This window comes from Homo sapiens, chromosome 5 (assembly GCF_000001405.40).
Source record: "Homo sapiens chromosome 5, GRCh38.p14 Primary Assembly".
NCBI classification, from domain to species: domain Eukaryota; kingdom Metazoa; phylum Chordata; class Mammalia; order Primates; family Hominidae; genus Homo; species Homo sapiens.
The window spans coordinates 35,608,855-35,850,829 of NC_000005.10; the positions used below are offsets into that span (position 1 = coordinate 35,608,855).

The following is a 241,975-nucleotide window of genomic DNA, read 5'->3' on the forward strand; positions in this document are numbered from 1 at the left end:
TTTTTGCAGAGGGAGGACGAAAGACAGGTGTTCAGATGGGAAAGTTGGGACCTGAGAAAGGAATGTGAACAGGATGTGTAAATGAGTTTGTGGTTTATAGTTAAGGTTGAATTGAGGCTAGATCATGGATTACTTTCAATGGGGTCTTTATCCTCCAACAGTGGGTTGCAAATTTTACTGACGATGACCCACAGGAAAAAAATACTTTTCCCCACATGCAAACCACATACACACATCCACCCTTTAATCACACACACACACACACACACACACAAATATGTACAAACATAACTAAGGCAAACATGTTTCCAAAAAACCACATATGCATTTACCCTTGCTATCTGAAATGCCCTTTGATATTTTTTACTTAATTTCATTCTACATTGCTTCATTTGTGAAGGATTCCGGCATGACTCACTGAAGGAATTACATTAACTTTTACGAGGCTAAGCCCCACAGTAGGTAAACGCTGCTCCAGTGGAGTTCATGGAAGTATCTGGGTAAGGACTAGCGCAGGGCTTTAGGAATATAAACTGGAACCATTGCACAGGACATACTAGAGGGGAAAGTGTGATATTATAATTTACATATATTGGTTTTCATTCACAGTTCCTGGCTTGTAACTCCACAGCCCTTGTTAAAGTGAATAGAATCCCTCCCTCTCTTACCTTCTCCTCCTCTCCTTTCACCTGCCCAAGGCAGGACTCTAATCTGACTATGGGTCATAAGACTCTCATACCATGGAGGAAGGAATGCTGCACAGAGAGGCCAAAAAGAATCTGGACAGGCCCTTCTGAGTTTAAATCATACTCTTTTTGTTCAATCACATTTCTACAGAGTTGCCAATCATGCCTATCCAATGGCATAAAAGGCCCAAGAGGACAGGGTTAGGAGAGTTCCCATAAAGCTAAACATGTAGAGTTTCCTGGATGGTGGCGTACCTGTGGAGGGCATGGAAGCTCTGCACCCCTTCTCATATGCCTTGCCCTACTCAACTCTTCATCTGTATCCTTTTTAATATAATACCTTTTATAATAAACCAGTAAACCTAAGTAAACGTTCTCTGAGCCACTCTAGCAAATTAATCAAGCCCAAAGAGGGAGGCCATGAGAAGCCCAGCTTGAAACTGCTCAGTCTGAAGTTCCAGAGGCTTAGACTCAGTACTGGTATCTGAAGGGGAGGCATTCTTGTGGGGATGAGCGCTCAACCTGTGAGATCTAAGGCTATCTCCAGGAAGACACCACCAAAATTGAAGTGAATTAGAGGACACCCAGCTGCTGTCCACTGCTTGGTATGTGGAGAAAACCCCCCAAACATTTGGTCATGGAAATCTTGTGTTGATTGTTGCATTGGTGTAAAAAATGTTATAATAATTAATAATAATAATTAATTTTTAAAAGAATTAGGTATATTTTTAATGAATTGCATTTTATTATAAAGCATACATTTCCAATCCAACTTGTGGTCTCAAAATAACTATAATTTCTACTTGAGTATTTACAAAAAAGAAATAAAGATTTATAATTAAAATGACAGGTGATGCTTTAAAAAAGAAAGCTTTTAGTTTTATGATTGCTGTGGTAGTTACAATCAGGTGAAGGGGCCAAATATTCTAAAATATTTTATTAAAAAACACAAGAAAGCCATCTCAGGAAGAGAAAGAAAACTGTCAGTTTCTTTAATCTCTTCCAGCTGATTCCTTATGGGAGAACGAACATATCATTGAATAATTCTAAATATTAACATGGGCAGTGCTAGAAACCTTGTCCACAGCTGAGAGTTTAATGGGCACACAGTAGGTTTAATCTTAAACTTGGCTGGGTGTGGTGGGTCACGCCTGTAACCCCAACACTTTGGGAGGCCAAGGGGGGCAGACATGAGGTCAAGAGATCAAGACCATCCTGGCCAACATGGTGAAACCCCATCTCAACTAAAAATACAAAAATTAGCTGGGCGTGGTGGCACGTGCCTGTAGTCCCAGCTACTCAGGAGGCTGAGGCAGGAGAATCACTTGAACCTTGGAGGCAGAGGTTGCAGGGAGCTGAGATCGCACCATTGCACTCCAGCCTGGTGACAAAGCAAGATTCCGTCTCAAAAATAAATAAATAAATAAAATAGCAATTTCAAGTTAATAAGAATTTACATAGTAAAATGCATGTATTTCAGTGATAGCACATTTTTATTGATATTTTAATGTCAGATCATTTTCAAGTTGGATGTTTTGTGAACTGAAATGAGTATCATGCATTTTTTGTAAAATGAATGACTTTGCCTTTTATCTTTTTGTAAAGTATCTGCATCTTCATTTATCCAAATGCTGTATAGACACTCTTTTTCCAAAATACCATATGGGCAGACTATGTTGTTCCAAGCTGGATACCAAAGATGAATAGCACAAATAGCTTTTGATACAAACAACAAACAACAACTAAACAATTCCTATAGATAGGCACAGAAGTATTTCACTTGATGTGATAATTATAGCCCACACATATCTACCAGTGTTTATGAGCTCAGTCATTCTCTACCAATGCTGCTGTGAAGTTTGGTGCTCTATTGTCTATGCCCTTCCCAAAGAGCAATCTTCTCAGCAACCTAGATATCATGAACTTCAATCCCCCAGGTCCTACTGACTAATAGTAGAGCTGGGAACCTCTTATTAAATTAGCTCTGGTCATCAATTTAAACATACTACTAGGATGACAATAAGCAGAACTGCCTCAGAGGCCACCGCATGGTATGTATCCACCCCTTAGAAGCATGCTCAGGGATTCAGTGCTTCCAGTAGACACAGCTGCAGGACATATATTCTCCAAGCTATAGGGGCTTTGTAGAATCTTATAATCTTCCTAATTTGAATAACTCTAGAGTGAAACACATTGAATATATCAGGCTCCAATTTTGTTGGCAATAAAGCTCTCTCAGAATTCCAACTGTAGCCTTGCCTGCTGTATTGGGTTGATTAGGCCGTTTTGCCTCAACCAAAATAATCCATGTTTTTCCATAAGTTGTTAAGATAATCACTCTGAATAAGATCATATCCTGCTTGGACTTCCCACTTCCTGAGATATTGTTACCAAATACAATTAGTTAGTTCTGTAAAATGGATATAGGAAGGCAGACAGCTCTCTGGAGAAGAAACTTGAGTTTACTAAAAGAACATATTTGAAACAGAACCATCAAACCAAAATGACAATGTGTACACATTAGAGATACCAAGGAAACTCATGTGATGGGATGTTTAGAAGTAAAGCCAAGAATGAAATGGCACTAAGTACTTAGTAATGGTACTAAGTTTTTATTCAACGGGAAACCGAGATTAACTTCCGATCAATCTCAAGAGAGATTGGTCTAGTTGGACATTAGTGTTATTGTGCTGATGGTTGAAAAGAATCATAATTCGGTGTATCCAGGTCCCATTGCAGGAATTTTCTTGTATTTACAACATACAATTACTTCTATATTATTGTACATATAAAATAATGCATAGATTTTATATATATATATACTTTTTTCTGCTATTCCATCTAAACCTTTAGAAATTGTTAAACAAAAAATTTTCTGATACTTGTTAAAGAGGGTAAGAAAGACTTTATTCAAGGGACCACTGCAGTGGGGTTTTACAATAGGGGAGAAAAATCAAGCTCAACTCCAAATACAAAGAAAAGTGGGGATTTATAGCCAAAGAGCAGGGTGGTGATCAGTGGATAAAAAATTACTAAGAGGAAACATCAGGATCAGGGGGATTCTAGCTAGACTGACTTGACAGGATTCTTCTTGCTGAAGGCAGGCCAGAGTGATAAGTCCTGGGAATGGTGGGAGATTAGAATCTGATCAGATATCCAGGGTTGGGGATTTTCGCTGAATGAACCCAGCCACATTTTTGCTAAAACTGAATTCAGCATGCCAAGGATGAGTTTTTGTCAAAATACAATTTGGAAATAACTATTTGAAAGGTAAAACTGACTAGAAAAGTAGTTTAATAAAATTTCACCTCTCAAAACAATATAGAGATGTTAATAATCCTAATTGTTAGTTCTGCCACCATTGCCAATAAAAATTATTGAATGCTAGCTGCATGTCAGGTCCTATACTAGGTCTGAGAATAAAAGGAATAAGATGCATTCTATTAATGCAAGGGTAGCCCATATAATATAGCAAGTAAAACTATTTGTAAATCAATGAAAAAACTGCTGCCATTAGAACAAGAGCCTCAATATGGCTTCTTTAAAAAACAAACAAAAAAATCTTCAATCAAGACTCTCTCTGTATTCAACTACCACAGAATACACATTTTTTTCCCAACAGCACATGGAACATTTTCTAGGATAGACTGTATGTCAGGCCACAAAACATGTCTCAACAAATTTTTAAAAATTGCAATCATATTAAGTATCTTCTCAGACCACAGTGGAATAAAAATGGACATCAATATGAAGAGAATCTTTGGAAACCATATAAATCATATAAATACACAGAAATTAAATAACATGCTCCTGAACTTCCATAGGTTAATGAAAAAATTCAGATGGAGGTTAAAAAATTTCTTGAAACAAATGAAAATGGAAACACGACATACCAAGACCTGTGGGATACAGCAAAAGCAGAACTAATGAGAAAGTTTACAGCAATAAATGCCCACATCAAATAAGTAGAAAATTTTCAAATAAACAGTTTAACAACACACCTCAAGGAACAAGAAAAGCAAGAACAAACCAAATCCAAAATTAGCAGAAGGCAAGAAATAATAAATAGAGCAGAACTAAACAAAATAGGGACTTTAATAAAAAAGAAATACAAAGGATCGATGAAATGATAAGTTGGTTCTTTGAAAAGATAAACAAAATTGATAAACCATTATTAGCTAGAGTAATCAATAAAAGGAGAGAGAAAACCCAAATAAAATCAGCAAATGAAAATGGAGATATTACAATTGATATCACAGAAATATAAATGATTATCAGAGACTATTATATACAATTATATGCTAACATACTGGAAAACTCAGGGGAAACGGTTAAATTTCTGGAAGCACTCAACCTAGCAAGATTGAATCAGGAAGAAATACAACACCTGAACAGACCAATAACAACTAGAGAGAATGAATCAGTAATAAAAATTATCCCAAAAAACAAAAGCACAGGACCAGATGGACTCACTGCTGAATACTACCAAACGTATAAAGAACTAATACCAATCTTCCTCAAACTATTCTTTAAAAAATTGAGGGCCGGGCGCGGTGGCTCACGCCTGTAATCCCAGCACTTTGGGAGGCCGAGGCGGGCGGATCACGAGGTCAGGAGATCGAGACCATCCTGGCTAACACGGTGAAACCCCGTCTCTACTAAAAATACAAAAAATTAGCCGGGCGTGGTAGCGGGCGCCTGTAGTCCCAGCTACTCGGGAGGCTGAGGCAGGAGAATGGCGTGAACCCGGGAGGCGGAGCTTGCAGTGAGCCGAGATCGCGCCACTGCACTCCAGCCTGGGCGACAGAGCGAGACTCCGTCTCAAAAAAAAAAAAAAAAAAAAAAAAAAATTGAGGAGGAATGAATTCTCCGTGATGCATTCTTTGAGGCCAGTATTACCCTGATGCCAAAAATAGATAAGAATGCAACCCAAACAGGAAACTATAGGCTAATATCCTTGATGAATATAGATGCAAGAATCCTTAACAAAACACTAGCAAACTGAGTTCAATAGCACATCAAAAAGATAATACACAATGATTAAAGGAGATTTATACCAGGGATGCAAGGATGGTTTGACATACACACATCAATAAATGTTATACATCACACCAAGAGAATGAAGGACAAAAACCATGTGATGATCTCAATAGATGAGAAAAAACACTTAATAAAATTCAACATTCCATCATGATAAAAACTCTCCACAAACTAGGCATAGAAAGAACATACCTCAAAATAATAAAGACCATATATGACAAGCCCACAGCTAACATATTGAATGGGGGAAAGTTGAAAGCGTTTTCTCTAAAAACTGGAACAAGACAAGGATGCCCACTTTCACTACTCTTATTCAAGAGAGTACTGAAAGTCCTAGCCAAATAAGTTAGGCAAGAGAAAGAAAGAAAACATACTTAAATTGGAAGATAGTTCCTTTTTGCAAAAGACATAATCTTATACTTAGAAAAATTTAAAAACTCCACCAAATAGCTCTCATAGCTGATAAGCAAATTCAATAAAGTAGCAGGATACAAAATGAACATACAAAAATCAGTCGCATTTCTGTACACTAATACTGAAATAGCTGAAAAATAAATCAAGGCCAGGTGCAGTGGCTCAAACCTGTAGTCCCAAGTCTTTAGGAGGCCAAGGCAGAGGATTGCTTGAGCCCAGGAGTTCAAGACTAGCCTGTGCAACATAGAGAAAACTCATCTCTACCAATGAATGAATAAACAAATAAATAAATAAAGCAATTTCATTTCCAATTGGTACAATAAAAATATACACCTAGGAATACATTTAACCAAGACAGTGAAAGACCCTACAAGAAAAATTATAAAACACTGATGACAGAAATTGAAGAGGACACAAACAAATAGAAAGACACCCCATGTTCATGAATTGGAAGAATGAATATCATTAAAATGATCATATTGCCTAAGACAATCTATAGATTCGATTCAATTCCTATAAAAATACCAAGATCATTTTCACAGAAATAGAAAAAACAATCCTAAAATTCATATGGAACCAATAAAGAGTCCATATAGCCAAAGCAATCCTAAGCATAAAGAACAAGGCTGGAAACAGCACAGTATCTGACTTTAAAGTATATTACAAGGCTATAGTAATTAATACAGCATAAGCTGGAAACAGCACAATATCTGACTTCAAATTATATTACAAGGTTATAGTAATCAAAACTTCTTGGTAGTGGTATAAAAATAGACTCATAGACCAATGTAACAGAACAGAGAACCCAGAAATAAATCCACATATTTATAGCCAACTGATTTTCAACAGAGGCACCAAGAACTATGTTGAAAGAACCCTCTCTTCAATAAATGGTGCTGGATAAGTTGGCTATCCATATGCAGAAGAGTAGAGCTGAACAGTATTTCTCACCACATACACAAATATCAACTCAAGATGGATTAAAGACTTAAATGTTAGACCTAAACCTATAAAACTACTAGAAGAAAACATAGGGAAAACACTTCAGGACATTGGCCTAGGCAAAAATGTTATGAATAAGACCTCAAAAGCACAGACAACTAAAACAAAAATAGACAACTGGGGGCTATATTAAACTAAAAAGCTTCTGTACAATACATGAAACAATCAACGGAGTGAAGAGACAACCCATTGAATGGAAGAAAATATTTGCAAACTATTAATCTGACAAGGGACTCATATCCACAACATACAAGAAACTCAAACAACTCAACACTAAAAAAACAAACAATCCCACTAAAAAGTGTGCAAAGGACACGGATAGACATTTCTCAAAAGAAGAGGTACAAATGGCCAACAGGTATATGAAAAAATTCATCATCTCTAATTATCAAATGCATATCAAAACCACAATAAAATACCATCTTACCCCAGTTAGAATGGTTATTATTAAAAAGACAAAAAACAACAGATGCTGGAGAAGATGTGGAGAAAAGGGAACTCATACTGTTGGTGGGGATGTAAATTAGTATGACCACTATGGAAGGCAGTATGGAGGTTTCTCAAAAAACTAAAAACAGAACTGCCATAAAATCCAGCAGTTCCACTACAGTGTATCTATCCAAAGGAAAAGAAGTCAGTATATCAAAGGGATACCTGCACTCACATGTTTATCACAGAACTATTCAAAATAGCCAAGATATGGAATAAATCTAAGTGTCCATCAGCGAACAAATGGAAAAAGAAAGAATGGTATATATACATAACGGAATACCATTTGTCCATGGAAAAGAATGAAAACAGGTCATTTGCAGCAACATGGATGAACTGGAGGCCATTATGTTCAATGAAATAGGCCAGGCAACAGAAAGACAAATACTGCATGTTTTACTCATATGTGGTAGCTAAAAAAGTTGATCCCCTGGAGATAGAGAACAAAATTATGAGTACCAGAGACTGGAAAGGATGTGAGGGTGGGAAGGGGAAATGAAGAGAGGTTGGTGAATGGGTACAAACTTATAGTTAGATGGAAGAAATAGGGTCTAATGTTAGCTAGCAACTGGGGTGACTATAGTTAGCAATGATACATTGTATATTTCAAAATAGCTAGAAGAGAAGATTTGAAATGTTACCAACGTATATAAATGATAAATACTCAAGGTGATGGATACCCCAAATACCCTTCTTCTTTTTCTTCCTCTTCTTTTTTCTTCTTCTTCCTCTTCTTTGATCTCTCCTTGTTCTCCTCCTTCTCCTTGTTCTCCTTCTTCTCCTTCTCTTTCTTCTTTTCCTCCTGTTCTTCCTCTTCTCCTCCTCCTCTTCCTCTCCCTCTCCTTCTCCTTCTTGTTATTCTTTCTTCTTTCTTCTTCTTTTTTGAGACAGAGTCTCATTTTGTTGCCCAGGCTGGAGTGCAGTGGCTCGATCTCGGTTCACTGTAAACTCCGCCTCCTGGGTTGATCCTTCCACGTCAGCATCCTGAGCTGGTGGGACCACAGGCGCACGCCACCACGGCCGCCTAATTTCTTACAGAAAAAAAAACGGTTTCTGCTACCTTGCCCAGGCTGGTCTTGAACTCCCAGGCTCAGTCGAGCGCCACCCCCTCCACAAAGTGGTAGGATTATTTGCGTGAGCCACGGAGCCCTGCGGAGACTCTGGTTTTACTTTCTGCTCACCTAAGAAGCTCCTGCTGTGTCCCTAAGTGTTCCCGCCTCGCCTCTCCCCACACCCACTGCTCCCTAACTTCTCTCACAGGCCCCCAACGGCTTCCTCCTGCGCTGGCGCACGCTCAGGTCTTACCCGCCAGCAGGTGGCGAAACACGATTTTCTGTCCTCTGCGGCTGAGCCCTAGCGTCCCCTCTTCTCTAAGGCCTTTCGCCTAGTTCCAGCCTGGATACGCTTCCATAGCAAAGGGTTGCCCTTGGCTACAGGAGGACGCGGGCTGGCAGGCTTGGTTCCTGGCGAGTTTCTAAGCCCCCGCCTGCGGTCTGAGGCACCGGCTGAACCATGTCGGAGATCCTGTGCCAGTGGCTCAACAAGGAGTTGAAGGTGTCCCGGACCGTGAGTGAGTGACCACGGCCAGGGGCGAGCGTCTGAGGGGCTAGCGGGGCGCAGAGCCTGCAGCGCAGCGCAGCGCACTCAGGGAAGGTGGCGGGCAGGGCGCGAGCTGCACAGGTGGGGCACCTGCGTAGCCGGCAGCATCCCACAGTGAGCAACTCGGCTCGGCGGTGCCCCAGGTCCGTCCCGCCACCTCCCTACAGCTCACCCCAGCCAGGGCAAGGCCTTGTCACGTCCCCACTCTGCCGCTCTCGAGTTACCCTTGTCACGGTGGGCCCAACCCGCAGGCATTCTGACTTTGTGATGTGGTTCTAGGCAATCAGAGGGTTTAGGAAGGTCTCCTTTGCTTCTGTGGAGAGGGAACTTTGCTGGACTTTGTAGTCTGACCCCAACGATGCCTCCTTCACATCACCAGAAGCAGAAGCATGGTGTGGTGGCTAGTCGATGAAATATGAAGCCACTGGACAAGTTACAATACCTTCTCTGAATGTGTTTCCTTCTCTATAAAATGGACCTAATAATGCTTTCCATACTTAACTGACCAGCAGGGGAGGGTGGGTGAAAAATAAGTTAATGTAGAATATGTTAACATTTACAAATTTTAGTAAATTTTAAGCCCCAAATCACAAACTAGCTATTTCTGGTCACTATTGGCTCTTGCCCAAAGCTGACCTTATTCACCAACCTAATTTTATCCTAACCATGCAGTTGCCACCCAAAGTTTCCAAGTCTGACAACCACAGAGACAATTTTACATGCTGGCAGCTTCCTTGACTGCCCTGTAATTCTTCAGGAGTTCATTTTTCAGTTGGTTTTGTTTGTCTTTTTTTCTTTTTTTGCTTAAGGGAAGAGGTTTTCAGGGCAAGTCATTTCAGTCCATTTTCCCAGAAGAACTTGCTTAACACCAGCTTGCTACCAGAGAGGCAGTGGTGCCAGTTCAACCTTAGCTTATCTACAGAAGTTGCTAGATCGGTAGTGTTTCTGTGGGTGCAAAGTAGTTATTAATACTCTCAGCATGAGGATCTTTAGCACGGAGCATCTCCTGTTGCATTTCTTGAGGCATAAACCTCAGACTCTTTCTTTGTCAAATAACCATCTACACACTCCCTGTGAACTGCAATAAATTCTTTCCTGGTATTCTACGATTATCCCATTGTGTCTCCAACTGTTTATTTGCTAAAATATGATGGACTGAGGACAATATTTAGCATTTATTGTTTCTTATTCCTGTCTCACCATAGGAGCCAAAATAAAATATCATGCCCTTAAGTTGTACTCTTCTAAAAGAAAAGCAGTTACATATTGCTTAGTTTAATTTAGTTCATTTATTTTATTAGTAAAAACCACACCCGGGCCGGGTGCGGTGGCTCACGCCTGTAATGCCAGCCCTTTGGGAGGCCGAGGTGGGCAGATCATGAGGTCAGGAGTTCGAGACCAGCCTGGCCAACATAGTGAAATCCTGTCTCTACTAAAAATACATTAGCCGGACGTCGTGGCGGGTGCCTGTAGTCCCAGCTACTTGGGAGGCTGAGGCAGGAGAATCGCTTGAACCCAGGAGGCAGAGATTGCAGTGAGCCGAGATCGCGCCACTGCACTCCAGTCTGGGCAACACAGAAAGACTCTGTCTCAAAAAACAAACAAAAAACAAAACAAACAAACAAACAAAAAACACCCTTTGCTGAAGTCCCCAGGACTCTATTGCAACATTTTGAAATACTTTTAGGAGAAATAAATGAAATTAATAAAGATACATAAAATAAAAACAGTAGATGCCATTATAATTTTAATTAGTTTTGGGAATTTAGGTTTTGAGAGGTGGAGGATAAACATAAAAGGGCTGAAGACTAAGTAAGAATTTTAACAACATTTAGGCTATGGATAGAAAATTCCTGGCGTCTGTGCTCCTGAAGTGTAGATCTGGAAGCTAGCAGAGATGCCCCGTTCTAATGGAGTATTCTGCTTTCCATTCACTAGCAAAACGTATTAATTTTTTAATCTCAACTACTATAAGAGAGATAGAGCGAGAGAGTCCTTGAGGAGGTAACCAGATTCCACATTGTAAAAGGTCTTTGGGAACACACTTAACTGTGTTTGTAAGCCAACAAGCTAGGATTTGTGCACTCAAGGAAGCACATTTCCTGCTGCTGCTGCCCCATCATTAGATAAACTGTTGTGTGGTGCACAATGGAAGGCTTTGGATGGTTTGTAGAATCTATCATGGAAGGACTGTGAGTGGGTGCAACCTCTGGGGAAAGTAATCAGGCAATTTCTGGGTAAGGGAAGTGTAAAAAGCAAGAACTTGGAGGTTAGACTGCTTGGAAATCTTTTGGACAAGTTATTTACCTAAATTTCATCATACTTAAAAACAGCAATAATAATGATACCTCATCTGGTTGTATCAAGATTAAATGGGATATTAAATGTAAAGCATTTAAAATAGCACTTTGGACATAAATGCTAAATCCTACTTCTCAGCATCTATCAAATAAAAATAAAAGCACCAATATATAAGGATATTTGAACAAAGACGTTTATTGCTACATGAATTACAGGGGCAAAAATAAAAATTGGAAACAATCTGAGTATCCTTCAAAAGTGTAATGCTTGGATACATGGTGCTTTATTCATACTATGAATTGTTATGCAGTTATTACAAAGAATTAGTTAGCTGCTATAACTTTTGGCTTAAAGGATATTTATGTATTTTTGTCAAGTAAAAACCAAAAGTTAGAGCTTATTGTGACTAGTATAATTATATATTTGTACCAATTAGGAAACACACACTTATGAATATGGACATTTATATGAGCATGAAGAAAAGTATGGAAAGACATATACTGGACTATTGACTTACACATGAATTTTCATATTATGGTTTGCGTAAGTGTAGAGGAAATTGTGGAAGGATATAAACAAGTGTGTTATAGGGATTACCCTGGGGAAGTGGAAGATTGGTAGCTTTTCTTTATATATCTCTGTTATCTGGCTTGTTGTTTATATTGCCTTTGTAATTTGAAGGGAAAATTCAATATAGCATTAAAGATGAAAGATCAAAAGAAGCCAAACATCACATGACAAAATAGGAGAAAAAGAGGTTTAATACTTTAGTTGAAATATCGTAAGCATATTATAATAAAGTATTGTGGGAGCTTGTGGAAAAGTTATATGGAGTTCAAATGAAGTCTACAAATGAAAGAATAATAAATAATTAAAGTTATCACTTATTGAGCATTTATGTGGGTATACCATACCCTGTTCTAAGCCCTTTACATAGATTTTCTTATTTAATCTTAAAAACAACCCTAAGAGGTATTGCCCTGGATGTTCAGGTGAGTCAGGAGGAGAGGGCTTAGTAATTTGTTCAAGGTCTTACAGCTAGTAGGTCGTAGAGCTAGAATTTGAACTTATGCTTTTAGGTCCTATATTGTACATTAAAGTTTTAAACTTAGGCATGAATATATATGTTTAAGTAACTCTCAAATGTATTCACTTGAGCTCTTTTTATAAGGATTATTTTTCATTTGAAGTCACAAGAAATAGAAAAATTCAGCCATCTCGGCCTATTATAATATCATAGGGCATAACCTAATTCCTAGATGGTTAAGTGGCAAAATTGGGTGAATTATTGTTTGTTTAGAAGTGGCCCAGCCCATAGTTGCTTGTTGGGACAAAGAAACAGGAGAGAATGCCAAGCCTGTGCATTTGCTGCCTTATGGGGCTAAATAATGGTTCAGTTGTTGGAGGGGCAGTCAAAGCTAATATGTGCTGTGTTTTACTTTTTCTGATCTAGAGGTGTTTCATCTAGATAGCAGTGACAGGTGAAATTAGATTAGATTAGAGTCAGAATTCCTGCCCCTCTGGCCTACAGTACTTAGGGAAGCCACACTGTTCAATAGTATTTTCCAATGTTACTTCTACTACCAAAAGCTTCTGAAATTACAATAGTTGTGAATTATTCTACTGTTAAGGCATATTCCTATTTTAAATAAGGTTAATTAATATATTAGGATATATTAATCATTGCTTACATGATATATAAAAATTAAATAGATATATTTTTGTGAGTTTTAAGAGACAGTCTATGCTCCTTGTTAATTGGGTTTGGGTTTTTTCCAAGTGGGTTTCCATAAATGATTAATCTTTTCGTTTTATATTAAATCTTAGTAGCATTTGTTTTTGGAGAGTGATATTTTCTACTCTTTGTCCCAAAGTTGAGGGGTATCCTCTCATGCATTAATGACACTTTGTTGATTTGGTCTTTTGTCCTAATATTTTCAGAAGGATCATAGTTTATTTTAAGAAAACATAGAGATATAAAAAAATCCCATTGAATATTTATTTTTATGCAATAGTTCATAACGTATTGTGGTAACCTTACCATATTATGGAATCGTATAACTTTAGATCTGAAAAATAATCTTGGACATCATTTAATTCTTCTTTAGCAGATGAGGAAATCTAATCAGATGTGTTAAGAGCATTGTTTAGGATTATGCACCTAGGTAGTAGCAAGTTAGCAGGAGATTCTGGGCCTGCTGCCTTTTAGTTCTAGTCTTCTTTAAACCCGGAGTCTAAACCTTACACATTTTCTCATACTTAAACACTCAGAATCATTAGAAAATCTATTGCTTCTGACGTAAAGCAACAGATTTTGATATTTCCTGGCTAGCCTCGCAGCGTTTTTCTTGATTAAAACTTGGCTTTCATTGACTAAAAATTAATATAGCAAGTCTAGTAGCAGAAGGCTATTGTGTAAATCGAAGCAAAAATTTTAAGAAATGGAGCTTCAAGAAAAGACTGATGCTCAATATTTTCACAATTAAAGAGGGTTATAATATAGCAATTAAGATTTAGTTTCAGATAATAAATCTCAATTATGATAAAGCCTTCAAAGGATAAAATTGTGAAGACTGACAATCCTATTCTTTTACCAAAGGAAAGAAAACGTCAGTGTCCCCTGCCAAAGATCACAGGACACATCTGTAGTTGAACAAAGTTAGATTTATAGATTTGTTGTAACAAGGGAGAACATGAACCATGAGGACTGCAGGGCATCTCAGTAAGAGGGTGCTAGAAATGACTTGGACTTGTGTTAGGTGTTTTTGAGGAGGGTTCCAGGAAGTGGTGCCTTGCTGTGAAATTGGTTATGTTCAGCTGGAGAATGCCAAGGCGTAGCTGTGAGTACCCAGCCGGTTTCTAGGAACACCACAGCCTGATAGGGCCATGCTGGTTCCAAGCCTTCAGCAGGGTTTGTTTGTTTGTTTGTTTGTTTTTGTTTTTTATCTCAAATGAAAGTAAATTTTCTTGGCTTTTTAAATGTAGTTGATAGTGCAGGCTCGATCTTTCCTACTCGAGTAAAGGAGAAGTAAATGCCACTGAGCATAAAATGGTATGGGTCTGCAGTCCCTTACCTAAAAAATTCTAGAATCCAAAAATCTCTGAAAACTGCAACTTTGTACATTATTCATTTGGCAGCAAAATCTGACCAGAAATGCCATAAGGCTGTTTAGTCCTTATTTATTTCACTGGATGTGTCTATTTAAATATTTTGCTGTAGAAATAGACTGTGTTTAAGTACAGGTGCTTCCCCAGACCAGTGGGGGAGTTATAGCCTATCAGGCCTAAAGAGTGGACCTGTATATGAATGCCAGGAATTGCCAAATATTTGCTTTCTGAGTACTGAATTGTGTTTTAAACACGAATGTTTGTACTGTAATCATTAAAGATCTGTTATTTACAGTTTGTGTAATTAATATGACCTGTTTTCTTAAATTAGAACACAGTAATAATAACAATAAAAATAATCACTGAGCTTTTACTGGGGACCAGGCAGTATGCTAAGCATTTTACATATAAGATTTAATTCTCAAAACTACTCTTATAAGGTAGACCCCATCACTCTCTCATTTTTACAGATGAGAAACTATGGCTACATAGTTGCCCAAGGTGAAGCAGCTTGTAAATGAGCCACAAGTCTAACAGAGAATCTTTCTCCAGAACCTGTGCTCTCCTTATCACCATGTGGAATGTGGATGGCTTTCTGTGCTTCCTCCAGCTGGCTAAGGGCCATTTTGATGGAAAGGCACATAGATCATTTCACCTGCTGTCCCAGCCTAACATTATCACAGAGGCCTGCATCAAAGATTTATTAGAAAAGGAAACTTTAGTGATGGGGACCAGGCATGTGGCTTGGAAGATTAGAGGCAGGGCTGAGAAGATTAGAGGCAGGGTTGAGTTGCTGCTAAATAATTTTAATCCCAGATGTAAGTAATTTTGGGTTTAGGATGAAGATTGTCACTGGGCTCCCATGGTTTATTTACTTATCATATTCCTCCATTGTTCCTTGTTCTGGAGTCAACCTGCCTCTTTTTCCCCCTACAAAATTTCAATTGTTAGTGCAAATTAGTTTATAGAGGTGGGTGTCCTGAAATTAGTCATAGTATTCAGTGACATTTGTGGGAAGAAGAACATGACAAACCAAAGAGAAAAAAATAAGCTTTTTCTTGCCTTTTCTTTTTTCCTCACTGTTTCTCTCTCTCCCTATCACCTTTGTCCTCTCTCAATCTCTCTCTCTCTCTGGCTTCCTATATGTCTTCTTTTATTTTTTGAGACGGAGTCTTGCTCTGTCACCAGGCTGGAGTGCAGTGGCGCAATCTCAACTCACTGCAACCTCCGCCTCCTGGGTTCAAGCAATTCCCCTGCCTCAGCATCCCGAGTAGCTGGGGCTACAGGCATGTGCCACCATGCCCGGCTACTTTTTGTATTTTTAGTAGAGACAGGGTTTCATCATATTGGCTAGGCTGGTCTCGAACTCCTGACCTCGTGATCTGCCTGCCTCAGCCTCCCAAAGTGCTGAGATTACAGGCGTGAGCCACGGCATCCAGCCCTGTCTTCTTATTTTATACGTTTTAGTGTATCAGTCCTAGTGTATACACTTTTTCTTCAGCTTTTTCTTTCTTTGTCTAATTTCCTATATGTATTCTTTTTTCTTTTTCTTTTAATTTTTTTCTCCAAGTTTCCCCTTTATTGCTTTTATCATTTGCTGTATTCGTCACTCACTGTTCTAGTTTCTGCTGATGTGGTACATGGTAAATCTGAAGTGTCTTATGCATAAAAAGCTTCAGACAGATATTTTGATACTTACAGATTTTTTATAAACTACTCTGACAATGAAGTACATTAAGTGTTTACTATTGTTCTTTAACCTTTATACTATAAACACCTCTATTTTATCCATATCATAATTGCCTTATTAATATGCCATGCCATTTCAAAGGAAATGGGTAATGATTTTATTTTTCTGGTGACCTTTTTGTAGAAAATGGTTTGTTACAGACCGTTTGTCAGCCACACTGAAGATGAAGGAAACGGATTTAGTATTCCCCAGTTATTCCTGGGCTAGACTTTCAGCATTCAGTCAACGTGAACAACAGGCACAGTGCAAACCCCAGAGGGAGGCAGGAAGGGAAAGAGATTACCTGAAGGTAACATAGCAACAGCTCTTGAACAGAAAGCAATAAGCCAAAAATTGGGACAAGACCCTGATGGCGTAGGAATAGAAAGACACAGATACATCCATAGATGAATAATGGTTCTATGTCCAGTGGCTCTTTAGAAAACTAAGGGAAGAATAGGGATAGGCTAGGGAGGAGAGAAGGGAAGAGGCAGACAGAAGAAAGCAACAGACAGAAGAGGTGAAAGACACAGCTAGAGCACCCTGGGTGGCACATTGAGGGTCATGGTGGCAACGAGAGCTTTGGGGTCTGTAAGGGAAGGAGAAAGCTGCAGTGACACAGGAGGAGGTGGCACACTTTTGCCCATTGGAGCAGAAGGAACCCTTTGGATTTCAGTTGCTTTAAAGACTACTGAGGTATGAAGCCGGAAGACACTTGCTGAATGACAGATGACATTTAGTATAAGATCAAGCCAATCTTCATTTTAGTAGCATCGAAAGGCATTATGATATTCAAATGGTGTTGCGTTAAAGTCGGAAAAAATCAGTGCCTAGGTTATGAAGCTCAAGCTTAACTTGTGCTGTAAGGTGTTCCAGGCGGTACAATAGATCTAGCTGAGTTATAGAGCTCAGGTATGCCATGAATTTCAAATTCTCCTGCTGGAAGCTTTAGGACATACTCTTCTCTAAGTATATTTTCTCAAGAGTTGCTTCAGTGTTTCACATTAAGACATAGCTTCGGAAGGACAGATATGACTGATAGGAAGGGCATCAAACCATCAACTCTGAAAGAATGTATCATGGGTTTAGAGTGAGATCATTCTGCCCTGAATAGTTTTAAAATGATGATAAAACTGGTCTGTTTGTGGAAAAGCTTACTAAAATCCACTAATAGGTGCCAGACTGTGGACTTTAAGAATAGATGCAATGTGTCTGTTCTCACATGAACTATAGCTGAACACAAGGTTATGTGATTGGAAGCTTTCATTTTCCTAGGGCTTATAAAAGTTTCATTTCTTTACTTGTTGCTAAAGTGATCCATAGACAAAAAAAGCATTGCTTCCCCTTAATGTTTTTTACCTTTTATTTTTTCTATTGCATATAAAAATTATGTAACCATAATTAATAGATTCTAATTCTAGACAGTTCAAGAGCTCACCCTGAGTACATAGAATCAGTGGGAACCATTGACATCTTTTTAACTACCTTTATTATTGTATTGACTCAACTTAAGGATTGAGGTATTACTCTGAGTATAAAGGGTTTTGAGAACAGATATTAAGAAAGTCTTAGAGAAAACTGTGTTCTGGTATCAGACATGCAAAAAGTATTATGATAGGGTGTAATCTTTGGAGTGAGGACTGCACAGTGGCTGTTATGGAGCAACTTAGCTCAACTTCCTACAACCACACAACCAAGCATCGCTTCTACAAATCATGAAGAAATGTTATTTCTTCACTGTCAATTAGCCACCTCATTATTAGTCAGACAGGTAAAATAGAACAATCTGGCAAAACTGAATTTGTGATACTGCAATGACATATAATATTTTAACCGATGTTAAAATATTATATTTAATATAATATGTTATATTATATGTTAACCTGATGGAAGCAGGTTGAATATCTGTGGAGGATTTTGAAGTAATTTGAGAGATGATAGCTTTGGCCTATGATAATATAATTTATTTTGTATATAATCCTTAAATATCATGTAAGTCTATATATTTTACTTTATAAGAAAAATACAAGTAACTCAAAACTAAGAACATTTTTTAAAAAAGCAAATCCTATTGAACACTTAAAAATTTTTTTTCTCGGCTGGGCACGGTGGCTCATGCCTGTAATCCCAGCACTTTGGGAGGCCGAGTCAGGTGGATCATGAAGTCAAAAGATCGAGACCAACCTGGGCAACATGGTGAAACCCCCCTCTCTACTAAAAATACAAAAATTTGCTGGGTGTGGTGGCACACACCTGTAATCCCAGCTACTCGGGAGGCTGAGGCAGGAGAATCGCTTGAACCCAGGAGTCAGAGGTTGTAGATCAGGCCACTGCACTCAGAGGTTGTAGATTAGGCCACAGCCTAGGCGACACAGTGAGACTCCATCAAAAAATAAAATAAAATTCTGCACTTATCATTATGTGCCTACTATGTGGCAGGCATGGCACCCAGCAATTCTCAAACACTGCTGCAAAAGAGAGCTATTAATATTAAATAGCTCTCTGATATAAGATATAGATATGGTTATCTTTGTTCTAGACATGAGGCTGAAACTCAGGAAGATGAAGCAGCTTGCCCAACGTCACACAGCTAGTAAGGGGCAGAGCCAAGATTCCAGCACAGGTATCTCTGGCTCTAAAGTCAGTTTTCCCCTGGGCTATCTCTCAGTAATTGCATAGGACAATAACTGGGCCATAGTGTCCCCTCTGAACCATGAAGGAGAAGTTCGATTATGTTCAGGAGGTTTTATTTAAGAAGGTGCAAATGGCTTTAGTAAACTTTCCATTGTTTTGCAGGTTAAAATGAGGTATTTGTTTAAAAGAAGTTAGCTTTCATCTCACTTGGCCAAAATATGCTGTCATCATAGGTTGTGTGAGTAACTAAAGTATTAGAGTATGATTTTATAAAATATCTTTAAGGCTAGTTTTTAGATCTAATGTTATTTATAAATTTTTTGGTAGCATTTTAAAAAAAAATTTTATCTGTTGTCTTTTCCTTCAAAATTTTGTATTTCATCAATTATTGATTTATATTTATTTGGGAATCTTTATAAAATATCTACTGTTAAATGTCAACCTTTTCCTTTGGTTATTAAAAGATGTTTCTAGAAATATATTCATGGCATTTTGAGTTCCAGTTAAATTGTGTAGTTTTTAGTGTATGTATATTTAAAGAGATCATTAGCTCTATGCGCAACATTGTATTCATGGTTTTTATCTCAATGTTTTGAAACTCAGGTCCCAAGTCATTTGCAAAGGCATTTTCCAGTGGCTATCTACTTGGAGAAGTTCTACACAAGTTTGAACTTCAGGATGATTTTTCAGAATTTTTGGACAGCAGGTTAGTGAGATTATTCCTTTTTGTTGTTGTTGTTGTTTATTTGTTTTGAGACAAGGTCTTGTTCTGTTACTGAGACTGGAGTGCAGTAGCGTGATCATAGCTCACAGCAACCTCAAACTCCTGGGATAAAGCAATCCTCTTGCCTCGGCTTCCCAAATAGGTGGGACTACAGGTGCATGCCACCACGCCTGGCTAATTTTTGTATTTTTGGTGTAGACGGGGTTTTTCCCTGTTGCCCAGGCTGGTCTTGAACTCCTGGGCTCAAGAGATCCTCCTGCCTCAGCCTTCCAAAGTGTTGAGATTACATGTGTGCACCCCCGCTTCTGGACTACTCTTTACTTTTAAGAAAAGTTCATTTCTTTGGCATTTTCCAAAGTTAACTTCAAAGAATCATGAATCATAAGATCCCTTCCAAACCTTGAACACCCAAGCAGACCATTGATATGGAAATTGTTCCTTTCTTGCACATACATTTTTTATTGTCTCAAGAGTACAAAGGAGAGATTGTTATATGGTTGCAGCAAGACCTCATCTCTAAATGGGACTTATTTACACCAGATTACTTTCTGTTTTGTTAATCGATTGTTCCTTTTTTTTTTTTTTTTTTTTTTTTTTGAGACTTGCTCTGTTGCCCAGGTTGGAGTGCAGTGGTGTGATCTCGGCTCACTGCAAGCTCCGCCTCCCGCATTCACACCATTCTCCTGCCTCAGCCTCCCGAGTAGCTGGGACTACAGGCGCCTGCCACCAGCCTGGCTAATTTTTTTTCTATTTTTTTTAGTAGAGACGAGGTTTCACCGTGTTAGCCAGGATGGTCTCGATCTCCTGACCTCGTGATCCACTTGTCTCAGCCTCCTAAAGTGCTGGGATTACAGGTGTGAGCCACCGCGCCCGGCCTGTTCCTTCTTTTAAGAGAAGAAGTGAAACAACATATAGTGCTTTGGGTGGACAATTAGTATGATTATTTGTGTTTTAAAAATATAAAATAGAACTTAACTACTAATAAAAAATTCATAATGGTTTTTGTTTTTAGTGGCTATATTGAAATATAATTTATGTACCACAATTCACCATTTTAAAGCACACCATTCAGTGCTTCTTAATATATTCACATATTTAGTATCTTCACAACCATCGCCACCATCTAAACACCCAGCATCTGGCACCTACTAATCTACTTTTCTGTCTCTATGGATTTGCCTATTCTACACATTTTATATCAATGGAATCACACAATTTGTGACATTTTGTGACTGGCTTCTTCACTTAGGATAATGTTTGCAAGGTTCACCCATGTTAGCAAGTATCAGTATTTCTTCATTTCTATTTATTTTCTCAATAATTTCGATTATATGGATATACCATACCACATTTTGTTTATCTATTTATCAATTGATGGTTACAATCCTCTGTTGGTATTCTTGGGGTATTGGTTCCTGGACCCTCTACAGATATCAAAACCCAATAGGGCAGTCATTAAACTTTAAAGTTCCAAAATCATCTCCTTTGACTCCATGTCTCACATCCAGGGCACAGTGATGCAAGAAGTGAGCTCCCATGGCCTTGGACAGCTCCGTCCCTGTGGCTTTCAGGGTACAACCCCCCTCCTGGCTGCATTCACAGGCTGGTGTTGAGTGTATGTGGCTTTTCCAGGTGCATGGTGCAAGCTGTCGGTGGATCTACCATTCTGGTTTCTGGAGGACGGTTGCCCTCTTCTCATAGCTCCACTAGGTAGTTCCCCACTAGAGACTCTGTGTGAGGGTTCTGACCCCACATTTCCCTTCTGCACTGCCCTAGCAGAGGTTCTCCATGAGGGCTCCATGCCTGCAGCAAACTTCTTGAATGCTTTGCTGCTTAGAAATTTCTTCCACCACAGCCTGTAATCCCAGCACTTTGGGAGGCTGAGGCGGGTGGATCACAAGGTCAGGAGATCGAAATCATCCTGGCTAACACGGTGAAACCCCGTCTCTACTAAAAATACAAAAAATTAGCCGGGCATGGTGGCGGGCGTCTGTAGTCCCAGCTACTCGTGAGGCTGAGGCAGGAGAATGGCATGAACCCGGGAGGCGGAGCTTGCAGTGAGCCGAGATTGGGCCACTGCACTCCAGCCTGGGCAGCAGAGCGAGACTCCGTCTCAAAAAAAGAAAAAAAAAGAAATTTCTTCCACCAGAAACCCTAAATCGTCTCTCTCTCAGGTTCAAAGTTCCACAGATCTCTAGGGCAGGCGTAAAATGCCACCAGTCTTTTTGCTAAAGCATAGCAAAATCACCTTTATTCCAGTTCCAAACAAGTTCCTCATCTCTGTGTGGCTATTAGAATATATAAGTAACACTTATAACTCAATAGTAAAAAGACAATCCAATTTAACAATAGGCAAAGGATCTGAATGGACATTTCACCAAAGAAGCTAACACATAACTAATAAGGAGATGAATAGATGCTCAGCATCATTAGTGTATTATTCCATTTTCACACTGCTGATAAAGACATACCCAAGACTGGGCAATTTACAAAAGAAAGTTGTTTTGGACTTATAGTTCCACATGGATGGGGAGGCCTCACAATCATGGTGGAAGGCAAGGAGGAGCAAGCCACATCTTACATTGATGGTAGCAGGCAAAGAGAGAGGTTGTGCAGAGAAGCTCTTGTTTTTAAAACCATCAGACCTTGTGAGACCCATTCACTATCACGAGAACAGCATGGGAAAGACCTGCCCCCATGATTCAGTCATCTCCCACTGGGTTCCTCCCACAACATGTGGGAATTATGGGAGCTACAAGTTGAGATTTGGGTGGGGACACAGAGCCAAACCATATCAGTTAGTGATTAGGAAAATGCAAATCAAGATCACAAGACACCACTTCATACCCACTAGGATGGCTATAGGCAGAGAGATGGAAAATAACAAGTGATGATAAGGACATGGAGAAATCAAAACCCTCTTACAATGTTAGTGTGAATTTAACTAATTCAGGCACTTAAAAAAACTGTTTAGGTGTGCCTCAAAAGGTAAACATAGACTCTCAAACCCAACAATTCTACTTCTAGATATATACCCAAGAGAAATGAAAACCTATCCATGTGATAACACAACGTTCATAGCAGATTATTCCTAATAGCCAAAAAGTAGAAACAACTCAGATATAGTTGGCCCTCTGTATCCATGATTTCCACATCCATGAATTCAAGCAATTGCAATTCAAAAATATTTGGGAAAAAAATTTCACAGAGTTCCAAAGAGCAAAACTTGTATTTGTCACAAACTGAGTACTACGTTGAATCCACAAGAATGAAGTAATATGCAGGCATTGTATTAGGTATTATAAGTAATCTAGAGATGATTGAAAATATATGAAAGGATGTATGTAGATTATATGCAAATACTATACTGTCTTATGTGAAACCACCTCAGCCTGGACTTCATTGTCCGTATCACTGTCAGCATTTTGGTCAAAGCCATTCAATAAGTCTCTAGGAAGTTCCACACTTTTCCACATTTTCCTGTTTTCTTCTGAGCCCTCCAAACTGTTCCAACCTTTGCCTGTTACCCAGTTCCAAAGTCACTTCCACATTTTCGGGTATCTTTATAGTAGTACCCCACTCTGTCCGGTACCAATTTACTGTATTAGTCCATTTTCACACTGCTATAAATATATACCCGAGATTGGGCAATTTATAAAGGAAAGAGGTTTAATTGACTTATACTTCCACATTGCTGGGGAGGCCTCAGGAAACTTACAATCATGGCAGAAGAGGAAGCAAACACATCCTTTTTCAGAAGGCAGCAGGAGAGAGAAGAGTGAGTAGCAAAGTGGGAAGGGCCCCGCATAAAACCATCATATCTCATGAGAACTCACTCACTATCACAAGACCAACATGGGGGAAGCTGTCTCCATGATCCAATCACCTCCCACCAGGTATCTCCCTAGACATGTAGGAATTATGGGGATTGCAGTTCAAGATGAGATTTGGGTGGGGACACAAAGCTTAACCATATCAGCTACTTTATTATTTCTGTTCTTATTGTCATTTCTGGCCTTCTGCTTATTTTGGGTTTAGTTTTCTTTTTGTAGTTTCTTGTTATGGATAGTTAACTTTTTTATTTGAGATTTTCTTTTTTAACATTTGCATTGATGGCTATAAATTTCCCTCTAAGCACTGATTCAGCTGTATCACATAAGTTTTGGTATGTCATTTTGCATCTTTATTTATCTCAAATAATATTCTAATTTCCCTTGTGGTTTCTTCTTTGATTCATTATTATTTAGGAGTATGTTATTTAATTTCCACATACTTTTGAATTTTCCAAATTTACTGTATTATTTATTTCTAATTTAATTACATCGTCATTGGACAACACAGTTATTTCAATCTCTTTAAACTTAATGAAATTTTTTTTGGTGGGAAGTTTTCTGGTAAAACCTATAAAACCTGCTAGACAAATTCTAAAGGAGCTGCAACACTTATTGAAGCTGTTTTTAAAAATGGTCTAACGTATATTCTCTTTTTGAAAATGTTTCATATGCACTTGAAGAGAATGTATATTCTATTATTGTTCATTAAAGTGTGTATAGATATCTGTGAGGTCCAGTTGGTTTATAGTGTTATCCAGGTCTTACATTTCCTTACTGATCTTCTGCATAGTTGCTGTATCCATTATTGAAAGTTGGAACCAAAGTCTCAAATTATTCTTGTTGAGTTGTCTATTTCTCCCTCTAATTCTTTCAGTTTTTCCTCCATGTATTTTGTGGCTCCATTGTTAGATGCATATATGTTTATAATTGTTATGTCTTCTTGAGGGATTGACCTTTTTAACAATATAAAATATTCTTATTATCAAGTAATACTTTTTTTTCTTAAAGTCAATTTTGCCTGATACTATAGTCACTCTAGTCCTGTTTTGGTTATTATTTGCTTGATATATGTTTTTCCATCCTTTTACTTTCAATAAATTTGTGTCTTTGAATCTAAAGTGTATTTTCTTGTAGAAAGCATATGATTGGATTGTATATTCTGTCAATTCCCTCTTTGTAATTGTAGTTATTTAATCCATTTATTTACAATATAATTATGGAGGAGGATTTAAGTGTGTGATTTAGGTATTTGTTGTGTATATGTCTTATGTCTTTTTTACTGCTCTACTACTGCCTTCTTTAGTGTTAGATATTTTCTAATACCATTTTAATTCCCTTATTGTTTCTTTTACTGTATTTTTTGAGTCATTTTCTTACTTTTCTTAGTTTTTGAGTCAGTTTCTTAGTTTTCATGAAGATTACAATTAATATTTTAATTTAAATCAAACTATTCAGATTAATACTACTTTAATTTAATTAGTAAAGAAAAAAATTTGCTCCAGTGTAGCTCAGTTGTCTCCTCCTTTTTTGTGCTATTGTTGTCTCCTACCAATTACATCTTAAGCCCATCAAGTCAGTTTTATAATTATTGCTATATGCACTTAACTTTTAAATCAGATAAGGAGAAGAAAATAGTTACGAACAAAAATATATTTAAACTATTTTTTATGTTACTCTATGTAGTTACTTCTACTGATGTGCTTTAAAATTTATTCATGTGATTTGAGTTACTGTATATTGTCCTTTCATTTAGGACTTAAAGATTCCCTTTAGTATTTCTTATAGGGCAGCTATGTTAACAATGAGTTATCTTAGTTTTTGTTTATCCTTCAGTTTTGATACATATTTTTACCAGTCATAGAATTCTTGATTTGCAGTTTTTCTTTTTCAGCACTGTGACCATGTCTTCCAGCTGTCTTCTGGCCTCCCTAATTTCTGACAAGAAGTCAGCTGTTTATTTTATAGAGAAGCTCTTGTATTTGATGTCTTCTTTTTCTCTTGATGCTTTTAAGATTCTCTCTGTCTTTGTCTTTCAACAACTTGACTATAATATGTCTAGGTGTAGATATCTTTGTGACTAACCTACTGCAGTTCATTGAGCTTCTTGGATGTGTGGATCCATATCTTTCATCACATTTGTGAAGTTTTGGCCACTGTTTCTCCAAAGATTCTTTTTGTCCCCTTTCTTTCTCTCTCCCATATCATTCTCCAATTATGTGTATATTGGTATGCCTGGTGATGTCCTGTAGGTCTCTGAGGCTTTGTTCATTGTTAAATAAACTTTTTATTATAGAACAGTTTTAGATTTACAGAAAAATCATTGACATAATACAGAGATTTCCTATATTGTACATATCTATTCGTACCTATTGCTAGCATCTTACATTGGTGTGGTACATTTGTTACAATTAATGAGCCAATATTTGTATATTATTATCAAATAAAATCTATATGCCATTTAGGTTTTTTTTTATTTTTTACTTAATGTCTTTCTTGTTCCGGGATCCCATCAAGCATATCATATTGTATCTCCTTAGGCTCTTCTTGAATGTGATAGTTTCTCACACAGACTTTTCTTATTTTCGATGATCTTGACAGTTTTGAAGAATACTAGCGAAGTGATTTTCCCTCAGGTGGAATTTCTCTGATGTTTTTCTCATGATTAGAGTGGATGTATGTGTTTTGAGGTTCTGGTCATTTTTCTTCATGCTTTTTTTTTCCTCCTCTGAATAGGTTTAGTTGACCTGTCTTTGGGTTCTCAGATCTGAGATTCTTTCCTCTGCCAACTCTAGTTTGCTGTTGAACTCTTATTGTGAATGTTTTTATTTCAGTTGTACTTTTCAACTTCAGAATTTCACTGTGTTCCTATTTTTATAACTTCTATTTCTGTATTGATACTCTCTTATTGTTGAAATGGTATTCTCATACTTTATTTTAACTTTAACCATTTTCCCATTTACCCTGAGAACACTAGCTGGTAGTGCTTGCAGCTATAGCATTTACCCTGAGATAACTTTACCATGAAATATCTTGCTTTTATTATTGTTTTTGCATTGCTCTAGTATATTGACTTTGGAAACAAAAGACATCATTCTATTTACAGGATTCAGTTTTTAGCAGTGATATTTCCATTTACAAAATGTAGTAATTCTCAATCACCAAAAACGTCAAATCCTAGAAAACATAGCATTCCTATGTATAATGTTAACACTGTTTTCCAACAGTTGTTGGCCAAAGATTTATTTGGCGAATCCAATTTTTCCAAAATACATGATTCTGATGATTCAGATGATTCTGGTGTTTGCTCTGTTTAGAAATAACTCCAAGAACAGTCTTTATATTTTATTTTCACATTGAAAATTCGTCAGATTTGCTTCAGCCTCATAGAGTGTTTATGTAAAATTAAATAAGCACTGGCAGTGTGCTGCACTTTTTTTTTCTAAACAGGAATAGGGTTTATAAACATAGTTTCTTTTCCTTTCTTTAACATATTTATAATAGGCCATTGAAGGTCTTTGTCCAAGACTTCCCCACGGAGTTTCTATTCACTTTTTTTTCCTTGTGTATAGGTCATACTTTCTTGTTTCTTTGGGTGTCTCATAATTTTTGAAAACTGGACATTTAAAATAATATAATGTGTCAATTCAGATTATTACATATTCCCAGGGTTTGTTGTTGTTGCTGCTGCTTCTGCTTTTTTTGTTTGTTTGTTTGTTTAGTAGCTCTCCTGGACTAATTCTGTAAAGTCTATGTTCCCTCTTGTATACTGCAACTGAAGTCTCTAGTTGATTAGCTTAGTGGTCAGCAATTGAATAGAGATATCTTTCAACACTTTGGACCAATACATTTTCCTTTGCTAAGAAACTCTATGAGTGGATTATGGGATGTTTTCAATGCTCTGGCAGTTTACAATTTTCCCTTAGCCTTTACTTCCTGCTTGTGCAACATCTCAAAGTCAGCCAAAGGTGAGAGATTTGGACCTCCTCATGTCTTTCCTAGGCATCCATACATTCCTACACATGCATATGGCCTCAGAGTCCCTAACAGACATCTCATTCCTAGGTCTTCCTTTTAAGTTTTTGGCCAGGCTCTTCTTTGCTCCAGCTGGTTTTACTGTCTCAGGTAACTGTGATTATAAATAATTGCTATGATTGTTTTTTCCTAACACCCTTGGGATAGGACTTTTTTCAGTGAGTAAGCTCTATCAGGTCAAATAATGACAAGGCCTGAAAATGGGGATTTTCACAACACTACTGGGTAGTCAAATAGTAATACTCTGGGCCGGGTGTGGTGGCTAATGCCTGTAATCCCAACACTTTGGGAGGCCAAGGTGGGTGGATCACCTGAGGTCAAGAGTTTGAGATGAGCCTGGCCAACATGGTGAAACCCCATCTCTGCTAAAAATACAAAAAATTAGCTGGGTATGGTGGTGGGCACCTGTATTCCCAGCTACTCAGGAGGCTGAGGCAGGAGAATCGCTTGAACCTGGGAGATGGAGGTTGCAATGAGCTAAGATTGCGCCGTTGCACTCCAGCCTGGGTGACAGAGTGAGACTCTGTCTCAAAAAAAAAAAAAAAAGAAAAAAGAAAAGAAAAGAAAAGCAACACTCTGAAGACAGGACTTTGGAGGCGCTTCAAATCTGTTTGTCTGCTTTGATGACTGCTAAACTGCTGGTTTTTATAGCTGCCATGGTTGTAAGTCTGCTGCCGGTTTTCATAGCCACCATGGAGCTAGGGAGTGAGGTATGGACATGGAGCAAACTAAAATGACAAAAAGCTCTCTTTTCCTACCACTATTAAGCAGCTTTTCTTAAATAAATGCTCCTTGAGTTGTTACAAGCCTTTAGCTAATTTCCAGAGTTATGAAAAGGTTGATTTTTACAATTTTTATGAGTGTTATTGTTGCCTTTAAGGAGGAACCGATTTTTGGAGGTTCTCACTCTGCCATTTACGAAGATGTACTTCAAATTCATAATATTTTAACCTGATACTTCCTGCTTAAGTACTTCTTATTTTTGTTTGTCTGAAATGATAGGCCTTTATGAAGCTGCACCTGTGTTATAAGACTTCTGAGCAAAAGAACCTCTGATATTTCCATGCTAGAGGTGAATTATTCTTTCATAATCCAGATTATCCTAGTTGTACATATAGCAACTGTATGACACAAAAGAAGCCATGGATTAGAACTACACTGTCATACCAAATAAACCCTTTTTTGCTAATCCCATCTAATTTCTTGAGCTTCTGGTGTACAGGGTAACATCCTAACCCATACCTACATCTCATATCACACATCTCTTCCTCAAGTACATGGCATATAAATTCGTTGTTAGCCCCAGCTGCCCCCTCTTCCTGACCTCTCAGCCCTTCGCTCCCTCTGTACCTAGCCTTGCTGCCACCATTAGAAGCTGGATTACCCTCCAAGGTATAAGAATGCCAGGGTAGGTAGGTCAGTGTCCATGCCCTCATTTTCTTTTTTGTGATTTCTCAGGAGTTCTTATACATATAGATTGATGTGTTATGACTTGCACGTAACCAGATGTCCAATCCTTTTGTTGTTGTTGCTGTCTATCCCTTTATGAAAGTGAGAAACTCAGCCTACACATTTAATTTTTATAACACTGATCACTTTGTTGTCAGTTTCTTTATCTGTGTTTCACATTGCACAGAACACCATGAGGTTAGGGGTATTAGGTTATTTTTCTTTATATCTCTAGGGCTTAACATAGGCCTGGTGCATATTTAGCTTTCAGTCAATGTTTTTTAAATTAATGAATGTCTACATTTCCTAGTAAATTCTACAGATAAAGACCTTGTTTAGACTTCCCAACATGAAGCTAAAACTCTACACTCATATCTCTAGGTATGATATCCCCATCAGCTTAAGAAATTCAAGTGTTCCAGTCTCTCTGTTGCTCTCAAGGTCATGGCTTATAAGGTGCTTCTCGGTGTGACCCTCATTTACCTTTCCAGCCACATTTCCCATCAACGGAGAATCCTAACCAAAGCTTCTGTGGTCCACATACACATCGTATGTTTTTGTTATGCCTTGCACCTTTGCAAATTAATGTTATTTTTTCACTTCTACCATGAGAAACTTGTATTTATTCTGAAATGCCAGCTAAAAATCTACTCCTTCTCTAAACTCTTCTTTTACTTTCTTAGTAGATTTAGTCTCCCTTTTCTCTTTGTTCTAATAAAACTTTGGACATCCCTTTCCTTATTACATTATCATTATCAAGTTATAATTATTTATTTATGTATCAGTTCTTATCAGAGTGCCTGCCACATGAAGGAGCCCAAACAACGTTTAATGAATGATAAATGAATGTTTACTCCTCAACTAGATTGTGAAGATCCTGAAAGTTGCAGCGTGTGTTTATTCTTTGTGCTCCAAGCATTGTCCTGGTCCATAGTAGGCTCATAATATTGTTTCCAATGAATAAATGAGGGATATCAGGGAGTATATCTGCTTAACCATGGAAAAGTTAAAGGACCATCCTGACCAGATCGCAGATGAGTGTTTCAGGTGTACCAAAGTGGCTCTTATTGGCAGGACCACAGAGGGCCTTTTGTGAAATGGAAAAAGGGTCCCCATCTGGCTGGAAATGACTGTAAAAATGCAGGCCTTCGTGAACACAAAGGCCTTTTTACAAGGAAAAAGGAGCCCCATTTTGGATGAAGCAGTCTCATGCCAGGGACAAGGCTTAACAATCTGAACAGAGGGTAGATTTCATACTCTTGTTCCACCTTTGGATAGATGTGTGTCCTTTGTAACAGCCCTGCTTGTCATATACTACAAAGGACTAACTTTCTCTCTCACCACGAGTCATTGCATTCCCTAATGTGGGAAGAGGGTCCTACTTGTATTGAGAACCAAATATCATCCATCTTCAATTCTTGGAACAGCCCATTTTTTCCCCAGGGCACATGGTCTTTTAAATAAGACAAGGATCAGTAAATTTTATGGGCATAACCTTTGTAATGGTATATTTGGTAGGGAAAATAATCCCTTTTTTGTCATAGCCTAATTTTTAGGCAACTGGTGCCAGGGCTCATGATTTGGGGATCTTATCTAACACTTTTAGTTTCTTTAGTTTAAAATGTAAACTGGAAATATATTTTGTAAATAACTTAAAGTTATTCATCTTGGAAATAATTTAATTCTAAGAATACTCATCTAACTCTGAAAGAATTCCCTGATTTTGAATATTTTTATTCCTTCACAAATAGTGAAAATTGAGAAGATTTGTTTTTTTTTTTTAAAGTAAATAGTCAAGACAATTTCTCGGAGGGCAGCTACTACTTACCTGTAAGAAGAGGTATTCCCTCACCAGATGGCAAGAAGGGAAGGAGATAGGTAGTCTCTTAGCAAGCAAGGACTGCTGGTAGAGAGGTCCCTCAGAGGTCATCATTTACCTCATATGCTCTGTCTCCAGAGCAAAGATGTCCCAGTGGTTTTTCTGTGTTCAAAAAACAACTGTTGATTATCCTATCATTCTGATTCTACCCATGCTTTAACAAGAGTAGGCTTCCACCAATTTACACACAAGTTCTGTTCCCCAAATTTGATTGATTAGAAATAAGCTTCCAAAGAGAAGTATTGTTAGACCTGTGTACTTTGGCCAGTTCATAAAATACATTTAAACCCTAGTAGGTAACTGAAGTATAACATTAACAGGCTTATTAACTGCATTCTGGGAGCCACATGATACAATTGAGAGAAAGAGAAAACTCTTCTCTCTTTTTCTTGAGTGCAGGGCTAAGCTTTGACAAAATTTGGAAATGGGTAATGTTTGCTTTTGGACTCTCCCTCCTGAATTAACATGCCCCTAAAATCTGTAGCCCAAGGTTATAACCCAGACCAAAGCTCTGACAGATGGCTCTCAGTTCACATCTTTCCAATTATGTGTAGTGAGCAAAGCACACAGGACTCCTAAAATGGGAAGGGCATGAAAGGACGACTGTGATGGAAGATCAAAAGGGGTGATAGATGCCTTTCTAGAGAATGGAAGCACATGTCATTGATTTGACTATCTTCTTTCACAATCATATTCCTCAAAACATGGTCTGCTTTACCTGAGTCATTTTAGACAAATGTTGTATCTCCAACTGTACGATGATTTGTGGAGAAACAGATTGCAAAACTGGACCTGAGAAGACCTTTAAAAAAGTATATTTAGTCTCATGCTGAGAAGGTTTTCTTGTAGCATGCATTATCTCTTCTCGTCTCCTCCAAGGCCTTTTTCTCTTTTATTAATTTAAAATATTTTATTTGAAGTTTGATTGATGCCGCATAATACACTAAATATATCTTGCTAAATATTTATGTTAAAAGAGTTACTAGTACACAGAGGAAACAGGACAGTAAGTTACACCACATGATCAGAACATGAATTCAAGATATTGCATCACTATTTTTGTTGACATTGGCCATCTCATGGTGCTGGCTCCTCATTTATATTTAGAAATCACTCTTATATTTCCTGAGCGCCACATCTTTTTGGAAGATGGGTGCTTTTAGGTTAGACTGTAAGAGGCTCAAAAACATGCTATATGATGTTATACACGCTTTGTCTGTATGTATAAATGTATGTTTCCTTTTCTGTAAAAAAGTTCCATAGCTGTCAGATTTTCAAAGGTATCTGTGATTCAAAAACAAAAGATTTAGAGCCACTACCTGAATGCAATCTCTTGAGAAATAGTATACTAGGAACAGTATATCAAGTTTAGGTGTTGTGACTTCTGTATTTACTTCTGAAGAAATCCTATTGTCAATTTAGAGCAGAAAAATTTTAGTGTAGCCATTTAAAAGAAATGAATGCATAGAGTTCAGGTAGACATGGTCAATAAAAAAATCTCAATGTAGTTACATTAGAGTGGTTTTAGAGAGGAATGATACAGCTAAAAGGACATGAAATAATTCAAAATATTGGATAATGATAATATGTCTGATATTTGTTGTTTGTCTTTAATTTAATGCTAATGTCTAATTATGTAAAATATTTTACTGTCCAGGGTTTCAAGTGCCAAACTTAATAATTTTTCTCGCTTGGAGCCAACACTTAACCTTCTGGGTGTGCAGTTTGATCAGAATGTGGCCCATGGCATCATCACAGAAAAGCCTGGGGTGGCAACAAAGCTGTTATATCAATTGTACATTGCTCTTCAGAAAAAGAAGAAAAGTGGACTGACTGGAGTGGAGATGCAAACCATGCAACGTCTGACAAATTTAAGACTTCAAAACATGAAAAGTGATACTTTTCAAGAGGTAGGTACATAAAAAAGCATAATAAGCATGTCACAGTGTAAAATTTGATAAAGAGAAATGACAATGATATTGAATTCTCAAAGAAGCCTCATTAGGCATATATATCCTTTATGTATGTTACTGGCCATACTTGGGTTTTATTTTATATTAATAATTTGAATTTATTTAGCCATTTTTGATGTCTCTCTCTATCCTATCCATATTGCCAATAGCTTATCAAACTCTTTTCCTAGTTTCCAGTACTTTTTGTTGTTGTTGTTTTAGAGAGACAGGGCCTTGCTCTTTTGCCCATGCTGGTCTCAAACTCCTGAGCTCAAGCAGTCCTCTGCCTCAGCATCCCAAGTAGCTGGGACTACAGGCCTAATACTTTTTGTGCCTGCTCCTCTCTTCCTGTTTCTACCCCATCATATCTGCTCAGATCTTCTTATCAACTACTGCAGCAACCTGCTAAAATGTCTCTCAATCTTCTGGATAAGTCAATCAACTGCTAAATGAATCTTCCCTAAATTTTACTTTTATTGAGTTCTTCTGCTCAGAAACCTATTTTTACTTCTTTCTAGTCCTCAGCATGGTATTTCTTTCTTCTATGTTAATTGACAGTCTGTCCTTAAATATGACTGTCTATTCCTGCTCTTCCTTCCCTCAAACCCAAACTCACCCTTCTCATCTCTCCTCTTCCCCAAACTGTTCTTCATCTACCGTGCAGCCCAGTACACACGGGTAGTCCCAGTTCTTCCTTTGGAACTCTAGAGCATAAGTAATTCTCACTCTCTTGGTTTTACCGTCCTGATACTGATATTGTTGGCTAACTAGTCATTATTTATTTGTCATATGACCTTACCAGATTTTTAGTACATCAGATTTGATGAATATGTCTAGTACAATGCTTCAAATGTTGTAAGTACTCATTAAATGTGTTATTGACTAATTGATATGACTTTTTAGTTGACAATTCTCTCCAGTTTTTATGCAATTCCTTATGGTAAATGAAGTGCATTAACTTTTACAGGCCTCTGGAATAATCATGAGTGCTGCACTGATGCAAAATAGTAAATATCAATGGATAGAATTATATTTTTAAATTTAAATTTTGAAGCAGCAATGACGTAATAGATATGAGGGCTATCTCCATGTTTATATTTGTCCATTCTTCATGGATATCATTGTAAGTCTGGTAGCAGAATGGACTCAGCGCTCCTTGAGAGCTAGAAATTAGATTAGTCTTAATATGAATAATTTATTATTGCATTCGGCCTCCTTCACTTGCAAGCTGGTTAACATTGAGCCAGCCTCTAAACAACTCTCAGCTTCAATTTCCCCAACTGTAAAAACAGGGATGCTTATTTCTACCTGCCTCAGTGTTCAGAATTGGATGTTTTTGTAGCTTCAAGAAAAAGAGTGGACTAACTGGAGTGGAGTTTATATATAATAAAATGTAAAGCAGTCAACAGTGGCAAGTGCTATAAGAGCTGTGTAGATGAAGACAAACAAGTGCCTATTAGCTCATTTAATGTTGGTCATGGGTGAACTTCAAGCGTCAATAATTCATTCACTGAACAAATATTTATTGGGCTCCTACTTTTTGTCAAGCACTTGCACAACAAATACACAGGAAAAGCCCCAACCCTCTTAGAGCTTACATATTGGGGAGAGAAAAATGTTTCATTAGAGTGATATGGATTGCAGTGAGTTGAGAAGGACTTTGGAGATGAGGAAGAGGGTAACATAGATTATTCTTTCAAGAAATGTGGAGGTAAAGAAGAGAACAGTAGGAGAGAAAAGCTCAAGTGAAGTATGAGATTGCTTGTTTTATGGACCTAGAGACTGGGGCCACTTATCAGTTGAGAAAAAGAGTCAGTGGCAGGAGAGATGAAAATGGTACAAGGACAAGATGGAAAGAGGCCCTCTGGGGACGGAAAGAGGAATATGCAATCAATGGTTCATGTGGAAGAGGTGATATCATAGGAAAGAAGTAGAGATGCCATCTTCTTTGATACTGGATGAGAAGAGGTGCAGGTAATATTAATAATGGTTGAAATTTATTAAACAGCATGCCTAGTGATGTGCCAAGCCCTGTTTCAGGTGCTTTATGAATATTATCTCACTGGATCTTCACAACAGCCATAAAATATAGTTACTTTCATTATTCCCATTTTACAGATGATGAAACTAAGGCACGGATGGATTAGGTAACTCGCCCAATTTTAAGCAGCTAGTAAGTGGTAAAGCTGAAACACAAACCTAGGAAGTTTTAATGTTTCTTCACTTTTTACTAAGGAGTGGCTAAGCAATGGGAAGAATCTAGCTTCTTATATTATCTCTTATATGTTAAAGTTGGTTTAATGAAATTATTTTTGCAAAAAAAATAAATAAAATTTATTTCCAAGAATATAAATACCATTTATTGAAAATTTAACTCAGTGTAAAAAGTTTAACTATAAAAGTATATATGAGGCTATTTTGTAAGAAGAACCACAAAGGATAATGTTTTTATAATTGTGCTTACATCAATTAAGAATATGAGTAATTGGAATGGGGTTTGAATTTAGCTTAACTATCAACAATAGTAATTTAAAGAATTTCATTTTGAAGACAAATTTTATTTGTGCTTATAATGAAAATGTACTCTTTATTCTCTAATAAAATCTTTTGAAATGCTTTTTTCATTTAGAGACTTAGACACATGATACCACGTCAAACTGATTTCAATCTGATGCGGATTACATACAGGTTTCAAGAAAAATATAAACACGTGAAAGAAGATCTTGCCCATTTGCATTTTGAGAAACTTGAAAGATTTCAAAAACTCAAGGAAGAGCAAAGATGTTTTGATATTGAAAAGGTTCTATAGAACTATTTTTTCAGAAATTCATTAGTGCATAGTATACAGTTTGTGATTTATGCGTATAGTACACATTGCATAAGTAGTAGTGGAGCACAAGTTGCACTTCCCTGATGCATGACTTTGTCCTGCCCTACTCTCACCCTTTCTCTCTCTCCCCTGCTCCTTTTCTCCATCCTGACTCTTGCTGACTCTCACCTCTACTTGTGGCTGAGAACAAGAACTGCCATCTTCTGGAGTGGCAAGACAACTGCATTACCTTCACTGGTAGAAATCAATGTTTCAGCTGCTTTAGTGATGGAGGGTTGCTATTAGCTACCCCATTGGTCAAAGGCACATGACCATTGTCACCACTGAGGGAGATAGATCAGACAATGTCCTCTCGCTTTCTCCTCTTTTGCAACCTTCGGTCCTGCCCCATTTCTCTGTTCTTGGAGATGTGAGGTAATTCTTTGCTTGCTTACCTTTTCAATCACCTTGAACAACTCTCAACTTCTTTCTGGCCCTTGCTTCTTGCTTTGACTAACTCTCTGCTCCTTCTCAGATTTCTTTAAAACTCTTTAATGATCTTCTGTGCCTTTGTGGGTGAGAGAATAATGGTACATGAAATCATTAAAGATTTTTAAGAGTATTTCAGGTGACTGGGTATATGGAATGTGTAAACTACAGGCAAAAGAATTATGTAGTTCTTCCCATTGCACTGTAAAATCACTTTTTAAATTCATGGATTTATTTGCAATGATAAGAAATTATATTCTGAATGTAGTCAGCTCTTTGTAGGGAAGAATGGGAAGATGACAGACAAACTGGAAGATCACTTGGAAGCTGGTTAACATTGAGCCAGCCTCTAAATAACTCTCAGCTTCAATTTCCCCAACTGTAAAAACGGGGATGCTTACTTCTACCTGCCTCAGAGTTCAGAATTGAACGTTTTTGTAGCTTCAAGAAGAGTGGACTAACTGGAGTAGAGTTTATATATAATAAAATGTAAAGCAGTCATGTAATTATATGACTTGCCAGAGGGTAAATAAAGGATTATATTCCCCTTTGGTGTTACATGATAAAGAGAGAAAGCACTCTTAAAGTAGTGTTTAAGTTGAGACCAATTGCTGTGACTGTAATTTATGTGGAACCAGCCTGTCTATTAGTGCCAAGCCTAATGCAGACAGTCTCCAAGAATGTTGAGAAAAAGGAAATATGATACCATTAAATATTCTGAAATAAATTATGTTCAAAATGATCATAGGGAACAAATAAGGCAAAAGGAAGACTCTGTGTCTTCCTGGTCTTCTTAAGAAAAAAAGATAAACATATTGCAATTAAATAAATATTCATATTTTGGAAAATGAAGAAAATTGTCTATAATGTATGCCTTTTTAAGGGTAAATTGAAATTTTTTATCTTTGGACATGAGAGCTAATGATCATATTAGTTCTAATATAATGTATTAGTAGTAAAGTCATGATTAGTTTCACATATTACCTCTTAAATCATTTACTTTTAAAATACTTTATCTGATTTTTCAGTCACTTTTTCTTTTCAAATACATTCTCCTGCTTATAGTCTTCTTAAAATAACTACTGCCTACATACAGAAGAGATGATCCAATAATTGTATCACATAATTTATTGTTAATTCAATTTTGAGGTTGCCCCTGAACTCATTGTTTAAGTGTGACTGGGTTTTGGGGAAGTTTGTGATTTTTATTGGGTTTCGCAGGAGCCCTCCTAGAAACTATCTCCTAGATAGAATTTTCTCATTGAACCATCTTCAGAGATAGAATTTTTTTCTTCCCATCCTTGGTAAGGTCATGGCAGTAGGATTGGGAAAGAATTATACACTTATTTATATTTGGGACATCTTTGTTGTCCTTTTAGTATCAGCACACAGAATTAAAATACAGACATTTAATAGATATGATTTGCAGATTCCAGAATTGTGTTTTAATATCATGCTTTTCACAGTAAGTCATATTAACACCTCCTTCTTAATATTACACAGTTGTGACACCTAGTCTCTTGGCTAATTGCTGGGTTCTGAAATTTTCAATAGATAAATTTTATATATTTGTACCTATGAGTGTATTATATTGCCTATTCTGTTATTCTGAATCACTAAACTAATGTATATGGGATATTCAGCAATACTTAAACAGAAGACGACAAAATGAAATAATGGCCAAAATCCAAGCAGCTATTATACAGATTCCTAAACCTGCATCAAATCGTACTTTGAAAGCACTCGAGGCCCAAAAAATGATGAAAAAGAAAAAAGAGGCAGAAGTAAGTGATAATCCTTTAATATTGTGCTGTGTTTATCTTAACTAAAGAATAGTCTGTCTCTGGAACATATAGAGAGACTTTCCAAAACTTCACATTTGCTTTCCAAATTATCTCTGACCTTGTCCTTTCTCATTCAGAATTCTTCCACTATATGCATATTCAACTTATTTTATATTGTTATTTGTTCAGAACGAAGAATGTAGCTTTAGGCCAGCAATGGCAAACTCCTATTAAATGGCAGTCTGGACTCCTGTGTTGAAAAAGATTCTGTGGTCAATAACAAAGTAGGTCAGAATGGGTGCTGTTGTAATGGGTCATGTCTTATCCATTGTGTTGCTATAAAAGAATACCTGAGGCTGGGTAATTTTTAAAGAAAAAGAGGTTTATGTCACTTATGTTTCTGAAGGTTGGAAGATTCAAGACTGGGTATCTGGTGAGGGCCTTAGTAAGGAGAAGGGGGAGGGGAAGTGGAGCCATAATGTGCAGACATTACATGGGGGGAGAGAAAGTGAGAGAGAGGGTGTAGGGAGGGAGAGAGAGAGAGAGAAGGTGCCAGGTTCTTTTTAACAACCAGCTCTCATGGGAATTGATAGAGTCAGAACCCACCTCTAGGGAGGGAATCAATCTATTCATGAGGGAAAAAGAGAGTGAGAGAGAAGGTGTCAGTCTCTTTTTAACAACCGGCTCTCATGGGAACTAACAGAGTAAGAACTCACTTACCCCCAGGGAGGTCATCAGTCTATTCATGCATGATCCACCGCCATGACCCGGACACCTCCCGTTAGGTTCCACCTTCAACACTGGGATCAAATTTCACATGCGGTTTTCAGGGACAATCATCCAAACCATAGCAGGTCATAACTGCCATGGGTACAGCAGGGGCCAGTCAAGGTACACATAGCATATGTATGCCATTCCTACTATATGCTTTTACTCGATTCCTCCTCATCATGCCACACTATTTTTCTATGAATCCCAGGAATGTTAAGTGACTTGTTGCTATCAGTATATTTAAATTTAAGATACCTGTACCAGTGACATTTTACTGGACCACACCAACTGTCAATCATTTCAGTAAGAGGCAATCTCATTATATTTCACAGGAGAGCAATGTTACAGTTCAGTTTGATACAAATTCCTGCAATTCACACTGCATACTGCTACAATGATTGTTTATATTCTCTCATGTGACCTATAAAGATGATTAATAGCTACCATTTATTGAACATGTGCTGTATGTCAAGCTGTGGATTGGGCACTTCACATTATCTTTAATTTGTAAATAACTCTCTAAGTAGGGTATTATTTTTCCCATTTCGTAGATGAGGAAACTGAGACCCAGAGAGTTGACATGTTTTACCCAGTGGTAGTAAAGCAGAGATTGACAGATCTCTCTGATTCCTAAATCCATTGAATTTTACATTAATTCACTTTTTTTTTGTTTTTTAAATACTAACAAAATATTCTGTACTTGGATTCTAAAATTACCACCTACAGAGGCTTTTATCTGACTCCATTTCACTATCTACCTTTCATATGTCCCTGAGTTGATTAAAGTTTTTTTTTTGTTTTTTTTTGTTTGTTTTTTTTCTTTTTTGACACAGTCTTACTCTGTTGCCCAGGCTGGAGTGCAGTGGTAAAATCATGGATCATTGCAGCCTTAACCTCCAAGGCTCAAGTGATCCTCCTGCTTCAGCCTCCTGAGTAACTGGGACTACAGGTCCGCAAGGCTGCTCTCGAACTCCTGGGCTCAAGCAAACCACTGGCCTTGACCTCCCAGAGTGCTGGGATTACAGGTGTGAGCCACTGCATCTGGCCTGATTAAAGTTTTTTAAAAAGTGTTTGTAAAACACAAAGATGACCTAAAGTTAAACTTCAGATAACTAATTAATAGTGTAAATAAAGTTGCATGAGGAATGTTTAAAACACCCAGGACAACCATTTTTAAAGAAATATTTGACTTTGGAAGGCCGAGGCGGGAGGATCACCTGAGGTCAGGAGTTTGAGGCCACCCTTGTCAACCTGGCGAAACCCTGTCTGTATTAAAAATACAAAAGTTAGCCGGTTGTGGTGGCGCATGCCTGTGATCCCAGCTACTCAGAAGGCTGAGGCAGAAGAATCACTTGAACCCGGGAGGTGGAGGATGCCTTGAGCCGAGATCGCGCCACTGCATTCCAGCCTGGGCGACAGAGTGAGACTCCATCTCAAAAAAAAAAAAAAGAAAGAAAAAAGAAAAGGAAATATTTGTATCCAAAAATGTATGTCCTGACTCTTTGATAATCTTTATTCTAATGAAATGCCCTTTGGTGCCCTGTCAAAATCATGAAGTGAATGATTCAGGGGAGGCAATTTTCACATTCTTTTAGGTATAGTTAGCCCAGTCTAAAAGCAACAAATCAAAATTATAAAAAAAATTTTTAGAATGCAGCTTTTCATATCCTAATTACCTTGAATTAGTAGTACTTGTCACTTTATAAACTTGAATGAATGTGTAAATGAAGATTTTTCAATGGTTTTTAGAGGCAGAGAACTGATGATGAATTTTCTTTAAAGGATGTGGCTGATGAAATTAAGAAGTTCGAAGCATTAATAAAAAAGGATCTCCAAGCAAAAGAAAGGTGAGATGTGAGCTATTTTAAGAATTACAAAACCGCATTCTGTTCTACACATAGCTTTTGAATATTTAGAAATAGTTTATCTGGAAGAGCTATTCCAGGATCTTTTCACTCCAAAGAATCTTGATTCAGAGAGTAATTAGGGAAGATAAATGAGCTAAAGTTCAGATTGTTAGCAACTGTTATAAATATCTGAGAGAAAGAGACTATTACGAAATGTAAAGTTGATTTATTTTTCTGTGCTATGTTTATTCTTCTAAGTTCACACATATTTTTTAAACATTCACTAAAATTGTTTCAAGGTACCACTAATTTAAATTTGTCACAGTAAATCCTTTATTAGATTCTAGTTTGGTTTATATCATGCTGTATCCTCAGCAGTTAGCATAGAGACCAGCAGTAAGAAGTTGAGTGAATGAGTTCATTAAACAAATGTCACTAAGACAGTCACTTTGGTGGGTCCATTGAACAAAGTTCCTCATTAACTGGCTTCATCTACCTAAAGATAAAGCTCCTTCACACTTTGTTTTCTATGAGAGGTCATTGATTCACAGAAAATAATTCATTAGGGATGACATATGTAGGAACAACTTGGGTTTTTTTATATTTTTAAATGGAAATGATCCAAACTCTATGCATTTACATCTTACGAAATATGAGATAAATCTCTGTTAAAGAAGGTACTAATTCTAAAGAAAAGCAGAAAAAAATTACATACTTCAGTTTCATATTAAAATTTCCTGACGGAAGGGAGAGACAGTCAAATGAGGAGGAACAAGGAAAATCAGAGCCATAAGGAAGAAATGATGAAGTCAGGTGTAAGAAAGAAAATTAAGCAAAATGGAGAATACTCATGTACATTGCCTTTCCTCCTACCCTCTGCAGAAACTCCTGATGCCCTATTCTGATTCCCACTCCCATTTATCAGTGTTGATCCTGACCTGTAAAAACAACATAATCCAAGTCTCCTCATCCATGCAGCCACCACTTGAACCCTAGCACACACCTACCCTGACCTTGGCCCATGAAAATACCAATTTCTTCTCATTCTTTCACCCATCTCTCTAACCATAGGCTCTGTGGTGATAAACAGTTGGTGTCCACCAGAAAGACCATCTTAAACTACTGAATACTTTGCTACTTGGTGAATGCTACTTTCTGTAGCTCCCTGGCCTGCCCCTTTCCTGGGACCCCTCAATTTCCACACAGTTTAGCAACCATAGTTAAGATGAAGCACAGCACTGTCTCCCAGGCCCTGCACCAGTATCCATGTCTATTGGTTAGTGTCCTTGCCATGTCAGTTATTAAATGTCTTAAAGATCATCCCTGTACATTACAGCTGCAAACATTTACCTGCTCCCTATTGCCTTTGCCAACCCAACCAGACCCTAGGTCTCTATCAGTTAGTTTCAGAAACCCCAAAACAACAGTGAATGAAATTAGAGGGAAATCTGCTTGTCTCTCATGTAATAGAAATCAGAAGGTAAGCAGCCCATAGTGTATGCTGTAGCTCCAGGGTTATCAAGGACTGAGGCTTCTCCTTTCTTTTGCCTCACTGTCCTGTTGTGTGGTTTTCATCCTCAAGGTTACATTCATGATACAAGATGGTTGCTGGGACTCCGGCCACTTGGCCCATGTTCCAGATATCAGGAAGGAAGACAGACAAAAAAGTAGATATCTCCTATCTGAAATAGCTTCTTTCAAAAGCCTTCCCAGAAGTCCCATATAACATTTCTGCTTATATCTTATTGGAGAGCATTCAGTCACATGGCCACACCTGACAGAGTGGGAAGCTGGGAAACGTAGTCTTTAACTGGACACACTGTTTCCCTGCATAAAATTGGGGTTCTATTTTGAGAGAAAAGGGAGGGAAATAGTAGTGTCAGGTCCCTTCTTCACAGAAGCCTTCACTTGGTCCTGCCAAAGATTTCCAGCAGAGGGCATCTGAGATATTGACACCCTCACTTACAGCAGGAGGAGAAGGCCTGGGGCAGCTGAAGTCCCTGGGCCAGTTACCTGTGGCTGTGAACAGCTTCATCTGAGAATCTAAATCCTTTCCAGTGTGTTGCACAAAGTTCGTTTTCTCTTTTGGCCTTAAAAAGAAAAACGTTGGGAAGTGCTGGCCTAGAGCAAACTTTTCAAGAAAACAGAGGCTATGGTTACAATATAGCACCCTTCTTAAGCCATTTCATTAATCACTACTTTTTTTAGTTCATGCTGAATCTTAGCTTAGAATCAAGAATGTTCTGGGCACATTGAAAAACTTCACACTAACTTGACTCCAGAAGGCAATACAGTCTCCCAACTTGAACCTCAGGAGCACTTTCTGCAGCTGCCTTTTTCATAGCCTGCTCCTGAACAGTTTCTCTGGATGCCACCTCAAAGTCCATCGTTTTTCTTTTGTGGAAGAATGAAATAATGTCTCATGCCAGCAATGCAAGAGCCCTCATGGCTGGTTTTTCCCCGTGTAACAAGGTTCCTCCATTTTTTCATTTTTTAGATGAATAATAAATCCTGTCTGCTATTTGTTTCTTTAGCTGGGGTTATTGGCTGCTGTAATTTGGTATTTGGGTTAATATATTTGTCAGAGGCTTTTCCCAGCAACTACTTCTTAAGAAACACAAATTTGACCAAGGTTTCTGCTACTAATAGATTATACACATACAATTATTACATTAGATGAAGGTCTGGCAAGCAAACAGATAAAAAGAAAATATAATCACTGCCCTCAAGAAACCTACATCTAGTAAAATGAATATTTATTCAAGTACATAATGTGTAGTTTTTTTTCACCTTTATTGGAATAAGACAACAGATGGATGGGTTGACTAATTGATAAAGGAGAAGCAATTTGTTAAGTATATTATTGACAGCATAAATATTGTGTTGAGAGAGCTATTAACCCACGCTCAATCCAGGGCAGGAGCTTTTACACAACACACTTAAGTACAAATATAATAAGATTTTTGATGAAAGATCTAAAAGTGTTACGCTACACAATTAAATACTAAATCTTAATAAATAGATAGGGTTAAACTCTGTCTTTGGCCTTACTGAGTGCTTGGTACCTACATAATTTGTGCTCAACTCTTCTCAGTGACAGAATACAATCAAAGGTTGAGCCCCGGCTGATAAAATGATTGGAACTTTAGTTTGATTTTTATGTATGTATGGTGTTTTTTAGCACATTATTTGAAATTTAGCAGACATCAACTATTTGCTGGGCATGCTAGGCACAGGTGCAGGCAGAAGAAAAATAGGATACTTCTCTTATTCACTAGGAGATCAGCTGGGAGGCGCAAACCTCCAAATTATGACCTATACTACAATATGGTCTATATTATAAATATGCAGGTATTACATCATAAAAATTAAACATGAGTTAACTATGTTTTTATCAGAGTACTTGTGTCTATATAAGAATTGATGACAAGTCTCTACACACTTTAATAATATATCCTTATTTTTTGAATAATAAGATTATAAGTAATATTGTAAACCAAATATATTAATTACTTGTAACAAAAGCAATGATTATACATAATATAAAAATTCATTATTTCTAGGCAAGTAACATTATGGTATATCTTGTACTATTGTATTATTCTGTTTACTTTTTGAAGAGGATGCAGATGAGAATTGATGATTATTTGATCTTTGTATACATAAAAATGTATCTTTTAATGATAAATTTGGAATGAATCTATGAATTCTGTACCAAGCCCCCATTTGACTCACTAAATTGAATGTGCTTAACTTTCTGTTGGGAAGACCACTGGGTTCTTCCTGATCCTTTACGTTTTGGACATGAGATAGGACAAGAGCTCTGAGTTGAGTCTTCTCACTTGAATCTCTAGGGCATGAGCAAGAAGCCAGTCAGACCTGTGCTTACATGTGTGGCATGGCAAGCAAGCCAAATTTCAACTGCTGTGTTTTCAATAAGTGTTCAGCGACTGTTCTAAGCAGTCAAAAATTGATCTGAGAGTTGATAGAGTAACTTGCACTTTCATAGATGATGGAAGAGTGTAGTAGATGGAACCATCTGTACATAGAAGTATTCTAGTGACCTGGCATTAATGTGCCTGGTCTGCTGTTGCGAGCTGTGCCTTCCCTGACACTTGGGTTATCAATAGTCTGCCTATTGTTGACTCAAAACAGGGGAGGTCAGAGGCCCAGAGCCAGCAGGAAGAAGAGGAAAAGAAATCCAGAATTTCCGGTTAGAATGAAAATCATAAAAAGTAAGGCCGGGCGCAGTGACTCACGCCTGTAATCCCAGCACTTTGGGAGGCCGAGGCAGGCAGATTATGAGGTCAGGAGTTCGAGACCAGCCTGACCAGCATGGTGAAACCCCTGTCTCTACTAAAAATACAAAAAATTAGCCGGGCGTGGTGGCGTGTGCCTGTAGTCCCAGCTACTCGGGAGGCTGAGGCAGGAGAATTGCTTGAACCCAGCAGGCGGAGGTTGCAGTAAGCCGAGATCGCACCACTGCACTCCAGCCTGGGTGACAGAGTGAGACTCTGTCTCAAAAAAAAAAAAAAAAAAAAGTAAAATAACAGGCTGGGCACAGTGGCTCATGCCTGTAATCCTCAGCACTTTGGAAGGCCAAGGTGGGCAGATCACCTGAGGTCAGGAGTTCGAGACAAGCCTGCCCAACATGGTGAAACCCTGTCTCTACTAAAAATACAAAATTAGCCTGGCGTGGTGGCACATGCCTGTAATCCCAGCTACTCAGGAGGCTGAGGCAGGAGAATCACTTGAACCCAGGAGGCGGAGGTTGCAGTGAGCCAAGATGCGCCATTGCACTCCAGCCTGGGCAACAAGAGCAAAACTTTATCTCAAAAAAAAAAAAAAGGTGAAAGAATAAAAAGCTGATGGGCCTTGAAAGAAGGCTATGATAAGGACCTCACAGAGAATTTAGAAATGGGGTGAAGCAAATGGGATCTGTTGATAAGCTATTGGTATCACACTGATTTCAAATATTTTCTTCAATGCTTGTATTAATAAATTAACAGTGAACTCAAGGGATCCTTCTCCTGAGGTCTTTCTCCATAGTCACAGATAGTGGCATGGGATCACATTATTATTTAAAAATCTAAAATAAAAACTATTATTCTTAGTGCATCCAAGACTTCTTTAGATACAGCAGGCCAGACAACCACCGATTTGTTAAATACTTACTCAGATGACGAGTACATTAAAAAAATCCAGAAGCGCCTTGAAGAAGATGCTTTTGCACGAGAGCAAAGGGAGAAAAGACGGCGGAAATTGTTAATGGACCAGTTAATAGCCCACGAAGCACAAGAGGTAAGATATTTAGATGAAGGTTAAGTAATAGTGCTGGGAATTCTACAAAATGTAGTCTTCTATACACATAATATGTAGTTTATATATGTATTGTCTGCTACTCTGCATCAAATGTCACTTTCACATCCTCATCATAATAGCAAATATACTAGGAAGAAAAGTAGCTATTTACTAAAGAATCTAAAATCTGGTGATAGTTGTACAACATTGTGAATGTAATTAAGACAAATGTATACTTTAAAAATGGTAAATTTTATGTTATGTATATTTTACCTTAATAAAAAATACATTAAAAGGAACCTAAAATCTGTATCTGCCATGTGTACTCTATTGTTACTTTTAGAGGAAAAAGGGAATGGTTTAATGAAAACAATGTGGAAAAGTTGTTCATCCTCTCCTTTTGTTCGCCAGTCTATTCCAGTGGTTCTTTAAGCATGGTTCCTGGACGAACAGCACCAGCATTGCTTGGGACTTTTAGGAATACAGATTATTGGGCCCCACCCCAGACCAGACCTGAAACTCTGGGGGTGGGGCCCAGTGATCCGTGCTAACAGGCTGTCTAGGTGATCCTGACGCCACTGCAGCTTGAGAATCACTGATCATTTCTTACATTGAACACATATTTATTGAACTTCTATGCTTTGAGTACTTGTGATAGGCCCAGAGATATGACAGAGAGCAAGAATAACAAGACACCTGTCTCCCAGAGCTTTCTGTTTATAGGAGCATCTACAAACAGCAAGTACATTGGAGTGTGAAAGTTCTGTGAAGGTGAAAGAGGGATTAGGGTGAATGACACTTAGAGAAGTCCACCTGGCTTGCTTCAGGAGACAGTGTCTGGAGGACAATAGCAGAAGCATGGATAAAGAGTCAGGAGTTAGCTAATTGAAGGTGGGATGGTCGTGGTGGGGTCAGGGTTAGGGGCAGTTTCCAGGAAAGGTGGTGGAAGGTGAGTGTTTCCAGACAAGGGAATATCACATGGAAAGCTCAGTGTTTTTAGCTAACTGAAAGTCATGCCATCTGGCAGGAGTCACCAGAGGCCAAATTATGATGAGCCTTGTAAGATACACAGAAAGAAATAGGAGATTTTGTGATTTCCTGTTTGAATGCAAAGCAGAATAAGAGTGACCAGGTCAGACTTGCCTGTGGAAAGATCACTCTGGCTTTAGTTTGGAGAATAGATTACAGAAGGGCAATCCAAGTCTGTTGTTGCTGTAATTCAGGTAAGAGATTATCCCAGTTTAAATGTAGTGTAGTGGCAATAGGGATTGAGAGAAGTAGCTTTAAGAGCTATTTTGGAGGTAAAATCAATAAGACTTATTGATTCATTAAACAAGGGAAAGTGAAAAAGTGGGATGAAAAATTGGATTTCTAGGTTGTGCACCTGGATGGCTGGAGGTGTAATTTGCTGAGATATGGAAGATGGTAAGAGGAACAAACTTGGGGTGGGCAGTGATTTCAGTTGGGAATGTAAATAGGACAAATCTGCATGTCTACAAAGACCATTTGAAGATGCTTTTATTCACCTACCCACGTCTGGTCTGCTTGTTCGCTGAAAGGAAATAAAGCCTTCATATAAATATGAAGAAGTGAAATTTATTCATGGATTCCACTTCTTTCTTAGTGAAAGTTCAGAAAAATAGCTCTGCACATCTCTTTGTGCTAGAAAGTTATTTCTTCATATTCTGATTTCTTCAAATTTTATCTTTATTCAATCAGTTTGGTTATCTCCCTTTTAATTAGAAGAATTTCAAATTATGAAAACTAGATAGTTGAAAAGTTAGTTTTAAAATACCTACCCATTTCAAGTTTCATTACCTAGCAATGAAATTTTGAACACATTTCTATGTATGTTCCAAAGTACTTGTGTGTTGGCTGCAAGGTTTTTTCTCACTAATTTTCTGCTTGTAATCTAGGTCTGGCGTTTGCCTGGAAAATGGAATAAATGAATTCTTTCTAGATTTCCTCACTTTCCACTAGGATGCTATTAACACTGACTTTTCAAAACTAGAGTTGGAGGTATATTTACCAGTTTGGAAATCCAGCAACCTAAGGGGCCTAAAAAAGAGCCAGGGCTCTATATATTTCCATCACAGGAACCTCATCTTGTGCTGCTGCTTTTCTGTGTGTGGGTGAGCTGCTATTCCTAGAACCAGGCCTGAAGCATATGCTGCATTCCCTCCATTCCTACCACCTCCTTCCTATGGAATGTAGTGAGCCCAGGCTCCTGTGCAACTGACACAAGAGATCCTGGTCCACAGTGGTGGAATGGGAAATTCTTATGTGTACAATGGCTGGTTTTTCCATCCATTCTCCTCTCCTCCAGAGGAAAAATGGTATATGTCAGGGCTAGGAATTCTACTTCCTTCAATTACTTGCTGCTTTTCACAAGCATGACATAAATCCCACATCAGCCCTGAATGTTTTCTTCTGGTGCCATTTGCACTTAATCCATCAGAAATGCCTCAAAATATCTTCCCTAGCTTTCAAGTTGTTCCAGTTTCTCCCTGGAATTTAGGTATTCCTGTTTTAGTTTGGCTGGTGAAGAGACAGCCAGAGACCTGTGCTCAAGTTGATATCTTGCCTACTGATTGATAAATACGTGGAATTATGTGAACTAAATGATGAGATTTAAAGTTATAAAAATCAATTTGACTTTTTAGGGGATAGGTTTTGAGAGTAGGGATGGTAAGAAAAGGATTGGTAGGGAGGGGCTGATGTTGTTCAAGATAGGGGTGGTGTCACTGGGTATGGAATGGAATCGGGGGGGTGGTTTAAAAACATACCTAGGAGGTTTACTAGACTACTTCTTGAACAATTGAGTATTAGGAGTGATGAGAGAGGAGTGAACTTAGGATGGCCCTAATGTCTTAGATCACAGAGTGGATTATTGTAGGATCATCAACTGAGATGGGGAAATATGGGGAGAGGACCAGGTCTGAAGGGGAGTTAGTGAGTTTAGTTTTGGGCTTGTTAAAGTACTTCATAGGCATTTAAGTGTATTCAAACTGGGAACACAGTTTGGCTCCCACCTGGTTTTGTGGTCATATGGCTAGTGTCTTGGCCAATTAAGGTTTGCCCCAAGTCAGTTACCTCTGCCTTCTAAGAATCTTTTCTATGCCATTTCTTTGGAACTGGCATTTGAACGCCAGGCCCTTCCCTCACTTCTTAACTAGAAGACCCTTGAATACTTAGCTGTCAGGTCTTTCCTGCAGTGCCCTATTCCTCTATAGAGCTGCTTGGGCATCTTTGGAAAATTAAATAGTGGTTGTAGACCAGAGTAAGTTCTGGTCTCTAGATATTTTTCTATGTCTTCCCCATTGAGTACTATAGATACCTCCTCTTTCCACATGATGTCTCTGTTTCGAAAGAGTGAGAGAGCTTGATGGGGACTTGGATATTATCTTCCACCTAAACCCATAATTTTACCTAATGAGAAATAGGCCCGAGAAACTGAGTTAATTGCCCAAGGCCACCCAGCCTATTATGATGACCAGGTCCTCTGATTCCCAGTTTAATGTTTTTTTTCCACTGTTCATTTACTGGTCACCTTTCTATTCTCCTCAAACAGCCAAGAATACATCTATCTAGTTTTTCTTTCAGATTATGATCACTCAGATAAGATAAGCAGTAGGTCATTTCCCCCAGCCTCTTCTCCAGGCTTCACATTCTGTCAGTTTGTATTAATAGCTTTTCCTCACGTTGGTATTGTGATATCCTCACGGGGAACTAATCAGATCTGCAGTCTTCAGCTGACAATGCCTGATTTGTTTTATAACTAGTAGTTATGTTAAAATGCGTACAGCATAATCCCAACCTTCTGAAAACATGCTTTTAAGTTTAGAGTTATAGCACTTATTTTTTTTTTAACTTTTATTTTAAGTTCGGGGTACATGTGCAGGTTTGTTATATAGGTAAACTCGTGTTACAGGAGTTTGTGGTACAGATTATTTCATCACCCAGATATTAAGCCTAGTATCCATTAGCTATTTGCTTGTTTTTAAAACCTTGAAAAAAAATCACCTAATTTATTTCTAATAATGTTTTGAATGAAGTAATAATTTGTTTAAAGTAATTGTGAGTTGCAAAGCCATAATGTTTCTAAACACCAACTTTTGTTGGAAATCCTCATTTCATAACATGATTTTTTTTGCCATGTTCAAATTAAGTCAAATGACAGAAACTGATTTAGATGAACATTATGCCTTTTGTATATTGTTTCTGTATAGGCTTCGTAGCTCAGCGGGAAATTTGGACGTCACTTTAACAAATAATTCCCCTGGTGTTTTCAGGAGGCTTATCGGGAGGAACAGCTGATTAACCGGCTGATGCGGCAGTCCCAGCAGGAGCGCAGGATTGCCGTGCAGCTCATGCATGTTCGGCATGAAAAGGAAGTTTTATGGCAAAACAGAATTTTCAGAGAAAAACAACATGAGGAAAGACGACTTAAAGATTTCCAGGATGCTCTTGATCGAGAAGCGGTAAATACCATCTTCCTTAGAAATCTTTCTAAGGTTACTTTTGTTTCTTTCTACCAAGTCGTGGTAAACAAAGCTATATTTTGTTGCCAATCATCTAATAAGATTTTCTTTTGTATGATCAACCTGTTATCTGCCCATTTTTATTTTTGTATAACTCCATCAACAGGGCATGTAGCTGCTACATAGTACTATACTGTCTTCTTTTAATCTTGGTTCTACAAGTAGCTAAGTACTTAATGCTCACCACCAACCCTTATGTCCATGTCTCTCTAGTCATTTTGATTGTCTGAAGCTCTTTCTCCAATAGGTTTCTCATGAAGGGCTCATGGAAACCATATTCCCTGAGTTCTTATAACAGTGTGTGCCTTTTATACTTGATTGTAAGTTTGGCTGTATATAAAATGGTTAGTTCACACTTTGTTTCCTTGAATATCTTAAATATGTCACTCTGTTTTCTTCAAGTATGAAGTGTGCTGCCAAAAAGAATGGTGATAGTCTAACTTTCAGTTCCTTGAGTCATTACTTTTTTTTTAGATACTTTTTTTTTCTTTAAAAGTTCACTAAGTTTACTAGAGTAGGCATTGGTATTGGTTATTCTAGGTAAATATCCTCAGGCAGTGAGAGAACTTTTAAGCTGCTTCCTTTCAACTAGACACCATTAGTCTTTAATCAACAATTCCTTGCCTTCTGAAAAAAAAAAAAAGAGATTCCTCAGGCCCATATTATGCTATTCCTTCCTCAGAATGAGAATAAATGCTTTATCTAGGGTACTGTGGTGCACTGTAGTTGAGAATGGTATACAGAAACTCACATCTGGGCTGCTAGCTGTGCTCTTTGCTACTATGGTATCATTGTGTCTCGGCCCTTTTACAACTCTGAAAATCAAAATATCCAATCTTTTAATTATTTAATAGATTATTTTTGTCCCAAACTTTATGTATATGTGAGTTCTAGTAAAAAAAAATAGATTGATTTTATTAATGGAGTATATGGATTACTTCTTGTCTACTTCCTATTGGGGATGTTTCAGATTTATTTAATCCGTTTGTCCACATTTGATTGAAGAGAACTCCTGTGAGTGGCATTTTAGATAGCCTGTCTTTACTATCATAAGATATTCACAAAACCAGACTGGGCAGAAGAGAAACCTTATAGAAAACAGGAGGGCAGTGTTTTATTTACTAGCTTCATAGCTTCCACTGTGATACCCCATGAAAGTGTAATGTAACTTTTGCCAAAATTATGCAATTTTTAGAAATATCATTTGGAAAGTAGCATATTTTGCAGGGAGGAGAGTGTTGCTTTTGCCTTTGTGGAACAGGCATAGCCTAAACGGTGGGTATGGAATGGGGAGAGAGAACCATACCCCATGAATTTGAGCTGAATGAATGCTGACCTCAATGTCTTCTTTGGCTTCAAGAGCTGAGTTATCTGGATGATTGTTTCATCTCTCTTCTTTGGCAACAATAGACTTGACTAGACTGAGTGGCATTTACTTACATTAGAAATGATGTGTTTATCTTTCTAAGTGCCTATTTGAAAAATATGTTTATTTCACAAGCTCAGCTAAATAGCAAAGTATGTTTAGCTGGACTGGTCTCACAGTGATAAGGATCATCTATTCTTTCTTGAACTGGGGTTGAACTAACTTCAGAGGACCGGAACAGTTGGGCCTGCTAAAGCCTGAGAGACCTAAATTGTGAGGTTCTGAAGCATCTGAAAAAATTATATTTCTTCCTCTCACATGATTACCTTTTCCAACAGCGGAGCTATCTAGTTCCTTGGCATCTCTCCCTTAGAGATGGTTGGATTTTATGGCTTTCATCCATACATGTTGAGTTTATCAACTCCTCCACCAACAGTAGCTGGTACATAAGTAGGAGCTGAATAAATCAATCAATAAATGTTGAATTCAGTTTGCCAAATTAACAGTCACCTCTTCTTTCCAGTATCATTCACTAACTAAACAAAATCCATTTTATTCCCTACAGCATTATCATTCTACTTCTTTTATGTGAAGAAAGGAGGTTTTTTTTTTGGTATATATTATATATATATATATATATATATATATATATATATATATATATATTATACACACATATATACACATATACCAAAGTGTGTGTATATATATATACACACACACATATATACCAAAAAATATATATACCAAGATAAATATATATATATATTTGTTAACAAAAAATATATATATATTTGTTTAACTTTTAAGTTCAGGGGTATAAGTGCAGGTTTGTTACATAGGTAAATGTGTGTCATGGGGGTTTGTTGTACAGATTATTTCATCACCCAGGTATTAAGCCTAGTGCCCATTAGTTATTTTGCCTGATCCTCTCTCTCCTCCCACCCTCCACCCTCTGAAAGGTCCCAGTATGTGTTGTTCCCCTCCGTGTGTCCATGTGTTCTCATAATTTAGCTTCCACTTATAAGTGAGAACATGCAGTATTTGGTTTTCTATTCCTGCATTAGTTTGCTGAGGATAATAGCCTCCAGCTCAATCCATGTCTCTGCAAAGGACATGATCTCATTGCTTTTTATGGCTGCATATTATTCCATGGTGTATATATACCACATTTTCTTTATCCAGTCTATCATTGATTGGCATTTAGGTTGATTCCATGTCTTTGCTATTGTGAATAGTGCTGCAATGAATGTAGGCATTCATGGGTCTTTAAAATAGAATGATTTATATTCCTTTGGGTATAAACCCAGTAATGGAATTGCTGGGTTGAGTGGTATTTCTGCCTGTAGATCTTTGAGGAATTGCCACACTGTCCTCCACAATGGTTGAACTAATTTACTCTTCCACCTACAGTGTAAAAGTGTTCCTTTTTCTCTACAACCTCACCAGCATCTGTTGTTTTTTGACTTTTTGGTAATAGTCATTCTGACTGGTATGAGATGGTATCTCATTATGGTTTTGATTTGCATGTATCTAATGGTCAGTGATGTTAAGCTTTTTTTTCACGTTTGTTAGCCATTTGTATGTCTTCTTTTGAAAAGTGTCTGTTCATGTCATTTGCCCACTTTTTAATGGGGTTGTTTGTTTTTTCTCTTGTAAATTTGTCTGAGTTTCTTATAGATGTTGGATATTAGACCTTTGTCAGATGCATAGTTTGTAAAAATTTTCTCCCATTCTGTAGGTTGTTGGTATACTCTGTCAACAGTTTCTTTTGCTGTGCAGAAGCTCTTTAGTTTAATTAGATCCCATTTGTCAATTTTTGCTTTTGTTGCAATTGCTTTTGGCATCTTCATCATGAAATCTTTGCCCGTGCTTATGTCCTGAATGGCATTACTTAGGTTGTCTTCCAGGGTTTTTATAGCTTTGGGTTTTACATTTAAGTCTTTAATCCATCTTGAGTTAATTATTGTATATGGTGTAAGGGAGGGGTCCAGTTTCTATCTTCTGCATATAGGTAGCCAGTTATCCCAGCACCATCTATCAAATAGGAAATCCTTTCCCCATTGCTTGTGTTTGTCAGGTTTGTTGAAGATCTGATGACTGGAGGTGTGTGGTCTTATTTCTGGGTTCTCTATTCTGGTCCATTGGTCTATGTGTCTGTTTTTGTGTTTTGATTACTCTAGCCCTGTGTAGTGTAGTGTAGTTTGAAATCAGGTAGTGCGATGCTTCCAGCTTTGTTCTTAGTTTTTATTGTTCTTGTCATTTTTATTGTTATTTGAGAGTGGGAGGAGATGGCACATTCTAAAAGTACTTTTAAATCTATTAAGGTCTTTAAGGTTTCTTAACTATGCTCACAAAGTATTAATAATATTTGTATTACTTATTTTAATAGTATTTATTTGCTATTCCATGGCTACTTTCTATTAAGTATTGCTGTGGAAAATACTGATTTTGTTTCTACTTCTTTGGCTGCTCCTTCTCAGGAGCAGGGTCATTGTCTTTACAGGCCCATTGTTCCCTTATATCAAAACATTTATTAACAGATTGCTCAAAGCTTCATCTTTGACTTCCTTATATTCTTTTCTATGTTATTTCTCAGACAATTTCATCCACAACCATGGTGAAGTATTTACTGCAATAGACAGATGACCCATGCAGTTATGCCTCTGTCCTCCAAGATGAAGGGCCATAGTTTTAGTATTCCTTGACATCTGTGGTCATATGTCTCAGAGACACTTCAAATTCAACATGTTCCAAGCCAAATGTATGACCTTTGCTATGAAACTAGTCTTTTTCAATGTTCCATAGCTCAACAAATGGCATCATTATTTATCAAATTGTATAAGCCTGAAACTTCAGGGCCCACCTGAAAGCTGCTTCACCCTTATTCTTCCATACCCAAAATATCCACTGAGTGTTATCATTTTCATGTATTAAATTTCTCTTCATCGTGTCCATTTTCCTCCATGTCTACACTACCACCCCTGGTTTCTACTGCAGTACTACTACTGCAGTGGTTTCCTTTATCCATTTTTAGTGGTTATGAATTGGTGACCAAAAACTGGAGAGTGTAAGAATATAACATTATTTATTTTCCTTAAATCAACCCTAAGTTTTACTCTTTCATCCTACCTCTGCACACAGAGAATGTACAATGCCCCAGGTTATAAGGGCCAAGCCATCTTGGAAACACTACAGTCATCAGGTGCAAGCCCAGTACTATTGAGACCTCAGCTACTGCAGCCAACATGCTACCCTCAGTGGCACAGGAAACTTTGGGGAGGCTGCTCCAGCCTTTGTTGGTCTTCCATATAATCCCCTCTGAGGCTTCATTGCCCCCCTTCATTTTCATTGCCTGGGTTCTGGCCACATTGGTTTGCTCTCAGATCCTTGAACAAGTCATTTCTTCTACTTTGCCCCTCTTCCCAAGTGCCTTCACCCAATTAATACTTGTTTTCAAAGCTCCATGCATATGCCCCTTCTTGTCTAGGTCAGGCCTCATACCCCATGGTCTTGCCCTAATGACACTTGTCATAGTGTGTAATTATACATGTATTTGTGTGGCTTTTTGACTGTTTGCCTATCCCACTGGCATGTAAAGTCCATAAGGGCAGTACCACGTTTGCTCTTGCTCATGAAATAAAGAAAAAAAAAAAAAAGAGGAAAGAAGGAAGGAAGGAAGGAAAAAGAAAAGAAAGGGAAAAGAGAGACGAGGGAAGGAAGGAAGGAAAGAAGGAAGGAAGGAAGGAAAGAAGGAAGGAAGGAAGAAAGGAAAGGCTGACCATGGTGGCTCACACCTGTAATCCCACCACTTTGGGAGGCCAAGGCAGGTGGATCACGAGGACAAGAGTTCAAGGCCAACATGGTGAAACCCTGTCTCTACTAAAAATACAAAAATTAGCCAGGTGTGATGGTGTGCACCTGTAGTCCCAGCTACTTGGGAGGCTGAGGCAGGAGAATTGCTTGAACCCAGGAGGCTGAGGTTGTAGTGAGCCGAGATAACTCCATTGCACTCCAGCTCTGGATGACAGCAAGACTCCATCTCGGGGGAAAGGAAGGGAAAGAAGAGAGAGAGAGAGAGAGAGGGAGGGAGAGAGAGGGAGAGGGAGAGAGAGAGAGGAAGGAAGGAGGAGAGAGAGAGAGAGAGAAAGAGGGAGGGAGAGAGAGGGAGAGGAAGAGGGAGAGGGAGAGAGGAAGGAAGGAGGAGAGAGAGAAAACGAGGGAGGAGAACTTTGTGTTTTTCTTTCACTCTCAATTTTTTGAGCGTTTTTGTTTTGTTTTTAGATTAAATCTGCTAATCTCTTCCTTTGAGACAATTGCAAAACTATTCTATATTAAGACAGTTCCTGATTTCAAATTTCTGTGCTACCTACTATAATTATTGAAAATTCATTACAATAATATTTGATGTTTTTTGAGCTTTACTTTGAGTCAAGCATTGTACTATGTTTGTTACAAGCATGTATAATATAATTCTTTCAACGACCATAAGTGGATGCCATCCTTATTTACATTTAACACATCAGGAAATTGAAGACTAGAAGGCTCAAAGTCACACAGCTTCTCAGTGGTGTAGCAGGGAGCAAGGCCAGCTCTATCAGATTTTAGAGTCCAGGCTCATAACCACGGAGATTTACTACCTCCCACAGACTTCCTTTTTCCTTTTCCTCCTTCTCTTTTTATGGCTGCAACCCACTTAGCTGTAATGAGACAGGAAATTATGGTGGCTTTGGCAGAGGATTGATGGTAGATATAGAAAAGGAGAAGGAAGACTAGACAGCTGGATGAAGGGAGGGAGAGGAACAGAGGGAGGGAGGGAGGGAGCGAGGAAGGGAGGAAGAGAGAGAGGGAGATGCGGAGACAGGCAATGGCAGCAACCAGGGTTGAAAGCTATACTATTACTGGTAGGACCATTCTACTATTCCCTTAAAGGTTTTTTTTCCTCACATCCTAAATATTTCCATGTGTTTCAGAGAACTCTGTAGTAAACCAACCTCATGATCCATTTTTTTTTGTCACTCTTTCCATGAATTCTCATTGGATATTTCTGCTCTCTTAGATTCATTTTTCCTCTGAATTCTTCACTTCATGAATCATGCCATAAAGCTTTGTACTTAAATTGTACTCTTTCTCCATAAAAACAGGGTATACAGAATAATACAAGAATAACAAACTCTGATGTAATTCCTGAATCTGTCAAATGTACAGAACTGACCTTAGTGATCACCCAGCTTAACCCCCTTCCCAACAAAAATGAAATAAGCACACAAAATAAAACAGTAATAGCAAAACAAATGGTGGACCTTACACAGCAATCCATTGTCACACATCTAGTCATTTATGAATAGTATCATAATAGGAAATATTTGTTCTGATGAGATGGTTTGGTAATTTTTTGGGGTATGCTAAGTACTATTAATAACCTGACTTTGAGGAAATGGAGGCACAAGGAGACTAATGACTTGCCCAAGGTCTCACAGCTAGAAATTGAATTCTATATAAAATCTAGGGCTTGAACTCGACCATAGCTCCTCCAAAGCCCAAGTTTACTTCCATTTGATACTCACTGGGTTGTTACAGGAGGGAAGTCTTTTTCCTAGAGCAGGCTAGCACGTAACTGAATTTCTCAAGAAGCTGGCGTAGCTATCTGAAAAGCAATATTTGGTCATTTGAATCCCACTTATTAAGTATTATGTTATCCTCAGCTTGGCTGGACTGAGTTCAACCTTTGTACCTTGTGTGAAGAAAAGATTCCCTAAACAAAATAATAATGCACTAAGGAGAGGGCGATAACAAGCTAAGTGTTTCATTGCTTTCTACATAAATAGATGTTCCTACAAATGAATGCCATCAGTTGTTAAGGCTGTATCTGTAGAGGGTTGTAATTAACACATTTAACATTTGTTGGCAAATGTGTTATATTCTCAAGCCAGTATAATCTGGGACTTTCTAAAATATTTTCTAAGTATAAACCAGTATTATAGAACTCTCCCATTGAAAGACAGAGGGCAATGGCTATAGCAGATGTGTCAAAATTGGCACTTTGGAGGTGGGAGGGAGGGGTCAGCTATGCTTAGGGTCTGGCACAAACTTGCCTGTTTCTCTCCGATCCCTATTTGCAACCGGTGAACTCAGGACTTCTTTTTGAAGGCTTAAGATCCAATTCCTCATTAATCCACATTGGGCTTTCCCCAGTTAGATCACGTCTGACTGTATTATGCTTTGTTGATAAGATAAGCTAAGAGTAGGATATTTCCAATATTGTCTTTGCATTAAGTGCTAATGTATTAAGAAAAAAGTGTTCATTCATGATTAATTTTTTTCCTGGTGTGAGAAGAGGTTTCATTCTACTGAAAGACTTTTTGGCCATTGAAATGATGACATTATTTTTATTTGATTCAATTATAGTGACTTAAAAATATGTTTTTGCCTTTTTAGGCTTTGGCAAAACAAGCCAAGATTGACTTTGAAGAACAATTCCTTAAAGAAAAGAGATTTCATGATCAGATTGCTGTGGAAAGAGCTCAAGCTCGTTATGAAAAGCATTATTCAGTATGTGCAGAAATTTTGGATCAAATAGTTGATTTGTCCACTAAAGTGGCAGACTATCGAATGTTGACAAATAAGTAAGTATTTTTTTTGTAATAACAGTAGAGACACGATAGAGAATGAGGAAGGATAAGATTGTAAAATAGATACTAGGATGATAAGTAAAGAGAGATAAAAATGATTCATGAAAAGACTAAAAGGTGGGGTCCAGGAGACCTTGATTACTGACTTGATTTACTCACTGACTATTTTTATTTAAGATGCATATATGCCTTTTTCCTCACCTTTTATGAAAATTAAAGTGGATCATAGACTTAAATGTAACTCATAGCACTATAAAACTTTGAGGAAAAAAATGGGAGAAAATCTTTGGGTTCTATGACTAGGCAACAAGTTCTTAGACTTGACACCAAAAGCATGATCCATAAAAGGAAAACTTGACAAATTGGACTTCATTAAAATTAAAAATTTTTGCTCTGCAAAAGACAAAACTTTATAAGTTGGACTTCCTCAAAATTAAAACTTTTTGCTTTGAAAAAGATGAAAGGATGTATAGAATAGGAGAAGATATTTCAAACTGCCTATCCCACAAAAGACTAATATCTAGAATATATGAAGTATTCTCAAAATTCAACAATAAAAAATAAGCCAGTTCAAAAATAGGCAAAAGATATGAAAAGACATTTCACTGAAGAGGATATTTAGATGACAAATACACAAGTAAAAAAATTCACCCTTGTTAGTCATTAGAAAATTTCAAATTGAAATCACAATGATATATCATTACACACCTATAAGAATGGTTAAAATTTTTAAAAAAATGAAAACACCAAATACTGGCAAGGATCTGGAGAAAACCACTATTCATTACTGCTGAGAAAGGTGAAATGGTATAGCCCCTCTGGAAAACAGTTTGGCAATTTCTTAAAAAGCAGAATATGCAACTCCCACACAACCTAGCAATTACACTTCTGGGCATTTATCCTAGAGAAATTAAGACTTAAATTCACACAAAAACCTGTATACAAATGTTTATATCACCTTTATTTGTAATAGCTTAAAACTGATAACAATCCAGATATCTCTCAACAGGTAATAGAGTGTGATACATCCGTATCATGGAATATTGCTGAGAAATATAAAATAATAAACTATTAATACATGCCACAATCTGGATGAATCTCCAGATACTTAGGCTGCGTGGGAAAGAGCCAGTCTCAAAATGTTACATGCTCTGTGATTTCATTTATATAACATTCTTGAAATGACAAAGTTATAGAAACTGAGAACAGATTAGTGATTGCCAGGGGCTAAGAATGGGATGGAGGTGAGAGGGAAGTGAGTGTGGCTCTGAAAGGGCAACATGATGGGTTCTGTGGTGATAGAAGGTTCTGTATCTTGACTGTATCAATGTTAATATCCTGGTTGTGATATCGTACTGTGGTTTTGCAAGATATTACAATCAGGAGACACTGGGTAAAGGGTATATGGATCTCCATATTTTAAAAATGTTCCTACTTTTGCCATTTTATCTGTTTCTATCCTCATATCCTTAAATGTGAACAGAATTTTACAGTAAAGGTCAGATAGCTAAGGTTTTTTTCTTCTATAGTTTTTTTCAAAATATGTGGACTACTTTAGTGGGTTGCAATCATGAAGCCATAGAATGTCTACAAATGTCATAGTAAGTCATATTGAAAGAGAATATTAAAAGGTTATTAGGAGGAAACAGGTAATTTTGGAGCTTTTTAAAGCCCTAATAAGTGGTGGAGAAAGCAAAAAGGAGAAGTACCTGAATCTGAGGTTTGTCAGGAGTTCAAGACCCCTGAACACACAGCCTTTTAAACAGGAAACGTTGTTAGGTCTGTAGCCGTTAAATAATAACTCCTCATCCCCTTCAATCCCCAGCCACTGATAATCTCTATCCTACTTGATGTCTCTGAATTTGTCTCTTCTAGGTACCTTATATAAGTGGAATAATATATTTGTCCTTTTTCTGTCTGGCTTATTTCACTTAGCATAACGTCTTCAAGGTCCTTTCATGTTGTAGCATGAATCAGAATGAAATACTACTTTTTAAGTTGTAATTTCAGGTTCTAGTCCAACTGTTTATGATCATGTCAGGACATTTCACACATCTTGTCTTGAAACCATTTTCCCATCACTCTGTCCTTGTTGTCTCCTAAGCATTCCTCAGGACTCAGCTTAGCAGTCATTTCTTTAAAGAGACCTTCCTGGAACCAACAAGTTAAGTTGAGTCATACTGTTGTGCTTTCCCATTGTATAATTCTTATTCAAAACTTTCATTTATGTACGCAATTATTTTTTCCCCTTCTTTCCCAGAGTCTGCTATTTAAGTCCAGGTATTCCACTTGCTATTATATTTCTAATAGCTAGTAAAATGTCCGGAACTTAGTGGGTTTGAAGAATGATTGTTACTTTATGCCACTGGCTCTTTTCACTTTTTTATTGACTGTTTCATAGCAGAACAATATATCTAAAAATATTGAGTACAGTCAGAACACTTAGGTTCCTTAATTCTCAGCTCTGATATCAGCTTACTATGCAACCTTAGGAAATTATTTAAATGCTCTAGTATCAGTGTCCTCCTGTGCAAAACGAACAAACTGAGTGCTTTTCAAGGCCCCTTTAAGAGAAAAGTAGGTTTACATTTTGTAAATTATTTGTAACAGAAAAATCTCATATATATTAGTCTTATTGTCATTGCACATATGGTAACCTTTAAGATCATTTTTCAGTAATTATTTCTGTCTGATGAAAGTGAGCTAATTACATAAATATAATAAAAATACCAATGTTTAAAATCTATATTTGACTAACCATTGATTCATCTCTACCTTTTTTTTGTGCGATAGTCTGATTCCGTATAAGTTGATGCATGATTGGAAGGAACTATTTTTTAATGCAAAACCCATATATGAACAAGCCTCTGTTAAGACACTACCTGCTAACCCCTCAAGAGAACAACTTACAGAACTGGAGAAAAGGGACTTGCTAGATACCAATGATTATGAAGAATATAAGGTACCTACTGATATGAAATAATTAGAATGCTACATAATAAATCCTTTTTCTTTAACATTAATTTTGTGATATTCCTTATTTCATTTCTACTAATAAAAATAGACATGTTTTGTTTGCATTTTCCCTTGTTTTAATTTGTATGTTTGTACTACTTTTTAGATGCTTAAACTATACATAAGCTATTATCTATTGTTCCTAGTAATCTTAGGGGAGTGGTCTGAAAAAACATCAAGCATAGTAATTGTCTGGGTAGACAGATTTCAGAATTTTTAAAATGCTTTAATTTATTTATTAGCATTTTTCTTTGTATGGGCTGTGTACTTTTGCTTCAAAAACCATTGTTAAAAAGTATTTCTTTTGTAATCAATCTAAATAATAGACTTTTTTTACAGGCAAAATGAAAGAGGAGGAAGTCTGGGTTTTATGAATAGCATAGATTCAAACAATCTTTTATTCAAAGATTGAAATAAAAAGTATCGGGTGCCAACTGTGATTTTTAGAAGAACTGTTGTAAAGCCTTTGAGATTAGACAGACTAGAGCTACATTACTGAAATTGCCAACTACTAACTGTGTGACCTTAGGTGACCAGTTCATTAAGGGCTAATAGATTTCCATTTTTCAATTAATGGAAAGGGAATGCTACTATACCTACTTCATTTAAAATAACATGAGTTAAACACTTAGCTGAGTGCACTTCATGTTGGATGCATATAATACATATCCATTTCTTTCCTCACCATCCTACTCTCCCCATCCCACTCCATCTCACCCTTAGAAGTAAAGGTGTAACAATCATAGCTTTTGGATAGAAATTTTGAGTGGATCAACAGCAATGGAATGAGGAGTGAGGCTTTTTATTAGAAAAATTACAAAATGAGTCCCGGAAGGTCAGTAAGTGCAACATGAAAAAAATCTATGAAAAGATTATTTGACCTAATTATTCACTGATAGTACATACTCAACAAAGGTTTGTGGGACAAAGGGTGAATAAAATGAATGAATTACAATGAACAAAGAAAAGTGCAAAATAACACTAACAAGTAAATATTACAAGAAGATAACCTTGTGGTTAAAAGATAAGGAAAAATATGAGATTATGAGAAATTAAATGTATACTATATTTTAATTAAATGAATCTGTATTTGTAGCACTAAGAGAATTATTATTAAGGATTGACTAGAACCTTAAAAGATATATGTGGATGTTTGTTTTGTACGGTTGTAAAATATACTAGACCTATTACATCCACCTAAAGTATAATGCCATGTAAGAAAATGCTTTGACAGTATCAACCTGTGTTAAGGTATTTCTTTCCATTGTAAATTAAAAGTCATTTTATTTGACAGACTTTACTGGTTCATCGAATGTTTATTTCTAAATTACTTGCTAAACAGCTCAATCTCTATTCTTGTTGCTCTTACAAATCAGGAGACCTAGTAGGCTGCAGCTTAGCAAAGATTTTTGTCTCTTTAGCTATTTTCCTTGTATGAGAAATGGTTACCACAGGAACATGCTTGTCTTACCCACATCCTGAAGCAGATGATGCATTTCTTTTGCAGAAAATTGTAAACTTTTGTTAGGAGTTTGTGAGCGTCTAGCAATGTACTTTATTTTGTGTATTGACTTTGCTGTTTTTCTAGAAATGAAAATTACCTTAGGATTTATAATATGTTTTCACAAGCTCCCTTCGACACCATAATGGAAAATATGCCATATACAGGTTTTAGGATATACTGTAAACTATTATACTATCATTCTTTATTTTTAGATCTTTGGTCTCTTCAAGAACTTGTCCTAAATGTTCCTACATACAAGTAAAAAATAAATGTTTCAACTTGTAAAATATATTATCTGGCTTAAATAGTCTATCACAAGAGGCAGCGGAACAATGCATCCTGGCTTATCTAAAAGAAACAGTTGTCCACGTTTGTCATTATTAAATTTGTTCAGGAGTTTTAATGCAAATATATTACTCAGAAATTAATACATTTGCTTGAACATAATGTTCATTATAATGTTATTGAACATAATGTTCATTATAATGTTATTGAACATTATATATAATTCATTATAATGTTATTGAACATAATGTTCATTATAATGTTATTGAACATTATATATAATGAACATTATTATGTTCAAGCAAATGTATTAATTTCTAAGTAATACATTTGCATTAAAACTCCTGAACAAATTTAATAATGACAAATGTGGACAACTGTTTCTTTTAGATAAGCCAGGATGCATTGTTCCGCTGCCTGTTGTGATAGACTATTTAAGCCAGATAATATATTTTACAAGTTGAAACATTTATTTTTTGCTTGTATGTGGGAACATTTAGGACAATTTCTTGAAGAGACCAAAGATCTAAAAATAAAGAATGATAGTATAATAGTATAATACATTTGCTTGAACAAATAGTGTAATACATTTGCTTGAACATAATAATGTTCATTATATATAATGTTCAATAACATTATAATGAACATTATGTTCAAGCAAATGTATTATTCAGAAATTAATCTTCAAAAAGTTTATATTCTTAGCATACTTAATTGATGTCCATACCCTATACCTTTAAAGAACTGACAGTTCCCAGTTTTGAGTTTGTGCTTTTAGAAGCCCGTGTTCTGTTCAAATAAGCTATTATGCTTAAAATTTTTAAATATTGTACCTAGAAATTGCAATTAAAACAGATATTTGCTTATGTACATGTCATATGTAGCTGCCAAAAATTTGACTCATGTCTTAACTTTATTTCCTAAATCATCACACTCTATTTATGTGAGAATGACTGAATGTGAGGGAGCTCTACCCCAGTGGCTAGAAATAACATTTCTCTCTCCCAGGAAAGAGGCAAGAACAGCATCATGGAGCAGTCAGACCTCTCTGGGGTTCCTAGGCAACTACCACAGCATAACAACATTGAGTTATTTAGTAGAAAGTGAGGAAGGGCCCTTAAAGCCCAATGGACCATGGGTAGCAGTCTAAGCCAGGAGGCCTGGTTCCTGTAGTGCAGCTGGCAGCACAGCCCCACACAGCAGCTAGTGGTTCTCAATCATGCAGTGGACTCCTGCCAGTGAACCTCAAACTCCCCCTAATGCAAATCCTTTCTGTGGGTCTTACTAGCAAATGAGTTGCAATTCATAGCGTTTCACTTTTATATAAGCTGCTTACTAGCAATTACTAGTTGAATGAGTTTAAGAGTTACTAAAATTTAGTGTTCATAAACTAAAATTAGCTCATGGCTATGGTTTCCTGAAGATTTGGATTTTTCTAAGAAGTCCCTGCCACAAAGCACTCAACCATTTTCAGAGCTCTACTGTGCATGCCCATAACCAAGTTATACTTGGAATTTCTATAATTTGGGGGAAGGATATTTCATTTCCAGCACATCATCCATGTTGTCTTAAGTTGTTCATGATTTTTAATTGCTGCTATTTTTTGCCTTTAATGGCAAATTAGTGTTTAAGTTCATGATCAGGTGAGTTTGTTGTGGTTATTGGATTAACCCTACAGTGTGTGTTATAATGTACATTTTTATTAACATTATTTTTGGCTTATGATTTTCCGTCAACCAGACTTTAAGATGTGGTTGTATATGTTATGGTTTAACATGTGTACGCCTGTCACTACAGCACATGTATGGACACCTATCCCCCAGTTTTTTTACAATGACCTTTATTACCACCAGGTCTTTTTCCACCAAAGAATAGAAATATGGGACTAAATGAGCCATGGAGTTCTCTGTTTTCCTGTCTCATCTGAATTGTGTGGCCCAAAGACATCCCTGGATAATTGACACAAGCACAGTGATAGATTTTAGTAGATGAATGTTAAGGGCATGTGAATCGATCACTTTTTTACATTTAAAACATATACATTGCATTGATCAGCTCAGGCTGCTATAATAATACACTATAGACTGGGTGGCTTAAACAACAGCAATTTATTTTTCATAGTTCTGGAGACTGAGAAGCCCAAGGTTAAGGTGTTAGCCAGTTTGACTCCCCAGTGAGATCTTTCTTCCTGGCTCACAGAAGACTGCCTTCCTGCTGTGTTCTCACAGGGCAGAGAGAAACAGAGTGAGCTCTTCTCTTTTCGTCTTCTTTTTTTTTTTTTTTTTTTTGGTGTTTCCAAATTCTTTTTATTATTATTATTATTATATTTTAAGTTTTAGGGTGCATGTGCACAATGTGCATGTTAGTTACATATGTATACATGTGCCATGTTGGTGTGCTGTACCCATTAACTCGTCATTTAACATTAGGTATATCTCCTAATGCTCTCCCTCCCCCCTCCCCCGACCCCAAAACAGGCCCTCGTGTGTGATGTTCCCCTTCCTTTGTCCATGTGTTCTCATTGTTCAATTCCCACCTATGAGTGAGAACATGTGGTGTTTGGTTTTTTATCCTTGCGATAGTTTGCTGAGAATGATGGTTTACGAAAACTAATCTCATCATGGGAGCCCCTCCCTCATGACCTCATCTAAACCTGATTACATTCCAAAGGCCTAGCCTCCAAGTACCATCACATTGGAGGTTAGGGCTTCAACATATGAATCTGGGGGAGACACAAACATTCAGCCCATAATATATGCATTTATTCAGGATACTTACAAAATGTCACAATATGGAAACTTACTAATTAAGTATAGGAACTTTTAATTTCACATGAAGTTGCTTGTTTTATGGCCTCTTCTGTTTCTTGCCAAGAAGTCTTAATTTTCTTGTCTTTTGACTATGAAGATGCTTCTACTGATGAACCTGAGCATTAATTCTAATTATTCATTTTAATATAAATGTATATAATTGCATTGTGTAGTACTGGAGGGCCCTGAAAAATATGATGGTTTCATCTTTTATTTTCAGATATGGAGGAATACAGCTGACCTCTAAGTGGACAGAGTAAGCACTTGCTTATATGATGAAGGCTGAGATATTCTCTAAGGCTATTATTCTATTGTAAAAATTCTGCCTGTCATTGCACTCAATGCCTCACAATATCATTCCTTTGAATTAAGACATCAGCACTTCCTAAAATACAAACATTTCTCAAGATAGGCAATAAGAATCATGATCAGCCTCCAAAATAGAAAGGAGCTGGGAAGGAAGATTGATGTTGAAAGAAATATTCTCATATCATTCTAGTTTAGTTTTTAAGAGTGTGCCATTTCATACGTGCAATTTCTTTTCTCATTTGTTTACAGTGTTACCTCTAACTCCCTAAATTCCTTCACTAATGGTAAGGCTATGGCTTTTGTAGACTAAGCCTCATTGTATCTTGGTTGGTTAGGATTCCTTTTTTTTTTTTTTTTTGAGAGGGAGTCTCGCTCTCGCTCTTGCTCTGTCGCCCAGGCTGACGTGCAGTGGCGCAATCTCGGCTGGCTGCAAGCTCCGCCTCCCTCCCAGTAGCCAGGACTACAGGCCTACAGGCGCCCGCCACCACACCCGGCTAATTTTCTGTATTTTTAGTAGAGACAGGCTTTCAACGTGTTAGCCAGGATTCTTATTTGTAGTAATCAAGCACACTGATTCTAACTTAACAGAGCAGAACATCAATGTATTAGTTTTCAAAGAGGGCTCTATTTGCCCTAGGTCCGTGGTTACCAAGAAACAAGGCTATTTTCTAATTGTTGTAGGCCAAGGATTTCAGAGGGCTTGATAGGGGTCTGGGACTTGTGTCTATGGAATAGCAGGAATAGAAGATGAACTTGGGTCATGTGAAGGGTATTTGGCTTCAAATTATTAACACTGGAGACAAGGTAAGTTCATTTGAAAACCATGGTAGAAATTGTTGAATTAAGGTATCAAGTTCAAGACGTTAGACCAGAATTGAGAAATGGTTTCCAAAAAGTTGGCAGCCAGATAGAAGTGGAATGGGATGTGAGAAGGACAAAGCCAAAGAGAGGAGTCCTGGATGCCTGACATGAATAAGATCAGAGTGATTGTCCACCACTCATTTTTATTTGTTCTTGATCACATAGAGAGAAGCCAGCCCTCTTCCAAGCTCCCTCCTCTGTGAGACCAGGGAAAGAGATGGTGGTCAGGGCTTTTCTGGGCTTTCTACTACTGAGTTTTGGGTTTGTTCTCTACCTACTTTGGCAACTACAGGAGCCAGCTTCTATGCATCAAGCCCACTTTCCATTCAATCAATTCCTCGGAATTACCAGCTAGGATTTTAGAGTTGGCTATAAAGTTTTAAATTTTAAAACTATAGGCTGTTTGCGGGGGCTCACACCTGTAATCCCAGCACTTTGGGAGGCCAAGGCAGGCAGATCACTTGAGGTCAGGAGTTCGAGACCAGCCTGGCCAACATGGTGAAACCCCGTCTCTCCTAAAAATACAAAAATTAGCTAGGCATTTTGGCGGGCACCTGTAATTCCAGCTACTTGGGAGGCTAAGGCACAAGAATCCCTTGAACCCGGGAGTCAGAGGTTTCAGTGAGCCAAGATCGTGCCACTGCACTCCAGCCTGGGTGACAGAGTGAGACTCTGACTCAAAAGAAAAAAAAAATGTTTTAAAGCTATGTCTTAACAGATAAATATAGGAAGAACACAATGGGGTTTGTGATCTTGAAAACTTGAATGGATCCAAGAAAGTGTTTAAATTTTAATTTGGCTCAGATATGTAGGACTGAGAACCATAAACTCTCCCACCTAAAAGACACCCCCCACACCACCACCCCTGTCCGGTGTCAGGACTTAGCCATATTATTTGGTACAGTGGGCCTATAGTAGTCTTTGACACATTGATCAATGTCACCTCTAAGCTTTTTGGGGGTGGCTTATACCTCTTTGAGGTATCAATCTTAGCAGTGAAATAAAGAGGGTGGCAGTAGTCATTATAGAAGAGGGTATTCCGTGTGGAAAAATACTGTGTGAATTTTGCAGTTACAAGGTAGGCAGAACAAGTCATAATGCCTATGTATTTTGTGACACCAGAGAAATTCCAACCAAAAGTGTCTTTCTTACTATCCCTGGCTAGGTAATAGCAGTAGACAGGTGAATTCAGATGTAGATACTTCTGGAAACATTCCTTTAAATAGTAAGACCATGGAAATTACTATAAAAGTGATCCTGAGGTAGGCTACCACCTCACTGATAAATAAAGCATAGTTTAAGCAGTTGGGGAATGACATTTACTGTTTTGATAAGGATAGCCACCACCATCAGAATTGTTTGGTGGCCCCAGAACAGGGAGAAATCTGATATGAAGTCCAGGGTGATTCAGTCTCAAGGGCACTTGGGGAGCAATGCAGTGACCTTAGAGTCTTATTTTTTGTTTCTTTGTTTGACCCAGGCAGTTGTGCTTTGAAAAGCACTGGGCTGCTGTAATTCTCAGTGTGCCACATTCAATGCCTTGGAAGGGCCATGGTGGCTTTCCAGGGATAGAGAATGGAACAAGGAGTAGGAACCTATCATTTTGGGGTGACTGAACTACTTTTCCACTGATCTCCTGAGTCACTTCGAGCACAGCTGGAAATCAGAGTGCTAATCAGAAGCCCCTACCTATTGTCTGCATCTGATTGGTCACGGAATTTCAGCAGCACTGAAATGTAACTATTTAAGGGAGAGGATCTCCCAGAATGGCTTAGTGTCAGTTACCCATGGTAATCAGACCTGCAGTCAGCCCAGTGATTCTGGCTGCCTGATATATTAGTAATTTGTAGCTCAGCGTTTCTGAAAAATAAACCTGTCACTGCTGAGCTTTCTGAACTTCTGAATATGTGACAAGCTGGAGTGATTGGATTGCATTGTGAGGTGCCAGGCTCTCTCCAGCGTGGGCCTACAGGCCTTGACAGTGACCATTGTCACACGCTGAGTATTGACCGTGGCCAGTGTAAATTTCCTTCCAAAAACAAGCATAAGGTAGATGCAGTCTACTGCCCTGGGTCTTCTTTTGCAATAGGCTAAAATTAAACATGCCTGTTTTCGTACCATTAGATTAGGGCAGACTGAGGAAGGCTACTCCTGGAACAGAAGTGATCAGATTACTGAGTGAAAGACATTATTGAATCAGGTCAAATTCATTAGATTTCCTGATGATCCAGAATTAACCATGATATAGTTCCATAGGCAAGGCATTGGCCACCCACAATCTGCTTCTAACCAGAACACTCTTCAGCTCAGCATGGGGGTCCACATGGCAGATGAAGTTGAGCTAACCTCTGCCTTTCCCTCGATTGCTCAGACTCTGCATTTCCTGGCAAGAGATGTGACCTTCTCTCTAGAGGTGTACCCACCCTGCAAATGTCAGTGAAAAACAGACACCCCTGCCCACTGGCTCCTCTGGAATCTGAAGGCCAGAGTGTCTGGTAGAAAGATGTGTCCGGGTAGCTAACCATACGCTGACCTGACTGGAGGTCAAGTGACTTAACAAGGCTTCCAGGCTCATGCAACAGGATCAATTCATCTTCCAAAGTTGTTCTGAGGCCTTCTTGAAACTGGGCCCCAACGCAGAGCCCATTCCGTGACAGCTCCTGGATGAGAAGACAGAATTCAGCTGCACTTCAGCTAATCATCCTCTCTTCTCTTTGCCTTTTTGTCTAAGGCAGTATGTGGCAGCATCAATCTTTTCCACTGTCACCTGGCTATCAAACAGGTCCCATACAGTGTTCAAGAAACCCTGTGGGGCTGCCAGATTACACAGCTGAACTCCCCTTAGGGAAGATAAATAACCACACTTTCTGCCTCTTCTAAGAAACCTGGGAAGTTATTACAAATGTTTAAATCTGAATAAAATTTAGGCAGTTCTTCCAGACTTCGTCAGGGTTTGGGGGTAGTTGGAGGACAGAAAGCCCTGGAAGAGATGACAACAGAGGCTCTAAAAGTTAAAGTGTTACCTTACTACTTTCCCATGGAGTATGGCTTCATTCTGAGTGCCATATTACCCAGGAACAGTAACTGGAATATAGCCACTAGACTTTTCATTCTACCCTAGCAATAGGTATACTTCTGTAGTATTTTATTCCCTCTGGTAGGAGACCAGGACAGACCCAGCCGGAAGGTCAGCCAGGAGATACAGTGCCAGGGGTTTAATTCTTAGAACTGGAACCAAGACAGTCAAGATAATTTCCCTGATGTGGCCAGAAACAGGAAGAGACAGAGGCGGGATCAAGCCAAGTCCTTTGAGCATGCCAATGATCAAAACTGAGATTGGGTGAGGACCAGACTAGAAAATGAAAACAAAGCTGGCAGGTTGGAAGGTAGGCAGAACTGCAACAGAACAGGACACACATTAAAGGCTTGGAAGCAAAGTGAGGAGGCTCTGGGCAATAGAGGCCACAAACAGAGCTAGAACATCTGCAGCTTGTTTTTCTCATCTGCCAGTCATGTGGAACACAGCTGGCTCATACTAGTCTAGGACACCCAAGGCAAATACCCAGTTAGGAATATGAAATTAACCAGGTCACAAACAGCTTCTGCTGTAGAGCAGATTGTACGTACCCATTGACATGGGCTGCTCTTCCCCACTCCAGGACTCAGCCCAGGTGCTTGGATTTTTAGGACCTGCCATCTCCTGACTGTTTTAAACCTGACTTATTTCCTGCCTAGTTTTCTGGCATCTTTCAGGCTACTTATTTGAATTTCTGACCAGCTCTAATCTATTGCTACCCATGTTCAAGTGTGACAGATCTCTTCCCAAACATGATTCACTTGGAAAAACTATTTACAACCATAGGATTTTTGGTAATGTGAATATAGTCAATGTTCTCAAGGGATTTATTTTTCCCTAAATGATGTTACCCATTTGTTTTAGGTGATTTGGGGATATTTCTATTTAAAAAATTAAGACATATCCTCCATCTTTCCTCTGAGATAAAACATCAGAAAATTGAAATACTTTAATTTGTTTTTATACCTAAAAATGGCATTACAACATCTCTTTCCTCCCTGTTAAGTCTCTGGCATAGTTTGTTAGAAAGACCCAAATTAATAAACTGTTTTTCATATATTACATCTTAAATGAAATGCTTTTTGCTGACAACAAAAAAGAAATGCCTTAATTTAACAGAGATGCACACTTTAAATCATACGATAGGTTGTTACTTCGGGAGATACTTCCTGTATTAGCTAATTTCATTCATGGTATGTGGATTTTTGCTAGCTTCTGTCTATGAGGATTATGCTTTCTGATCTTGTCCCTAATTTTGGGTTATCCCTATCTTGTTTGGGGGCCTAAGTCATCTTTGTACTTAGTTAAAATTACTAAATTTGAATTTCAATTTAGTCACTCATTTATTCCGTTCACATATATTGAGCCTATAGTATTGATTGATTGACTGATTCAATAAATAGATATTTATCGAGTGCCTACTTCTACCAGCACTATTCTAGGTGTTAAATAAGACAGAGATCCTTCCCTCCCACTGTTCACAGTTTAGTAGGGATGAGAAAAAAACCATTCCAGAGAATGATGCTGTGTGGATACGAATAGGAGGTTATAGGACACATTGGAAGGGATGAAATTCAGTTGATTTGTGAAGTATGAGTAGACATCAGTTGATTTAAAGGTATTAATGCAAAACGGACCTAACCCTATGAGCTGTGAGTTTAGACTCTTCTATCTTTGTATTTTCTCCATGGCTTCATTAAATTTCAAGCCTGTAGACCAAACTAAGCTTAGGAAGTGTGTTTGGGTGTCTGGAGTCACTTCCAGCATCCAGACTTTTTCAATAACCTCTGAAGATATCAATCTTGGTTATTTCTAATAATCTTCCAATGGAAACATGTAGACAGTGCAACAACTTAAAATGCTATAAATGGGCAATCGGCTTGTCCCTGGTTAAGACATCATTTTCTGCCCACGGTGTTTGGGCTTGAGTTAATAAATTACCTAACCTCTCACTAACTAATACTTTTTCTTTGGATACAATTTAACTATTAATTTATTTTCCAATAAGCCTAAAGTTTTCTTGCATTTTGAATAATAATAATGTACCTGTTGATAAGAGGTTTTAGAGATTCACATTATAAAAAAATTTAAGAACAGCAATTGTACAAAATACAGTTTTCCAAAGTGCTAGAAAATAAGTAACTGATAACTAAGATCTAATAATACAAATAAGATCTAGCATATGAGTGAACTGGCCTTTAATTATAACCAATTATGAGAAATTATACTGAGAACTGTATTACTTTAAAAATATACTTTGACTCTCTAACTCTCTGAGTTGAGTGACTGTTAGTATAAAATTAAGAATTACTCTCCCTATTTGAAGATATCTAAAAAATAAACCCAAGATGGTAATTATAGACATGAGATTAGAACTGAGAGTTCCTGGTATCTTGTCCAATGAAATATCTTTTATTATTTGTTGTCCCAAAAGAGGTTGAAACCAGATTGTGAAATTAATTTAGGTCACAACCAGTATTTATTTTAAAAAAGGACAAAATAAATATAATAAAACACAATACAGTAGGAAATAAAGCATATCACAAGTAGTGATGATAAGGATTTCATAAATTTTTTTTGTGCATTTTATATCTACCTGTACAGAAATGCTAGGTCACAATGTAGAATGCATTTTTTTGTTTGTTTTATGGGGAGACCTAGTCAAAAATGTTTGAAAGCCACTATCTTAGAAGATGTAGTCCAAGTGGTAATTGTGCTCCAAGAGAAGCCAGAGAGCTTTAGGAGTGCTTTACAGGGGTTCAGACCAATAAAAATGGACACATCTGGTGAAAAGGACTTCCTGGACGTCTTGAATAGCTAAAGAAAGGTCCATCATGATGAACATAAATTCAAATTTCCCTGAAAATTGAGGATTGTTAATGGCTACAACTACTTCTGAGGCTGCTAGTACAAGTCTTAACTTTAAGTATTACAAAGTGCTGTGCCAAGGGAAAGTGGTGTGCCAAGGGAAAAGCCAGCCAAGCACACCTGCAGAGTGGTAGGCCAAGGGAAAGCTAGCCATAGATCAAGGCAGCTTGAATGTCTTGCCATGGTAGAGTTACAGTACATTGGCTGCCCTCTAAAAGGGCTATAGCCTCATTTTATGGGGTCACTACATATGGAATGTCTTGAAGTCAGTTTGTTAGAAGCTTCTGCCCTAAGTCCTTTGGCCACTACAGCAAGATAATCTGTCTGTTGTTGGGTCTTATCAAATATAGGTTTAAAAAAAGATTGCATTTCAGGAAACCCAAGGAAACTAACAGGTATCAAAAACAGTGTAAGTGTTGTATCCCCTTAGAAGGTCCTTTCTGTCTCTTAGAGGAAAAGGCACTTGCCTTGTCTTTCTAAATGTATCAGTAATTTAATTCTGAAATATTTAGAACATACCAAATTGGGAACATCTGGGACATATCAGGCCATGCAGATGTTGGGAAGTTCTAGTGATCCATGAAGACAAACACTGGATTATATGTACCTTCAGACTAGTACCACTCCTCTAAAAAAGCCACCTTTGAATGTCTCTGCTAAGTATTATTGGTGTAACTCTATTATTTGTTTGTTGAATTTTGTGCTAGGTGCTCTGAGATTTTATGCACTGACAAATATTTCCAAAGGCCCAGATTCTGTTTATTCAAATTGATCTAAGTAAGCCAGCTCTCCCCACTTTTTGAAAGGGTGAATGAGGAAGCTCCATTCCCAACTTGGATGTTTAGAAGTGGCAAGAATGAGAATGAGATGCATGTGGTTTTTACAGGGGTAATCGGCAGCATCATTCAATCACTTGGGCAACGTTACAATCAAGAAGGGAATCCAGTGGACACACGGGAGCTTAAGCTTGCCCTTGAAGTGTGCAACTCAACCCACATTCAAGCATGTTTGCTTCCAAGCAGATTCTGTTTGTAAATACTTGTGATTCTATTAGCCATGATTCATAACAAGGAGACCAAGAATACTGACACATTAGGCCACAAAAAACTAAAAAGATATGAGAGACTGGAAGTAACCAGAATCAGAACTCCAGGTCACCATTAGGCTCCTACAACAGGATATAGAGAGGCATGTGAGTGCTTTGGATCCAGGCTAGACAGCAGAGTGGTAGGCCCACGTGATCTGTAAAGATGGGATCCATAAAAATGGTGGATACTATGGTTCCAGGAATTCAGAATTCAAGTGCTGGAAAGGTCAGTGTAGGTCAATTAATAAAAACAGTGCTAGTGGGCCGGGTGCTGTGGCTCATGCCAGTAATCCCAGCACTTTGGGAGGCTGAGGTGGGTGGATCGTTTGAGTTCAGGAGTTCGAGACCAGCCTGACCAACATGGTGAAACCCTGTCTCTACTAAAAATCCAAAAATTAGCTAGGCGTAGTGACACCTGCCTGTAATCCCTGCTACTTGGGAGGGTGAGGCAGGATAATTGCTTGAACTCGAGAGATGGAGGCTACAGTTAGCCAAGATCGCGCTACTGCACTCCAGCCTGGGTGACAGAGTGAGACTTCGTCTCAAAACAAACAAACAAGCAAAAACCAGTGCTAGTGAACAGGTTGTGACTTTTGACCACGGGCAGAGTCTATTTCCTCTCTGTTGTAATTTTATGATCTCTGTGTGTAAGCAGACAAAAATTCACAGGGAGAGTCAGACCTCCTAGGTGTTGATGGATCCTGAATCTTATACTTACACCTTCTCAAAAATACATACTGATAGTATTTATGCAGGTACAATTAAAATATTACTAAAATCAAGACAGCTTAATAATTATTTCCTGCATGTTCATGACAGTTTACATAAATCAAGGACTAGTACATCAACACAGAAAGAGTATCTCGTTAAAGCAATTGTTTATACCATGTGATATTTACCTGGTTTTGCCCACTCTGAGCGTCAGAGTCTGGGCCTAATAGTCAGATGTCTATTTACAATACCTGAAAGAGTAAATAATATATGTTTTATTATATAAATAATTTAATCATATCTACATAGATAATAAATATGTAAAGTAGAGATCTGATAAAAATTTCTGATTCGTCATTACTAGTGAACTAGTAAAGCTCTTTAGCTCATTGTAGTTAAACTAATAACCATCATTCTAGTCTGAATTTCTTCTTTCTCCAGTTCTTCTGATCTCTTTTCACTCGTCATGTTCTGATTTCATCCCCTTTGAGATGCTTACCTTGACTCAGCCTTTATTTTTGGTCTTTGCTAGGAACTTCATAGGCTTTATTTTGACAGTGATTCTGCTCAGTGTGTTCCACCAAATCCTTTATCTGCTTATCTCACAGGTCAGGCTTCAGTTCTTCTAACCTAAGCATTCTGTTCTCTTCACAGTGACATCCTATTCCATTGTGTTTGGCCACATTCTACAGCTAGTGATGGAAGAGGTCTATTCGGATTTTTTGTGAGGAAGCAGGCCTTTCAGATTGGAGTGCAGCTGGATGTGGCGCTCTTACATGCCTCCAGCAGCTGCCTGAGAACTCCTAAACTGTTTATAGTCAGAGGTTACATAGGCTCCTCACACAAGCATTATTTCACTTAATCTTTACAACAATCTGGTGAAATACATATTGTTATTATGCTGCAAAGATGAATTAATGAGGGTGCAAAGCAAGCAAGTAGCAGAAGCCTTATATAATAGAAACTCAAGTCATCTGATTTAAGCCTAAGACTGTTGCCTTTAAAAAGGGTTAAGTGACTGCACAGCTCAAAATCATTACAATATTGACAACTTTCCACTTCAAATTGGCCTTGGAATTATCACCTTTTTTATTGTAAAATTACATAATTTCTACAGCTTCTGTTTTCTTATTTGGTTAGTTTCTAATTGGCCACATTACATAAAATAATCACCATTTGTCTAATTCGAAGTATAAATAATTCCAATGAATGAAAGCAGAAGCAAGTAATCAACTATAGTGCAACCAATAATTTTGCAGATCCAATTAGTATTTGGCTAATTTTGAACAGTGCAGATTATTATTATGTACAGAGCTCCTAGAAAAAACAAAGGCAGTAAACTAAAAATACTTTTTATAAATACAGGGTAGTATGTATAGAAGTGGCAGTCAAATAGGATTATATTTATATACTAAATACACTAAAATTTATGTATAACTACATTACACCAATTTTAAAGAAAAACTTACTATGAGTACTTTGGGGTTTTAAAAATTTGTTTCAAAAAGTATTTTCTTATCTGCAGTGTTCTCATATCAGAAATTCTGGCACCAAACCAGACAAGCCATTCATAGCACTTACCAAAGTTGACAACTTATATTCTGAGTAAGTGTGTTTTGTCAGATAATGGGTATGAAAAGAATACTGATGAAAGAAAAGCAAGAACACAGGGATATACTTATTTATATATGACATAGCGTAATTATAGAAATATTGTCAAAAGTGGCCTAAACAAACTTTTCTTACTTCAAGTTATTTAAATAAATAACTCCACTTGTAGACTTAATCTGTTACTAAGGGCCACTTTGTCATATTAATCAAGAGTTAAGAATTAAAAATATAATATGGGCATTTATTTATAAGCCAAAAATGTGACTTGCTCATTTCTTAATGATAGTGTAGTAATATTTATAAATCACACATCATCTATTTGACTGAAATGAAAAAAATGTCTTTCAAATTAGTGGTCAAATTTGGCCAATAATTTTTAAACTAGGAAAGAGTTCCCCTCCAGAAAATGGTTAGGAAATGAGCTAAATCATACACAAGAAAAAGACACATACCTTCCTCAAAAAAAAAAAAAAAATCTAACTGACTTAAGGCAATCCAGACTAGCAGAAGTTGGCTGGTGTTTCTTAAAGAAATATAATGAAATATAATGTACCCTGTCTTTTGTTTTGGTTCTCTCTTTGGATTTCACAAGCACCTATTTTGATGAGGGAGTTCCTTTATCTCCCCAAATGGGCATTGCTTATGTTTCTCTATCCCTGATCTTTGGACTGAAAAGACTTACATTAAGATGATTAGGGGCAGTGACATAATACAAGTGCTAATAGAATTGATCATCTGAGATACAATTTTGAGGAGACTTATGTGATTAACAAAATACTAATGTATCTTGAAATTTCTAATTTTCAGTATTCCACTATGATTTGACATCTCTGCACCGCTGAAACAATATTTTGGGGTTTTTGAAGTTTGAATAGTTTAATAAATAGGTTATATGTACTAATTCCAAATAATCTTAAAATATAAATTACATGTATTTCTATTCTTTGTCTTTGATAGAGTGCAAATGGAATAATATCTAGGTAATGAAATTATTACATAATCATGTTACTAAATACATTTTATGTGCACTGAAGATAATTTTTAAAGATCCTCAAGTGACTACAGAAAAATACCATTTTACCTATATGTGTATGTAAATAAAAAATCTTAATTCTTATCTGATTTGTATGTCTTAATTACTTTTATTGTTATGACAGAACTATTACAGCAATTTTGGACACTTTAGAAAACACAATAAATCAATATACTAATTTACCCTCTCAATAGTGGTGAATGAGAAGTATGACTCAATCTTTTGGTTTTAGGCAAAATATGGTACATCATTGCTTTATCTGGATATCTTTTATTACTATGAATTTGAACATTTCTTTATAAACTCATTGGCCATTTTGTTCTACTGTCAAAATTGCCCATTTATAGCCTTTCCACCATTTTTCTGTTATTTTTATTTTTCTGATTACATATTTTATGCACTAAAATCCTTAACCTTTCATCAAATATATATGTATATACACATATATATATTGCAGATATTTTGCTTTTGTTTTTTGTTTTTGAAGTGTGTGAGTGAATTATGTGTGTTTGTGTGTGTGTGCTTGAGGATGTGCAGAAGATTTTATTTTTATAGAGTATAATCAAACTACCAACTTTTTCCTTTGTGGTTTTCAGCTTTGGTGTTATGCTTGGAAAAACAATTGTGGAGCATATAAGTGTTCACCCAAATTTTGATGCTGTTAGATTTCTTGTTTATGTCGTTCATTCTTCTGGTGTCAATTTATTTTTATGAAAGTATAAGGATATCTAACATTATTTTTTCCAAATATATAACTAGTTTTTCAAATACCAGTTGTAAAATAATCTTTCTCTGCTAATGTGAAATATAAACCTTATTACATACGAAACTTTTACATATAATTAGATCTGTTTCTGGAATCTATATTTTTGCACAGTGAATATTCTGTCCCTGCAACTCATTCTTTTCATTACCATATTTTTAAAAAGTGCTTTCGTAACTTACAAGGCAACACTCCCATTACTTTCCTTTTAAAGTATTTTTAATGGATTTTTTTTTTTTGCCCATTATATTTCTTCTTGCACTTTAACATTTTTTTTGAGATGGAGTCTAGCTCTGTCGCCCAGGCTGGAGTGCAGTGGCACAAATTTTTGGATTTTTAGTAGAGACAGGGTTTCACCATGTTGGTCAGGCTGGTTTCGAACTCCTGACCTCGTGATCTGCCCACCTCGGTCTCCCAAAGTGCTTGGATTACAGGCGTGAGCCACCGCACCAGGCCCACTTTAACTTTCAAATCATTTGTCATATCAACCTTTGAGCGATAACTAGGGGAAATGACACTAGCACTTTTGTTGTCATTAAACATTAAGTTAGATTAATTTGGAGGAGAATTAAATGGTTTATAATTTTGAACCTTTTTATCTCACCCTCTATTCAAGTCATTTTTCTTAATAGTCAAATTTTGAAGCTTTCTATATACAGAATCTATACATTTTTTGTTAATTCCGTTGATTTTGTCAGCTTTTGCAAGCAAAAAAAATTGCAAGCAAAAAATTTTTGCAAGCAAAAAAATTTGCAAGCAAAAAATTTGCAGGCAAAAAAATGGACTCTTGTTGAATAAGCAGGAAAAGAAAATACTCAAAATATGGTGGGTGGTTCAAAGAATCCATAGGTGAGCTCAAGAAGTAGGCTCAAGGTTAAACTTCCAAAGAAAATCACCGGAACCATCATAGCAAAGTCTGACAAGAAAATTGTCACTGCCACCACCACCCCAGAGCACTAGCAGCAGTTCAGGTTATAGCTGCCACCTCTGCACCAGGAACTCTGCTCTTCAGCAGCCACTATTACTTCTAGAGACAGTGCTGCTTCTTTCTTTTTCTTATTTTGTTGCACGGACTAGAACTTCCCAAATAATGTGACTAATAGTACTCATGATGAGCAACTTTTTCTTGTTCTTGCCTTTAATGGAAAAATGTGTAGTTTATTTTGATTTACCATTGATCCAGAGAGTGTTAGGAAAGTTATCTTCAATTCATAATTTACTAAGATATTGTTTTATTTTGTTTATTTTTCTTGTATTTTTCAAATCAGAAATAAATGTTGAGTTTTATCAGCTGTTTCACTGTCAAAATGATCATATGCTTTTTTTTATTTTAACCTATTAATGCATATAGTACATAGGCTTTCTAGTATTTAGCCTTCCTTGGATTCATGAAATAATTCTTATTCAGTCATGGTGGGATAAAGTCAACATCATATACTGGATATGAGTACCTGTTCTGGGATCTGACTGCCCGGGTTCCAATCTAGGTTTTACCATTACTCTTTATTATGACCCTGGGAAAATAACTTAGTCGTTGCAATACTCAGATTTTTCTTCTATGAATCAGGAAGATAATAATACTTGTGTAAGAGTTGTGTGAGAATCGTTTGAGATAACGCATGAAAACAACAGTATATGCTACATAGTATGCAGTCAATGTCAATTAGTATCTTCATTGTCTGTTAATATTATGTTGATTTTAGTATTGTATACATGATTTGTGCCAAATATTTCCAAATGAGATTGGCTTGTAGTTTTCTTTTGGGATGTTGTTTTTGTCAATTATCTTTGATATATTTTCTGTATAAGGGTTATATTAGTCTTGCCAAATAAACAGGAAAGCTTTCTATCTTCTTCTGTACTCTAGAAGACTTTTAAACATTTACATTTCTGTTCAGTTAAGGAAAGAAAATTTTTCTGTAAACCATTAGTGTCTTCAATTTTAATAAGTATAGTTCTATGACATCTTTTTCATTTCTTTCATGGCTTTTATCTTTTCAAAGATTTTATTTCATTTTATTCATTTGCACTATCTTAGAATATCATTTATTACCATACAGTTATAAATCCAAATTTATTATACTATAGTTGTACCTAACATTTTCTTTTTCTTCCCGCTTCCTGCTTTTATTAAAATTATACCATGCAATATACTTCTGTAACATTTGTTACAGATAGTTACAGAGGTGTATTGCACAAATATTATGGAAGTATATTGCATGATGCTATGTTTGGGGTATGACTGAACCTGTCCCCAGCTAGTGAGCAAAGTTCCCAATAGGTAGCTTTTTAGCCCTTGCACTCTCCCCATCTCCTCCCTCTAGTAGTCCCCAGTGTTCATTGTTCTCATCGTTATGTCCATGTATACTCAATGTTTAGCTCTCACTTGTAAGTGAGAATGCAGCATTGATTTTCTGCTTCTGCATTAGTTTGCTTAAGATAATGGCCTCCAGCTGCACCCATATTGCTGCTAAGGACAAGATATCATTATTTTTTATGGCTGTGCACTATTCCATGGTATACATGTACCACATTTTCTTTATCCATTCCACCCTTCATGGGCACTTGGGTTGATTCCATGTTTTTGTTATTGTGAATAGTACTATGATGAACAGAGGGTACATTTGTCTGCTGTTACCTTTTTTCCTATTATGTTACAACATTGATACTTACTATTCTTCTCTTTTGTGACAAAGTAGTAGAAATTTCATTATCCATTATTAATAAGGATAGGTTTTAGAATTTTATCAATAAAGAGTATCTGGATAGTTTTACTCTGTAATTTATTAATTTCCATTTTTATTTTTACAAGTTTCTTCTTCCTAGTTTGATTACTTTAAAATTACTTTTGTTCCCTATTTTAATGGCTACTTTGTTTATTTTCCTTCTTTTTTATTTTATTTTTTATTGATACATAATAAACACATGTATTGATGCATTTATAAAATATGTAATAATCAAATCAGGGTAATTGGGATATCTGTGATATTAAACATTTATCTTTTCTTTATGCTAGGAACATTTGAATTGTTCTCTACTAGCTATTTTGAAATATTCAGTAGCTTATTATTTGCTCTGGTCACTCTACTGATTTATTGAACATTGCACCTCGATCAAGGCATTTTAGGCTAAGGGGCATTTTCCTATGTGTACAGTTTGATCTGACCCCATATTTTTAATAAATCTGTTGTTTTAATGTTCCTTTTAGACTTTATAATCTCAATTTACTCTTTCATACAAGAATTATTTTTAAAGAATGCTTTTCCTTTTAAATACTTATTTTTTTCTATATTTCTAAAATCAACTTCTAATTATATTACATGGAAGTCAGAGAATGTGATCCATATAGTGTTTTTTCCCTCCATCTGATCATTTGATCATTTCATCAAGAAGCCTGAATAAAGCGGGAGTTAAACACGGTAGACTTAGAGATGTTGAGCATGAAAATTCTCTTTTATTACTTTAAAATATTATAAAATAAATTTAATACTTGCATAAGATAGCAGAGAAATGATTACTGTCTTTTATCTGCTTACTGGTGATAACATCAATTTAAATGTCTTAATGTTCAACCTAGATTACAAAATGCCTCAATTTATATGCTCACTTTCATAAGCTAAGATTTTTTAGTTTTTTTCTTTGCTTTTATGTAGAAAGCATTTTTCTGCCCTGTAATATGAAACTATTATTAATGTTATTACTCTTTTTATAATATAATTAAAGTATTCATTGGCTTTTGTTGGCTATAATTTGGATTTACTTTTAACATTTAAATATTTCATATACCTAAATTCCACTTTTCAGAATATTTCTGTTTATTTGATCGTTATTTTTACAGAACATGGTTGGAGAGTGGGCCTTACCAGAAGAAATGGTTGACAATTTACCACCCTCCAACAATTGCATACTGGGCCATATTCTTCACAGGCTAGCTGAAAAATCTCTTCCTCCTCGAGCGGAATCAACAACACCTGAATTACCTTCATTTGCTGTTAAAGGATGCTTATTGGGGAAAACATTAAGTGGAAAAACTACCATTTTAAGGTCTCTACAAAAAGGTAGAATTTCTTCTCCTACTCTCCCTGCCATTAGGTCCTATTTACACTGACTGTAGCTGCAAATGTCTATGTGTATAAAAAACATACAAGAAGCACTGCTGATATGTTGGGAAATCTCTGTCATCAAAAGTTTTGTAATTTTCCAGGCTACGATTATTCAGCCATAAAAATGAGTGAAATATTGATACATGCTACAACATGGATGATCCTTCACAACATTATGCTAAGTGAAAAAAGCCAGACACAAAAGGTCACATAGTGTATGAGCCCATTTGTATGAAATATCCAAAATAGGCAAATCCATAGAGAAAGAAGTGGAATTATTGGATGCCAGAGTCAGGGGTAGGGGAATGAGGAGTGACAGCAGTTGATTTAGGATTTCCTTTTAGGGTGATTAAAAATTTCAGGAACAAAATAATGGTGATGGTTGCACACATTGTGAATGTCTAAATGCTACTGAAATGTATCCTTTAAATGGTGGAAGTGCTTAACTTTATGTTTTATGAATTTTATCACAATTTTTATCTTTGTTTTATTTTTATTTATTTATTTATTTTTTCGAGACAGAGTCTCGCTCTGTTGGCCCAGGATGAAGTGCAGTGGCACAATCTCGGCCCACTGCAACCTCTGCTTCCCGGGTTCAAGCGATTCTTCTGCCTCAGCCTCCTGAGTAGCTGGGACTACAGGTGCGCACCACTACACCCAGCTAATTTTTGTATTTTTAGTAGAGACAGGGTTTCACCATGTTGGCCAGGATGGTCTCAATCTCCTGATCTCGTGATCCACCCACCTCAGCCCCCAAAAATGCTGGGATTACAAGCATGAGCCACCGTGCCCAGCCTTATCACGTTTTTTAAAAAGAAGCTTGATCCGGCTGGGTGTGGTAGCTCATGCTTGTAATCCCTGCACTTTGGAAGGCCGAGACGGGTGGATCACCTGAGGTCAAGAGTTTGAGATCAGCCTGTCCAACATGGTGAAACCCCATCTCTACTAAAAATACAAAAATTAGCTGGGTGTGGTGGCATGCACCTGTAATCCCAGCTACTCAGGAGGCTGAGGCAGTAGAATTGCTTGAACCCAGGAGACGGAGGTTGCAGTGAGCTGAGACCATGCCACTGCACTCCAGCCTAGGCGACAGAGCGAGACTCCGTCTCAAACAAAACAAACCAAACAAAACAAAAAAGAAACTTGATCCAAAAGACTGTTCTAGCGGGCCTGAAAGACAGTGTTATAGGACAAAACCAGCACATAAAGACAACAATTTCCATTTCCCAAATGAAAAGCTATTTATAAAATTATCTTTTGTACTTTAGACTTTCCTATACAGATACTTTCTATTGACACTCTTGTCCAAGAAGCTATCCAAGCATTTCATGACAATGAAAAAGTCAGTGAGGTTCTACCAATTCAGAAAAATGATGAAGAAGATGCTCTACCAGTTCTGCAAGAGGAGATTAAAGAAAGCCAGGCAAGTGTGATTCTAGTTTTCTCTTCTGCGCCTAGTACATTAGAGATTTGGAGCTGGATGGAATTTAAAAGGTCTTCTCTAGACCAGAAGTTTCTTCTGTACAGACCCAGAGAGTAAAAGTTTAGGTTCTGCAAAAGTCTAGAAAATAAATATTTAAGTTAAATATTTAGGACAAATTTTAGGCCAAGAGGTAAAATCGAGGATATTATGTGGGTACTTGTATAACAAGAGAGAAAACTCCTGCTTCCCACCAGTTTGTCTGGGTGGACTGTCTTGTGTGATGGGCCCCCTTTGGGTCTAGTAGCCATCAGCTGGAGCCATTCTCCCAAGGAAAGAGCCACTAGCTGGTAAGTGGGGGTGGGTGAAGATTGAATTGTGGAGGTTGGGAGGGTGGCATATGATTGTTTTAGGGGAACTCAAGAAGCCACCAACTCCTGGACTGAGATCCTCCCACTCAGCTTCTGGCAGTTGCTAACATCAAAGTCCCCAGTGTATAGTCAGGGACCAATGCTGGCCCTGGGCAGTGGCTGAGGCAGGTGTTGAATCCCAGCAGGTACAGAGGTAGAGGAGGACTCCTGTCTTTGTCTCCAGTCTCACAGTGGTCGGCTGCTTAAGTGGTGTTCAGAAACTGTATGAAAACTGTCGGCAGGCCTTTGTGGTCTATGAGCTGTAGTATGCTGACACCTGATCTATATTAGTAGATCTCAATTGGGGGATGGCTCTCTGAAAGGTTTACCTGTATCATATTCCCATCAATATTGCATCTCTTTTCATTATTGCATGAAGATTCCTGGGGTGGAGGGGTGAATAGGAAAATGTAGCCCCACCTTCAGAATCCTTGATGTAGTCCAGCTCCTTCATTCTGCAGAGCACACAGTAAAGACCCTAAGCGTGAATTGGTTTGCTTGGAGTCAGAAGGCTTGTCAATAGCTTCTCTATGATTAAGTTTCCAGATTGTAAGTCCACTACTCTTTCCTCTCTCTACCTTATGCTGCCTCTGCAATTGAATAAATTAGCTGATAATCTGATCCAGATCATTTGCATAGCCTGCAAAAATAAATATCATTTAACAATTGATTCTGAAAATAACTGGGAGAAGTTTTCTTTATGGTGGGCTATCTCTTCTTTCATGTTGTAATATCTTTATATTTTAATCAATAAAGTAATAGATAATGTACATTTAAAAAAATTACCTTATGGCTGTGACTGACATCTCTAGGATTGTTCAAGATGGTTTTCCATAAACTTTACCCTTTCCTCAGGTTCCACTATCTTTTCAAAATAGTAGTTGGCATATTTTACATAGTAATTGAAGACCATTCAAAAGACAGATTACATCACAGGTTGCTGTGTATTTCTATAAGTGCAATTATCATCCAATATTGTTTGTTTCTGGAAATAAGAATTTAGAACTGAAACTTTAATCTCCTTTAAAATCATTAATGTTATAGACAAAAAGTATTGTATTTGTTCTCAAACCTTTACTTATAGATATAAAATTAGGAGGATTATTAAAATATAGCAATGGTAAAATCCCTCCCTATGTGTGTTTTCTCTCCAAAGGATCCACAACATGTATTTTCAGCTGGTCCAGTTTCAGATGAAGTATTACCAGAAACAGAAGGTGAAACAATGCTTAGTAAGATCTCAAAACAAATCATCTATTATTTACATTAGAGAGAGAAACAATGAGAGCACATATATGTGAGCACAAACATGCTTTCAGGGAAATAAACGGGAACCAAGGGGAGTTTTACATAGTTGTCTACATATGGCCATTTGACAGAGGGAGCAAGATCACTCTTGCCTACAGCTGGGGATAAGATGAAAATTACAAGGCAATCTTTTCAGCCTCCTTCGAATAGTTGATTAGTTTTGCTGCCATTATGAAAGAATCCAGGATAAATCATCCTCATTCTTCCTGTCTGTGCAAGGAGACAGACAGTCTTTTCTTGTTCTCACCAGTGTGTAAGACTGGGTATATGAGTACAATTGGGGCTTTCTACGTGCTCCTGCTTTGTTTATTGTATTGCAGAAGGCTGTAGGGGCTGGTCTTTTTATCCTGTATGCACAGTGGTTCCTAAATTTATTCTCAGCCTTGGGCACTACCAATACAACTAAGTTTCCCAAACATAACAAAAAGTTATCTCCCTTGGGATCTGGGCTGCAGTCCTTCAGATCCTTTGTAGAACCATTGAAGGAAAACAATTTTAAGTATTAAATATTTTTTCCTGTATGTGCTAGTGAAGTCTTTGTCTTATTAAATAGCTTCCTCGTATTCTAGCATGAAGCCGAGCTCCTCCTGTGCTATCATTATTATTGCCATTACCATTGAACAATGTCCAGGTTTACTATGAGCATACAACACTCCAGAGAGGTTGGACTTGCCTTTCTTAAGAGGACACTATCTGTCCCTTATTCCTGTTATCTGTTTCTTAAGAGATAATTTTAGTTGATTTTTAAAACTATTATAAGTGTTTTATTACATATTCTATTATACATTAGTCTAAGTAATTATAAACAAACTCTTAAAACTTCTGGTTTTTTTTTTTTTTCATAGAATTTAACTTAAAACACCTCTGACTTCTAGAGTCATCTGCTTTTAAGATGTTTATCTGTAACTTGGTAATCCAGGAAAATAAAAGTGTAAAAAAATAACATTTTAACATTTTTTTGAAAAACTTGACCGTCTTCTGAAAAGCGAACCCCGACTGTGTTAAAGTATTCCTAATGATATTTTTATGAGCTCAGATCATGCAGGAAGGGAGCAGGGAAGGGAGGGAGGTAGGGAGGGAGGGGAAACACCAAGACACATAGTGACCAGGATCTTAATGGTGTGAGTGAAGGTAAAAGCTATGCTGTGGTGATTCTATTACTTCCTTCCTCTGAGCATCTCAGGCATAGCTGGATCTGATAACCCTTATGTCCAAAACCATAGATGGTCAAATACTGCTTTGGTTGTTAGGTGTAAATACCAGAAATTTGTTCTTACCACTTTTCCTATTGCTAGGTGCTAATGCTGATAAAACACCAAAAGCTGAAGAAGTCAAATCAAGTGATAGTTTCTTAAAAGTAAGTATTATGATCTAATTTTAGCTACTAACATATTAAAACCTGTCATGATTAATGGTGTTTTGGAGTGTCTTCGAATGCAATGAAATTGCAATGTGCTCTTCTTTGGTTTCAAAGTTAATTTGATGGTATAATATTAGCTCACCTGACTTTACTTAGCATTCTTTGTATTCTCAATATTTATATTGAAAGCAGTGGAAATTATTCTTCACTTTTGCCAGGGTGATAAACTTGTGCTTTTAAAACTTTTAGACAGAGACCAAATTCATTTCATCTTTACCATTTAATTTATGACTTTTATTTCGCTCATACCCTCTTTACCTTTAAATATTTTTTCCAGAATTTATCCTTACTCTTGTTGGTGACTCTTCAGAATTTGTTTATTAATTCCTGAAAAACTGTTTACAACAGTTCACTCACTATTTCTCCTAATGGAAACTAATTGGTCATCAAATAAAATGACCAGACTAAATCAAGTGGAATTTTATCTTTTGTATTATATTTGATTTTTTTATTATGCATCTCATCATGAAAAACAGTTTTATAATATTTTAGGTTTCAAAACTGCTTAAAGATAGAAAAAGTTTTGGAAGGATATACACCAAACTGTAAACAAGATGAGCAATGGGAAGGGAAATGGGTTCAGAAAAAACAGGAAAAGGGGACTTACAATTTTTACTCTGTGAATTTGAAATATGAATTAGCAGAAAGTATGTTTTATATTTACATCTATTGATTTTAAAATCTCACAAATTCCATATTCAATTCAATTCCAAGAGCATACATTGTTTTGTACACTGTTTTAATAACTTGGATATATCAGTGAATACAAAAGACAGGATTTCCTGCCCTTATGGTGTTTACATTCTAATGGAGAGAGACATAATAAACTATGAACATAGAGATAAATATGATATTGAAGATGATGATGAGTGTCATGAGAAAAGGAAACATGGAGTGGAGGAAGGGGAGCAGGAACACAGGCCAAGGGCAACAAAAGAGGCACAGTTGGTCACCTTATGACATCGGGCAGGCCTCCTTGGGAAAGGGAGCCTTAAGCAGATTGAAAGAGGTGAGAGAACCTGCCCACTGGATCTGGGGAAGTGTTCCAGGCCATGAGAATAGTGAGGCAGGAAGGTGCCTGGCCAGCGGGGCCAGAGAGTATTTAGTAAGGGATGAGGTTAGAGACATGGGTGAGAAAGGAAAAGAATCAGGTCAGTCAGGGCCTCAGGCAATTATTAGGACATTTGGAGTAAAAGGGAGAATTTTAGCAGGGTTTGGAATAGAGCCATACCATTTGACATAAAATTCTTACTCTGGTGGCTGAGCTAAGAATAGACTCTAGGGAAGTTCCTGTTTCAGTGATATTGAGTAGCTTGTATTGGACTAACCTATAAATAACAAGTATAAACACTAGGCAAAATATAAAAGATAATTATTTGAGTGCTAAAAGAAGACATCAAACAAGGAAGCAGCAAACAACAGGCAGAAAATCTGTGGAATTTGACCATGGAAAGATGAGAACTTCACTGGTCAAGGGCCATGTTTATATGGGTTTTCCCTAGAGGGCATGCCCCTGTCTGCATGGCATGAGTGGCTAGAGCCCAAGAAGAGAGCTCAATCTTTCTGATTTAAGGTATTAGAGAATTAAGTTTGGGGATGCAAGAGCTGCTGCAACTGAAGAGTACGATCTTGGAAGGGAGGGAGGCTCGAAGGAAGAGCCTCAAATTCTGTGCACACATTTTCCTGAAATGCTTCCCTGACTCCCGAACTGTGCCACATGATCAGTGTCATCATCAGAGAGCCTGGTCATTTAATTAACTTTTCCTCCAAATGTTTGGAATTTGACTTTTAAATTAGCCATCTTCTGTCATTTCTTGTTTATTTTCCCAGCTCACTACACGTGCTCAGCTTGGTGCAAAATCAGAACAGTTGCTGAAGAAAGGAAAGAGCATTCCTGATGTGCTGCTTGTTGACATCATAGTAAATGCTATTAAGTATGTATTGCATTTTTCTTCCTCTCATCTATTTAATATATTCTTTATCACACAAAGATGTATAAAGAATAATACGGATTTTTTGTTGTAATATCTCATACATTTCACTCATCTGTATATGAAAATATACAGCAATGAAAAGGTAGATTTATTTTGTGACTTACGTGCCTATATTCCGCTTCTTCTCCCATACCAAGCTTGACTTCTTTTACCCAGATGTGAATAAAGTCAGGTTCTATTACCTGTGGGGAATTCAATGAGAAATTGAGTAATTGGAAAAGCCAAGGGAAAGACTCAATTGTGTGGTCACAGACCACGGGGAAAAAAGAAGCCAGAGAGACTTGGCTGACAAATGTAATAAAGAGAGAAGGTCAGCAGGCTGGAGAAAACTGTCAAAAAGTCCCCTGAGAAAGAGCTGCAGACAACTTAGAGTAGGTAAGGAAGCAGAACTGAGTAGTGAGATGTGGGATGTGGAAACAGTGAGACCAAGAGAGATGAGGAAGGAGGGCTGAGAGTTCTACTCTGCATCTAGAATGGACTTCCCTTAGTGTTTTCTTAAAAGATGACATTAAAAATTTAAGTTGCTTCTCAATGATGATATATCTAGAAATCAGATCACAGGGCTGCCCAGAGCTAGGAGGGGCCTCACTCTAATAGTTGTAACATTTCCCAGAAGTGGCGATAAAGCATGTTTCAGCCATGGGATTCTTTGCTTCTGCTCCAAATAAAAATGTATATGAAAAGCATCAGATATAAAGCAGTTCTTCACTTTAGTTTCAGTGGAACTGAAACCTCCACACCCCATCGTCAGAACTCCATTACCCTCCTTCCACCAGTACCATCCTCATTGCCCCTGAGGCTCCTCCAGATGACAGTCATCAGTGTGAAATCTTTGATCCAGTCTAAATCTATCGTTTTTCTGTAAGGAAAGGGAGGCACATGACAGTTCAGTGAGGTGCTCCAGTTACATGTCTGGCTAGTGGTATAGCCCCAGCCAAAGTCCAGGTCTCCTGACTCCCCATCATCTCATGTCCTCAAACTACAGCTGAACAAAGGTAGCCCTCACCTCCCCCTTCCTCTGAAGTGGCTTCTGTGACTGTGGGTGGACGAAGGAACTCAAGGAAATTCTCTTTCCCATCTTAGGCCAATGAATCAACAAATTTATTATATGCAGAATGCTTCACCAAGCTCTGGACAAGTTATAAAACCAAAATGAAGTCTTTTCCTGCTCTTAATAACCTAATGAGAGAAATATAGACAGTGACCTGAAGACAGCTTGATACTGTGGAAAGATCATTGGATTTGGGTGATTTTTAGTTTCGTGACTTTGAACAATAATGAAATTTCCTTTAACTTCTGTTTTCCCCCTCCTTCCTTGTTACACTATTGGAAGGATCACATGCAGGCCCCAAAGTAGACTCAGAAACCTTTGGAAAGGGGATTCCATTGTTTAATATAAGTTCTGACAGAAATAAATGAAATTATACCTTTTAATCCAAAGGCCAAAAACACAATTTTGCATAATTTAAGGGCTTAGAAGAACAAAGTCAAAGTTTACGCCTTTCTCACCTTGTTTTCCAGCTGCAAATTAAAACAATAATTATTCAACACCCACTCTCTAAAGAGGACACTGTGCTGAGTGCAAAAACCCAATTGCACTTCAGCGTCCTATAATCTAACTGAGATTTTAAAAGACTCACTTGAATTTGTGTTAAACAGAGAAATATAACCACTTGCATGGCAAAGTGGAAGTCAGAGAAATTCAGATCAGGATACTATGACTCTACACAGGCTTGGGTGGGATAGGAAGAGCTCTCCAGGTTGGCAGTACAAGTATCCAGTACTTGCTAAGCTCTGTGCTGCGTTTTTAAAATGCATCATTTCAGTTCATCCTCACAACTACCTTATGAGGTATGTTATGTTACCCCATTGTATGAATTAGGAAACTGAGGTGCAAAGGAGGAACAGTCTGTGAACACAATATAGAAAATGCAGTTCATACTCATATAACATTGAGGAGATGAGTTTGTTTGAAGTAAATGGTTCAAAATTGTAAGAGATAACAAGTTATAGAGAAATAAAGTGTTGATATGGTTTGACTGTGTCCCCATCCAAATCTCATCTTGAATTGTAGCTCCCATAATTCCCACATGTTGTGGGAGGGACCTGGTGGGAGATGATTGAATCGTGGGGGCGGTGCTTTCCTGTGCTGTTTTCGTGATAGTGAATGGTCTCACAAGATGTGATGTTTTTAAAAACGGGAGTTTCTCTGCACAAGCTCTCGATTTGCCTGCTGCCATCCATGTGACTTTCTCCTCCTTGCCTTCTGCCGTGATTGTGAGGCTTCCCCCACCATGTGAAACTGTAAGACCAATTAAATCTCTTTCTTTGTAAATTGCCCAGTCTTGGGTATGTCTTTATCAGCAGCATGGAAAGGGACTAATACAGGTGTGGCCAGTTAATTTTAATGTGTTAAAGCCTCTGGAATAGATTTGGAGGGCAGCACAGTATCCACAGAAGTATTTTTAAGCAAGGGAGTGATTGTGGCACATCAGTAAACCTAATCTTTTAGCTATGAAGTAATGAAATTCATGCAGTAGGAAGTTATTGTGGAATTGAAAGAAAAAGGAAAGATTCATCATAGTATTTCCAAAGTACTTGTGTCTAACAAAATATTCATGAGTTGTCCTGTTTCAATTTAGTGAGATACCTGTGAATCAAGACTGTATCCTAGATGGTTTTCCAATGACTTTAAACCAAGCACAGCTTCTGGAAGAAGCTCTTACAGGCTGCAATAGAAACCTCACAGAAGTGGAAAGAAAAAAAGCACAAAAATCCACATTGGCTATTGATCCTGCGACTTCCAAAGAAATACCTCTTCCCTCTCCTGCATTTGATTTTGTCATATTATTAGATGTTTCAGATACTTCCTCAATGAGTCGCATGAATGATATTATAGGTAAGCTGGACACCTTTTTTGACACTCTTTTTACAATGAAAACTCTTTGTTCTTTGAATCAGTGAATACTCCCATTTACAATTATAAATGAGTACAAAATAATCCACTTCAGCCTATCAAATAATTATCTAGTTGAGCACAGTTGCCTCTTGCTTTGACTGTTAGCATTCAGCGCTGTGGGCAAAGCCGGGAACTAGTGAATTCCAGTCCAACGGCAAGCATCTCACTGAACCTTTCCATCAACTTGGGAGTTCCCCTGGCATTGGGGTGTTTTTTTGAGACATGCACTTATGGAGGAGTGCTTTGTGGCTGTCTAGCGTGTTTTCGTGGGTCACCCTCTTGAGGGTCATAAACCACATCTGGGCTGTAAGAAAGGATCTGATAACATCCTTTTCTTGGACTGGGTATTAACTCTAAAGAGTGGTATCAGTTGGCTGAAAACTTCACATGATGGGTGAATCTTCCTACAAAAATTCATAGTTTAACTGTTTTTCAACCTTGAAAAATATCCTTTATTCCACAAATTAAATACTTATGGGTAAAAGCACTTATTCTTGAACCTTGGCTTTCTTACATAGAAGGTATTTGACCTTGAGAAAGTTACCTTATTGTTCTAAGCCTTGGTGTCACAACCTATATGATAACATGGCTCATTGTATTGTTATGGGTATTAAATGAGCTCAGAGCTACATGCTTAGGACAGAATCTGGCACATGATAATAAGCGTGTGGTAAATACATCAGGGAAAAATGATGGAAGACTTTGAAATCAACAAATGATTGCCTTCACATCATTTTACTAGAAGGCTGAATATTGCCTCTTGGACCCTTGGGGGTACCTGATTCTATAGGGGTCTGTGCCTCTCACTGGTTTTGACTCAATTCTTCTATAACTCTGTAAATAGTAGGAAATTGATAGTAATGCAAATGATTCGTGTTCTTAGAAATGAAAATAAATTTGGTTCAGCTGAGACAATTTCCACACTGTAAAAAAGATGATTTGAAATACTCGAGCCCAGGAGTTTGAGATCAGCCTAGGAAACGTGACAAGGCCCTGTCTCTACAAAAAATAAAAATATTAGCCCAACATGGTGGCACATGTCTGTGATCCTAGCTACATGGGAGGCTGAGGTGGGAGGATCACTTGAGCCCAGGAATTCAAGGCTGCAGTGAGTCATGATCACACCACAGCACTTCAACCTGGGTAACAGAGTGAGACCCTGTCTCCAAAAAAATTGCATTGCTCTGTAGATAATAGCCAGAATTTAGTGGGGAGAGCAAAGGAATAAGTGTTTAGAAGCAGCAGCTAATGGAGAAGAAGAAAGCCTGGGAGAGTAGTGTCTCATAAGCCAAGGGAGGACAAATCTTCAAGGCAAATGTGTCATCCAATCCCCCTTCCAGACCAGCAGGATCCTGGGCTGAGTGGGAGCCTAGCCACTAGGGTTGGGTGCAACATGCAGTTCTGCAGTGCTCGGGGTCTATGGAGGAACCTGAAGAACATCTTCACAGAGAAACACACTACATCCAAAGCCACGTGGGCTACAAAGTCCTGCCAGGGCTGGGCTGAGGTAAATGATCCAGACTCAAAGCCAATGGGCAGGAGACTGGGGGATGTAAGGAGGGGGAATGGCCATTGTGAGAGTAAAAGGCTGCATTGGAATGGAAGAGGAGGTGACTGCCTCCGCTGTTTAGCCATTGGTCAGCCTGAGACAGAACAGTAATGTTCACATCTGGTGAGAGGTACAGATAGGTTTTGAGTTCAGGCATCAAATACTGACCCTTTGTGGCTAATGGTGACTGAAAAAGAACAGGAAGGGGCTTCTGGGACCGATAATGTTTGTATATCTGGGTGCTGACTGTCTTCAGTTCATTAATTCGAGCAGATGCATATTAGTGTATGCGTTTTTTGGCAAGTATAATGCAACAAAGACTATAAAAATTAAAAAGAAATCCAGAACCTGGAGTCACATTGCCTGGAATCAAATCCCTTCTCTACCATTTATGAACTGTGCAATTTGGAGCCAATTATAGAATCTCAATCCCAATTACAAGTTTTTGTTGAGTATAAAATGACATAATATATGTAACAGCTTTTAAGAATTGTACGCTAAATTTTACCTATAAGTACTACAGAGAAGCCAAAATAAGGACTGAAATGTGTCCTTTGGCATGTTTGGTGACTGGTATGCGAGCCATTTCATGGAGGGTGGGAGAGAGAAGGAAGGATTGCAGTGTATTGAGGTGTGAGTGGGAGAGACAGAGATAGAGAGTGAGTGGAGATAACTCCCAAGAAGTTTATCTCTGAAAGAAAAAAAAAGAGCCATGGTCACAGGATATTTGTTACTTTTTTATTTTTTTTTTTATTCTCTCTTTATTTATTTTAGAAAAGGGTCTCTCTATATATATATGAAAGAGCTCAACTGATTTTTTTTAGCTAGGGAATTAGTAAGAATAAAGGTTGTGTATTTTTATTCAAAGATGCCTACCAGCAAAAGTCTTAAAAAAATGATATCATTTAAGGCTGGTACAGTAAAGGACACAGAAACTGGAGTTGTTAAGAGGCAGGGAGAACTTGAAGTGTTCATTCATGCAGTTTAGGTTTGCTAGAAAGCATAAAGTGAAGTCAGGATAATGCAGATAAATTTGGAAAAAAGGAGGTAGGAATTTAGGGACTGGATGCTAGTGAAGAGATTCATCAACTATACAGGAGTGCTGGAAAGTTTGTGGTAGGAGTATAGGTCTTTAGGATTGCAAAGATGGAGCCATTCAGGGTGATCACAAAATTCATTGGCCATGGTACAGAGTACCACGAGTGAAGGGAAGGGGAAGGAGCACTGCCTGGGGCTTGGGGGTTGGGAGGTTGGAGAGAGAGGAATGCTGATCCATGCACTGAAGTCCTGACAGCAGCGAGGTAGCGACCATGAGATGGTGCATGGGCATCTCCCAATAAGAGCACTCCCACAGTTTTCTTCAGTCACCTATTCCAATGTGATCCTTGGGTTTTATGAATCATTTTAAAGCATCATTCTGTATTCTAAATTCATTTCACCTTGTTCTGTTATGAATGGAGATGAAGAACAACTGATTACTATATCCTGTGAGGGTTCTTCATTTGCTCGAACTCTATTAATTTGCTATTCAATGTTCTCTTGCATTGAGTAATTCTAATTTCTTTTAATCTAGTTCAAGGCTTTCTTTCCTCTTTATGATTTTTTATTTATTCTAAATTGGTAAGTATTCTGGACTTTGTACCATTAATCCAGAATAGGACTCAATCAGAGCTGTTGAGATTGGTTTTTTTGTTTGTTTGTTTTTGGTCTCTTTGGGTCTATTCCTTTATGTCTATTCTACAGGGAGATCATAAATTCTAGAAAGAAACAATAATTTTATTGTATTGCATATAATTTCAAGAAATAATTTGTATGCATATTTGACGTTCCAGCCACCTTGTTCTTTCATCTTAATTTTTACATCACTGTGTTAATTTTTCCTATTCTTTTCAAGTTAGTTATTCATGATGACCCATCATTTTTCATTCTCATCTATCATAGACAATCCTGAGATCCTCTACACTGAAACTACAGCTTCTCTTTAATGTTTACTTATTTTCCCCAATTTCCAAGAAAACAATCGAATTCTTATCTCAAAACTATACTCTTTCAACATCTTTTAAAATATTTTTAAGTAACACTGGACCAAATACAGGACCGTATCTGTTTGGCATCTTTCACCAGTATATTTTAGCAGTAAGTAGCAACTTTGGTTTTGAAAATTATCTAATTAAATAAATTTTATACCATAGCTGAAGAATTGTCCTATAAAACTGCTCACGAAGATATCAGTCAACGTGTAGCTGCTGAAAACCAAGATAAGGATGGAGACCAAAATTTAAGAGACCAGATACAACATAGGTTAGTTTTTAACTAAATGCTCTGCTTCTTGTTTCATGCTTTTTAAATAGATTGACAACAACTTTGGAATCATCAGATCTAGAAGAATATCTATTTCTTAGCATTCAATCTTTTACAGGTAAAAGAAGACTAAGTAGTTTTGACAATAAGTGAAATATTTATGTGCTAGCTTTCATATTTAGAGGGCAAGTCATTAGTCTGAAAAAAAGAAGAATTAAATCAGGCAATACTTCCCTTTACGGTTACATGCACTTATAAGTTAATTATATGGAATCCTGATTCAGCACTCATTAAGGAAATGCTGGTGACGATGGTGGAACTTCAAAAAGTTAGTCATCGGAGTGTAAACTACTTCTATTTTGCTAAAATAAAATTATTCTTCTGGTTGTGTGCAATTTGCCATTGCAAAGGGAAATTTAGACAAAATTATACAATTTTATGAAACCCTGAAAAGTTTAACAATATGAAATGAACCAGGGAAGAGTAATTTGAGCTACATTAAGGCTGTCTACTCTCCAGGAAGAAAAAAACAGTTTCAAGAGTTATTCCAATAACACTTCTGAGTAAAATATATAAGTCTAAACCATCTATACTTACTCAAAGATCTCTTCAATTTCTATCTCTGAGAAAAAAATAGATGGCCTAGGTGCATCAGGCTGTAGCTACCATCCGAAGAGAGTTCAGAGTTATTCTACTATGAGCACAGATGATGTTTTCTTAGATTTTCACTTAGAGACCTGTACTCCTACTAAAAGTTTTCCTGAATCAACAACATTTTCCTCTTTTACTCTCATACATCTCAAAAAATATGTCTTGATGACATTAAGTAATTTCTTCTTTAATCTAAAATAAATAACATTGTTTCTTTTTCAGATACAATTATATTGGCAGCCTGTCTTTTCATTACGCATGTCGGATAATTTATGCTTAATGTCATTCTAATCTTTTGATCAGTATGAGATATTCATATCATATTTTGATTTTGCAGAATTATAGGCTTCTTGGACAACTGGCCTTTATTGGAGCAATGGTTTTCAGAGCCAGAAAATATTTTGATAAAAATCAATGCTGAAATAGATAAGGAATCTTTATGTGAAAAAGTAAAAGAAATTCTTACGACTGAAATAGCAAAAAAAAAGAATAAAGGTATTTACATTTGTTTATAGTTTTGAGTTTAGGCAACTAAAATGTGTGGTTTTTAATGAGTTTGGTAGGAAATGAAGATGTGATTGAAAAGTTCTTTCTTATCTTTGGATTTATACTATCGACAAATATATTCTGCCTCTGGCTTTAGCTTTCTGTTGTATATGTTTCCGAATAAAAGATTTTTTCTCTCTCTTATTTTAATCAAAAAGAGACCATCTCTCTGAAAGCATTGTTTTCACATAAAAAAAAAACAAGAAAAAAACCCAGCAGAGTTAAATTTAAATGTTAATTCACATTTTATTCTCTGGATATTTGTAATCTTTATTTGTTAATTAGATATTTTTAAGTAAAAAATAATGAACATTAGAGATATTGTAGATAAAGGTAAAGGTTTTACTTTGTTAGCTTTAGCATTATAAAGAAACCATGTGAATTCTTTTAGGATGGACACACTAGGCAATTTTTTCTCACATCCACCTATTTTGTTATAAGTTTATTTATTATTATTAAATTGATTATTAATTATATATTAACTTGCTTTCATGTTTTATCTTACCCACATAAAACTGCACAGATCGCCTTCCTATTTCATTCAACCAATGATAATTGCCCACTAACTTTTTATACTATTATTGAAGCTTTTTATTGAAAGAGATTTTAACTTCAGTCCAATATCATATTTCCATTGGGATTTTGCCTTGAGACAAGATTTGAAAAATAAATCTTTCTTTTTTGTTTATCAATTACCCCAAATTATATTGGCAACTACTGTTTCTTAGTATAATAAAAAATGGTCAAAGTTAATAGTGTCAAAAGGATTCTAAAGTTGCCTTGATAGCATACTGTCTCCTGTCGCTAAATTTGTGACCTAACTCCCATAATGTAACAGTTAACTAACATTAAAATTGCCCATAGACATAAACCACAATCACCATGGAAATCCAGGAGCTCATACTTAGAAAGACAAACTCCTACATCTAAATGCCTACTCCAAAAACTACCAGCATGAACCTTTCAAACAAAAAATAATCATATACTATTTTAAGAGGCTTAACATGTCATTTGACAGAATAGCAATCTTACAGAGTCTTGGTTGGGAAGCAAAAACAAACCAATTCTAACTCATGAAGGCTTGAAGCTACGGGTTAGAATCAGTTTGTTTTTGCCAACTATTAGACTCAACTTCAACATTTTCCTAAAGAGTTTGCATTCTAATATTCACTGACTACATTAATAGACTCAGTTATCACTTAAGATTTATATTTCAAACAGGTAATTAACAAATGTTTAATAATTAAAACAATAAACATTAACCTAGCCCAGTGCTCTGTATTAAACTTTCCGACTAAGTTAAAAAACTAAAAGAATGTGGTACTTCTATATTCTGACCACAATATACTGTTAAGTAGGGAAAAGCAGGTTACATATGAAATAGTCTCTTTTAAGGAAAGTGTACATAATTATGTATTAAATACATCTGCACAGAAGAGTCTGGCAGCATATATATACTTGATGATGGGGAAGGAGATAGGACTTAAAGAGACTTAACAGGCAATTCCCTTTTCTACTTGTCTTAATTCTTGGATGTTTAAAGCAATAATTATGAATAACTTTAAAAGTCAGAACTAAAACCCCTAATTTCCACTTCAAAAGAACATCTAATAGAATGAAGCCTCCTAGCTTGCTGAATTGAAAAGAGTAATCTAAGGGTGGAGTAAGCACATGTAAAGAGAAATAGTCATGCAAGAACATAGGCAATCGTCGCCAGTGGTACATTGAGTAGAGCTGTGGGCCTCTGCAGTGTGAAGGGATGGAAAGACTGGGCAGTCAGGGAGGGTGTGCCAGGAAAGGTGAAACTGCATCATGCAAGGCAAAGGGTCATCACAATGATGGGAGCCTAGAAAGACTCCAGTCAGGCATGCTCCATCCCTCCAGGCATCTGGGCTAACCATCTCCCCTGACTGGAACACTCTTTCACCAGAAATACACAAGGCTCACTCCCTGGCTTGCTTCATGTCTTTGCTCAGATGTCACCTTATGGTTGGGCATACTCACCCTGGCAGTCTATCTAAAACTTAAGAAGCTGCCCACAACACTTTGATCTCCCTTACTCTGTTCTATTTTTTTTCCATAGCACTTATCACCATCTTAACTCTTGTATAAATTAACTTATTCATCATATTTATGGTTTGTTTCCTACCACTAGAACGTAAGCTTCATAAGGCCATTGATTTTTCTGTTTTGTTTTACTGTTGTATCTCCAGCAATCAGAACTATTGTTTGCAATATTATTATAATTATTATCATTAGAAATAGTAGTAGTTTTACTTTATTCTTGTCATCCTTCCTTTTCTTCAAGGCATAATTCAGGTTCAATAAATGGTTGTTGCAGGAATGAATGAATTGCTAAGGCTTAATTGAAGATGTATGTACTGTGCAGTATTCTAAGTGCTTTGTATTCACTTTTTAAAGTTAGTGATACACATTTCTTTCCCCTTCCATTTCCTCCTCACCCCACCTCTTGTATTACATTGCCCTTTACCGTCTTTTTACACTTGTTCACTTTGCTTTCCCACTGGACGTTTTCAAACAATCTTTTATTTTTCTCCTCATCTTTATTAGCTACTTCTAGATTATCACTTTTACATTTGACACCACTTGCTAACCCCTTATACCTGCTCCGTACACACAAATACACATATATTCCTCATCACCCCCATGCCAACCACCACCATCACCACTCCTACCATCACCACTACCACACCACCACCATCACTACCACCATCCCCACCACAGACTTCACCACCTCTACCTCCACCACCATCACCTCTACCAGCACCTCCACCACCACTACCACCAGCACCATCACCACCTCTACCTCCATCACCATCACCACCACTACCCATCAACATTACCACCACTGCCATCAAAAGGCAAGGGCAACCATATTTCTGACAAGGGAGAGAAGACTTGAAATCTTAGCTTTAAGGACTAGATGATTTAAGGGAAAGCCCTAAAGCATGAATTAGCTTTAAATACGTAAGATTGTTTTATATTAATTTAGATTTCTCTTAGTTCAAGTGAAATAGTAGATTTCTAGAGTCTCTAATGAAGGTCAATTCTTATCATCCTTTTGAAGTTGAGAAGAAATTAGAAGAAAAGGAAGCTGAGAAAAAAGCAGCAGCTTCCCTGGCTGAGCTTCCACTTCCTACACCTCCTCCTGCTCCTCCTCCTGAACCAGAAAAAGAGAAGGAAATTCATCAAAGCCATGTGGCTTCAAAAACTCCTACTGCAAAAGGAAAACCTCAATCAGGTGATTGACAGAATGATTTATAATCCTGTTTTCAGTTTCTTATTTTTACTCAGTAAAGAATTATAAATTATAGTCTATCTACATTCAGACTTTGGGCAACTTCAATCATATGAAACAAGGCTTTACACTCAGATGGAAGTGGAAAAGCCCTCGGAGTAGCTAAAAGCGTAGTTGTTACAAAGCCCAACTTCTTTGCCATGTAGGAGGAGACATGGAGTCATCACACCTAGGTCTACTGATTAGAGTAAGACCACAGACGAGAAGAGGAAAAGGCACAGAGTAACAGGTAACTTCAGGCAGATCAAGAGGATACACGTCTGTGTGCTGAACTATAGAGTTACATTTATGTAATGAGTAAGAACATCTTAATAAAATAAGAATGAGTATAGCTGGTTTTCCACCAGAATAAGGGAACAAATTAACAGCAACCATTAGAACTAGAATTTATATGTAATTGTAAATCTTCAGGACTATGTGATTATAAAAGTATAGAAACAAGCTCCTGCCATCTCAGTAAACATATATTTATGGACACAGAGATAAAGAGCCTAGATAGAGAACACTTTTAGTTTAAGTTTGTTCTAGATCCTTAACCGCTATGGACCATAAGTCTAGCATTAAGTGGCAGACAATGAATATAATGACAAAAGTGAAGTGCTTAATTGTTGTAATGCATGATATTGGTAGAGTGTCAGTATCCATTTGTGTGTGTATATAAAACAAATGAGGCTCTGGTTTCTAGTTTCAGCTTTATAAATGGCTGACTGTGCAGTTACACCATGTCTACCTAAGTATCTTTGATACTGTGTCATGACCACATTTCTAAACTCTATAGTCTTTCTGCCTCACGGAGATTTGAGATAGGTCTTAATTTTTAAAATTAAACTTATTCATATTAAACAAAGACATATGAAGACTTTAGTAAGATATATTATGATATATTAAAGACCATTCTGCTCCAGGAAATTAGAAATTAACTACAGGCAAAATACACACATCCTAAAAAATGTTTTTATCATGTCAACAATAAAACACAAAGACATGAATTAAACATACACCCTTTTCCCGCTGTCTCATTAGGAAATTAAAAAACAATTCAGAGGTCTGGAGGAAAATGGAAATATTTAAAATGCTTTTTAGAACTGGGGAAGACAGGCCAAGCATGGTGGCTCATCCCTGTAATCCCAGCACTTTGGGAGGCTGAGGTGGGCAGATCACCAGAAATCAGGAGTTCGAGACCCCGCTGGCCAACAGGGCAAAACCCATCTCTACCAAAAATACAAAAATTAGCTGGGCGTGGTGGCAGGCACCTGTAATCCCAGCTGCTTGGGAGGCTGAGGCAGGAGAATTGCTTGAACCTGAGAGGCGGAGGTTGCAGTGAGCCGAGATTGCCCCACTGCACTCTAGCCTGGGGGATAGAGTGAAACTCTACCTCCAAAAAAAAGAAAAGAAAAATAACTGAGGAAGACAGTTTTCACAGTGGGTCAGGTGAGCCTAGAATTATCGAATATCGTCCTTTAACCTATAGCTATGACTCTAGGTTAAAGCTCCTCCTCAGCTTGCTCCAGTCAAGAGTATCTATGTATTTGAGCCATTTCCTGAAACCAGACTCTAGTGTTTCTGATCAGACCAGCTCAGTCTTTAAGTTTCTGAAGTTTGTTTGCTATTTTATAATTATATTCTTGAATACTGTGCATTGAAGAAATAATAAATCTATTGTTGCTTTAAAGAGTGGTTGTACTTGTCTTTTTTTCCCCACCAAGGTCAAGGCTAGTGCCTGATATTTAAGAATGTTTAGAAAGGTTAATCTCGAGAGTCTTAATTGCTGCCACCCAACCTTACTGTGATGGACATTGATAGGGCAGGAGAGCAGACAGCACTGCCCCTGCAGCTCAGGGAAGCTTGGTTAGGCAATTTGAGAGAGGAACATTTATCACAGGTTTTTAAAATGTTTTGTGTAAATAATTTACAAATTTTCCAAAATGGAACATTTTTAGAACTGAAAGCCTGAGGCTTCTGAACATGCCCTACTCAAACATCTAATTACAATCTTCAGCAGAAGTTGAGATGAAAAGAGGAATTATTCACTAAAAAACCAAATGAAATTTTAAAAAAGGGCTAGAGTAGGCATAGTACATTGAATCCTATTTTGTTATTTTGTTAAAAAATTTTGTTATTTTGTTAAAATTTTGTTAAAAAATTGTTATTTTGTTATTTTGTTAAAAATTTTGTGATTTTTGTTAAAAAATTGTTCTATATTTTATTCAGTTCCATATTTTATATCTCCTTCCATTATACTTGGGATTAAATTTGAAAAACTCCATAGTTATGTTCCATTGAAGGGTCTATTATCAAATGCAGTATCAATTGTCACTATTTAATTGAGAATTAGTTCTTAGTATGGCACAATAGAATAATACTACCTATACTTCTATTTAGGTTTTTCTTTCTTTCCCTCCCTCTCTCCCTTCTTTCCTTCCTTCCTTACTTCCCTCCCTCCCTCCCTCCCTCGCTATCATCCCCCGTCTTTCTTCCAAATTTAGTGGTCAACTACTTGGATTTTTAAATATCCATTTAGAGAGATTAACAAAGTCACCTGTCTTATTTCTGTGGAATCTTGGTTATCATGTCTGTGATATTTAATGTAAGTGAAATCTGCTAGGCATTTATACATTCTTATAACTATCACTTCTAAATACAAAAAAATAGGTTAAAGGGAGTCTGTCTCCATCACAGGCATTTCAATTGCCATACTGGTTCATCCTTTAAAATGAAGGAGAAAACTATAGCCCAGGACCAGGGAGGAAAATAATTAAAATCATTTGGTAAATAATGCAGGATGTAGTGAATTTTTTTTAAAGGAACAAACTCATTAATTGGGGCATCTCCAGATCATCAGTTTTCCAATTTCTCCCTTCCAATATATTTCTGAACTATATCCCAGGGAATTTAAGATAAATATACTCACATCATTCTTTGTATTACAATTACAGTCAATGAAAAATGTAGAAGTCACAAGGCAACCAAGAGTGTGACCAAGAGAAGTTCAAGGGTGCAACATATCAAAATAATGTGGTTATTTACCTGTTCTTCAAAGTGTTTGGCCATTATTTTTATTTTATTTTATTATTTTATTTATTTATTTATTTAATTTTTAGAGACAGGGTCTCACTATGTTGCCCAGGCCATACTCAAACTCCTGGGCTCAAGCCATCCTCTAGCCTCAACCTCATCAATAGCCGGGACTACAGGTGCATGTCACTGTACCTGGCTTTGGCATCATTTTTATCACAGATACAGTTGTCTTGTTGTATAGGCACATTCAGTTGAAACAAATCCAAATACAGCCATATGCTCCAAATGGATTTGTGATTAACTTTTAAAAATGCCACAGCTAGTTCCATTAAAGAGTTTATGATCAAATCCACTACCAAATGTTTATATTAAAGTTAGGACTAAACATCTCAATGTGACAGAATAATGCTGCTATTAGAGCTATCATTCCAGAAGTTTCAACCCATAGTCTGTCTTCAGGATAATTTTAACTCAAAGTAAAAACCTGAGCCATTTTATGCAGTTCACAAATGTAACTGTTTACCTATGGGAAATAGCATTAGCTTGCTTACAATCATATAGCCCAGGCTATTGAAGTAAATCATCAATGATTTTTGTGTGTCGAATTTTGTTTAGAAGCCCCGCATGGTAAGCAAGAATCTCTTCAGGAAGGAAAAGGGAAGAAAGGTGAGACCGCACTCAAAAGAAAAGGTACAGCAGATAAAAATATATATAATTACATGTAATTCTGCATTTTATAACTATCTCAGTGAAAATAGCTAGATTTGTATAGTAGTATACATTGACCACTTCTCTCAGGCATTTGTAAATCATAAGCCCTTGCCAAAGAATATAGTCGCAAACTTTCTGCATCCTGGCGCTTACCAAAGGCCCTGCTGAGAAAAGTGATGCTTGCAGGGATAATTTAGACAATATCTAATATACAGAATATCCATTTATCAGAGATATTTTAGCTGTTATCCTTGGACTAAGCTGTGCCATCCGAAAGCTACATACTGAATCAAGTTTTCTTGGACCCCTTATTGGATTTCCTTCACTGATAAGCACTTCGGTAAAAAATAAAATAAAAATCTTACATTACCTTAGAACATTTACAAAACTAAGAAAGGAGCCTTGGTACAATACTGTTAACTAAAGCAGAACATTTAATTTTTGCCATCTATTTTTAGTGGAACTCTTGAAGTTTTTGAGACCTGTCTACATTTTTTTGTAATCCTTTAAGCCAGTAATTTATAAACAATTAAAAATATGAACTGGAGCTGGGCGCAGTGGCTCATGCCTGTAATCCCATCAGTTTGGGAGGCTGAGGTGGGCAGATCCTGAGGTCAGGCGATCAAGACCATCCTGGCCAACATGGTGAAACCCCATCTCTACTAAAAAAATACAAAAATTAGCCAGGCATGGTGGCACACACCTGTAGTCCCAGCTACTCAGGAGGCTGAGGCAGGAGAATCCCTTGAATCCGGGAGACACGGAGGCTGCAGTGAGCCAAGACTGCGCCACTGCACTCCAGCCTGGGTGACAGACTCTGTCTCAAAATATATATATATATTTTATATATATTTTATATATAGTATATATATTATATATAGTGTTATATATTTTATATATAGTATATATGTTATATATAGTGTTATATATTTTATATATAGTATATATATTATATATAGTATTATATATTTTATATATAGTATATATGTTATATATAGTATTATATATTTTATATATAGTATATATGTTATATATAGTATTATATATTTTATATATAGTATATATGTTATATATAGTATTATATATTTTATATATAGTATATATGTTATATATAGTATTATATATTTTATATACAGTATATATATTTTATATAGTATATATTTTATATACAGTATATATATTTTAGAATTTGAATTAACAAATGTTTACAGCTTGATGTAAGTTCTTGGTGTAACTACATACTGGCAACGGATTTTAATGGTTTTACTTTGTTCTAAATTGTATCTCATGCAAGGGATTTTAATTCTTATGACTTGTTTGAGTTTCTTCAGAGAATTTTTCAACCATCAAAGAGTAAAGAGAACCTTGCAAATATTTTAGAGAACTTTGAGTTACTTTCCCCACCCCCAACCCCACTCCCTGCTTTTTTAAAGAGTCATAAGTTCCCTGGAAAATTTATGTCATGCATACACCCTCAATAAGTGAACTTTTAAAAGCCTATTTATGAGGGGTGGTGTCCCTTTTACGGTATTTGGATATGTACTCTGTAACTATTTTTTAACAGTCAGGTACTTTTAAGTTATCTATTTGAGCATTAACAGGTTATTTTTATTGATTTTTTTTATTGAAAATTCTTTTGACCTGACATTCGTATTTGGTATTTACTTTGTATTTTTTTTCTTAATATTACAATTACATGGCCTCAGTTCTGAAATGCAAGCTATTAAGTCCAGCTTGTTTTTAGGTTAGGTTGGTTTGTCTTTTGGGTTTATTTTTATTTATTTATTTATTTATTTATTTATTTATTTATTTATTGTCCCTGACTGCTTCCCTACTGCCCAAGTATCTTACAACTTAAATTAATCTGGTGGCATTGCATTGCTTGCCTTTTTCAGTTAATTGTAAATGCCTATGGCTTTATCCATGCGACACTATCTCTAAAATATCAGCCTTGCAAAATTTTCTTCTGCATAACGTTTGATTATGAAACAATAATGTTTGATTTTAAGTTGTTGTTTCTTGTTTTGAAACAGGGTCTCACTCTGTTGCCCAGGCTGGAGTGCAGTAGTGTGATCATGGCTCATTGCAGCCTTGACCTCCTAGGACCAAGCAATCCTCCCACCCTAGCCTCCCGAGTAGCTGGGACAACAGGCATATGCCACCACGCCTGGCTAATTTTTGTATTTTTTTGTAGAGATGGGGTTTCAGCATGTTGCCCAAGCTGGTCTCAAACTCCTGGGCTCAAGCAATCTCCCCGCTTCAGCCTTCCAAAGTGCTGGGATTACAGGCCTGAGCCATCACCCCTGGCCAATTTTAAGTTTTTTATATAATTGTTTATTGTAAAGAATTTTGTTAAGAACAGTTTTTCTGAAGACTTATGTTTTCACTCAAAACTCACTAATGACTTTCCTTATTTTTCTAATTTAGTAGGCCAACTTTAATGTCCATTGAAATGAAATAAAACTTCCAGTTTTAAAAAAAAAAGTCCTCCACAACTTAACATAGCAGTGGAGGTGAAACTTTTATTATACCAATAATAACCTGGTATTATATTTTCTGAAGGAATATTATGCCCACTACATCATTCCGTGGCCCCTATATGAAATCCTAGGTGATAAATTTCGTTCAGAATCAAGGGACAGGAAAATGTCTCTTCCTCTGGGTGATTAGATAATGGGCGCCTCAAAATGAGAGCATTTTCCTTTGTGTTTTGGCTGACTAGAAGTTCAGAAAAAAACTCGTGGCTCAGGTTTAGTATCTGTGCAAGGACCTAGATCTCCATGTCTGCCTTCTAATTCCTCTCCTGATTTTGAACTTCTACTTTAAGTTATATTTTTCCTGACCCTAGTTTCATTTATGTTCTTTTTTCTATTTTACTTTATTTCTGTGAAATAGGGGGATATAATTTCTTTTTTTTTTTTTTTTTGAGACAGAGTCTTGCTCTGTTGGGGGTATAATTTCTAAAGTAATTGATAGCTGGTGAAAGAAAATCCCAGGCTCTAAAAAGCGTATCAGTTAGATTCATATTGAAGGTGCTGTAGCAATAAATTAACTAAAGATTGAAATGCAGTATGCATGCATGCAATTTACTTCTTCCAGGTTCATTCAAGGGGCATTGTCATGAAGTATGTGTCTTTTTTAAACTGTTCATCACAAATTGCCAGTGCTGTTGCAGTCCAAGAGTGTGTACTGTTCAAAACATAACATGCTAAAATCGATGTTTGGACATTCTCAAATGTCCAAACATTTTTGAGAATCATAACCATGATTCTCAAAGAGAATCTCACCCTTCTCTAATTATATGATATGTTGGGTTTGTATAACTAGAGCTAATTGGTGAGTTAACACTGAGATAAAAGTTTTAGTTAAAATTTTAAGGGCTATAATTTATGCTCAGCTCTCACTTGTTTACTAATAGAATAATTTTCATATTTTACATTACTCATCCCTTTTTTCTCATCAGGATCAAAAAAGCAAATGAAGCATCATTATAGAACCATCGAAAATAGAAATTAAAAAGACATGTATATTAGGTACCAAAGCATCAAATTAGACATAATTAACACATGCTCTAAGAGCATCCTTAATAAAAGCATACGGACTCCAAACAATTCATAAGCAAACACAAGTTCAACAGCAAAATATATACATTGGAGCCATGTAGTTAGCTCAAATTAACTACAAAGACTTCCAAATATTTTTTGCTTTTATTTTACTATTATATTGCATTAAATAATATTTGAAATATGTGAACTCTCAAGATTTAGACATCTTTATGTTACATATAAATCATGTGGTTTTGGACTTCCTTCATGTGAAAGAAATGATTTTATTTCTTAATATTTCAAATTAACTCCATTGCAGGTGAACACCATTAATTGTTCATCTGTTTATTTGATACCAATTATATTTAAAGAGCCTCTTAGTTGAGGAACCATCTATTTTTTCCTTTCTTCAAACTTATTAATTCCTGCTGTCGATGTCTTTGATTCATTTATATTCTTCTCTGCATATTAGATCAATCTCTACCCTTCTCCCTCCCAAGTCTTGACACTGAGATGCCATTAACAATGGTACTTAGAGTGTTCTTAAAAAAGATTTCACCTCCTCTTGAACCCATTTGCCACTGTCCCATTATGTTTCTTCATTAAACAATGGCTTTTCAAACATATAGCCTTACCCAGGAGAGATGTTAATTAGGAGCCAAATTTAGAAAGTTTTCAATAATCAACTAAATTCAGAAAATGCCAAGTTACATCAAGTTAAAATGTTTTTAATTACAGGATTTTTTTTTTCTATAACAATGTGCATTTCAAAGGGAGCAGGAGACACCATATGTAAGATCCCAGGGCATTTTGGCTGCAGAATTCTTCTCCCTTGGAGGAATATCTGTTGGGACCAGAGTTCTCTGGAACAAACACTTGGAAATCATGCCATCTTTAGTTCCGATGCTTTGCCACATGTATTAGTGTTAGTATTGTTCCAGTGCTTGCCTTCTGATTTGTCTTACAGGGTCAATTATTGTAGGTGCTACCAAGCCACTTAAAATAATAAATTTAGTATCAATGTTATAAGCATTAATGTCACAGGACTTTTCCTTAGTTCAGCTAAAGACGGGGTTCTTGTCCATCCCATGGCCATGAAAATTTAGGCTCACAGACGGCTTAAAGGGTGAGTAAAACAGGGTTTTATTGGGTGAAAAGGGAAAAAAAGAGGAAAACGGACTCTCGCAAGGCCAGAGTCCCTCTACTAGAGCCCTTCCTGCCTGGCAGTTTGAATCCCAGTTTCCACACAGGAAAAGGAGGGGCTAGGCTCCTCCCCACCGCAAATGATGTGAACTTCCCAAGGCTCCACCTTAGTGGGCAGGCTGGTTGGAGTTTCTCCAGGGACCCCCTGCCACCTGGTTGTCTCATTACCCTCTCTAAAGAAGTACATCTATCTAACTGTTGTTAGATTAAGGATAAGGACGAAGACCGATCTTAACGCTTCCTGCTGACAGGGGGCGCTGTTTTGGGGAAATGGCAGTCAGAGCTCCCTCAGAGGCCTATTTAAGGGTTCCCAGTAGAAGGGGCCATTGTCAGAGGCTCCAGTTTCATGGCTGTTTATAGTTTGATGGCCTGAAGGCAAGAGCAGACAAATGGAGTTATTAGAAAACATGTATTAAAACAAAACAAGGGGAGGGATAAGGACAGCTCAAGAATTCTGAGGCCTTTTACCAGTTTGCACAGGGAGAGGTAGGCCAAAACCCCAACTGGTTAAAAAAACTCTACTCTTTTGCTGGCATGTCAGGCTTCTGGGTTCCCTTCCCCTGAGCCCAATCCTAAGCCAACCAGTTTAAGGCTTGGGAAATAAACTCTTTCAAGTTTGGAGGATGCATCTGAGGGGAGTGTCCCATAGTACGGAGATGCAATTACCTATCTGTGAAGAGAGGACAGAGGAGGAGAAAGAAAAAAGTAGCACCTTTTAAAGGAGTCCCAGGGGGTCAGGATGCATTTGAAAGGGATACAGAGTGAAGATGAATGACCACCCATCTAGAAAGAGGGGAGCAGGCATCCCTGGTTCCCGTTTCTTCCTAGCAAATAACCAGGGTACATGAAGGAGAGGGAAGTGTGTCTACTTTCCCTCTTCCATACTTGCATCTGAGCGATTTTGGCAGGTCCCACCATGAGTGCCAAAGCACCTTGCACCCATGAAGCAGGGAGGGCCTAGAGAATAGGAATTATCTCCTCTTACCCATGTATGCCTTATCTCCCCTGCTGTCAGTAGCCTTGGAGTTTCCTAGATATCATTTATGTCATGGACACTAACGTGACCTTTATCCATGAAACAGGAAGCTTGGGGTTGGCTTAATCGGCAGGAATCAGCCACTCTCAGTTTTGCTGTGCCTTTTAACCTCTGTTGTCATTTGCCCCTGAATCCCCTAGATCCAATTTTCCTGCCTAGGGCTTTGACCCAAAGCTTGGAATTGAGTTTGGGACAAAAATGTGTCTCAGGGAGTTACATGGACTCCTTATCATAAGCTGAATTTTAAGGTGAGAGGAGAGGAAAGAATGTCTTGTGACACACCCAGATAACTGGTAGCTATAGTTATGCTTACTAAGATTTGGGTGCATGATGCTTGGCTTTGGTTAGCTGCCTTGGTCTTACTTTCCCAAAAAGGAAACCTCCGAGTCATGGGCATCCTATTTATTCCCATCACCTCAGAGGATTTGCAGGATAATTGCTTAGAACTAGAATATCGATCCAGATTTTTACATTACTCATCCCTTTTGTTCTTTTTGACCTGGAGCCAGAAATTGCTGGTTGGTTCACAGAAGCAAGCAGGGTTAGTCTAAAATATAGGGGAAAACTTAAAAACAACTAATGACTTGAGAATTTAACGACAAATGTGTAAGTTTTGAAACATGATTTCTCTCTCTCCCATCTTCATTTTTGTTAAAAAATCATCACAGGACTGAATGGTTTGCAAAATAGATTTTAGTCTTATACTTGGCCTGATTATTTGCATAAAGTGCAGCAAGAATAATTATTTCTGTGTAGGCCTTTTGGATTGGTTTTGATGGAAGTCTGTTCCACAAGGAATCTCAGATAAGACCTTTTAAAGCCAAGCCCAACCATGGGTTTGTATCCTCAAATACCTGTGAGGTGGGTGGCCCTCTTCTCTTATGGTCCCAAGATAAAGTTGGAGCTCCTGAACCTGTTAGAAAGTGGCATTAGTGACTTTTTTTTTTTGAGATGGAGTCTAGCTCTGTCACCTAGGTTGGGGTGCAGTAGCGTGATCTTGGCTCACTGCAAGCTCCACCTCCCAGGCTCAAGCGATTCTCCTGCCTCAGCCTCCCGAGTAGCTGGGATTATAAGCACATGCCACCACACCCAGCTAATTTTTGTATTTTTAATAGAGACAGGGTTTCACTGTGTTGGCCAGGCTGGTCTGGAACCACTGACCTCATGGTCCACCCATCTCGGCTTCCCAAAGTGCTGGGATTACAAGTGTGAGCCACTGCACCCAGCCAGAGAGTGACATTCTTTACTGACCACAGGTCAGGAACCCTGTACAAGGACTGCGTAGACGAAGGTATGAGCCTTTTATTGGCTCTGCAAGTAGAGATTTACTCCTTAAAGGGAAGCATACCCTTCCAGTCAAAGCCTAGGTAAAATAACCACTTTCTCCAATTGTGTCCTGTTGCAAAAGAAAAATGGATTTTTATTGCACTAATGCAAACAACTATATTTCCATAAGAATACTCATAGATAGGTTCTAAATTCTGGAGGAACCAGGCAGAGAGAAACAAACATGCTCCAAATTTTGATCATAGGAGTATACCTTGCTTACTCCTTAATTATTAAAGGCCATAAATAGTCAAAATAAGTTTCCTTGACTCTGAAAAACAAAATAAGGATCAGCAATATTCCAAGCAAAGTCAAAAAGTTTGCTTCAGCTTTCTGAGTTCAGTCCATTTAGTTCTTGCTTCACTTGATATTTATGAACATTTCAGCTATTCATGAGTCCTGTATGTTTTTTTATTCCAGTGTCACAATCTCCAAAGTTATCAGAAACCTGTGTTTGAGAGCATCTGTTAAAATTCTATAGCTCATTATAAACTATCTTTGAAAAGGATTAAAACAAGACAACAATTGTCTGTGGATAGCAAAATGTCCAGGGTAGTTACAGTTAGAAACATGATTGACAAAGAAGTTTGGTTTTCTCCACGGTTTTCAATAACTTAACATAACAACCTTAATTATGATTGATAGCATATACTTAGACATTAGAATTTTAGAAATTTTATACAGTTTTGGAACATATATTAGCATTATTCATCAAGATATAACCTAAAGAAGATTGAGCATCATTTTGGCAATCCCACGTACCTAAACCTGTCAAACAATCCTGTTTACCTCTCTTTTCTGGACACTTCAGGGGCCCTCTGAAGTATTCAAAAAGCCAGGTGCCAGTGAAGATAATTTTGATACTGAAGTTTGATTTTGGGAAGCCTTTTAAATATGTTTAAAGCACTTGATATTATTGAATAGAATTCCAGATTACCATAAACTATTTATTTTGCCAAAATGATGACTCAGAAATTTTAAAGAAGCAAAAACCTTTTATATCCCTTTACAAATTTTGCCAAAGAGCAGATTAGTGCCTTAGGAAAACCTTGTTATGCTTTTATTTCAGTGTTCAATTTACAGGAAAACCATATAATACCCTTTTTGGAATTTAGTTAATATGTTCACACAGAGAACCTTTTCTGCAAGATTAATTTCCACAATTATTCTACCACTTCTTTGAACCTTCAGCTTTTTCCTAATTTCACTCAATACAATCCTATAACCCTAGGCAAAGGTTTACATTTCCATGCCTTCTTATAACTGTTTACTAAAACACACATTTTACTGTTCTTACACATCTTGCATGTAAATCTATTTCTAGTAGTTTCAGTTAACTCCTATCAATTTTAACTTTAAGGTAAAGCTTGGTGAGTTGCTTTAATTGTGGGCTAAGTGTAGCCAAGGTTTGCCTTCTTAATTAAGGGTGTGGTTAGTTCCATATGTGCCCAGACCTTACCAATTGTGAAGCCGCATGTCAAATAGTTCTCAAAACCCAAAAAGCAGTCTGTAACCTTAAAACACTTAGCAAACCTTGCATCTGACCTGGATTTTACCAATAGTCTTTAGGGCTGTTTTTACTTCTTAAAGATTAAAGTCACGTGAAGTGAAAGGTACCACAGCTTTTAACTTGCCTTAAAAAAAGTATTTGATCCAAGTGCTTGTCTTTCTTTAGGCCGAATTAGTTAGAGATCTTTTCACAGACATCACACACAGTACATACATAGACAGGCAGAAGAAAATCCAGTTGCTGGGTGGGGTCCTTTAAGAGACAGAGTTAGGAAAACATGCAGACATTGAACCAGAGAGGGCTCATCCCCTAACACAGTATTGCTAAACAAAGCCTTGCCAAGTGGTTATGCCCCTAGGATGTAAAGCAAGATGGAGGCTTGCAGCACAAACCATACGGACATGAAAAGCACACAAGATTGGCCACAGCCCAAGACTAGCCCCACAAATCCTTTTTCAGAATTAAAGCTTTACAGAAAATATGAACAGTATTAGTTGAGGGCCTGGCCTAGTAAAGGGGGGTAAAAACTTTAAAGGTTAACTGCTGACAGGGTGGAGAAGAGGAAAGAAAAAAAAAAACAGTTTAAAAATGTCTGGGAAAGAACCTCTTACTCTTATGCAAGTTGTTCCTCCACCAGGGAGATGTGTTCAATTACTGTCCAATGGAGTAAAACCCTTTGGCTGGGGAAGGGGAAGGCTGTGGTGGCTTGTGGCTGGGAACCAGCCATCCAGCTGGTCAGGACCCTGGGACCATGCGTCCCAGCCCTGGCATGGGGCAGGGAGCATCGGGGAGCTGATGCTCACCCATCTATCCAGTAGAAAAAACGAAAAGGCCATGAAAAGACATGGGATTCATGGGGGTTGGGGACTTGGTTTCCCCCACCCTCAGAAGTCCAAGGATGAAAAGTCTTAGAAGCAACAGTGAGAGGTTTTTTTTTGTTTTTTTTTTCAAGGTTTTTTTTCTTTTATTATTATACTTTAAGTTTTAGGGTACATGTGCACATTATGCAGGTTAGTTACATATGTATACATGTGCCATGCTGGTGCGCTGCACCCACTAAACTCGTCGTCTAGCATTAGGTATATCTCCCAATGCTATCCCTCCCCCCTCCCCCCACCCCACAACAGTCCCCAGAGTGTGACGTTCCCCTTCCTGTGTCCACGTGATCTCATTGTTCAATTCCCACCTATGAGTGAGAATATGCGGTGTTTGGTTTTTTGTTCTTGCGATAGTTTACTGAGAATGATGATTTCCAATTTCATCCATGTCCCTACAAAGGACATGAACTCATCATTTTTTATGGCTGCATAGTATTCCATGGTTTTGAGTCCCCATTTCACTCACTGCTTCTCAAGTCCCATGTTGGGTGCCAAAAATGTTGCAAGACTTTTCCTTAGTTCAGCTAAAATGGGGTTCTTGTCTGCCCACAGCCATCAAAATTTAGGCTCACAGATGGTTTAAAGGGTGAGTAAAGCAGGGTTTTATTGGGTTAAAACGGAAAAAAGAGGGAAACAGGAACTCTTGCAAGGCCAGGCAGTTTGAATCCCAGGTTCCACACAGGAAAAAGAGGGGCCAGGCTCCTCCCCACACAAATGGCATGAACTTCCCAAGGCTTCACCCCAGTGAGCAGGCTGGTCCAGGGACCCCCTCCCACCTGGCTGTCTCATTAATGCCATTTAATTTGAAGGATCTGGAAGAACAGAGGAAAAAAGACAAAAGTGAAAGGAAATTGAAATAACTAGATCATCTATGAGAGCAGAGGCTCTTCAAGTATGGTTTTGGGACCAGCAGCATCTGCATCTGCATCACCTGGAAACTTGTTAGAAATATAGATACTCAGCCCCACCCGAGACCTACTAAATCTGAAATTCCAGGAGTGGGGACCAGCAGTTTTGTGTTTTAACGAGCCCACTAGAGGATCCTGATGATCACTAACATTTGAGAACTACTTTACTGGAGCCCAAGGCTGACTGCTCTATTGTAGCCACTGGAAAATCAGAAACATTCAATGATTTCTGGTGTATTATTTATAATATACCTCTTCCTCCAAATATTTAAGTTAAATTACAATAAAAAACATGTTTATAATAATGCTGTTGAAATAGAAATAAAAATCCAAAGCCCTGAAATGAGGAAATTAGCACATTCAGCTCAAAGACACAATGCTTATTGTGATGACTCCTTAATCAGAACAACCTGACAAGGTGATGGAGGAAGTATGATGGGTTTAAATTTTAACAGGATTAATTTCTAAAATAGATTTTTATCACCTGAGACCTTTAACAGAGGACAGTATGTGGCACAATATGCAAGGTCGTCATAGATTTATAGCAAATGCAAAATACATTGGGTTTCATTGGAAGGTTGATGCCACACATACAAAAGCTGGCAATTAATTTATGATTGATCACGGTTCTGGTAGCGAAATTCAACCATAGTCTTCTTTTATAATACAATTTATAAGCATAATAACAAACTACCTCTTATAAAGTACCTTTTATGTACCAGGCACTACACAAGATGATTTACATATATAATCTCATTAAGTTCTCACAATCATCTATGAAGTAGAAATTATCATTTTACCATGTCAAAGATGAGGAAATTGAGAGTCAAAATGAATAAAGAAGTGTTTTGTTAAGAACTGTTAACCTATGAGAAGAAAACAAAAAGCCTCTTCACTCTTTGGAGAATATTATCTACCCTCCCACATTAATTTGCACACTAAATTGCTCATAACTTCCCTGACTTTTGCCTCAATAATGTTACAATTGTTTAAATAAATTAAATAAATAATATTTCTGCTCTTAAGTACGAGTCTCTTAATGAATCTGTTTATCAGACTGAAGTTTAAAAAATTTTACCAGAAATTTTCCAAAAAGAAAATTGGTATGCAATATAAATAAAAATAATCTTAAAATCAATGAGCCAAGTAAATAGTAGTATAAGAACTTCTCTGAGTTTGCAAACTTCTAAGTATGAATCAAAAGAACATTTATCAATATGAACTACATCAATAGACACTAAAAGGCAATGAAGTATGACAATCAAAAGCATGGAGTCTACAGCCAGCCCGCCTAGACTGAAATTCTAGCTCTGCCATTTACCATATATGGGTTACCTCTGGCAAGTTACTGTACCTTAATATGCCTCAATTTCCTCATCTGTGAAATGGAGTAATAGGAGTATCTACTCATGTGGCTATTATAAAGAATAAGTACATGTGCAAAAAAGTAAATAGTACAGGGTCTGGCTCAGAATAAACTGTAAATAAATATGGAGTATTATTATTGGCCCCAGACCAAGTTACTAAAGACAGAGGGCAGAAAGGGGAATCCTTTGCAAAGCTGACCTGGAGAGTTCCCTCTTGTTATTGATTATAAAGGTGCTAAAATTAGGTTTTATAAGCAACCCCAGATAACCAGTCTCATTACTTTGTAGTTGTCCACATTCTGTATCTCCAGCTCTACGCAGAGTAACAGCATAAATTTTAGGACAGTAAGCAGAGAAAGCTTTCCCTCCATGAGCTTTTTCAGAATAGTTTTTCAACCGTGAGTTCTGAGAACACATGTTCAGTCTCTGGCTCCTTGCCTAACACCGGACCTCTTCTCTTCCTGGTCATGTTGCTTCAGTCTGGTCCATTTCTGAGCTAAAATTTTCATCTTATTTAAGACACTCTAAATCTCCACTTTGATTGCCATTGTTGGCAGCCCAGGCAGCCATTAGCACTGTTAACAAAAAGTTGTTCTTTGCTGAACATGGTTGACCCCCAAGGCAATAAGAAAGCTATCACTGTTAACTGATCTGGTTTCTATCTAGTGAAGCTGTTAATTAATTTAAGTCCTAGAGGATATATTTTGCAACAGAAAGGTAAAAATAATGCCTTTCTTAAAAGAAAACAACAACAACAACAACAACAAACACATAAAGCAGACTTTCCCTATCTTTTCCTCCCTCCTACAATTCTAACCTCCCAATCCTTTCACCTCCCTGAGGAAGGCCAATTTAATTTGAAAGTGTCTGGTTTTCCTAATGTCCTCTCATCAATTGATCCTCTTATCTTAGAATTAACTGTTTACTTTCTTAGTTGTAAATTTTGGTTCCAGCTCTTGACTTTTAATTACTCAGACCTTCACTGAGTTCCTATTATTATCTCTTTGCTCAAATCTACTGCTGTGTCACTTTGTCTTTGATTATTTCTTTATTTATACATTGATTTTTAAAATCCAGTGTTCTAAAACTGAATTTCTCTTTTTACTGCATTTTATTTTTATTTATACTCATTGCAGTGCCATGGGTTTCTGTGTGATACTATCAGGTTCTTACAACAAAAAAAATTGGTAATATGTACCTTCACCATATGCTAATCCATAGATTATTTTCCAAACTTTTCATCCATGAGCATGAGGAATAGTTACACTGAGGACTCAATGATCCAACTCTACAAGTGAAAGCAAACATCTTATTAGAAAATGAAGCCTTCATATGGTTGCATGGATGGTACTTAAAAAGTAATGCAGCTTGTTACATTTAAGATGTTGATAAAGATTTTGTTCAAAAGTGAATATTCACTAACGCATAGATACATTTTTATTCATTCAAATATTTTGCCCTTCAGTATTTTCATTGTTAAAAGTTACACAAAAGTTGTATGGAATCAAAGCACAATAGTCCAGAAATATTCCGACTCTCTCAGTTTTCACTGAACGATCATGATATTTAAGAAAAGAAAAAGAAACTCATTCCAGTCTCTAATTTATCATTACAAAGTTCTTCTTCTTAGGAATTTTGCTTAGATAAATTCATTTTAAATTGATCATAGAGTTATCATTTGTACTTCACCAGAGATTCAGGTCAAAGGAAAATCATTATTTAGAAAAACATATCAAATTGTGAAAATTGTCAGTTACTGCCTAAACAAAGACTTTCTTAAATTTTTCTAAATTTTATATAATTTAGATATAACTTCAGATCTATAGATAATAGATACTGTTTTTAAATATATAAGTAGAGATCACCTAAACTGCCCACAAGATATAATTAACAATTTCTCCTCTACTTATAATCTACTTATTTTTAACTAACATAAAAGCGGAAGATGTATTTGCTTTTCTAAACAGCATTATCATTAAATAATACTCATTAAAGATATATTTTGGAGGAAGAAAGTGCTCCTGGTTCTACAGGTGTCTGTAAACTGCATCTAAAAATTTCAATAATTAATCTAAAGGTAAGTGGAATTTTAAACGGAGTGAATTTCCAAACTGTAATAACTTGATCTTTTCAGGGAATATTAGTGCTCTCTGAGTTAAGGACCAAGGTTGTTCATACCATAGGGCGCCACTTAACAGATCTAGATTCCCCTCTTGATGTTATCAGGGAAAGTGAAGTGAATGTCCTTTTCGGATTCTGAATTGAAAATTAGACCTCCTCTTTCTCGTTTTCTTCCCAAGCACCCCCCCCCTTTCCTCCCCTCCCCTCCCCTTCCTTTGCTTCCCTTTCTTTTCCTTTTGCTTTCTCTCATGACTTGATTCTGCCAGGCTTATGCCACAGCAACTACCTTCATCTTTATTCCCTAACTGTAGCAAGAAATATAATTTCCCCACAGAAACGCTGTGTCATGTGCAGAGAATGTTCAGGGGCTTCAACAGCCCCTCTTCTCCTCCCCTGCATCCCTCACCTACTCCAGCTGACTCTTATAACATCCTCCTTTCTCTCTGCCCTCTAACCTGGTCTCCAAGGGATACCAAGAGCACCACTCATGTTCTAGCTACCTTCTTTCTCATTCAAGGTGGAGAGTTTAATTTGCCAGTTTTTGAAATAGTAAGTGGAATACAGTTTGTTCTAGAGTCTAAACTTTATAAAAGTCACATGTTCATTCTGAAAGCAAGGACAGATGAAAATAAAATATCAAATATATTAGCCACTTGGATAGGTTGGATTGCTTTAAAACATTTACTATTATTAATATTATTGGTTAATTTGGGGGCTGTGGAGAATAAGGATTTTTTGTAAGACTCCTCAAAAAAGCTTAAAAAGTAGTTAATGAATCACCTGAAGTCCATGGTAATTATAGATGTATTCATCTACCAGAATTCTGTCCCATTCATTTACTTGTATTGGAATAATTTGATATGCATGTTTAAGGTTCTCCTAAAGGAAAATCATCAGGAGGAAAAGTACCAGTAAAGAAATCACCTGCTGACTCTACAGATACATCACCTGTTGCAATAGTGCCACAGCCACCTAAGCCAGGATCAGAAGAATGGGTCTATGTGAATGAACCAGTTCCTGAGGTATGGCCATTTAGAATCAAGCTGGCAGAATTCATTCTTTCTCCTGCATATAGTAAGATTCACACTGTCATTTGCAACATCCTGAAGGCCTTTTACAGCAGGTAATATATATCTATCCATCTGAGATTTTTTTTAGAGACTACTCAATGACCCATATCTCATCCTTTCTCCTACTTGAGTTTCTGAGTCATGCTTTGAACTGCTATTGAGTGCTAAAATGGGGGGAACAAATGGGTTCTGTGAGGAACAATTTTCTTCTCAAGAACACACAGAGATGCAGATTCCTGGAAGAATGACTTCCCCAGAACACATATCCAGCAAATTTCTAGCCTTCTATTCATATTTTAATATCCCCATCACAATGCTTTTAAGTGAAGTTTAACCTTTGACTTTTTAGAAGTAGAAGAATATTTTTGAAGCTAACTAAACCCATGAAAGAACAGACAGCTATCTGACCTGGGAACGTTAATGGGTATGCTGGTGTAAGGCAAGGAGATGTCCCAGAGGAGCGCTGAAAGCTCCGCCTAGCTCAACTCGCAAGGCCCAGTTGCCATCTACTATTTTTAGTTGGCTTGACAGATGAATTCTCAGAAAGTCCACAGAATGGTCCTTCCTTTGAAACTTTTTAAACAGCAAAGAGCTTTTTAAAAGACAAGGTCTCCTTCTCCCTCATTCCAGTCCGCAATGATCTCTTATTCTGATGAACTCAGTAGCAACCATCTGTGCCAGGCATTTGAGACCCAATTATGAAATGCAACAATTGTGGTGTTGCTGTTATTATTGAGCTTTCCTAGGGATATGTCTTCTCTCCCAATTAAATTATAAACTCTTTGGCGAGGGTAGGAACATGGAATAATTCAATGTATTCAACACAAACACAGTAGAGAGTATGTAACAGATTCTTGATAGGTTTCTAATTGATTAATTAGCATTGAGAGTGAAATTAGAACAGAAAATATTTAAAATTGAGAGCATTAAGTGATATAATTATGGAGGTATGTAATTGACCTCACTCAGCCAAACAGAAGCTACTTTAATATATATACTAATATTAATATATATGTAGGTTCAAAAACTTACCATAGAAGCAAGATATAGAAGTGGGTGTTAGGAATAAGATAAAATTAAAATGATACAATATGGTAAGTGATGGGGAATGTGGGGCAAAAACACCTAAATTCATTCTTTAACTCCAAAACTTGAAGCCCTTGTAAGAAATAAATCTATAGAGGACAAGAGAGAAATAAAAAACAGGACTTTTTTTAAAACAAAATTAACATTGAAATATGGCACCAGCTCCATGTAGATCTTCCAGCATTCGGGATTCTATAGAAAACATGATAATTTGAGGAGAGTAGAATAAAAGACTATTTACACATGTGAAGGCAATAAGTATGGCAACCTACAAGGATTAGATTATTCCCTCCCCTCCAACAAGGGACAGCTGGGGGTCACTATGGCCCCTAGGCTGAGGAGGTGCAGAAAGGAAGTAGATCCTTGGGCCTCAAGAGAACTTCTGCACTTAGAGGGCCATCTGACAAGAGCTGTGGCCTTCCCCAGAGGGATGCAGTGCGACCCTGCAAACAGGAGCAGAAAAATACTCTGGCCAAGAAGATGGAGGGCGAGGGAGTTTCCTGAAGTACTTACGTACATTAGCCTCCCCAGGCACTAAGCAAGATGAAGGAAACTGGTGTGAAGGGACATGGAAGATGTGCAACACAGACCTCTCATTTCCTATGTAAGGCCAGGTAGCAAACACCTTTTGCTACAGCAAAACATGCCCAGTCTAGTTCGTTTCCACTCTGGACTCCCCACACGTGAACTGCCGAGTTTACCTGCTGATATGGTTTTGCTGTGTCCCTACCCAAATCTCAACTTGAATTGTGTCTCCCAGAATTCCTACGTGTTGTGGGAGAGACTCAGGGGAGATAATTGAATCATAGGGGCCAGTCTTTACCATGCTGTTCTCGTGATAGTGAACAAGTCTCACGAGATCTGATGGGCTTAACAGGGGTTTCCGCTTTTGCTTCTTCCTCATTTTCTCTTGCCGCTGCCACGTAAGAAGTGTCTTTCACCTCATACCATGATTCTGAGGCCTCCCCAGCCATGTGGAACTGTAAGTCCAATTAAACCTTTTTCTTCCCAGTCTCAAGTATGCCTTTATCAGCTGCATGAAAACGGACTAATACACCTGCCAAGGAAGGGGAAGACAGATGCCCAGTTCAACTTGGATTTCAGTTAAACAAATTTAACTGAGAATCCTGTACTTTATCTGGTAACCCTGTTTCCAGACCTTCTAAGGGCCCCAGGTAAACCTTACTTCAACAGACAAATGATGGGAGAGAGATTGAAAAGAGAGGCTGCTTCCATATAGCATTCAGGTAGCAGCCAAATGTGAGGAGATCCTGGGATCTCTTCCTTTTGCCAGCCACAAGAGAAGGTGCAGAGAGAACGCAGAAGGCAGTTAGAGTGAGAGGTCTTTGCTTCCAGCCTGTAGAGTCACAAGAGCAGCCTCCCAAGACCAGGACTCCACGAAAAGAGGCAGCCATGCCTCGGGCCATGTGGCCCATGTAGTGCCCTCACTCACATTCAACCAACCTGTAGCAGCACTCCTCCCTGAAACTGGGCCCAGGGGCCACAGGGCCATGTGTGCTGAGTTTGGAAACCTGTCCTCCTTCAGGAGGCTGACAGACATAGGACTCTACGGCCAAAAGTATAACTCAGATTAAAGCATAGCTTTTGATCAATTCTCTACTGGCCTTGCTGACAATTTCAACGTTCAAAATATAGAGGGGGCTATGGAGGACTTCTGCTTCGAATTTAGTACTGACCAACAAACATGGACAGTTAGGTAAATGGAAATGATCAATCATTTAGGAGAAAGTACTAATAAAGGAGGTGTAATAGTAAAGGAAGGATCTGGCAGAACATAAGAAACATGTGCCCTAGTTATCAGGAAAGCATATTTCAAACCTATAGTGAAATCATAATTGGCCTCTAAACAGGAATAAGGCTCTAAGAGAAATGGATGGGCTCAAATCAGAAGAAAATTTGCCCTTAAAATCCCGATTATGTACCAAAGAAACTAATGTGATCCCAGGGCATTTTACAGGGGAGAAGAGCAGTAGGCGGGGGATACTCAAAAAATTAGAGAAAATTATGAAAGGATAGGAATTTAGTGAGTGTCTAGCCCATCGTAGGCACTTGAACATTGAAAGAATACAGTCAAGGGTATGTGTATATGTCTCTGCCAAAATGCCAAAAATGAAAAGATTTGTAGTTACATTGTCTAAGAAGATAATAGAAGACTGAAAATGGAAACCCAGCTTGGGTAACCTGAAATCATCTTAAATGAGAAAAGAAATGAAGTCAAATTAATCAATGGTAGTAATAAGGTTTTGTGAGTCCTAAAGACTTGGTGGACCCTCTTTAAGAAAAAAAGCACAAAATTGCAAATACAGAATCAGTCATGAAGTCAATATTTATTTAGAACTGATTTGTATTCAGTTAAGAAATATTTTTATAACTGGAAGAAACAGACAAGCACACAAACACTTTTTAGGTGCCCAGTACCCCTCTATTATTCTTTATCTTTGCAGGTCTTTACATATGACAATGATTTTGTAAGCTCATTTTCCTATAGAGAGAACAGAAAGATAATTGAGGCTTCCCTCTAGCAAGCTTCATTGGATTTTTTAGTATTGATAGTTAGAACATTTTCTTTTAGCTTCATAACTCATTATGGAAGGAAATGTGACAGAGAGGAAGTCAAATTGGAAAAAGACAGAAGACCTGACCAGTGGTACTTGAAGATGAATCTGTTGCTTGTGTGAGCAAATTACTAGGCTCCTCTCAGGAACTTGGATGATGCCTGTGTAAAGTGAGGGTCTCTGAAACTTCAGAGAATACTGCCTTGGCTACTGAATTCCTACTATGATTTTGTGTTCCCTAACAAAGGGAAAACTATTTAATTGCAAAGTACAGCTCTGAGCACCTCATTACATCTGTAAGTTCAAGTTCCAAGACCAGAAAAATTACATCTCAGGGGCTGGAAGAACCTACAGATATTACATTATCCATGACTCACAGAAATCACAGAGGGTACAGGGGATTCCAGAAAACTAGATGCAGGCAAATGCCTAAATACTTAAGAAAAGGCAGTGGGACTTAGTAACATACAGACCAATAATTTATACATTAATTATTGTTGTAATTTAAGAGCAAATTATTAAACACATTACTTTTGAGCACTTATAAAGATGATCATTTGGAGCCTGCACAGCAAGAATAAGTCTTGTTGAGCTGACCCATTCCTGCTCTAGCCTTGAGAGCAAGGCTGGATATGGGGATCAGGGAGTACCATAGATGTAGTATCTCTTGAGTTCAAAATAGTATTTGACAATTTCTTCATGAAATCATTGTAGAGAAATGAGGGCTGTGAGCAGGATATTAATTCAGTTCGACCCATTCTTAGGAGGCAACTCTTCATGCACACAGTGTTGATTAATGGATTGAAGTTGACCAGGAGGGAGGTTTAGTGGTGTGCTTTTTAAAAATGGTCTTTAGCACCACTATGGATATCACTTTTTTTAAGAGAGATTATGACAAACTAGAAACCAGAGAGAGAAGTAGGTCAGGAAAGGGTGTTGAAATAATGTTAGAGGGGCATTAAAAGAACTGTAAATGTTTAATTTAGATACATGAACCCTTAAGGTACGGTTAGACATACGATCTTAGGCTTTTAGAACTATTTGGAGCCATACAGTCTCCAAAAAATTTAATATGATGATAAAACTGGGTTCAAATGAGCCTGGTTATATCCATATTAACATTTATTGAGCACCCATTATGTGCAAATGCTGTACTCAGTTCTGGGAACATGAAAGCAAGCAAGCTGCAATTGCCATGTCCAAGGACACAGTCTACTTGGAGACAGAGGCATAAACAATAGTTGCCCCTTATTTGCAGTTTCACTTTATGATTTCAATTACCCACAGTACAGTACAATGAGGTATTTTGAGTAAGAGAAAGAAAGAGCCTACAATCACATAACTTTTTTTACAGTATATTGTTATAATTGTTCTATTTTATTATTAGTTAATATTTTACTGTGCCTGATTATGAATTAAATTATATCATAGGAATGTATGCATAGGAAAAAACATTGTACATATAGGGTTTAGTACTATCTTCAGTTTCAGGCATCCCCTGTGGGTCTGGGAACATATCCCCCCCTGACAAATGGAATTTCTGTAAGCAACCAATTACAACACAGGTTTTTTTTTGTTTTTTGTTTTTTGTTTTTTTTTGAGATGGAGTCTCGCTCTGTCACCCAGGCTGGAGTGCAGTGGCATGATCTTGGCTCACTGCAAGCACCGCCTCCCAGGTTCATGCCATTCTCCTGCCTCAGCCTCCTGAGTAGCCGGGACTACAGGCGCCCGCCACCACGCCCGACTAGTTTTTTGTATTTTTAGTAGAGATGGGGTTTTACCGTGTTAGCCAGGATGGTCGCGATCTCCTCACCTCGTGATCCACCTGCCTTGGCCTCCCAAAGTGTTGGGATTACAACACAGTTTTGTAGTTTCCTCTATAACAAGACTGTAAACTGTCATAACAACTTAGAGGAGGGAATAATACATTTTATTTAGAATATCAAAAAAGGCCCTCACTGCAAATTACCTTTTAAAGTATGAGTTCATTGGGTAGGGAATATTATAGGAAGAGAGAATCTCAGTCTGAGAGATTGTCTCAGTGCATCAGGAGCAGAAGGTTTAAGGACACAGCTTTAGGAGGCAGTTCACAGGAAGGCAGGTGCCAGATTTAGAAGGATCTTAAAATCTGTGCTGAAGTGTTTGGACTTCATCTGCATGGTAGTGGAAACCACGGAATGTTTTTCAGCAAGAAAGTAACATGTTGGAATAATTTTCACTACAGTAACTCAGAGAGACAGTACAGTGAATTGTTTAAAAAAAAAAAAAGTGGATTGTGACTGGTCTATGTTCAAATCCCAGCTATGTCACTCAGCAGCTACATGACCTTGTACAAGCTGTTTAACCTCTGTTGCTTCAATTGCCTCATCTTTAAATAGTAAGAGTAATAGAAACATATCTTTTAAGTTGTTGTAGGACTTTAATGAGTTAGTCCACATAAAGCCCTTTAAACAGAATCTGGCACAAAGTAGGTTCTAAATAAGTGTTCATTGTTTTAAGAATAGAAGGTAATTCAAGGATATTGAAAGGAATCACAGAGACCTGTTTGGAGGCCCCTATACTGCTCTAGACAAGAACTAATAAAGGCTTGAAGGAAGGCAATGACATAGGGAAAGAGGGAGGAAGGGATAGAATCTGGGAATGGTTCAGAAACTGGGTCTTACCCACTTCTCAGATGTCATCTTTCTCCAGTCCTACTTTGTTTCACCAAGCCCTGCAAACACTAGCCTGCATTCTCTCCGTTACATATGCCAAGAACATTCCCACCACAGTGCCTTTGCATCTGCTGTTCCTTCTGCTCAGAGTGCTCTTCCCCTAAATCAGTGGTGTCCAATCTTTTGGCTTCCCCGGGCCACAAGGGAAGAATAATTCTCTTGGGCCACTCATAAAATACACTAACACCAATGGTAGCTAAGGAGCTGAAAAAAAGAAAATCACAAAAACATCTCATAATGTTTTAAGGAAGTTTACGAATTTATATTGGGCCACATTCAAAGCTGTCATGGGCTGCCTGTGACCCACAGGCCATGGATTGGACAAGCTTGCCCTAAATCTTCCTTCTTCTCAATGCCAACTGCAATGCTGCTTAATGAAGAGGCCTTTCCTGACCATGCTAAACAAAGCAGCACCTCTGTCACTTCACAACACTTAGTATGTGAATTGCTTTCTTTTTTTTCTTTTTTTTTTTTTTTTTTTTTCAGACAGAGTCTCACTCTGTCACCAGGCTGGAGTACACTGCTGCAATCTCAGCTCACTGCAACCTCCGCCTCCCGGGTTCAAGCGATTCTCCTGCCTCAGCCTCCCAAGTAGCTGAGACTACAGGTGCATGCCACCACGCCTGGCTAATTTTTGTATTTTTAATAGAGATGGGGTTTCACCATGTTGGCCAGGATGGTCTCAACTTCCTGACCTCAAGATCCACCCACCTTGGCCTCCCAAAGTGCTGGGATTATAGGCATGAGACACCACGCCCGGCCATGAATTGCTTTTTTATTGGCTAATTAAGTTGCCTAGGTCTTTACTACTTACCTTCTTACTGATTTTCCTAATTACTTATTACTTCTTCACTGTTTCCTATCTTCTATATGAATATAAGCTCCTAAAGCCAGCAACTCTGCCTTATTCACCACAAAATTTCTAGTACCTAGGAAAGTACCTACCTACATAGGATGACCACTTAGTGAATAATTTTTGGTTGATTTACTCATTGGTTTGGACAAAGTAAGACACATAAGTAATGATAGAATGACTTGGATCAGATCTCATGTATCCTGAATCCCAGTCTTACTCTCTCCTCACTAATGTTACCAGTCTTCAAATATCTGACAGGCTGCCATAAGAAAGTTAGTGTGAATGTAGTCTGTCCTTCTCCAAAGAGAATAGCTAGGACTGAGTGGAAATTACAGAAAGACAAATTTCTGCTCAACAGAAGAAAAAGTTTTCCAGTAACATGAGTTGTGCAACACTGAAGGAGGCTGCCTTGAAATTCTGTGCTTGATACATACATGAGGTCCACAGGGAGATTAGATAATGTATCTGTAGCATTTGGCATTTCTTGATTGGAGAGGAAATTAGCCCAGATGACCTCTAAGGTCTCCATGTGTAATTCCCTGAGTGAATAAATGCGCAGCCAATAAGGGAATAATGAGTACAGCAAGAATATACTAAATATAATATGGATCCTCAGCTTTATTCATTTAGATTATTTCTTGGTTTTGATTGTTTATTTGCATTATTAAATAAAATATAAAAGAAGCTTTCTGATTTTCATTATGCACACAGCAATGAAAGAACCTTCTAAATGTAATCGGAGAAATAACTCATCATCACACTGATATGAACACTACGTGTTCTTCATGCTAGACAGTTTCCTAACTGAGACAAAATGTGTCACCTGTGATGATTCAATTTATTCATTCAATAACTATTACTTCAGGGACTACTATGTCCCAAACACTATGGTAATTAAAGAAAAGATGGCATGAGAGGACTTCAAAAGGCTTGTGGAAAAATTGAATTAAAAGATAAAATTAAAAAATAAGCCTTATTTCTCAACGTAAGCTTCAAGATTAAGACACCTTTGTAGGAGATAATACCAACAATGCGGTCCATCCTTAAGGAAATGAGGGTCCCAAGAGTTGAACCAAGTCAATGCAGTCTTTTTTACATTATTTATTAAATAAAATGGATACCCTTTACAGATATTTTAAGATTAAGAAAAAGAAGAAAGATGGAGCCAAATCAGAAATATAAGGTGGATTGTATTAGTTTGTTTTCACAGTGCCATAAAGAAATACCCAAGACTGAGTCATTTATAAAAGAAAGAGGTTTAATTGACTCACACAGTTACACATGGCTGGGGAGGCCTTAGGAAACTTATAATCATGGCAGAGGGGAAAGCAGGCACATATTAACTACATGGAGGCAAGTGACAGAGTGTGTGTGTGTGTGTGTGTGTGTGTGTGTGAAAGAGGAACTGTCAAACACTTATAAAACCATCATGTCACATGAGAACTAACTCACTATCATGAGCACAGCATGGGGAAACCCCACCTTATGCTCCAATCACCTCCTACCAGGTCCTTCCCTTGACACATGGAGATTATGGGGATTATAATTTGAGATGAGATTTGGGTGGAGACACAGAGCCAAACCATATCATGGATGCCTAATGATTTCCCATCAAGAGTTTTACAAAATTGGTCTTGTTTGATGAGGGGAATGAGCAGGAGAATTGTTTTGGTGGAGAAGAACTCTTTGGTGAAGCTTCTCAGTTGTTTTTCTGCTAAAGCTTTAGCAAACTTTCTCAAAATACTCTCATAATAAGCAGATGTTATTTTTCTTTGGCCCCTCAGAAACTTCACAAAATGCCTGGAGCATCCAAAAAAATAAAAAAAAACACTGTTGCCATGACCTTTTCTCTTGACCCAGTCTGCTTTTACTTTGGTTGGACCACTTCCACCTCTTGGTAGCCATTGCTTTGATTGTGCTTTGTCTTCAGGATCATACTGATAAAGCTACATGTCATCTCCTATTACAAATTCTTTGAAGAAATGCTTTAGAATCTTGACCTCACTTGTTAACAATTTCTTTTTTTTTGTCATATCCTCATTTATTAAACTTACGTATATTAAATGTCATTACTCACCACTGTTCTCTCTTCTTTCACCTTGTCTCTCTTATGATTTTTTTTATTATACTTTTAAGTTTTAGGGTACATATGCACAATGTGCAGGTTTGTTACATATGTATACATGTGCCATGTTGGTGTGCTGCACCCATTAACTCATCATTTACATTAGGTATATCTCCTAATGCTATCCCTCCTCCCTCCCCCCACCCCACAACAGGCCCCGGGATGTAATGTTCCCCTTCCTGTGTCCAAGTGTTCTCATTATTCAATTCCCACCTATGAGTGAGAACACGCAGTGGTTGGTTTTTTGTCCTTGCGATAGTTTGCTGAGAATGATGGTTTCCAGCTTCATCCATATCCCTACAAAGGACATGAACTCATCATTTTTTATGTCTGCATAGTATTCCATGGTGTATATGTGCAAAATTTTCTTAATCCAGTCTATCATTGTTGGACATTTGGGTTGGTTCCAAGTCTTTGCTATTGTGAATAGTGCCGCAATAAACATACGTATGCATGTGTCTTTATAGCAGCATGATTGATACTCCTTTGGGTATATACCCAGTAATGGGATGGCTGGGTCAAATGGTATTTCCAGATCTAGATCCCTGAAGAATCGCCACACTGACTTCCACAATGGTTGAACTAGTTTACAGTCCCACCAACAGTATAAAAGTGTTCCTATTTCTCCACATCCTCTCCAGCACCTGTTGTTTCCTGACTTTTTAATGATTGCCATTCTAACTGGTGTGAGATGGTATCTCATTGTGGTTTTGATTTGCATTTCTCTGATGGCCAGTGATGATGAGCATTTTTTCATGTGTCTTTCGGCTGCATAAATGTCTTCTTTTAAGAAGTGTCTGTTCATATCCTTCACCCACTTTTTGATGGGGTTGTTTGTTTCCTTCTTGTAAATTTGTTTGAGTTCTTTGTAGATTCTGGATATTAGCCCTTTGTCAGATGAGTCGATTGCAAAAATTTTCTCCCCTTCTGTAGGTTGCCTGTTCACTCTGATGTAGTTTCTTTTGCTCTGCCGAAGCTCTTTAGTTTAATTAGATCCCAATTGTCAATTTTGGCTTTTGTTGCCATTGCTTTTGGTGTTTTAGACATGAAGTCCTTGCCCATGCCTGTGTCCTGAATGGTATTGCCTAGGTTTTCTTCTAGGGTTTTTATGGTTTTAGGTCTAACATTCAAGTCTTTAATCCATCTTGAATTAATTTTTGTATAAGGTGTAAGGAAGGGATCCAGTTTCAGCTTTCTACATATGGCTAGCCAGTTTTCCCAGCACCATTTATTAAATAGGGAATCCTTTCCCCATTGCTTGTTTTTGTCAGGTTTGTCAAAGATCATTGTTAGTAGCAGACAAGAGCAAAGCTTTCAACAGAAATTGTTAACAAGTTTTGACAAACTTGTTAACAATTTCTATTGAAAGCTTTGCTCTTGTCTGCCGCTAATCTGGGCACAATGGTTTTGACATCCATCTAGGGGAAAGTTTGCTCAACTTTAATTTTTAGTCAGAGTTGTGCAAGCTGAACCAATTGAGATGTCTGTGGGGTTGGCTATTGTTCTGCTGTTAATCATTGGTCCTCTTCAGTGAGGGCACAAAAAGTTAATTTTTTCTTTGAAAATGGATATGGATTGGTCTACTGCTGCAGGCTTCATCTTCAACATTATCTCGTCTCTTCTTAAGATCAGTTAGTAAACTGCTAATTTCTTTGGAACATTGTGCCCATAAACTTTTTGTAAAGCATCAATGATTTCACCATTCTTCCTCCCAAGCTTTACCAGCAATTTGATGTTTGTTCTTGTTTCAATTTTTGCAGAATTCATGTTGCTCAGATAGAGGCTCTTTTCAAACTGATACCTCGTCTTTCTCAGTGTCTAAAACTACATCGTCTTCAGATGTGTTCAAACATGTTATAAAAACTATGCATTAATTTTGAAATTTTGAATTTTGAATTTCAAAATTCATGCATAGTTTTTTCATAATATGTATTTTTCATAAACTTTTTGAAGAGTCTTCTTATAATGGTAAACAAGACAGTTTCTGTGTTTATGGGACTGCCATTCTAGAGATGAGTATAGACAAGTAAATGATGATGTTACAATTAACGTCATCAGTGTTATGATGGGAAAAGTACAGGATGCTAAGGGAGAACCTCAGAACCTCAGTGGATGACCTTGCAGACTTGTTGTATCTGGGTAGGATTTCTGGAATAAACAGTTATTTTTTTTAGATGGAATTTTGCTGTTGTTGCCCAGGCTGGAGTGCAACAGCATGATCCTGGCTCAGTGCAAGCTCCGCCTCCCAGGTTCAAGCAATTCTCCTGCCTCTGCCTCCCAAGTAGCTGGGATTGGCACATGCCACCACACCTGGCTAATTTTTTGTATTTTTAGTAGAGACAGGCTTTCTTGATGTTGGCTAGGCTGGTCTAGAACTCCTGACCTTAGGTGATCTGCCCACCTTGGCCTCCCAAAGTGCTGGGATTACAGGCATGAGCCACCACCACGACCGCCCGCCCCCAATTTCTGGAATAAATAATATCTGGGCTGAGACATGGAGGATTATTTGGAATATGAATTTGCTGGAGTGGGAGGCGTGTGAGAGAAGAGGAGCAAGAAGTCTCACAGGGAATGCTTTATGTAGTTGCAGTTGCATCTTGACCTTTTTGCTTGGGACTGTTCTTTTGACACTATTATTCAGAAGAACTTTCATTTTGAAGTAACAGTTTCTACACTTTACCATTTAACAGGAAATGCCTTTGTTTTTAGTACCTTACTGGGAACTAATAGAAAATTCCTATATAAACACCATCAAAACAGTACTCAGGCATCTGAGGGAAGACCAGCATACTGTGCTTGCTTACTTATATGAGATTAGGTAAGTAATGTTTCCAAAGTCAGAATTTTACAGTTTAGAGGCATGACATATAAAATTTATCTCATTCTATTAATGTCTACAGAACAAGTTTCCAGGAGTTTCTAAAGCGTCCGGATCACAAGCAAGATTTTGTAGCTCAATGGCAGGCTGATTTCAACTCCCTTCCTGATGACCTGTGGGATGATGAGGAAACAAAGGCTGAACTACATCAACGAGTGAATGTAAGGAAATAGTGACCTATTGGGACAGGGTTAGCTGGCTTTCATATCTTGTCCTGCAAAACCCCAACTCATTTGCTCCTTACTTTTGTGAAGTATGAGGATGAGAAAGAAAATGGTTTGAACTATTAACCAGGTAACTTTCAAGAGCAGTGGCTTTTCCGCACTTTGAGTTTAGAATGAGAATACCATAGCAACACTTCTGGAAAGAGGGGCCAAAGTCCGCACTGCGAGAACATTCTGGGCATCTGTCTTGTAGATTTCTAGTCCCTTAGTCTCTTTGTGGGTCAATGTAACTGTGCTTATGCCTGATGTTAATCACATTCCTTTCTTGAGCACAGTTACACATTTTGTTGATAGCAAGGAGAAGAGGAATGAGGGAATGACATGGAAAACCTAGAATTACCTCTATTGAATAGATCTCTTAAGGGCTGGTACTAAATACTACACATCTTTGTATCTCCAGCAAGCACAATTCCTGGTAGTGCCCCAGCAAGCACAATAACAAGCAGATTTTCATAAAGTCATGAGTGAATTATATTACCCTGATGCTTTAGAAAGGGGCCTCTGATGTACAAAAAGCCTGATTTCATTCTCTTGCCCTTCATCTTTCATTTTAAATTGACACACCCCCCCTTATCCCATCAGAGGGATACCTTGCCACTACCTTAAGTATAGATTACTAACAGTCAAAACTGATTATAACCTAAATATTGATTTATGTAATTAAAACATTGCCAATCTCAAACCCATGCCCCATTCATTTGGTCAATAAATACTTATTGAGCATCTATTATGGTCCTAGCACCATTAAAGAGGCTAGGGATTCAGCAGTGAACAAAATAAATCTGTGACCACAGAGTGTTTGTATCCTTGTGTCCAGGAGACACAGAATAAGCAATAAACAAATAAGCATATAGTGAATGTGTCCTTAGTCATAAGAGCTATGTAGAGAGCAAGAAAGCAAAGCAAGGGGAAAAGAACGTTGGATGTACCATTTTGTAAACAGTGGCTGTGGAAAATCTCACTGAGAAGGCGACATTTGAACAGACTGACAACAGAAGTGATTGGGTAAGCCATGTAAATATTTGGAGAAAGGGTGTATGAAGCACATATGAAAGCAAGAGCGATGGCACTGAAGGGGGAGGACACTTGGTGTGTTTGAAGAACAGCAAGGAGGCTGGTATGTCTGGAGCAGAGTGAGCTAGGCAACAGTTGGCTGATGATATGGTCAGAGAGATTGTTGGGTAACCAGATTACCTAAGTCCTTGGAGGTTATTATGAGAATATAGCTATTGATCTGAGTGAGACAGGAAGCATTGCTATCTGGTTTTAAAAGAGTCTGCAGTAGAGTAAAAACAGCAGGAAGACACGTTGGAACCAGATGGGAAACTTTTGCAATAGAAGCAAGGCGTCATTGTGGCTTGGGTGATAGGGTGGTTGCTGAAGGGTTTAACCCAATAGGTATTCAAATGTCCTGGTAAAATTGAAGTATTTTGCCTATTCTTTGACACTCCTCAAAGAGTAATTCATATCTATATAAACCCTACAACTTTTTTTCTGTTTTCTTTTTCCTACCTATTCATAAAGCCAGCCTTCCTGTATACTTCTTCCTCCATGTTAGTCAGGTGATTGTTGGCAGAGAATGAGAGGATTTGGAAATTTAAAATATCTTATTTGGGATTTCCTTTTTCCTAATTCCAAATGCGACATATGTTTATTGTAGATAAATTAGATAATAAGAAGCAAAATTTAAAATGACAAATCCCTAATAGTCAATGGTGGTTGTTTTTACAAAAATTTGATAGCAAAATATGTATTGTTTTGTAACATTCTTTTTAAGTCAATAGAACATGTTTTCTTTTTCAATAAACATTCATCTACAACATCATTTTTATGACTAAAGGATATGACTAGTGGACTATATCATTTATTTTACAGATTTCTATGTTTAGTCACCAGCTTATTAACAGTTTCTTGAGCACCAACATTTTATTACAGAGAATTTTACAGTAAAATTTCATCCAGCTAACTGTTGACCACATCCTTAATTATTTCTATGGGCAAACTTTTTTAAGTGAAACTTGTTTAAGATTATGCTTATTTTTAAGGTTTTTAAAATATACTAAAAATTTACAAATTTGAAAACTTTACACAGTAAGAACTTGTAAATTTTACTCAACTAACAGATTATGCAAATATCAGATTTGTATATTTTAAATTATACAAATATTTTAAATCTAAATTATTAGATTTATATCAAATATTAGATTCTTTTTTGTTAATCTTTGCCAATTTAATGGGTAAAAATATGAATATATTCCTATAATTTACATTTTTTCCTCAATTTACAATGGAAGTTGACCATTTTCTCCTAAGTTTAATGGTCATTTATTTTCCACCTCCTGAAACCTGTTTGTGATTTCTGCCCCTTTTTCTGCTGGAGCATGCTCTGTTCCTTACTGACTTCTAAGATCTTTGTATATGTTAAGGAAACAAGCCATCTGTTGATCATATAGTATATATATATTCCCAGTTTGATGTTTGAGATGAGTTTTAATATGCAGAAGGTTTTTAATGTTTATATTGATAAATAAGGAAATTTCCTTTATAGCTTTTTTTGTGATCAATTAAAAAATACTTCACCCCAAGATTATATAGAAATGTAACACAATTTTAAATAATTTTATAGTTCTTTATTTTACTTTTAAATATTTAAAGTATTATGTTACTTCAATAGGAATCTCATTTTATTTTTTTCAGAAAGTTAATCCAATGATGTGAGAAGACTCTAAAATATATTAACATAGACTTACATATAATATATACATATATATTATATGTGGATATTTAGCTACGTGGTTAGATATGGTGGACACACTCCCTTTTATTTTTCTTCACTTATTATTAGGCATGGAAGAATAGAAATAAATATAACTTCAAAAAGAAGTTAGAAAATAAAGCTGAGGAAAGGAGAAAGGAATTAATGAGGATAATTCTTAAAAACTTGGAATTAAATTTAAAATTTGGAAATAAAACATATTAAACTTAAAATTCAATCCAGGCAATAAAGGCAGAGAAACCTCTAGAAAGAATAGTCAAGGGAAGAAAAATAAACTTTGAGTAGAAATTTGGATATTAGAAAATATCCATGGATACTAGAAAACAACATACAAAATTTCTACTTGGAAGGTTCAGTAAGTTTTGGCCAAATCCACCTTATCAAAGATATGATAACATTTTTAGCAGTGGATCTTCAGCAACAGTATACAGTAGAGAAACTTCTGAAGTTAAGTTAAAAAAATAAATAAACCTGCCTTTGCTTCATGCCCTATGACCAAACTCATTAGATTTAGTATAAATCCTTGTATCACATTTATTTTTAAAAGGGTACAGGTAATTCTGATTGAAATAACCACTCTATTCCTTTTTTTTTTAACATTTTTATAGCTAGATGATCTTGTAAAAACTGGTGAAAGTAAGTGAAAAACTCCTGTGACTATTACATTTCTATCCATTTTCCTTGCTACAGTTTTTGATTTTCATCAGTTTTAAGGCAGCAACAGTAATAGCTAAATGCTGAGCATGCACTATGTTCTGGCACTGTCTTTTTCATCCCCACAACCACCCTCTGAGGCAGGCACTAGTAATACTCCCATTTTATAGATGAACAAATATGGTAAAGAAGCCAACATAGTAAGCAGTAGTGGGATTCTGTGCCCAAGTTGCCCTGTTCCTCATTATGGTATAAAATCTTTGCATCCTAAGTGCTTTTTGTCTTAAATTTGACTTCTACCTGATATCAATACCATAAACCTTGCTTTATTTTTAATTTGTATGTGGTCATATAAGTTTCCACACTGACCTTTTTGTGTCGTTTTGTTTTATGTATCTCTAGTAAGCACCACATAAGTTGAATGTGGGTTTTTACCCAGTGGAAAGTCTTTACAACTTTTGTAAGAATAGACATTTATAATGATTTAGTCTGCATGATCTTCTCAATTAATAGTTATGAATCTCTCTTAAATACGTCTCTGATTTTTCAGGAATACTTAGTAGTTCCCTAATTCTTGCTAAATAAAGTGTGAAAACCAGCAATGTCTCTGGGCAAGTGCATAACAAAACCTCATTGCTTTAATCCCTTTTTATCCCTGGTAATATTCCTTGTTCTTCAATTATTTCATTCCAATCCTATGAAGTTAATAGAGAGCTTCTGCTGTTGCATTGTTCTCATTTTGTCCATTACAAAACTGAGCCACAGACATGATGTTACTTGCAAAGGTTTCACACTGAGTCCGTGGGAGAAAAAGAACTAGAATCAAGGTCTCCAGAGCCCTGCTTTTGTGCTTTTTCCTCTGCTGTGTCCTCTCCTTTCTTTAAAAAATATATAAAGAGGAGAATCGCATGAACCCAGGAGGTGGAGGCCTCAGTGAGCCAAGATCACGCCACAGCACACTCCAGCCTGGGGGACAGAGGGAGACTCTGTCTAAAAAACAAACAAACAAACAAAAAAACTGGATCATCATGGCAGACAGGAGGCAGGACTAGATTGCAGCTCTGGACAGAGCAGTGTGTGGAGGCTTGCACTGTGAATTTTAGCTCCAGATCAACTGCAAGAACAAACCAGCAATCCCGAGAGGACTCACAGACCCTCTGAAGGAGGCTGACTGCTCCTGCGGGACCTGGGAGACACCCCAAATACTATGAGTGCCCTAGTGCGGCAGTGGGAAAGGGAGACCCTCCTCTCCTGAACACACCCCCACTGGAGAAACTGAAAGTCTGTTTCAGTTTCTAACTGATATATTCTAACTAACAGAAGAAGTTTCTAACCTTACCTGGAGCTGAGTCAATTTAGAGAGCTGAGCGAAATACAGGGGTAGAGGAAGTAGCAGAAAGGCACTGGGAGCTCGCTGGGTGCCCAAGCAGCCCATTCCTGCTGGGCATCACAGGGTTCCATTGGGAGGGTGGCCAGAGGAGCAGGGGGTAAAACTCCACAGGGAGAAGAAAATCTCTAGCTGAACCTTGTAACAATTTGAACTGGGCAAGAAGCCTCCCGGCCAGAGCTCGGGGGAGGGTGCACATCCGGTGTGCAGACTCCTCAGGTAGGGGAAGACCCAAGCCCTTTTCTTTCACAGCTCGGAGGTGGGTATCCTTGAACAAGTTCTCAAGCCCATCTCACCCACTGCCTGGAAACAGACTCGGGGCTGTTGGCAGAGGCCCGGTGGGAGTGAGACCGGCCCTTAGGTTTGCATGGGAGCTGCGTGAGGCTGTGACTGCCAGCTTTCCCCCACTTCCCTGCCTCAGCACCTACATGACTCAGCAGAGGCAGCCACAATCCTCCTAGGTGCATAACTCCAGTGACCTGGGAATCTCACCCCCAACCCCGACAGCAGCTGCAGCAAAACCCACCCAAGGAGAATCTGAGCTCAGACATGCTTAGCTCTGCCACACCTGATGGTCCTTTCCTACCCACCCTGGTAGTGGAAGACAAAGGGCATATAATCTTGGGAGTTCTAGGGCCCAGCCCACCGCTGGTCCCTCTCCACGCTACTACAGCTGATGCTCTCTGGAAAGCACCACCTCCTGGCAGGATGCCAACCAGCACAAAAATAGACCATTAAACCATCAAGGCTAAGAACTGTCATGGAGTCCATTGCACTCCCTCACCACCTCCACCAGAACAGGCACTGGTATCCATGGCTGGGAGACCCATAGACAATTCACATCACAGGACTCTGTGCAGACAACCCCCAGTACCAACCCGGAGCAGGGTAGACTTACTGGGTGGCTAAACCCAGAAGACAGACAACAATCACTGCAGTTTGGCTCACAGGAAGCCACATCCATAGGAAAAGCAGGAGAGTATTACATCAAGGGAACACCCTGTGGGACAAAAGAATCTGAACAAGAGCTTTCAGCCCTAGACCTTCCCTTTGCAGAGCCTACCCAAATGAGAAGGAACCAAAAAATCAGCCCTGGTAATATGACAAAACAAGGCTCTTTAACACCGTGAAAAAATCACACTAGTTCACCAGCAATGGATCCAAACCAAGAAATCCCTGATTTATCTGAAAAAGAATTCAGGAGGTTAGTTATTAAGCTAATCAGGGAGGCACCAGAGAAAGGCAAAGCCCAATGCAAGGAAATCCAAAAAATGATACAAGGAGTGAAGGGAGAAATATTCAAGGAAATAGATAGCTAAAAGAAAAAACAAACAAAAATTCAGGAAACTTTGTAGACACTTTTAGAAACCTGAAATGTTCTGGAAAGTCTCAGCAATAGAATTGAACAGGTAGAAGCAAGAAATTCAGAGCTGAAAGACAAGGTCCTCAAATTAACCCAATCCAACAAAGACAATGAAAAAAGAAAAAGAAAATATGAGCAAAGCCTCCAAGAAGTCTGGGATTATGTTAAATGACCAAACCGAACAATAATTGGTGTTCCTGAGGAAGAAGAGAATTATAAAAGCTTGGAAAACATATTTAGAGGAATAATTGAGGAAAACTTCCCCAGCCTCGCTAGAGACCTAAACATTCAAACACAAGAAGTACAAAGAACACCTGGGAAATTTATCACAAAAAAACATCACCTAGGCACATTGCCATCAGGTTATCCAAAGTTAAGACAAAGGAAAGAATTTTCAGAGCTGTGAGACAGAAGCACCAGGTAACTTATAAAGGAAAACCTATCAAATTAACAGCTGATTTCTCAGCAGAAACCCTAAAAGCTAGAAGGGATTAGGGCCCTATCTTCAGCCTCCTCAAACGAAACAATTATCAGCCAAGAATTTTCTATCAAGCAAAACTAAGCATCGTATATGAAGGAAAGACATAGTCTTTTTCAAACAAACAAATGCTGAGAGAATTTGCCATTACCAAGCCACCACTACAAGAAAAAGGAGCTCTAAATCTTGAAACAAATCCTGGAAACACATCAAAACAGAACCTCTTTAATGCATAAATCACACAGGACCTATTAAACAAAAATACAAGTTAAAAAAGCCAAAACAAACAAAAAAAACCAAAAGTACACAGGCAACAAAGAGCATGATGAATGCAATGGTACCTCACATTTCAATACTAACATTGAATGTAAATGGCCTAAAGGCTCCACTTAAAAGATACAGAACTGCAGAATGGATAAGAACTCACCAACCAACTATCTGCTGCTGTCAGGAGACTCACCTAACACATAAGGACTCACATAAACTTAAAGGGGTGGAAAAAGGCATTTCATGCAAATGGACACAAAAAGTGAGCAGGGTAGCTATTCTTATATCAGACAAAACCAACTTTAAAGCAACACCAGTTAAAAGAGACAAAGAGGGACATTATATAACGGTAAAAGGCCTTGTGCAACAGGAAAATATCACAATCCTAAACATATATGCACCTAACACTGGAGCTCCCAAATTTATAAAACAATCACTAACAGACCTAAGAAATGAGATACACAGCAACACAATAATAGTGGGGGACAACAATATTCTACTGACAGCATTAGACAGGTCATCAAGATAGAAAGTCAACAAGGAAACAATGGATTTAAACTATTGCTTGGAACAAATGGACTTAACAAATATATACAAAACACATCACCCAGCAACTGCAGAATACACATTCTATTCAACAGCACATAGAACTTTCTCCAAGATAGACCATATGATAGGCTATAAAACAAGCCTCAATAAATTTAAGAAAATTGAAATTATATCAAGCACTCTCTTAGACTACAGTGGAATAAAACTGGAAATCAACTCCAAAAGGAATCTTCAAAACTATGCAAATACATAGAAATTAAATAACCTGCTCCTGAATAAGCATTGGATCAAAAACGAAATCAAGATGGAAATTAAAAAATTATTCGAACTGAATGACAGTGACACAACCTACCAAAACCTCGGATACAGCAAAGGCAGTGCTAAGAGGAAAGTTCATAGCCCTAAATGCCTACATCAAAAAGATCAAAAGAGCACAAACTGACATTCTAAGGTCACACCTCAAGGAACTAGAAAAACAAGAACAAACCAAACCCAAACCCAGCAGAAGAAAGGAAAAAAGCAAGATCGGAGCAGAACTAAATGAAATTGGAACAAAAAAAATACAAAAGACAAATGAATCAAAAAGCTGGTTCTTTGAAAATAAAATTGATAGACCATTCGCAAGATTAACCAAGAAAAGAAGAGAGAAAATCCAAATAACCTCACTAAGAAACAAAACAGGAGATATTACAACTGACATCACTGAAATACAAAAGATCATTCAAGGCTACTATGAACACCTTTACACACATAAACCTGAAAACCTAGAAGAGTTGGATATATTCCTGGAAAAATACAACCTTCCTAGCTTAAATCAAGAAGAATTAGATACCCTGAACTGACCAATAACAAGCAGTGAGATTGAAATGGTAATTTAAAAATTACCAACACAAAAAAGTCCAGGACCAGGTGGATTCACAGTAAAATTCTACCAGACATTCAAAGAAGAATTGATACCAATCCTTTTGATACTATTCCACAATGTAGAGAAAGCATTACCAAAACCAGCAAAGGACATAACCTAATACCAAAGCCAGCATTACCCTAATACCAAAACCAGCAAAGGACATAACCAAAAAAGAAAATTACAGACCGATATCCTTGATAAACACAGATGCTAAAATCCTTAACAAAATAGTAGCTAACCAAATCCAACAACATATCAAAAAGATAATCCACCATGATCAAGTGGGTTTTATACCAGGGATGCAGGGATGGTTTAACATACACAAGTCAATAAATGTGATACACCACATAAACAGAATTAAAAACAAAAATATGTGATCAATAGATGCAGAAAAAGATGCATCAATAGATGCAGAAAAAGCATTTGACAAAATCCAGCATGGCTTTATGATTAAAACTCTCAGCAAAAATTGGCATACAAGGGACATATCTCAATGTAATAAAAGCCATCTATGACAAACCCACAGCTACCATAATACTGAATGGGGAAAAGTTGAAAGCATTCCCTCTGAAAACTGGAACAAGACAAGTATGCCCACTCTCACCACTCCTCTTCAACATAGTACTGGAGGTCCTAGCCAGAGCAATCAGACTAGAGAAAGAAAGAAAAGGCACTGAAGTCAGTAAAGAGGAAGTCAAACTGTTCCTGTTTGCTGACGATATGATCGTTTACCTTGAAAACCCTAAAGACTCCTCCAGAAAGCTCCTAGAACTGATTAAAAAATTCAGCAAAGTTTCCGGATACAAGATTAATGTACACAAATCAGTAGTTCTTCTATACACCAACATCGACCAAGCAGAGAATCAAATCAAGAACTCAACCCCTTTTACCATAGCTGCAAAAAAAATGAAATACTTAGGAATATACCTAACCAAGGAGTCAAAAGACCTCTACAAGGAAAACTACAAAACACTGCTGAAAAAAATCATAAATGACATAAACAGATGAAAACACATCCCATGCTCACGGATGAGTAGAATCAATATTGTGAAAATGATCATACTGCCCAAAGCAATCTACAAATTCAATGCAATCCCCATCAAAATACCACCAACAGTCTTCAGAGAATTATAAAAAACAATTCTAAAATTCATATGGAACCGCAAAAGAAACTACATTGCCAAAGCAAGACTAAGCAAAAAGAACAAATCTGGAAGCATCACACTACCTGATTTCAAACTATACTATAAGGCCATAGTAACCAAAACAGCATGATACTGGTATAAAAATAGGCACATAGACCAATGGAACAGAATAGAGAACCCAGAAATAAACCCAAATACCTACAGCCAACTGATCTTTGACAAAGCAAACAATAACATAAGTTGGGGAAAGGACACCCTGTTCAACAAATGGTGCTGGGATAATTGGCTAGCCACTTGTAGAGGAATGAAACTGGGTCCTCATCTCTCACCTTATACAAAAATCAACTCAAGATGGATTAAGGTCTTAAACATAAGACCTGAAACTAAAAATTCTACAAGATAACTTTGGAAGAACCCTTCTGGACATTGGCTCAGGCAAGGATTTCATGACCAAAAACCCAAAAGCAAATGCAATAAAAACAAAGATAAATCACTGGGACCTAATTAAACCAAACAACTTTTGCACGGCACATGGACAGTCAGCAGAGTAAAAAGACAACCCACAGAATGGGAGAAAATTTTCACAATCTATACATCTGACAAAAGACTAATATCCAGAATCTACAATGAACTCAAATCAGTAAGAAAAAAAGAATCCCATCAAAAAGTGAGCTATGGATATAAATAGCCAGTTCTCAAAAGAAGATATACAAATGGGCAACAAACATATGAAAAAATGCTCAACATCACTAATGATCAGGGAAATGCAAATCAAAACCACAATGTGATACCACCTTACTCCTGCAAGAATGGCCATAATGAAAAAAACCAAAAACCAGTAGATGTCGGTGAGGATGCAGTGATCAGGGAACACTTCTATGCTGCTGATGGTAATGTAAACTAGTACAGACACTATGGAAAACAGTGTGGAGATTCCTTTAAGAACTAAAAGTAGAGCTACCATTTGATCCAGCAATCCTATTATTGGGTATCTACCCAGAGGAAAAGAAGTCATTATTTAAAAAAGATACTTGCACACATTGTTTATAGCAGCACAATTCACAGTTGCAAAATCGTGGAACCAACCCAAATACCCATCAGTCAGTGAGTGGATAAAGAAACTGTGCTATATATATATATGTATATATATATATACGTATATATATACGTATATATATACACATATGTATATATATATACGTATATATATGTATATATATATACACACACACACACACACATATATATATATATATATATATGATGGAATGCTACTCAGCCATAAAAAGGAATGAATTAACAGTATTTGCAGTGACCTGGATGAGACTGGAGACTATTATTCTAAGTAAAGTAACTCAGGAATGGAAAACCAAACATTATGTTCTCACTGATTTGTGAGAGCTAAGCTATGAGGACTCAAAGGCATAAGAATGATACAATGGACTTTGGGGACTTGGGGGGAAGAGTGGGAGGGGGGTGAAGGATAAAAGACTCCAAATATGGTGCAGTGTATACTGCTCATGTGATGAGTACAGCAAAATCTCACATATCACCACTGAAGAACTTACTTATGTACCCAAATACCACCCGTACCCCAATAACTTATGGAAAAATAAGGTAATTAATTAATTAATTAAAAATATATAAATATTTGATAAGCACAAGTTAGTACTTATTGAATACCTGACAGAGCATTTATGGAAACACCATGAAGATATCAAGATCAGCTCTAAAATAATGATATATTGTTCTGATACTTAGCATATGGCAATAAAAATGGCTTGTGATATTTTCATTTCATGTGCAGGCTCCTCAAGGTAACAAACCAAAATGCAAAGGTAAGAATTCAAAAACAAAGTATTCCATAAACACAATGTCACAGAAATAAAATTCACTGTAGGCATTAAACTGCTTGGGTTCAAATTAATTTCTGGCTCTACCACATTGAAATTATAGGCAAGAAACTTAACCTGTCTGTGTTTCAATGGTCTTGTCGGAAGCCTACTTACTGTGGGGCTGTGGGGGTTAGGAGATAATCAATGTAATGCAGTGGTCCCCAACCTTTTTGGCACCAGGGACCAGTTTCGTGGAAGACAATTTTTCCACAGATATTGGTGAGGGGGATGGTTTAGAGATAAAACTGTTCCACTCAGATCATGAGGCATTAGATTCTCATAAGAAGTACGCAGCCTACATCTCTCACATTTGTAGTTCACAATAGGGTTCAGGCTTCTATGAGAATCTAATGTTGCTGCGGATCTGATAGGAGGTGGAGATCGGGGAGTAATGCTCACTTGCCCACCGCTCACCTCCTGCTGTGTGGCCCAGTTCCTAACAAGCCATGGATGGGTACCACCTCGCGGCCCAAGGGTTGGGGACCCCTGATGTAATGCACTTAACATGATGCTCAACACATAATAAATGTTTAGTGAATTATTATTATTAATTTTTATTGAGACAGGGTCTCTGTCACTCAGGCTGAGGTGCAGTGGTGAAGTCATGGCTCATTGCAGCCTTGAACCCTTGGGCTCAAGCAATCCTCCCATCTTAGCCTCCTGAGTAGCTGGGACTACAGACATGTGCCACCATGAATGGCTAAGTTTTTATTTTTTAATTTTTTATAGAAATGGGGGTTTTGCCATGTTGACCAGGCTGGTCTTGAACTCCTGGCCTCAAATGATCCTCCTGCCTCAGCCTCTCAAAGTGTTGGGATTATAAGCATGAGCCACTGTGCCTGGCCTCAGTGAATTATTATTATTGCAAAAGCTGTCGATTTTTATTTGACTGTATATGTTTCATTAATGGGACTGAAGCCTAATATAGTAGTATATATTATTCAAGACCACCAGTTCGTATTCTGGCTCCACCACTTAATCTTTCTGTGACCTTAGAAAGTAACTTCTCTGTGACTCAGTTTCCTCAATTGTAAAATGAAGGTAATAATACTACCTAGCTTAAGGATGTTGTGAGGCATTAAATGAGCCAATACAAGTATAGTGACTTATGTTCCGACACATAGATACACACTGAAAGGACTCTATGTGATAACTATTTTTATTATATTTATATGTAAATTATTAAATATATATAATGTATTATATATTACTCATACTCTACTATACTATAAATCATCATACTCTAAATGCATTGATACTGTTTATTATGTATTTATATATAAATAGTATGTTATAAATTATTATGTTTATATTTATCATCTTGATTATTGCCCAGTATCTGGCAAGGGCAATCTCTTTACTGCTATCTCTTTAATACAAAGCTTACTTTTAGATCACCCCATTAAACTCAGACAACATTTTTTGGTGAACAATATGTTCCACCTGTAGTATTAATTAACAAGTTTATATTAATTAATTATGTTAATTAATACAGCTGCATATTTTTTTCCACCACCAATTGCCATTTCCCCCCCAAAATTCACTGAAAGGGCTTTTTCAACCAAACACATTTTTTTTTAGGAAGGATTAAAGCACATAAAACATAGCCATTCATGAATAAAGTAAAATGTAGTGGGTTTTTGGTAGACATAGACATATGATGTGGTGAGGTCCTCTTCAAACGTAAGGGACTGACAGAAGAGACTCAAGATGAATATTGGTTGAATGAGCACATACAATACAGGAGTGCAATTGGTGTAAAATTTCTTTAGAGACATTTTTAAGAGAGGCAAAGGATTTTAGTTTTATTGCACCTAGGTGATTTGAGCAGCAATCTAAAGCATAGCCACCATGCCTGTTTTTTCTGTTCAGGATCTGCGAGACCGCCTGTGGGACATTTGTGATGCCCGGAAGGAAGAGGCGGAGCAGGAGCGGCTTGACATCATTAATGAGAGCTGGTTACAGGACACTCTTGGAATGACAATGAACCATTTCTTTTCCCTGATGCAGGTAAGAGCAGCTGGTCACAATAACCCAGGCACTTCCCTTCACAGCCTCATTCCTCAGTCCTTCATATGACACTTTCTTGGGAATATGAGAGGTCTGTTCAGGGCTCATTTTGGTATAGCACTATGCCTGGTATGAGCTCCAACTCACCAAAAAAGCTAGCCGAAATAATACATTTTGACCCAGCCCAAATATGCACCCAAATTGGAAGCATCCCAAGCAACTACCCACCAGCTTTGCTCCCAGGTGGCCTAGATATGTAGAAAGCCACAGTAGAAATAGTGTTTACAACTGAGTTATCTCACCAGACTCTCAAAGCAGACCCCTTAAGTGGACAAAGAAAGCCCAGGAAAGCAGCCTGGCCACAACAAGCATAGGCAAGATCAGACCAGGCAGACATTTGATTCCTGAAAATAAAAAGTTTTCCAATACTGGACTAGAAAAACAGACCATAATCAATGCAACCCGATTAACTTATATTTGCAGCCTATTAAATTTAAAAAAATTGCACAGGGCAAGATTAGAAGACAGGTGCTGATTTTATTCGACACTATTGTCAGCAATAGGGGAGAAAGCACAAACCCAGCTCCGCCAAGACAAAGGGCTAGAGAGTTTTTAAGAGCTGAAGTAGGTTAGAGGGTATGGGTCATAAGCCAACTGTGTTTGCCAATTGACATTACCAGAAGGAAAAGTCAACTTTCTACGAACTTCATCACAGGAGGTAGTTTTAGGACTTGAAGCAATGCACCTAGTGAAATTAGGCTCCTAGTCTCACACAAGAACTGGGAGATAGAGTCCCTGTCTTCCTTGATGATTAATTATATTACAAAGAGATGGTTTTTAGGTCCTTGAGAAAGACATTCTTTCCTGGGTTGTACAACTGGTAGGAGGCTTTTGAAAAGATTTACATCTCAAAGGAACAGTGAAAGGATTTACAATGTCGTTTTCTTAAAGCAAATGCCCTAACAAAAGGGAGGTGGGCCCTAGAGTCAGGAAGCAGCCTGTCTAAAGCTAAGTCAAGCTAAAATAACAGGAATGAAGATAGAGAATGGAAAAGGGTACATTTCTGATCCTTAATTGATTAACTTAGATAAAGAGATACTACAGGAAATGAGAGTACTTATCTGGCAATCCCTACAGCTAATGCATAATAGGTGTTCAGTAAATGTCTTTTCATCAAAGGACCAATACATGCTGGTACTTCCAGCCTTCAAAGGGACAATTCATGGCTCAGGCATAGGCCAGACCACAGAAGGTCTGAAATATCAGCAGAAATCTGAGAGGCAGGAGCAGCCACTCAGGTAGGAGGTTTCAAGAAATCAGGATACCAGGACAGTGAAGACCCCATGCAGCCATGTTAGGAATCTGGATTGTAAAGAGAAGATGGAGTTAGAAAGATGTCATCCAAAGCAGAGGACAAAGCCGGGCCATGACCAGGAGGACAGATCCACATGGCATGGGTTGTATGCAAAGATTAAAGTGAGATGCCTAAGCAGCCTAGACCAGTCTTGATAGCATCCCCACGACATTGGTTTGGGCAAGCAAAAATCAAGTATTATAAACAGTCGTGTCAAAAGCTTATGGCAGAAATAGCTGAAAACCAATAATGAAGGCATAGGGAACAGATAATTTTTATGAATCATTCTTCATTCAGAGCAATACATACCTCCTTTGGAAATGGTATAGTACTCAATATTCCAACAATCCCTAGATAGAGGACTTTTATCTTGAGAAACTGAACCAATATCTAAGACCAACAAGGAATAAAGAGGAAAAAGCAGTAAATAAAATCTAACATTTACTAAGTTCTTACTATGTACATGCCAGGCAGCATTCTAAAGATTTTCATGTAGAATATATTAAAACTTCACAACAAGTTTTCACTCTTGCACCCAGGTTGGAGTGCAATGGTGCGATCTCACCTCACTGCAACCTCTGCCTCCCAGATTCAAGCAATTCTCCTGCCTCAGCCTCCCAAGTAGCTGGGATTACAGGCGCCCACCACCACGCCTGGCTAATTTTTGTATTTTTAGTAGAGACACGGTTTCACCATGTTGGCCAGGCTGCTCTCGAGCTCCTGACCTCAGGTGATCCATCCGCCTCGGCCTCCCAAAGTGCTGGGATTACAGGAGTGAGCCACCACACCCAGCCTACTGTAAGTTCTGTTATCTTCATTTCACAAATGAGGAAATTGAGACAAACACAGGTGAAACAATTTGCCCATCTGACCTCAAAGCCAGTACAGTAGCTCCCCCTTCTCCTCAGGTTTATTTTCCATAGTTTGTTACCCACAGTCCGAAAATATTACATGGAAATTTCCATAAATAAATAATTCATAAGTTTTAAATTGTGCTCTATTTTGAGTAGTGTGATGAAATCTCACACTGTTTCATTCTGTCTCGCTCAGAATGTGAATCATCCCTCTGTCCAGTGTATCCACCCTGTAGATGCTACCTGCCCATCTGTTAGTCACTTAGTAGCCAATTTCGTTATCAGACGAAAAATCATAGTGTATATAAGGTTTGGAACTATCTGAGGTTTCACGCATCCATTGGGGGTCTTGAAACTCATCCCCCATGGATAAGGGAGTGTCTACTGTATTCCTAACCACTGATTTATTGTTCAAATAGTTGAAAGTTTGCCACATAGAACTGAAGGGAGCCTTATTTTGCACTGATCAACAGGATCCTATAAAAACCAGGGGTGAAAATTACAAAAGAGGAGGTTTCGGTTCAATATTTAAAGAAAGAGCCTAATGAACAGCCCATCAAGTAACAGACTTTGGAGGCAATGAGCTTTTTGTCCAGGATGCTCAAAAGCAAAAGTTCGCACATGGTTTTGGAGGACCGGTGGAAAGCACACTAGAAAAAGCCATCAAGAATCTGTGGTGTTGGGTAACAACAGACAGCTAGATAAATGTTTCCCAAAGCGGGTTCCGTAGACATTAGTCCTACAAGATGTTTCACAAAACAAGGACTCTGTGATCAAATGACTTTGGGAAGTGCTATCTACTCTAGCCTTCTTCCCTCTCCCTGGGAGATTGACAAGTGTATCGACATATTTAGACATCGAGATGCCCTGCAGGAAGGAAATCCTTTTTCTATTTCTATTTCTATTTCTATTTCCACACTATTTGACCTTGAGAAGTTTTTGTTTCTTCCCCAACAAGGTACTCATTAACTGCCTATAGGACAAGTTTTCTACAAAATGTATTTTAGAAAATGCTATGCTAGATGATTTTCTAAAATTCTTTTTAAATCTAAGATTCTGTCTCAATTAAAAATCTTGTTTACTATTAAAAATATTGTTTTTAATAACTATTAAAAATATTGTTTACTAGTTATCATAACAATTAAAAATATCGTTTACTAGTTATAATATCATAAAAATATTGTTTACTAGTTATCATAAATGTAACATGAATTTTGATTGATTCTGCCTTTATGAAAATCTTGGATATAGTATGGCATCTTATTCAGATTTAGTTAATTAAATTATGCCTTCTAAAAATAAATTAGTATTTTATATAAGATAATCACTATAATGAGGTAAGCCTAAGGCACAGATAACAGCACTGTCCCAAAAACCAATTGTATAAAAGAAGCTCTACTAAACCTAATCATTATTAAGTAGTTTAGTTCTCTAAGTTAAGGAGGAAATAATTTCCTGATTTCTAAATTTATTTACCAAATAATACAATGCTATGGTTTAATGACTAATAATTTTTATAACCTCAACACACTTATTTTAATTCTCCAAAGTTGTCAATATTCAGTTTGTACAAATTGGGTTTCTATTTGATCCTATTCACCATAAATGTGTCATTCTGCAAGTTCTTATAAGTATAATTTACAAGACTCATTTTTCTCCTCTGTTTTACCAAACCTAAGCATGACAGGTGCAAACACTTATTGTCAAACTGTAGGATTTGTTCATACATGAATATTTTAAAACTTAATTTGGTTGTTTTGCAAGGAAAGAGAAAAAGGTTTAGTTTTTCTTGTCATTTCAAAATGCTAGTTTAAAAACTACTTAAATATATATTTGTGTTTAAAATCCAAGGAGACTATTAAAAATGTTCTATAATGTGAGACAATACATAAATGGTACTTTTATTTTTTAACTTAGATTCAAGTTCACCAAATTAATTTTTTCCTGTTTCAGTCATTTAGTTAGAAAAGTCGAATAGCACAGAAAACAGCTTTTTCCAGGAGCAATTTGGCTTAACCTTTTCTATATCAAATACAGACTTATTGAAACTGTTCTTGTCTTTTGTTGTAGACTGCAACAAAAAACCAGACATTTATTTGTTCTGAACTGTGAATATGGCAGTAAGAGAATATTTCTTGATATTTTACAAAATAAGTGGTGACATAATTGTTTGATAAATGTAGGGATCCCTTCATAAATATCTTTGAGTTTGGTGTAGATAAGGCTTTGAACATTAGGTCAATTTTGTTTTTCTTTTTACAAAGATGCTTTCTGTAATTAACTAGATACCATGGAATTCATCTGTATCAGGAGCTTCAATATTTAGGCCCTCAGGTATTGATTTAAGTAGCCCAGGTGACTAAAGCAAAGTCTGGAGGTCATGTTTACACTAACATAGAGAAGCACAGATATACACCATATTGTCCTAAACCGAATGGGAGACCAGGTCGAAAAATATCATATTCTACATTTGTGTTGTTGGCACTGTGTGAAATCTCACTATGCACACACTTCAGCGTATGCATACCACAAAAGGAAATGACCTGTGCTGACAGGGAGTCACAACAAGGGAATGACCGATGCTCATCTTGCCACCAGCTCTTCTGGGTTGCTACATTTTTCACAAGGTACTTACTGGCAAAGCAAGCAGAAGGGTTTAGCCGTGAGCACTAGAGGAGCTGAATTCTCTCTCTTCTCCACATATTGAACAAGAAAGGAAATTGTGGAAAGAGAACTATTCTTTAAACTCTGTGTTGCTGGGCGCAGTGGCTCATGCCTGTAATCCCAGCACTTTGGGAGGCCGAGGTGGACAGATCTCCTGAGGTCAGGAGTTCGAAACCAGCCTGGCCAACATGGCAAAACCCTATCTCTACTAAATATATAAATATTAGGAGGGCATGGGGTCAGGGCCCTGTAAACCCGGCTACTCAGGAGGCTGAGGCAGGAAAATCGCTTGAACCTAGGAGGTGGAGGTTGCAATGAGCTGAGATCACACCACTGCATTCCAGCCTGGGTGATAGAGCAAGACTCTGTCTCAAAAAAAAAAAAAAAAAAAAAAGTAAAGGAAAGAAAGAAAAAAAAAACTTTATGTTGCCCTTTGTTGTTTCTCCACAGCTAAAGTTGTTCTAGAGAACCAGAACCCAGTGTTTTTTTTTGTATTTGTATTTTGTATTTGTATGTATAGTGTTTTTTGTTATCTCTCAAATCAACTCATATGCTACCTATGACAAAGAAGTTTGCTACTATATTGGCTGATTGAATCTAGGACACAGGAATTGCTAATGTTAAAATAGTAAATAGCATGCACTACTTGAAACATCATACATCCTGTAACTGTCACAATGTCAAGAGGCACAGAAAAGTCATTTTGTTAAATAGAATCATGTTCCGTAAATATAGAGAATGCAAAGTCACTAGTTATCTTTAATTTTAATGAAAATCTTAGATATAGACTTGTAACTAATGTTCCTTCTTATTTCCAGAAAATTATTTTCAATCTAAATGTTTTCAAAATAGTGCTTTCAGAGGCTTATATCGGAAATATGTACAGATCAGCTTGTTCTTTCTTGGATATTAACATTCACATTTGCTATTAAAGGCAGAGCTGAACCGTTTCCAAGATACAAAGAGACTCCTTCAAGATTATTACTGGGGAATGGAAAGTAAAATCCCAGTAGAGGACAACAAGAGATTTACTCGAATCCCTTTGGTCCAACTGGATAGTAAAGACAATTCTGAAAGCCAGCTTAGGTAAGGCAGGCTATTATATCACACTGTAATTGTTTTGAACATAAAGCTTTGTGATTTAAAATTAATTACCACTAATAAAAATCACACTCCTTTATCTGCAAATCTAAGATCCAAAAAAGCTCTAATAACCAAACATGTTTTTTTTTTAACGTTAGTGTGTCATTGACTTAAGACTACTAATATACATTATCCAATTTATAGGGAATATTTACTCATTTTGCTGCAGAGATAAAATGTGTTTTATGACGGAGTCATCCCACAGACTCTGCAGGTGGTATTAGGGAATATATGGTATACACAAATTCTGAATTCTGAAACACTTTTGGCCCCAACGGTTTCTGGTAAGAAATTATGAACCTCCGCCAGGCGCGGTGGCTCACACCTGTAATCCCAGCACTTTGGGAGGCCGAGGCAGGCAGATCACGAGGTCAGGAGATCGAGATCATCCTGGCTAACACGGTGAAACCCCGTCTCTACTAAAAATACAAAAAAAATTAGCCGGGCGTAGTGGCGGGCGCCTGTAGTCCCAGCTACTCAGGAGGCTGAGGCAGGAGAATGGCATGAACCTGGGAGGCGGAGCTTGCAGCGAGCCAAGATCTCACCACCGCACTCCAGCCTGGGCGACAGAGGGAGACTCCGTCTAAAAAAAAAAAAAAAATTATGAACCTCTAACACTTTTATGAAAGGACCAAAGCAGGTGTGTGTGTGTACCTATTGTATTATATAAATGAAAATGAAAATGGAAGGTGTTTTGAGTCTTTTACTGATAAAGACATTGAGAAACAGTAAAGTCTCAGTAGTATGTGATAATGACCTTATGAGAGTGACTGAAAGACCTATTAATAGTCTAACATCAGATTTCTGCCAGCAAAAAAATAAACTTGGTGGTAGGATAGAAGAAAAATTTTATTTTCAGCCAAGCAAATCCTGTGCAATATAAAAGTCTGTAAGTCATTGTTTTTGTAGATCCAATGGGTAGGGGCAAAGGAAAGGCAAGATCCCAAACGCTGAGAAATTCTGAACAGATAGAAAAATGTCTTCTAGAAATGGGAGTTAGGAGTGGTGGTGATTCCTGTGGCATGGTTTCCAACTATAAAACATTAAGAGAGCTAAAAGTAAGAATTAAAATAAAGCAATTAAAAAATAGAAATCAAAATCCTTAAAAATTAAATGAATTTTAATTTGAACTAAATAAAGTATAGTGAAGAATTAAAACAATCCTTTTTAATAATCAGTAGGCAGGCGATAAGAAACAAAAAACATTATATCAGATATGAGGAGGGGAAAAAGAAAGTCAAGTTTAAAAAAATAATATAAAGGCACTGAAGATTAAATTTAAATCTCCAAGGGGATAAGCTATATATTTTATGTTGAAGGCAGTGTACCATATTTTTAGAAGTTTGCTCAGTCAATGCAGGTGTCAGGAGCTGCACAAACTAAACGCAGGATAATGAATATATTTTGAAGTAAGACAGATCTGGTTTGAATCCTAGTTCTGTTACTCAATCATTGTATGTAAATAAATTAAGACAATTTATTTGTTGTCAAGTCACTCCATCTCTCTTAAGCCTCAGTTTCCTTATCTGTAAAGGAGGGTTGTTGTGAAGATTATGGAAAATAAAATCTACAAAGCATTTAGTACCATATTGTGGTATCAGAAGATGAGATTGAGTCCCAATAATGCTCAATAAATGTAGATTATTACCTATTGTATGTTCCTGCTTTGTTTCTTTTACCCTCCCTTGTTCCAAAAAGAATTTGAGATGGCCTGAACACATTATTTTATGCAGCGATCCAAAGCCCATTTTTGTTCTCTCCTGGCTTTTTCCATCTACTCCCATCACATCCCTGTCAGGCCCGTGTGTACACAAGAATATCTAAGAGTAAAAATGTGTCCCCTCTTTTTGACACAAATAGAAGGAAAATGTTCAGCAAGCTGCTGAAAGAGATCTTTGAGATTAAAAACAATTAAAAAAAAATCCAAAGGCGGTATAAACCACTAGAACCATCAAAAGAGGCCAAATTTCAATGTCGAGAGTGGCAGTACATTCTGTTCTCAGCACACAATAGCAAGTTAGGCATAATGGGTAAGCTGTTGATGTTGGTTAGTAGAATGAAACTGGCAAAAGAACATCCAGTTCTTATTTCCTGCGAATAACTCTGCACCAGTCTCAGCCTCAAATCACAGCTTTGGGTACCTACTGGAACTATCAGTCAATCAATATATCAACCAACTAACCTATCAACCTGTCATATATAAAGGGAAACAAGAACAATGTTAAAAATTTTCATATATTTTGTCCGCTTTATTCTTCCCAACAACCCTATAGCAATAATAATATTAGTAGTAGTATCATAAGATTATTCACAATGATAGTAATAACTCTTAGTTAATAATGAATACTTATCATAATAATTATTATATTTGTATTATTCCAAGAGGAACTGAACCTCATAAAGTCAAATGACATGCTCAAGTTTATACCTACTAATAGTGAGAGAGCTACCTACATCAGAGTTCTTTCCAGTAAATAAATTCTAAATGCAAATTCGTTTTCTAAGTTATATGCCACCACTGCTGTCCTCCAAAGCAAGACGTTGAAAAATACATGTTGTACTGTATTAAACATTTAGAAGTGATCGCACAAGCCTTACCCGAACTTATTGAACACATGAATCACAGTCAAACTGGAGTGACAGTGATTTAGCCTTATTTGATTTTTAAAATGTAATTTAATTTGTGGGTAGATGAGTAGCAGATCCTCAATACGCTGCCTTTTTAGGCACGGTAGACTGTGCCTATGATACTGTACCAGTGATTCATTTTTCTGAATCACTGCTCTCTTCTCCAGCAACTTGAGTCTACAAAACCAAATGCTTGTTCCTAGATTACTGATTCTGACTCTCCTCCTCTAGTTTCAACAGAGGCATCCTTGGAGCTGTTCTCTTCTCTTTCCTTCCCCAAGCTGATAGCCCTTTGCACTTTCTATTACTAAAGGGGGATTCCAGTCACAATAAGCATTCTACCTTGTAGATCTTTCCCTGCTTCTGTTAACCTTTGAGATCCTGGGATCCTTCTGGGATAAGATATTCCCAGAGGCAGCTCAAAAATTTCTACACAGGAGCAGCAATAAGGGAAGAGGGAGGGAGAGCTTAACTTTGTGTCCCCACAGCACTTTACAAAACAAAGAGAAAACCTTTGTGGGGGTGGTGCTGTAGGCTACCCCCACCCACCATCAAAACTTAGCTGCCTCTGTGCAGTACCCCCTTTCAGACCTCACATTAGTATTAGTCATGTGTTACTGTCAGAGGAGATCAGGTGTGTTCAATGTGGTATGGCCATGGACAGTCATGTCCTACCTTCAGTTGTGCCCTCCGGGATGCCAGATGATACTTGTCACCTTAGAGAAGTGATGCCCAGTTTCGTTTGGTTTGCTTTTTCACGACTGACTTTTTTATTATCCTTCATGGGAAGTGTATGCTCTGGAACAAATTCCAAAGTCGCTTTTCTTTATAATGGCCACTGTCTAATCCTCTGCTTTATAATTACTGAGAATTAAGTCTGAAAATTATGGGTTTTTGTTGTTTGCTTTGAGTCTCTTCTTATTAACAAGATGTTCTAGACCACAAAAATTTGAATGCAGTGTTTTATAATCTTTTCTCCATTAAAATAATTCTTTCAGGAAAACTTTGAAAATTGAGATTAAACCAAGACAGTAAAATTTACAAAGTAACATGGTCACAAAAACAGAATTTTGTTAAGCAAAATTTTTTATCCTTTTTGCTTGTTTGTTTCTCAAAGAATTCCTCTAGTTCCTCGAATATCCATTTCTCTGGAAACAGTTACACCCAAACCAAAAACAAAATCAGTACTGAAGGGCAAGATGGATAACTCCCTAGAAAACGTTGAGTCCAACTTTGAGGCCGATGAAAAGTTGGTCATGGACACCTGGCAGCAGGCTTCTTTAGCAGTATCTCACATGGTAAGCAGTGCTCGTTATATTTTCTGTTAGTAATACACATTCATTAAGTACCAAGGTTGGTAATATGCTATAAGTGGAAAATTGACACAATGCTCTCAAGCACTGTAGAAAATTGTACCTTCGAAACATTTTTTTTCTGAAAGAAATAGAGAAATGTGATTCAGTCAACAAATATTTGAGATCATGAAACGAACCAACATTTAGGTTATTTTCTGTGCTGGGCTCTGGTTCCACATGCAGGGCCTAAAGGCAGTCAGGAAATGTTAATGAGGTGGGTCAAGTGTAAGACAATCAGGAGGGATGGGTCTGGGGCCAAGCAGAAGTCACATCCCTGCTTGCAGGGGCACATGCAATTGCCATTTAAAAATGAGGTCTGGCATGGCCAGATTTTCCAATTTTCCAAGAAAAGCCAGACATTCAGATTTTTATGTAAAACTACTAATTTTAACATGTAAGAAATGAAATAAAAATTTTTAAAAAATATTCTGCAGAGTCAAGCAAATCACAGTCTGGCCTATAAGGGCTCTATTTGGCAACCCCTCTGCTAGGCATTTTTCCTAAGTTACCTATGGGGTAAGTATTATTATTATCCAATTTACGATGGAGAATTAAGGTTCAGAAAGGCTAAGAAACTTGCCCAAGTTCTCCTAGCAGGTAAATATCCAAATGAAATTTGAACCTAGGTCTATATGACTTCAAAGCTTATATCATTTCTACCCAAATCAAAGGGAAAGGGGAGGCATACACATAACTTTAATCCAAGCAGAAGTGCCACACCATGGGGAAGATACACACAGAATTTAACTCAGGTGATCAATTGCTATTCCCTCATCTGCCAGGTCCTGGGTCTACCAAGATGTCTTCTCTTTTCACAACATGCCAAGCCTTCTTCGAGTTTCCATGAAATATCGCATTCAAACAGAAAGCAGCATCAACTTTCCAAAAGATTTTGTGAAAGTGGTAGAAGAGGACCTTGCAGCACAGATCTCACAGCAAACAAAATTTCCAACTGGGCACTTTCCAAGTCCCTTCTTGGCCTCTCTGCCTTCAGGCTTCTTTTTCTCTGACCTTCTCATACAAGCAGCCTGTGTTTCCTTTCTTCCTCCCTCTCTTTCTTTTGTTCTCCCCGCTTATTTCTTTTCTCCCTCTCACAAGCAATGATAACTCCTCTCATTGTTTCTGCTTCTTTCGAAAAACATTTTAGTATGGATTTTCACATACATAAGGAAAATGCATGAATTATAATTGCATGACTTAATGAACCCACCTAAAGTAAATACTCATGGCACCACTACCTGGAGAGAAATAGAATAAGGGCTGCACCTACCTAGTCATTCTTTGCTCCTTCCCATTTCTAACCCACTTCGAATTCTCTAAAGGGGACCAACATACTGCCTTTTTAGGAATCATTTCCTTGATGTTCTTAAGAGTTTTATTACCCAAGTCTATAGCTCTAAACACTGATGTGTAGTTTTCCTTGCTTTTGAGCTTTAGATAAATGGACTCATATCTTTTGTCTTTTTTGTGTCTTATTTTGCTCAACTTTCTTTGTGAGATTCATCTTATGTTGTTCATTTTTTGTTGCTGTATTGTGTTGCATTATATGAATGTATCACAATTTATTTAACCAGCCTGCTTTTGATAATACCTTTGGGTTTCCAATTTGGTGTCGGTATGGATACTGCTGCTATGAATGCTTGTACATGTCTCCTGGTACCCATGTGCATAGATAACTGTTGGGTATACATCTAGCAATGTGTGCTATCTTCAAAGCTAGTAGACAATACTATACTTAATACCTCAGCTTTCTTAGGTAGTGCTAAACCCTTTCACCGTTTCACCGCACTATCATCTTTGTCATACATTAGATGACCACTTATGTGTAAGTCTGTTGCATTGCTCCATTTGTCTGTGCTTATACCAACACCACACCAATATACCATTTATTTGTTACCTGAATGAGCAAATCTTCCCATCTTGTCATCTGCCAAGAACATTTTGGATTTTCATAACTTTTTGCCTTTCCATATTAATTTTCAAATCAGCTTGTCAAGATTCACAAAAATGTTGGCTGCTGATTTTTAAGGAAGTATTTATCAGATTATGAGCATTCCTTTTCATATCCTGTTTACTCTAGAGGTTTTTTCATGAATTGTATTCTCAAATGCTTTTTCTGCCTGTATTATATAATTTTTTCTGCATTTTCTGTTAATATGAAAAATCACATTGACCAATTTTCTAATGTTAAACTTACATCACATTCCTGGAGTAAGTCCAACATTTTAATGAGACGTCATCTTTCTTAAATATTACTGGGTTTGTTTTGTTAATACTTTGTTTAGAATTTTAGTCTTTGAATGAGATAATGAAAGTGAGTGAGTTCTGTAATTTTCCTTTCTCATGCTATCTTTGATGGCTTGGAGCATCCAGATAATACTAGCTTAATAAATCAAGTCTGGATATATTTCCTCTCTATACTTTGGAAAATTTTGTGGAAGTTGGGATTATTTCTTCTTGAAATGTTTGGTAGCATTCACTAAGAGGCCATCTAGAACTAAAGTTTTATAGGAAGTTTGTAGCAGGAGTTTCTGTTGCCCTCCTCCCACCCAAGAATTCATTATCTTTAATAGATTATGCAATGTTTCTGGGTTTGTTTCTTCTTAGAAAAAACTTGAGTTGTTTTTGGTAGATATTATTTTGCTAAGAATTTTTCCATTTCTAAATGTTTAAATTTATGGGTATGAAGTTATTTAAAATGGCCTACATTTGTGTTAATACTTGCAGTGTCTATGTGACGTCCACTTTGTCACTTCTGATGTTTATTATTTGTGCTTTTCCTCTTTTTTTTAAATCAGCTTAGCCAGATGTTTATCAGTTATACCAGGCTTTCCAATGACTGACTTTTAACTTCATTCATTTATTTTACTATGTGTCTTTTTTTCTTTTCTTAATATCATATTTTCCTCGTGCTATTTTCTTTGGGTTTACTTTGCCATTCTTTCCCTAGGGATTTGAGATAGATCATAGTTTATTAGTATCCAATCTTTTTTTTCTAACATACACATTTGCTACTCTAAAGTTTCCTCTGTGGCTTACTTTAGCTTCATCTCAAAGTTTCTAATATGTTACTTTTATCATCGAATTCAAAGCATTTTAGAAATATATTTTTAATTTTCAAAATAATATGTTGTTTTCTGGCTTGATTACATTTTATTCATGGAACATATTCTCATAAAAGTTTTTGAAGTTGCCTTATGGTCAATTTTTGAAGTGTTACATGTGTACTTGAAATATATTCATTTAAGTGTTTAGTGTACATATTGCACTTCATTGTTTATATACAAATATTTTGATATATTATTTTACTATGTATTTTAAATATTTATTAAATATCATTGTTTAAATCTTATGTTTCTCATTTGTTTTCTCCTTTGAATTATGAAGAGAGTTATAATAAGATCATCTGTACTTTGGTCAATTTGCTTTATATATATTTGAGACAATGAAATTGGGAAAATATAGATTTTAAATTGTGAAATCTTTCTGGTGGAATGAACCTTTTCTTATTATGAAATAATCTTCTGTATATATAGTGCTTTTGTTTTGTAAATTATACTTTTAGAAATTGTTTATATGTCATATCTTTTCATCCTTTCATTTTCATCTTCTCTGTGTCTTTTCTGCTTTTTTTCCCCTCTGTAAGTTTGGTCATCATGTATTCTGTTACTAGTCTCTTAGCAATTGCCCTAGGAATTACACCGTGAATTAGTGGCTCCTCAAAGTCTATTATTTGGTCAATAATTCATGGTGTTATTTCTAGGGTAGCTACTAAGTGATTTAGTGTGTGCTATTTCCAAGCTAACATGGGGGGAAGATGAAATTTAAAATATCCAATCCAAAAGAAGCAAAGAAAAGAGGGCAGAAAAAATATTCAGGACAAGCAATACAAATAGAAAGTACAGAGAAGATAGTAGATTTATAGCCCAAATATATCTACAACTACATTAAATTTAAATGGGCAAAATGAACTAGATAAAGGAAAATAAGTATTAGATTTTTTATAAATGGGATATGATGTGTATAAGGATACTAAAATGATTTTTCATTATTGACCTAAGAGAAGAAGGGGTTAGTGTGATGATCTCCACTTGCCATCATAGAATCTCACACCCTTGACCTTCTTTAGGTCTTCAGTGTTAGTTTCTATCTTGATTCCTGACCAGTTAACTGTCTCTTTCCTGAAGTCCTAGCCATCTGTAATTGTGTGCTCTTTCTAGTCTCATAGCAGTTATTGTCTTTCCTACTCATTTGGCTCTTAGTATCTAGGTGGTTGTTGTTATTGTTGTTGTTGTTTTGTAATCTGTATTTTGTTAGTTGTTAGTCTGAATACTTAACTAGATTCTAAAACTTTTTGTATACCTTGGACCTAGCATAATGCCCACATCAAACATAATATAATAATAAGCCCTCAATATAGTCTTGAGGTGCTGCTGCTATGCTGATGATGCTGATGTCAATATTAGTGATGACGTTAGTGACAATGATGATCATAGCAGAGACCACAACAAGTACCAAGCACCAGAAAGTGGGAAACCAGACGTAGAAGCTCTAGAAAAAAATGAGTTATTCTTATTGTTAAATGAGCAACATAGACATAATCTACAAGTCTTATGAATCCCATTAAAATTACCTGAGAAAATGACACTGAAAAATAGTATGTTCTTAGAAAGGGAGGATCATATAGCTATGCCTCTTGATTAAGCTGATATGATTTTAGGAAAATCACTTAACCTCTCTAATTCTTTAGGCTATATCTATAATATTGGAGATAGTCTATCTTTACTTTATTGAATGGCTGAAAAAATCCAATGAAATAATGTATGTAAAGTGTTTTAGAAACTATATATTTTAACTTATCTCTACGTTAAGAAATGCATTAAACATTGTACCCTTTTCCTTGTGGACTTTAAAAAATCTTATAGAAAGCATAGGAAAATGGACTGCTTAGTAATAATATTACTAACAATCATATTTGAATACTGCTTGACTTTGATATCACACAATCTTAAGGCAACTTTGAATTTCTAATGAAACAGGTGTGATTCACTAAATTGTTGTGGGGCAAATAGCACCAGCTGAGATTAGTGCAACTAAAAATGAGAGCACTTTAACACAGGCTTTTTTCTACACAGCAGTTTTACCAGGAGCTATCCATTTAGTAGACCATGTTAATTTTTGGCAAAACTTTCTTCTAATTAGTGGGTATGCAGTGATTTCAAAGAAACAAGTCATATTTTTAACACCCACAATGTCAAGGCATTATGTCTAAAGTTCTCTCCAGCTTTATAAGCTAGATTGCTGAATGAATTGGGAATTACATTAATTTTTGATAGCAACCCAGAGGTCTTTGAGGGAAGTGGACCAGAAAAATTCAGACAATTATGATGCATAATTATGCAGGTAATTATGATAATTATCATCATCACAAAGTTGTTTACAAGGGAGAAAAATCCAATTTTGAAGAAAATTGCTAACTTACAGTGCTTTGCAGGAACCGATTAAAAATTGAATTGCTTGCAATTTAGGGGAAGAATTTTAGCAAGTCGGCTTTCAGCTTTACTAAGAACTTGCAAGTACAGTATCTGGTATTCATTTTTATCAAAAGGGCATCTGATAAAAAAAAGAAAGAAAAGAAAAAGCAAAGGGAGAAAGAAAGAAAAAGACAAAAAAAACCACAAAGAAATCTGCTTGCTCTCTGAAACCTTTCTGTATTCCTCCAAGATTCTATTGATATTGAAGAAGTTGAGGGTGCATTCTGTGGAATATGATTCTTTTGAAAGAAAGTCCATTGACTATTAAGCACCTACTGGGCATCCCCTTTGAGCACAGCACAGACACTCAAAGCTGTGAAGAATACAAAGAAGTAGGACTGGTTTAGCTCTGGGAAGCACGAGGCCCCTTTGGACAATGGGGCAAGATTTATCACTCATAGAACACTTGGGAAGAGTTACATGCTGCCATGGGGTATGCAGTGTGGCAGAATTTTGGAGAAGGCGGGAACTGGCTGGTCTATCTCACCCACAAAACTGTAATAGTCTTTGAGGGTAGAGATTATGCCTTATTCATTTTTCTATTCACCTTCATTAATCTTTGTCTTCTCATCCCCTCACCCCATTCTCCCCAGAAATTATAAATAATTAAATAAGCCCTCAATAACCCCCATTTTTCACCAATTGCTTTATTGAGATTTTAGAGTTTTAAACCCTGTGTTGCTACTGCCTCCATAATGTGTGTGTGTGTGTGTGTGTGTGTGTGTGTGTGCATGTGCGTGTGTGTGTGTGTGTGTGTGTTGTTTCTACCTTTGGGATTCTTTCCTGGGTTCTCATTTCTTGGGGTGACACTCATAAACAACCTTCGCCTCCCCAGGGGCAGTTGAACTTATTGCAAAATGTCCAGTATTTCTAACTGCAAGTACAACCCCAGTGACACAAGCCTGAAGACAAACGTGTACATATATATAATCTTAATTTACAAATAATAATTGCATATATTTATAAAGTACACTGTGAAGTTTTGATGTCTGTATACATTGTGGGATGACTGAATCAAGCTAATTACCATATCTGTTACCTCACTTATTATTTTTGTGGTTAGAACATTGAAAATTTACTCTTTTAGCAATTTTGAAATATACAATACATTATTATTAACTATAGTCACGGTGCTGGGCAAGATGTCATCAGAGCTTATTCCTCTTATCTAACTGAAACTTAGTACCCTTTGACCAACATCTCCCCTTTCCCTGTCCCACATACTCACCCACCCCAGCCCCTGGTAACCACTCTTGTACACTCTACTTCTATGCTTTGACTTTTTAAGATTCTACAAATAAGTGAGATCATGCAGTATTTGCCTTTCTGTGCCTGGCTTATTTTGCTTAGCATAATGTCCTCCAGGTTCGTCTGTGTTGTCATGGGACAAGGTTTTTCTGCTGCCTGAAGTGCAGAGCCAGCCACAGAGGAGAGGTGGAGGGATACCTGCAGTTCCTGACCCCGTGGGTGGGAAAGGACAGAGCTTCTCCATTCAGCACTTAGAATGAGGTGACAGAACAACTAATCTCAAGCCAGGACACTTGTGAGAATGAAAGGAGGCACTTGGTGGAATGGAGAGAAGCTGAAAGTCAGCCCAGCAGGGAAGCTAAGAACCTTGGGGTTAGCTTGTGGAATGGGTCAACCTCACAAATACTCAGTCTTTTGGGGGTGATATTTAGTGCTCAAGTAGAATAGGAGCCCAGGATTCAACTGTCCATGACCCAATTAACACAGGGCATGCTGTCCCAAAAATTGGCTGTTGCCGAGGGTGATGAATATATGTATGAAGAAACCACAAATATACACCCAGAACATAAACAAATATGCTTCTGCAGTATTAAAATTTTATGAATGCAAATAAAAAAATAAAAAAAAAACTCTGTAGGGGATCAGTTATCAAAAAAGGTTAAGAAACATTGATACAGAGAAATACCCTGGATTGGAAGTCAAGAGATTAAAGGAACTGAGAAGTATAAATGTGTGTCTGAGATTTAAAAGAAAGGAATTTTTGCATAACCATGGAGTTGTGACACTCTGGAGGTGGCAGTGAGGAAACGTAAGGATGATTTGCAGGTGGGGCTTGAGAAAGCGAGCAGCCTCCACATAGATGGTGGAAGGGAAGCCGCATCTTGGGACAGGGCCAGGTTTCCACTTAAGTAAAACATGGTGGGGTGTGTTTTGTAAAGTTCGAGTACGTGGGCACAATTGTTTACAGTGGATTAAGGTTTCAACAGAATTTAGTAATGACTACATCCAAATGGTTGCCATATTTTGTAAATGAGACATTAACTGAAATATTGCTGTTACGCAACCAGGTGGCTGCTGAAATTCATCAGAGGCTTATGGAAGAAGAAAAAGAAAACCAGCCAGCAGACCCCAAAGAAAAATCTCCTCAGATGGGTGCAAATAAAAAAGTCAAAAAGGAGCCACCCAAGAAAAAACAGGAAGACAAAAAACCCAAAGGTATTTATGGTTTTAGCACTCAGAACCCTGGATGCCTAAACCTCTCCTTCGTAGAAAACGAGCATTTAACTGGACACATTATTAGCCTCTAAGCCACTAAAATACTACTCATTAGGTTTAAACTAGAGACCCGGGCTTCTATGATTTGTGGTGTTAGTGGCAAATCATATTGCATACCAAGCCCACCTAACTTGTTTAACCAAATAGCCAGATGTACTCAGGGTAAAATAAACCTCAAAGACAGTTTTGAAATGTTAAAAGAACTTCCAGGATGGTACTATGTCATCTGAAAAGTCTGTGCAGAAAGGCTAACACTGCAGTAACAAAGAGAAGTTTAAAAGCTATGTTTTTAGAAGCTATGTGTATGTTTCAGGGGCAAGTCCTTTTCTCTTGGAGGCCTCCTGCCTAAATCCCTGGCTCAGTAGCATGAGGGAAAACAAAGAGTTCAGAAAATACGTCTTGAAAGAGATCCCTAATTAACCTTAGGAATGAATAGCTTTGGCATCAACATTACCCTCCCCCTCTGAAGTGGAATCCTGGGAAGCAAATGAGCAGAACTCACTCCACTCATAGATTGTCTGTGATATGTTTATTATACACCTGCTATGTGAAATGCTCTAGATGGATGCCAAGAACACAATAGTAAATTAAAAACAAAACCAAAAATCACAACCACAATTCCTGCCCTAATCCAGCTATAGTCTTGCAGTAGAGAGAGACATGTGACCATTGTGCTTTGATAGGGGAGGTACAAGTACCTTAAGAACAAGGTCTCCCTTCTCCATCTGAGGGCGTAGAAGATGCTTCTTAGATAGAGAACATTCAAGCAGCCAGGAATGGGAGTTAAAGGAAAGCACTGAGGATGGAGGAAGGAGTGGGTCAGTGGCACTTGAAGGAAAGGGAAGAGTATTACCTCAATAAAGAACGCACCACTTTAGTCCATCTCAAGTGGCAGGAATAAGGGAAGTGCTTCTGTTGACTTTAATGGAATCACTGTTGGGGTCTGATCCCTTAATTTTACAGATGATAAAACAGAAATCCAGAGAGATTAATCTCTCCTTCATCTGTAACTTACATATACATCTATTATTGCAACATATTACGATTTCTTTGTTTACAGTATCTTCTCTATAAGATTTGAACCCTTCGAAGTCAGACCCTCAAGAAAGATTAGTTGAACTGAAAATAGAGCTATGTAAATGGGCCCTGCAACTAGAATCATATTGCCATAGCCCATGGGTAAATCCTTTGATAAGTACTGACAAATTTATATTTTGTAATTCTCTTATATAATCACTGATGTACTTATAGTTAAGTTCTAATTAAAATATAATTAAATTAGCCAGGAGCAGTGCCTCACACCTGTAACCCTGCACTTTGGGAGGCCAAGACAGGTGGACTGCTTGAGCCCAGGAGTTCGAGACCAGCCTAAGCAACATGACAAAACTCTGTCTTTACAAAAAAATACAATAAAATAGCTGGGTGTGGTGGCACACATCTGTAGTCCCAGCTACTAGGGAGGCTGAGGTGGAAAGATTGCCTGAGCTTGGGAGGTCGAGGCTGCATTGAACCATGAGCATGCAACTGCACTCCAGCCTGGGTGACAGAGCAAGACTGTCTCAAAAAATAATAATCATATTTAAAGAGATTACAGATTCTTGACAATCACCCGCATTTCACCCACATCTTCTTGAGGTTATTCTCGTATCTTCTTTTTTGGTGAAGATCTAGGAAACACTTTGCTAATAGAAGTTATCCCTTATGGAGTGGTAATTCTGCAGGTGTCTAATGGGGTCAGCACTATGTGGGGATTTGCTAATTTCTGTCCCTAAACTCTGGATTTCACTATGTTTGGAAACTGTAACCATTTTTGCACTTGCTACATACCTTATTTTTTAATTATACTACACAAATGGGGCGTTTTTATATGAGTCCAGCCCAGGAACCATACAGAGAATTCTCAAGGAAAAATTCAATATTTCATCACAGATGCTGGGAGGACCAAGGTTTCATTGTTTCCGAATCACTAGAGGTTTATAGCTTAACAAACTTTGCTTTGTGCTCATTCTGTCCAAGTACTATGTGCACACCTTTGTATTTTGTTAGTTTACTCAGCATGTTTCATTGCCCTTTCAGGTAAATCACCACCTATGGCAGAAGCAACTCCTGTCATAGTAACAACAGAGGAAATTGCTGAAATCAAAAGGAAAAATGAACTGAGGGTCAAAATAAAAGAAGAACACCTTGCTGCCTTGCAATTTGAAGGTAGCGATTGAAACGACTAAGATGATGCTTTTCAGTAGAAAGGAGACCAGTAGCCAAACAGCCCACAACTGGCTCATCAATTGCCTCAGACCATGTCTATGAGAACATACAGCAAAGAGGTTGAAAAGCACAATATTCAGTTGACTGTTTTCGTTTGACCACGTGAGGACTAGATTTGAGTGTTGCATGAGTCAGATGTTTTGGCATCACCTAATCAGTCTTAACTGATGACACGATCTCAAAAAGAACCAAAAAGAATTTGGTAATGGGTTAGAAAAAGCAATAGCAGTAATTAAAATCTCATAAAACAGAAACAAAAGAAAATGTTGAAAGTTCGTATGATTTTACAGGTTTAGATAGGGACTACCTAAAGTAAGTGGTTTTATATTACAGTAAGAATAATTTAGGTACCTAATTAGGAAAATAAATTTTAACTAAAGGCTAACAGGCCCTGAAAATGAGTCCTTGGGAACAAAGGCCATAGGAGAGCCAGTCATATATCTATTATGTTCAGAGGTGTTCTTCTCTATAGGAGCTATGACTCCACAAAACATATTCTCCTTATGGCTCTCTGAATTGTCTTGTAATGCAATTCTAAATGAAATCTGAAAAGATCAGGAAACTGAGCAAACATATCCTAAGGGAAAAAAACACGGTCAATATACAAGATGACAAAACCACAAAAATGTGGCATGGGGTATGCCGAGACACCTTTAACTACTCAGTGACTATTAACTACTAAGTATGATTTCCATCCCTTGTTTCTCTCATTTTCTCTCCCCTGTCCTTCCCATCTTACTACCACCCACTTCTAAAACCCCAACAATAAAATCTGAAGTCAGTTGAACACAGGGAGACTGTGGCATCAGGCAAGTCCAGGACAGATGCATCTCCCATATTGCCTGCCCTGCATCTGATTTCAGTGGTTTTCAGTATACTTCATCTTTCAGTTCATTCCATACATGATCCTTAGTGTAGCAAAATTCATTTATGCATATAACAAATGATTATTGACTTTCCACTCTGTGCCAAGTCCTGTGATAGTTGCTGGAGACACACATTTATATGTACAAACATAAACAAAAAATAAAACTCAGTCTCAAGGAAGAGAAATGCAATCACTGTTGCATGTTGACCTGTTGACAGCTGGGCCTGTAGTCACAGCTACTGAAGAGATTGAGGTGAAGGATCGATTGTGTTTGAATCCAGCCTGGGCAACATAGTGAGATCCTGTCTCAAAAAAAAATGTGATATTGGTGGTGGGCATATTGGGCAAAGGGGACATGAGGGGAGTTCCTGACTTACCAACGGAACTAATTCTTGAGCGGAATTGGAAGACTATGGATAAGTTTTTCCAGGGGAAAAATTGGCGTGAGAATGAAGAGGAGTATTACGTGCCATGGCAGAGAGAGGGGTAAGAGGCATATCAGCTTGTGAGTAGCTTAGGACCATGAGGCATGTTCTGGGAAGGAGCGACTTGGGAGATGGGGAGGCCACACCATGGAGGGTTATCTAGGCACTGCCAAGAATGTTCAATTCTTCCCTGGTGGCAACTGGGAGCTAGGGAAAATTATGAGCAGTAAAGTGATTATGATCACATCTGCAGGTAAGACAAATTACTCTGGATAGTGTGGAGGTGGATTTGGATTTGAGGTGGGGGAAGAGAGTTAGAAAAAGTAGGATTGAGGCTATTGCAACAGTTTAAGTGAGAGATAATCAGCACCCAAACTATGCGATGATGATGAAAAAAGCCAAAAAGAGAAACTGGAAAAATTTTGGAGATAAAATCCACCAACCAGATTATGTGCCAGGATCGGTAATAGGCCCAGGGGCACATGGAGTTTGCCCTGATTTTAGTGGTGCTGAGAAATACAATGGCAATGCCACCCCAGGTTCTAAAGTAAGGAGATAAGCACGGTCCCCACTCCCTTTTCAAAATTCAGAAATTACCTATGCGTGTTTTCACATTTCATTTATCAAAGAGTAGATTGCTACAAAGTGCAATAGATAAAAAGCTCAATTATAGTTTTGGTTCAGATAATTTCTCAAATGACTCTACCACATATTACATTTTGCTTTTCAGTGAGATGGATATCATCTTATCTATTCTGGTATATTAAACGTGCACCTAAAGCTTCACAAATTGAAGCACCAGTGGTTTCAAAGTGAATCTGTTCATTAGTAAATGCATGCACTGCAATATGTTAAAACATTCTTATTTCTCTTTGCAAATAGAAATAGCCACGCAATTTCGACTTGAACTGATAAAGACAAAAGCATTGGCTCTTCTTGAAGATTTAGTAACAAAGGTGGTTGATGTATATAAACTCATGGAAAAATGGCTTGGTGAGAGGTATTTGAATGAAATGGCCAGGTAAAGTACTACATGACTTTCTGAAAATATGCTTTGTGTATTCTAAGTACCAAAATTGATGAAGATTTTTAAGGTATTTACAAATTTAAGTTAGTTACAAATATAAATTTTGGCCTTTTAGGAAATCACGTGTATAAACAGATAATATGAGCTTTACTATCATGTTTGTATTAACTCTTTTCTAACAGTAAATCATGCATCAAAGGGTTCTATTGCTATATTAAACTTTGCACAATATTTATGAGTTTAGCTGTCATACTAATCAATGAGAACCTTATTTTACAAGGTAAGATTATAGGTAATTTAAAAATAGTTTTTAGAAGTAAAATAATCCTTGATACTTTTCCAATGGTAGATTTATTATCAGTCAGAGCCAATTAAGGGGAGATTAAAAAGTCATTCACTGGAATGTTTTACCAGCTAGACTGATTCTCTTGTAAGACCAACCCCAAGTTCTACTTTTCTGTTGAGTTCCAAAGACTTCCCAGACCTTTGTTGCTACTGAGGGGCAATGACTCTCATCCTGTTAGTTCAACCTTAAAAGGTACAAAGAGGCAGGTCAGCAGAGTGAGTCATGATTGTCCAGACCAGGAGCCCCATCTTGTCCACAAATTAGTAGCATGCTTGATTGCTCTGGGCCTCATTGGCTTCATCTATACAAGGAAACACTCCAGCCAGGCTATTTCAGAAGTTTACCCTAGATCTAGATTCCAAGATGCACTACAGTTTACAATAAACATTTACTGAAAACTTAGAAGTTGCTACACAAACAGTATTCAAAAGGCAATTATTCTTAGAAGCAACAATTTTCATGTAAAAAGCAGCTGTTATGGTTCGTTTTCTCTGGTCCTTGTCTCATAGTGAAGTTCTTTTGTAAAGTCTTCAGCCTAGTTGTTTAGAACTATTGCTCCATAGTAAAACAAACAAAGAAACATTAAACAGAATAAAAAATACAAACACAAGCATAAGTAAGCTTACTGCAGTAATGCTTAAAATCATTTTGCTACTGGATAACCAAGTCAGTTACTCATCAGCATCACACAGTAATAATATTCATTTCTGTTCTCTGCCTGCTATTTTGAAATGAAAGTCTATCTTCTTCATTTTTGGGACTCATGGCTCCCATCCATGTGGCCATCCAGTGTAAATGCATATTTTAGCAGATGTATTCATATTTCTCAGATTTATATTGTATATGTCTGCCCTGTGAATCTACAGATGCTGTCATGAACTGTGGCCACAAGAAGTTAAAACCTAGAAATGTGATACAAATAAATAAATAAATAAATAAATAAATAAATAAATAAATAAATAAATAGCTGGCAGATCCCTTTGACCTTCAAATCCTGTTCTTATTTTCCTGGCACTTTTTTCCTTCCGTTGTTAAGATTACTCTTAGTAACCTTCCACTAGGTGGCGCGCATCTGTTTTAGTATCCTGATGCCCAGTAAAGGTATTATTCTACTAGTCATGTTTTACAGAGTATCGTGCCGGGCTATGGTTGGGTCTCAATCCACATTTGGAGTCCCTCCTCACTCACGTAAACTCAGCAGCTATCCAGTGACCTCCTCTGTCCCCGAGCACGCAACCACCCTAAAAGCATAAACTAATTGGCTAACACGTATTACATGGACACTTACAAAGACAACATTCTGGAGTTGAATTCTAGAGTATCTTTTGAAAGACAGCAACTAATGCTACTTTTTAAATTTTCAGTTATATGTTCAGTATGTGGTATATTTGGTGCCTATGAATTATATAAAATGAGATCAAATATGCATTTTTCTGTGTTGCTCACTTTCATTGTAATATATAAACAAGATCCTTTCTTCAATACAGCGATAATGCACTTATTCATGTATAAAACTTCTCTAGCCTTTAAAATAATTTTTAAAAGGTCATTAACTATACCCCCAGTACAGTTTAAATCTTTGCCGTATATGAGTTCACATTAATAACCATAAGATAGGGAGTGTTGCGTTGTTGATTCCATTGCAAAGACAAGGAAATTCAGAGAGCCCAGGATCTCTGGCTAGAGAGTGTCCTAGGATGAGAACTCAGATTCCAGCACTCTTTCTACCGCATCATAGTGGTTCCCAGCTGTTGCTGCTTTACCATGTTATCTAGCTAGGAATTGTTATTCTTCATGAAGATAGCAAAGCAATTTCAATGGATTATATACAACAGAGGCTATTCTGACATCTTTGTTTTAGATAACATCAAACTTCTTTGACAGAAATAGAGAAAAGCCACTCTTCTAGAAATACATTATTGAACTTGATTCACTTTATAATTCATCCTAATTCCAAATAAATGTAATTCTAATAGTCATGTTTTACAGAGTATTATGCCATATAACCTTATTCTGGTTCATACTTAGTATGAAATATAACCCTTGATATAGTCTTGCTTACATAGTAAAATATATTCTAATACTAATAAAAACTATATTTAATAGGTTCTCTTTAAGTTCAGTTTTGTGTAAAATGTGTAACTAGTAGCTGTTTAATAAGCATGCATTTTCTATTTAATCTGCATTTATTTATACCCTGCCTTTTTACAAAATAGATTTGGGGACAAATTGAAATTTATAAGCATGCAGATGGAGTTGTCTAAGAGCTATATAATCTGTTTACTTTTGTGTATATGTCTTATAAGCAAACTTTATTAATCTAATAGTATCTTTCATGGGGTTAACGCTATCCATTTTACCACTTTCAGTACAGAAAAATTAACTGACGTAGCTCGCTATCACATTGAAACATCTACAAAAATTCAGAATGAACTTTATTTAAGCCAAGAAGACTTCTTCATTAATGGCAATATAAAAGTCTTCCCAGATCCTCCCCCATCAATACGTCCTCCACCTGTAGAAAAGGAAGAAGATGGTACCCTGACCATTGAACAGCTTGACAGTCTTCGAGATCAGTTCTTAGATATGGCACCTAAAGGTAGGAAAAATAATTATCATGAAAAGAGCACAAAAAAAGGTTAAGATTAACCAGGACAGAAATCACTTGCCAACAAGTAAAATCAGCTCTATGGGATCATGTGGCACTAAAACATGCCCTTGCTTTGTTCTAGTTTATTAAATATTTGTTTCATACAACATAGACCCTAATTAAACAAGCAGGACCCACTGTGAATAATGCTTGAGCAGTGTGGTGGTCCTCATTCCTGGTAATTCCTCTCTCCTGTCCTCCCCGACCCTTGCTGACAAGTTTGTATATTTGAGTATTACTCCACCTGGCAGCTTACAGAAAGACTTTGTGCATACTTCTAGTTTAGATTTTATATTGAGATTATGAGTTTGTGTTTCTGTGAGGGGAGACCAGGCAGTAGAAGATTTCCCTTTTATGTTGGCCTTTTCCCTCAGTGCTTGTAGACCATAAGCAGAATCAAATAAGCTGTTAGAAAATGTTTGCTTAATTAATTAGTCGGTTTGTTCATATGTATGTGTAAATGTTTTCTGCACACAACAATTTTATCTCTTTCACATTTTATCAGCATGGACCTACAGCATCTGCACAGGCTTTTTTTATTCAGCCTTTTCCTACTTCCAGATATTCTTCAATGAGTTCTGTCGATTGATAGCACAAGTAATTCAGACAGATCACATAGGATTATCATCTCCACTTTAAAGGTCTAGATACTGACTCACAGAGGAGTTTAGCAGATTTTTTGCCTATGGTCATATATCATTCAGAACTCTGCAGATCCAAAGTTCTTGCCCCTTCTCACTGAACTAAGTTGCCTCTCATAAGCAGATTTCTTTTACTTTTCAACATATACTACTTATTGGGAAATTATTACTTTTCCCTGTAGCATAGTCAACTGACTTTAGTATTAATACAATGTTACTTTTTAAAAAAGTCCAGTATTTCCAGAAATTCACATCATATATCATTAGTAAAAAGAGCATTACTCTAAGTCCGAAAGCTTCCTTGCCAAGCCCAATAGGTGAAATTGGTGTATGTGTGTGTGCCTGGGTGAACCTTGCGCTTTGATGTGTCAGCTCATCAAATCAGCTAGAGCAGGCTTTACAGCTCCAAGGTATAAAAGCCCACACTTCAGCTGTGGAGGGACGGAGGTGCCATTTGGCAGCATTTGGGCACGAAGGAAACATGGCCATCAGCAGGTACAAAAAATCTCGACTTTACAAATCAGTCCATGAAATTCCTTCAGTCCTTTAGTCAGACAGAGTGCACCCTCTTCTACATGGTGCGAGCTCCACAATGCCCTGTTATTATGTACTTCCCTCTTCAGAGTTGCTTTTTCTCTTCATTTTATCCAGGCCATTATTTTACACATAAAATAAAAAGATAAGTGTAAGTGGATTCTAAACATGACATGTGGTTTGCTTTAATCCTACACTCTGGTGACTGGGAGGAAATCACTCAATTAATAGGTAAAAACTAAAGGCATCTGGGGACACTTGAATAGGTAGAAGTGGATTTTGAAAATTATCATCCACTTACAATATATCTTTCAGCAGGGACCCTAGTATCCATGATGCTAATCATAATACTTTCTTGGATCCAACCTCAAATCCAGAGCTCATATTTCCACTAAAAATTTAAAAATAAATTTTAAAAAATAGCAGCTATAACTTGACATGTGTCTCAGAAGATTAACTCTAGAAACCCTTGGGACACAAAGATGTCAACAGATAAATGTTTTCAGACTATGGGAGAAATAAGAAGGGAGGGAGAGGAAGTAAAGGAAGGGAGGGAGGGAGAAACGGAGTTGTTTTTTTTTTAATTTTTATTTTTTTAAAAGCAGAGTAAAAGGAAACCATTTGCCCTAGGAGCTGAGAGTTTAATTTGAAAAGGCAAGCAAAGAGGAAGGAAATATGAACAACTATTTGAGTTCTTTCTGGGACACAGTATGAATGTTATTCAAGTGCTCAAGAATGCAAAGCATCAGTGTGCCCTGAAATTGGTCAGGGAAAAGTCTGTGGAGCAAAACTTTGGAGGGAGAAATTGAAGAGGGTAAAGAGATTTTGTGGCAAGGCTACAGAGAATGTTTACAGTTAGGGGAACAGCTGCTGGAAACTCTGTAGACAAGAAGCGTGAGGATAGGAGCATGATGTTTGGGAAATGTTTAGGAGACTGCTCTGCTTTTCTTTCTCCAACTGCATGAACTCCAGGCGAGTAGAAGAGGAGGCTTTCTCTGTGTGAGGAACCACCTCCTCCCACCCAAGCTGGAGAATTAACCCATATGCAAGAATAACAGTTGTAATTACCACAGAATTTACAAGGCTATACAATACGGTAGGATTTGGGGATTGTGATGATTCAAAGTGAGTTATGTATGGTCTATGGGCAAACAGTTTAAACTCTTTTCTCTATTAGCTCAATTATACCATTTGAAAAAATATATATTGCATATATTGCTTTTTAGGTATATCTAAAATAATTAATAAGTGTTGGGAATTTGATTGACAGGAGTAACGTTCATTGTTATTATTCTTGCTATTCTTATAGAGGGCAGGGAAAAGTATTACTCCATTTTTCTGCATCCCAGAGTCACAGAATTGGAGGTTCTCTACTGATACTCTTGAAATCAGGCTCCAAACATTGACAATGGCCCTGCCTGAGGAAACCCATTAACTGCCACTCACCCCTTTTCCCCATCTCTTCTGGCCCCACAAAGTATACTCTGGCTTTTTTGTTTTTCTACCCCGGTTTGGCAATTGTTCACTTAAGAAACATGACACACACCCATCCGTCTTTTAAATGAAGGCTTTTGTTGTATTTCTTCCAAGAAATGGAAAACAATCCTTTATGATACCTTCCACTGTATTTACCCTAGAACTCTATAATTTCAAAACACAATCTTAGTGAGTGATAGCAGGTTTGAAAGTGTGGAGGAGCTGGCTGAACATGTGTGTTTCAAATGTGTGATCCTGCAGAACTTCCTGCTCAAACTTGCTATTATTTCTATGCCAAGAAATAAAAACATTTTCCTATATTATTTCATATATGCCCATGCAATCCATAATATCTAAGATGCAACTTTCAAGTTCACTAAAATATATTAAAACAGATGGATTTTTTTGGGAGGGAAGCATACATATTTATTTGCATATAACAGCCATTATGTTACTAGGCCCATGGTAGGATTTTTTAGCAGATTTATAAAAAGCACTGATGTTACTAAATTACACTTTGCATGTTTTAATCATGCCACACAAATACAAGTATTGGATTATTATTTAATCTTTGATTAGAACAATGACTGAATGCTTTAAATACTTGCAACTAGATAGTATCAAGATGTAAATGGAAAGAACTAAAGCTTAAGGGGTTTTCTGCTAAGTATTGGTTAATCCCTTTGAAAACAAAAGTCTCCATTAAAATAGCCCTTACTAAAGATAACATAAAATTGAAAAGCATCATATATTGTAACATATTCAACACTCCTTTTCTGGTCAAATTCTGCCACTTATGATGATTCTACCTCTCTTTTGGTAAAGGTAATGATTAGACATAAAATATTATTTATTGATTATTATTAACACAAATATACCAGAAAAAATAATGACCTTATACATGATAATCAAATTAGATCATGCAAAATGCAATGAAACAGTTGATTACACTTGCATTTTTCCTGCCACTTAACAAAGATCCATACTTTAGAAGCATAAGAACAGTATGAGTAAAAGAAAGCAAACCATTCTTTCCATCACCTATCCTAGGAATCATTCCTATGAGCGTACTACCGGCAGAGTTAGATCTAGTGAATATTTTCTGAATTATAACAATAGCCAATTTGGCATGGTCACTATGTGTCAGACCCTTTGCTAACATTTTCATATGTGAATTCACTTATTATCCACCTCAGTCTATGATGGGATGGCTAGAGTCAAACAGTTCTTTCTCAAGTTCACCTCTTGTCAAAAGACTGTCATATGATCTTGGACAAGTTATTAAATTTCTCTCTGCCTCAGTTACCACATCTGTAAAATGAGAATAATAATGATACTTATTCCATGTATTGAAATAAGGTTGTTATGAAGATTAAAGTAATTAATATATGTAAAGTGCTTAGAAAGAGTATAGCACATAGAATGTGCAATTTAAGTGTAATCATATAAGCCATTGTGACTTGATTATATAATTATAGTAATGTCATATTAGTATATAATATACAATATTGATACAAAGTATTCTATTATCCAAAATGTTAGCTTGGTTTCTTGAAGATGGAAATACCCTAGTAGGCATTTGCAATATTACCCCTGAGTGCTTCCAAAAAAATGTACACCACCTGGTAGAATTAAATCATAAAGTAATGTGGTTTCCTAGGGAGTACAAGCATTCCAAACAAAAGCATTCATTTTGTGTGCTCCAGTAAGTTCTGGGTAGGTACATCTTGTCTCCAAACATCAAGTGCCAAATACATAAGGAAGACAGCCTTTTTCTGATGGAAGCAATTTGGATTCTGTTGAAACTAGAATACTTAGCAATGTTCCTCTGTCTGCACTTAAGCCATAAGAACTCTTTTTCCTTGTAAGCCCATCGGTACTCAATGAAATGCCTGCAGAGATTTGGTGCATAGCTATTTTCGCTTCTGCTGAGAACCTACCTGAAGAGAACATAGTTTAGCAAATTCTACACCCTCTCTTTTTCTTCAAAAGATGCAGCATTTATTTATTCAAGGCCTGTAACATTGCTCTAAGAAGCTGACAAGGACCCCTTCTTTGAACCCCTTTTGGAGACCGATAGATTTTTTTTTTTTTTTTGAGATGGGGTCTTGCTCTGTCGCCCAGGCTGGAGTGCAGTGGCACGATCTTTGCTCACTGCAAGCTCTACCTCCCGGGTTCACGCCATTCTCCTGCCTCAGCCTCCGGAGTAGCTGGGACTACAGGCAAACGCCACCACACCCGGCTAATTTTTTTGTATTTTTAGTAGAGACAAGGTTTCGCCATGTTAGCCAGGATGGCCTCCATCTCCTGACCTCGCGATCCGCCCGCCTCAGCCTCCCAAAGTGCTGGGATTACAGGCATGAGCCACCGCGCCCGGGCGAGATGGATGGATTTAATGACTGGCCTCAGAGACAGAGGGTACACATTCAGAACTTTAGGCTGTAGTGGTTAAGCTAGATCATTCAGCAGCATGATTTTTACAGGAGTTCAAAGGCAGAACTAGCTATTGCTGCCTATGTGAGTCAGCATGAGGGTTAGCCCAGAGGCTTTTGAAACTGAACTTTCCAGGAAGAAAAGCAGGGGAAGGGTATTCCAGGCAAAGGGATGAGCAGCTGTGGAGATTTTGAGGTTGCATGACATATTGAGGGAACTGTGAACAAACAAGAGGCAGGAGGTGGGACCACAGAGAGCTTGTGGTCAGGTTGTGAAGTCTCCAGTGGCTTGCAAAGAACATGCAGGAGAGGATTTTCAAAGGCATTTAGAGCCAAGTGTCATGGAGAATGGATTGGAGCAGGGAAGAGGCTATATGTGTGAGAGAGTGGCAGGCACTGTCAGTCTCTCTGCAAAGCCTCAGAGAACCCAGAGGCAGGAATAAGGGCACCTGAGTGGTTGGTTGCCTGAAAGGAGTAACTAGAAAGTTCTATGGATTTTTCCAGGCTTAGTGCCTCTGAGAAAATTATAAAAATACAATATTATGTATTTGCAGGTAAGTATTTTGATCTGAAAATTGTCTAAGTTAGTCTGACATTTACCCAAATCAAGAAGTACAGAAAGATTTCTTAGAGAAGGGAATGATATAGAAGAATAGGTGTTATTGACAGAATTATCACAGCAAGTGGCAAAATATAGGGATTACAGCAAAGAGGACTATGGCCCCCACCTGCCTTTGCTTCCTTCAATGGGTGAATTCTTTCCACCAGATCAGATTCAGATCACAGAAATGCAGTAGTGGATCTAGAAGGCTTTAGATCTGTTAAAACTGTTTATGAGTAGAGTTTCAAATGTGTCTTCAGAATGAAACACACAGGTATTTTCCTGAAGCCAGACAACTTACGTTAGACAAATGAAAGTATATACTCAGAATTCAAGGTAATATCTTTAGGAAAATCTGTCCATAGAACTAAAATTCTGTTTTGAAACTAGCAAAATCAATATTGGAAATTAAATTTTTTTAATTTTAATTTTAATTTTAAATTTACTTTTTAATTTAAATTTAAATTTTTATAATTTTTTTAAGATGGGGTCTCACTCTGTAGCTCAGGGTAGAGTGCAGTGGCACAATCATGGCTCACTACAGCCTCAGCACAACCCCCCCCCACCTCAGCCTTCCAAGTAGCTGAGACTACAGGTGCCTGCAAGCATGCCCAGCTAATTTGTTTTTTTAATTTTCTTCTCTTTTCTTTTTTTTTTTTGTAGAAATGAGGTTTCACTGTGTTGCCTATTCTGTCTTGAACTCCTAGGCTCGTGATCCTCCCACCTCGGCCTCCCAAAGTGCTGAGAGTACAGCCATGAGCTACCATGCTCCCTCAATGTGTCATGCAATTTCAAAATCTGCGCAGCTGCTCCATTTTCCCCTTTGCCTGGAATACCCTTCCCCTGCTTTTCTTCCTGGAAAGTTCAGTTTCAAAAGCCTCTGGGCTAACCCTCACGCTGACTCACATAGGCAACAGTAGCTACTTCTGCCTTTGAACTCCTGTAAAAACCATGCTGCTGAATGATCTAGCTTAACCACTACAGCCCAGAGTTCTGAATGTGTACCCTCTGTCTCTGAGACAGAGACAAAAAGAGACTTTAACAAAAAGAGACTTTATTTTTTCATTTCTTTATTCATTTATTCACCAGCATTATGTGAGCAGCCCCCAGGTGTAGTGCAACTGGCCTAATACGGAAGATTGACAAGTAGCCCAATGCTTGAGTAAGAAAATGCAGGCAGTAGCTGTCAACTACAAGGAGACTAATTTTAAATGAAATACAGTAACATTTAGAATCGCAAAAATGGGTTCTATTTTAACCAGAGCCGCAAAAAGACTGATTAAAAAGCGAAGGAGAGGCTGGGCGTGGTGGCTCACGCCAGTAATCCCAGCACTTTGGGAAGCCGAGGTGGGTGGTTCACCTGAGGTCAGGAGTTCGAGACCAGCCTGACCAATATGGTGAAACCCCGTCTCTAATAAAAATACAAAAATTAGCCGGGCGTGGTGGCAGTTGCTTGTATTCCCAACTACTCAAGAGGCTGAGACAGGAGAATTGCTTGAACCCAGGAGGCGGAAGTTGTAGTGAGCCAAAATCGTGCCACTGGACTCCAGCCCTGGGCGACAGCGGGAGACTCCATCTCAAAAAAAAACAAAAAAAGCAAAGGAGAAGTTAGACCCAAATAAGGTATGAAAGGCAGAGGCAGGTCAACTAATGTCAAGGTTTTCAGTTAAAAGGGATTGAGATATGAAATCATGAAAACCAATTAGGAAAGGAGATTAATTTTCTTAAACATCTACCAAGTGCTTAGCAGTCAGCCAGACATTATGAAGCACATTATTTAGTTCTAGTCAGAGGGGTCAAACCCTAGAACCATAAAGTATTGACAAAAAAAGAGAATATATGTCATGAAATATTTTAATAAACACATATATTCAATTTTTTATTATATGATAAAACAGGACAACATAATCTAATGATTAGTAGCATCAAAGAATGTGTAGAAGGAACACATATATGTGATCTAGGCTCTCTGCCTTCAGGGAGAAACTGGTATTTGAGGACTTTGTTTTGTGTAGTTTTTAGTTTTTTATCCTTCTGTTCAGATAAATATATGTCCCCTTGTGTGACAAATAATCAAATATGTCTCAAAAATTAGACGTTTGGGGGAAAGAAAAAGATGAGGCATGAGGCACAGCTCCTTTACAAAACCACCTGGCAAGGATTTCAAAGCTTCACACCCTTTTTTTTTTTTTTTGGTAAATTAACAAGTTTGCTGTGGCATTGCAACAGAAGGTAGGACTTAGGCAGGAGGGAAGGGATGTCCAAGGCAGACCTTGCAGACACACTACCATGTATGCTCTATTATTCCTTTTTCTCACCAAGGGAAGAAAATTTTAGCTAAAAGCCATGTCACTCTTATGTATGGAGAAATGGATTCTAAAGTGAAGAAGAGCATAGCACTCCTTTCTTCATACAAGACGCGTGTAAGAGGGAAGTGTACAAACAGGCTGTGGAGTGTCGGTCTACTGGTGTAACTCCGCTCCACCACTTACAGGCACTGCAACATTGGACAGTTTAATAAACCTCCCTGTGCACCAGCTTTCTTATCCATGCAACGGTGATAATAATAGTCAGTGCATTTTCTGAACCATATAATAGGGGTAATGGTTTGTGAGGATTCTGTGATATAAACTAGTTAAAGCACTTAACAGAATGCCTGGTAATTAATAAGCACTCCATAAAATTTTTCAAAAACTAGTGAGCAAATGTAGGGGTCAGAGATTAAGCAAAACTGAGGGTAGAAATTGGGATTACTTAAAATAACAATGTGGAGTTATTTTAAAGGCAGGAATCCTTCGGATGGTGTGAATAGAGTCACCGAAAAGCAGAAAAGGCCGCAGAAGCTTGACCATTATCTTCCAAAAAGAAGCCATCAATTTTTGAAAATTTGGCTTAAAAAATATCCATGGCTTATATATGATGAGCTATTAAATCTTATGTTCTGCGCCTTGTGTCGTAAGCATGGAGTGAAGTCAGGGGGAAGTCAAGTGAATTTTTTTTATGGTACTGACAACTTTAGGACTGAATTTCTCAATGCACATCATCTCAGCGAGGCTCATGCCAAGGCCTCATTAATGGAAGCAACAAGTAGCTCTCCAGTGAACAGAGCCACCACCAAACTAATGATGAGGACCATGAGCAAAGTAACCCTCGGGAGAGTAGAGAACTTATTCAGATCATGCCATGCTATTGCCAAGACCGGACGTCCCCTCAAAGATTTTATTTGGATGTGCAAATTAGATGATATGAAAGGTGTTGATATTGGCCCAGTATTCAGAACTAAAAAATCAGCAAGAATGTTTACATACTTTATTGCTGAAGTAGAACGAAAAAATCTAAGAGAGAAATTAGAAAAAAGTAAATTTTTCTCTGTCATCAGTGATGGAATCATAGACAGTTTAATCAAAGAAGCCGAACTTGTCTATGTGCAGTTTGCACATGCAGGAAAGGTGCACTGTCAAATTGTTGGGGTACAGATAGTAGAAAGAAATGATCCTCTGGCAATAAAAAATGCCATTGAGAAAACTCTAGAGATAAATCTTCAACTTAGACTGTCGAGCCAAGACTGGGCAAAGAAGCTGGTTGGTTTTGGAAGTGATGGTACCCATAGCATAGAGGGAGAGAACAACGAGGTGGCCCTACTATTAAGAGAAATACAACCATGTGTACAAACTGTATATTGCTTTGCACATCACCTTGAACTATCTTACAAAGCGGTGTTCCAGAACATTCCTCTGTACAATGATGTCAAAGACCTCCTTCACAGCATTTATCACTTTTATCACAATTCTCCTCTTCATAAGAGTGCTCTGAGAACTGCTTTCAAAGGCCTTCACCTTCGACCTGTGATGCCTTCTCAAATAGGAGACAGGAAGTGGCTTCATGGATTACAGGCAGCCCTCCAGAACTTTCTCAAGGGATATCCTGCAATTGTTCGGCAACTGCACTCAGTAAGTAATTTTGAAATATCGTATTATTTTGCTTTTTCAGAATCACAGAAAATACTTTCCTTGAGCTCCTTGGAATAATAATTTTGGGAAAGATAACCACTATGTTGTTCCCAACCTGTGTTACAGGCAGGCAGAGGCAAAAGTGACACCAGTCAAAAGAAACCCAAAGAACTTCTGGAGTCCCTTCTCCAAGCTGACATTGTTAAATTTGCCCACTTCTTGTTGGATGTCATGAATGTCCTTAGCATTCTGTCCTGTGTCAATAAGAATAGAAATTCCTCAATTGCTGACATATTTGCCACTTTAGAGTCAATGCTGGAAATGCTCCAAATGTATCAAACAAGGTGAGAGGTTGGGATGATCTGAGGTCTGTCAAACTAGACAGTTTGACTTGCGAAATTATCTGCCAGATGTTTCTTCATTTAATTTGTTAGTTGTTATTTGGGTGATTTCTTTTCTCCCCAGACTAGGGCCAAAAGAACGCATGGTGGATTCAGCCACACACTTTCATGGTAACTGCCTCAGAGGGAAAGAAAACATTTCTGCTGTGAGAAACATTGTTTTAACACATCTTATCAAGAGACTTCAAGGCTGTTTCAGAGATGCCAGCCAAAATGTGGTGAGGGCTACCGTGATTGGAAGTTTTAAATTGTGGCCCACAAAGATAAATCAAGGTAATCTATATGTGCTGACTTTGAACCTATTATTCTCCCATGGTCTGTGTGAGTTTCTTTTATATATGTGACTATTTTTGGCATCTTGATTATAGAATTTGGAGAAAAAGAGGTATCCATCCTGACTGCACATTATGAACCAGTATTAGAAGCTGCCAATGTGAAACTTAGTGAAGTGGATACTGAATGGAGCATGTTGAAATTAGAGATTTATGCCAGGTAAGCAAGAAAGCAAGCTGAGGAAAGTGGTGGATATTTATAAATGTTTGGGTAAAACTTGGGAGTCTCAATCTTTTACATTTCTTCTCCTCCCTCCTAGATTTCAGAACATTCGAAAATTGACCTGGGATTTTGTGAATTCCATTTACTTACACAAGTATCCAAATATCCTGACACTAGTCGACCTAGTGTTGACCCTTCCTGCAAGTTCAGCTGAAGCAGAACATGGCTTTAGTCAGATGAAATGGACCAAGTCACATATGCATGCAAAAATCAAGGCTGAAAGTATGACGGATGTCCTAATTATTCAGTTGAATTCTCCAGACATTAATAATTTTGACCCTAGGAAAGCTATCCATTTATGGAATGCAAGAACACCGTCTTCAACTGGTGACACAAGATCTAATTCAGATTGCTCATCAAACTCAGAAAATGAAAGTGATTAGCAATATGCAAATGTTGACATTTTTGTTGCTTAGCAATGTAGCTCTTTTGCATAGTAAAAAATAAAATAAAATAAATGGTTTCCAGAAGCCTGGAATTTAAAAGTAAAACAGTAACTTCTCTTCACATCAAACAAAAGGCATTTGGCTTCTTCCAAACATACAGAGTAAAAAGCCCAAGATTGTTTCTTCTATAGCTTTCTAACTTCACTTATGTATTCCTGTGTTCTTTCACACTCTTTTGGTGGAGCTGTATGCTGCTACACAATGGTGTTATTTTGATGTCATTTTTTTCAGTTATTCCTAAGGGTGACCAGACTATGATTACGGTCTGAGTTCCCTTAGGCCTGGCATACAATTCATTATTTTTCCTCAATAATTCTAAGTGATAGTTGCATTAGGTAATTAACTTAGAGTCAAATTGAAAGAGAGCTTCTCTTTTCATCTGTGAACAAAATTTATAAGTTTATGTAATTATGTTATTGCAACCATATCACTACATGCTTTGGCCATTTAAGTAACAAAGGCAAATATTAAAACAGTTTTCACATTTCATGCTAAATCCTCAGGTAAACAATTCTTATGTAAACTGTAAGTACTGTCTTATAACACTTTGTTTTGCCCCGTATCCATTAGAGATTGTGGAAATGTATTGCAGCTTACAAGATTTTTAAAATGCTTTGAGCCTCTTCACGGTTTCAGTGGATTCTATTAATGGCTGTAGCTTGAAGAACATAACTAATTTATGTCTGACTTAGCTAAAAACCCACATAGGATCTTATAAACCTCAGTTCACTGAAAATTCTGCTATCTGGGAAAATGCTCTCATGTCTATAAAACTGGATACTCAGGTTTGATGAAAAAGGATACAGAATGTATTTCTGAACAGCCTGCTGGATGGCCAATTATATCAAAGAAGAAAGGTTTCACTCTTGCTACCCAGAAAATTACCTTCCAGATCTCAAAATTGTGTATTTGATTCGAAGCACTGAGATTTTAGAAGGATTATTGCATTTCCCTGGAGGTTAGAGGAAATGATAAAGTTCATGTGGACTTTTAGAAATGCTAAAAACTTTGATGTAAAAAGAAAACCTTGGGATAGTGTGTCTATGTTTCATTCTTTTTATTCCTAAAACAAAGAATAGCTATGTACTCTGGACCTGAAAGATCCCTGGATACACATTAGGAGTCTCTCCTTGTTCTAGAAGGTACCTCTTTGTGTTGGTTAGCCAGACATTTTTTTTTAAAAGCAGATTCATTTATTTTGTTTTCTTATTTATTTCTTAATGCTTGTGCATGCAATTTGAAGTGAAAAACAAGGTAGACATCTCTTTTAAATTGAGTTAAGTAGGTTAGTTCATAAGAGCAAAGATTTTAAAAGGTTAGTAGTCTTTCATGAAATACTTAGGAATACTGAGCCAATTAGGTGACTAAATTAGCACTTTCAATCCAGTAATTTAACAGTTCAAATTTCTCTAGATTTACAAAAGCAAATATGGTCTGATCCAAAAGGCAAGATGTGGATAAATGTATTACCTTGATTGTAGTGGTGATCTGCATGCATTTGGAACACTTTTATCTAATATTTGCCAAAATATTTTACTCTTGTGCCCTACAGCATGTAGGAAACCTTAAAATCATATATATTTTTTAAAAATTTAGCCTATTCTGAGTGAAAAGTCAAAGAAGACTCTAAACTAAAAAGTATACAGTTTTATAATTTTACTCAATCTGGATTTAATTATTACTAAGCCAAAAAAGGCATTTTGACTTAGTTGAGAAACAATAATGAGAGAGCATCAGGAAATTATAATTTTTATATTTCCAAAATGTCTTCTGTTTCTTTAAAACTTACCATTTTATATAATATGAATAAAGAGAGTTTTAAAATACTCATTGCTTCTATTTTAGCAAAAGAAGAGAAAAACCATCACCTAAACCAAGTGACAAAATATTTTTCATTGTATTATAGGCATAATAGGAAATAAAGCATTTACTGACATTCTGATCGATTTGGTGACCCTGAACCTTGGCACAAACAACTTTCCTAGTAATTGGATGCACCTTACCCAACCTGAAGTAAGCTTCTATGTTGTTTGAGTTGTAAAGCTTTAAGCATTCTTATTTGATCAATGCATCAATAGTTCTAAAATAATGAGTACTTGCATAGTGTCTGACATTTAGTAGGCAATCAATGAAATGTGAGTGAATGAAAAATGAATGAACTTCCAATTAAAACATATAATATGCATATGCTCAATATTTGAAGAATAAGTGATGATCTGTCAGTGAAATATTATAGAGACTGTGATGTTCAACCAGTGAGTTTCTATCTAAAATTACCAAATGGAATGATCCTAACTAGTAATAGTAGATAATTCTGGTTGTTCTTGCTTTTCATCATAACATTTTCCTTAAGAATGTTCAGAAAACAAAATGCTTAAAGAGCATTCCCCCATGGGCCACAAAGCCCTTGCACAGGCACAGCTATAATTTTTGTCTCTCTTCTGTTGGAAAGGTACAAAGTTAACTGGAGTGATGTGTGTAATTGATGGTATAATGGTAAGCAAAAATCACAAATGTCAAGGAAGCAAAAAATGAAACACTTTCTAGGTGCTTTCTGGTGTGGATGGTTGGTAGAATAAAGGAAACAAAAGTCAGAACTGATTCTATGTGCCAGTGAAAAGTCCTACTTCTTTCATGGGAAACTCTCACTATGAAAATATGAGCAAGTAGAGCATCAAGATAGATTCATGTAGATATTCCAAAGATATTTCCTGTTTTCTTCTAGTTACAGGAATTAACATCTTTATTAACAGTCAACTCCGAGTTCGTGGACTGGCGGAAGTTCCTGTTAGTAACCTCAATGCCTTGGCCCATTCCCTTGGAGGAGGAGCTCCTTGAGACCCTTCAGAAGTTCAAGGCTGTGGATAAGGAGCAGTTGGGCACCATCACTTTTGAGCAGTATATGCAGGTTGTTACCAGCACCTGATGGCATTGATAACACCAGAACACTTGTGACCTAAGAAGTGAATTACTCAATGATGTTACATTGACAGGTCTCAGGCCAGTGCATTGCTTCTCAGCTCCCCATGTCTAGGCACCCAGAGGCAGCACAGGCAGTGTCAAAGCCCCAGCCAGAAGCCTGGCTTCCATCCCCAGGGAAAAGATCTGAAAAAGTCAGAACTTCCAGGAGAACAAAAGGTTCTGAAAGCAGTTACATAAACTTTATTGTTCTTCTCCTGAGTTCCTAACCAGTAGTTCTTATCCTTGGCTGTACATTAGAATCATCTGCAAAGCTTTTAATAGGTCCAATGTCCAATACTCTAAGCTCCCAGCGTAGAAAGAACAGTGGTTAAAACACACACACACACACACACACACACACACACACACACACAGGGAAAGGAGCAGGTTTTTTTTCTTTGGGGTGAGAGGGTGATGAATGATGAGATTATTTTTGAGAAGCTGAGTTTGAAATATCTGTGGGAAATGAAGAGAGAAATGTCCAATCTAATATGGCCCATACAGAAGGGATCATGAGTCAATATCATGTAAGTGGTTATTGAATTTATGAATGTATGAGATCACTCAAGGAAAGTAATGGATAACCCAGTAGGGTATGTAATAGTTGGCCACTGGACGTGGCAGGTGGCATGTAACCGGTAACCTGTGCTAGAGAAATTTTGGTGGAATAATAAGTACAGAAGTTAGATGGCAGAGGGTTGAGGACATGAATGGGTCTTTAGGAAGTGAGGACAAGAAAAGTCAACTGATTTTTTAGAAGTCTGAGTAAGACAAGAGTAAAAACAAAATTTCATAACTGAGAGGGGCCTGAATTACTTACTTGATTAATGTCATTATATTGCTCACACCATTTCACATTGCTGGTAGACATGAAATAGGGAAACTTTCAGAAGGAGCTAACTTTGAAACAGAGTAATACTTTCCAGGTGCCTGCATCTCACATGAATTTCACCAATCATACCCCTTCCTGTTTCCCTTTTCTTCCTTAATGCATGGCCTCTTTTTTTTTGAGAGAGCTCTGAGGTTTCCAGGCTCATGGAGTTGAGCCAGAAGGAAAAACACAAACTATGACAAGGCTCTTTCAGGGCTGATCAAGACAGGTGTTCAGTTATTTGAGCTCTGCTACATTTATTTTCCAAGTAGATTTACAATTTGTTAAGGTGGTTTTGTTTGAAAACAAAAGCAGCAGAGCAAAACTTACTCTGTTTCCATAGCTGTCTTAAGATTTTTAAAAGTGCGCACTCGTGAAATTACTGACCTTCGCTATTTATTGTATGTGGCAATTAACATAGGATATCAATTTGAACGTCCTTTTGCACAAACATGAGAAGAACAAAGGGTGTTGGCAATTTTCACCAAAGTGCTGAGCTAAAACCAGAAAACTATTTTACCAAAGGTGTGAGTTTCTTAGAGAAAGTTGGATGCTGTGTTTAAGAGAAACTCAGCAATACTTCTTTGAACACTACCTGTGTTTTAGGAACAGTTGTTTTCTGAGCTCTGCCCTCTGCCCTTCCGCCCTCAGGTCCCCCTCCTCTGAAACCCCCATTTGAAAAGGCCCACTTGACCAGCCTGCATGCCTTTCACAGATTGTCAGCACTTGCCAGCTCATTGCCCCTCCCCCCACAATGTTGTTTCAGTGGAAAAATCAAAATAACTTTAGGTCAAAATTTTATAAGATTTGTCGAAAACGCCCCATTAGGACAGTAAAATAGTATGCTTGCATTGCGGAAATGAAGTTCTAATTGGTGTCAGTTATACACTGAGACAGAGGGACGTCATGAATAAGAGGTCACCGAGATCTTGAGTCAGTCATTCAGTTACTTAACAAAGAGTTTTCTAAAACTAGCAATGTACACCAGCACCATGCAAGTCTCCACAAACAGATAGGACATGAACAGGACATAAGGAATATGAGCTATTTTTAATGGGGGCACAGACTCCTCCGAAATATGACTAATGCAAGATTAATACAGGGTAGCAGCCTCCAAGCGTCATCACACGATCCAATCGTTAAAAATAGCCAGCACTCCTAATCTATGGATACTTATTTATAAATTATATACATATACTACAGCACTAATACATTATGAACATAATCAAAGATGTAAAAATAAAAATTATGTAAGAATGAGATAAAAAGAAATGTAAATGGAAGTTCTAGTATTTTCTCCTACACCCCTGTGGTTTCTGCATCCTACTTGGGAGACAACTGCTCTAGAGACAAGATTGGCTCAGTCTCTGTGGCTTTTAGAGGAACATCTCAGCAAAATACATACTTTAACAATTTTCATTTTTATTTTTTATGTAGGCTGGTCTGTGGTTTACAGGAGATGAAGATATAAAAATTCCAGAAAATCCTCTTGAACCCCTTCCATTTAATAGGCAGGAGCATCTTATAGAGGTAATGACTGAGATCTTTAAAACATGTGGCATTATAGCACTAATCATTTTCTTTGTGTTTTCTTCCACTTATGTAACTTGGCTGTGGACTGCACCCCTGCCCCTCAATTCCTCTGCTGCCTCTCCAAAGTGCAGACCTTAAGTTAGCTCACTAAGGAGGCAGTGTAGAGAAGTTCTGGGGAGGAGGCAGGGGCCAGAATCTCAGAGCCTTACTGTTAACTCTCTATGTGATCCTGGAAAATTCCATGGCCTCTCAGAATTCATCTTCTTCGTCTGTCAAATAAGCTAAGTTTTAACACATTTGTCTCTAAGCTTCCTTCCAATTCTAAAAGCTTAGGATAAAATTTGTCATTTTACCAATGTCCATTTCTCTTTGATTTTGACTAATACAGCAAGGGTTTGCCTACAGCATTGCCCATAGCCCATCAGAGCTTGCTGCTCTCACTATTATTATTATCCTCAATAATAGCATCTTATGAGCCTCTATTTCTGAGGCCACAATAAAAAGCCAGACCTTAAAAATCTCAATGCGGCCGGGCGCGGTGGCTCACGCCTGTAATCCCAGCACTTTGGGAGGCCGAGGCAGGCTGATCACAAGGTCAGTCAGGAGATCGAGACCATCCTGGCTAACACGGTGAAACCCCGTCTCTACTAAAAATACAAAAAAATTAGCCGGGTGCAGTGGCGGGCGCCTGTAGTCCCAGCTACTCGGGAGGTTGAGGCAGGAGAATGGCGTGAACCCGGGAGGCAGAGCTTGCAGTGAGCCGAGATAGCGCCACTGCAGTCAGGCCTGGGCGAAAGAGCGAGACTGTCTCAAAAAAAAAAAAAATCTCAACGCTACTCTGACCTCAGTAAGACATGAAAAAAACTGAATGGTAGATTTAGACATCACAGTGAACTCTGTATAATGTATAGATTGTTCAATTTCTAGCCAGCCATTAGTTCCAAATTGCAGTACAAAATTGAGCAAGATTCCAGTTGCAGCCTTAAATGGAGCAATTTCCTTCAATTGGATGCATATTTTTTGAGCACCTCTGCTAGATGCTAGCAGGAGAGCAGGTAAGAGAAAGGGTCAGAGAGTTACCCAAAAGTCCAAGACATAAGGTTGGCAGTTGCAGGGGCAGTATTTTGTGTGTTGTTGTTTTTAATGTGAAACTGGGGGACTGAAAACCAATTATCCTGGAGCGTTTTGGAATGGTCTGTATATGCTTTTATGAACAAATCTGCCATCAACATAAACAGGTTCTTCATTAGTTGGAAGCAACTGGCAGTTTGAATATTATGCCAAGTGAAAAGTACTTTCATTTTCAGCCAGAAGTTTTTTAGAAATGTCAATCAAAGGCAGAATCTTTGAGCTGCTCACTTGGCAGCAAAACAGAAAAGGACCTTTTAGTACTTTTGGAGCAGGTGGCTCCCACCTGCTGCTGGAAGATTACAGGGAGGAAAGGAACAAAGTCAGCAGCAGAGGCAGGACTGTGGAGACTGAGCAAAACATGTTGTTATGGAACAAAGATGGCTGACGGGTGTGTGTGTGTGTGTGTGTGTGTGTGTGTGTGTGTGTGTGTGTGATGTCCATATGACAGAAAAGGTGAAAGAAGTGGTGTTTTCCATCCGCCCCATGGGTGTCTCTGAGACTCAATGCTCAGAAGTTACATAAATCTCAATGTTCTTACACTGGGATAAAAGCACAGATTTCACTGTTTACAAGCTGTGAGGTATCCATGGCATTACCCAACCTCTCTGCGCCTTGCTTTCTTATCCCTCTCTGGTGGGGCTGTTGTGCAGAGGGAGTTCCTGTGTGTGGTACTCTTGGAACAGCGATTGGCACATAATAAGTCCTATGTGTCAGTCAACAAGCAAAACAGGTTAACTATACATGGTTAAACAGTGGTTAATGGTTAACCTGCTTAAGAAAGGTGGGCAAAGATAAAACGTCAAACAACAAAAGATGTTTGTTTACTTATTTGGCTGTAATTAGAATAAGAAATACCAAATCGGAGAGAAATGGACACATTAGAAATCCTGGAGGCCAGAAGCCCTGGCTCTGCTCCCAGTGCTGCCAGGACTTGCTGTGGAAACTTGCACAGATCTGCACCTCCAGGTCCTCCGTAACCTCTTGCCATTTCAGTCAATGGCAACCCTATCCTTCCAGTTGCTCAGGTCAAAAACCCAGGAGTCATCCCCAGTTCCTCTCTTCTCTCAAACTCCACATCCAATACCTTAGGAAATCCTGAGAGTTCTATCTTCAAAACGCGTAAATCCCGAATGAGACCACTTCTTCCCAGCCCTATTGCCATCACCTGGAACAAGCCACAATCAGCTTCACCTAGATGACTGCAACGGCCTCGTGATAGGTCTCCCTGATTATGCTTTGTCTTCACCCAGCTTGCAGATCAAATCACAGCATCCCCCGCTCAAAACTTCCGTGGCTCTGTGTTTTACTCAGAGGAAAGGCCCAAATCCTTACGTGTCCAACCAGGCCTTGTGCATTCTGATCCTGTTGCCTTTCATTTCACCTCCTGCCATGCTCCCTTTGCCAATTCTGCTCAGCCACACTGACCTGCTCATTGTTGATCAAGCATGCAAGGCCTGCCCCGACCTTGGGAGTTCAGCCTCAGCAGCCCCTTTGTCTGTCATGCTCTTCCCCTGGATGTCTTCCCCAGCTAACTCCCTGCCCTCCTCCACGTCATTGGTCAAACTTAATCTCAATCTTGCTGTCTAGCCCCCTCTCCACTCTTCACTCTCAATTTCCCTTTCCTTGGCCTGCTCTTTTTTCTGTGTTTTCATAATCACTACATAGTTTACCTATTTTATTTATTCTTTTATCTTCTTCTTTTTTTTCAGGCTGGAGTGCAGTGGCACGATCTCAGCTCACTGCAACCTCCACCTCCCGGGTTCAAGCAATTCTCCTGCCTCAGCCTCTCGAGCAGCTGGGATTACAGGCGCCCGCCACCAGACCCGGCTAATTTTTGTACTTTTATTAGAGATGGGGTTTTGCTATGTTGGCCAGAGTGGTCTCCAACTCTGTTGGAGTTGGAGTGATCTGCCCATCTTGGCCACCCAAAGTGCTGGGATTACAGACATGAGCCACCACGCCTGGCCTCTCTCATTTCTTTGAGACATTATTTAAATTTTTGTTGGATTTTCCAAATATCGGAAATTATTTTCCCACCTGTTATCTTCATTTATGCCTAGTTAAACCTGTTCATAGTTGTAAGGGTTTTTGGTAACAAATAACATAGAGGAAATACCCTCTGACTCTAGGAACTTGCTTCTCAAAGTATGAGCCAGAACCAGCAACATTAAAAGTACCTGGAACCTTGCTAGACATGCAGATCCTTAGAAGGTCCAGCACCATATACTTAACCAGAATTCACATTTTAAAAAGGTTCTCCAGGTCATAAATATACATTTGAGAAAAGCTAGAAGGTAGCAGTCTCCCCAGACAGGGCTGCTTATGTGCCTGGGTGTGGCCTATGTGTTCCAGGGCTTGGGCCTCTGCTTTGGAGGGCCCCAGAGGATATTTGACTCCCAGGCACTAACTCCTCATGCTGCCAAATGCACAAGACCCTGTGTCAATGTCAGCTCAGGCATTCAGAGTGAGAAAATTGCTGATTTGATATTTGGTGTTTAGTATGCTCTCTGCCTGGATGTGAAGTCAACTAGGGTCAGTAGCTTGAGTATGAAGTCCAGAGCAGGTGAACCAGTTTAAAGACTTTTTAATGGCTAGAATCCCAGTGGCTTTAGGCATCATTTTCTTTCCCTCCTTTCACTCCCCACAGAGACCGATGGAACAGAAGCCTCATATTTAGGACCAGGGCCTAGTTTGTCCGGAGAATGCTGAGGACAGATAGATGGGTCCTTGTGCTTGTGGCTCTCTTTTCCTATTTAATGTGCAGTCCCCCACTACCCTTAATTAGTACAGTATTTCCTAAATATGTTAGTAGCATTAATTAGCACAATATTTCTTTTACAATATTTCAGGGCCCCACTTTTACTGCTTTTTTTCTTAATATTATTCAGTTCATACCATTCATTATATGTTAGCTTTACTAATTCAATCCTCAGAAGGCAACCTTATTCCAAAGCTCCTGGGGAGATTCTTCATTGCATGACTAACTACTGACTATGAGAGTGCACCCATTTTATCTTTGGAATTCTTTTTGTGTGCAGTTTTTCTTTAGGCTATTTGCTGACTATGAGAAGGATCCACCCCAGCTTGACTACACACAGATGCTGCTTTACTTTGCTTGCCACCCAGACACCGTGGAAGGAGTCTACAGGGCCCTCAGTGTGGCTGTTGGAACTCATGTCTTCCAACAAGTCAAAGCTTCCATTCCAAGTGCAGAAAAGGTAATTGCATTCCAGAAATAGACTAACTATAGAGTCTAGAGGGGATGCCTGAAGATCCTAAACTGACAACAAGGACTCTATTATTTTCATCTCCGTATTTTCCTAGGTGTGTAATATGATGCTTTACACATACTAGGTCTTCAACAAAGCCTTACTCAATTGGATTAAGACCTGGGGACCCAATTGCCATCAAAGATTTTTGTGGTAAAATCAAGATTTATTCAAAGTGTCTTGGTGGAATCAAACTTTACTCTATAAAGGATGGCCTTTATTTGGCATGAGTGCTGATCCTGATAAATGAAACAGAAATGGGTATCAACCCAATCCATTTGGGATTCTGTGTAGAAACTGTAGATGAAACAAGTTCAGGTCTACATGCACACCACATATATGGGGCTTGGTAGTGTTTCAGACCAAAGCCCGGCCACTGGAAACCTGCATTTCATATCACCTGTGTCCAAGGACAAAGAAGCTTAATATCTGATTAAAATGCCACCTCACCTTCCCCTTGAGATCTCTCAGGCATTGGCATTCCCTGGCTTTTGGGATGGGATAGTCTCCAACAGGGTGCTAGGTAATGTGCTTCCTAGGTGCCCATTTGTTCTTGGCATGGCTTTTGGTTCTGTTGTTTGGGGGCTGGAGCAGTGGATCCATCTGATGGGATGCTTGGTTCTGTTTTTCCTTTGTAGAAACAGAGGGGAAAAGATTGCTGCCCAGTCGAGACTCCTCAGATGTTCCAGACACACTTCCATCCTTTTCACACATACTTGTTAAAGTAGAATAGTCTGAAAGGAATGAATGGGAGGTTCCTGTAACTGCATTCATGGGAGGGAAGAGATAAACTCTTAAATGCCACCCTAAAGTTTGGCCCTGAGCATGTGGACAGAAAGATCTCCTTCCCATTCCACTAGAGCCAGAGTGAGGCCAGATACATATCTAATGAGCTAACAACTCTTCAAACCAGTGTGCTGTAAAAAGTGGTTCAACACACAGTGGCAGAAAGTTCAGCCTGGAGTGTGTATTTCCATTCAAGAATTCTGCCTTCTTTGACAGTAGAAGCCCAGTTTAAGAGTTTCCCAAATAAGGGGCTGGGTGTGGTGGCTCCCACCTGTAATCCCAGCACTTTTGGAGGCCAAGGCGGGTGGCTCACCTGAGGTCAGGAGTTCTAGACCAGCCTGACCAATATGGTGAAACCCCATCTCTACTGAAAATACAATTAGTTGGATGTGGTGGTGTGTGCCTGTAGTCCCAGCTACTCAGGAGACTGAGACTGGAGAATTACTTGAACCTGGGAGGCAGAGGTTGCAGTGAGCCAAGATCGCACCACTGCTCTCCAGCCTCAGTGATAAAGCAAGACTCCATCTCAAAAAAAAAAAAAATTCCCAAATAAGTGAGGAGTTAGGTATGATGTGCATTCACGGGCACTGCATTTGCCACTTTCCCAGGGATGTTTCTGTATCTCTCTGTAGATGGGAGTTCCCTAAACTAACTCTGGATCTATGATCTAAGCCCAGATCACAGCGTGCTGTGAGGTCTCATTAATGTCTGTCTTCCCTCACCTCAAATGATGTCAGACCCGCTGCTATATGTTCCCATGGTGCACCCTGCTTCCCCTACAAGATACTCCTCACCTGGCAATGACTTCCTTGAGATCTGCTTCTCTCTAGACTCTAAGCACCCTGTGGACCAGGAGTTTGGTGGGGAGGAGGCATCTGTTTTGTTCTGCATCCCTGAAGTTGAGGCAAGGCCTGGTACAGAGCTCAGTAAACATTGCATTCATTAATAGATCAATTAATTAGTTCATTCACTTTGTAAATTATGCTTTTTGCATGGTCCCGTGAGGAACACAAAAGAAGCCAAACTTGCTCTCCTGAAGGGACTCTAATTGGCCTCATTCATATAGAAAAGAATGAATGATGCCCCAAACAGGGGGGAGCATGGAATAAAAGGCAGATTAACGTGAGGCCTTGCCAGCCAGAAGAGGTGTGGATGCCCTCTCCTTTCCTGCCTCTCTGTCTTTACTCTTGTTACTCTCTCCACCTGGCATACTCTTCATCTCATCTCAAAGGATCCGAGGCCTCCCCATTATCCAAGGCCTACAACAATGCCACATCTTTCACGAAGCATCCCCTGACAACACTGAGCACTCTCTCAGCAAGGCCCAGGTTATAACCAGAACTTCCCTGGCAGGGCGGAGCACATTCACACACACACATTCACTGCTTCCACAAACATTTATTGAGCACCTACGTGTGCTGGGGACCACTCTCGATTCGGGGGTATGGCAGTGAACAAAAATTATTCCAGGCAGGAGGAAGACAGGCAATAAACAAATAAGCAAAACAGAGACTACATCGAATGGTGATAAATTCTATGGAAAAAAAAAAGAATGCAGGGGGAAAATACAGGCATTGGAAGAGGGGTTGCAATGTTCATTAGGGTGGCCAGAAAAGCCCTCTCTGAGAAGAGACATACAAACAGAGGCCCAAAGAAGGTGAGGGGGAGAGCCTTGCAAGTCCCTGGGGCATGAGCACTTGAAGTGAGGACAACAGTGAGTGCAAAAGCAGCCATAACTGGTGTGCTCTGAGAACTAGGGCTAGCCAGCAGAGCTGGAGAGGACCAGGCTGAAGGAGAGTAACAGGGAAGGGAAGTGAGAGGGAGAGGACCCTGAGGTCCACTGCAGGGACCTTAGCTTTAACTCTATGCAGGATGAGAAGTCATTGGAAGGGTGCAGTCACCTGGCTTCACTAAGTCAGGATCTCTCTGTGTTGAGGAGAGACTACAGACGGCAAAGGAGGGAAGTAAGGAGACCTAGGCCTTCAGGCAGGGGACCACTTATCTATTTCTACTGCTAAATGGTTCCTGCCTTGAGTTTGGGACACCTTGTTACCCATCTTCATGTCCTCTGAAGTAGCTGCCACATAGCCAGTGCTTGATTAGTATTTGTGAACATGGCCAGGAAAGAAGTGAAGAAGGAAGAGAGGGACAGTGAAATGAATGGAGTTTAGTCTCCATGGTAGAGAGGAGGAAAGCAGACATTGCAGGCAGGCAGAGGCAACAGCGGAGTCCAGGAGGCTGAGATGAGCAGGAAAGGCCAGGAAAAAGGAAGCCTGTGCTAGAGCTGTTGCCATAGCAACAGACAGCTGTCTCCTGAGGCTGGCAGCCAGGCTAGCTAGCACAGGAAGACGCTTAATGCCTTCCATCCCTGAGTGCTGCATTCACTGTGTGCTAGTGTTCCTACCCGGGAAGCAGCTCTCCTTGAGTGCTGCTCTCAAGAGCTCCTTTAAAATCCAAGGACACTGTGGAGGAACTGAACCAAGAACACTGCGCTGCAGAGATTAAGCTAGTGGGTGGGAGGTGGAGCCTGGGATGGAACACAGGGCTCTCTCTCACACACAGGCCTGTTCCTGACTTGGAGTGAACCCTAGGAGCACTTGGAACACAGAAGCCACTCACCTTCTTCATTCTCACTCACTCCTCATCCCACTGTCTCCAACTGTGGCACTCCATTTCTGTGCCATTTCCACTGTGTTCCAGTTTCCTGGGCAACCCTGTCCCAGGAAGCCATAATGCTCAGAAATAACACCTCTAGCAGATTCATATTCACTCCCAAGCCATTCAATCAGATCTCTGCTTTTGCTTTCCCCACAAACAACTGGAAATCTCCCCAGCATTTCATTCTTCTTTACTCTATTTCTGCTATTCATGCTGATTTTATTCAATGCGGCTCAGGCCTTCTGCTTAAAGCCACAGCTTCTTGGGTAATTTAAAAGAAACTTAAAAGCGAGGCATTCATCAGTAATGCCCTAGTCTAGGTGGATCTTTAAATAAATGACATTTGGGAAAATGGTTCGTTCTGCCACCTGTGTGGCGTGGGGTTAGTAAATTGTGAGCTTGAATCTCTCACATTGCAAAAGTCTTGTAAAAACATCTTGGCAAGGAGCGTTTGAGGCCCTGGGGTAGAAACACATACATTTCTATGCTCTTCTGCTCTTTGAGGCTTTGCCCACATTAATCCAAGACCAGACCTCTGTGCTGCCATCTGAGATGTGGGACTGAGCTGATTGAATGATAGAAATGCATGGTCAGGAAGACACACAGGTAGCACTCTGGGGACACATTTGTTGGGAGTCCTGAGAGTTAGCCAAGTGTGACATAGTGCTTGACAGCACCACAGTCTGTTCCCCTGCTTAGATAATAATGTGACTTTTGTAGAGCTTTGATACCACTGATAATTGCTCATTCAAAAGTACTGGCTTTTCTCCAAATTGGCCTCACTGGTTTTGTTCCTGTACCCACATTCAACATCACCAGCTTTCAGAGACTCTGTTGGAGAGAACCACCTCCTCTTGCACACGTTTCCCTCTCTGCAGGACCATGCCAACTTCTTCAGTTTGATCTCAGTCTCTCTCCCTTCCTTCCCCTCCCACTGAGCCACTAAGCCTATTCTATACCAACCCCCTAGAGATCAAAAATAGCAAACATGTAAAAAGAGTCCTCTGACACTAATAAGTTAAGGATTATTCACTCTGACATTTCAAATGTTTACATTGCTACCTCTTAAATTTTAAAAAAAAATCATTTATTCCATTATGCTTACATCAGGCCTTTGGAAAGTAAGTTTCTCCCCCTAATTATGGAAATAGTTACAGAGAGCCCAGGTTCCTTCTTTGCTTAATTTTGGTATCATCTGCTCATCTAAGCAGCTAATTGTTTGCTTGCCTACAGGTTCTATGTTTATCTTGGGTACACAGAACCTATGCTACACTCTGAATAGAAATTTATTCATCCTGGACTCACTCAGAAAGATGTTTTACATCACAACTATGTTCATTTCACTACACTAACTGTTTCATTGCCCTGGAAGATTATTGATGGGTAGCCAATGCAATAATCCCCAAGATTCCTGGGTGGAAATACTAAAGCTCATTTTACATTTCTGCCATGTAGCATTTCCAGATGTTTAAAGTGGACAAAAGCCTGCAGGAAAATTATATAAATATGTATATTTGATTCCAAAATCTTCACCTGTTAGAGCATTCCCTCTGTCTTTTTTTCTCTCTTTCTTTTTTCAAGCTTAAATTCCCAACTTAACAATGGATATAGAGACCCAACTAAGGCAAAGTGACCATACAGAGCTATAGCAAATGTAACCTGCCTTCATTACACTGCCCACTGTCCCTCCAAATTCCTTATAGGGACGTATGACTACCAGAGGCTTAATTTTATGCTGCATCATAATCCTTCCATACATGAGATTTACATGACTATTTAGAAAGAGGTTGCACAATCTATAGACTTGATACTTCTACTGAATTGAATATTTACAGCATTGGCACCCTCCTAAATTAGCATTTTTTTTCTTCCTTGGAATAAAGGAGATCAGATCTCAGATGTTCTGTGACATCTGGCCAGCCAAAAATGCCAAAATGCTCCTTTCTTTCTTGGCAAATTATCAAATATTGAAACATACATACATACACACATGTATGCAGACACATATGCACACAAATTTACTATAAAGAATGTAAGAAGCACAAAGCAAAGGAAATTGTCTATTCCGCTATCCAGAAGTCACCACTGTTAACTCCTTAATGCGTCTGCTTTCCATTTTCATCAATAGAATAGATATATAAGCAAACTGTCCTACTGCATGTACTACTTTGTTTTCTGCTTGCTTTTTGCACTTATTCTATCATGAGTGTTTTCTTGTGTTATTAAGAATTCTGCTAAACCATCATTTTTCATGGCAATGTAATACTACATTGCAGAAATAGAGTTTATTTTACCATTCCCCCATTTTTTGGAATCTTAGGTTTTCTATTTTTGCTGTAACACTGAATGAACAGCCATATACAAACGTATTTGGGCAAATGAATATTTCTTCAGGATCAATTCCTAGTTCTGTAACTACTGGGTCAATGATAGGATACATAAGAAGAATATATACATTCAGGCTTTTGATACATAAGAAATCAAAACAATTTACTCTTCACCATACTCATGAGTGCCTGAGTTCATGGCTTTTGGCCAAATTTCAAAGAGCAGCAGTAAAAATCCCAACCTGATTTTGTACACTGGATTTGTTTTCTATTTTGCCTTCTGAGTGTTTAGTTGGGATATCCTCCAGTGTCCAAAGAAATGTTTCTGAAGCTCTTAGAATCTGTCAAGCTAGAGCAATTGACTTGCCTTAGCCTCTCAATTGCATTCAATTTCAAAAGCAAATCTTGTTTAAAATCTATATACATGTGTATATCTATATCTATATACAGGGGTACAAGTACCTGGCAGGGTAGTCAGCCCAAGAATGTATGAAGTTGTGTAGGACACACCCCACACTATACAAGCTTCTATACACTACAAGTAAAACTGGTCTTGAATTTTGACATTGTAATTTTCAAGGCAGCTAGTGTATTCTCCTCTAGACTGGTTAGCTAGTTTGTGGTAGGCTCTGTCATTCATGAAAAGTGTGTGATTATGAAATTGGTATATTCTAAAAGTCTCCATTGGTGGAAAAAACTTCAGTTTAACTTCATGTTCTCTTCATTTAACTTTGCAGACCTCCTCAACTGATGCAGGTCCAGCTGAGGAATTTCCTGAACCTGAGGAAAATGCTGCAAGAGAAGAAAGGAAATTAAAAGACGACACGGAGAAAAGGGAACAGAAGGATGAAGAAATCCCTGAAAATGCAAACAATGAAAAGATGTCCATGGAAACACTACTCAAAGTGTTCAAAGGGGGAAGTGAAGCACAGGACTCCAATAGATTTGCCAGCCACCTAAAGATAGAGAACATTTATGCAGAGGTTGGTTAAATTATTTTGAAAAAAGTTGGCCTCAATTCTGAGCATATTTTTATGGAATTGCTCTCAAAATATATCATAGTATGAAATTATACAGAATCTCTTTAGTAAATACAACCATTTTTTTTAACATCTACTGGATTGTGAGGTTGATTAACTTCATTTTTTTTCTTCCTTAAAGGGCTTCATAAAAACATTTCAAGACCTAGGTGCCAAGAACCTGGAGCCAATTGAAGTCGCTGTTCTCTTGAAGCATCCTTTTATTCAAGACCTGATTTCAAATTATTCAGACTATAAGTTTCCTGTGAGTATTACCCCAAAGTGCTCTAATTTGGTTGGGCTCCAGTTCAGGACATGCTAGGATGTTTCTAAATGTGAGCTGGCATGGAAGAGAAAGAAGCTGTACTCTGCCAGGCCAGGCCAGAATCTGGAGAAGCTAAGCTGGTAATCACATCAGGCCAGAAAGGTCAGCCTGAAATACCCAAAGGGCAGCAAGCTCAGGCACATTTGATAGGTGGTAGTTAAAGCTGGGTGGGTGACAGTGTTAGGATTGTCATTGTAGCCATGTAATGACCCTAGCCTGTGATTGAAGGGTTTGGAGAATAAGATTCCTCCTGCCAAAGAGAACTAACCAAGACCATGATCTCCAGCCAAGTGCTGACATATTCATTGTACTCTAATCACGCAAGGTACACATCATCTATGTAGTGGAAATGATAGTGTGTGCAAAAGGTTGGGCACCACTTCCATCAGGAAAACAGTGTGCAAGATGGAGAAACTAAGGACAAACCCCAGAGAAACTGGACAAACCCAGCAGAAGAAAGGAAGAACTGCAACTCAGAAATCACATAACCACCAAGCAGGTCTGGACCACACATGCTAAATGTGCATCCACTATGGCGAGTCCCAGGCCTTTAACAGCAGGGACTAAGGAGGGCAGAGGCTGACACCAACCCCCTTTCATACTGTAGCACTACATCCCTCTCAGATACCAGTTTAACACGAAGTCTCCCTGTTTGACTCCTGTGAGTTGTGTATTGAACTACAAAGTGTTTGCTGAGTTGAAAATAAAAGCGCTTTCACTTTGATAGAATGTAGATTGTGTATCTTGACTTCTCAATGATAGCAAGTTACATTTTGCAGTTTTCTTCCTATACCCACAAATGAAACTATTCAGACTTAAATATCTTCCTGTGTGCCTAAACGTTTTTGTTCTAAGTTGCTGATCCTTTTAAATATTAAATTATTAATTAATATTAAAATTAATTTTATTGCCTGTATTAGTATAACTGAAGTTGATTTCTTTTTTTTTAATTATACTTTAAGTTCTAGGGCACATGTGCACAACGTGCAGGTTTGTTACATATGTATACATGTGCCATGTTGGTGTGCTGTACCCATTAACTCGTCATTTACATTAGGTATATCTCCTAATGCTATCCCTCTCCCCTTCCCCCACCCCATGACAGGCCCCAGTGTATGATGTTCACCTTCTTGTGTCCAAGGGTTCTCATTGTTCAATTCCCACCTATGAGTGAGAACATGCGGTATTTGGTTTTCTGTCCTTGCGATAGTTTGCTGAGAATGATGGTTTCCAGCTTCATCCATGTCCCTATGAAGGACATGAAGTCATCCTTTTATATGGCTGCATAGTATTCCGTGGTGTATATGTGCCACATTTTCTTAATCCAGTGTATATATCATAGATGGACATTTGGGTTGGTTCCAAGTCTTTGCTATTGGGTTTTACATATATATACACACACATATATATTTATATGTATATATATACACACATATATATTTATATGTATATATATACACACATATATATGTATATATGTATATATGTAAAACCCAATATATATACATATATGTATGTAACATATACATATATTTTTTAAATATATATGTAAAAAAATTGGGTTTTACATATATATATATATATATAAAACAAGCTAGCAGCTGTTTAGACACGAAGCCTATGCAGTAGTGAAATATGATTACAGCATGTAAGAACACAGGCTCTGGAATCAGGTCATGGGACTGAATCTCAGGTCTACCCCTCAGTAACTCCCTGACCTTAACTTTCTCCTAATCCTGGCTTTCTCGTCTGTTAAATGGGGATGAAACATTCATATTCAAAGGGTGGTGGTGAGGATTAAGTGAGGTCATGCATGTAAAGCACTTGGCATGGTATCTGACACAGGGGAAGTGCTACAGAAATGATGGCTGTTAGGGGTACTATTCAATACTGATCACCTACTACTGAGACCCGTAGTATAAGCTTCCATAGGAGAGAGAAAATTGAGTACATAATTTGGTCACTGCTCTAAAAAAATTTAACTCCTTTTTGCAAGATAATTTTTACATGCAGGAATTGCAAGAAAGTGATATAAGTTAAACCAACCAAGTGCAAAATTATAGGAATTCAATACTTGACATTTTTGTGCTGGAAGTGTGGAGGGAGTCTGCCCAAGAAGGAATAAGCTAGGTCTTGAACGATAGCCAGGGTTTGGGAAAGTGGAGAGAGGGAAAGGGACGTCTACATGGATTTTGCTGTTGGGGTAGGGAGGCAGCAGAGTCCTGGGTGAAGGCAAGGTCTGGGGAAGGCATGGAAGAAGGACTGCAGGAGCCCCACCCCATGAATAGCCTGGGAAAGGTATAAAATGATCCCATTAAATTGGTCAGATCAGGCCAGATTGCGAAGAACCCAGATGTCACAAAGGGAAATGTGGATTCCATTTGAAAAGCAAGAGAGAATGAACAGGCTGCTGAGCAGAGCATGATATGATGTTAATTTCTTCATCCCTAAGCATTCCTTGGGGATATTGTGCCATAATGTCATCCTGCACAACGTGGATTCCATAGGCCCATCTCTCTAGACTGCATTTTAGCTTACATTCCCTGCTCCACATATCAGGGAACAGCTCTCTTACATTGAACCAGTAAAATAATTTGCAAAATCCTTTGGAATTATGTAAAATAGGACTTATTTTATATTGCTGATTACAAGTAGGAGCATAAAAATGATGCCACAATTATTTCCTCTCATACTGGAAAGAAAACTCCCACAAAATCAGTATGACTTGAAAATATCTTCACTCTGAGCAGAGTGATTAAATATGATGAACTTGCAAAGAAGATTCTATTTGACAATTTGCTTGAGAAAAGAAAATAGCCAACAGATGGCTACCTTCAAGAGTTAGCCTTTCCGAATAGGTGTTCTGACTTCCCAGGAAACCTGTCATCCATAAGACTCCCCCACTTTATTTTTTTGAGACAGAGTTTTGCTCTTGTTGCCCAGGCTGGAGTGCAGTGGCATGATCTGGGCTCACTGCAACCTCCACCTCCTGGGTTCACACGATTCTCCTGCCTCAGCCTCCTGAGTAGCTGGGATGACAGGTGCCTGCCACCACGCCCAGCTAATTTTTTGTATTTTTAGTAGAGATGGGGCTTCACTATGTTGGCCAGGCTGGTCTCGAACTCCTGACCTCAGGCGATCCACCCGCCTCAGCCTCCCAAAGTGCTGGAGGACTCCTTTTAAGTTATACATTCCCCTCATTTCTGAAGGAGTGTCAGCAACTAGCAATGTTAACTGAAGTACTATTGGCATTTGGAGCAGCACAGTTCCTCTTTGAGGATAACTGTCCCAAGTGTGGCAGAATACCTAACATTTCAGGCCCTACCCCCTGTATTCCAGGAACATCCTGACATACTGATCTCCAAAACCACCTCTGCCTGCACATTTGCCAAGCTTTCCTTGATGCACAGTACCCCTCTGGCTGAAAGCCACCCAGCAGCAGGGTGTCTGTCTTCTGTTAACCAGTCTCACAATACCTGTAGCACCTGGCATTCTCATAGCAGAGAGTTAGTTAGTGAGTTAGTTCATTGCCAGAATGCTTCTCTAAGATATACCTGAGTCATCTACTTTAACTCTCCCTCCTCAAGTCCTCCACACCTCTTCCTGGTCACTCCACCAAGGAATCTAATTAGAGGCCAGTAAACTACCACCCAGGGGACTCATTTGTATGATGGTCCATCAAGAAGAGTTGTGCCTGTGTCCTGAAAAGTCTACATTCTAATATTTACAGTGAAAAAGGGTCCCTTTCCAGTAAGGTGTTCTATTCTCATTTTTGCTAAAAAAAAAAATAATAAATAATAAAATAAAAACAAAAGAAATGAAGGAATGGAGAGAAAAGAATCTTTGAAGACTCAAACCACTGCACTCGTCCTGTCATTTTTTGCTTCAGATATCCATGTACAAGTAAATAGATCACATTTTTATAATACACTTCAACCACAGTGATGTCATCTGAAGATCTTTCAAGATAAGAAGAGCAAAAGCTAGAGTGTGGTTTTTCAGGTTAAAATGTTGTTTGCTATTATAAACAGTGGGAAGTGAAGGTTGTTGCCTAACAGCTCTATGTTTACAAGGTTCTTGTTTAGAAGTGACAACATTTTAAGATACATATTTGAAAAAAATAAGTATGCATAATTGTAATAATGCATTTAAGGTGTACTGGCTTTTGGTTATGAGAGTGGGCTCTGGAGCTGCACTGACTGGGTTCATACCTATGAAGTGTGTGGCCTTCGGCAAGTGACCTCAAAGTGCCTTGGTGTCTGCATCTGTAAAATAGGGCCAATGATCATAGTCACCTCATGGTGGGGGGGGTGGGGTTTGTACAAATTAAAGGAGATAATACATATAAAGTGTTTAACTCAGTTCCTGGAAGATAGAAAGCACTCAATATATATGAGATACTACTACTACTACTATTAGGTTCGTGCAAAAGTAGTTGCAGTTTTTGCCATTACTTTTTTTTTTTTTTTTTTTTGAGACAGAGTCTCGCTCTGTTGCTCAGGCTGGAGGGTTGGATTGCTGGATTCAGTGGTGCAATCTTGGCTCACTGCAAGCTGCACCTCCCGGGTTCACGCCATTCTCCTGCCTCAGCCTCCCGAGTAGCTGGGACTACAGGTGCCTGCCACCACGCCCGACTAATTTCTCCATATTTTTTTTATTAGAGATGGGTTTTCAATGTGTTAGCCAGGATGGTCTCGATCCCCTGATCTCGTGATCCGCCCACCTTGGCCTCCCAAAGTGCTGGGATTACAGGCATGAGCCACCGCACCTGGCCTCCCATTACTTTTGATGGCAAAGAACCACAATTACTTTTGCACCAACCTACTTCTACTACTGCTGGTCTGTAGTAGTTACCGTGCACAAGAAATTCTGAATCACGTGCAATTATATGTGGATGGACTAGTGAGCTGGCATCTAATCTCTTGAACACATATGTCTTGTCTTTGGAAAAAAAGAAGGACTTTACTGGTGCAGTGCCATGATGATAAAGGGTCCAAATTGAAGTCCCAGGAAGCCTCTGGTCCATACCTATGTGGAAGTTCCAGATTTTGCGTTGGACATTATAGGCATTCAGCTAAAGTCACTTATTTAATTTCCACTTTCATAGGCCTTGTACAAAAAAGTTATTTTCAAATAATGCTCCTAAATTATTAAGAAAATGATTTGTATAAATATAAGAAGATCAGTGAGGATATTGGAACTGGGTTGTTGGTGAACAAAGTCAATTTCCTGTGATAAATATATATTTATAAATGTAAATGAATAAACAATTTTCTCTAAAAACTTAATAACTTTAGTTTCTTGTGATGAACGCAGGCTCAATTATTATACATTCTTTAAAACAAATATGTAAATCAAGCATATTACCTTATAATTGAGGTTTATATTCAATAGGAGATAGCAAGAAATCTTTTAATGTTAACATTAGAATATCACCAGAAAATATCTTATAAACAAATGAATCAGGACCCAATTACATTAGGATAACATACCTATAATTATAAGTGCGAACTGAAGGAGACTTTCATCCCTCTTGTCTTCAGGGCACCTGACTTTAAAATATTCTCTAAGCTTCTCCTTTATCTTTATAACAAAATATGATAGCTGCTTCAGTGCTTTGTGTTTTCAAAGCACCAGTGTCAAACATTTTCTGGCTTTCACAGGCTCTTCTCCATTCACTGCTACTGAAAATTGTGGTCCCTGATTTCAGCTATAAATTTAGCTAAGACTGGTTTAAATATATCTGGAGCTTATCATTTTCCCCTTGCTATGGAGTGTCAGATAATCACAAGTTAGCTTATTCCTTAATCCTCAAATTAACTTTTGATAATATTAAAATGACATTAGTTATTATAAACATACTATATAAAGAAGACATGTTATTAGGAATTGTAGTGGGCTGGGCACAGTGGTTGCCATCTGTAATCCCAGCACTTTGGGAGGCTGAGGTGGGAGGATTGCTTGAGGCCAGGTGTTTGAGAGAAACCTGGTCAACAGAGCAAGACTCCTCTCTATAAAAAATTTTAAAATTAGCTGGACATGGTGACATGTGCCTGTAGTCCCAGCTACTTAGAAAACTGAGGTGGGAGGATTTCTTGAGCCTTGGAGATTGAGGCTGCAGTGAGCTATGGTCATGCCACAGCACTGCAGCCTGGGTGACAGAGCGAAACTCTATTTCTAAAAAAAATAAATAATAAATGGAAGAATTATACTGGGTAAGACTAGAAAAGTCAATGGGGAGCAGCTTTTCTTTTCCACTTGGTTCACTTAGCATTGACCTTTGGCTTTAGGAGATTTGTGTTTTCAAGGAACAAGATCTCTAAAGAAAATGATTCACTATGATTCCTCGCAGTGACTGATAGAAGCAGTGCATATGTCAATTGGCAAGGGTCAGCACATATGGTGAACAAACTCATGTCTTCTCAACTAAAATGATCACAGTCAAATTGAAGCCTTTGAAACTCAGCTCTGAGGAAAAGGAACTTATATTGTTAAAATACTTCTCTAAAATTGTGAAATAAAAAAAAAAACCTAAAAGCTACCTAAATGCAGTTCTGTATTTTTCACATGTTGGTACTCCTTCTACATTGTAATAATAGTTTAAATATATTTTGAAAAATATCTGTGATTTAAGATGTAAGATAGCTGTATAGCAAATGTAAAACAGGTCATTCTTTCCCTGATGTTTTTACAATGAAAGAATGAGACAATTTCAGGAAAGTAATCTTTTGTTTTAAAATTCTACAAATCTATAGACATGATTAATTTAGCATTAGCATTTACTTTCATAGAGGGTGAATACTGGTTTTTTTGTTCATTCATAAGGAAACAATCTTTTAACTTGCCCATTCATTATATGCCAGGTTCTGTGTAACTGCTTTTACAAATGTTAATTAACCTAATATGACAACTCCATTATTAGGTGTGGAAACTGAGGGTCCAAGATCTTAGATAATTTTCCAAACATACAAGTAGTAAGTCTCAGGGTGGGATTAAAACTAAATGGAGAAATTTGCTCAGTGGAAAAAAAGAAATAAAAACTGTTTAATGGTTGCCATGTACTATGTGATCATTTATTAGTATTTGTATAGTATAGTATTGATCATCCTTTATTAGTATTTGTAACTTCTCTTTGAATCTTTTGTCTTAGGATATTAAAATAATTCTCCAAAGGAGTGAACATGTACAAGGAAGTGATGGAGAGAGATCACCTTCAAGACATACAGAGGAAAAGAAATGAAGACAAAAGAGTGTGATTTTTTTAATTCTGCAATAAATCTTCCAAAAATTAAATGTGACCATGGTGTTTGTCATATATGTTACCATTTTAAGTATAGAAATGAACCCTACCAGTTCATTATCGGCATTGAAAATGGAACCTTCCTTAACTTGGAGAATATTTCATAATAAAGAGAGAAAAAAATCCAAAGTAAAAATCCAAAGTAAGCAGGAATGCATTTTGAAGTGATTCTGAAAATGGAAGGCCCCAAAACAAGATGTTCAAAAATAAGTCATGAAAACTCCCTATGAAAGGTATCTACATTAGGCAGATATAGTGAAAATTTCCCCAAAACTCCACATCAGCACAGTGCTTCTAGGTACATCTTACAGTTCTTTCTCCATATGCAGTAAAATTTCCAGGTTTATTTCAATAGCCAAGAAGAAGGCTGCATTATTGAACTGCTAGTAAAGCTTTGTTCCCATCATCTATTCATAATTATTTCTTAATAGAATATATTTCCTTCATAGATAGATGTACAATTTCATCTTTTCGCTTGATAAGTTGGTGACTCAAATTCAATGACACTTATCAATAAACTGTTTCAAGAATGGTGATGTATTCTTGGTGGCTGGGCTGCTTCTATGATAACCCCTGTGGGTCTCCTCATTGGCTGAATCCTCCTCTTCTGCTCAACCTCTGAGTTAGGAGGGCCCCAGGAATCAGCCTTCTCCATCTGCAGTCAAGCTCTGGATGATTCATCGATTTCCATGACTTCATGGGTATTACAGAGGCTCCCAACACTGAAATTTCTATTCCCACCTTCGTCCAAAATCCAAACTTCTCTGTCTTAATGGCCCCGCATTTTCCACATGGATGGCTAATAGTCATCTCAAACTCAGCGTGTCCGAGGTGAATTTCTGATTTTCCTCTTCCGCAAACCTGCTCCTCTAAGTCCTCCTTCACTTTAGGCAACTGTGTCCTCCTGCTGTTCAGACCAGAGAACTTGAAGTCATCCTTGAGTTGCCTCTTTCTCTCATATCCCACCTCCAGCCTATCAGCACATCAAGTAGGATAGACCCTGAAAATGCATCTAGAATGTGATCTTCTTTACTCCTTTGTCGCAGGAAGTCTGGTCCAAGCCTTTGCCATCTCTTGCCTGGATTACTGCAGTATCCGGGTAACCAGTGATCCTGTTTCTGTTCTTGCTCGCCCTACAGGCTGTTTTTAAGCACAGCAGCCAGAGGGAGCCTTTTATAATGCGAGTCAGGCCATGTCACACTTCTGCTCCAACCCTCTATGTCCTATGTCACCCAGAATCCAGCCCAAGTCCCATCTTGATCTTACCCTCCCTGCCTCTTTGACCCCATCTACTGTTCTCCCCTTTCTCACTGCTTAAGTGACAAAACTACCTTGCACATCTTAGAACCCACCGGGTACACTCCTGCCGCAGGGCCTTTGTGCTTGCTATTCTCTCTGCTTAGAATGATTTTCCTCCCACATCTCTGCATTATTTGTCCCACAAATTCCTCCGGGTCTCTGCTCAAATGTCACTTTATCAATAAAGCCTTCTCTTACTACCTCATACAAAATAGAAGCAACTCACCACATCTTACCCCCACTCTTATTTTTTTTTCCCATCGCCCTTATCAACATCTAACAAACTACAGTATATTTACTCTCTCATCTATCACTCCAGTCAGTTGTAAGTTCTGTGAGGTCAGAGTTTTGTGTATTTGCTTTGTTGCTGTGCCCCAGAACCTAAGACTAAAAACCATAGCAGCTTTATGTTATGTTGATACATTTGTGCAAAATATGTGGGAAAATCACATTTAAATTGATCACTAAGTCAATGAGCAGCCCAAGACAATTCTTATTGTTAATGGGAATTCTAATTCTAATTCTACAAAGAGACACATTTCCTAATTTTGCTTCTTGTGGGCTAAAGTTCACTTGAAGCTCTACTCCAAGAGCACTTGTCTTCAAGCTAATGGAGGATACTGACCCAGTCATGTGCTTGGGAGATGGAGAAGAAGCCCTACCTGAGATTACAAAATTTCAATTTGGCTGATTCACATGTGAACCAACAGGGTAATTCTAGTAATTCTACAGAAGGGAGGAGAAGAATATCTGAAAACAGAGTTCAAATCAATAAAATATCATAAGGACATAGGCAGTAAGTGAATCCACATTTCATTAAGAACTGAACGAGACAAGGCAACAATACATTGCAATAGAAAAACACTGAAGCAGAGCAAGCAGCATTCCCATAATAATTTTGTGGCACAATGTTGTTAAATAGGAAAATTGTAGAATCTTTCTTTTGAGGCTCATTAACTCCTCTAAGCAGTGGGATGGCAACCAGCACACAAAGGGTCTCCTGGTCAGTCTTTGCCAGATCAGAGTCTCTTAATCATCATCAGAATGAAGCAGGTATGGTGACTGGGCATGAGCCAGAGTCTCTCTCACTTCTTCCACTGTTTGCACGTTTATCTCCTACCCCTATTTGCTTATCATAGCATGATCTATTTAACACATAACCGCAATCTTATCTGACCTTGCTACTACTCACTTATTTTCACACGTCTTTAGTAAACATCTCATTGCATTTCCCACAAGCTCTGATCCAAATGTCTTTTTTATTTCCCACAATGTTGGTCCCACCTCTATTTTCTTTATAAAGGCAACAGAAATGAGAATAGCATGTACTGAGCACTTGCTATGGGTTATGAGGTGTGCTATGTTGCCTGCATAATTTTCTTATTTTGTCCTTGTAATAATGCTCTGGGTTTGCTATTACTTTCCCCTTTACAGGTGAGGACACAGAGTATCATAGAGGTTAGGTGACTTGCACAGGATTGCCCAACTAGGCTCAGGCAGAGCTGTGATTCAACTCCAGTAGAGACCAATGCCAAAGCCCATGCTCTTTCCTCCACACCACATTGCCTCCCTTCGAGATGGGAATCTCTGAGAGCTGTAAGAATGTCCAATGTGAGCCTTTTCACTTTTCCTCTTACCTCTAACAGTGCCCAGCTTTGCTGCTTCATGTAACCTCTGCATCCATACTTATTCTCTCATCCTTCCCTTCAGTCCCAGAGTACCAAACCTCTTAAAGTCTGTTTGCTCCTATCATGCTATAGGTCCTAATCCCTCCCCAACCTCTAAAACTCTAGTCCATCATTATTTCCAATATTTTCTTTTTTTGGTCTCTCTCCTCTGGCCACTTCCCCTCAGCATATAAACCTGTTCAAGACTTAAAGATATGGGGGAAATCTCTTTCCCATAACACTACTCTAATTATGCCTAGAGTTACTTTTCTCTCTTTCTCTCTCTGTTTTCTTTTACTGTCAGACTTCTTAAAATAATAATTTGCCCTCACTCCTCCTACTTTACCACCTGACAGTTATTTTTATGAACAGATATTCAATTTTGTCAGATAATTATTTTCTGCATCTAAAAAGTTATCATATGCCTTCTCTTTTTTAGAATATTGATATGGGAAATTATTTTGTTTAATTTTGAGTGATGAACCAGTCTTGCATTCCAGGAATGTATTACACTTTTTGTACAAAAATGGATTTCATTTACTAATATTTTCCTTTTTTTTAATTTTTTAAATATATTTTTTGTTATACTTTAAGTTCTAGGGTACATGTGCACAACGTGCAGGTTTGTTACATATGTATATTTTCTTGAGAATTTTTTGGTCTGGGTTTGGGAGAGATATTGGTCTATAGTTTTATTTTCTTATAATATACTTGGTGTTCATAGAAGGTTAATTCTGGCATCATAAACAAGTTAGTATGCATTCATTCTATTTTATAGAAGAGTTTATGTAAAATTAGTTTTTCTTCCTTAAGTATTTCCAATAAAGCCTCCTGAACCAGAGTTTTCTTTGTTGGAAGAATTTTAATTACTAATTCAATTTATTTAATAGCTATAGGATTATTATCTATTTCTTCTTGGGTGAGATATGGTGTCTTTCAAGGAATTTGTCCTTTACATCTAAGTTCCTAAATTTATTGGCAAAAAATTTATAATATTCCCTTACTATTTTAACATTGGTAGGTTCTGTAATGATGACCTCTTTTTATTCCTGATAGACGTTTTTCATCTTTTTTCTTGGTCACTTTGGCTAGAGATTAATCAATTTTATTCATCTTTTCAAATAACCAGCTTTTTAATTTTACTAATTTTTATCTATTATTTTTCTGCTTTGCAGCCAATTTTTTAACCTGTAAAATATCTTGCTTTCTCCTTACTAATCCACTGAAACTTACCTCAGAAATGTCCTAAATGGCCTTTCAATAAACAAACACGGTAGCAATTTATCTCCATATTTGTACCCTATTCATCACTGCCTCGTTTTTAAAATTTTATTTTCCCTTGGATTACAAGAGAGACTACAAACTCTGCTGTCCTTTTACCTCTGTAATTACTTCTCCTTACGTAGTTCATTTTCTCTTCCTATGTCTCATCCCATTCTCTCTTGAGTATTACAACCATCTACTTATCTTCCATTCTCATCGGTATGTAAAGGACTTAAATATTTTTCTTCATCTCTGACTTCTGTGACCTGCAGAAGCTCATACACATCTACCTACTAGACTGAAAATCCTGCAGGGCTTCTTAGATATAATCTCCAAATTTGAGTCATTGTCATTACTTATCTCTTTCCAGATACAGGGCATTTGGACATCAATGGGGCATTTTACAGTTATTCATATCTCCATATATCCTTGGGAACAAGGTAAACAAATATGGCTAGATGCAAAGACAAGTGAATTTGTAACTGGTGAAATAACTTTAGCAAACACAGAAGATTCATACATGAGTTATTCATTAACTGTCTTTCTCAATGGACTGATGGCTATAGGGGATACTGACCACGTCTGTCTTATTCACCTCTGTGATACAGTCCAACAACAAAGATACTCAAAGAGAGGTATAGAATTCATGTTAATTAGAATTGTAGTTGACACAAAGTTAAAAGAGATTGGAATTAAATTATGTTTACTAAGAGAAAGAAGACCCAACAATTTCTTGAAGGATGAGTCCCACCTAACAAGATGGAGATATTAATATTAGGTAACAATAGATAATGATAGCTAGTATTATTGAGGGTTTACTATGAGCTGGGAACTGTGCTAAATGCTCCTTATCTCATTTAGTTCTGATAATTCTTTGAAGTAGGTACCCTTAAGATTGCCATTTATATATGAAGAAATGAGGTTTAGAGAAGTTACGTAACTTACCCAAAGTCACACAGCTGGTAAAAAACAGACACAGACTAAGAAACCAATACTAACCCCAAAAGCCATCCTCTTACCCAGTTGTCTATGCTCAGGTACAAATAACCCACCACACAAACACAGGATGAAACATGGCTTAGCAGTGTTTAAAAATAAAAACAAAGGGCTTTGTTCAAAGTCAAGTGAATCTAATTGACTGTGTTATGTGGCCCCAAGAGAACCCATTATCTTCAGAGAATTAGAGGTAATACAATAGCTCCAATAATGGAGGTGCTGACTTTCCTCTGTTTGTGGTGGTCAGACCTCAACTGCAGTTCTGGATAAAGTTCATGGCCTCATACTTTAATATATGTGCACTCTATGCAGATAAACTGGGATATATGTCAGTTCTATACACATGCATTGTGACTGAAGTGAGGAAACTTCATCTTTGAGAAGAGAAACTTCAGATTTGGGGGACAAGGAAGATAAACTTACTTCAGATTTAGGGACGCTATCACCAACCATTTGAAAAACTGTTTAGATGAAGCATCTTTTCCGGGCCTCCAGGGATGAACTAACACTAGTGGTGAATGATAAAGCATGAGAGATTTCAGCTGACCATTGAAAGCTATGAGCTCCCTCTCTCCAAAAGTGCAGAAGTATTCTGACAGAGGCAGGGTTCACTGTGGCAGGGAAGTTGACAGCCATGGCAGGAGCCCAGTCCTTTACCTCTTTGTCCTGCTCCTCCAGAAATTTCATCTCTACTGAATCAGTTGCTCAGCTCTGCTACCCAAACTTCTATCTCCCCAGTGGACCCTTTCAGCTTATCCTTTATCATGTGTGGTTCTCTCACTTCTCTAGAACACTTTGACTAGGCTTATCACACTGTGAGTATCCCAAATTTCCTTGCACTGGAACTCCAGGCCTCGGAGCCCAAAACCATACCCAGCCACTTAGTTGCTGTCCTATCCAGGCCAGTCTATGGTTCCCTAACAGACGATTAAAGTGGGAGAAGAGGGGATACCGACATCAGATGTGGCATTTGACTGGATGACCTTCTAGCCCCCTCCATTTCTGAGGCTCTACAGGAAAAGCTCCTCCTCCTAACTTCCCATTCTATATTAATGGCAACATCTGTGGTTCTTCTGGTCTCCCATACTCAAAACTTCAGAGCTGTCCTTGCTTCCTCATTCTCTCTCTCCCGTCATACCCAAGTTTTACTGGTTACTCTTTGTAAATATTTCTCACAATTTTCCTCTCCTTTGGGTTCCCACGGTCACTACTGTATTTCAAAAGCTCTCAAAATATTTTTTCTAGACTTGAAATACTCCTCAGTTGACCCCCTCTGCTTTCTGTATCTTCTCCCCAATCCTCTAAATTTCTTTCCCAATACAGTCTCTACACTACTCTCAATGCAATATTCCTGAAACTCTGATTAAGCATGTCACATTTTTGCTTAAAAAACCTTCCTTCTGAGGCCAAGTATGGTGGCTCACACCTGTAATCCCAGTACTTTGGGAAGCCAAGGTGGGAGGATTGCCTGAGGTCAGGTGTTCGGGACCATCCTGCTCAACATAGTGAGATGCCATCTCTACAAAAAAATTAAAAACTAGCTGGATGTGGTGGCACGCACCTGTAATCTCAGCTACTAAGGAGGCTAAGGTGGGAGGATCACTTGAGCCCAGAAAATCAAGGCTGCAGTGAGATATGGTCATACCACTGCACTCTAGCTTTGGCGACAGAGCAAGACTCTGTCTCTACAAAAATATATATATATATATATTTTAGTTAGCTAGATGTGGTGGTGCAAGCCTTTAGTCCTAGCTACCCAGGAGGCTAAGGCAGGAGGATTGCTTGAGTGTGGGAGGTTGAGACTATGGTGAGTCAAACTGCACCACTCCACTCCAACCTGAGCAACAGAGTGAAACCTTGTCTCAGGAAAAACACACAAAAACCCTTCCTTCTGACCCCTCCCTACTAAATGAATTTTGGATTTCGTAGAATGTTATTCAGAACCTGACTCTAATCTATCTTTCAGTGCTTACTCATCTTTTTCTTACACTGAGCACCTAACCCAGCTTCACTCAGTATAGCTTCTGGCACTTGTATACTTAATAAATTTGGAACGAATTAATTAATGAAGAGGGAAGTCACCCACTAAAGGAAATTTTAGGAAGTGGAGACGAACTCTTTAGAGCAGAGATGTTTCTATAATCTTATATGTACCTTATGCTAGATCTATAGAGATAATTGAATTAATGTTTACAGGATTGTGTGTGTGTGCATGTGTGTGTGTGTGTGTGTGTGTGAATGAGTGTGTGGAGGTAGAAAGAGTGTCACTTTTCTTCTCCCCAGCTGGCCCCCTGTAGCTCAGGATAGATGAGACTAGGCACCATGAGGGTACATCTACTAGAGGCTGAAAAGCTCTAGTCTACTACATGAAAGCTAATGAGAACCACAAAGTCTATTATAATCAACTGCTTTTAGGACCTGGAGCCTGATCTAATCCTAAACAGGTCAGCCCTGCAGCTTGACATCCAGGCTGTCTCTACCCATTTCTTACTTAAACAAATGGTGTCCTAACTCTGCCTCAACACCATTTGCAAATTATTTTATCTCCTTTCATACATTACTGAATTTGACTTAATAACAAATTCATGTTGCCTGTTGGCATAGCTCCTACTGTCTCCAGTAGCTTTTCTGCCATGTTCTCTGGCAAAGACATAAGACTTAGCAGGGCATCCTCTATTAGTTACTAGATACATCGCTGAACATTCTTTTGAGCCAGGGACAAGAATATGCACAAGCACATTCACTCGCAGATCTTAGCATAAGGACTGGGTGAAATCTTGTTTTCAAGCTTGTTTCAAAACAAATCTGGAAAGAGATGCCACCAGAGTCTTGTGGCTGCAGTTCAAAGCCCCAAAGGGCCGCACTGGGCTCAAAGCAGCGCCTTGAGCACTCGAGCTCCAAACACATGCTGTTGTGTCTTTGCTCACTTCATACTAACCACACGGAGAAAATAGCGACAGCCTCACCTTGCTGTGCCCCCACAAACCTGGCTGAAACCACAACATCCTTCTCATATATGGCAGACTCCACCATGCGCTCCAGAGAGTGAGGCTCACTCTTCTCCCAACAGATTTCACGGTGAGCCCATTTCATGGTAATGTCCTTTTAAATTAAGGAGAGCTTTGCACCATGCTCCCTCCAAAAGCATCCAAGGGAATAGCATCCTCAATCGGAAAACATCATTTAGCTTTCTGATGCTTCAGGAGCCCTTTACAAATTATTTCGGAATTTAGCTACCCTTTATAAAGTTTGCCCATTGTGCCAGGTGCATGCTTGGCAAGTTCCTTTAAAATACTAAGATGCATATATTGCTGTTTTTTCTTTCAGAGGGCAATTTCCTCCAAGCTGATAAACATGTTTCTAAAGACTGCATTTTCCTAAGGAAGCTGGGAGAAGTAGCGAGCAATAATAAACACTTATTGGATATGTTGCATGTGCCAGCTACTATTCTAAGCACTTTGTAAGAATTAGATCATTTAATCCTCATGTATAGGGAACCTTAAAAGGTGAGTATATCACTAGCCTCGTTATGTAGAAAAGGGAGCTAAGGCATGAAGGGGTTAAGGAGCTCGCCTGATTCACAGCCAGCAAAAGGCTAGGATTCTCACCTAGGAAGGAATCTGTCTCCAGAGTCTTTGCCCTTAACCATCTGACTAGACTGCTTCTCTGTCACCTATGGGCCATGTACAGGCATCATGAGGTATGACCAGGCATGTAAAGTCCCCAAGAGCTTCTCTGAGCTAAGGACTGAGCCTCCTAACCCTCTGCATTTTGAGCATCTGCTCCCTACTACAGAACTTTGCATGGCCGGGCACAGTGGCTTACACCTGTAATCCCAGCAATTTGGGAGGCTGAGGCAGGTGGATTATTTGAGCTCAGGAGCTCAAGACCAGCCTGACCAACATGGTCAAACCCTGTCTCTATTAAAAATTCAAAAATACCCGGGCAGTAGTGGCGCATGCTTGTAATCCCAGCTACTCGGTAGGCTGAGGCAGGAGAACCACTTGAACCCAGAAGGCAGAGTTTGTGGTAAGCCAAGATCGAGCCACTGCACTCCAGTCTGGGTGACAGAGTGAGACACTGCCTCAAAAAAACTTTGCCACTGGGGCCTTAGCTTATGAAACCTGATTTTCTTGAGCTATGTACCTCTTTTGCAGCTACTTGGCTTTTGTCACCTGTGTTCCTAATGTCCCTATCCTCACTCCCTGATTCTGGTCTCATATTTCTGGTCACAGTATTCTTTTGTTTGACCATCTGACCTTGCCCTGGGTCATCCACTCACTGACTAGCCTCCCAGCTCAGCAAGAAGGGTCTAAACTCTTTGTCATTGTAGACACTTTAGACTGATGACAGCAGAACAGATGAGCCCCCAGAATACGCTCCTCCAAATCAGCCTCTCTGCTGCAGAGGGGTCATGATAAATTCAGGTTCCTCTGTAAGCCTAGTACCTGCTTGTAATGGCCCAACGGAGGAGCATGTGCTAGAACTGAATTTCTTCAACTGCATGATTATGAGACACGGGGACGTGGGCTGCAAACACAGATGATGAAGACTTAGCAGGCAATTAGAAAATATGTAGCAGGCTAGACTTTTCCACAAATGGCTTCTCAATCTATTTTTAAACCTTCCCACTTTAAAAAGTGAGCACGAGATAGATTTTGCTTTTCTTTTAATTCTTCTAGAAGAAAACAGAGCACAAGCACTATGATAAACAGCAATGGCTGGGTGCGGTGGTTCACACCTGTAATCCCAGCACTTTGGGAGGCCAAGGCAGGCGGATCACCTGAGGTCAGAAGTTTGAGACCAACCTGATCAACATGGAGAAACCCCGTTTCTACTAAAACTACAAAATTAGGCAGGCATGGTGGTGCATGCCTGTAATCCCAGCTATTCGAGTGGTTGCAGCAGGAGAATTGTTTGAACCTGGGAGGCAGAGGTTGCAGTGAGCCGAGATTGAGCCATTGCACTCCAGCCTGGGCAATGAGAGTGAAACTCCGTCTCGAAAAAAAACAAAAAACCAAACAAACAAACAAACAAAAAAATCAGAAATTGACCTTCATTTTCAGTGCTGGAGAGGCCACAGGGCATGGCAAGGGCTGTCACACATTAACTGGCTGCTACCAAATGTTACCGGGTAGTGCTGTGGGAAGCCAGAAACTCAGACATTTATGTAAAATCTCTTAAATTTTAAGTATTGACAACCAATTCAAATATTTCACAACACTATGTGGTCCAGCTTTGTGTAAATCAAATAAATACGTTCGTGGAGCTTGTATATATGGCCTGTGGCCTACCAATTTTTCAAGGTCAGATTCAAGCAAGTCAGAGAAGGTCTGGGCTTGGCAGTGAGGGCACAGGCTTCAAGTCAAGGCTTCACAGTTTAAAACTATCTGCCCAGGGCCACCACTAGCTCATTCAGGGCCCTTGGGTCTCCTCACAAGGCACTCTCTTGGAGGATAAATGATAAAAAGACATCCCTTCCTTCAGACTGATGTAGCACATGGCAGGGAACAACAGACTGGCTAACAAAGGTTAGCTTCCATTCTCCTCTCAGCTGGTTACATTATTGCAGAGCATAAGCCACCCGACCACATGCAGCTGCCTTAGGTGGCCCCAGCCAGCAAACCTGGACACTCAAACCATATGGGTGAAAAAATTTAAAAATCTGAGGAAGGAAGACAATCAGCAGCCAAGTTCTCCAGTTGTTGCTCTTCAATTCCGAGGCTGCCAGTCATTTGATCCCTGGGAGTCTAGGGGTGCACAGTTGGCAAAATCAGAGCTACAAGCCTCTTGACAGCCTGTTTTCCCATCACCTGCATCTCTGGCCCACGCTAGACACAGAAGGTTAGAAGTGAGATACTGCACAGATACGTGGGATGAAGTTGAGCCTTGAAGAAACCTATAAGTGGTAGAGTAGGACAGGCCCCAAGAATAAGCCTGCAAACACATTGCACAACCTGTTGATTCATTTGCCCACAATTCCTTTGCATTAAGAGGATGTTTAAGCCGGGTCCGGTGGCTCATGCCTGTAATCCCAGCACTTTGGGAGGCCAAAGCAGGCGGATCACAAGGTCAAGAGATCAAGACCATCCTGTCCAACATGGAGAAACCCCGTCTCTACAAAAAATACAAAAATTAGCTGGGCATGGTGGTGCATGCCTGTAGTCTCTGCTACTTGGGAGGCTGAGGCAGGAGAATAGCTTGAACCCGGGAGGCAGAGGTTGCAGTGAGCCGAGATCATGCCACTGCACTCCAGCCTGGCAACAGAGAGAGACTCCATCTCAAAAAAAAAAAAAAAAGAAAGAAAGTGTTTAGCAATGCACCTTTGTGAAACTTTCAATTTAATCTGCAAGACTAAACTGAAATGGAAAAGCCAGCACAGTTTCCTGTAACCACCCCTCCCCTACCACTATTTTCAGGCTACGGTCACTGAGATGGTGATTATCATCTACCCACCTATCAATAGTAATCAAACTGTTGATCTGGAAATCACAGATGGGGGATCTATTTCCAAATTGGCTCCAGGCTCGCTTCACAAGGCACTCCTCTCCTTTCATAGAAATTCTCAGGAACAAGAGAGCATGGGGAGAAAATGTATTCCCCATACCCACCCCACACACGGTTCCCTTTCATGGCCACCAACACATCTTTTTTATTCTTTGGGGAATAAAATAAGATTTCTACTGAGAATAAAATGTGTCTTCTGAGAACCACATTACTGATTCTAGTGGAGCATTGAGGGAAAGCCTCCCCTTTTTTCTCCTCCCAACCTCTGTTCCCTTCCTTCTGTCCCAGGACCCAACCTTCCACACCAGACATTCCCCAGAGCTGAGCTGCGTAAGGCAGCATGCAGCATCACAGAACCTGAGAACAGAGAGCAACCTCCTCCTCACTCCATCATCCTGTGAGGGGCTGGGTGCTGCTCTGTCCCATGCAGAATGGAACTGGTTTCCATTTCCACTCTAGAGAGGGCAAGAAGAGATGATTAAGGTCTAGGTAGGACTGACCTTGCTGTGGAGCCACTGACTGAACAGCTGGCTGGACTCTTGCCCCTGGAAGCTCCTCAAGAGTTTTGCAGATCGTATCTGCTTTGCCATGAAACCCTCTGATTCAGGTACTAGAGCTCAGAGAAGTCCAAGCAATAAACGATTATTTCTTTTGAGTGTAGATTTTTTGCTGTGGATGTAGCAGGAACCCCAGCATAAATTTAATTTGGGACTCAGACGCCCACATGCAGGAGGTATGATCCTGAGACCAAATATACCTTGAACATCAAAGAAAACAGAGCCCAGCAGCTAGATTTTATGACAAGACCATGGCCACAGTGTGTTTTCTGATACTTGGATTTGTCTTCTAGCAAAGCCCCCTATGCCCATGGCCTCAGGAGAGAGGAAGCTGTTAAGTAAATGCCAAAAAATGGTGTTTCACTAGCATCCTGGGACCTGGCCCCTTCATACCCCTAAAGAAGAGAGACTAAGTTATTTCACTTCATCCAGAAGAATGTCATGCAAGCTTTGTCCCCTCCACCCTACACACATGCTAGAACTCCAGTGTCCCAGCTGCAGCTGGAGACAGATGCCCACTGGGAGAAAGAAGCTGCTCTGTAGAAGAAAAAAAAAAATCCTGGCAGGAGTGGCAGGTGCCTGAAAGCAGGGAGCAAAGCCAATGAAAAGTAAGAAATGGCAGATTATTTGATGGCCAACCACATGTTTGTGAACATTAATCAGTACAACTCCCCCCACCCCATAAAAAATCCCCCAAATAGTTAGGCAACATTTTCCAGGCTGGTGGTCCTGAGAGAATGGGTGGGTTTGCGTACATGAGCCAAATAAATTTGCATCATTGCTCTTAATGTAAAGCTATGGAGACCCAAAAGGTTGTGGCTCCTGGAGAAATTAGATTTCAAAGACTGATATATTTTAACCTTCAGAGACCTTTTAGAACTTGCATATATTTTCAATTTAGCCTGCATAAAATATTTCCTAAGAATAAGTTGTATGTACAATGCATCATTGAGGTAGAAGGGGAATTCTTGTCCTAGGAAGATTTACAGGAACCATCCGTGTGATGAGGATGCTCCGTTTCTAACCTAAAAAAGCAGGACTACTTACCCTACTCATTTGAACCTCACCCCCCACTTCGGTGTCAACAAATCTAATTGTGGACCCTGCAACCAAGATGTTCCATACTTGTTTGCCAACTCCTTGATTCACAGCAAACCTGAGAACCCCCATATCCCAAGAAGATAAATCAGTCAGAATTTTTTAGTGCAACTTCCTGATTTGGGGAAGTCTTAGATTATTAAAAATTTAACAGTGGGATGGTGATCACAACTGTTAAACTATGGGAATGTTGCAGAGGAAAGTTTGAAAGTGTTCTGTAACACTGACTCACTGTCTGCCTTGTCAAATGTTCCCTGTCAGAAAAACCCTCATTGACATCATTACATTTTCATATCCTCAAAAAGCAAGCCATGTTGCTTGGAGAATTTTCCTTTACCACTGCATTTTTTTAAACTGGAACACACTAACTGACAATGTGGGCATTAGTGTGTGAGGCGTACACGTGAACCACGGTCTACTATCTGCCTGCAGATTTGAGGGTGGAAAGTAATCACAACATTCGCAAAGAGCTGTTCTTAAAATTTTTCTAAATAGGAATACATGCACATGAAAAAGTTCAACATTATACAAATATTTAGTAAAAAAACAATTTCCATCCAAGTCTGTCTGTCAGTTCCCATCCTCCATCCAAAAGTCAACCACTGTTAGTAATTTCTTAATTATCCTTCCAGAGAAGACAGTTAATAAATATATTCCCAACTTAACAGATTGCAAGTGATTTAAAAACAGTAATTTTTAAATGGTAAAGTGCATATGGATCACCCAAAGATCTTATTAAAATGCAGATTCTGATTCAGTAGGTCTGGAATGGGGCTGCAAGCCTGCATCTCTAACAAACTCCCAGCTGAGGCTGTTGCTTCTGGTCCATGAACGATACTTTGAATAACAAGTACTTTAAACATTATACTTACTCTAATACATGCTGGTAGAAATGTGAATTAATACAGGCTTTTTGGAAGCAAGCTTAGAAAATCCCATTAAAATCAAAAATATTTTAAGTCTTCAACCCAAAAATCTCATTACTGAGGATCTAATCCATAGGAAAACAATAGATAGATAGATAGATATAAATATATTAATAAATATATAGGTCATATATATTTATCAATGCTTTTTTCCCAATAAGTAGAAAACAAAGCCCTACTTAAAGGAAGCAATTGAGTTAATTGTAATATAACTATAACATGGGACACTGTGCTATCATTTAAAAAGAGAATAAGATTTCAGAGATAACTGGTTCGTTTAGAGATTTCCAGAATGTATTGTTGTTGTGTGTGCAAAGCTAGACTCAGGCAAGTATATATTATATAATCCTCTTTTTGCAAAATAAAAGACAAAAAATTAAATGCATTTGTTTGTCTTTCCATATATGAATGTGTGTAGTGTCTATACTCATAGATGTGTATATGCTATATATGATTCTGTCAGCATATAGAAAAATATGTAAGATATGCTCTAAGTTATTAGCCTGAATTTAGAGGATAAAAGATTATTGTGCATGAAAGGGCAAACAAACAAAAAAAATGAGAGGAAAACTGCATTTGAATAGCATGTTTAATATCACATTCATGTAAAATTAGGGGTGTATGTGTATCTTTATACATAAAGAAATTGAGGGCCTAGTGCAGTGACTCATGTCTGTAATCCCAGCACTTTGGAAGGCCAGGGTGGACCGATCACTTGAGGTCGGGAGTTCAAGACCAGCCTGGCCAACATGGTGAAACCCTGTCTCTACTAAATTAGCTAGGTGTGGTGGCTCACACCTGTAATCCCAGCTACTCAGGAGGCTGAGACAAGAGAACCTCTTGAGCCTGGGAGGCAGAGGATATAGTGAGCCGAGATCGTACCACTGTACCCGGGCCTGGGCAACAGAGTGAGACTCCAACTCAAAAAAAAAAAAAAAAGAGAGAGAGAGAGAGAAATTGGAAAACCTTGGCGTTTTTTTTTGTTTGTTTGTTTGTTTTGAGACGGAATCTTGCTCTGTCACCCAGGTTGGAGTGCAGTGGCGAGATCTCAGCTCACTCTAACCTCCGCCTCCTGGGTTCAAGCAATTCTCCTGTCTTAGCCTCCCAAGTAGCTGGGACTACAGGCACATGCCACCTTGCTGGGCTAATTTTTGTATTTTTAGTAGAGATGGGGTTTCACCATATTGGTCAGGCTGGTCTCGAACTCCTGACCTCAGGTGATCCACCCGCCTTGGCCTCCCAAAGTGCTGGGATTATAGGAGTGAGCCACTGCGCCCAGCCATCTTATTCTTTTTATTTTTAAGAAACCTATATATGCCATCAAGCACTATATATATATATATATATATATATATATATATATATATATACACACACACACATTTTAAGGTAAAACATGAGACTTCAATGTCCTCAAAACATGTCCTCCTTCTTAACTTACTTCAAATGACTTTGAGATGAAGGTTTGAGAATTCCTGCTTAGATCATTGCTGCCTACATAGTATCTCTCAGTTTCATTGCTCTGAGTAGAAAAAAGAAATGACAGTGAAGATTGATATTTTAATAATGACCAGGAAGGTGATGATCTGGGATCACCCCATATCAGTTACTTCTAACAGCAGGCACCTTATAGTGTCTATTATTACTTAAGTAATAATAGTGATTAAAGCTCCTTGAGTTCTGCTTTGAGAGTTAGCACCTGACTCCTCTTCATTGAGCTCAGAAACTGCCACCTATCCGCAACACCTTCCTCTTTAATGCTTGTTCTCCCCATTTTACTCCCCAACCCCCACTCCGAAGAAATAAACACCAAATTAGCAGTATCTATATCCCACATCACGGTGCAGAATGTGGGGCAGATTACCAAAGGATGTGAGAGGCACACAGTTTGAAGTCTTTTTATCCTCAGAGTTAAGAAACATTATTTTTTCCTCCCTACCACTACCCACATCTGAGCACAATCAGACAGACAGCCAAAATACACATATGGCAGATCAGCTAGAAAAAAAAATACGGCCATACTTGCATTTTGTTTTGAAGATTTTCAGATAATATCAAAGATTGTTTCCAAGCCACAGTCCCAGTTTTATAGTCCAGGGCAATGCTTTAACCATTTCAGAAATGAAAAACAGCATAGGTTTCCAATTCTTTCTCTTTGGAAGCTCTGGAACAGATCTTAGTTCACTTCAATGACAAAGCTGTTTGATCTAAACAAATACATAATCTGATACATCAGGTGCTGTCACCCAAAATGTTTATTTTTATGAGAAATTGAAAAGTAGTAAGATATCTAGATATCCAAAACATCTACTATGTGCTTCCTTCTCTTCTAAGAAGATTCCTTCCTAAAGGAAGGTTCTAACCATGGATTAGCACAAAGACAGTCTTCCTTGTCTCATTTTTCTTGTTACCTGCAGTAATCTTTCATACAATAGTGTTGGTGGGTAGTATAATATTTACCTACAGTTAGCTAAGGAAAGTCTGCTTCAGTTAGCATTCTAAGGGTTTCAGGTGTCAAGTAAGTGTAAACATTTGCTCTTCCTTGGCAAATAACTTTATGTCATTCTCACTCCATCTTTAGGAATCAAATGTTATCCACCAAGTAGACAGGAAGTACCCAAGCCTGCATGGATGAAGTGGTGATGGCCATTACTAAGAGCAATTAGGAGAACCACAGCCTCTGATCCATAGTAACTTCTCTTTCCAGCCAAATACTGACCTGGAACTAGGCAGTAAGTGTCCAGGCTCACTCTTCCGTCATAAGGCATTAGCCGCTACAAGCTAAGAAGAGACCAAAGAGATAAAGTGTCACTCTATCTCCTCCACAGCTTCTCAAGAATTAAAGGGTCCATTGGAAACATGGATTCTAGTCCTGTTGCTGGCTTCTGGAAATGCAGCCAAACAGTACTGGGGACATAGTGTGAGCCACAGATTGGGCGGGACACCCTGTGATAAAACATCAAATTTGTCACACACGAGACATATGCTTTGCAACATGTGTGTCCCTCTCTCATAACTTCACAGCAATGGCATAAGCAATATAATAGTCTCCAAGAAGTACAATTCTATTGTACAATTCTATTATCTTCAAACATCAAACATATATGATAATAAGAACTAGGATGACAAATGTGCTTTCTGATTAAAGAACATTTTTTCAGAAGATTATTCTTTTCAGAGTTAACATCTTTGGGATTGAAATGAACCTTACAATTAATATCATCATAGGTTAGTGAAATGCAGTAAATAACAATATTAAATTCACATATCAATGTTGTTGGTTCTAAAGCAATTGCAAATACTTGTGAAATAAGTTGATCTCTTAATCATGCTCTATCATGTTTTTTGTTTATTGGTTGGTTTAACTGTGTTTTAACCTTGGAATCGTTTTCTTTATTGCTAGTACCTAATTAAACTTCCCTCTAAGTTACCTGATTTACTAAAATTCTGAATTATTTGATGCCACAATAATGATATTTTGCTTTAAAGGCAATTTCTACTGTTATTGTAATCATCTCATCTGTTTCTATCCTGGCTTGAAGCCCAGCTGTCTGGTCTTCTCATTGTACCTGATTCCATTTGAATGGACTGTAACTTATATTTAATCAGTATAAAGGGAGGACTATGTAGTTCTAAATTTTTTCTCCTTGTTTTCATTCAAATGTTACATAGATTTTTATTTTTAGAACTGAACACCTTTTTAAACAAATATACTCGTGCTTAGCAGGACACTAATCTGACCTACTTCGATGGGAATGTGTTGAACAATTGCAAATCACTTACCAACACTGGCTGACCTATTTTCAATCATATAAGGTTTCTCTGAAACATTTATCAAGAGGGAACATGAATTTAAATCATTATAGAATTGTCTCTTCAATCAAACAAGAGCAAAATGACAGAAAATGCTACTACAAAATCCTATCCTCTGTTTTTCAGATAGTGTCATCTTTTTCCATGATCCTTTTTTTTTTCTCCCTGAGTGTTGACTCATTATCACCAAGAATCAAGTTGCTACTTTAGTAAACTCATCTCCTCTCAGATAACCAATTGATTCCTTTTTACTACAATGATGACTCAAATCTAAACGAACTTTTAAACAAATCTCTGAATTAAAAAGCTGTTTGTAGGATTTGATCAGATTATCTGGTGTTTTATGAAGTATTGCAACATTGCCAGGATATCATGCTTTTGGTATTGAACGCTGCTGCACATAAAATGATCTTTATTTAGGACATATGGAAATGCAACTCAAAGTGACACTCGATTAAGCTTTTGAAGGATCTTATCATTTATAATATCTAAAATTATCCAGATAAACCATACATCCATTCATTTTTATTCTATAATTGCCAATGGGCTGATTGCATGTATTTTGGGTGTTCCCTTATTGGGAAAAATGTTTTTAACACCTATAAACCACAAGTAGAGTGTCAGATTAAACAAAGCTCTTTGTTCCCGTAATTTGTTCAAGACCAACTGTATCCGTAAGCAGAAGTTGCTATCAGCATGATTCTGGCCCAAAGTGCTGACTTAGAACATATGTGGGCTCACAGCTCAGAAGGTAGTGGGTCTACAGAAATAAAAGGCTGAGGGTGAACTGGACTTCAGAAACCAAGCAGAAGAGGGGTGTAGGAAATCATTTTTATTTCAATGCAAAATTGGCTCAAGACTTTTATTGTGTTTTCATTGCCTGGGAAAACAAGACTAATTTCAACTTATCTGAAAACTCAGTCTCACAGAGCACCACTACCTCAAAGTGGCTAAAACAAAGTGAACTTCTGGTGCATCACAAAAATAAAAGCTGATGTGTCAAGACAGAACTGCTATCTAAACTATGTAAATGGAAAACCTAATTTCTCTAAAGTTTCCTACCTGAACACATTTTTGTTGTTGTTGTTCAAACAAGCATGTTGATATATTATCAGGAAACATCAAGATGCTGCCTGCAATGGTTAAAATACTGATTCTTTGACAAAGTAACTTACCACAATATAACCAAGAAAGGAATAGATACAGCCAGCCAGAACTGAGCCAATTGTGAGTTACCTGCAAAAAAAAAAAAAACGGGGAAGGGACCAAGGAAGAAGAAAGATGGGCAAAAACATGTTCAAGATTATGGCTTCCTTTCATTGAGAACTGAAATAAGAATGTGAGGGTAAATCGAACCAGGATGATTAATTAACCCAATCTTTTAAAACTTGAAGTCAACCCATTTTCATTATTTGAAAATTTTAAATCAGAAACTACCTTGTTTCTGAAAACCTGAAAGATTACTTTTTTCTGATTTGTTCCACTGAAGTGGCATCAGCATGTGCATTTGCTCTCCTAGAAGGTACAGGAGTCTTTTTCAGATTATAGAAAACATGGTAGGGCTCTCAAGAGAGTCAGTGCTGAAAGACATTTGCTGGCATCCCAAATCCATGATCTTAAACTAAGCCAGGGCAGAACAACTTGGAGAAATGTTAGAGGAGAACCATTCAGATAGCTAGAGGGCTGAGAGATGACACAGTAATAAAAACATAGAGGATCTGAGATTATTCTTCCTGAAAGAAAGGTGTGTGTGTAATTTAGTAATGTTTTTTCATGTATGTGAAGATGCCTCTGAAAAGCCATGAGTAGCATTTTTTTTATGTTTTACTGACTTCAACAAAAGAAAATGAACTTAAACTACTGCATAAACAAATTAGCTTTACTTTCAAGTTTTTTTTCTTTCTTTTTTTTTTTTTTTTTGAGTTGGAGTCTCACTCTGTCACCCAGGCTGGAGTGCAGTGGCGCAATCTCGGCTCACTGCAACCTCCGCCTCCCGGGTTCAAGCGATTCCCCTCCCTCAGCCTCCCGAGTAGTTGGGACTACAACTGTATGCCACCACTCCTGGCTAATTTTTGTATTTTTAGTAGAGACGGGGTTTCACTGTGATGGCCAGGCTGGTCTCAAACTCCTGACTTCAAGTGATCCGACCACCTCGGCCTCCCAAAGTGCTGGGATTACAGGCGTAAACCACTGCACCCGGCCCAAGCTTTCTTTATTCAGTCAACTTTTATAAGAGATTGAACTAGAAGACCTCAAATGAAGCTCCAGGCAGTTTCGGACATCAAGACTCTCTTCAGTGAACTTCCTACTTACTGAAGGACACAGACTAGAACAGGTCATTGCCCACCCATCCCCATTGTAGTGAGTCCCCAAGAGGCCATGGAAATGCAGCAGAGGGGCAACTAGAATGTGCACCACAGCGGACTATGCGGCATCAGAGTAGAATGCCAGGGAGCCAAAGGAGTCTCTTCCTTGGACACAGGATTGGGGAGTTTTCTTTTACTGAGATGATTTTGAAAGAGTCTTTTCAAGGCCCAGACTAACTTTTAAGGTTTGGCTCCTTCCTACACATATAATTTCGAAGTTGTATTCTCAGAGACATATTCATGTAGTCATGAAGAGCCTGGGTTTGAAATCATATGAACTTACATCTTTCTTAAAATGGCAGTGTGACTCCAGGAATATTATTTAAATCTCAAAGCCTCAGTTTTCTTTCCTAGGAAATAAGGTTGTTGTAATAATTAAATGAAATAGGATGAAGATCCCTGCATGTGTTAGCAATGATGATCGTGATAATGATGATGATGATGACAATGATGACGAGGATGCCAGTGATAGATAGTGAGCCGCATGTCCATGCATTTATTCATTCAGCTCTTTAAGGGGTTGTTGCCAATTTTAAGCCTACTAAGAGTCGCCTTTCTCTCACTGTAACGTAGCCCTTTTGCAATTATTTTTTCACTGATAGCTTTTTGGCCATGAGCTGTTACTTCTTTCTACTGCCTGGGGTCCTTTCCATTACCATTTAGAACTTTGAGATTTTTCTTTGATAAACATTCTCACAATTCTTCCTCAATTCCAGCCATAGCAATTCCAAATTATTTGCTGGCATTCATAATTAAAATTCTTACTTGGCATCATAGTGGTTCCTTCAAATGCCTCATAAACAAACATTTCTTGTAATTGCAAAACATCTACCTAGAAAGTTGAGGGAAAGGAGTGGTGGCAATGGTTTCTTTTTTCAGTGTTAATCAGAGAAAGACTGAAAGTGATGCTTTATGACTAAACTTTTGAAGAAATGAGACTATTCAAGTTGTTGAAGTCTTTGGAATCTGTGGTTAGCGTTAAGCAGACACTTCCGACATTCTTTTTTATTATCTTGACTAAATTTTTAAAATTTAAGTATGCCAAGTGATGAAATTTAAAATTTCTGAATAATTTTAACTTTAAATATCATAAAATATGCACTTAGATCTCATATCCTAGTTCATCTGTGAATGCAAAACATAGCAATGAGTTATCATCTTGATTACCAAAAAGGAGAAAAAGTTCTGAGCAACAGTGAATCAAGATCGGTGTGAACACAAAGAGGGGGAAAAACACTACAGCAAAGTACAGGGAAACAGACAGTGAAAAACATCTATTTTTTTTTTTTTGACCAAATGAGAGTCAATTAAAAACTCACAAAATATAAAAAAGAAAGATCAATGTAACTCAGACCACAGTGAAGACTGATTGCTTTACATACTCCATCTGTCAATAAAATGCGTTTTTGAAATGAGTCTGGAGAGTGAGCAGCCTTGCTCCTCTTCCCTGGCCACCCACTCTTGCAGCCTCCTAGGACCGTGTTAATTTGGGACACAGTGCAGGTGCTCTATCCACATAACACCAGACCGGGTGGCTGACCGGGGAAGAGTTCAGTGCATTGTGTGTCTGATCTCCAAAGAAAGACTGGTTTGATAGTTAATATTTTGAATTGACTGACTTTGGTGATTGACTAGAAGAGCCCAGGTTTGCATGAAATCAAATAAAGGGAGCAAAGTAGGAAAATCAACCTTTGATGCTGAGGACAACAAAGAAAGCACATATCATGGATCAACCAGCAATAATAGCCACCGTTTGCTGAATACCTGTTACGTGCCAGGTTCCTGCTAAATGCTTTAAGGCTCATAACTGCCCTTTACAAAGGTATTATTATCTGCATTTTTGAAATGAGAAAACTGAGGCTGAGTGGAGTGGCTTGCACTGAGTGGAGTGGCTTGCACAGCCAGGTTCTTCCTACCACCCTGTAAATGATCTCTGATGTGATTGATAGCTCTCTAATGGTTATTAGCCTTTCCCATGTTGTATTGTGGTTATCTGTTTTAATTGCTTCATCCCCTCGTATCATGAGCAGATAGATATTTAAAATGTTTGCATATCCTTGAAATCTAGTCCCTGTTGTACAGTAAATTTTTTTAAAAAATTGAATACTACAATTTAAGAATTTTGTCTAGTATAAAGGTTTTTAAAAATTGTTTTATTTGTTTATTTCTTGCTATGTATATTCTAACTGTATGCCTGAGCTGGTTATTTAAATTTCCTAAGTTTTAGATACTTCACCTGTAAAATGAGAATAGTACTACAATTTACAAGAGTTGTAGTGACGCATACATAAAACAATAAATACCTGCACAAAGTAAGCAACAACAAAAACTACTGCTGCAGAAACGCTCCTATCAAAGTGGAAATTGATCAGTATACTGAAAATAAGAAGATAAAGAGTAAAATCATTAAAAAATCATAACCTGAACATTTTTACTTAATATGCATTCATTTCTAATATGTTGGTATAAGACTAAATAGTTTTTCTTTTAGTATAGTTCCTTTTACTGGAGATTGATATTGTTTTCCCTGTATTTCATAAGGCCTCATCTAATAATTTATAGTTTAACTTTCTCTTAAGTGGAGTAATATCCTGTTGTGAAGCTGAGTGAACAGTGCATTTACATGTTTACGTTTTTATACTAATCATTAAAAATTCTCTCATACTTAATCTGTTACAATTTTTTTCTTTCCTTTTTTTGAGATGGAGTTTCACTCTTGTCCCTCAGGCTGGAGTGCAGTGGCACGATCTCGGCTCACTGAAACCTCTGCCTCCCAGGTTCAAACTATTCTCCTGCCTCAGCCTCCAGAGTGTCTGAGATTACAGGTGCCCACCACCATGCCCAGCTAGTTTTTGTATTTTTAGTAGAGACGAGGTTTCACCATGTTGACCAGGCCGGTCTTGAACTCCTGACCTCAGGTGATCCACACTCCTCAGCCTCCCAAAGTGCTGGGATGACAGGTGTGAGCCACTGTGCCCGGCCTCAACTTTACTTTTCAAATAATTCTAACATGTCTTATAGAAATGATCATTTTTATTTTATATTGATAGTTCACCAGTTGATCTAGTACTTAACTTACCTGTATAATTATAATAACAATTACATCTGGTGTAAACAAGTTTGCAGACAAACACAATTTGTCTTTGGTAAATAAACAACTCCACTGGTCAGAGCAGTGTGGCTTGGGTGGTCAGCAGGTCTGAAGAGTCAGTTATGGGAAGGTCAGATAAGATAGTTTCTATTATACATGGTTGTTCTTATTGTCTGTTCTCTCTCTTAACATGTAGCACTAATATAGATTTTTACTGCAGATTTTTTGAGAATTTGGAGCAAGGCTGTTATGTGGTACAATACACACAGTAAGATAGCCCAGGACTCTCAGTTCGCACAAAGATCTATGGCATATGTCACTGCCAACTTGTGCAGCATCCCACTCTCCTTAGTCCCTCACTATGTTTCTTCTCTGGTGACTCAAGCTCTTGGCATCTATACCCATATTTTCCCTACATGTGCACATCAGCTATTTCTTTTCTTAAATAAAACAAAGCATGCCAGTTGTCTATCAATACTAAAACTTGGTTTTTAGCCACACAAGTAGACCCATTGCCTATAACCACACCCTTGAAGAGCCAGCCCCCATTCATCCAACCACGCAATGATCTCGTTCAACCCCTCACACCCAAAGAGAATGCCGCAGTGTCTGGTGGGTCAAATATGCTTTCCAAAACACTTGTAGCTTCTATGAAATAGAGTCCAGTTTCAAAGAAGACAGATCTCTATTGCATGGGCACATCTATGAGTATTTGACAATGTGAAGTAAGAGATTTTCAATCTCACTAAAGTCCCATGAACGACATATAATTCTTCAAATCACATCATCTGCTCTATGATTCACCTCTTCCTGTATTGATTCTGTGATTCTACTTATTCATATGAGAATACTAAAGTATGATTATTTTATTAGTAATGCTTTCTTCAATCAGATATTAGAATGGGACTTGACTTGAACAGATGCTGTCAACAAGATATTGCCCTCCTCTATCCTCTCCTCTCCATGAGATTATATATATATATATATATATATATATATATATATATATAGAGAGAGAGAGAGAGAGAGAGAGAGAGAGAGAGAGAGATAGTAGGTTAGAAAGACATGCCATTGAAACAATCAACAAAATTGACAGCAACCATTAACTAGACCACCCATGTAAAAGAGAGAAGACTCAAATTACTAAAATCAAGAGTGAAAGAGGAGACATCACCACTGACTTTACAATAATTAAAGGAATTATTAAATAATTAAAAAATAATAAAAGGGAATACTATGATCCACTATATGCCAACAAATTAGATAACCTAAGTGATGGACAAATTTCTAGAAAGATACAAAACTACCAAAACTGACTCAAGAAAGAAATCGAAAATTTGAATAACCCTGAACAAGTAAAGTGGTTGAAATAGTAATTTTAAAAATTCCCGCAAAGAAAAGCCCAGGCCTAGATTGCCTCACTGAAGAATTCTCTCATACATTTAAAGAATTAATGCCAATACTTCACAAATTCTTCCAAAATATAAAAGAGGATGGAATACTTTCCATAAACTTTTTATGACCTTTTACCATTTTCTACTAAAGAGCAGATCAAGACTCCAAGAAAACCTTGTTACTCTGACACACAGGCCTAGATGCTGGCCTCGCACCAGCGTGCTTTTGATATTAATGTTTAATTTATAGAAAAACTCTGAACTAATCGTATGCCTCAAAATTGGCCCTTACAGTCTCATGTGCCCATCTCTTTCTCAATGCCCCTGAACTTAGAGGGATTAAATGGTTTTAATTTCTGGCCCTGTGTCTCACAAAAGCAGTTCATTTTGATTGTCATCTTCTCCCTGATCTGAAGACGAAGCTTCAACTGGTGTCAATGCTCAAGATTTAGCAGGGGTCAGTGCCTTTTTCAGACCCAGGAATCAAAGCCCTTTAACCTTAGCACAAGGATTAGTTAATAGAATATTTATACTGCAGAAAGTCCTATGATTCTAACATGTCACAAATTAAAACACTGTGATTTTGTGTTTGAGAGTTACTGTCTGAGGCACTTCAAACCACAGTATTAATGTAGTTAGGTTACTCTCTACATATATCTAATTGCTAGCATTCTAGTGGCAGAACTGTGACTAAAAGCATCAAAAATGTGATAAGTTCTATCTCAAACTTATCAAAGTAAGGCAAGTAACTTTTATCTCCATCATTTAAAAAATGGTAAATGCAAATATGGGTTTTGGAAATTCAATATGAGGATAAATAATCTCCTATCATTTAAATATTATACAACTGTGAACCCCAAATATCTGGGACAGGTCTCAGTTAACTTAGACAGCTTATTTTGCCAAGATTGAGGACATGGCCCGTGACACAGCTTCAGGAGGTCCTGACAATATGTGCCCAAGGTGATTGGGGCACAGCTTCATTTTATACATTTTAGGATGACATGAGACATCAATCAATATATGTAAGATGTACATTCCCATCCAGAAAGGAAGGACAACTCAAAGCAGGGAGGGGGTTCCAGGTCACAGGTAGGTGAGAGACAAAGGGTTGCAGTCTTTTGAATCACTGATTAGCCTTTCCAAAGGAGGCAATCAGATATGCATCTATCTCAGTGAGCAGAGGAATGACTTTGATTAAAATGGGAGGCAGGTTTGCCCTAAGCAGTTCCCAGCTTGACTTCTCCCTTCAGCTTAGTGATTTTGGGACCCCAAGATTTATTTTCCTTTCACACAACAAAAAGAAGGCAAAATAAGAACAAGCACAGAGTAATTTCTTTTCAGCTATTTCAGCCATCATCACATATTTCCAAGACTAGTTTCTAGATACAGTACTGACAACTGATTAGATAACTTTCATCACTAAAATCTTCAAACAAGTGCAACACTTGTACATATTTTGTTTTCAGATACACACATGAAGGTCCATCAGTGATAAACAGCTTGGGACCAAAGATCACTAAATTTTTTTTTTTTTTTGAGACAGAGTTTCTCTCTGTCACCCATGCTGGAATGCAGTGGCTCCATCTCGGCTCACTGCAACCTCTGCCTCCTGGGTTCAACCAGTTAAGTGAATGTCACTTAATTTTAATAATGGTAAACACAACTAAATTAGTTTGAGAAAAATCTCAATCAATATAATTTCCTTAAGAACAAGGCCAATGTTTCCTGACCATTAAAACTTTGAACCCACATCACAATTTTTCTTCATTACCTAAAGGAAAAGATGTGAAACAAACTCAAACTATTGATTGAATAAAATTACCTTGGAAATAAACACCATTTAAACATATTTCTTCTCACCTACTTTTTCAAATAACAAAATGAAGAATACACTATCTCTGCTCAGAACTTGCAAAAATAAGTCTTATTTTTTTTTGTCACAAACCTTAAAGCTCTTGTAGTTCTCTAGATCATCAGAGGTAAGCAAAACCAACCAAATTTTAAGTGACTGGTGTGCTCTATCAGTTTTTGCATGCTTGACAAAGGCAACTTAGGAATTCTAGATATATACATCTAGAATATATAGAGATGTATATATATCTAGAATGTCTAGAATATATATAGATATATATCTAGCATGCTAGATATATATAGATATATATCTAGAATGCTAGATATATAGATATATATCTAGAATGCTAGATATATAGATATATATCTAGCATGCTAGATATATATAGATATATATCTAGAATGCTAGATATATATAGATATATATCTAGAATGCTAGATTTATATATCTAGAATTATATATGTAATATATAGGTAAAACCCAGTTTTATATATATGTAATATATGTAAAATATATGTATATATTTATATATGTAATATATGTAAAATATATGTATATATTTATATATGTAATATATGTAAAATATATATGTATATACTTATATATGTAATATATGTAAAATATATATGTATATATTTATATATGTAATATATGTAAAATACATGTATATATTTATATATATGTAAAACCCATCTATGTGTGTGTGTATATATATAGGTATATATATCTATATATAGGTATCTATCTAGTGAGCAGAGTAATGACTTTGATTAGAATGGGAGGCAGGTTTGCCCTAAGCAGTTCCCAGCTTGACTTCTCCCTTTAGCTTAGTGTGTATATATATATATATATATATATATACACATTTATACACATATATACCTGTATATACACATACATATATATACACGCCTATATATACACACACACATATATGGGTTTTACATATATATAAATATATACATATATATTTGTATGTATATGGGTATGTATATATGTATATATAGGTATATATACATATATATATGTAAAACACAAAGTAGAACAAACAGCAAATAAATGAAAATTAAAAGCAAAAACAAATAAAGAGGAAACCACCCCCAAAGTTTTCTCCTACTCAGTTAACCTTGGAAGCTAAAGTGCCACCCAGAGCCTAAAAAAAGAACATGATAGATATTTCACTCCTGATACACAAATTAATGTATTTAAGTCCACCAATACCACTATGCATTTTGGGCAATTAAGAAATTCACTTTAGGCATATGACCAGTAAGTACCTCAGTGCTAACACTATCTATGCAGAAGTGTAAATACAGTGTGAAAAAAAGTAATGCAAGCATGTATGTGAAATTGGGCTCCATGTTAAATCTGGCTTCATGCTTTAACTATATTAAAAAAGAATTGACTGCCAATATATTTCATTACAATATTTCTTAATTTACCTTCATCAAAACTAAAAGCTTTAACTGCAAGCAATGTTAATTAGCCAAATTTCTCCAATTTTCTATCAGGTTTTAAAGAACATTTTACTACCTAAATTTTTTCAACTTTCTATTTTCTCTGTATGTGCATGAAGATTGACACCCAGAGAAAAAGGAAAAAACTATATATCACTTACACAGACCATCTATGGTATGCCTGGGCTTTCTGTTTTGTCTTAAATTTTCTTTTCTGTTTTAAATAACCAGTCATTTTACTTTAGGACAAAAATTCACCATACAAAATCCTTTCTCATACAAAATTATTCTATTTTCTTTATGACCTTTCTTACTAAAAATACAACTTTATATCCATAACTTTCTTCACATCTGTCTCCTCTACTTACTGGTTTCTTTCTACCTTGTTTTATAAATAACCTTTTCAAGTCTATAATTTGAATCCACCTTAAGATAACTTCTGAGTCAAAAGTATTCTTTTTCTCACTAAGAACACATTTTCTTTGGCGCATTTTATATACAGAATTGTACATTAACTAGAATTTTTATCTTTAGTAACCTTAAATTTCAGGGAATCCTTAGGAAGCAAGAAATCCTGAACTATCAGATATTAGCATTTTATAGATAAGAACAATTTCACAACTTTTAGAAACACATTTCCCCATATCATAACCCTTTCTTAATTGGAAAAGACTCAGGCATCTAATGAGCATCAAAAATAATTTTAAGATTTTAAATTACACAAAAAGTTCACCTATAGCATTTACTCATTTACATTTTATTTGTTTTATCAGTTTATCTAGATTATTTACACATCATTTATTTGTGTTAACCATTTGATAACCTGTCAATATCAGGTATTCACCTAAATAAGAACCTTAAAGTTAACTACATGGACATTTTCACCAATAACTCAGAATATTCAGCTGTTTTCATTAAGCCAACAACATTAATTAGACTTAGTTATCAAAAGAGTCACACAAAGATCATTTTGCTTTGGCTGGGTTTACAGTTTTACAATCTTCTGTGGCAAACCTTGATATCTCAAAATATCTAGCAAAGACAAACATAAAATCCAGACAAAGATGTATGCTGACAATTCTGAAGACATTTCTATTTTTATTTTACCAATAATTTTAAAGACAACTTGTTTAGTAAAGAACATGAATTTGAAAACTGCTTGGATTTATTTATTTGATTTATGAGCACTCTTTTATTTATAAGCCAATTTGGTAGACACAATATATAACAAAATAAATATACACACACATAAACACATCTAGATATGTATACATGCACATGAACCAAAGATCCAATAGCTTTTACCTTGGAACTCTACCCATGAGATAGCAATACAAACTCACCAGTCTATAAACATGTTCACATGGCTGAACTTTGTTAGCCCTGATAGGTAATCCAGTGAAGTCTGTGAATCAAAATTTTGGGTAAAGCAGTTTCCATAGCAGTTTGATTTTTAAAAGTCAAATCTCTCCAACTCTAAAGAGCACTGGGGCCAAAGAGCACCACAGAGGAATACCACCTGAAACCTACTAACCAGATCCAACCCTGCTTAGAACAGCAACATAAAAGCCTGTTCTTTTATGGGAAATCCATCTCACTTTCCCATTCAACAACAAACTTCAGATTCCAAAGAAAACTGGAGCCAAACAGTATTACAAAAAGAATGTCAGTTTACCAAATTCTAATTTTCCATGACTGTATCAAACACACACAATCACCAAAACACAATCCAACTGCTGCAGCAACAAACAAGCACCAAGAGTGTCTCTATTAGTCCATTCTCACACTGCTATGAAGAAATACCCAACACTGGGTAATTTATATAGAAAATAGGTTTAATTCACTTATGGTTCAGCATGACTGGGATGCCTCAGGAAACTCACAATCATGGCAGAAGGGGAAGCAAATATGTCCTTCTTCACATGGTGGCAGCAAGAAGTGCTGAGCAAAAGGTGAAAAACTCCTTATAAAACCATCAGCTCTCATGAGAACTCACTATCATGAGAACAGCATGGAGGTAACTACCCCCATGATTCAATCACCTCCCACTGGGTCCCTCCCACAACATATGGGGATTATGGGAACTACTATTTAAGATTAGATTTGGGTGGAGACACAGCCAAACCATATTACCCTATCCCTGGCCCCTCCCAAGTCTCATGTATTCACATTTTAAAATACAATCGTGCCTTTCCAACAGTTCCCCAAAGTCTTTGCTCATTCCAGCATTAACCCAAAAGTCCAAATCCAAAGTCTCATCTGAGACAAGGCAAGTCCCTTTTGCCTATGAACCTGCAAAATTAAAAGCAAGTTAGTTACTTCCTAGATATAATGGAGGTACATGCATTAGATAAATACACCCATTCCAAATGGGAGAAATTGGCCAAAGCAAAGGGGCTACAGGCCCCATGCAAGTCCAAAATCCAAGAGGGCAGAGATTAAACCTTAAAGTTCCCAAATGATCTCATTTGACTCCATGTCTGACATCCATGTCACACTGATCCAAGAGGTAAGCTCCCATAACCTTGGGTGGCTCCACCCCTGTGGCTTTGCAGGGTACAGTCCCACTCCCAGCTGCTTTCATGGCTGGCACTGAGTGTTTGTGGCTTTTCAACTCATGTGGTGGAGGTCAGCCATCGGTGGATCTACCATTCTGGGGTCTGAAGGATGGTAGCCCTCTTCTCACAACTCTACTAGGCAGTGCCCCAGTGGGGACTTTGTGTGGGGGCTCCAACCCCAAATTTCCCTTTTGCACTGCCCTAGCAGAGGTTCTCCATGAGGGCTCCTCCCCTGCCACAAACTTCTGCCTGGACATCCAGGCGTTTCCATACATCCTCTGAAATCTAAATAGAGGTTCCCAAACCTCAATTATTGACTTCTATGCACCCACAGGCTCAACACCACATGGAAGCTGCCAAGGCTTGGGGCTTGCACCCTCTGAAGCCACAGCCTAAGCTGTACCTTGGCCTCTTTTAGCCACAGCTGGAACAGCTGGGACACAAGGCACCAAATGCCAAGGCTGCACGTAGCAGGGGGACCCTGGGCCCAGCCCACGAAACCATTTTTTCCTCCTAGGCCTCCAATCTATCATGGGAGGGGCTGCCACAAAGGTATTTAACAAGCCCTAGAGACATTTTCCCCATTGTCCTGGTGATTAACATTTGGTTCCTCATTAGTTATGCAAATTTCTGCAGCAGGCTTCAATTTCTTCTCAGAAAATGGGTTTTTCTTTTCTACTGCGTCATCATGCCACAAATTTTCCAAACTTTTATGCTCTGTTTCTGCTTGAACACTTTGCTGCTTAGAAATTTCTTCCATCAGGCCAGGCATGGTGGCCCATGCTTGTAATCCCAACACTTTGGGAAGCCAAGGCGGGTGGATCACATGAGGTCGAGTTCAAGACCAGCCTGACCAACATGGTGAAACTCCATCTCTACTAAAAATACACAATGGTGGCATATACCTGTAATCCCAGCTACTTGGAAGGCTGAGGCAGGAGAATTGCTTGAACCTGAGAGGTGGAGGTTGCAGTGAGCCAAGATCATGCGATGGCACTCCAGCCTGGGCAATAGAGTGAGACTCTGTCTCAAAAAAAAAAAAAAAAGGAAAAAAAGAAATTTCTTTCACCAGATACCCTAAATAATCTCTCTCAAGTTCAAAGTAGTTCCAAAGATCTCTAGGGCAGGGGCAAAATGCGGCCAGTCTTATTGTTAAAGCACAGCAAGAATCACCTTTATTCTGCTTCCAACAAATTCCTCATCTCCATCTGAGACAACCTCAGCCTGGACTTTATTGTTCATTTCACTATCAGCATTTTGGTAAAAGCCATTCAACAAGTCTCTAGGAAGTTCCAAACTTTCCCACATCTTCCTGTCTTCTTCTGAGCCCTCCAAACTGTTCCAATCTCTGCCTGTTATCCAGTTCTAAAGTTGCTTCCACATTTTGGGGTATCCTTATAGCAGCAGCATCCCAATCTCTGCAGTACCAATTTACTGTATTAGCCCATTCTTACACTGCTATGAAGAAATACCCAAAACTGGGTAATTTATAAAGAAAATAGGTTTAATAGACTCACAGTTCAGCATGGCTGGGATGCCTCAGGAAACTTACAGTCATGGTGGAATGGGAAGCAAACATGTCCTTTTTCTATGGCAGCAGCAAGGAGAATTGCTGAGCAAAAGGGGGAAAGTCCCTTATAAAACCATCAGATCTCGTTAGAACTCATTATCAAGAGAACAGCATGGAGGTCAGCATCCCTGTGATTAAATATCCTCCCACTGGGTCCCTCCCATGACATTTGGGGATTATGGGAACTACCATTCAAGATGAGATTTGGGTGGGGACACAGCCAAAGCATGTAAGTGTCCAAACTGAGACAGTTGAGGTGCTTCCTTTATCCCTCAGTTGGGCTTGATCAACCTGCAAAAAAAATTCCTTAGGAATTTCCCAAATTGAAAGGAGCCAATCCCACTGTCTGCTACCCACAAAAGACACTCACTTGCCTGGACACACATACAACATACAGTTACAAACAAGTCCCCAAGAGTTTTCATACTGAAACAGTCAGTGTGCGTCCCTCTCTTAGTCAGTTGGGTTTGTTCAACCTATAAATGGAAATGCCTTTAAAAATGTCCCTGAGTGAATGGAGCAGATCCTGCTGTCTGGATCCACAAAGGACATTCATCTATCCAGATGCAGATGTCATATTTCAAGGGCTGTATTTCCTAGGCAATCAGGAACATGGTTGGGGCCAGCAACAGCAAAGCCTGAGAAAAATGAGAAGTTATCACCAGCCAAAATTGAGCAGACAGCTGCTTAGGAAGGCTTCTGAGACTGCTGACACACAGCAGCCCAGCCATGAGCAACATGGTCATGGTCAGGGAACTAAAATCTGTTACCAAAACACCAGGGGTTCAGTTGAGGTCCTGCTGCTCATCACACAGAAAGCCAATTACTGAGACAATTTTTGCCAAGGAAGAAGGCTTTAATTGGGTGCTGCAACTGAGGAGATGGGAGATAAGTCTCAAGTCCATCTCCCTGACTGACTAAAATTAGAGGGCTATGCAGCAGGGAAGAAATGTAACTATGTATGGGAAAACAGGAGCTCAGGAGGGCTAAGGAAGCAATCATAATGAATGAGGGGCCATTATCTCCTGAGTTTCACGTCTTTGATGCCTTTTGAGAGGACTAAACTCATTGTCTGGCTCTGCTTCAGAAGAAAAGTATCAATTTCTATGTTTATAAAAAGAAATAATAACTGATTATGGCAGATGTCCCAGACTTTTTGGCACCAGGGACTAGTTTCGTGGAAGACAATTTTTCCACAAAGTGGGAGCAGGGGATGAAATTGGGTTGAAACTGTTCCACTTCAGATCATCAGGCATTAGTTAGATTCTCATAGGAAGCACGCAACCTAGATCCCTTGCATGTGCAGTTCACAATAGGGTTCACACTCCTATAAGAATCTAATGCTGCCACCGATCTGACAGGGGTCAGGGCTCAGGCAGTAATGCTCACTCGCCTGCTACTCACCTCCTGCTGTGTGTCCTGGCTCCTAAGAGGCCACAGAGCAGTACCAGTCTGTGGCCCAGGGACTGGGGACCCCTGGTCTATGGGACTATTGGATCTGTTTCAATCAAAGCACACAACAAAGGGATAGGAAGGAAATTCCTTAACCTGATAAAGGACATCTAAGAAAACCCCGTAGCTAAGGGCATGTTTAATGGCAAAAAAAACCTGAATACTTTGTCCGTGAAATCAGGAAAAAGACTGACAAATTCTATTCTACATTGTCCTGGAGAGTCTAACCAGGACAATTAGCCAAGTGAAAGAAGTAAAAAGCCTCCAGACTGGAAGAAAGAAGTAAAACTATCACCATATGCATAAACATGATTCTAGATATAGAAAATTGTCTACATTCACAAGAATCCACAAGGAAAAAAGAAACCCACAAGAAAAAATCTATTAGAACAAATAAATTAGTTCAGAAAAATTGTAGGATATAAGATAAATATACTAAAAGCAATTGTATTTTTATAGCAAGCAACTGACAGTATGAAAAGGAATTAAGAAGACAAATCCATTTGTAATAACATTCAAAAGAAAAATACTTAGGATTACATTTAACAAAAGAAGTGAGAACTATGAAACACTATTGAAAACAATGTTTTAAAACTTTAAGAATGGAAAAATATTCTGTGCTAATGAATTAGGAGGTTTGATATTATAAACGGCAATGCTCTCAAAATTGACCTTCAGATTTAATGGAGTTCTGTCAAATTCCAGCAGCCTTTTTTTATAAATTAGTAAATTAATCCTAAAATTTATATGAAAATGCAAGAGACCTAAAATATGTAAAACAATCTTGAAAAAAAAGGAAAAATAAAATTGGAGATCTTAATTTCCCAATTTCAAAACTAACCATAAAGTTATAGTAATAAGGACAGTGTAGTGCCGCAAGAAGAGTAGATATATAGATGAATGGAATAGAATTACGAATCTAAAAAAAATAACCGTGTATAATGTGGTTAATTGATTTCAGGCAAGAGTGGCAAGACAGCTGAAAGGAGAAAGAGCAGTCTTTTCAACAAGTAGCTTTTCCATCAACTGGATATACACATCCAAAAGAATTAAGTTCCTATATAATTTTTTTTTTGAGATGGAGTATCACTCCGTAGCCCATGCTGGAGTGCAGTGGTATGATCTCCTCTCACTGCTACCTCCACCTCCTGAGTTGAAGCAATTCTCCTGTCTCAGCCTCATGAGTAGCTAGGACTACAGGCACCCACCAGTACGCCTGGCTAATTTTTGTATTTTTAGTAGAGACAGGGTTTCACCATGTTGGCCAGGCTGGTCTTGAACTCCTGACCTCAAGTGATCTGCCTGCCTTGGCCTCCCAAACTGCTGGGATTACAGGCGTGAGCCACTGCACCCAACCCAGTTCTATATAATTTGTACATGATGATATTCTTTCTAGAGAAGTCGTGAGGAGAACCTTGGGACTGCTGGTGTGCTTCGGGTCTCCAGCAATAAGATTTTTCAGTAGGAAAGCCAAAGGCTGCCACCTTCCAGGCCTCGAACGAGGGTACAGCTGGTGAGAAGGTGATGGAAGGGGATGGAGCAGCTGCACAGCCAGGCAGTTGTTCTTAACATCTTTGAGGTCACAGACACACGATAACAAGGAAAAGCTACAAATATCTCTAGAAAAATGGAGAGCAAGTTTTGCACACTATCGTGAGGGGTTTCCTGCCCCTCCCACCCCAATCTATGTTTGGGACCCAAGTTAGAGCACAGATGGATGTGCCAGTAAGAACAATGCTCTGATCTGGTCTGGCTTCTCCAGCAACAGAGCTTCAGGTAATTGCTAAGTCCTGAAGAAGAAATATACACCTTTGGCCATTCATATGGGGCTGGAAATTTAAAAAAAGAAAATCTCTTCTCTTATTCTCACCACAAATTTGTACCTGAGGGGCTGAAGGAACCAACATGAGAGTGCTGAGTGAGGAGAATGGCAACCTCCCTCTGCTTAAATCTGTTTTGTGTTGTGGTTCTCTGCATGGAATTTTGTTTGGAAAGTAAATGAATTCTACTGCTTAAAAAGCTCTGAATTCCAATGAATAGGGCACGCATTTAGAATCGCACTTGGGTCCCAATTCTATTCCTGCAAGTGCCTCTCACCTACACTATCCGAACCTGCAAAATGGGAGAATGACATTACTTTAGAGAGTTACTCTGTGACGGAAGAACATGGTTCAGTGCCTGTCACACAGATATTTGGTGCATGTGAGTTTTCTTCACTATCTGCTTTAATCAAGAAGATAGCAAATATGGCAAGTGATATCAGAAAATATTTAACCATGTTTCTCCTTCCCCCATTAAATTCACCCTTTGTCCCTCTCCCACCAGTTACCCATTGCTCCAAGCAAAA

The 241,975-nt window shown here is 38.0% G+C and overlaps 1 protein-coding gene, 1 long non-coding RNA gene and 1 pseudogene across 22 annotated transcripts, besides 3 other annotated features; 1 reads left to right on the forward strand and 2 right to left on the reverse strand.

Annotated features, from left to right (window-relative positions):
- On the forward strand, positions 9,009-205,757 carry SPEF2 (sperm flagellar 2). Of its 21 annotated transcripts, none has more exons than XM_011514136.4 (42): positions 9,009-9,201; positions 19,606-19,708; positions 32,577-32,829; positions 35,501-35,671; positions 37,813-37,953; positions 40,507-40,571; positions 45,686-45,872; positions 50,165-50,353; positions 58,218-58,405; positions 61,205-61,373; positions 82,183-82,402; positions 83,716-83,870; positions 85,434-85,509; positions 86,881-86,942; positions 88,836-88,939; positions 91,642-91,898; positions 95,700-95,808; positions 96,797-96,954; positions 100,094-100,267; positions 103,958-104,032; positions 118,821-118,969; positions 131,065-131,192; positions 131,275-131,413; positions 144,770-144,907; positions 150,714-150,865; positions 154,668-154,848; positions 162,755-162,902; positions 165,039-165,167; positions 167,403-167,541; positions 170,263-170,492; positions 180,092-180,177; positions 180,304-180,521; positions 180,643-180,851; positions 180,947-181,070; positions 181,171-181,355; positions 183,486-183,592; positions 184,305-184,487; positions 186,849-186,941; positions 191,114-191,293; positions 197,853-198,098; positions 198,277-198,399; positions 205,610-205,757. In XM_011514136.4, exons 1-42 carry the CDS (start codon positions 9,144-9,146, stop codon positions 205,697-205,699), a joined length of 6,291 nt encoding a protein of 2,096 aa, XP_011512438.1. In that variant the 5' UTR covers positions 9,009-9,143; the 3' UTR covers positions 205,700-205,757. The 21 variants fall into 21 exon arrangements, 20 of the variants coding, with proteins under 20 accessions (XP_011512438.1, XP_011512437.1, XP_011512440.1 ...); XM_011514135.4 differs by lacking the exon at positions 205,610-205,757 and adding an exon at positions 198,785-199,188; XM_011514138.4 differs by lacking the exon at positions 205,610-205,757 and adding an exon at positions 198,785-199,188 and having other exon boundaries at positions 103,958-104,008.
- Positions 9,052-9,859: an enhancer, noted in NCBI's record as "H3K4me1 hESC enhancer chr5:35618008-35618815 (GRCh37/hg19 assembly coordinates)". NCBI's record gives its function as "activates a minimal SCP1, AML or CMV promoter by ChIP-STARR-seq in primed H9 embryonic stem cells {active_cell/tissue: H9 hESC(primed)}" and the evidence as "EXISTENCE:reporter gene assay evidence [ECO:0000049][PMID:30033119]".
- RNU7-130P (RNA, U7 small nuclear 130 pseudogene) lies at positions 24,109-24,170 on the reverse strand (annotated as a pseudogene).
- Positions 44,553-44,847: a silencer, noted in NCBI's record as "tiled region #7256; HepG2 Repressive non-DNase unmatched - State 24:Quies". NCBI's record gives its function as "represses a minimal TATA promoter and a strong SV40 promoter by Sharpr-MPRA in HepG2 cells {active_cell/tissue: HepG2}" and the evidence as "EXISTENCE:reporter gene assay evidence [ECO:0000049][PMID:27701403]".
- Positions 67,841-75,632, reverse strand: LOC105374724 (uncharacterized). The gene is made up of 3 exons (XR_925919.3): positions 75,437-75,632; positions 75,126-75,188; positions 67,841-69,855 (listed from the first exon to the last, which is right to left on the reverse strand). It is a non-coding gene; the product is annotated as an uncharacterized LOC105374724 (long non-coding RNA).
- Positions 179,770-180,969: an enhancer, noted in NCBI's record as "BRD4-independent group 4 enhancer chr5:35788726-35789925 (GRCh37/hg19 assembly coordinates)". NCBI's record gives its function as "activates an origin of replication core promoter dependent on BRD2, P300/CBP, MED14 and CDK7 cofactors, and independent of BRD4, by STARR-seq in HCT116 cells {active_cell/tissue: HCT116}" and the evidence as "EXISTENCE:reporter gene assay evidence [ECO:0000049][PMID:35650434]".
- Positions 205,758-241,975: the final 36,218 nt, after the last annotated feature.

Bases quoted from the DNA above. Each gene is read 5' to 3' on its own strand.
- SPEF2 (XM_011514135.4), top strand. From the start codon at position 9,144: ATGTCGGAGATCCTGTGCCAGTGGCTCAACAAGGAGTTGAAGGTGTCC. The intron at 82,403-83,715 runs GTAGAATTTCTT...TTTGTACTTTAG, and splicing joins TTTAAGGTCTCTACAAAAAG to ACTTTCCTATACAGATACTT. The intron at 91,899-95,699 runs GTAAGCTGGACA...TTTATACCATAG, and splicing joins TCGCATGAATGATATTATAG to CTGAAGAATTGTCCTATAAA.